The 288,358-nt window shown below is 38.3% G+C and overlaps 8 protein-coding genes across 24 annotated transcripts in view; 3 read left to right on the plus strand and 5 right to left on the minus strand.

The window, feature by feature from the left end:
* Positions 1-1,721: 1,721 nt before the first annotated feature.
* On the minus strand, positions 1,722-22,098 carry KRIT1 (KRIT1 ankyrin repeat containing). 2 transcript variants are annotated; one of them, XM_041466675.1, is made up of 18 exons: positions 21,955-22,096; positions 21,342-21,666; positions 20,553-20,674; positions 20,118-20,277; positions 18,942-19,034; positions 17,848-17,977; positions 15,447-15,690; positions 15,047-15,162; positions 14,478-14,621; positions 13,200-13,356; positions 12,827-12,934; positions 10,990-11,146; positions 8,860-9,011; positions 8,036-8,202; positions 6,231-6,318; positions 4,344-4,550; positions 3,921-4,037; positions 1,722-3,462 (listed from the first exon to the last, which is right to left on the minus strand). In XM_041466675.1, exons 3-18 carry the CDS (start codon positions 20,652-20,654, stop codon positions 3,394-3,396), a joined length of 2,211 nt encoding a protein of 736 aa, XP_041322609.1. In that variant the 5' UTR covers positions 20,655-20,674; positions 21,342-21,666; positions 21,955-22,096; the 3' UTR covers positions 1,722-3,393. The 2 variants fall into 2 exon arrangements, with proteins under 2 accessions (XP_041322609.1, XP_041322610.1); XM_041466676.1 differs by lacking the exon at positions 4,344-4,550 and having other exon boundaries at positions 21,955-22,098.
* An 809-nt stretch (positions 22,099-22,907) lies between these two features.
* On the plus strand, positions 22,908-108,187 carry ANKIB1 (ankyrin repeat and IBR domain containing 1). Of its 6 annotated transcripts, none has more exons than XM_041466674.1 (20): positions 22,908-23,358; positions 55,801-56,069; positions 68,547-68,847; positions 73,654-73,836; positions 80,424-80,541; positions 83,973-84,181; positions 86,389-86,477; positions 88,163-88,307; positions 89,607-89,773; positions 93,957-94,045; positions 95,062-95,192; positions 97,082-97,216; positions 97,777-97,863; positions 97,951-98,017; positions 98,385-98,530; positions 99,116-99,294; positions 99,850-99,901; positions 102,843-102,954; positions 104,530-104,573; positions 105,012-108,187. In XM_041466674.1, the coding sequence occupies exons 2-20, from the start codon at positions 55,882-55,884 to the stop codon at positions 105,762-105,764; spliced, it is 3,195 nt and encodes a 1,064-aa protein (XP_041322608.1). In that variant the 5' UTR covers positions 22,908-23,358; positions 55,801-55,881; the 3' UTR covers positions 105,765-108,187. The 6 variants fall into 6 exon arrangements, with proteins under 6 accessions (XP_041322608.1, XP_041322607.1, XP_041322603.1 ...); XM_041466673.1 differs by having other exon boundaries at positions 22,911-23,358; positions 102,861-102,954; positions 104,530-104,663; XM_041466669.1 differs by having other exon boundaries at positions 22,912-23,358; positions 104,530-104,663.
* Positions 108,188-111,863: 3,676 nt separating this feature from the next.
* GATAD1 (GATA zinc finger domain containing 1) lies at positions 111,864-118,365 on the plus strand. Of its 2 annotated transcripts, XM_041466765.1 has the most exons (6): positions 111,864-112,129; positions 112,356-112,383; positions 112,499-112,624; positions 112,905-112,964; positions 114,040-114,223; positions 114,957-118,365. In XM_041466765.1, exons 1-6 carry the CDS (start codon positions 111,936-111,938, stop codon positions 115,145-115,147), a joined length of 783 nt encoding a protein of 260 aa, XP_041322699.1. In that variant the 5' UTR covers positions 111,864-111,935; the 3' UTR covers positions 115,148-118,365. The 2 variants fall into 2 exon arrangements, with proteins under 2 accessions (XP_041322699.1, XP_041322698.1); XM_041466764.1 differs by lacking the exon at positions 112,356-112,383 and having other exon boundaries at positions 111,864-112,196.
* An 8,229-nt stretch (positions 118,366-126,594) lies between these two features.
* Positions 126,595-154,176, minus strand: PEX1 (peroxisomal biogenesis factor 1). 2 transcript variants are annotated; one of them, XM_041466557.1, is made up of 24 exons: positions 153,989-154,176; positions 152,308-152,451; positions 150,532-150,615; positions 150,176-150,290; positions 149,310-150,082; positions 147,816-147,935; positions 145,618-145,741; positions 145,253-145,362; positions 143,904-144,004; positions 143,165-143,297; positions 142,382-142,478; positions 141,135-141,305; positions 139,771-139,925; positions 138,343-138,532; positions 137,973-138,139; positions 137,051-137,185; positions 136,407-136,471; positions 135,445-135,587; positions 135,261-135,364; positions 134,150-134,326; positions 132,342-132,572; positions 130,684-130,881; positions 130,125-130,255; positions 126,595-129,348 (listed from the first exon to the last, which is right to left on the minus strand). In XM_041466557.1, exons 1-24 carry the CDS (start codon positions 154,106-154,108, stop codon positions 129,264-129,266), a joined length of 3,873 nt encoding a protein of 1,290 aa, XP_041322491.1. In that variant the 5' UTR covers positions 154,109-154,176; the 3' UTR covers positions 126,595-129,263. The 2 variants fall into 2 exon arrangements, with proteins under 2 accessions (XP_041322491.1, XP_041322493.1); XM_041466559.1 differs by lacking the exon at positions 152,308-152,451.
* A 194-nt stretch (positions 154,177-154,370) lies between these two features.
* Positions 154,371-159,722, plus strand: RBM48 (RNA binding motif protein 48). Of its 3 annotated transcripts, none has more exons than XM_041466215.1 (5): positions 154,371-154,486; positions 156,368-156,558; positions 156,690-156,835; positions 157,999-158,534; positions 159,549-159,722. In XM_041466215.1, the coding sequence occupies exons 1-5, from the start codon at positions 154,373-154,375 to the stop codon at positions 159,630-159,632; spliced, it is 1,071 nt and encodes a 356-aa protein (XP_041322149.1). In that variant the 5' UTR covers positions 154,371-154,372; the 3' UTR covers positions 159,633-159,722. The 3 variants fall into 3 exon arrangements, with proteins under 3 accessions (XP_041322149.1, XP_041322151.1, XP_041322152.1); XM_041466217.1 differs by lacking the exon at positions 154,371-154,486 and adding an exon at positions 154,535-155,320; XM_041466218.1 differs by lacking the exon at positions 154,371-154,486 and adding an exon at positions 154,535-155,049.
* Positions 159,723-159,860: 138 nt separating this feature from the next.
* Positions 159,861-165,044, minus strand: EFCAB1 (EF-hand calcium binding domain 1). Its single transcript, XM_041466222.1, has 6 exons — positions 164,477-165,044; positions 164,095-164,250; positions 162,545-162,649; positions 161,418-161,569; positions 160,456-160,560; positions 159,861-160,079 (listed from the first exon to the last, which is right to left on the minus strand). The coding sequence occupies exons 1-6, from the start codon at positions 164,532-164,534 to the stop codon at positions 160,032-160,034; spliced, it is 624 nt and encodes a 207-aa protein (XP_041322156.1). The 5' UTR covers positions 164,535-165,044; the 3' UTR covers positions 159,861-160,031.
* A 517-nt stretch (positions 165,045-165,561) lies between these two features.
* On the minus strand, positions 165,562-180,248 carry FAM133B (family with sequence similarity 133 member B). 4 transcript variants are annotated; one of them, XR_005955005.1, is made up of 12 exons: positions 180,104-180,248; positions 176,357-176,454; positions 175,698-175,776; positions 173,437-173,511; positions 173,231-173,265; positions 172,773-172,841; positions 172,079-172,174; positions 170,839-170,886; positions 169,101-169,187; positions 168,772-168,816; positions 166,960-167,240; positions 165,562-165,686 (listed from the first exon to the last, which is right to left on the minus strand). XR_005955005.1 is itself a non-coding variant. In XM_041466219.1 (11 exons), exons 1-11 carry the CDS (start codon positions 180,125-180,127, stop codon positions 167,154-167,156), a joined length of 741 nt encoding a protein of 246 aa, XP_041322153.1. In that variant the 5' UTR covers positions 180,128-180,248; the 3' UTR covers positions 167,074-167,153. The 4 variants fall into 4 exon arrangements, 3 of the variants coding, with proteins under 3 accessions (XP_041322153.1, XP_041322155.1, XP_041322154.1); XM_041466219.1 differs by lacking the exon at positions 165,562-165,686 and having other exon boundaries at positions 167,074-167,240; positions 173,231-173,263; XM_041466221.1 differs by lacking the exon at positions 165,562-165,686 and having other exon boundaries at positions 167,074-167,240; positions 168,768-168,816; positions 173,231-173,263.
* Positions 180,249-193,749: 13,501 nt separating this feature from the next.
* CDK6 (cyclin dependent kinase 6) overlaps positions 193,750-288,358 on the minus strand; it is a 128,291-nt gene continuing 33,682 nt past the window's right edge. For all 4 annotated transcript variants that reach the window (XM_041466262.1, XM_041466263.1, XM_041466264.1 and 1 more), the window contains exons 4-8: positions 265,398-265,565; positions 228,704-228,813; positions 205,272-205,322; positions 201,259-201,394; positions 193,750-199,627 (exon numbers count right to left, since the gene is read on the minus strand). In XM_041466262.1, coding sequence (XP_041322196.1) covers positions 199,481-199,627; positions 201,259-201,394; positions 205,272-205,322; positions 228,704-228,813; positions 265,398-265,565 — 612 coding nt within the window. In that variant the 3' untranslated portion in view covers positions 193,750-199,480. The remainder of the gene's footprint in view (positions 199,628-201,258; positions 201,395-205,271; positions 205,323-228,703; positions 228,814-265,397; positions 265,566-288,358) is intronic.

Here is a 288,358-nt window from a genome sequence, read left to right on the forward strand (position 1 = left end):
GTGCACAAACCTGCATTTGGAAAAAGACCTCATCACAGCTGAGGTCAGCTTGTTGTCCACATACAATTTTTGAATTCAACAGGAATGTACCTTAATGCATTTACAGAAAATTCTGGTTTAGGTAGGTCTTTTTGAGGCAGTATTTGTTCATCCAGTGAGTCCAGTCAGTTTCTAAAGTTTAAATGTGTAAATCTGGGAATACTGTCAGGAAGCTGGTTAATCATTACATACAATGAGACATTTCAACAGGGTGCAGTTGCAAAGATTACCTGTAGTGCTTTTAAATAAATTTTTGCAAAGTCCAGAAACCTAAATTCTTATAAATTCCATACTTCATCTAAAATAAACTATTTGTTGTCATCATTTCTGAGGACTTTTATCAACTGAAAAAGGTGCACAGGCAAAAACATGAGCTTGTTACTGAATGAATATTCTTGTCATTTTTCAAAATGTGTATTACCTGTGGTAAACCCTGTATCAAGGTCTCACATGTGCTGAGTATTACTGGATGAGTGGAGGTAGCAGAGAACGCTTGTGAATGCTGAGATGTGCATGGAACCAATGCTGACTATCTTCAAACTCTTCACATCAGCTATGGGATCTAGTAAAGTTTTCAATTTGTTGACTGCAAACTCTGAAGTTTCCACACTTTTCAGCGCCAAAGGAAATTCTTCAGTGCTGTAGTGATTGAGAAAGGGTTCCGTTGTATTTACAAGCCTTGACAATTCTTTTGGGGGACACGAGAACTATCACTGGTTATTGTTGACATTCTGCTCTGTCAGTTTATGAAGTAAGGACATTTTTGGTGGAATAGTGTTGGTCTCTTTCTTCCAAGGGAGAGGATCTCCAGATTAATTACCTATATATGAATATAGGTTTTACTTAATTTTTATGTAATTACTAATTGTATTTAAATGTATACAGAATAGTAATTTTGTACACTATTTTTATATCTTTAACCTATAGTAGTAACAATTAAGGTAAAGCAGAGCTTTTGCAAACCATGTATGTTGTTTCTGTTGAACCTCTATTTCTTTTTTCAGCCAACAGCCCCACTTCAAACTGCATCCAGTCGTAAGCTGACAATGGTTGGGAAAATCCCACCTCCCTGGAGCTTTGCTTTCGGCAGCTGTACAGGTCCTTATTTTTAAGAAAGTGCTTGTTAGATGAACTGTAGGTGGTGAGCTGGGCATCTCATGTTTACAAAGGCACAAGTGTCAGCTTTGCCCATCTTGCAACTCATTTTCATTGGTTTTTTGTTTGGTTGTGGTATTTTGTTTGGTTGTTACTAATGGTCTGTCTCAGTGGTGTTGGATTTCTCTCTGTTCCCATTTTTTATTTCCCTGCTTCCAGATGAAAGGAGAGCACACACCTGCCTCACCCCAGCAGGGCAGTGCGAGCTCCTATGTACCCAGGTGCCAGAAGCCTCTGGGAATGCACAGTTGGGCTCTTGCTGCTCAGTGGCTCCACTGATGTGCAACATCTGCAAACCTCTGTCTTGCCAAAATGAACAGTTTCCAGTTTACCTGGTAAACTCCTGAGCAGTTTCCAAGGTGCACTACCTTAATTTAGAGTCATTCCTCTGGTCCTCTCTGATGCTCTTCTTACATACCTTACAACGACAAGCCTGTTACAAACCACTGCTCTTTGGTAGTAACACCTGCTTGGTGTAACATTTGATGGCACCTTCATGCTGGCTACAAAAATAGAAACACCAAATATGACTTGTTGCAAACAATTTATTAGGTAGTAATAAATAAGAATTTAGCAGAAAGGACTATACAGCAATAAGGCATATTGATAGTATAGTTATATAGGCAACTGACACACCTTCCTAACATTTTCCTCTAGTTTTTTAAGAAAGTGCTGTGTAGAGAAATGTATTTCTGATACCAGTGCCAAGTGATAGCAGGGATGCACGATGAAGGACCTGACTGTTGCATTATTTACCTTAAATAAAGCATAACAATCCATGAAAATTTACTATTGTTTAGGCCTGTGAAGTTTAAGTAGAAAATTACAGCTTGCTAAGAAGAATACAAAATACAAGTCTCCTGTTCATGTTTTTAACAGCTTACTACTTTTAATTTTTTAAACTGCAGTTACTAGTAAGGTTGAGTAAAGTTACTATACAACAGCACAGTTCTTCACATTCATTTTAGCTTTTATTTGAAAACTTAGAGGCAAGTGCTAATTTTTATTTTTTATAAAAGCTTTTTTTTTTACAAAATATTGCACACTGTTTTAGCATGCAGTTTACACGGAAGAAATAGTCAAGTGCACTTAAAACCCTGAAATACAACCAGAAACTTCAAAGATTTGTGTTACAGATTCTATTTTAATGTACAAGGATATGTTTCAGACTGCATAGAATCCCACCTTATACTTGGGACCCAGCTCTTGGAGCCCCAACCCTGACTCTACAAAGAGCAGGCAGAATGCTTACAAACTGTTTCTGACGTCCTTGTCATCTTCATTCCTTCATCCTGCACTGCTTTTAGCCTGAAGAAACTGAATTAATCAGTAAGAAAATTAATTTAAGAGAAATAACTTAGTACCTCCTGTATGAGCTTTTGTTACTGCATATGTGTTGCAGTCCAGGGTAGGATTTATAAAACTTTCTGAAGTCCTCTGAGTAAGGTTCATCTGTAAATCCCTGTCTCCCTCTCCTCCATACATACACTTTATATTGCACAGCGAAAGTAAAAATTCATTTTACAAAACAAGCATGCTAAACATTCAATATGGCTTCTGAATGGTTTAAAGTGTTTCCCTTTTGGCATCCTCATGCAGTACTTTAGAATAAATATGAATACAAAGTATGAGAAAGTTAAGAGTAAAAATAAAGCAAGCTAAAATGTTTGTCAGAAACCAAATAAAAAACAAGAGTTTATCAAAAGTAGTTGCTCAAAGGTCTAACTAGTCTTTTAAGCATATTTATCAATAGTATCTTAAAAATACAGGGTGTCTACAAAATACTGCAACATATACCACCTCCTTGATGTTCCACCAATGACACGAAAGGTAAATAGGTTAACTGAGACTTGCTTAATGGCACTGGTAGTCCCATATTTCTCTGGGAACAACAGCTTTACTGGATTCATGCTCGTTGAACTTGGTAAACCATTTAGATTTCATCAGCTTTATTGGTTAAGCTCAAGCCCTACAATAGTTAATATATGAAACACAAAAATACTTATAAAAATAATAGATATGTTGTATAGTTCTTTTAAAAAAATAAACCATGCAGCTTCTGTACAAAGTTAAAAAAACTGTACAAATTGACTTTTCTATTGTGTAAAATTCATATACATGGAAGTCCTGTTACGAGGAGGAACAAGTTGTTTTTTGCTCAGCCATCAGATGCCATCTCGTAACTACTGTTCATTTCCATCACTCGTTTCTTTCAGTTGGCATTAGCTGGCCATTTAATTTCATCAGGAGTTTTACAACGAGTCCTGCCTATGTAAAGGGATGCAATTAAATTCTATCAGCATTTCAGAACTATGACAATCAAGTACATGACAAAAGCAATTCTCAGCTTTTTGCAATCTCAAACTCCATTACTTTCGATCACAAAGTTAGTGGCTCCAGCTCTCTGAATCTCTATATTTGGAATTAATCTAAGATAATGAGGGATTGGGCACATGCAAGAAACAGTTTCAATTAAACAAAAGGTTTATCCTAATGATTATAGCTGCATTTTATGTATTTTGAATTCTAAAGGCTTCACATGCTAAGAAAACAAGCAAACATTCTGAAATATTAATAATAAAGTTTTAAAATAATTTTTGTGGTGGCTTGGCTTAGGCTTCTTTTATACTATGCAAGGGTGGTTAATCTCAACAGAAAAGAGGCTTGTGTATCTAATTTAGGAAAAAAACAATTGAACATAAAGGATGTAAAATGATAGTGCTTACCTGCTTGGTATGTACAATAAAGCTCATTTTGTTTTCCAGACTGTGGATTTGAAAACACGTATCTCCATCTCCCAACTGCCACATAAAGCAACCGTACTTTAGGCTGAGGAGTAAAGCCTATGACCAAATGTAGGAAACTGTCACTCAGAAAATATCCTCCATACTTGCAAACTGAACTTCCCTTCATTCACAAAGACAGGATTCAGACTTAAACCACTACGTTCCACAACGCAGTTGCAGTTCACAAAGTAGTGAAGTGAAAAAACACAAGACTTTGTTAGTGACTTATAAAGACCTTAAAATCTTGGAAATTTTCAGTCAAGTTTAACTAAACAGTTGGATGGGAAATGACTTCTAGTACAAAGATTTTAAGAGAAGAGAATTAAGTTTTATAGTTATTACTGGCAGTTCACTTAAGCTGACCTTTGTTTCCATGTTGAGGAGGTGCAGCCCTTTTACGTTTACTCCTACATACACTTTGATGACTTTATGGCTACTTGAACTTGCTTTGGTGAATATCTGTCCTGTGAAAAAAGCTGCTCCATAAGTAGGAATTTCCCAGCAATTCTGCAAGAACATGCGCTGAAGGTGATGCATCTCCTTACTGACACCTTCACTGGTGCTGAGATTCTAAACACAAAGAAACAATGGCAATCAACAAGTCCTTCCAAACAGTTGTGATTGTTTGAAGAAAATCCACTGCTCAGTGCAATCCTTACTAAATGCTTATTTCCGAAGTGCCTTCCCATCAAGCATCTTCCTACAGCTAAATTAAACCTTGGAGCCATGGAAAGGCTCAAGTACTAGAAGAGACTGAGGCAAAAGCTGGATACCTATATGAGCCTTGGAAATCTGAGCACAGACACACAACCTCTGAAGGGCCACACAGCTTTGCCTCTCCCAGAAGTAACGGGGACTTGGGACCAGCAGCTATGCACCCATCTGACACCAAATGCATCACAGTCCTTAAAACTAAGTATTTTTCCTCCTATTAAGGAGTCCAATCCAGTGAGACATGGCAAGATGAGCAAGTACCTCCTTCCAAAAACATGGATTGTTTTTTTTCTTTTCTAAGCAAGAGAGAGGTGCAGATCTCTTTTCATTAGTGGAGCCTTCATTCAGAATGAGACAGGCTTCTGTTCCTTCCTCTTCAGTAGAGTGCAGCAGTCAGAACAAACTATTGCTGGAGTGCTCCTCAAACCAGAATGATAACAACTCTCTAACAAATAAAAAATTGGTTGGGCTGTGGACAAGATCAGAAGCCAGAGACACGAGGGAAAACACAAATCTTCAGCAGTTAGAGGGCCATGACTGTGTGTGACAGGATCAGCCTCTCTGGATCCATACCCTGCCTTAGAGCTTACCTGAATTCTACACAGCCATTTCTAACACATAAAATCTTCAGAACAAAAGACTGCAACTTCTTTTCCCTTCCCCCATGCCCCACACCCCAAAATAATGTCCCAAAAGCAGAAGTCAAAAAAGCTAGGCTCATTCTTACATATACTTTGATGACAGACTAGATTACTTTGCTACACCATAGTCTTAGACCACCATCACCCCCTCCTTCATCTCTATTAAAAAGAATAGGAATGATCTGCTAATTTCTGATAAAAAAGGTGTGAGCACCAAAAGAAAGTTTATGACTGAGTAATCTCATGTCAAAACTAGGAGCAAGGTTTGAAAACATTCACTAGGTGCCTCTGCAATGTTTCCTGGCAGCTACCTTTAGTGATGCACATCAGCTGGTACAGTTCTCTTTCTGACACACCTCACTTTTTCCACAATTACTTGTGAAGACCACAAATTTAATCTGACCTCATTTGGAACTCACAGCCCTCAGTTAGATGCATTTTTACACAAGCAGCCCAAGTCCAAAATATTTAACATTGTTGCTCAATTAACTCCTCTAAACAAAGGAGTTTGTGTGTGTGTGTTTGTGTGTGTGTGTGCACTTGCACATCAGCAGCACTACCAGGTACCTAAGATAAAAGTTACACTGAAAAAAAGGACTTTGGGGATCTATTGCTACAAGCGGACACAGAAATTTAAATCAGAGTAGATTTTTTCACACCTATGCCTGAACTGGAATTGTGCCCAATACAGAGCTAACACTGAAGGTAAATGAACAGATAACAAACATAAAGAGATCTGTACCTGTACAAGAAATATATTCCACAATGAATTCCAAAAATTCAGAGCATACATATTTTTAGCTTTTGATACCAGTATTTCTGTTCATTAATTGACAACCAAACATTCAAAAATGTTTAACAACAGGATTTTCTACTACCTGCTTATTTATCTTACCTTGTATTCATGAAGTATCCTGTTTGTCCAATGAGGAGCTTTGCTTTTTAGTTTAGTTATTGGTACAATAGATTTAAGATTTTCTTCACTAAGAGAAAAACAAAGAGGAGCAAAGTTTTTCTTCACTAAACAAAGTAAGAAAAAAGAACATCTGCCACAGTGTACCTTCAAGTCATATACTGAGCTAGACAGTCAGCTCCTAGTCTATCTTACCTCATCAGATGAGATGGGTTCCTAAGATACAGCGCAATTCTCAGTTAATGAAGATCCAGCTTTACATTATACACACTGTCACACATCATGGACGTGGCATGGAGAGGAAATGCCAGCAGAACACACAACTCATACTTGGCTAGAGAGCAGTTTGATGAATTCCAGGTTGGAAGCCAAAATTATACACAAAATGCTATTTACATCAGCATATCACATACTTAGAAAATATGACAGACTGTAGATACTCTTCCTTTCACTCCTGCAATAGCACTACCAGGGACTCAGCCCAATTAATTTCCACATTGAAGTTATATATTATATTATATGAAAGAGAAGCTACTTACATCAACTGCCTTTTTAAAAAACCTAAATTGCAGGAAACAAAAAAAAAACTAAGAGGAAGAATGCAAGCCTTTCCTAGTTTTTTACAAACAACAACTAGGGATATGTTTTTGGAATTACCAGTCTTTTAATGAAAATTTTTGTCAACTACAAAAAGAAAAACAGATTATGAAACTCCTCATCTACATGAATAATAACTATGTGAATATGGATGGAAAGCATGTCCAAATGGCTTTTTGTCTAGCCCAACCTATCTTTTTAGGTAGACCTGTCTGTAGAGCCAAACACTTCCACTGAGCAGGATGAACTTGGAACCACAGTACTGACAGGCCTCAGTGTGGAGAGGAACACCACCCTGCAGCTGCTGGGAGTCAGCAGGGAGTAGTTTCATACAAAACTCAGCTGCACTGAACTGCACACTCGTACAGGAGGGCAGTCCCACTTAAACCCCGTTCCCCTTATGCTCCATCGACTGGCTGTTCAACTGCAGGACAATACATGCAAAAACCCATCAGGCCAAGGCAGCTCAGCTGATGCTGTGAATAAGAGAAGATGAGAAGCATAGCAGCATTCCAGAACAACACAGCTGCAGTTCCATGAATGAAGTGTGGTGGAGACAGCAGGGGGTGAAGGTGCACACAGTAGAGAACTGGAATCCTCATGTGCTCAGATACTGCTGCAGAAATGTATGTGGGAAGAACAAGCCATCCTAAAATAGCTCAGCTACTGTTCTTCTGGCATGCAGAGGGAAGGGGAGAGAAAAATACCATCTGGCTGAGCCCTACTGGTGCCATGGGTTTGACTAATTTAGTACAGCATTTCTCCTGCAAATGACAGAAGAGACACAATATCGCTGCATGGTCTGTCCAAAGAGGGAAAATCAGTCCCAGACTTTGGTCCAACTGCCATAGTAAAATGTTTCTTCAACATTGCTCAAGGCCTCAGTCCTGTCAGAACCCTTCAAATAAATACTGTTGTTTATTTTGGTATTACTGTATCTCAGGACAGATTTTACATACTACAGAACGTCCACCCCTCTGTCTAGGACTGCAATTATTAAGATTAATACATTTTCACACACAATGCCCAACTTCTAATAATGCTACAAGGGTTACATGATTACTGTGAACTATAGCTCAGTGAAGAAAACCAAAAAATATATCATACCTAAAGTCTGAGGGTTCCATAGGAAGTGCTATCTAAAAATATTTAATCTAACCCATAATTTTAAATTTTAAACACATACTCACTTTAGAAAGCCCTGTTTATGTTTCTTGCTCTCATAATTTCCATAGACTATTTGTAGAAGAAGACTTGCCAGTGTAATCAGCTTTGCATCAGGTGATGTATAAAAACCTTTCAGTAAATTATATCTGGCCTCATCAAAAAGAATAAGAATAGCCAAGGGATCCTCAATCTGTTAAAAAAAGATTTAAATAATATTATTTCTTTGTAAAAAGGAAAATAGCCTTAGAAACTATGAATAGCATTTCTCACTGATTCAGAGACAGAAGACATAGGTGTGATCCTGACTGAAGTCAGGATCAAAAAGCACATTTTAGTGGTGCTTTGTAATAGAAGCATTGTTTTTCATTTACTTACTTCAACACTTCACTGATCTAACAAATAAATGAAAGGCAACTAGCACACCATGCCCAATCAAAAAGTTCACAGAAATAACGGTATATGTGGATTTCTTCCCCCATAAATTCATTTTCGGTAATATGTTTGAATAATCCCATTGAAATTGACCAATTAAATAACTAAAAAACAACAGCACAAGGAATAAAATCAGGCAGGTTGTTTTTAGCTGTATGACAGACAGAGACTGACACATGGAGACATTGGATAAACCCAGCTGAGAGGGTGAGAAAGAGAGAGAGAACAAAGAGATGGCAGGAAGGCAAGAGAGAGGAAGGGAAGAATGTGAAAATTCAAAACATTACAGAAAAGGAGATGTCAGGTTTAAAAAAGTTTGGAAATTACTACAGTCACTATACACACTGAGGGTTGATGGTCCAAGTGTTCTGATGGTCCAAACATGACATAATTTCATTCACTTCTAAGTCCTGACCTTTTTTTCTATTTCCAGTGGAAGTCTCACATCCCTTCTCAGGAAAAGCTGTGAAGTTTCCCTTTGAGGATCCAAGTTTGTCAGTTCAGTGAATATTTCAGGCCAGTCTCGAATATGCTGCAAAGGCTTGTGATATGGCTTCAGCTGGAGACCTGAAAAATAACAGGTTTGTTTCTAAATAAACAAACAGAATAAACCAGCACAAACACACACACATCCACATAAATTATTAAATGCTGCACCAAACCCAGAGTACCTGAAATTGAGGACTCATTAACCAACCCTAGGTTTTCCCTATGTTTTCTAAACTGCTATATAGAAAAGGTTTGAAAATATGTATTTATTGACAAAACTCTTAGCATCAACTCACTAAATGCAATAGTTTCTCAAGAGTGAAGTGCTATTTAAAAATTTAATGGAGTACCAAGACTGGCCTTCCAAACGCAGTAATAAAACATGAGAGACTCTTGTCTCTATTACTGTGGCAGAAATATAAAGTCCAATAATCTTATTTCTGACAGAAAAATACAGATATAATTTATCTTATAAATGTATTTGCCCTTTTTGTATATATATATATAAAAACCACAAACTTGTCAGAACAGACATTCTTCTTTTCAGAAGACATTCTTCTTTTTAATCTGTAAAATGTCTTGATTCTTAACAGGCTAAAGTCAATAAATGTTTCATGTTCTCTTGTGTACATGAGAGATGAGAAATTAATACAGAGCTTTCAGCTACAGCCATACTATGTACCAGAGTCTGTATCTTTGGCTTACTCACTCACCCTGTCTGTCCTTGGGTTATCACTTGGCTTTTCCTAGCAGTGAGGTTCTAGGAGGCTGTATCTGCCTCACCCTCACTGCTCTGCCTTTCACACTGTGGCATTTCACATGATATGAAAAATGTAAATGGATACATTATAGTGCAACATCTTTCACTAGGAACAATCTGTTCATTTAACTTTTCCATCTTACATTCAAACACAGAAAAGCATCATCTGTTCTACAAGCAAGAAACCTACTGTCCTTACAGTTGTACAGAAACTGCAACATACTTTATAATGAAACTTGTCCGTTAGTTGTTTGAAGACATAAATCAGGAGCTCATTTTTAAATCTAGGCTAAATATCTAAAGAATTACTTGCTGTTACACAAACAATTTAGCAGTGAGCTCTTCCCCCACAAATGCAAGAGTAATACTTCAGTGATTCTATGACAACTTCACATACATATTTAGGAAAGGCAAAAGCAGCAAGACTTTAACACTCAAACACTTCCTTTTCTTCACATTAACATTTGTGTTTAGCTGAGGCTTACAGTAGTCACAAAAATACCGCTGTAGCATTGGCAACAGTAAATAAAATTTTAAATGCAAGGCTTCTGTGTTAATGACACTCCTAACACAGCATCTTACCAGACCACAACTGAGCTTTGTAATCCACAAGGTGTCCCACAGCTATCCCTATTGCAGCAGTACTGTTGACCACATTATCTGAAATTACCCAACCACACTTGTTGACTCTTGGGCTTCTACTTATCTTCTAGTACGTATCTCAAACAAAAACTATAATATCTTTTTTATTTAGATCAGAAGTACCAAAAAATACCATAAATAAAAACATGACATTTTACATCAGAATTCTCTCCCATCAAATATATTTGAAAACTTGTTTATCAAAAATTATTTTGGTGCCAAACACAGGAAAACTCATATGACTAAAGGGCCTAATGAAAAAACATTAATCATCTTAAGTAGTTTTAAAAAGACTAGACATTGGTAAAAACTACATGCATTCAAATTCAGATAGTCTGGGAAGAAAAATATGGATAAAACCAGGATAAGCTTCTAGTAAGGCCTATGACAGGCAAGGTGCCCTGTAACAGAAAGGAAACCTGGAACAGCCTCATCTTCCTGGATGAAATACATTATAGGTGCCAGAGTGATACAGTAAGACCTAGCAAGGGTACCCAACTCCACAACTCTGAAAGCAGTTTGGAGACATCAGGCTGTGAAGCCTGTCAGAAAGCATGTCTCCTACTCTCCTAAGACAGCATTACTTTTTCCTAAAGGCAAACAGGAATAAACTATGATAAACCCTCAAGTGTAACCATTGTCCCTTTTCCTTACTGAGGTTCTCAGAACAGATCCAGATAGTGAAGTACTGCTGAGTTTCTTGAGACAGGCGCATGCCCTCCATGATCTGCTGGACAGTTGTGTTGTTTCCGTGCTTCAGCTCCACAGAGCGGTATGATCCATCCATACGATAAATCCGTGCCTTTTCATACTACATAAAAATGGGAACATATTACACAAAACATTTGTTAAAATCCTTTCTGTTTGTGTTTCTAGACAGGAAAGTAGTTTTACCATCTATAAGCAACATCTATGATGCTGGGAAAAAGAACATCGCGCAACTCCTACGTATTTATTATTTACCCAAATTGCTTGTTTCATGTTCTGTGCAAGTTCTTACACTGCATTTTTTACAACAATAACTCTAAGAAAGATCTTGCTGGTATTCTGAGGACTTCTGTCAAAGGCAAGTAGGTATTTAAAAGTTCCCTGAGGGATCTGTGCTCAGTGCCCATGCATATCCCAAAATGTTCACTTTGCTATTACCGGCAGGTTATGAATTTTTCTACCCTATACTAAAAGAACTTATTTTTAGAGGGAAGCACCACCCTTTACTCAGAACCCACTACAAGAATACAATCTCACTAAGTCTTATAGTGCTCCTGTAAGAGAATCTAAATAAATCTTATAAATAATAAATAATTTTCCCCTTCAGAACTCCCATAGCTTTCACTGAATTGCATGTGAGCCCATAATATGTCTTCTGAAAGACATACATAAACATAAATCAGGTGCTTAAAGCATACATACTCAAGTCATCAATCAATGAACTGTCTTGTTTTCATTTCTGTAACAGATTAGATGTTTCAGCTGCTTGAATAAGAACATTTCAGGAATTTGTTATTTCTCTTCCTCAAATCTACTAAGTCATCAAGAACTGAGTTCCTAAAAACTTCTGGAAAAAAAGATGGATGGCTTGGAAAATGACAACTGACTGAAAATGAGGTTGGAATGGAAAACATCAGTCTATTTTTGCTGCAGTAGTCACTGTCATTCCTACTGCAGTAGTTTATAGGGGGAGTTTATATATTGTATTAATTAAATAGTAACAAATGACAACATAACATCCTGCATTACACTCTGAAATCTACTTAAAACGTGTCCATTAGTCTTTAGAGTCATTAGACACACCTTCACATGATCTACTGCATAGTAAGGTCCTTAAAATGAAGGTCAGTTCCTTCCTTAATTATTTTGGAAGACCATTCATGCAGAGTGAAATGAAGATAATTTAAAACATCTAGAAAAACTGACAGGTTTAGTACCACCTACTTACAGGGATATAAGGCTGCATCTGAAGTCAAAGAAAAGAAACAAGTGGGATTATATCATTTGACTAATTTTAAATCTAGTTCAGGATAAGAGGAATTGCATTGTAAATTTTGTTTCCTATCCTGGCTCAATCTCCACTGGCTTCCAAGGAAGCCTGCACTGACTAACTGATGAAAAGCCTATTTCATAGAACCCTACATTTAGCCTATTTCATAGAACACCTACATTAGGTGAATGCTCCTGCTTATCAACATATAAGATAAGAATGCATAAAGAAAGCTGATGGTTGCACGATCAAAAATAGACATAAAATCAGTAGCTCATGTGATGCTCCTACAAATAAATTGAAACATCATGTTTACATGTCTTACATGTATTTCTTGAGCCATGAAACAGAACAGAAACATTTAAAGAGACAAAATGCCAGTTTGCCAATATTTACTCTGAATTTCAGTGTGCTGCACATTTCCAGTAACAGCCGGAAGTGACTCTAGCTCTTCTAAAAGATTAAGTGTAAATTAATTATAAATTTTAAAATATTTAGAAAATAAATACGTACAGGTTTATTTATGGCTTCCTTCAGTAGTTTTGCAGCTTCTTCCCACTCATTTTGTTTGTTCTCTTCACAGACATTCAGCGGAGATCTTCCCTGTTGATCAGTAATGTGCTACAAACAAACAGAAACACCGATTCTACATTGATTTCACTGGAAACAGGTAAATATTTACACATTTTTAAGACAATTAAAATCCTTGATACCAGAGTTCAAACATTTAATTGATACACAATGGGAAAAGCAGAGGTAATCAAAAACATTTAACCATTTTTCAGTAATTGCTAAACAAGATCATTGATTTGACACCAAAATATTTCTCATACAACAGCCAGAAATTGTTGCTTCATCTGCATTTCTATACACAAACAGAACTTACTCTGTCAATTTCAGGATGGTTTAGTAGAATTTGTACTATTTCAGCATGCCCACCTCCAGCAGCAAAATGAAGAGGAGAGCTAAGTTGGCCATTCAAAAGATTTGGATTGCATTTCCCTTTCTCCAACAGCATTCGAGTGGCTTCAACTTTTCCATACCTGCAGACGTGTTTAAATCAGAACAGACACAGCAAATATACAATAATTTTTTTTCAGATGGTTCTAATTATGAATAAGTATTTTTTCAGATTGTCCTATTTATGAAAAAGTGTGGTTTTGTTCACACTGAAGAGTTTTAGCTTTCAAATTACACCAGATACAATGGAACATAATTAAGTTTGTAGAAATTAATATCAATTCTACACTTCTTTGGTAATCACTGGTCTAGCAACCATTGATTGGATTCATGATAGACAAACAGAACCTTGCTTTAAGCTAGCTAAGTCTGGGTAGTCACAGCAATTCAGTCATGGCAAAACAGAGTCCAGCTTTGTCTGGAAAAAAATAATCAGTGTGAGAATCAGAGTTCAGCTTCTGCTTGTCATGCAGATGGATCTTGAGGATTCTTAACTCCCATGCTTATAACTGGTAGCTCTTGTGTGTATTTGATGTATAAAGTATTTACAAACTTTCTGACAAACACTAAAAAGCAAGTAAGAATGTGGGCTTTTTATAATCAAGTTTGATTTTCATGTTATTCCTATCATCAGACATACTGACCACTACATATACAAAAGACTAACTTCCGTAAAGATAAAACAGAAGATTTCTATGACTGAGAAAAGCTTTCAAGCACTTACAGATTAAATCACAGAGTTATAGTCAGACATGTTGACCTCTGTAAATCACCTAGTCTAGCTTCCCACTTAAAATGTGTCCAGCACCAAAACATACTCATCTCAGCTAGTGCTGTGCTGTTAAACTGCTCACAGGCTTAAGCCAACACAGAGTGTGAAAGTTACCATGCTAAAGTAGACCCAGTGCCTCCAGCAGGAATTAAAATAGTCAGGAGAGATACAAGAGACAATAAGTAAGTGATGACATGATCTCCACAACTGGTCTCCCCAAAAACCATTCAAATTAAAATTATCTCAAAACCTGAAGTAATGTTTCTCTTCAGAAGGTTAACACTATTATATATTATAATGAAAGCATAAAAAGTCTAGAGGTGTTTTTTTATTATTTCTTCTTTTGGAAGGCTGATAAATTACATAAATGACAGCGCTAAAGAATCATGACAGCTAGAATGCACTCGATTGGCAAAACTATGCTTGACTCACCAGCATGCATAATGAATTGGTGCCCAGTGGTCACTATCCAACTGATTAACAGAAAACTTTTTATCCAGAAGGTGGCTTAGCAAATCAGAGTCTCCTTCACAAGCACTGCGGTGAAGAGGGAAATCATCTACCCACTGGTGTTCCCTATGAATTAAAAGGGGAAGCAGGAAAAACACCTTTCAGAAATACTATAGTTGAGAACATTGACTTCTTAAAACTTACAACATAGCACTATCCATAGATCTACATGAAGAATAAAAGAGAAGTTCATGCAGCTAAAATGTGCCAGTATTCATACAAATAGTTTTTTTGTCATGCAGAAATTAAGCCACAACTGTATTTATTAGAGTAATAAATGCTTCTCTAATGTTTATAATTTACACCTTTCTTGATTCATCCTTTAACATTGTGTTTCAATACTTAATGATTTCAAATAGAATTTCATTTAAAATATATATTTCTACAGTGAAGCATAAAGTAATAGGAATCTCATTTTAAGTCTACCAAGTGCTACTGTAATAAAACAAAACAAAATTATCCATTAATGAAAAAGGAATGTAACATAATACTTGTCTTCTGTGACACTGCTCATGCTACGTTGCCACTTTTCTCTTTTAGGAATCTGAATCTTTGAGTAGTCTGGGGCTCCAAGGCCAAAGTATGGATTTATTACCACCTTGTCAACCTGTGAAGACATAATTTAAACACAACTGAAAAAATGTCTTACTGAGATTTGGCTACACAATCCCCCATTCCAGTCAGGTATTCTCTTGAAACCAAAGTTATGATAGTAACATTTTATAATGAAAGAGAATTATGATCAAATATGAGGATTGAAAAACCAGTGCACACTTACTGGTAAATAAACAGCTCTGACGTGAGCACACACTCATATCAAATAAATGAATGAACTCTAAAATGAAAATATATGGATGTTTCACAAATACAAAGTGAAAATATAGTACTTACCCTATTGGTATACTGAAGGTCAGATCCAAACAAAGGATTATAGATACACATATCTGCTTTCTCCAGTGCCAGCATTTTACTCCTTATTTCCAGGGCAGTATAACCCATGTGCAATGAGCTCTCTGTTTGACCAGGTTCTATAGCATAGGCAGGGTTTATTACATTTGTTTTAATTCTCTCAAGAGGAGATGGTCTGAATAAAGCTGGGATGGAGTGAGACTGGGTGTGTCGTTCATCCAACCACCTGCAGGAGAGAATGAGCAAGGAATTAATTTTCAGGTAGAAAAGGATCATTTTGGTCATGCTGTCCATTATTTTGTTTGATTAGGGATTGCATATATGCTAATCACACATTTGAATTTAAAAAAATAATTATAATTTGCACAGCCAATTTTATAAGACTAAATTACTCCCTGAATGTCAAATTTGTTAACCACACTCAGTTAAACAGTTGTGTTTGCTCAATTCTGTGCGGCTGCAAACTCTCAAAGAGAAGGAAATTATACACTAAGAGTAACACGGGTTACAACCACAAAACCACACCAACATTTCATTTACTTTCAGTTTATTAACAGTACAACCCTGAACAAATTTTAAAACTTAAAACAGTTTTTTTAAGGGTGAGTTTCAATATCTGTACTGACTTAAGCTTTCCAACTCACATGTTTCATTAGGGAAAGACAGGAAAAGGCAGCAAACCAGAAGGTCCAGTTTTGAAACTGCTAAGTCTCTTTCACACAGGCTACCAACTGCCTTTTTATAAAACTCTGCTGAAGTTTATTCTTTTCTCAGTGCACTCCTACTGACTGAGTACTGAGGAGCTTTAGAGTCTCTGTGCTACCAGGGGAAGTCAGTACTGTACACCTGCTGCATTTTTCCAACAACATATGCAATATAACACAGGGCTCAGGACAAGTTGTTCATCTCAAATTTTGGATAAATATATTTTTACTGAATTGTTAAATTGTTTTAGTGTTATATTAAGTGGTTCATTGAAGGTCTAAAGGCAGGTTTGCATTTAGGTTTCTGCACATGCTTTCTCACAAGCTTGAGGTAATAATGTGCTTTGCTGGAATACAATAAATTCTGTTTAGTGATTGAGCCTGGAAATAGAAGAAAGAGAAGTAAGTACATGCTTTGGACATCCACTGACAGACCACTTGGATCTTGTCGGTCCCAGAAGCATATGTAAGGACAGCAGAAGGAACCTGCAGTTCTGTGCATATGCTTAGGCCTATTTTTAAGTCCTAAATCCGAGCTATAATGTCCTGCAAAAGCAGCATTTTCTTCTCTTACTCAGGTCCTGGCAGAAAGAACAGAAAAATTGTAGCTATTGTGCTATACTCTCTAAGGAATTTTCAGGCATTTTCTCTAAATATTTGGTAGATAAATTAATTATGGCAGTTTGAATCTTTGAGAAGTATTGTTTCAGATTATGTACATAGAGAATAAAAAAATATAAACTATTTTCTATTATACCTCCAAGGCCTCTTGTGAGGCATGAAACACTTCCAAGCAGAACTTAGAGCCTGAAGGCATTCAGCGAGCAGCAAATAAATTTAACTGGTATGATGGTATACACGCAAATACTACAACTCTACTAATAAACTGTAAAAACCCTACACACAGAACCTTTTAGGTAATAGCCTGTAGCATGGTTTTTTACATTAGCCCGAAATTTCAGCTAACTTTATTACTGCAAATAAGTTCATACACAAGTGTGTCTGGTATTTTTTGGTTAAGGATATATTTAAAAAAATGAAAAAAACAAAACAAAACAAAAAAACAAAAACAACAACAACAACAACAACAACAACAACAAAAAACCACCAAAAAACCCTGCAACAAAACAACAAAAAACTTGTTCATGTATTCAAATTTCAAACTACTATAAATCTGGCTAAACAACAAATCACCTTTCTTAAAGTTAATTCCCTACTGCAAATAAATTTGTGTGTCTGGGGAAGATGCACTCCCTTTCTACAGGGAGATTTAATTTAAATGCAAATCTTAATGGTATACAATTACAGCATATTTTTACTACACTCTGGCAAATATTCTTACTCAAATGACAATTATGTCATTTACAGAAAATTAAACATTATGATTTTACAAAACATTCACTGTGAGCATGAACTTCCAAAAAGCTACTTGATTTAGATAAACACACCATTCTTGAGTTTGCTAAAAGACTTTTAGAAATATGTTGTCAGCGTTTCCATTTGTGATAAGAAAATATGGATGATGAAGAAAATACCATGATGATTTCCTTCTTAACCACAAGAATGCTATAAAAATTATGTGTTACACTGACAAATGATCTTTTTAATACATATTTGTATTTTGATATAAAATATCAAACTTTTCATTTTAATGTATTTTTACTGATGGTGTCTCTTACTTATCCAAGGCAATTAACATTTTTGCAGTAAGCGTAGCAAAGTGTGTGCTGGATTCACTGCAGACTCTCATGATGTCTTGTAAACAGTAGAACACAGGGCATCCAGGACTGTATGTATATTTCGTATTATCTAAAAAAGAAACATTCTCTGAAGACACATCAGTGAGAAGAATCTTATTTTCCCTTCTGCATCTTTTGTAGTTGCACATCCCTAATTAAGACAATAACTTTAGACTAGATTTTCTCCAAATAATAATTTTCCCCAAATAATAATTGATAGCAATTACATAGAATCCTTACATAGCAATTCACAACCCAACAGGTTAGTCTTAAAATCCCTACGTATTCTGTCACTGTTCCATCAGTGTGATCAGGTTCATTTGAGGAATAAATGTTAAATGCATCCTGTTACCAGAAAAAAAAAGGAAGATGACTCAGGACTAGGAGGGGCATGTACTGGTATACTGGTAGCTCCACCATGGTATCTATTCGATAGGTTTTATTAAGTCTTATGAGTAAGGCAAAAATGAAGACGTTTCCCCAAAAGCACACATTTTACTTCAATATTTCTAAAATACTTTCCTGACAAGTAATTTATTTGGCTTTCTAAAGAATTTATTTACTCTTTAGAGACTTACTTATTCTTCTCTGAGTAGAGAACACTGAACTGAGTAGGATGTCTTAGAGCTGCATTCAGCAAATTCTACGCAAGTTAAGGCCTGTGTTTTGAAATATAACCAAATGCACAAATACTGCTTAAACCAGAAGTGTGCTACTGTTACAAAAGCAAAGGCAATACATTAAACCAAAGGTTTCTTCATTGATTTTAAGGGAGTTTTGCGCCTGCCTGCAACTTTTAATGTTTAAAAAAAAGATTTAATATGATATATAGCTTTTTTTTTTACAGAAAAAGCTATATATCATATCAAAACATACTTTATATGTATAATTAAAATATATAATAGATGACATATTTATAATCATATATCAATGATACAGATATATACAACTCAAAGATATCATACAAAAAAATAAACCCTAAAGTGAACTTCTGCTAAAATGGGTGCAGCTTCACAAATCATGCTCCGTGTTACCTTTCACAACAGTTGGAACAACGTAAAGAGACGCCTCCTGGCCTGCTTTCTCTCCATCTAGAGGAAACTTCTTCATTAACACCACACGCTTTCCTAGCACATTATTTAAAAACAAAAAACAGATAAACCACAAAACAATTAATTAATCATCAAAACAAAGAAAAAATCTCGAGTTGGCTATTTGAAAGCTTATCAGACTCAATCTTCCTACTTTCCAGGAAGAAAAAATTATGCTTATGAGCTATAATCTAAAAGAAACCGAAGAAAATTTAAATACATAAACAAAAGAACATAAACATGTATATGCCCATTAACATGAAAAAATTATATGACTGTAGTCCTTTTTAACTTTTCCAACCTCAGCTGCATATTTTAGCAGCGTACAAACTAAGCTGGGCATACTTAATGCTTGGGCCGTCTGAGTGAGTCGAATTAAAACTCTCTAAACTATGTAAGGAACAGAGTATTTGCTTTTAGAAGGCATTCCTCTATGTGTATTAATTCTGTTATTCTGTGTTTGCTGCATTATTAGCTCTGCTACATCCACTCAGCTACAGTTACTGTCACCTGCAACGTTTTACCACATAAACAACAGAGATGAAGTCCACAGCAAAGACCAGAAGTCCTTTAGTCATTATACTTTATACCAACCTGGAAGTGTAATAGGCTGGCAAAACCAAATTTGTCAGCACAAGTGTGATGTTCTTTGCTATATCAGCTATGTAAAAATAAGGACAAAAAATGTACTCATCAAATTCCATCTGTAAGCGATACAGTTTTGCTAGAAATATTTTCATATAGATATTGTCTTCCGAACAACTGACTTTATCAGGTCTCTAGTCCAAGTTTTAGCTGAAGTTATGGATTCAAAAGCCACTTTGATCTGGTTTACTGGAAGTTTAGCTATAAATCTAAACTTGAGGTGAAGAAGCAGCACAGACAAAGATTCATTTATTAACAATCACTTAGTGAGCATTTTATAGAGTTGGAAGGAAAAGAAAAACAAAGGTTCATGAAAGGTTTTAGCTGTATAGTTGGCTTAGGTTTTTTTGATGAACCTCAAAATAGATCTTCTTTCTTTATACTAATTTCATGCTTTTGCACAACTTTGCCATGCCAATTTAAAAAACATTTTTATAGTGTTATCAATAGTATATTAGATTAAAATGGTCTTACCTTTAATACCCTGATTGGCTGGTGAAATTGGTTTGGTGGCTTCTAATACATAATCCAAGATGCTCTGGGTTATCTCAGTGCCTCCTTGAAGTTTAGTTTCTAGCAAAACTTTCTTTCTTTTTTTCTTTTGGCCTTCAATGGGAACTTCAAGCAGCAAAATCTTTCAAACAATAATGAAACCAAAGAAGTTTAAGCACAGGTGAAAGAAGCACAGAACTTAAAAACAATTATTATTATTATTTATTATGTAAAAGTAGTAACAAAATTCAAGAAGTACTAAATGTTGAGGAGCAGAATGGTGAAGTCAGAATGACCTCCACAGCAGACTAAAGAGTAAAAGACAAGGCTACATTCTCTTCCATTATATTATTACTTATTTACTATACTATTTAAAAAGCCAAATAACTAATACATAAAGAAAAGAAATCGTTTTACTTCATAGGATTTAGCTCGATATTCCCGAGAATTGAGGCTAGCAGTATTTTTTGGACGAATCACAGCAACATATGCATCTCCAATGTTTTCTGGGTTTCCCATCTCTCCTTCTTACTTTATCACTGGAAATAATGAATAAACAGGAAGAAAAGGTTCAGCTGAAAAAAAACATCCAACAGCACACTAAACTTCAGGATGCAGTGCTCATATCCACTGATGCTTTGCATTATTCATTTATTGTTTTTTAGCTGGAGAAATGCCAATGGCTGATATAATTCTGCTTCCTTTTCATGAAAGGAGAAAATAGGACGTCATATAGATTTGATACAAATAAGCTTGTTCTCTAACCCATCTTTAAAATAAAAGCAATGGGGTTTTTTTCCCACTTTGTAACTATCTTCCTCATTTTGCAAACCAGACAAAAGGCCAAAGAAATTTTGAACTCTGGAAAAGATGTGAAATTGAAAAAGAAAGCCATTTCAAAGTGACAAGCACTGTGATTTATAAATTGTGCTGTAACAAGTATTGCACTTCTATGAGTGCAATCCCCAGGAATTCAAGAAAATACCTGGTTTTATCTCCCCCCACAAAGTAGAACAGTATTGCCTACAGCCAAGTAACAAAGCTGATAAAAATAAACTATAATATGGATTCATTTACTTAGTTTTATTTCAGTGGGGCTGCAAACTGGTGCACAATTCATTTAAATCAATTTTCTGAAAAGAATACATCTTTAGTTTCTAAAAAAATGAATAAAAGCATTTAGATTTAAGAAAAAGCTTTGCTTACCCTTCTGTTAAATCAAGGTGACAATTCCTAAAATCACAAAATTGTATGGAAATTATATGAAAAATCTCCTAAAGCAAAACCACGTATCAGCTTCCAGAAAGTAGGTTATGTCTGACCATTTCCACCTTCCAGCTGATCATTTTCTTCATCTGCAAATGAACACCCTTTCATTCCATAGCATCAGTAAGCACATGCTTTTTGCAGATTAATTCCTCCACATATTTTAAATGTTAGTGTTTCTAGCTTCTCCACCTCTTCTAGAAGAAACAGAGGTCTTCAGATTCCTATGCCCTTAGTCCAGTATTTTTCCTGGGATCGAGACTACCTGAAAAGATATCGAAAAAACCTCAACATAAATAACAATAATAAGCATGGATATTTTCACCATCAGTTAATATAAATACATTAGTTAGAGGATTCAGTGATGGTATGTGAACAGTATAATATCTGAAGAGAAACAGCTAATGAGTTGCAGTAGCATATTTACAGTATTTACATTAGTATTTAGTATACTATTTACAGTAACAATTAAAAACATGAAACAAGCAACATGCTGACTTATGAGAACTCATACTTTAGGATATTAGGAATTTTAAAAGGAAAAAGAAACAACCATCCCTTATGCACAGCTGGGAAGGCCTGCTCCTTGGGTTTCCTTATACGTGCTTGGATACACAGGGTTTGGGTCATAGGCTTGTGTGGAGTGAACCTGCACTGGTACGGCCGGGTCACCTGATGACAGGAGGCGAATAAGCAGTGGGTGAACTCCCTCTGTCACTGCTCTGCACTAAATCTAGCGCAGAAAGAGCATGTCTGTGAAACCGACAGCGCTGAGACTTGCAATACGACTCCAGAAAACAAAAAGTGAGGATGAAGGGGGCGGTGAGCGGGGGGTGGGGTGGGGTGTGCTGTCAGGTTGTGACAATAAACACAACCAGCTTCAGAAGACACCACCACGAACTGATTCTGACTAAACCCATGTGCTAACAACGCGGCCCCATTCTAAAGGCTGCCGGTCTAAGGCACACGCCTCACCCAGGCTTCTCCCAGCACCGCTGACCCTTCCCGGCTCCCGCAGGACCCGCCGGGAGAAGGCGGAGGGCGGCTCCTGCCGGGAGTCCCGGCCGCACCACCCCGGCCGGGGAGGAGGGAGGCCGGGGGCATCGGAAGCCCCGCAGCCCTGCCTCGCCTCGGCACGGCCGGAGGGCGACGGGCGGGAGGCTGCCCCGCACCCCCGCATCTCCCGCCCCGCACTGCCCGGCCGGGAAACGCCCCCGAACTTCCCCGGCCGCGCCCAGAAGCCGCCGGGCAGCGGCCCCCGGGGGTGCTCCCCCTGAATCCCCGCGGGGCGGGAGCGGCTCCCCCGCCCCGGGACCAGGGTGAGGGAGGTCGCCCCGGCCCCGCTCCCTCCCTGCCTGCCTGCCTTGCCTTCCTCGGTGGCGCCTGCCGCCGCCTGCCCGCCGCATCCTCCCGCCGCGCCCGCCGCCCAGGCCCCGCGTCCCGGCCTGCTCCGCCCCGTTCCCGCCCCGCTCCCTCCCACGGCGCGGTGGATCCGCTTCCCGTCGGAGTCCCGCGGGCCTCGGCTGCCGATGAGTTTCCGGGTCGGCGGCCTGAACTTGTGTTGCCGCCGCCGGTTGTTGACCGCAGGCGGAGAAGGAGGGAGCAAGCCGGGGCTGCGGGCCGGGCCGGGAGCGGGAGGCGCGGCTGGCGGGCGGGGAGGCGCCGAGGCGGAGCGGCGGCCCGAGCCCGCGGAGCGCCGCCGGCAGCAGCTATCAGTGCCGCCGCCGAACAAAGGGGTAGCGAGCGGGCGGCAGCCGCAGCGCCGTGCCCGCGCCGGGGGCCCCGGCGAGCTGAGTGACAGCCCCGGCTGCCCGTGAGGCTCCACTGGAGCGGGCACTCCAGAGGGCGCCGTACCCGGAGTGGAGCGGGAGAGGAGCGGCTGCTGGGCACATGGAAGCTCTGAGTGCCGGGCTCGGAGGCGCCGGGAAGGGCCGGGGAGAGCCCCTGTGAGGAGCCGGTGAGTGCCCGCGGCGCTGGGCGAGGTTCGGGCGGGGGCTGCGGGAAGGCACGGCGAGTGGAGCCCGCTCGCGGGTGAAGCCTGGAGGCTCCGCACTCGGGGCGTCGGCAGCGCCGCGCATCGCGGGGGGGGCCGGGCCGGGCCGGGAGGCGGCTCCGGGGGCGCCTCGGTATCGTCGGCAGCCGAGGGGAGCGGAGAGCGGGAGGAGAGAGCAGCCGGAGTGCGGAGGTGAACGAGCGGCAGGTTACCGAGGTTAGTGTGCAGGGGGCTGTGGGGAAAGGGGATGGCGGGAGCCGCGGGCCGCCGGGCCGGGGGATAAGGGGGCAGAGAGGCCGCCTCCGGCCCGGGCTCGCGAAGGGCGGGGGGCTCGCCCGGGAAGTGGCCGGGTGTGGGGGATCGGTGGCAGCTCCCGGGGCGGCCGGGACCGTTGTAAAGTTTGGAGTTGCCGGATGGCCTGGCTTCAGCCAGGTCTAGCAGCTGGGCTCATGCCCGCCTTGTTCGTAGCCGGGAAATCCTGCTGGAAAGCAAAAGCGAAAAAGTGTGAGTGGTCAGAGTGGGAGCGTGTGCTGCGGGGCGAGCTGTGGTAGAGTGACCTGGCTTCCTGGCTCGGTAACGCCGTCAGAGCAGCCCTTGAATGAATTTAAACGCTCGCGAGCTCGGGGGTGTGGGTTTTTTTGTTTGTGTTTTGTTTTGTTTTGTTTTGTTGTTTGGTTTTTGGTTTTTTTTCTTTTTTAACCCAGTGGAAAAAATTTAGTCTTGATACCGTAGCAGTTTTATGTAAGTAGCAGTGTCCCTGTCTGATGTCTAAGCACATACTGGAAATTGGGCAACTTTTAAAAATTAATCTTGATAATTCATGACTAGTCCGTCTACCTCTTATTTACAGTTCATATAGTATGCAGAGGATATACAGAGTCATGAAAACATTCTCAGCAGAGTAAAGAACTAATACTACAGCTAAAATTGTTTGCATGGATCCCTCCATTATGACTAACCGTCCTTGATTGCACCTTCTTTGAGTGCATTTCTGTGCTTACCAGTTCCAGAAATGGAGCTTTAGTTGTAGACATAACATCAATAATGTGCTGTAATTTAAGTACATTCACTAAAGAGAGAGACGGCTTTTGAGAGGATTTTGGCTGTAGAGGTTAGCAATGAGAAGAGACTGTGTCTTCCTTACATGTATGGCTGTTTTATCCTTACTTTCATCTTTTTGATTTTCGATGTGAAGTGTGGTGGATTAATTTCTCTTTAATCTCTTTTGCGTACAGAGGAAAATTCCTCTTCTTCCTTGGGGGTGAAAACAGGCTTTAGTCATAAGGAAAGCAACAGCGTTTTTCAACTACTTAGAACATGTGACTTGTTTCTACATAGAAGCAAATAGGTAGAATTTACAGCAACTTTTTTTTTTTTTTTTTCCTTTTTTGTTGATGTGGAAAGAGTAAATGGCTGTATTTACAAATCACAGAAGAGGCTTCTGAAAACTTTAATTCTGGGCTTTTCTGTGATCTTATACTCTGTCAGTTCCTTCTTCAACAAATTTTACTTCAGTCGTTAATCAAAATAATAATATATTTTAATAATACAGTCTATTATTCCTGAATTACAGTATTGCTACAAGTCTACTAAAAAGCTAAACAATGTTGGTGGTGCTCTGTACTCATGTATATATGCATCAGCAGAGTATCATGAATGAAGATTAATTTTAAAAGAAGGATTACAACAGTGGTACTATAACAATAATGTCAAAAGCCAAAACCCAAAAGTTAGGTAAGTAAGTTTTATGCAGTCTCTTTTCTTTTCACTTGTGCCATACACATCTAGATAGGACTAGGTGGGTATGTAAGTACATGATTGGGTTTATTGCACAAAACATGGAGTTTCCTGGGCATAGTTACATATTGCATGTGAGTTTACATGTATCTCTTATGTGTTCCTGTCTGGCCTACACACTTCAGAAAATTAAAGAAAACTAAACATGTAAATATGAAAAGGAATGCCTTCTAAAGCTGCCAGTTTTTATTCAATGGAACAACTATAAAAATGGTTTTAGAAAATGTCATTATGGGTTCGTTCACTGTATAAAACCTTGTTAATGCTATGGTTGTTTTATTCTGTCCTGAACAGTTTATCACTCCTGGTCTGTGACATCTCTGCTGTGATTGCTTATCACTATATTTCTTTTTGTTTCAGTAGTAGGGCTTTGTTTATTAATCATTAACTAGTTTGGCTAGCAAGTTTTGTGATTGTTTATTTTTATTTTTGTTAGTTTGGGTTTTTTTTTGAGATCCTTTTTGTTTTGTGTATTGGAGGGATTTTTTGTTAGGTTTTTTTTGTGTTGGGGGGGGTTGTTCATTTGTTTTTGAGGGGTTTTGTTTGATGGATTTATTTTTGCTGTTCAGATGTCATGTAGTTACCGTTACCTGAGTAGTTCATTAACTTCTCCTTGGAATCTGATAACTAGAGGTTGCTGTCGGCAGTTGTCACTGTTGAAGTTTTGTCAGCTTTGCTAAGGTGACTCATGCCAGTAAGAAGGAAAATTGAGAAGCTGGAGGTTACTGATACGTGTGCTGAACCAGTTACGTTTCTAATCATATTACTGTGTTTGCATAATTGGTAATGACACATAGCAAAGACAGATCTGTTTTACTTGAAGAGCAGCCCTGTGGAAATTCTGAAATGTTCAAAATTACATGGAAAATTCTGTTTTCAACGTTATTATCATCAGGCAAGACTTTTACTGCTTTTGCTTCCTCATCCCAAAATACAATACCAAGTAGTTTTCCATGGAGCATTATAGAAATCACACTTATGTATAAATTTTAGGGGGAAATATTATTTCATGCGAGATTATATTACACTTTACATTGAAAGTTCAAGCCAGAGATGTCTACCTAATGTTTAACAACTGCTGTTTCCTTCATAACTGCTAAATGTCTTCCAGAATTCTTGGAAACAGACACATTAGTCTTTGTTTGTGACAGTGGAAGGCCAAGTGCAAGGTCTCCACCTGGGTCAGGGCAGCTCCTGGTATTGATACAGGCTGGGGCGTGAAGGGGTTGAGAGACCTTCCTGCCAAGGAGAACTCGAGAGTGCTTTTGGATGAAAAGCTGAACATAAGCTGGCAGTCTGCACTTGCAGCCCAGAAAGCCAATTGTATCCTGGGCTGCATCAAAAGCAGGATGAGGGAGGGGATTCTGCCCCTCTGCTCTGCCCTGGTGAGAGAGACCCCACTGGGGCGCTGCATCCAGCTCTGGGGCCCCTCAAACAGCAAAGACATGAACCTGTTGGATCGGGTCTGGGGGAGGGACACAAACCTGGAGCAGCTCTCCTGTTGCTGTTGACCTCATTTCAGAGAGACAAGACACAATCTTTTAAGGAGCGAAAAAGCTAGAACTTTATTTTATATATACAGAGTTTTATAAACCCTCCTGTGTCTATGGTAACAAGCTGTTATCGCATAGTAATTGGTCAGTCTTGGACAAGGTGTTTGTGTGTAAGAAAGGGTTGTTTGTGAGATACTGTTTTCATTCCTAAAGCTGAGACAGTTGGGATTGTTGAAACAGGTGCAGGAAAACAGTCTTAATCTGTAGAATTCTTTTGCAGGGAAACAAGTTGGTTTTTGCTGTTGCAGGCTTTTGTTTTCATGAAGAGCTGTGAGCTTTCCCAAGCTATGTCGGACTAGGATTTAGTTTGTGAGGCCTTGTACAGGCCTGCTGCTTGCCAGCACACTCTCCTGTGCAGAAAGGCTGAGAGAGTTGGGGTTGCTTACCTTGGAGAAGAAAAGGCGCCGAGAGGATGCTGTTCCAACCTTTAGGTGTATAAAGGGAGCCCATAGGAAAGAGTTTTTACTGGGGTCTGTTTTTACAGGACAAGGAACAAGAGTTTTTTTTAACTATAGGGCAAACAGTTCTTTTGACCTAAAGCTTATTTGTAGTACTACTAATATTCTTGAATTTTCTTTAAGGAGTTTTGTTGAATCTCAAGAGAGATTTTAATTTGACGGTTTCCTTAGATTTGTATTTTAAACTAGGTAAATTCTGAACTCTTCCTGTTGAAGGATAATTTCCGCTAAAATATGGGATGGGTGGGGGTTTATGGGGCAGCTGTGTTACAGTGTTGCAAAGAAAGTTACTCTTGTAACTTTTCCTATTTAATTCTGTACTGACAAGGAAGATAAGGGGACAAAATTAATCCTCTAAAAGCAAAGTATATATTTGTGCATAAACTTACACCTAGAAATCAATGTTTGTACACAACCTTCAGTATAGTAACATTATTCTTTGACAGTAACTTAGCGTAGTTTATATATTACATAGTCACAACTGAGGCACTATATTACTAATTCTGTATAAAAATAGTTTTTATGTGCAGGTTTCTATGTTGGAAAAAATTAATTAAATTTCTTGGGGATTTTCCCTACTTAAAGGAGTTTACCAGTGGCTTGTGATTAGCATTTTGACACACCTGAAGAACTTGCAGTAGACATGATATGGAAGACTCCCTATGCTCTCTCTGCCCACCTGAGTGCAGTGACTTTAAGGGATAAGGTGCAATGGTGACAAGTTCCTGCCCAATCTCGTAGAGGTGTGGCTCTTCTGTGACTGCCTTACCTTCCCAAATGCCCTTACATAATACTTAGGAGCCTCTGGCCATTATGCCAGGCAGTAACAAGGATGATTGTTCATCCAGCTTGGTGCTGCCAAGGTTAAGTTGACCTGTACCCTGCATCAAATCTGCTCCCACAAAGCAAAAAGGATGGCTCATTGTCACAGGAGACTCCCTTCTGAAGGGAGCAGAAGGCTCAAAGAGAAGGACCCACTTCTTGGGGAAGTCTCTTGCTTCCCTGAGGCCTGGGTTAAAGATGTGGGGAGAAAGTTTCCTATCCTGATATGGCACTCACTCAGACTAATATCCATTATTGATTTTTTTTTTTCTTTCAGGTAGTTACAATGCTGTGAAGTTGTAACAAGAAGTGTGAGGGCAGTGAAGAGAAACTTCAGGGCCTTGGCTAAGGAATCAGGAGCACAAGTAGTGTGCTTCTCTATACTTCCAGTTGCAGGGAATGATGATGATGTCGCCAGGCCTTCTGGCGACAGTGTACACCTGTCTCAGGGAGAAAAATATCTTTGCACAGGAGTTAGAAGGGCTCATTAGAAAAGCTTAAACTAGACTTGAAGGGGGAAACTGATAAAACCAGACTCACTAGAGATAAGCCTGGGGGCAGCACACCCATATTTGAGGGACAGTGTGCTAGTGATGTCCTTTGATCTTCCATTTCAGTGAAGACAGTGGATAAAGATCCATGTGGCAGCAAAGACCAGTGGTTACCCACCCATGTGTTAGAAGCCACAGAAGCATCTGAGATTGGTCATACAGGAATTAGGACTTCTTCCCCCAAAAAGGTGGAGGTATAAATAGCCTGACTGAAGTGCTCCTGCTCCAGTGCACATAGCACAGGCAACAAACAGGAGGAGCTGGAAGCCATTGTGCAGCAGGAAAATTATGGTATAATTGTCATTACAGAAACTGATCATTGTGTGATGACTCACAACTGGAGGATTGCAGTGGATGGCTGTAAACTCTTCAGAAGGGACAGGCAAGGAAGGAGAAGCAATGGAATAGCCCTGTGTTTTAGGGAGTGCTGGGATTCTCTAGAGCTTAATTATGGTGCCAGTAGGGTTGTTTATGGGTGAGAATCAGGGGTAAGGCCAACACTGCAGATATCCTGATTGGGAGTCTCTTACATCTAGCCAGCTTGCAGAGGCAGACAAAATATTCTCTGAGCAGCTGTGAGAAGTTTTACTGTCACTAGCCCTTGTTCTCCTGCGGAACTTCAACTCGCCAGATGTCTCCTGGAAATACAATGCAGTGGAGAGGAAACAGTCCAGAGGAAACAAGTCCCTGAGTGTCTGGAAGAGAACTTCCTGACACAGTTGGCAAGTAAGCCAGCTAGGGAAGGTGCCCTGTTGGACTTACTGTTCGCAAACAGAGAAGCACTTGTGGTTGATGTGATGATTGGAGGCTCTCTTGGGCACAGTGATTGGGAAATTACTGACTTTTCAGTTCTTGGATAAGTAAGGAGGGAGTCAGCAGAACTGTTACCTTGGACTTCTGGAGGGCAGACCAGCATATTGAGGAGACTGGTTGAAAAACTTCTGGGAGGCATTCCTAAAAGGGAGAGAAGTCCAGGGAGGATAGATATTTTTGAAGAAAGAAATCCTAGAATTGCAGAAGCGGACTATCCCCGTTTGCATAAAGAAAAACTTGGGGAAGAAGACCAGCCTGACTGAACAGAGTGTTCTGGTTTGAGATTAGGAGAAATAGGAGAGTCTATATCCTCTGGAAGAATGGGCCCAGCAGCTCAGGAGGACTACAAGAACATTGTGAGGTTATCCAGGGAGAAAATTAGAAGGGCCAAACAGAACTTAATCTGGCTACCACTGTAAAAGTTGATAAAAAGTGTTTCTATTAATATACCAGTAACAAAAGGAAAGCCTAAGAGAATCCTCATCCTTTATTGGATGAGAGGGCAAACAAAGTGGCAAAAGATAAGGAAAGATGCTGAAGTACTTAATGCCTTCTTTTCCTCAGTTTTTAATAGCATGAGCAGCTATTTTCTGGGTACCCAGCACCCTGAGCTGGAATAAAGACAAAAGGAGCAGAATGAAGGGGTAATCCAAAGGGGAGGGGTCAGAAATCTATGCCACTGGCACACTCTCAAGTCTCTGAGGCTGGGTGGGATCCACCCAAGGGTACTGATGGCACTGGCAGAAGTGCTCACTGAACCACTTTCCATCATTTGCCAGCAATCCTGCTTAATGGTGGAGATCCCAGGTGACTGGAGGTTAGCAAATGTGACACTCATGTACAAGAAGGGTTTGAAGGAGGATCTGGAGAACTACAGGCCTGTCAGTCTGACCTCAGGGCCAGGGAATGTCATGGAGCAGATCATCTTGAGAGCCATCCCATGGCACATATAGGACAGCCAGGGGATCAGGCCCAGCCAGCATGGGTTTTTGAAAGCCAGGTCCTGCCAGACCAAGCTTATCTTCTAGGACAGAGTAACCTGCTTAGTGGATGAGTGAAAGGCTGCAGAAGTTGTCTACCTAGATGCCAGTAAAGCCTTTGGCACCATTTCTCACAGCATTCTCCTGGAGAAACTGTTTCCACTGGCATACTCTTCTCTGGGCAAAAAAAAAGGTGTCTGAATGTCCAGGCTCACAGAGTGATGGTGAATAGAGTTACCTACAGTTGGTGGCTGGTCACTAGTGTTCCCCAAGGCTCACTCTTGTGGTCTGTCCTACTGAATATCTTCACTGATGATCTGGAAGAGGGGATCCAGTGCACCCTCAGTCAGTTTGCAGACAGCACCAAGCTGTGTGAAAGTGTTGATCTGCTGGAGGGTAGGAAGGTTCTGCAGCAGGATCTGGACAAGCTGGATCGAAGGCAGAGGCCAGTGGTATGAGGTTCAACAAGGCTGAGTGCTGGATCCTGCCCTTGGGGCACAACAGCTCTATGGAGCACTGCAGGTGTGGGATGAGTGGCTGAAAAGCTGCCTGTCAGAAAAGAACCTGGGGCTTTGGTCAACGTTATGTCAACTAGGGATAGCCTGTGATATAATCTAGTGGAAAAGTGGTAAAAATGATTGTGTCTAATTGTGAAAATTCTTACACAGTTTAATTTCGTGGTAATTGTCTTAATTAAAATAATTACTTTTGTAAAATGTCCTATAGGGATGTTAGTAATCTCTCACTTCCCCCGTCCCATCCCCACCTTCCTTGAGGAAAGATGTAGTTCTGGAGGTTTCAAAGCTTTTTTTGGGGAAAATACACTTAATGTATAATTAAGTGCTAATGCTAATTATATGTGTTTTAATGGCATATTTCTTGATAGTTTTATATAGTCTCTGATCAATTGTGATTAAATGGACATAAGTTGGAAACTGATTCTCTGCCACAAGTACTTCACCTGATGATCACTTTTCTTGGACTTTAGCATAGAAAATAATTAGATTTTTCTAGTTTATAGTTCTGCTTTTTAAACAAGCCTTGCTTGTCCTTATAGCAGGTACTTTAAGAGATGGTAGGAGCATTGTGTCCTGGTTTTGATCCTGGTTGTAAATTACTATAATTGAAATAACTTTGAGGAGAAAATTCTGTTCGATATATTTATTGGTTTGAGTCTACTTAAGATTTCTGCTTCAGGGAAGTTCCACAGATATTAATTGGGATAAACAATGTCCCCCTGCCCTTTTATTTCAAATGGATTTCTAAGGGGAATTTTTGATGACAGAGTTATAAATGGTATATTTGGTACAAATGTTGTGGTACAAAATGGTACAAAAACGTTATGTAGAAACTCAAAACTGACTGTATTAAAAAAACAATAGTATATTTTTTTAGGATGCTCAGATGAAGCACTGATGATGATAATTGAAGTATTTCCTGTTATAAGCCAGCCTTTGGAGAAAGAGCTGAAAAACTTTGAGAAGATGTCATGATACATATTTGTCAATGTTTTCACAAATAAAATACATCAAATACTGGTACTATTAAAATTTATTGTGGACTTAATAGGAATTGTAGAACAGTTGTAGTTTATTAACGAACTCTTCTCTCTGCTAAGGGTTTGACTGTTACTGTACTGTTGTGATATGCAGTTTTTCTTTGTATTTCTGTTAGTTACTGTGTTAGTTACTATGTGTAAGATGTGCAAGGCTGGATGCACACATCAGGACTAATTTTTCACAGTAGCAACCTGTAAATGCTGTTGCAATAGAATTTTCCCCCTAAGTATTTTTTTCTGATTAAGGAAAAAAAATACTATTTCTTGCCTCTGTAAATTACTTGCAAAATTGTAATTTTTTTCGCATTTTTTATTTTTTAGTCAGGTGGCTCTGTTGTGTTCTAGATCTCTAAGCAGCTGAGGGACAAACGAATGTGTTCATCTCCGGTTGTCTCTACTGTGTTGGAAGACTACAGATAGACATGTAGAAATGTTCTGGCAGAGTAGAGCCCAGAAAATTTCTTGTTAATTTCTTGAATGAAAAGTGGTGAATTTCATCAACGTTGTGAAGAAACTGCAGAAATGTACCTACTAAACTATGATGATCAAAGTTCCAGCTGTACTAATAATGCAGGTTATATGTTTTAAAATTCTAAGAACTTCATAGACTGGTGGAATTTTCTATATATCCATAGGTTGGGGATTTTGATATTTTAAAGCTCAAATCTTGAGACCCAGCTATATAGCAGACTTCATGATAGCGAAACAGAATTCTTCAGCAATGATCTGCCACATTTATTATGTAGAAATTGATCTACTGTAAAATTGTACTAGCAAATAATCTAGGTCTATGAAGCATTGTGAGTTAAATATTCTAAGACAAAGCATTTGTTCTTTCTGAAAGAATTCCTGTTACTTGCATTCTCTGAAAGTTTTATATGGAAGTACACAGCCTGCAGTACTGAGACATTACTAATAGCTCTGTAGCTTATTGCAGTATAAATATACAGTGGCTGTTAATTTAGGCCCTTTTCCCAGACTTCTTGAGAGTCACTGACACAGATACTTTGTGTATTTAGTTCTCCATATTTAGAAGGATGTGTTGGAGAGAAATCTTTCATTGGAGCTATTTCAGTGAGTCACCAAGTGCAAACTGCCCATTAAAAAATACTGAAGAGGTTTTATTTGGTGACTTGTGTGTTGAAGTACAAGTTTTTTCTAACATCCCATTTACCAGCCTGTTAATTAGTTAAAATTAAACTGCATGGAAGTCTTTATCCTTTTCAGGACATGATAATTAGTGTTCAGTAAAATTAAGTAGTGCAGCTCTGCATTCATAATATTAATTAACTACCTGGACGAGGTGATGGAGTGCACCGTCAGCAAGCTTGTTGATGACACCAAGGTTGTGTGGGCTGGAGGGCAGGGCTGCTCCTCTGAGAGACCTTGACAGTCTGGAGAAATGGGCTGACAAGAACCTTGTGGTTGGTGTTCAGCTGAAAATAAACAGAGGAACAGAATAACTACACAGTAGTACAGGCTGGGAACTGATGGCTAGAGAGCAGCATCGCAGCTAGTGACGTCGCTTTGCTGGTGGACACTGGGCTGGATGTGAGTCAGCAAGGTACCTTTGAGCAAGAATGAAGCCAGCAGCTGAGAGAAGTGAGTATTTCTGTCAGCTTGACATTTGTGTGACGGCATCAAAAACAGTGTCTAGTTTTGTGTTTCTTGGGGTAGGAGAGGAGCTGACGTTCTGAAGCAGGCCTAGAGGAAGACTGCCAGGATAATTAGGGTAGAGAAGCACATAATGTAAAAAGAAAAGCTGGAAGAGCTGGGTGTCCTCTGTTCAAAGGAGACTAGGGCAGCGGATCTTGTTTTCAGTTAATAGGAGGGTGCAGAAAAGACAGAACCAAACTCTTCTTGGAGGAGCTGGGTGATGGGGCTAGAGACAACAGAAAAAGTTGAAGCAAGGGATGTTTCAATTAGACATTAGGAAAAATTATTATTGAGGTGGTCAGATGTTGGGTAAGTAGTCTGAAGAGGCTGTGGGATCTCCATGCATGGAGATACTCTGAACTTCAGTGAGAATGGCGTTGAGGAGCCTTTGAAGCTCTGAAGATTACTTTGAGTAAAGGATAAAAGCTGTTCACTTACAGAGGTTCCTGCTAATGTAAATAAGTGCATGCTCCAGATCTCACGATATGGTTGCACAACTGTTTTCTCCCTCCTCTGCATACAGCTGGTTCTGACCCAAGTGATATGTTTTGCCCAGAGAGCTGTGGAGTTCTGTAAAAGAGAACAATACTGTCATCTTAAATAAACTGTACTATATGGCTCAAACCCTGATTTTTAACCTGATGTCTGTGTAGTCAAAGCTTTTAAGTGATCAGTTTAATGCTTTGAATTTTCACGTGTCTGTCATGAAATAGACTAATCCTTAATGAGATTTTTTTCCAGAGTGTTGTATGTTAAGCGTTTTTTTTCTGTAATATGGCTTAGTATTAATAGAAGTAGACCAATTACTGGTGCATTCTTTCAGGCAATGAAATAAATTAATAATTGTAATTGGAATACTGGCTTATTCTGGTTTTTATTTGTTTGTTGAGGTTGGGTATTTTTTGTGTGGTTGGTTTGTTTGGGTTTTTTTTTCCCCAAAAATTCATTAATTCAGACTTCCTCAATAAGTAAGCTGCCTGAAGTTTATAATTACTCAGTTAATAAAGAAAGTTTATTATTCCTTACTTAAATGGAAAGTTAAATTCACTTGTCTGGAATAGGAGTTAGACAACATGTTCTAGTATAAAATACTTTGTTGTAATCTTTAATTAAAAAGTGATAATTTGGAGGGTTTAGTCTTTGTTACTCTGGATGTGTTTGCAATGTAAAGCATGCAAACCTTAATAAAACAGTCACATTATTTTACTATAAATGTGATGCAAGTTGCCTTTTGATTTGGTCTTTATTTCATAGTAGTACCTTTTAAGTTCATTCAGAAATCCTGTTGATTTTTTGTTGCATGTATTTTGCTTCATGTATATATGAGTAAGAAATCAGTATGGAGAGCCAGAATTTTGAAATACGTCCTTAAGAAGATGATTGGTTAACTTTTTTTATACCTTCTCCCTTCTTTTAGCTATGTGTATAGTTTTCTACTATATAAATAGATGACAAAGATAATGAGTCAAATTTCCCTTTAATTAGTCACAAGCCTGAAAAAGTATACTGAATTAATTTCAGTTTTGTTAGGTTGTGGTATTAGGGTAGCCATGAAGAGTTACTGATAATTATGTCCTTCATTATATTGGAAATATACAAAGGTTCTCAATTTTAGAATCTACTCATGAGCACAAGGGAAGAAATCCTACACCACAAATTTTCAATTTTCACAAATATTTTTTGGGAATAACTTCTGTATGAATAATGTAATTTCTAGGAAAACCAAACAGTATTTTCTGTGAATCTTCAGCATGTTTTAGCTTCTTCAAAAGAATGATGACATTCAGATCAAAGCACACTGGGTTAGTGCTAAATGGAGGTGTTCAAAAAGGTTTTTTTTGAAACATAAAACCTCAGTATGAACTTTGAACAGAAAAATATTCTTGAAACAGTCTACCCATGGCTTACTGTGAAACTAAATCCTTTCACATTCCTAAAAGCCAGACAGTCCACCCTAATCATGCCTTGTTTTAGTTATTGTATACTTTATTTTCCCCAGTACTGCCTGAGCCTGCTTACTGTAACTCTGATGATTCCTGTTCTCTTTCTAAACTGCCCACCCTGCTGCTGTATCCAAACAGCTGAGGGCACACAATAAATGTTCTGATGCAATAATTGTATGTTGTGGCCCCAGTTCCCTACAGTTGAGGGATAACAAATCATTTTTATTTAAATCTGCTGCATTCTATGAAATGAAGGTGGCTTTAAAATCTATCCACACAGAGTTGAAGATATGAGAACAGTATTCTGTTTTCAAAATGGATTCAATGAGGGATGAGGCTGCAAAATGCAAAGTTTTGGGCTTTTTAAAGTACAGTTTGCCATTCTAATTGATTAGGAAATAAGATTTCCATGTCACTTAGACGCTTGATTACATGCTGAAAAAAAGAGCAAGATTTTGCATAGGTGGAGTATATGCCTTTTAGAGTAGGTGGTTCTATCATCCCTGTTTCCTGGAACATTCCAGCCTCATGCCTTTCTGTTGCAACACAATAGATTTTCATGCAAACCACTCAAACCTTTGAAAAGGGAGTCTCTTTTATTTATTTCCTCTCTTTATAGAGGTATATTTTGATTACTATATATTGTTAGTCATAGCTGGTTTTTAAGCTGTTAGATGTTTGCTTCAGAAATACTTCTTACTTTACTTTATAACAATCTTCCATTTCTCTTGTTTCTTGTCTATTGCCTTTTTTGCTCTCTGTATTTTCCAGAGAGTAATTTAGTGCAATTGGAACATCTTTCTTGCTGTGCAGGATGCTCTATTGAGTACATAGAGTGATACCAGAGTAGATTTTTAAAGCTGTTTGTACCTGTTGAAATTTTCAGAAGACCTTAAAACTTAAATCCTCAAATGAATATCCCAACCCTACTGATAAAATATTGTTTCTTCATATCTAGCAGCAATTGAAAAATCAGCTCCACAGATTGTTCCCCAGCAAGTTTTAAGTATGTTATGAAATATGGTGCAACAGAATTAGCGTTATAGGGGGGAAGGAAGGTACTGTTCTTAAACATCTCTCTTTCCCAAAGTGCAGGTGGAGGGGGACTAAATTAGATATATTTCTCATCTCTCTGCCCTTCAAGAGTGTATTTGTTCAAAAAGCTTTGTACCATTTTAATAGACTTAGTTCTCACTGGAGTCCTGCTGGGCCCCTGCAGCTACACTAAACCTTTTTCACCAATACCTGCTTTTTGACTGTCAGGGTAGGAGAGCTCAAATTTTTCCCTTTAGTAAATGCATGCTCACCTTTGTCCTTTCACTGCCCATTTGAGAGGGATTTTAGTTGTCTTTCCACACAGGTCTTCTTTACCTAGTGTCAGACACCTCAATAGCATCAGCTGCTGCTGTTAACAATCGTGAGGTTTTGCTAGTGAAATTAAAACTGGACTCAGACAGGGGTACCTGTTTTGCTGACATTTTTGTAAAGGGCTGAGGTGAAGTTGCTGTATCAGTTATTTGTTGTGAGTTTGCATCCTGATATAATTTGATACTCTTTTGTACACTGCCCAGCATGGGTTATTGCAAGCTTAGGTGCAATTTGCAGCAGCCAGTGCTGCCTTTGGTACTGTGATGCCTGCTCTGCAGTCTCCCACTCCACCCAGCAACATCTTCTAGTTCATGCTCCATCCACTATCCCTTTCTGAGTATATGGCTGCTGTCAGAGTAATAGTTGATAAAATAATGCTGGACAACAAAAGAAATTCCATTACAACTGTTTTGACTTTAGCTAATGCAGTGGTACTGCCTTGCCTCTACACCCAACCATGGGCTTTGCACAGTTTGCACATTGGTGATGTTTCTGCCTCTGTCTGCACTTCAGTATGAATAAACACTGTGTTGAAAGTATTTCCACTCCACACAGTATGCACTGGTACAAATAGTCCTGCTCCCTATCACTGCTGTCATGCTCTGGATGTTTGGACCATCAGCATCCAGGAAGAAAAATCCAGAAGAGGGAATTAATCTGAGTTAGATCTATTCTGCATCTCTGTACAGTCACCAGAATAAACCAACAAGGGAAATTGTGGAAACATGGATGAACAGAGGGGGTGGATCAGAAAGAAAAAGGTCAGTATCAGCTCTGGTATCAATTAAAACCACTTAGGAAACTACAGTGTAAGTTTCTCAAGAAACATTTGTGTCATAAAGATACTGGAGGCAAATTTCCAGATTGCTAAGTGCACGCTTCATAGTAACTGTAAAAATGACTTTAAAATTCTGAAGCTTTCAGGGAAATCTGAGAGGTCTCACACTGGTCTGGGCGGGAAGGTGGGCTCTGGGGAGGAGAACAACCCAAGAAAATAAGTCGTATAGAGGAAAAAGAAATGCACTTTTTTGTGGCTTTTTTCTGGCAGAGAGTGGGGGTAGGGAATGTTCTCTTGTGGTGCCTTTTACTTTACAAGCAAAAAGAGCTGTTCTTGAATAAGTGCCTGCGTGTTACATTGGCACTGGAGCAGGTTTTTCATAAGGCAGTCACCAAGGGATTCCTGAGCATCACAGCTCTGCAAGCTGCTGAGACTAATACAGCTGGTTCCCCCAGCTTTCGTATCGTCTGCCATTGCCTGTCTTTGCTCCTGCAAATCTCTGCAACTGGCAGTGGGATTTTTCTTTTAACAAATTATGTATTCTTGGACCTTACCCCAGTGGATTTCTGTCTCATTTTCAGACAGCCAAATATAAGTTCCTAGTAAATGCAAGATTGATGATTGAACTTTTCCTTGGCATAGGTCAGGCTGCATAGAAGAACTGCTTCATGAGTCATGGTAGAAGAGGCTGAATGAGCTTGTCGAGCTGAAAAAGAGATGTGGTGACTTAACAGACAGCAGTAAACTCGCTCTTCTACATCATCAGGCTGGATTCCCTAGTCTCAAGTGGCCCTGCACCATCTTGGGCTGGATATCTGCTGTCACTGCTTTGCAGCCAGGTTTGGTAGACTTTGAAGTCTTTCCTTACGTGAGGAGGCATGCCTAACTGTGGAGGCAGCAGCAAGGGAACACATGTCCCAGTCCCAGCAGCACTACCCCAGCAGGGAAAGCCCATGTACAGATGTCCTCTGTGACTTTGTGAGTGGCATTCGGAAATAGCACTGGCTGAGAACCTCCTGTGCAGTGTCACTGACACCTCCTGCGTCAGGAGAGTGACCTGGATCTCTCTGTTCTGCAGGACCTCCCTGTCTAATGTAGCAGGAAATAAGGGACACAGAGGTCCTAAAAGTCACCTTACCTAACCAGAAGTACCAGATCCATGGGTGAGGTAGCTGTGCTTCAGCACTCTCTGTCATTCTTTTCTTATGATTCTGGGAAGCAGATGTGAGTGGAACAGAGGCAGTCATGAACATAAACTGTGTGAAATCCACATTATGTATTTTGATGGTAGCTGGTGGTGTGAGCAAGCAGTATTAGAAACAAAGGGATTGTAAGTCTAGAGAATGCTGCTTTTCAGAATGCTTGCTTGCTGGCACAGTAAGCATCTGTAAAAAAAGGTAAGGCAGCAGTTTTCCATGAAAAACCCCAAACAACAGAAACATCCTAACAAAATCTGGGCAATACACAAGGGTCAATGCGTGGGCAAGGCATCAGAGAATCTTGGGTACTGGATACCAAGCCAAAGGCTTTTGATTAGGAGGGGAGTATTACCATATGACCATTAGTAATCTGAGATTGAACAGGTTTGAATCTGGTACCTCAGGTGATCTGGTTCTGTGACAGTCCAACATAACTGTCAATTACAATCTAAATCTTTTTATAATGATTCCCTTTTTTCAGGCTGCAGTGTTCTGGTTCAAAGTATAAAAGGTAAAATATTTTCTGACTGTATAAATAGTGTTGAATGCTTAAATCTGTTTCTGAATAGAAAAATTTTCTTCATATTGGGAAAACTGGTGAAATTTTTCAGCTATGCTTCAGCTATGCAAGGGTTTTCTGTGAGGTGTCCTCTTGTTCTTCCCCAGGAAACATGAAGTGAAGAGCAGTAAAGAGAGTGACAAACTCTACAGACTACAGAAGAATATGGGAACAAGAAAATTGGTGGAAGAGAGGCAGTTTTGGGAGGAAGTTTGCTTTTATTTGTTGTTGCAGTGTAGTAGAGAGGAGTAAAAAGAAGCAAGGTCTGTATATGTGATACTTCGAACATTGCCAGAGTAAGAGAAAAGACTCATACGGCTGCTAATGCTTTCCTCTCTCCTTCACAGCATCTGGCTGTAGTCTTTCCTTGATAATTAATTCGGCATTTCTCAGAGAAAGAGGTCTTTCATGAGAAAATGGGGAAGGGAAGACTAAAATAATTCAACGTTCTTAAGTGACAGAATATCACTATTCCATCTCAATGTAAAAAAATATTTTGGATGCGTTTTAGAGGTTTCCTGCATTCTGGCTGAATCTAGCGAGGTAAAAGGAGATTAGCAGACACCATCCCTTCATCAAGTATTGTTTGCCAAAGTACTTGGTGTTGAGAGCCAGGGTCTGATTTTGTAGGTCTCATCTCATAACTGACAATCTGTGTTGAATCTTGTGGAGAAATTGTGAAAATTCTGTTTTGGGTTATTTTTTCAGTGCAAGTATCATTTTCTTTAGAACTCTTTGTTAATTAAAACTGTGCAACCCCCCTGCATTTTGTCATATTTAGCCTCTCTCTTAAGAACTTAACTTTGTGACTGATTACTGGAGGTGGGTTAACATGATGCAATTTTTAAAATATTCCAAGACAGGCTTGTTGGACAGCAGATGCCTTAAGCTGTTCCTGGAATATTAGTAGAAATGATGTAATAATTAGCAGACATATCAATAAATGGGATGTCCTGAGGATCCGTCAGTCTAATGCCATACTGGAAAGTCTGATCTCACAAACTTACTTAAATTCTTTGAAGAAGTTGGCGAAAGACGTTTGTACAATCTGGTTGAATTTTCAAGTGTTGCATCCCATGATCCCTTAGTTGAAAGTCTTAAACAATCCAAACAGCTTTGGGAAAGAGCGCGAGTCCATTGCATGCAGAAGTCACTAGTTTAAAGATGGTTATGGATGTGGACAGAAATAGACAGTTTTCACAGTGGGTGAAGGTTACTGATAGAGTCCCAGATACATCAGTTCTAGGACCTCTGCTGTTGCATGTGAGGATAAATAATATAGAAAAGATGGTAATCGGTGATTACTACAAACAGTGCCCGCTGCAAAAGTATTTTATGAGACACAATGGAGGATACAAAACTCAATATAGCTAAAGCTGAAAGATTCATATGGTTGGGGGAACAAAAGGGTCCTAAATTTATATAGAATATTATTCTCTTAATTATTACAGTTCATAAACAAGATTTCAAGGTTATATTAAAAACTCTGAAGAAAATTAGCTTAGTCCTTAGTATCAAGAAGTATCCAAAAAGTAAATGTAGTGTCAGAATAGAAGCTATGCTGCCATGATGTGAATCTGTTCATTTTGCATGTCCTAAATTAAAAAGGTGTTAGTGGCATTGGAAATAGATCAGAAAAAGCAGAAATAATCCTAAAAATAGCACAGAATCCACTTCTTCAGAATTAGGGCTAATCAATCTGTGAAAGAGCAAAAGATTGGTATGATGTAAGGGTGATCACTTATAGAAGGTGATGAGATAGAAATCTCAAAAATCGCAACTGGAATGGAGAGAGCAAATATGGAAAGTTTCTTTGCTGTCTGCCTCTCAGTTCTTGTAGATAGTTAAAAAAATTTAACAAATTGCCAGTTAAACCAGATATTTCTTCACAATGAATAATTAAGCTGTGAAATTTCAGGATGCTCTGTCTGTTAAAATTTTCCATAGATTTGAGGAGGTTTTGAACAACATAGTGGAAGAAAAATGCAATACAGGTTATTAATATAAACCTAGCATATCTACCTCAAAAATTTGTCAAGAGGTAAATTGGTGGAGACTGGGAGAGTGTTGGGTAGAAGCGTCCATCTGTTCTTGCCCAGTTTTTGTACTTTCCATTGGTACACTCTGCTGTTAACTCTGGACAAGGAATTAGATGAGAAGACAAGGAATTATCTTATCCAGTATAGCCATTATTATGTTTACAATACTTGAAAAAAAAATGGGAAACAAAAATGCATATATTAGTAACGACAAACTTTTAAAAGAACTGAAGTTATATATTGTCTGTTTGATTTTTTTATTTGTGAAGTCTAAAACAATTAGAAATTTGGCTGCAAACCAGATAAGAAGCTGTTTCATGAAAGCGCACAATAAATTGTATTAATTATTAAAATGTTGATGTATAAATAGTTGAAGTGGTAAATGAGATAATTAGATTATCTAGCTGTCATTAATAACATTTGAGTATGTATATACTGAAAATAATTTTCAGCTTGCCTTAGCTAATGTCTTGAAACAGAATTGCTGTTAGGAATAATTCTTTCAAAGTAGGAATAAACTAGCTTTTTCCTCATTTAGAGTCTCAGATATTTATTCCTAAGCAAAATTCAGATTTATTTTTGAGGATTAACACTTTTTTTTTTTTACAAGTCAGTCTGAAATAACTTCCAAAACAGCAGAGGATTCTTACCAGTCTTTGTCAGACCTAATTTTTAATTTATGCCGCAACCCTTCTAAATCTACAGAGCTGAAAAAACCTGTAGGTTTTGCTTTTTTAGTTTTGTAAAGGCTTACTTCATAGTTTTGTAATTCCTCTTTTTTAAGTTATGTGATGGAGCTATAAAAGGTTAAAGGTTTTACTTTTGTAGGCTTTTGTAAAAGGCAGGTAATTTTTCAAATTTTCAAACTGAAAATCAGTTGAACTCAGAATCTCAAGAACATGCTGTCTGCAAGAATCTATTACAATTTTTTAAGCATTGGACACTGTGGATGCAAACAGAAGACTCATGAGTAAATATAAGTGTTTAATGGAGAATTCTTTATTTCAGGACAAGATCAATAACTAAGTTGCTGGATTAAAGAAATATCTTCCCTTAGCAGATTATTAGGGGATAGGAGCCCTTACTGCCATCGAGGATTCTTTATTTATCAGTACCTAAAAACTTGCTCTCTTTCTTCTCTGGAAAATCATGGGCAGTTTCACAAATCTGGGCACTAGTTTTCATCTAGAATCTGCTGGTCTACATCTTTATCTTCTGCTGTATCAAGTAGCCATTTACCCAGGTCAGACATTGTTTGACATAATAGTTTCGGATCATCAAGTCTGGCTGAGATTGTATCTTGCCTCAGATATCTTTGAACAGCCTTGTCTGCCTGCCTTTGTCTTTTAGCATAAGCACAGAACAATGTTCAAACTGATGTCTGGATCTGGTTTAATTCACTCTTATGAAAATTGTCGTTAAAGTGGAAAACTGTTAAAATACTTCGAAGGATTAATAATTTGATTATATAGGCCAATTATGTGAAGTATGATGTATTCTGTATGCTAAACCAGTAAAACAAAACCATTCCTAGCTTTCTACAACTGTATTGTAATAATTTAAGAGTAAAATTTACTGCAAACTGGTTAGCCTTAGCCAGTACAAATGCCACTGAATTTGTTGGAGCACAGATGCTCTTTTATTGTTATGACACATTTCTGCATGAACAGGGAGTTTTTTGTTTTCAGGCATAATAAGAAATTGAAACAGTGGATGCAATAGTGAAATGTTCCAGCAGACCCAAGATGTAAGAATCTGGTGACCTGGATGTTGTGGTTCTGAATATAAAGTATGGGGTTTATATCAAACTTTTACTATTTAAGAAAGACTGTAAGAGATAAACGTAACAAGACTTCTAAAAGAATGATTAAAAAAAATATTACATCTGTAATATTCTTTGGGCATGTGAGCTGAAGTTTATGCCAGGCGGGAGTGAGCAGAAAACTCCCCAGCTGATGCTCCCAAACTCCTAAGCAATATTAGCTGTGAAAAGAATGGAGAAAATTTAAAATTAAATAATATTTTATTTCTATCATAGAACATCTGCTTTCTTTGCTTATGGCTTAGATTTTTAATATAAATACTAATTTTAAAGCACATTGTAAAATATTTTTTTTCCTTAAGCTTGGATGTCAGGAAGGGTAGTAATATTAATTGTTAGTTTATATTTCTCTTTGTTTCTGAAGGAAACTTCATTGTCCTGATTGGAGGGAGCATTGTATTGCTGAGCCTCATAGGTACCTACTAATTTAGAAAGATTCAGCAGAAAAAAAAAATCATAAGAGACTTATGCAGCCTCAGCCCTTTCCTAGAAATAAAAAAAAAAAAAAAGGCAGAATAAGGAATGTTTGTTCAGGATAATCACAGTTCACCTTGTGTAGGCCCATTATTAACATGTCCTTTAGTTAAAATAAACACTGACTAGTTCTGCCTTATTTGTCTCACATGACAATGGCCCGTAGATGAGGAAAGTTGTGTCAAGTCCTTTCTCCTTTCAACCTACTGCTGTTTTCCCTTGTTTCCTGCATTTTTCTTGCTTCTGGCAGTTCAGACAGGCTTTTTACTTCTGCTGTTCTTTTTCCACTGTCTTATCTGGTTGCCAGCAGGAATAGTGAGAGCGTAGGAGAAATGGCATGAGTGCTGTTACTGTCTGCTCTGGCTTTAGCGTGACCCCTGGATGTGATCACAGAGAAAGTTCACAGGGAAAGCTCCATCAGGCACTGTGTCTGCACAGTTATTTATGATCCCAGTGTCTGTACAGTTACTTCTGGTGAAAGCTTAATGGAAATAGTTGAAGAATTTCTCTATTAAAATGGTAAAGATTTTACTACTTGGGTAAAACAGAGTATTTTTTTCAGACTGGTTCTTGAAAATCTTTCTAATACTAAGCTGTATAATATTCTGTTTCATGTAATTCTGATGCCAAATAGGTCATATTTTGCAAAGTGACTCTGGTACCTTGCATTTCTCCTTCTTCCGTTCCTTGCCTTACATGGGAACGGTCAGTAACAGTCAGTTCTACACTGAACAGCAGTCATTTGTATTGTAATAGTGTCTGCATCAGTCCCTAGGTATGTTGATTATGTTAGTAGGAGAACTGATAAAAGAAGTAATAGAACTACAGGCCAGCAGGTCAAGGGAGGTTACCCCCCTGTGCTCAACTGTGCTCTTTTGAGATGCCACTTGGAGCACTGTGTCCAGCTCTGGGGTCCCCAGTACAAGAATGGACATGTTGGAGTGAGTCCAGAGGACTGTCACAAAAATGGTCAGAGGCCTGAAATACCTCTCCTGTGAAGAAATGCTGAAAGGTTGGTTGGGATTGTTCAGCCCAGAAGCAGAGTAGAGAAGGCTCTGGGGAGACCTTGTTGAAGCATTTCAATAATTAAAGGGGGTTCTGTAAAAGAGATAGAGGCTTTTTACCAAGGCCAGTTTTGGCAAGGCAAGAGGCATTGACTTTAAACAGAAAGAAGTAGATGTGGATTGGGCATAAGGAAGAAATATTTTATGATCAGGGTGGCAAGGCACTGAAACAGGTTCTCCGAAGTTGTGAATGCCCCATGATTGATCTCACGTTGGACAGGACTTTGAGCAGCCTGATCTACTGAAAGATGTCCCTGCCCAGGACAGAAGGGTTGGTCATTTTCATCTTTAAAGATTCTTTCCAGTACAAACCTTTCTGTGATTCAAGGTCAGGTAATATTGGCTTTCTTTAAAATCTTTATTCTCTTTCTGTTTTCTTTGGCTTGATACTCATCTTGACGCCAAAAATCATTATACAAGGTTGTGTTTCATTGTAATTACACTGGTGTCAAGAATAATCTTCCTAAATACAGACTGTATATGACATACTATAATTAAATTTTGTTATCCATGGCCTTTATGTAAATTGTTAAACTGTTTGTATGCAGTGGAAAAAACAGCCAAATATTTCAGCAGAGGTGTTCTGGCAAAAGTTAAAAATACTTCTTCAAGTTATGTGTTTGTTTAAATTAATTTTAGATTAGATCCAATATATCTTTCGCCATTTCCCTGCCAAAGTCGGAATTTTGCTGGCAGGTATATTAGCCATTTTATTAGACGTTCAGCAGTTGCAGTTCTCCTCATTTTCTGGTGTACATAAGATGCAAGTGACAATCCTTTTCGCTGCAGTTACCTGAATGGCTCGTTCTTAGTTAGCAGGGATGACTCTTGAGATTGTGGGGAGTCAGCACCATGATAAGCAGGGTGCTTGGACTAAAAGAGTTAAATTGTTCCTGAAGTTGTCTCTCAGAAATGTTGTGAAACGCTTCTTAAATACGGTGTAGAAAACATACTTTGTTACAGGAATCCATCTCATTTTAGACACACAATGATCTCCCAGATTCTGTTTTAGACCTTAAATGAATGTATTGCTTTGAAGGAGTGCTGACGAGTTAAATTACCTCTTTGTTAAAAGGAAATTGATTTGTTCATTCATCTGAAAAAAAAAATCAAGATCTCTTTGAAAGATCAGCAGGGTCACATTGTCTTTTAGTTTTACATGAAACAAAACCAGCACGTAAGAATGCCTCCAGGAAACAATAAAAGTATGCGCAGGTTTCTGGTCTGGTACATTTGTGAACAATGCTCGTCAACTGTCTCAGACAGCTGAATGTGCTTTCTTCACCTCCCATTTGAAAACATGGAAACAGATAGTCCTTTCATGTAATCAGAGTATATCATCCATAGATATTTATGCTATTAATACACTGCACTAAATAGTGATTTAGTCTAATCTTCAATGTGTGGCTTGCTTAAGTAGGGAACTCTGACAAAATTGCATATTGTTTGAAATGGTGTGCAGTGTTCTTTTCAGTGCTTTAAGTTACTTGAGTGATAATAGAGGAAATACAGTAAGTGTTGGTTATTTTATTCAGAATATGCAACCTGTGGAATTATCACCAGTCTACAGATAGGGTACCGGTCCTCTCAGTAGTATTCTTATGAGCCAAGAGTCAGTGGTAGTATACTGTGATTGTTGCTTTCCTCTGACATTCTCAAATACAGCATGTTTTGTGAGATTGGACATTGAAAAATCTAGATTCATTTGTTTCCTCACCTTTTTACTTTATTTAAAATACATTACTGATTATAAAACCAGTAGGTTTTATGTTGAAATGTATTTCAATGTAAATGTAATGAAATGTAACTTTGGATATTCATTATTCCCAAGTGAGACTGTATGCTTTTAGGAAGGAATGATGGTTGTTGTGTGCAGTCTTCTTGCAGGTGCCTGACCTTGTGTAGCTATCCTTCCATTTGATGATTTATCAAAGAGGCCTCTTTCACATTTACAAGATCCAATAAGAGTGTGACCCTACAAACTGATACTCTTGCATATGAAAAAGCTTCCTCAAACTGAGAAATTTCTGCTTCAGGAAGATGCTAAGGTTTCTAAATGTGTAAGGGATTTTCAGATTTTACTGTGAATGTCCTCGTGAGCATCCCTGTGTTGCCATCCTGTTTAGTTTCACTTTCTGTGGATGTGCCTTAGCAGACAGTAAGTTTTGTTTTCAATTCTGTCAGTTTAACACCACTGAAAATGAAGTTGACATAAAAGCTTTTGGCTAGCCGGATTCTATAAGAGGTTCTCCAGAAGGTTGGCTTTGAGCCATCATGCAGTTTCAAACTTGTTTACTTGTGCTAAGGTGAGCAAATGTACTTGAAAAATACATCCTGGACCCAGCCAAGGCCAGGGTCCAGGCACATTGCACCCTGTAGAGATTGGTCAGTCAAGTTCCCCATGAGGTTTTCTGTAGTTCTTTATGTTGCCATCTTCATTCCTCCTTTCATGTTCTAACAGTGCTCTGTATCAATAGTGGTTGTATTTACTCTCACTTTTTCTAGGTGGATCAATCTGACAGAAATGCACTAATTTCTTCTGACTTTCTGCCCCATACAGCATCAGTCTGAGTCCCATCTGTCCCTTGCTCTGTGAACTGTTGCCTTGTAACTATTGGTGGTGATTTCTGTGTAGTTTTTGGCTATTAAGTCTGATTTCAGAGAAAACACACACTTGTCTTAAGCAGCAACCCAGCTCAGTTCAGTTCATCTCCCAGCTAAGCAAAGTGTGTTTGAATGTCTTTAGCAGAGAGGCTCCCATCGTCTGGGCAAGATGTGTGTGTGAGGGTAGGGAGAAACCGGAGAGGCAACACGGTGACTGAAGTGTGTTCACATGCTGCCGGCATGGGAGGTGTTGCACTGGTTAAGAATATTACCAGTCTCTGGTTCATAATCTTTAGTTTATCGCTGATACTGTCTCCTGTGAATCATCAGCTGCTGCTGCTTCTTTATGCAGGTGCTGGGTGACACTTGTTCACTTCTTTGTGATGAAAAGGTGATGCTATCAGCGTTGGCCTGTAACACAGAAGTCACTTTTATAGATCCTTAATAAACTGACAATGTTTTATGTGCTGTACCTAAAGCGTACTGTTACTTTAGTCAGTGGAACAGTCTATAGTGAGCTTTTTATACTAAAATGAACAGTGTGCTTGGGATTAAAATGCCAGAACTATGTCTGCCTGTAGCTTGACTTAATCTAATACAACGTCAAACATTTCTTTTTGTGCTTCTTCCCCTTCTGATCTAGATAGAAAAGGTCTTAGGGTGCTAGTGTTGGTAGGCTAGGTACAAATCTTTTAGATTTTAGATTTGAGTAGTCTACACAACCTGAAGATTGAAGAGCTAGCCCTAAAAAAGTTCTGCTGTATTTTATGTCTGGAATCTAAAAATACCATTAGGAAGAATATCTTCACCTGGGTGGTGGTTGGGCATTGGAACACATTCCCCAGGGAAGTGGCCATGGCACCAAGCCTGACAGAGTTAAAGAAACTTTTGGACAACACTCTCAGGTACATGGTGTGATTCCTGAGGCTGTCCTGTGCAAGGCTGGGAGTTGGACCTCCATGATCCTTGTGGGTCCCTTCCAACTCAAAATGTTCTATGATTCTCTGATTTCTCTTATATAACTGACTAAAGTACAGCAAATTAAATTACTAAGATTCTTGAGGCCTTGACAGACAGTTGCATTGGAAACAACTCCAAAGTGTTATCTGAATTTCACAGAACTTTGAGGGTTTTGTTGTTATTAAAAATAAATTCTACAGACATGAGGCCCTGGAATGAATTTTGAAATGAATTCACAATTACAGGTGAGACCAGTGGATATTCCAGAGCATAATTATAGAATGATGATTCTTTTGTTCCATCCTACTGAATTGCTGTTCACTAAAGGGGGGAAAAAAAGTATACACCACAACAGATTGCTCCTTTTAAATTGTGCTGCTGGATTTTTGCCCCTGACCACCTGCAGGAAGGCAGTCATTATCCAGCTATCACAATGTACCTTCATTTTGGCTGCACGGTATCTTGTCTCTCCTGCCATGTGTGTACGTACCTACCCCACAATGGATTTACCACATTTCATTAAAATGATGAATGCAAGTATTGGAGACAACACAGTTTAAAATAATGTAGCTATTATTTTAGCTACATCTAAGCAGGGTTTTTTTCTTAAACTGCTTCTAGTCTATGCTGCAGCTGTCCTAGTTGCATCCCTTTAAATGCAACAGTGCAAAGAAAACCCAAGCCATTCTTAAAATCCTTTTTACTCCACAAACTACAGTTGTGAAAGAAGTGTGTCTGAAAGAAAATACTCCACCTGGATGAAAGTCTTTATGGCTGAGTCAGTAAGCCAAAGTCTCAAATTACTAAATTGAGCAATAACTTTAACCTTCAACTTGTGGGTACATATGCCAGCATAAAGAGATTGCAACCTAAGTTGCTAGACTCTCTATCCCACAAGCATATAAATGAGGAAATAATTAATTCTCTCACTAGCCCACACTATGTTTTATTCAAGTCAATTCTCAACATTTTTGCCACTTTTCAACCTTGGTATTTAAAGCACAGAGAATGTTATATTGGTAATCATTGTATGAAGGGTGAGTGTTGGCATAAAAATTAATTTTTTTTGTTCTGCATTTTGATGCATAAAATGTAACAAGAGTTTGATAATGTTAAGTCCTATTCACAGAGGTTTAAAGTGGCAGAGATGCTATCATTATTTCCTGTTGATGACTTAGAACTTTTGGCACAAACCTTAGCATATTTCAGTGTGTAAAAAAAAAACCCTAAACACCTCCACTCTTTTCTATAACCAATTCTCAAACTTTACAAGTGCATTTGTTACTTCAGACTTTGCAGAAAAGTTCTCCCAGATACAGGTATGCAGAGAGAACAATTTGTAATTAATTAAAATTTGACAAATCATTAATCTTGACTATAAACATGTAAAAATTAGATTTAGCCTAACTTTTCCTGCTGCATCTTAGTTACAGGCATCTGTGCCATCCATAAGTAAAATGGACATGCACATTTGAATGCTTCATTCTTAATTTGTCTTCTTGGTAAAGTGAGGGGTTTTTTTGTTGGGTTTTTTTTTTTTTTTTTTTTACTTTGTGTAGAGAGGAGAGGGTAAGAGAGGATAAAGAGCACTAACCAGGACTTTTTCTACTGTTTCTGGGAGACAGCCTGGTATTCTGAGAGTTCTTGAACCTAACTTTTGACTTGCTTTATTTGTGTTAGTCTGTCCCAGAAGTGAGGATTAAAATTACCAGCATCATAATGTGACACTCATCCTAAGCATGCAGGTCATGAGGATTTTTCCTAAACTATTAACTTGTTTGTGGCTCCCTTCTGCAAAAAAATATGATTTGTAATGTAGGACAGACTCTGCAGTAAACATTTTAGAAACTCAGTTTTTAAAAATGAGCTATTTAACTGCAGTATCCAAAGCAAATAAAATAGCTACCTTTTGAGCTAGCTGTACTTGAAACAGAAGATGCTTTTAGTATATAATTTCAAAGTATTTCATACTTTCATCAAAAACAAGTATTTTTTAATATCTTTTTATCCTTTTTGTATAACTACTTTGTTATCACTTGTCTTTTGAAGGGTTTAGAAGCCAAGTAATGTACACTAATTTTAGTTAATGTATTTTATTTTAATAATATTAAGATTTAAGTATGAGGAGCTATGTAGTCTTCTTTGATCTTGGCTCATTTAGCTTTTCCAGAAGAATATTCTCATAGTTTACATGACAAACTACTTAAGAAGTAGTTTTTCAGGTTTTTAATCTGCAAATTGTACTTAAACTTTTTAAGGTTAAACTGTGTAATTATGAGTGTTACCTTCTAAAAAAAAAAGTTGCACATAATTATTCATTCATTCACTCAATCCTGATCTTTGCTTATTATATAAACAGTAGGTTTTTTTGGTGCAAGAAATGTATAGCATTTTCTTCTCACTGTTATACCAGAGTATTTTGTTACTGGTTTTGCTAGATTTTCTAAGCAGTGTGATGCAGAACTGTCTTATCTCCTTTTTTTTGATTTCCCAAGATTTAGAACAGCTCTTGTATCAGCACGTGCTAGTCCTACATTCAGTAAGAAATTCTGTTTTAGTATTAAAGGAATTAAAATGTAAATTGAGAAAGATATGCCATGTCATTAAAGACTTTTGTGTTCAGTATCTGTTTCCTAAATGAGTGTTAGATGTATGATGTTTCCAAAATACTTACCTGATTCCCCTTGTACAATATTTTACTATTTTTTACTAATTTCTAGCAAGCACCTAAAGGAGGAACTCCTAAAATCCTATGATGTCATTGCTGTTCTTCTTCAGACTCACTTCTATGATGATGCCCATGGAAAAATCAATAGTATTTGGGCAGCTGGTGCAACTGCTCTCAGAATCTCATTGCTTCCTTGCTCTGCTCATGTCTTTCTTTATCCACTCTTTTTCATCTTGTACTCAATCGTCAAGCTCCTATTAGAGTGGCTGTCTCTTTGTTAAATTTTTATTGAGCTGTGATACCAAAGTGTTGCTAATAAAGCCATAGAAATTACTGTTCATTGCTAAGGCAGAGAAGTGTGATGGCCCTGTTGGAGTTTATATGAATCTTTCTTTAAACTTTAGGGTGGGTTTTGGGTTTTGTTAGGCTGGAACTTCTATTTGGCAATAAAAGTAATAAATATACTTTCAAAATTAGAACTAGATGGTTGATGGTAGTATTCAAAAATAATATGGGATATATTTTTCAAACATTACATTTAGTTTTTCCTGAGTTCTTTGATGTAAAATGATGTTTGTGGTTATAATAAATGATATAAGGTTATGCTAAAGGCCATGATACAGCCTTTCTGTTAGCACAGAGCTTGACAATTCAGTGAATAGATCTTCCTTCCAAAAAAATAATCTTGTATTTGTCCTGTATAATTCTATTCAAGTCTCATTTTATTTAGATAAAATACTAGAAAATTGTCAGTTTGTGTGGTCTTTTTTTTTTCCACTGTGATGTGCACACTAAAAAATAGTCTAAGGATTTTAAATGCCAAGTTTATACAAAGAGGGAAGCAAGACCAGTGAGACTGACACTGCACACTATCCATGTGTGCCCAGGAGCTGCTGAAACTGCTTTAGCAGCATCTGAGTTCAGCTCTCCATCTCTCTGAGGCTGACTGGCTGATAACCTTCCAGACCACTTCCCTGCCACCTGTGTCAGAGGAAATGTATGTGTTATATGCCCTTCACCTCTAAAAACACAAAATGACAGGCTGAAGGAGTGAACTAAGTTTCCTTTCCCTGAATGTCATGTTCCATCTTTGCTCGTTAACTTCCTGTTCTCTGAGAATGTAACAGGTTGGAAGCTTTTCATGAAAGATAACTACACTAAAGGGCATCAGACTGGGCCCCTTTCAGCCGTTCTCAAGTCAGATTTTGTTGCATCAGCTGACATTTTGTCCTTTTCCTCCTTCAGTTGAGGCAGAGGCTGCTTTGGTGGTGGATGCAGTGGGGCTGTTTGCTGAAAGATGAACTGATGACTGTAAATGGGCAGATCTTGACTATTTTATAGAAGGGCACTCATCAACTACAGCAGCTTGAGAGAGGTAGCAGCTGTCACATCTTTCTTTCTTCTGGACTTCCAAACATGCTGGGAGCCAACTGTTAGAGCCAGGGTACAGAGACAGCTTCTCCCTTGTCGTTCTGCTTTCCATTGTGTTTCTTCTGCTGACCTGTTTAATTGCAATTCAGAAAACAAAAAATACTACCATGTGGCCCACCAAATTTCCAAAGCATAAGAGGCTAATACCTGTTGTAGTGTTAAAAATGAAAAACTTTGTGGATATTGTATGAAGGTGACAGACATTAATATAGTTTATCATATGTGTTTTAAGTAGAGAATTGTTTTCTGGGTTAATTTTGACTCTGTCACTTCTCTCCTTCCATTCTTTCAGAGATCAGTTTCTTGCTATCACATCAAATATAAGCTGTTTGCCATCACCTGAAGGGCCTTCATTGACTATCCCCGTTCTATCATCTTTCATTTTATTTTGATAATGTTATGGCTATATTTACATTAGCCTTTGCTAAATTTTCAATACCTCTGCATTCATTCTTGTTTTTGTGTTGGAGTTCACTTGTGTCTTTTCAAAGCCATATCATAGCTCTGTATCATAATCCTTCTTAGAATTCTCCCTTTCCTTTGACTGAGATTCGTTTCCCTTGGAGTCTGGTCCTTTTACACAAACAAGTTTTTTACTCTTTTTTTATTTCATTCACATTTCTGCATCATGTCTGTGTCGTATTTAGCCTTTTGGACACATAGTCTGTCAGCTTTTTTAAAGAAAGCAGATGTCACTACTTTTTTCACTGACTTACATGGTGCAGTCTGCATATTCCTAAAATTTCCAGATGATTTGATAATGTACATAATAATACTAACATCTTTTATGTTAGTAGTTGCTGATAACAGTACAACATTCTAATATATCCATACTGCATCAAAAGTAAATAAAGTTTATTCGGTGTACAAAAGAATTAATGATTTTTGCCTTTTCTGCACAAAAATTACTTGAGCTTTTTAGCTCACCCCACAGAGACCCTCACTTCTCCCATGCATTTCCATACCTAAATCCATTCAGATCTCACCTTCAATATCTCAACAGAACCACCCTGTCCCAGATTTCTCTTAGATGCCTGGGGCACCATCTTATCTCCTTCCACTCTCAGTGTTCTCATTCATCCCTACCCAGGTTTGTTTAATGTTCCAGTTTGGGCAAGAAGCAGCATGTTCTGCAGCTGATGCAAGTTATCTGTGTGCTAATTTCCAGAAATAAATGCATGGAAATTGGTGCTGTTACGTTCTAATTTCAAATGATTTGTACTTTTCTTAGTGTTACAGCCATTAGTGGGATCTTCATTATTGATTTCCATGATGATTCTGATATCTTTTAGGCATTTTTTCTCATTAATTTAGTTTATGGTCTTGAGAGCTACTGGTGGTAGATAGGGATTGACAGATAATATAATACCACAAACTAATCTTGTTAAACTTAAGTGAAATCATTCTTTCAAGTTATTTTTAAGATCCTGTCTGTTGAATGTAATACAAACTGCTGGCTGACTGAACAGGGTGTAGAACTTTTCTTCATAGACTAAAGCCTGAAACTACCCAGTATGTAAAGTATGCAAATAGTTTTGCATCTGAAAACACATTAATTTATAGCACTGAGAGATGTGACATAGTAATGTGAACACACTGTGACTTTCTCGAAGAATATAAATATTATACCTGTGTAGTATCTGCATGTTTGTATTTTAAAATATATCAATGACAGAAGGATACAAAATGCTGCAGAATCTGTAGTGTGATTGAATAATCTGGGTTTTGGTTTGTGGATATAACTAGATATATGAAGGATGTCCATTTGTGTTTGGATGAATGCCTACTTGGTTCTTCCTTAGGTAATCTGGTCTCAGACAACATGTTTAGTACGTGGAGGCAGCTGATACAGCAGTGTCATTGCTACCTCACAACAGCTCAAAATAAGGGTTGTTTTACCACAATTTTTTAGGAAAAAGGATTAAAATGAAGGCCACCATGGCCACCTCCCTCCTTCTTGAACAGACCTGACCGCTCTGATGAGGTTAGCTGATGAGGTAACTGGTGACAACAGCTCTGGGGAAACAAAAGTGTGTTGCTGCAGCTGTTCACCAGACTTCCTCAACTGCTTTTAGTGTGAATTTTATCCATATCTTGATTCCCTTGGATTCTGTGCAGCTCTAGACCCTTTGCATTCCTCTGTTTCGTCTGTCTACAGGGCTGGAGGGGCACCAGTAACTGTGTTGGAGAGCCAGTGTAGAAATAGTAGCTTTGAGATAGCCCCTATAAGTTGAACATAACATACTGGGCAGCTCCTGCCCTGTTTGATTTTATGTGCACAGCACAGTCTCAATCCCTAACCTGCTGTGCCTGGCATATTTGGATCCCTGTGTGTGCTTTGTGGGGTGAAAGGTCTGGCATGGAGCAGCGTGGATGGGATGACTCACGCACAAAAGGGATCTCCTAGAAGGTTCACTGTGCTACCAGCTGCAGCCGGTGCTGACTCTCCTGTCTGTGCCCTGACAAACCAACATGTGCTCTCTCCAGCTGCACATCCAGATAAGCTCCTGCTGTCCCGTGTCATGAGCAGAGATGCTCTGTCTGCCCTGTCTTTTTGCAGCTTAATCCGCTGGGTGCCTCCATCAGGTAAAAGTGAGAGGCTGGGGAGCACAGCAGCTGGGAAGTACTTGGAAGTACTGTAAGGTGCAGTTGGTTTGTGCCAGTACAGATGCCAGATGTATGGACCCATTCATTGTAGATCTAAGTGTAAGGGTCTAGGTGTTTAAAAGAGTCTGCATAGAAGAGCTGTTAAGATGGGGCCATGGTAATTTCTGTGTTCGTGGGCATTCATCTTACTGGCACAGAAGGGTGCTGTGTACACCCACCTATACAAGCTCATGTGCTTCAAGCATATTTTCTTCAATTAAAAGTTAAACTGATGTCTACTTTATTGCATATTTTTGAAGACTTTTTCTTCCTTGTGTAAGAATTTTGCTTCAGATCAGTTCTGTTTTTGAAGTAACATCTAATTTTTAATTCATTTCTCATTCACGGAAATTCAGTGTTCATGCCAGTCTTCTAGTACAGGTCGATATTAGCCATTTCTTTTCCATAGGTTTAAAGAGTGTAGGTAGTGAAGATACTTGCAGAGGGAGGGAGATCCACAATTTATCAGGGAAATGATCTGTGAAGAATTGGGAATTTGTGTGCATTTACCTAGAAAGATTTCAGCAATTCATGAGGAGCGTTTATAGCCCTATGTACTTCTTCTTCACCTGCCTATTTACAGTGCTATAGCTCTGCATTTTTTCTTTTCATCTGTGAAAAAGAGTTTTACAGAATAATTGGAATGTTGTTTGTCTTTTTTAGGCTGTGAAGCATGTTACAGAACCATACAACAAGTGGATGAAGGGGAAAGGAAGAAGTGCCATTGATAGCTAGGATAGCAACATGGGAAATACAACCACCAAATTCCGCAAAGCTCTTATAAATGGAGATGAAAACTTGGCCTGCCAAATCTATGAGAGCAACCCTCAACTAAAAGAAACTCTTGACCCAAATACTTCTTATGGAGAAACGTACCAGCACAATACTCCGCTCCATTATGCTGCTAGGCATGGAATGAATCGTATCCTGGGGTAAGCAGCATTTGAAATTTGGCTTGGCTGTGAAAAACTGAGCTAGCAAATGCAAGAGTGTCAGCCAGGTTAAAAACACCTGATGTGTGTGTGCATAGGTGTACACCTATATGTGCATGTGTGTGTTGCACAGACAGAATTTGTGTAATAGAAAACATGCAAATTAGTCTATAATCACAGGCTGATAAACAGTCTTTAATTTTATTTCAGTATCTGTTCCTTTCTTGTGAAATTAGTCTTGGGCAGTTTTAGCTTGCTTCCTGAAGACTCCTACACTATGATTCTTTGAAAATAGTGACTCTTCCACCATTCTTGATGTGTTTTCCTGTCTTTAAATAATCTGTTTGCAAAGCTTTGTGGATAATAACACTGATTGTAACTACTTCTAGATGGTACAATATATATTTATTCTTGTGTTATTCAGGCAGCTTTTATTTTTTGAGTTGGATAATAACAGTGAACATTAATGTCTTGATAATAAGTAAGTTTATTGTTGCTGCAGTCAACATGGACAGCAATCCCTAATATTAGCTATTTCCATTCTTTCTTGTTTTTGTCAGTGCTCTAAGATCAATTAAAGATTAACATCTTACCCATGTCCAGACATTGCAGACACAAGCTGTTCTCATCTAGTATTTTGTGAAGGTAGTACCAGGCAGACATTGCTAAACCTCTTCTTCAGTAAGCTCTATTAGAGAGGATTTCATAAATATCCTCTTCTTCATGTTAGGAAACAGGACAGAAATAAATACTAAGCTGTGTTATTGGTAATATTCTTTTCATTTTTTTTTTGTTTATGTCTAAATGGGCTTGTAGCATTCATTAGGTTTGTTTTGTACCTTGTGTGCTGTAACTTTACTAGCTTTCTGTCCTCTCACCATTAATTTTTTGCTCAGTGTTTTAGATTCATCTAACCAGATTTTTATTTAATAATTTCTCATTTACCTCAATTTTGGCTAAATTTTTTTCTCTTCTTTCCTATGTATTCTGTATTTCTATTTTTAATTTGATGTTTTTATTTCATCACTGAAACTTCTTGTTTATTTATCCCCCCATTCCTTATTCTTGACCTATAGAAAAGAGTTAACTAAAATGAATTTAAAATAGTTTCCAGTTTTTACTTACACTTCCCATATTATTTTTTCCTCTGAGATTTTCAGATTATTTCTCTCAAGAAAATAGCTCTTAAGAAATTATAGCCTCATTGAGACAACAAGGACACATGAAATTGCACATATGAAAAGAAATAGCCATAATTACTGACTTCTGAGCAGTGCATTAGTTAATTCATATTGCATCATTATGATGGAATCTCAAATAACTGCTTTGTATTTTTTTAAAAAGTCATTTAGAAATGCCATTTTGTTACTAGCTACATAGGACCTTCAACATCTAAGTCTCACAGGATAATTTCTTTTTCATACATTGCAAACTAATGATCAAAAGAATAATTCTTTTGCCTTGTTTGAGTCAAGGGTTTGTAATACATTTTTTGTCTCTGAACACAGGGTAGGTGTCTTATCTGCTGGAGTCTGGTTCTGAAAACCCAGACTGTTAGAATTGTAGCACTTTTGTGAGGAATACTTTACTGAAGTTTTTTTGCTGTTAACTTTTCTGATGTCTTTCTAAGGGCTTCTCTTTAAGATGTACTGCACATAAATGTGGCCTTTTTATCTAAATAAAGTAGTAAAAGTGAATAAATGTAAGCCTTACAGTGTGTCTGTTTGCTAAGTTGATAGCAGAAAGGGCACAAGTGCTTTGGTGTTAAGCTGCTTCTTTTTGATGCAGAAAGTCCTGGATATGGCAGGGGTTAAATGAGCTGATCATTAAAAGGAATGCTTTGATTTACTGATAAAGTTCAGTACCTAAAAATAAATTAATTTTAATCTCTTTGTATTTTGAGAGAAATTTACAATAATGAGATGTCCATAGTAGCATAATATCTTATGTTTTTCTCTTCATAAAACATTTTAAATTGGGGAATCTGTAGCACCTCTAACTACAAGCTCTAGCATTTACTTGCATGCATACCATATAATTCAGCTTTTCATTATAAGCAATCGTATTATTGTAGGTGGATGTGAACTGACATGTGTTTTACAGTTTACTGTGTGAGATTTTCTCAAAATAGAGTAGTGTGATGCAGCTGTTGGTACACCTTTTGCATTACAGACTGCATTGAGAGAGATGTTTTGGGATGTTAGAAATATCCTATCTGGCAGTGCTGAGGGTGGTGCGACTGGCCAAAGGCATGGTGAAAGCACAGGCACCGACTTTGCAGTGAAAGGGACTTGGGGACATGCTGCTGCAGTGGTCTCAGAAAGAAAGAAACAAGAAACTGGAGAAGAGGTGAAAGGGTCACCAAGCAAAACTGCCAACCTGCACAAACTTGATTTAATCCAGCATGAAGTCTGCTGGCAGAAATTTAAGCCAACAAAAATTTCTCAATGATTTCAAGCTGCACAGTTATTATGCAGCAAGTATCTGAGTCATCTGGCTGCTGCACTTTTCATCCAACATTTACAGCCCAGAAGCAGGATCAAGATGTAAAAATTTGAAAATTTGCTGTTAATTTCTTTTCACAAGATTCAGCAAGATTTTGTTAAAATGCTATGATTGTTTCTTGATCATTTTAATGAGTATCATAGGAAACTTTAGTATACTAGGAATGTTGAAATAAAAAACGGAACATAGTCTACATTCCATTAATGTATAACTTGGTCTGCAGCCCTGAATAATGTTTACCTGACATACCAGTTTGTTTTAACATAGCATTTAATATTTAAAAACCAAAACTTGCTGACCACAGCCAATTAGCTCAAGCAGGAATTTTCGAAGACTCGATCTCAGGCCAGTAAGCTGATCAGCAGAGAGGAGCCCCTGCTCCAAGGCTGGCACAGGGTAACCCTCAGCCCCCAGCTGTGGCACCTGTCAGGAGGAGTTGACAGAAGGGCATTGTACTGGTCTCATGGGGCAAGGTTTTGGTAGCAGGGAGCTCTGGGGATGGCATCAGTGAGAAGAGATCAGTGTGCCCCCCACCAGGCACAACTGGTGTCTGCCAGCTCCAAACCTGCCCACCACTGGCCAAAGCTGAGACTTGTGGTGATGCTGGTGGTACCTCTGTGATTGCATACTTAGGAAAGGATGAAAAATGCTGCCCAGCATCTGTGAGAGAGGAGTGAGAAACGTGTGTGGGAAACAGCCCTGCAGAGACTCCAGGCCAGAGAAGGAGGGGCAGGAGGTGCTCCAGGTGCTGGAGCAGAGATTCCCCTGCAGCCCATGGTGCAGGCTGTGCTGAGGCAGGATGTCTTCCCACAGCCCCTGGACGTCCATGGAAAGCAGAGATGCACCCACAGCCCCTGGAGGACCCCACAGCAGAACAGGTGGATGTGCCCTGAAGGAGCCTGCAGCCCGTGGAGAGCCCATGACAGATCAGGCTCCTGGCAGGAGCTGCACAGCCTGTGGAGAGCAGCCCACACAGATGCAGGATTTCTGGCAGGACCTGTGACCCTGTGCAGGACCCACACTGCAGCTGTGTGTTTCTGAAGGACTGTACTCTGTGGAGGAACCCACACTGGAGCAGTTCATGAAGCACCCCACGTAGGAATTTTGAGAGCTTTATACAACATCCACACTGGTCTCATCCCGTTACAAACTTTCATCCTGTTTCCCTGTGAATTAAGGTCTTGACAGAAGATTCATATTCAAGAAGATAATTTAAATTTCACTCCCTGAATGTGTATAAAAATATTACAGACAAAGCACACTGGAAACATGTTCTTCAGAAAAGGCAGTCTTCAGATGATGAAGCACATCCAATGCCCTCAGGCTTTTTGTTTTTCTTTTTTGCCTAAGATACATTTTAGACCATCTGACTGCTTAGTTTGAAAAAATTGCTATCAATGTGGAAAGTTACTCACTAGACTCTGGCTGTTGGTGAGGCACTCCGGAGCTGTGACAAGAGAACAGACTTTCCAGAGGCTGCTTGAGATGGAGTGACTGGAAATCACGAGGACTTGCTTGACGTTGAAAGGAAAAAAACCCCTTAGATAAACTGTCATTTTGCAATATATGTGGTGTGACTTTCAGTTTTGCAGCTTTGCTGGGAAGCTTTTTGGATCAGTGACAGATTTTCCTCATTGTGTGTTTCATACTGCTATATCTGAGCACTTTGTGAGTATTGAAGCCAAAAGTGGATTGTTGTAGCATTTGCTGCTGGTCCTGGCCTGAAGAGGGGGGAGGAGGAGATGACAGAAACGTGGAACTCTGGGGAGACAGGACAGGTTTACGAAGCTGATTTTTTTCTAGAACAAGGAAAACAAGACTTTCTTGTTACAGAGATTCTGGAAATTGAGGTGATTGCTGAAACTAAAGAAAAAAAAATCAAACCCAAACCCACTTCTTTTAACATTCTTGATGTCTGCCATTCAGTAATAGTGGTCAAGCAACTCTGGCAATGAAGCCATAAATAAGCCAGTGAGAGAGAAACATTGGTAAATGTGCCTGGGATTTGTTCATAGGCAATATCTCTTGTTTCATTGCTATAATTTAGGAAGTATATTTCACTTCAGAAGAATGACAGAACATCAAAATAGTCGTTGTTTCCTCTAGGCTATGCATCTCTTGGAATTTCAGCCACAGTCCTCTTTTGTTCTGCCTGTTAAAGATATTTCAATAAGGACTGGTCCAAGCAATTGTAATGCAATCAAAAAAAGTATGTTTATATTTCCAGCATGTTATGGAGGGTGAATTTGCCAGAAAACTTGTTGACCCCAAAGGGAATGTTGCATTCGTCACAGCACATTCAGGAATGTCTCTTCCCATGCCAGGTTTTGTTGGCCTTTCATCCATTTGCAGTCATGTTGAAAATTAGTTTGGCATGATTTTGAGGGACATGTGTGTAGACTTTTGCAGAACAAGATTTCTCTGAAGTTTAGAAGGTATTAGAGGATTTTTGTGCTGCAAAAATAGATGTTAAGGAAAAGTATTGATGAAAACCCTGTTCTTTACAGGTCATCTGGCTTTAGAGAAGTGCTGTAGTTGTTTTCTGATAAGGTTGAAGCTGCTCGGAATTTTTGATTTTTTTTTTTTTTTTTTTTTTTTTTTTTTTTTTTTTTTTTTCTGGAGATGGAAATCAAAAAGAGGCTACTTCACTGTTTTGACAGACAGAAGTTCTGTAAATATTTAAATTTTGAGATGCAAATAGACCTAAATGATTTATGCTGAAATCTTCAGAAAGGTGCTAAAATTCATATTTTTTCTTTATTAAATCTCTGAACATGTATTCAATGCTTTGACAGTAAGTCTAGTGTTCCTTTTTAAATTGCTTTCCTAACAGTTCTTCTGATATAAATGTGAACAAAAGAAAAATAATAAGGTTCATAGCAGATCTTTGTCTAATAAGGGCAAATAGGAAAAATGTGGGGTTATTAGCTAAAACTAGAGGATCCCAGTGTAAGGAAATTTTTATTAAATGTATGGATGTTTTCAAGTAGGTAGTTCAGAAAACTCCTGGAGGAATCTTTTTTATTTTCTCCTGTTTTTTTGTTCCTCATGGTAATTCTTTGAATTATCGCATTTGCTTGATGTTTACCAACTTTAAATCTCATTTGGAAGAAAAATCATGAAGGCATAATAGTTGCCTAAGCTACTGTCCTAAAAGTCCTTTTTTTAAGTTTTGGATTCTGATTTTAATACAAAAGAAAACCACCCAACTATATTCCCTTTCTTCCACCTAACAAAATAATTCTGTTCTGGTTTAATAACTTAAAGTACATGATATACTACTTCATCTGAATAATTTATTAGAATGTCAGTCTCTAGATCATTCACTTTGAGCAACAGAAAGCAAGCTTATTTTTAATTATCAACAATTATACAGATAACTATTTCAAACATACTTCTGTTTAAATTAATTTTATTCAGAAAAGTATGTCTCTACTGGAATTACTCATACTAGGTCTCCTTTATAGTCAGTATAGACATAGATAATAAATCTGGTCAGAATAATTAGTGCAGGCAACAGCACAATTCATGTATTGTGACGGTGACCATAAAGAGTTTTAAATTAAGGGTGTGCCAGCAGTGCCTGTTTCTTCCCATTGATTCAAAGGGAATTTAAGAGAACTGGATCAGCTGTAGTTGTCTGCACTGTAGGTCTCCAGAGCTGAGAAGATGGATCTCATCCTACGTTATACTAAATATGTAAAATTGAATAGTAAGCACCTGCAAAGTTGTAAATTGAAAACTTTGATGATTTTACAATATGAGACATGAATGCTTCTTGTGGGAGATACTGCTTGTGGTATAGTGTTAAATGTTTTCCTTTGGTGGTGTGTGGTGAATGATCTGTGCAGTGTTTGGATCTGTCCGAGTGGGAGCATTGGTGTTTATCCAATTGCTTTGTTGTCATTGCACTCAGCTGCTGAATTGGTTCTGTAAGGTCCTTTTAAGATTAGTTATTTTGTGTTGTTGTGAGTCTTGGTCACCTTTCAAATTCATTGGAATATGAAATACTGAAGGGAGCTCTTGATTAGATGAATGAGAATAATAAATGAAGAATAGGATCTCACAGGGCTTTGTGGGCATGTTTATAAAGAAGCAGGAGGACCAAGTGAATTGAAGTGCCCCTGATTTCAGTAGCAGAGCATCTGACTGGGTAGTAGAAAATAGTAATTTATAAGGTCATTTTCATCATAGTCAGTCTAAAAAGAAGTCAAAATGATGGACAAAGTATAAATAGGAAGCCTTTAAAGGTGATCATGTTTTTACTGTGGCTAAATCCTGGAGAAAACTGCCAAAGACAGATAAAAACAGAGGAGACACTTAGAGGAGCAGCCACAGATGTCAAGTAGCAGCAGTAGCATTTGCTCTGTTCCTCAAAGGCAGCCACCCAGTTGGGCACTGTCTTCTAAAATACAGTACGGCAGGCTGAAAAACTCAGACCTTTATGTGGCTGACTTTGTTGTTTTCCTTTCCCTAAACCTCAAAATCTCAGTTAAAAGCAGTTCTCACTGAGCAGACATGTGTGGCCTCCCAAGGTATCTTCCCTGATGTTCCTCATGCCTTCCTCACAAAATGCAAAACAGAAAGTAGACTTTATCCTAATCACTGTCTGACCTACAAGCAAAGATCAAAAGCGAGTCAGCTGCTGTGTTTTTAGGTCTTGAAGCTGACTTTTTCTGTCTGACTTCGATTATTTTAACCTTAGTAGGTTAAAGAGACGTGATGCTTATGAGTTTGTTGCTCACAGCACAGCCTTTGCTCTGCAGTTACAGCTGCCCCTCTTGAGTGTGTTATTGCTTCTTCTTGCTGCTTGGTTTTTTTGCACCCAGAGGAAACTGTTCTAATTTTATTTTCCTTGGTGGAAATCACACATTGCAGAGTAAGACTGCTTTGTTAGTGATTGGTGAAAGGAGATCTATTAATGCAGTACACACAAAGGTTTCTTATTCTGTGTGTCTGTTCTCCTCAGTAGAGCCATCATGAACATTTTACCACAGGCAAAGTAAAATTTTCTTTGGTTTATAGAGGAGTACAGCTTTGGTCCTTGCCAACCAGAATGACCACATCTTTATTTCAACTAATTTTGTTGCCAGGTAGAGTTTGTGACTCTGCCTAGTTGATTGGTAAATACTGAATCATTGTGTCAAATGGCTTCACTTCACCCTGGGGTTAGAGGCACATGTGCCCTCCTTATCAGAGAGATGTGTTGGCTCAAATTTTTTAGAAAGAACTCATTAATTTTTATATTTAATTGCATTTAAATATTAACTGATGTTGTATATAGACCCAGTTTTGCTTCTGGCCAAGGTACAGATCATGGATGATCTGATTTTTTTTAATTCACACTTTTTTTTTTTCTATTTAATGTAATGAAGTTGCATCACTGGGACATGTAAGGAAAATAAAAATTAGTGTCATTAAAGATAAAGTGACATACAAATTGAAAACATTTTTATGGTGGGAGAGATGAAGATGAGAATTTCTGTAATACATTTATGGTTTTTAAGAAATACAAATGATGCAAAGCTTGATAGTATTCACTGTGTAATTTCTTCATTACTGCTATGGAAATAACGCTAGATAGCATACACTGCCAGGTCATTTACAAACTGATACAAAGAGAGTTGTCCTGTGCAGAAATACAAATCTGTGTGTTTAAAAGGTGGCAATGAACATACTTGTTGGTAGTTTTGTGTTTATTTTTTCATCTGACATTTGTTTGAGACCAATCTAAAAGTAATAATCAACAGAATATGTGGGAAGAGAATTCAGCATGGATGGTCTCAGAAAAAATCTGTGTTCAAAGGAAGGAGACAAGGCTGGAAGGATGGCACCTAGAATTAGTTCTAGCCATCAAGAGCTGTATATAAGAAAGGGCCAGAGACAGAGATGCAAATCACACAGATTTTGCTTTACAGAGGACTGTCACAAAAGCTGCTGGTAAGCAGCCAGCTTCAGTGGAAGCCACTGATTTGTCATTCAGCTCTATTTCTTTTGAAATCTCACTCAGAATATTGAAATAAAAGCCAGAAGAGGCATGGGATCTTGGAAACAGTATTCCTGACTGTCCAAGGGAATGCTAAACTTAAGTAACTCATAAATAAAAACAATAGTGTTCTGGTTACAAGAAACTTACAGATGTAATTGATACATTTTTGCATTTAAACATTTGCAGAGAAATTGTTTAATCTCTGTTTTGGTGCTGCTGTTCCTCCTAACAGTTGTAGGAACCATAAATAAAGCATAATTTTTCTTTGGCCTGCAGTATAACAAATGTAAGGATTAATGTAAGAAATGCTTAAGAGCCTTGGTGAAACAGAGAAGAAACTTTGAAGTACTAATAAATAACTTTCTAGCACTGTATAATGAATAACAATAATTATTTTTACTGGATGTGGCTTTCAACATCAGGTAAAAAACAGTACTCTTCCCAAAATTATTTAAAACAGTAATGACTAAAAAGATTTTTCCAAGTGGTTACTAGTGCACTGTGGTTGTTTTCTTATAGTATATTTGGGAGAAAAGTACTTTTAGTGAAATAATCAGTTATTCAAGGTTGAATGCATCAGTATTGGCCTATTGTGTTGAAAACGAAATGATTCAATAATAGTACGAATTAAGTCATTGCAAATGAGTTTTAAATTACTGGATAACATGACTTGGCTCTTCTATATGTTGTTTTAACTCATGGCTTACCCATACTTCTCTTAATGCTCTTCAAATTCTTCTATTAATACTAATACTTCTCTTAAAGCTGTGAGCTTTAGGTTCATGCCTGCACTGGAGTTTGCAGCGTAACTTTCTTTCGCAAGCTGTACTTCCAAGGGCTGTCTACTTTATACAGTATATGTCAGTGTTTTGCTTTTGAAAATTGTTACTTTCACTGTCTTTGAGCATATTCAGACATGCTTTAGCCTCCAGCTGTCAGAACCAGTTTTATTAATTCATTTTACGCCAGTTTTTAATTTTTATTTTTCTACACATGGGTACATTTTTGTGTGGTTTTTTTATGCTTACAAATAGACCATAGAATCACAGAATGGTTTGTATTGGAAGAGACCTTAAAGATTACCTAGTTCCAGCAATGTGTATCTATATATAGCTAAAATATATATAGCATTTGTTTAGAGAGAGAAACTGTAAATATGGTGGTTTTCATGCCCCAAACATCAAAGATTTTATGTAAACCTGAAGAAATAGTTGTGTTGTTAGTTTCCCAAAGTGAGGACATGTCCCAGTTGCTTATTATCCAAGTTTCCAGCCTTGTGATCTTGAGTTTCTTGCTGGGTTTTTTTTGCAAATACAGATAGTAGTAGGTGTGAATGTTACAGCCCTTTCCTTTTTGTCACTTTTTCAACACTTTTATGATACTTTTGTCACCTCAAGTTTGGATTCTGCAAAGTGCTACAGATTGAAGCAAAATCTGGAAACTGCAACTAGAGTAAAGTCTGTCTGCCTTGTGGTTAAGTGATATTTCCCATAGCTAATGCATATTTTCACTCTATCAGTACGTTTCCAGGCAAAATTTAGCTTTTTATATCTCTGAAGTTGTGAGCCAAATTGCAGGGTTCTACAGAACTGCTCTGTGAAAGTCTCATGCACCAAATACCACTGTTAAAAATGGAGCCATATTGAGTAATGAATCTGTGGATGTTAAATGTATTATTTGCCCATTTTTGGATGCTAGTCATTTCTGAACTTTAAATCATGCAAGCGCCTCTATAGAATCTATCTCTTCCCCATCTTCTTCTCTCTCTCCTTCCCATTTCTCTCTTTTTGTCTTTGACTTTCCCACCTTCCTTCCCCTCCTTTCTTTCTGTCTCTAGTTTAATACTCTAAAGCTAATTCAAACAAACAAATGCACTTTGGATAGTGTTTGATACTGATTAGTCTTACCATTTCATGTAATTGGCTCTGAAGCATTTTGCCTGTGTAGCTAAATCCCTTCCCTCTGAAAACAAACAAGAAGCCTCAAGGAAACAAAATATGCTGTTACTTTTTTTGACAAGATCTTTAATCTCAAGTTTGGCATATTCATATTTCCTAACAAATGCCTCTATCATGTCAGCTGTCATGGAACGAAAGAGAGATTTCTCTAAGGAACACTTTTGCTGTCAAAATAGGGCAACATAGAGGAGACTGTTTTGTGTTTTCCTCTGAATACTTTGTTGCCATATATTTAAAAGAATGGTGTTTTAATAGTAAGTTTTATTTTAAATTCAAACCACTCAGACATTTTCAGGAGGAAGAAAGGACAGAAATCCAACTGACCAAACAGCTATCAAGACATTCTTCCATTGCAGGACCAGATCATTGTGCCTAGTTTTTAATACTGAAATACTTGTCCAGACTATGTTTAATAATATCTGAAAGGGAAATTCCTGTCTACCCTGTATAGCCTCTTCCTTTATTAATAAAATAGTTTCAGGATTATTCTTTCTCCTGAACAAAGCATAAGTGAACTCTGAGAGAGAGAAAGGTGGTATGTATTCAGGGACAACAGAAAGAGGAGATGTAGCTATAGCATAAGGCAATAACTGAGGTAAATAACGTTTTTTCTTTTTTTTTTTTTTTTTTTTCTCAGATTGGGTAAGCTTGTTAAGTTCTTCTCACCAGTGTTCACCAGGAACAATATTGTCTGATTTTCTGTGCAGGCAACAGCGGCTTTCTCGTGGCTGAGCTGCCTGAAAATGGTTGAAACTGGTTTTCATTCTTAGGGGTGTGGTCAGGGAGGGTGGAACCTGGTCCCCTGCACTAACTTAATGGGGTTCCAGAATAACTGGGTTTTTTTCATATTTTCAAACTATTTGGAGTCAGGGAGCAGCCTGGAGAGGAGACATCCTGCTTGTACAGGATTTATGTGTGAGGGGGTTTATGGGAGCAGTGCAGGCATTTTTGCAGTGACTTCTTGAATGCATGTGCCGTGCTTCAGATTTATCTTGGTATTACCTTTCTGGGAACCTGAGGGAACAATACCTGTTATTCCTCCCTTCACATGAAGTTCTTTTACCATTTCTGTCTCTCTGACCCCAGTCCCAGTCATTCAAAGAGGTAATCTTTCCTCTCTGTCATTGCCTACCATTTACTCTCCATTAAGAAAAAAAATTTTTAGTATACCTCAAAAGGCTAAAGCACATTTGGATGCACGAGGCTTGTGTGATTTGTCTCAGTTCTTCCATTTCAGATCTGCATTGTAACTTCTATAATCCTTGCTGGCAAGAAGCAGCAAGGGAGCTGTGTTGTCTCAGGTGTTGTTAGGATTCAGAGCTGTGATTCTAAGAATCAGCCTGTTGTTCCCCTTTCATTCCTAAGGTGATTCTTTTTGCTGGTAATATTGTCCACTTTGAACTGGCTCTGAAGTACTCAAGAGAGCACTTAAATTCTTGCCAGCTTCTACCACCTGTATGGGGGAGAGTTTGCATTTTGTTGTACTTCCATATTGAAAAAGTCAATAGTCATTCCTCAATGTGTGCAGTGCTGGAAGGAATAGTATTTATAATATTTTAAGAAGTAGTAAGTGCTGCATTTACATCTGACTAAAGATATGGCAAAGGAGAATGAATTTCTAACAAATTGCTCTGTCATTATCTATTTGAAAACTACCAAACACACTACTATTTAGGACAGAGCAGAAGAAATAAAGTACCTATTTCATCGATTTCGTGCCTTTCAAACATTTATCACAATGCAACACAGAATTGTAGAATAAACTTTTTCATACATTGGCAAAGTAATTGTATATGGTACTTAGTGATATTTCAATAATTCATCCAGATCTTGGCTCTTGACTTCTAAGAGAAATGGAGGAGAGCAGTCCAGTAGCACTGCTCTATTAAAGAGCATTTGTCACTAGCATGGGTGGTCTAAATCTTTGCAAGAAGGAAAGTTGTCATAATCCACCATTCCCACTTCAAGGAAATGAATGGAATCATGTGCTAATTAGTTTTCATCTGTTTCTTTCCCCCGTTGCAGAACTTTCCTTTTTGTTCGAGATGGTAACCCCAATAAAAGGAATGTGCACAATGAGACATCTATGCACTTGCTGTGTATGGGACCTCAGATCATGATCTCGGAGGGAGCTCTTCATCCTCGCCTGACACGACCCTCGGAAGATGACTGCAGGAGAGCTGATTGTCTGCAGATGATCCTGAAGTGGAAGGGAGCAAAGCTGGATGAGGGACAATATGAACGAGCAGCCATTGATGCTGTTGATAACAAAAAAAATACACCTTTGCACTATGCTGCTGCCTCAGGGATGAAAACCTGTGTTGAGGTAAAAGCTCATCTATAAGTTTATATATATTATGAGTAACTGAATGCACAATGTTTCACAAAGCTTTTTTTTCTCGTGGGGGAGGGAATCTGTTATGTTATACTGAATTAACTTTTAATTCTATTTTTCATTAATTGGAAAAATTGCAAAGATAAACAGCCCAAAAACACACTGTGGAGAAAGTGGGCAGTGGATTTCTTGGTTTTTTACAGCATCTGCAAGTTTAATGAATCCTTGGGAATTGTTAATGAGTGGTTCTTTGATAAGTAACATTTTGAATTAGGTCTTACAGACTACTCTGGACAAAGTCAGGGCTTGCTTCTCCTCTCATGTGTTTACTGACTTTTTTCTATTACCTAGTCACCTATGTAGTCTGAAATTTTAATTTCAGTCATTTATTAGCTTATATATTTTCGTGGGAGATGCAGTGACAGTAAGTTCCCTTTATTTTTGTGTTTTCTTCCTTGCAGCACTTTTATTCTTAGTAGCCATGTTACCTTTGTTGTTATGGTTTTAGTCAGGTCATTCACCAAAGCTTTTTTTTTGTTGTTTAATTGCAGAATTGTTTTCCACTGGTATTTCTTGATAGAGTTAGTTTGTTTATTTATCAGTTTGTTTGGGGTTTATTTAAAAAAAGGTATATAGCATCACCTTCTCTATGAATCTTGCATTATGTTTGCTGATTGTATTCCACCAAGTTTCCAGATATTGTCAGGAAATATTAAAGTTTGTAATTTCAATTCCCCAGCCTCAGATGTGCACCCCCTTGAACTGAATATTCTTCTTTACCTTCTGGTTTTTCATTAGTCCTTTCTATAGAAGTTCACATAGTGTGTTTTTATTTCCAATATCTAACCCTTCTTTTATTCTGTTAGTATACAGATCATCCTTAGTTTTTTGAGCTTCTAATGAATGAAAACTCAGCTTCGTGATGCCATTTTCTATGCTATTATTTAAGCTTCTGCCTCTCTGGTTCCCTGCCCAGTAGTGAGAGGAGTTAATAAGATGCTGCTGTTGGATGCTGATACTTAACCTCCAGTAACACAGCCTGAACCTTGCCCCTGTACCTTCTCCTTCTGCTGCCCTGAGTTGTTAAAAGCTCCACACCAGCAGTTTGTCTTCAACATGTGCTTAGAAATTATTTACATACGTACTGATTTTCACCAGGGAGGCAGGTCACCATGCAGTCTTTGCTAGCTGAAGTATACTCAGACCCAGCTACCTATATACATGGTAACTGAATTACATAGAGGTGTTGTCTGGCTCTTTCTTTCACCCAAAATAGGTCATGGTTATAAGATTGATTTAGAGCCTCTTGTGATGTGATTTATTTGTAAACAAATATCAGGCTGCCTCCTAGGTCTATGTTACTACTGCTTTTATGTTGATTGTCGAATTTTTATTCTTTCGGATTTGATAAAGAGACTAATTGCAAAGGACTGTATAGGTTGCTCGTGTTCTCTTGTTTCAGTGCCACTTATTTGATCCAACTTCCTGATAAACTCTGCCTATAGGCATTTCACTCGCAGGTGTTCTATCTATCCTTCCTCAGGATGAGACATTTGCTTTTAAATGTATTTTTATTTACATTATTTTTATACAATAGAGAATAAATGTGCATTTCATATGAGAAAATGGGAGATAGCAATTAGCACTGAAGGATCTTTGAAAAATGTTGGTGAAAAACACGTACATAAAATTATTTGACATAAGAAGAGTTGTTTCTGGTAGAGAAATGGTAAACAGAAGAAAACTTTAGTAACAAATTTCCAGCATATTTCAATATCTAGTATTTACAAACTTAACTTATTTACTTCAGATTTACAAGGCATTTGAGCAAGGAGTCTTCTGCCTGTTTCTGCCTTCATGTCCCTACATGGGGCTATACAGTGGTGTTAGAGATAGACACAACAGTTTAAAAAGTTTCAATTTCAAGAGCGTGAAGTTAATGGGCTCATGCAACAAAATCCAGGCAGATTGTAATGTCAGAAAGAATCGCAGCTGCTGCAGAGTGAATTGTGGCTCTGGAGCTGGGCTGCAGCTTTTAACTGCAGACCAAAGTCAATTTGTTTTAAACTCATCATAAAAGTTCATGGTTTGTGCTTCTTTACAAATTATTGTTCTCTTTCTCAGTGTCTGTAATATGATTCATTCACTAAATCCAGGTACTAGACTGCTAGTTCCCCATTTAATTATATAAACTGGGTTATGTTCTCTTGACAATACCTATTGTAATTGAGTAAATAATTTCTGACTCTAATATGCTTTCAGTTTGTCTTTGAAGGAGAATTGACAGTCTGATCCACATGGATTGCTGTTGGCCAGAGTTACGTAGTCCTAACTAGTCATGGTTTCTGCATTAGAAACACAATTTACATCCCCAAGTTCAAACTTCTTTATTTGCCCATAGGATAGAAGGCCTTGGATCTGAGATATCCTAAATTCTCCAGTCTGTGGTCTGTAGTCCTTCTAACTCCTTCAACAGGGACAGATTTATGAACAGGAACACCACATGTCTTCCCCAAGCCTGAAACTGAGATTGGTGAAGAAGTTTAACGATTACATCTTTATTCCTAGAAGTATTTGAGGATTAAAATTCTTAAAAAAAAAAAAAAAAAAAAAAAATTTTAAAAAAATTTTAAAAAATTAAAAAAAAAAGAGAGAGAGAGACAAAAAACTTATCCTAATCCTCAAGTTGCCCTCCCTCTCTCCAGAAACTGACGGTCTCTTAGAACCCCAGGAGTGCCTTTTTCCCATTTTTTTGCAGTGGTTACTCTCACTTCAGAGCAGCATTCCTTTTTATTGTCTCCTTCACTTTCCACCACTTTGCAGGAAAACCCCAGTTCTGTATCTTTGCCTATCCCCACCACACCCAAATAAGAAAAGGAAATTCCAAATATAGATCCTCTTGGGTGAAGTACCTGCAAGCTGACTTGTTCCAAGTTGATAGTCACATATGCAGTCTGATACTGCTCCATTCACACTCTTGATATTGCTCCATTCCATAACAAAAGTGTTAGACTTTTCCTCCAAGCAGAACAGCTGTGTGGAACCCATTGCTAAAGATAGTTTGGGTAAAATTATGTGCTTACTTCAAACTACTGAATAGACAATAATAACTTTCATGCTGAACAGATTTGGTTTTATGCATATGCATTCCACACTATCACAGTATATTTGGCATATTAAATGGTATTTTTACAATTGTTTAAATTGCTAATATGATTATTTAGATTATTAATCTCAATTAATCAAGCAACACAAGACTTTTTAACAGTGCTTCTAGAGAAATATGGCATCATTATTGAAAACTTGTTGCTTTGCGTATTCCTCATCTTTCAGATTTGATTTTGAGCTGCATAAGTCTATGGAATGTTCTTTCAAATATATTTATTATTCTTTTTCCTCAGAAGGTGTCTTAGTTGCCTCAGTTAAATTTCTCTTAGAGGTTAAAATGAACAGACAGAGTATGATACTCAGGTTAACAAAGTTTTGACAATGCTAAGAAGTTTAGATAGAACAAAGATTAACTGTTGGCTGTGTATCTTGGTAATTGTCCCAGTATCTGTATTTCTGCCTGATACTCTGCTATGAAGATCAAATATTCAATGACACTAATATCTTCTCAACTAAATCTTGTCATTGCACTGGTTTGTGGTATTTTTGGATTTGCTTTTTTTTTTTTTTTATTTTGGAAAATATGGGAAAGGTTTCCCAATCTGCAAGAATGAATCTAGGTTTGCAAAAGACATTCAGTATTCTGCAGTGAGAGATGAAGGAAATTTTCTCTTCTACTGAAGAAAAAATTAAGGCGTGTCTGATCATGATCTAAAAGGCGTATATGAAGAACAGATAATTTTAGAGAAGTTTGGGGGTTTTTATAAGTATAAAAATTAGAACCTGAGTTTTGAAATACCCTGGATAGTGTTGTTGCAGACATCATGCTCTGAAGGCAAGATAATGTTTATAGACTTATTTAGAAACAAGATGAATCATTTTAGTAATGATATAAAGGTGTCATAATAAATCAGCAGAGTGGTCCACTTGGGCCTTTAAAATCTGTGGCATATGCTGTCCTTGCTTCTATCAGGTCAGTTTATAGCAGGAGACCAAGTCAGCAAGTGAAGGAGAGCAGCACAAAGGTTTAATAGTTAGAGACTGCATCTTGGCAAGGTTACTGGCAAGAAACAAGGTTGGTGAAATGGCACAATACTGCACTGTATTAGAACTACTGGAGTTAGCGTTATTTCATTTCACTTCTTTCATGTCCTCAGAAACAAAGTAGAACTGCCAGTAATATTTTGTGCTCCTGGTGAACCAGTATCCTCTGATCTGTCCTACCCAAGGAATCCCTTATTTTCTGTCAGCACAAGTGTGCAAATGGTGGAGTTGTACCCATGTAGAAAGAATATTTAAAGGTGTTTTTAGCTCCATCTTGACACATGCTTGAGGGCCTCAGATCACTCAGTTTCTGTGGGGTACTGACCATATCAGTAAAGCAGAATTTTAGTCTTTAAAACCTAACTAATACATTGTGCAAAATTACCTTGTAATGTATTTCTTAGATTTTGTGGGTCTGTGGAATTACTATAATTATGTGTGAAAGCGAGCAGTAATTTATTTAATAACAATAGATAATCCTTGTTTCTAAAGACCATTATTATTATTATTATTGTAATAATTGTTCTGTTCTTGGTTGGGTTTTTTTTGTTGTTGTTGTTTTTTTCTTAACTCACTTGCCTTTTCTTTAGGGTGATATTAGAGTTGCTAATAAATAACTGCTTACTTTTCCATTTTACTTTTCAGCTTCTAGTAAAACATGGTGGAGATTTGTTTGCAGAAAATGAAAATAAAGATACCCCATGTGACTGTGCAGAGAAGCAGCACCACAAAGAGCTGGCTCTTAACCTGGAATCTCGAATGGTATTTTCACGTGATCCTGAAGCTGAAAGCATTGAAGCCGAGTATGCTGCTTTAGACAAAAAAGAGGTCAGAGGATACTTTAAATCTGAAGTATTTTGCACATTTATACTTGTAGCAGTTACATTGTGACACAAGTCTGCAAGTATTTCAGTAGGTACTGTACTCTGTACTTTGTATTTATAAACAGTTTTAGCACAGCTCTTTATAATTTTCAAGTTAAGCTCCGAGAACATAACAAATGCATTGTCAAAAGTAAACAGAAATTTTATTCATATCTAAATTATATGGACTGTCCTGTGGGCATTGAGGCTGGAAGAGATACAGTGAGGCCAGTAAGCTTGGAAGCAGTTTTTCTAAACCAAACATTATTTAATTTTTTTATTATTATTTCTTAAGATGCTTTTTTGTCTCTAAGACTAGGACAAAAGAAATTCTGAAAAGGAGAAGATCTGTGGAATAGAGTAGGGAAACTTTTCCTGGATCTTCCAGGACTTCCTGGGTTGAATGTTACAAAAATCACTCAAAACTGACTAGTGCAGGACTTCAACATAGTGCATTTGCTTTCTTGTTTTATAACATGATGCCTGAAGCTACTACATACCAGAGTTTGTATGAAAAACAGGTAATAACAAGTGGTGTTACTTCCAAGTAAACTTTTGAAAGAGAGAGACAATTCACTGACAAAAAAAATTGGCTTGAATTTTGTTGTGCCTTACAGGCAGCTGTGATTCCATAAAGATAAATCAGCCAAAAAGATTCTGAGTACAAGTTCCCTCCCCATTCATGATCAGATTTTAGTTAACTAAAAGTCTAAATAAGAATACATAGATAAATTATATTATTCAGTAAATATTACAAATTATTTCTGCTTAAATTAAAAGACAATAGATTTCTCTATGGTTACTCCCTTCAGAAATAACATGGCTTGGCCTTCTACTAGCTGGGCCCACTTTTGACCTAATGATATTTAAAAGAAAATACATGAGTAGGCTTAGATCACATTAACGTGCTCCCCTGAACATTAACATTAACTTGTTCCCCTGAAAAATGCCACTCATTGTCACTTGGAGAGTGAGCAAGTCCTTGTAGTGTCCATTTAATTTTTTGACCTTTTTCTTGGATAAATTAAAATATAAACAGCCTTAATTAGATAGTTTATTCCTAGACGAGACATTTAGAGATGAGGTTTAATATATTTAGTACGTTGAAATAGCAAATGTAATTAGCTCATTTTAATTTCTCTGAATATTTCCATGTAGAGGCACCCAAATTGTAAGAGGATAGTTTGAACTTACATTCTCTCTTGGCAGAAACGCTTCAAAAGTCTGCAGCAGTTTCTTGCCACAATTGCAGTTTACCACTCCTTTGGTTATGCAAGTAGAACTATTTGGAAGGTTATGTTTTCAGCTGGATCACAGCAATGTTTTGGCTTAAAAGAAAAAAAAAATTAAAGAGTGGTTATATGTAACCGTATCATTTAAGTTGAATCATTGTTATCATCATATTTATACCAGGGGTTTGCTGGCATATACATAGCACAGGTGAGAAGACAAGGAACTTAGAGATTTGGGTGGGACAAGACAAGAGCCACTTGAATAGGCTTTTCTGCAAGAGAAGATGTTGTCTCATGCCTGTTTAAGGTAGATGCTGAGCAAAACCAGCTGAAAGACTTGATACAAGGGACTGTACAGTTGTCCATTTCACATACCAGGGCAGCTTTCCCATGTGTTCTAAATGTTCACAAGCCAAAAAAATGCCAGCCTGGAACTTGGTACACCAATTGATGACCTTGGGGATTTACATAGAGCAGTTCTGTCTTCACATCCTCCCTGCTGAGTTTTCCTCCTTTCTTTATGACTTTCCAGTGGGATAATTTCTCTAACATCTTGTTTATCTCTAAGAGAGCAAGTGCTGGTACAAGGGAGATGCCAAGAGCATGTAGCCAGGAGAAGTTAATCTTTCAATCCTAGCCCTCAGAGTGGCTAAAACCAGTTGAAAAACCAGCCTTAGGAAGAGTTGCACTGGTCTGCAATCCAAATAACTGCATGTGCTCATCCTACAGGTCAGTGTACAAATGTCTGGCATGGGCAGTGACAGCTGCACTTACCACTGCCTGTGGTGATGCCTCTGTCGAAAGCACCAGAGCACAGCTGCTTCACCAAAATTGCCTCTCAAGGATGATCCTCTACTTTTTTCCTCTCAGTTTCATTTTTATATATTATTAAACACTGAGGCATGGACTGTACAAAATGCTTGTTTAGCATAGTATTCAGCTTGTAATTGTTGCCATTCAACATCCTTCCAAAACAGAAAATATTCATTCATGAATAATTAAAAAACTTTGAACACTAAGAAATGCATTTTTCAAAGGAACTGTATCTTTTGAATGAAGGTTACAGGAAAAGATAAAACGTTTGAAAACCATGAACAGGATTTCTTCCCAGGCAGAACAGCTAAATGGGCTTAACTCCAGTGTTTAAGATCTGCAGTTGTATCTGGAATGAGAGTACCCCCTATCTCCCCTTCAGAGCCTACCATGTTTACAGGAGAACACAATCCTTTTTTGCTTGATTCTTTGCTCTTACTTTGTTGAATAATCTCAAAAAAAATCTTTGATATGTAAAATCTAAATCTATCTTTTAAATCTAATTGAAGATACACTAAATAATATAACATGAAGTGATAGTTCTTAAACTGGTTTTATAGATTTTGTTTGTTCTTTTGCACAGTCTTTTACATTGCGATGTGTTGCAGCATGAGAGCATATTTGCCTTGGTGATGTATCCCTGGGAGTCCTCAGACTGAAAGAGTCCTTTCTTTCAATCAAATCATGTAATGTTTTCAATTTACATAAGAAACACCTGGGAATGAGCAGTACCTCAGAGCAGATCATCCAGAACAGTTTTGGCTCTTGGTCAGACGCAGTGAATTACCTTATGCAATAGCAAAATATATAATTTCTTCATTTCTTTTACATATGTTCCACTGAATACTGAAGAAATACACTGCTAGTGAGTGTATCACAGATTTACTGAGTGTATAAAATTGGAATTATTTTTTTCAGTTCCTGAATTGATGTCATATAAATATGTAAGTAATATAAATACCTATAGTACAAAGAGTTATCTGAAATTATTCGAATTTATTTTGTCTCTACAGGTAGAGAATGGTTTATGAAGTGAAAGGAGAGAAAGGGACTACATTTACTTAAGATATATGTAGTCTCAATATACATATAGTGCATATCATTTTACTTGAATTAGTTAAATGGAGTATAAATAATTTTTTAATATATTACTCCATTAACTGCAGAACTCCATCCACTCAGAAAGAAGGATGTTTACATGAAGTATTTTGTCACCATTTAATTAGATAGTCGTCACTGTAGCAAAGAGGTGCTTTGCCCCTGTCTATTCTAATGGTGCTTTAAAAGTGAAGAAAGTAATAATAAAAAGTGAAGAAAATTTGAAATGAAGTGTTAAAATAATCAGCTTACATACTAAAAGTACTTTCAGGAGAAAAAAAAAAGTATAATAAATGTTAGTAATAAGAATTGGAGAAGAAAAGAATTTCAAAGAAGGGCTTTTGAAAATATAGAAGTGTTGGAATCTGTAGTGAGAAACTCAGCAATGCACTAAAGTAGTAACTCTTATAGTATATTTCAAAATCGTTATATAGTTAAATGATGCTAAAATTGAACAAGGTCTTTTTCACAGCAAATGCCAATAAAGAGTTCCTCCATAAATGACCATTAAAGAAGGTCGCCAAGCATCATAAACTGTAATCAAAATCCTTTACATGCATGCAATCCTTTATAGCCTTGCAGAGATAAGTCATTAGTGTTCAAAGTAGTTAAAAACAAACCTCTGTGATATTACATCCTGAATGTACATCCTTATAACTAAAGACTGTATCTTCTCAAATCTCTACAAGAATGTCTTGTACATATTAAAGCTTTAAGGTTCCCATTGTATAAAGTCTTCACTTTGGAATTTCCAGATTAACCTCCTTAATAGTGCCAGTCTAAAATTTATTTTCTTTCAGCTTCTTCTGTGGGCTCATATGTTATTTTATGAAACAAATGTTTGATATTTCAAACACATTCTTAGGGAATATTTCCCTCATTACTTAAAAAGATAAAATTAAGATTCTTAAAAACTGAAGATCCAAAACTCCCTGCTGGGTTGTGTGGAATGCTCCAGCTGAGGTAATATAGTAGTCTGTTACTCAGGGGGAGATACTTGACAGCTTTTGACCTAGAACCAATCAGTTAAATATCATTCTGAACATATCTGCATTTCAGGATAAAATACCAGGTCCTAAAATATATGTTATATGCTTATATGCTAATGCTTATATGTTGCAAGTTTAACAGAAAAGATTTTTTCTTATGTGTACAGTCTTGAAGAGTTGAGTACGGTTGTGCTGACACAGCTGATTGCTTTACAATTGCAATTCAACATGGAGTTCAGATTCAGTCATGACCATTCTGCTTCTATTTTTTTGCTGTACATGCAGCACAATTATAATCATTCTGGCACACAGTTGTTTCTATCCCCGTCTCTCTGAAATGTTTTTGAAAAATTATCTCTTTTGTAATAAGTTAAGAAGGTCAGTCAAATTCCAGCATGCTGTTAATCCAAGTGGCCCAGATTTATTTCAGTGCAAGCCATTAACGTTCAGATTGTCCTTTACTGAGTCATGCATGATCAGCACTGGAAGGACACAGAGAAACTGGCTGAACTTGAGCAATCAAGATCTAGGTCAGGACACTCACAGGTCATTTCTCTTCTGCTTTGCTTGCTTTGCCGACAAGAGCAGAGACCCAATGCAGGTCTGTGGAGCATTACCCTTGCTGATGACAAAATTTCTAGCATGGAGAAACACCTGTTTATTTCACTGATTAGCTAACAGGAGACGTCTTTGTGTGAGTCAGTCATAAGCTTTAGATGCATTGTGGAGTTAATTATGATTATGGAGTTAATTATGTCTGGAATACAGGAAGCGAGTTACATTTTTAGAGTAGGTGTCTCAAAAGAACAAAATCATTTCAAAACCTAGGGTATCCATTCTGCCCATCACTTCTGCCTTCTGCTTGTTATGCTTAAAGGGGACAGCAGACTTTTACTTCGATTGTAACCTTTCGAGGACAGAACCAGTCTTTTGCTTTCTGGCTATGTATGCATGCATACATTTCTCTCCTTATAATCTAGCACTGGTGAGTCCTGGACTATGGTATACATAAAACCAAAATATAGACAGTAAATAATAATACATAGTCTTAACTGTCATTATCTGTCACTACTGTTGCTGTGTCCATCCGTCTCCAATTGCTGGAGACAATTGCCACTTGGTGCCCGGGTTCCTGATTAGTTCTGAGCACGTAACACTTTATGTCAAATGCTTTAAATATTTTGTTAGCTACCCTTTAAATAAATAAAACCAGTTCATGTAAGAATAGTGGTTTTTACATATCCTTTCTGTATCCATTCTCTTTACAGACCTCCCACTTTTTTTTTTTCCTCTTTCTACCTATGGGGCATTTTCTCTATGCAATACTAACAAATACATTATTTACTGTGATAGTCTTCCTTTCTTAGTTTTAAAAATTAGTCTGCAAACATATGTGTGTATCTCTGCTCTCTTGGTTGGAACTAATTCAGAATCCTAAAATTACTTCTTTTTGTCTTTCTGATTTGACCTTTTTTAATGCTGTAATAATGGGATGGATCTCCAGACCAGGAAGGCAGCTGGATGATCTGCTCTCTGTAGGGCTGTGAGAGTTGGCCACTGTTTCTCAAAAAGAGTTTTGATATCTCCATGTACAGTATATCCCCAACCTTGGAGATAGCCAAAGCCATCTGGGCGTTGTCCTGGGCAGCTGGCTCTAAGTGACCCTGATTGAGGAGGAAGGCTGGAGCAGATGACATTTGGAGGTCCCTTCCAACCTCAACCCTCATAGTGTTTCTATGAACATCTAATTGCCCATCTCATCTGTCCTATTGGGGACTGACTTTGCTTCTGAGAGGGTGGATATTGCCTCAGAAGATCCAGATACTGGGTTCTGCTCACAAACATCTCACTGTCTAATGTCTCAATGTATCATCCTGCAGAGCAATTCAGAATTAACGGGTCTTGATTAATGTATAGTCAGAGAATCTGTATGCAGTGTATGATAAGCTGTCCTTTGTCTAGATCTTCTCTAAATCCTTAGTTCAAATCTAGTCATGCATTCTCATACCTATTCCACAATATCTGAGGCCTAATCACTGAATCAAAGTTCATCTAGATTCTGTGAAAATCTCGCTTTTTCTTGGGAGAGAGAGAGAGAAAGAGTCAGTGTTACGCTAGCTTATCATTTGAAGATGGCTTCCTGCTATAATGGAGAACTTTAGAGAGTTCTCCATTATACCTGGAAGAAATTCTTTTAGATTTTGAAGTTTACAAAAATCATACTATAAATATTACAAAATGACAGTGTTTCTGTGTAGCTTTGCGTGGTCATTGGTGTGCACGGTGAACAAATTTTGTCCCATACTGCCTCACAGTTGAGATGGTGATCAGTAACAGTGCTTTGAATGCTTTCTTTTTGATATTGTATTAGAGACTAACTTGAAAACATTAGATGTAAATTATCTTTTTTCTTCTTCAAGCCATATGAGGGGCTTAGACTTCAAGACCTGCGAAGGCTTAAGGACATGCTGATCGTGGAATCTGCTGACATGCTTCAAGCCCCGCTCTTCACTGCAGAAGCTCTACTTCGGGCACATGGTAATCCCAAACCTTAAAGGCTAAAAAAACTGCTTTCAGCAAATTCAAAACCACAGTTTTATACTTGCACTTTATTTCCAAGGAAAAGAGAAGTAATGGTTAATAGCAGGAAACAGACCACACAGTACTTCAGTAAGAAGTACAGCTGCAGTTTGTCAAAAAACATTGAGGCAGACAGGGAAGCTGATAGAAAAGTGATTCAAACTAGGAATTCTATTGGAAGACAGTTTAAGTTAAGCAGTGTGGAAAAAACAGAACCACCCTATTTTGGTGAGAGACACAGGAGTAAAACTTACATGGTTTTATATGTCAAAAGTCAAATTCATTAAACTATTTTTGTCTGACCATTGGTTTTCTGCCACTATGTATTTGTATATAAAACCAGATCAACACTTTTAAATTTATTTTTTCTTGCAATAAGAGCAGTCTGACCATTGTAATAAGTGGTTGGAAATTGTTTTGGGGTTTAAATTATATGAGTATATGTCCTTTGGAGAATTTTTTATGGTTACATTTTTCATACAGGGTATGCTTTTCCTTGTGCATTTCTGTAACTCATTTATTTTCACTGAAATAATCTGTATTCTTGTTCAAGTTAAACTGGGCTTGTCAGAAAGGGGATATACTGGATTCAGTGTGTTTTCTCCAGACAAAAGTATCTCTGAAACTCGTTGTAAGCTTTAGGCTTTGATTCAATGATTCAAAACTTATGCTTACTGAAGCATCTGCATTGTTACTTTATGCCAAAGGAACTACTCAGGCAGTTAATGGTTTGCATGCTCATCACTGTGTTGCTGGATTAGGCTTTCATACCCTATTATTTTTTGTGGACTCCTTGTTAAAGTCAGTGGGAGAGGGACAAGTGAAATAGAAAGACATTATTTTAAACCCACAGCTTTTGGTACGCTTTTATGAGGAGTCGTAGTACCTGAAACTCATCTCTTGTACATTATTTTCCATAGCTGGTGTTTGTGTTCCTTTTAACACTGAATTAAGTAAACATGAACTTGTGCCAGTATGATAATATTTAAGGCACAGTCCTGGCATATATATTTATGTTGATTCTTTGTTTAATTCTTATATTTAAAATATGTGCAATATTTGAATGCTTTGTTGTATTCCCAGAGTAGTCTCAGTAAAGCTAAAAATTATAAATACTTGACTGAGTAGGCTCCATAACCTGTGCAGATATTTTGAAGAGGAAAATTGTGGCAGTACTGTTCAGACTCTCAGCTCAGTCTGCAATTAGTTGAAAATCAGTGCAGTTGATGTAAATGGTGGAGAAATATCTGTCAGCATCAAGCAAGCAGGAACTGAAAATTGAGAAGAAATCAGTCTGTGCTGGAAAGGTCATTCTACTGATGTTGCCTTAGTGATGTTCTGGTAACTTAATTCAATTGGCCAGTGCACAGAAAGAAGCACGGACAATTAGCAAGTCATGAGAAAGTCAGCTATTTTGTCTGTAGCTGTGTTGATTCAGCTTAGTAAAGGAAATAACTCAGGTATTTACAGAGGTTTAGAGAATTAACATCAAATGACAAATTGTAATTTTTTTTTGCATTAAATCTTGAAATTCACAAAAGAATAACATAGAAAAAGAATAAGGTATGAAAAGCTTGTTTTAAATTCTTGGAAAGATCATACATATATACTAAGTTTAATAGTTTACAGGTATATAATATTTAATCCACGAGATTTTGCTTTCTTTTATTGTACAACTATATCAATTTATTGCCACAGACATTAAGAGTGTCTTTTCCTTTTTTTCTTTTGCTTGAGAGACAGAAGTATGTAGAAATAAAGCCAAGATTTTAAAAAAATGTTATTGTGGCCATCACAAAGGCAGATAACTTTGCAGTTTTTCTACAAGTGTTTTTCATCATTGGTTCTCTTCTAATTCAGTATACAGCAATGGATTTCAGGATAAAAAATAGGCAAATTCAACATTGTGTTTTGCTAAAATTCGTAAGTTAGTGAAGAGAACAAAGTGGATCCATTTAGTGACATATCTTAGCCCTTGCCTATTTTAAAGATACAGTGCAACAAAGAAGGTCAAGAAAATATTTAGCAAATTTTATCTGTATTTTAATGTCAGCCCCTCTCTGAAAGGTTATAAACTCAGGGTAGTGTGAAAAAATGCTGATAAAATCTGTACATTTTGACGTGTAATTGTGTGGGTACATATCTTCAAACAAATTAAATTAAACTAACCTGTGATATATTTTATCTCAGGTAAGTAAGGACCTGATCAATAAATCATCTGCAGCTCAAAGAGGTTTTTTTTTTACAGAGGCAATACTTTTACTAAGTTTGGTGCTTAGAACATATATCTTTTTTTTCCCAGTACTAATATAGGATAGGAAAACTATCTTTTCCTTATGAAAATAAAACTAAATAAAAAGAAAACATCTTTTGGTTAATAACATTGATGTTTCTTTGGATGTGCGCAGCACTTAAAAAAATCCCCAAACTTTAAAATACTTATGTAAAGCAGTAGAAAAAACTGGGAAATTTCTAATAGTTTATGAAATTCAAGTTTGTCTGATCTGTGTGTAGTGTTGATGAGTTTGGATTCAAATCTGTATAGAAATTTGATAAATTTATACTTAAATGAGAACTTGTAAGCATTTTTGGTAGAAAAAACTGATATTCTGAAGACATCTTTAGTATTAATCATAGGAATCACAAACAGAATGCATTTCAAACAATTGTGAAGAAGGATTTGATTTAGTTTTAAGATATTATATTTTGTTTCACTAGTTTTTGTATATAAATGGGCAATGTTAATTATGAATAAAAGTAAAACATTCACTAACAATTATGGAATAAAATGTAGTGAGAATATATGAAATTTTCTTTGTACTCAGGTGGATTTTTTCCCCCCTAGAAACACAATATTTATATGCATATGTATATATAATGAATGGAAACTCATTAAGTCACAATCTTCTTGTAACCTTAGTCTTCTTCCTGTATTTCCTGTCTTCATTTAAAAAAAAAAACAAAAAAACAACAGATTAAATTGAATCCATATTAAACAAGTACTGTTTTCATAGGAAAAAAAATAGAAAATTCTTAGGTGTGAGGGCTGGTATATTTTAATATTTCTGTGATAGTCAGTAGAGTTCTGGTTTTCAACCAAGTGTTCTAGCTACTACAATTGCTGTAAATAAATAACAAAAATAATGTTAAGACATATTACAGGGAAAGGAGATGCTTGTCATGCAATTATTTACAAAAATGCATTGCATTACATATTATCTTGGAATGTGTTCTCTGAAATGTAATTCTTAAAGTTCCATTCAATCATACTTCATTATAGTTATTTATTTTAATTATTTTTGTTTATTGTTCTTTTGAGGGTGCAGTTACAAAATATATTTTAAACATTGTCAGGTGCATAATTTCCTGTATCTCTATATTTCTTGAAGACTGGGACAGGGAGAAGTTACTTGAAGCCTGGATGTGTAACCCGGAGAGCTGCTGCCAGCGTTCCGGGGTTCAGATGCCAACCCCGCCTCCGAGCGGGTACAACGCGTGGGACACGCTCCCTTCTCCGCGAACCCCGCGCACCACTCGCTCTTCTGTCACTTCCCCTGATGAAATCAGCCCCTCACCAGGAGACATGGAGACAGCTGTGGTAAATTTATAAATAGATCTTAAACCAGCAGGGCTAAACAGCTGATTTCTAAACGCAGTGCACCTGTGTAGACAGGGGAGCTGCCAAAAATACCTTTGTGAAAGTATGAAGTGTTTCTCTTTCCAAAAGCGGTGAACAGGGAAGCTGACACCTTAAACATTCTATATGATAAAACTGTTGAGCATCTGGCAAATACAAACCATTCTGTTTTAACCTTGTCTGTCGTTCACAAATTCTCATTTTAGACAGCTTCAGTCACATCAGTGCACTTGGCTCTTTTGAACTTTTCATCTCATCCTTATCAAGATGTTCGCTTTCATTGTATCCATTTCCCCGAATGTATGCAGTTCTGTGAACCCTGCCTTTTGAAATTTTTTTCTTTAGAAAACAAAATTGTCTTTGTCTGCATTTTGAAATGTCAGCCCACTAGTGTACTGTAAGCTTATAATTACTTTTACTATGTGTGGGCTGCTTCAAGCAGTTTACAAAGCTATTGCAAATTTGAAATATGAAAGCGCCTTTCATTAAAATCAGTGTGTCTCTTTTGGAAGACAGAGTTCTCTTTTTAATAATCCACAGCTGCAACATTATCAAACTATTGCTCCACGATCTAAGCATTTTTTTTAGAATATTACATGCAGTCTTTCAGATGGATCATCCCTAAATCTCATATTAAAATTAAGATCTTGCATTCCTGCATAGAAATATTTTATTTCTTTAACTGTAAAATGCTGTAAAAGAAGCTCTATAGAAGGCATATTGTTACTGTACATTTATTTCCATTAGCAGTTAAATATTGTCCATGTTATATGTTCCAAATAATTCCTAATTAAAATGTTGAACAGGAGATCATATGTCCTCAGTTTTATATTGAGTGTTTTGTTTTTCATTGATGGTCCATAAGCCAGGAATGCAGGTGTGGATAATGATTGCCATTATAGATCTAGTGTGTCTCAATCCAAGTTCCAGAGTTACACACTTAATATTCCTGTTTGTTTAAGAATCTTATCTGAGCTATCAAATCTCATTTTGCCAGGAAAATGAAAACTAAAAGGAATAGATAAAATAAAGCCACAAGGTATAAAGCTCCTTTACATGTTTTGCATTTGCATCTTATTTTATAAACAGTTCTAGTAAATGTTTTTATTTGATGTTTTAACTCAGGGCTTCATTAAATTCCTTACTTTAAAGATACATTTTAAACAAAATTTTCAGCTCATATAAATTTAAGAGATTATTTTTTAATGCATTGTCATATATAATTTTAAAGTATTTAATTTTGGCAAGACAATAAGATTAAATGAATGAAGGAATAATACATAACTTCACTGAGTTTTACACTTAAAATGCCTTTTTCTTTTTGTTTGATTTTGTTTTGGCTGTAAGTGCTTTCAAAGTGGCGTACCACAGGCTAACTTTCTGAAAATGTTGTATGTGTATATAATACCTAATGCATTGAAAGTTGAAATACATTTTCATGGTGTCTTTGTTTCAATGAAAAGAAAAATCCTGTTGTATTTCTTGAAGAGCATTAGTATTTATTTCCACACATAGCCATAAGCAGTGATTATTTTCACCCCTACTCTTTAACTCTTTCAGAGTAAGGGTCTCAGTATTCAGTGTTATTTTTTCTTTGGTACCTATTTCTGTAAAATTCAGCAATTATATCTGATGTTGGAGTATTTGTAGTGTAACTTATTCTTCATTTTGATCAAGTCTCAAAAGACCTCAAAGTCTTTTTTAAAAAAATTATATATATGTAGGTTATTACTTAAAGTATTTGCTGCTGCTGTGCACTCAAGCTGCTCCACCTTGATTTGGACCTGACTGTGTGAGATGCTAAACATTTCCTGCAGCCTCTATCAAATCCAAACTCATTTCTAGCTGTGTGTGAAGCTGATGAAAAACAGCTCCATTTGCACCTAGAACTCTGAGATTCCAACACTCTGCAGGGTGAAGCACTTCCTGAGCTCAAGGACACTGCAAAAAGCAGCTCTCTGGATAGAGTTTTATAGAAACAGAGATACTAAATCTTTCCCATTCCTATAGCTTAAATAACTTTTTTTTTTCTGGATACAGCCTGATTTTCTTCCCCTATTGAGCGCTGCTTTAAATTTTTGCTGAGATTTTCCAACATAACTCATTCTGCTAACAATACAAAAAGCTTTAGGGTATTTCTTAATCAGAAGCATTTTTGTCATTTACAGTGTGACATTTGCATGTGTAATATTTCTGTGTTTGAAGACCCAGTGGATATGCCTTGTGGACATGACTTCTGCAGAGCTTGCTGGGAGGCGTGAGTATCTGTACTCTCTATCATGTGAGAAACTTTCATACTTGCTGTGTTGAAGAGGAAAGGACAGAGTTATGGTCCCAACAGCTAATGCTGAAGTACAGTTTGAGTTTCAAAGAGCTGCTGGTTTGAACCTATGGAATATTTTAGTTGTCACTCAAACAACCATTACCAACTGGTTTAGGCTTGTGTAATGTTTGTTTAGGTTCTGACTAAGCAAAATTCTTAGTCAAATGTTTTAAGCTTGCGTGTAAATAGATAAGCCTACTCTTGAGTCGTTCAGTGTGTGTGTGTGGTGTTGGCAGCATTGGGGTTTACAGTTTCTAAATTAAGCACATGCTTGATTCCATCTCTGAGTTTAGCACACTAAACCTAGGCTGTGAATCCATTTCTAATCAGAAAAGCAATTAAAAATTCTTTCTTTATGTTGAGGGTTAGTAACTGAGGGGTAGATTTCACTTAGAAGTTCTGTTAATCTAAGGCTCTTGTTACTGCATAGGTCAGAGTAGTCATGCTAGTGAAAAACTCTGACATGGATAATTATGGTAGTATAAATATTAATAATATTTCCCAGCAATAATTATATCTGTATGCAGTACTTTGTATTCATCTGTGTCCCCATTCAGGAGATTGTACTACTTGATCTCTACCCCTGTAGTGTCTTGTTACAGCACCATTTCTGCACAGCTCTTCCTGCTGCACATCATTTCTATGAACCCACAAGCCTGGTGCTAAGGAAGAACACTTTCTTTTCCATGTGAGCTTTCCAAAGGCAGCTTTTCAGTGGCAAGAAAACTGTTAGTCGTGCTTCTCTTGCCTTGCAAATCCCTGGGCAGGATGTAGGAGTTACCAGAGATCGCTAGTTTGACGTGGTGCTTCTAATTTGGCTGCTGGACTGTGTGTCCTTTGTGCAGGACACAGGGGCCAGCTCAGAGCCACAGGCTCAGAGCCACAGTTCAGTGGCAAGGGAGGGTGGAATTCAGCTTTCTGAGCCAGTCATTCCTAAGTCGCTTGGAGCACAGCCAGGACTGAGTTACCCAGCTCTAAGATACAAATCTAAGATGGGATGAATTGATAGGTATCTCTACCTTAACTATTAAAGGATCTCAGGTGACTACCTTAGAATAACTGCCTATCCTTTAAATGATTAAAGTTAGAATGGTATCATTCTTAATAAGAATATCATTCTTAATAAGCCTGCTACAGCTTTGAAACTAAACAACAACTGTTAAAGTCCAGCTTTCAGCACATTTTTGAGCTTGTTCTGTATTCAGACATTCGTGTCCAAAAACAGGCCTAGTTTTATTAGCACAGTTGTAGAAAATAATTGCATATAAAATTAATTATTTCCTAGATTAATTACACTTATATTCTGTTTCTGATTTAAGGTAGAAATAATGCTCAATTTAATTAAATAATACAGAGTTGTGTGATCAATGGCACGGATGGAAACCACAAACATAGGGCCAAATATTGCCGATGATACTCACATTTGAACCATGACAGTGTTATTTTTTTTAATTATGCTGTTCATCAAATTTGTAGTTCTGTTAAGCTGAAAGGGATACTTCTGTATCTGTATTTGAAAAGTAATCATTGTGAATACCTGTGAACATAGCGTAAAGTACTCAACAGCCTTTTAACTTTTACTTTTTATTCACAAATACTGACTGGCAAAATTCTGGCAGATTTTTGAATCTGAAAATTCAGGAGGGTGAAGCTCACAACATTTTTTGCCCAGCATATGATTGTTTCCAGCTTGTGCCTGTAGACATCATAGAAAGTGTGGTTTCCAAGGAGATGGACAAGCGATACCTTCAGTTTGACATTAAGGTAAATTATCAAACTGTTCTTGTACTCTTGAACTCTATTCCATTTTATAAAAAGTAACTTAAAGCTTCTGTGTTAAATGCTGCAATATATCTGTAACTTTCCATGTAGAAATTCATAAACAAATATGTGCAAATATGTATTGGCTCTTACATTGCATAATATCAATGTTTGCTGTACCAGTGAGAAAAAAAGAAAGAACATTTTATGTTTTCCTTAAGTAGAAATGCCATATTTCCATAGTCTGTTGCTTAATGCAGTATTAATAAAATAATTTAATCAAACTCATTTTTGTAACAGGTGATTTGAAGGTTTTAATACGTCGGAGTTGTTTGTGTTTGCAATGTGAAATTTTAAAAGTTTTCAGATTGTTTTTACTGCATTCAGAAATAGCATCTGTTTTCTTTTAAAAAAACTTCCTAGTACAATGCTTGACATGATTGCTGCATATGGGTAGAGGAGTAGGAAAAGCTTGATTTGGTTTTTCTGGTGTTTTTAATGTATTTGTTTTCATCATTGCAATTTGTTTTTAAAAGCAATCTTTTAATTCAACTTTCTTCTTTTATACTAGTGTAGTAATGAGCTAGTCTTGAGAAATGTGCTACCTTATCAGTGATGGCAGGGCAGAGATAGAGAAATATTTTTTTCATTTACAGTACAGTACTTTCTCTGCAACAAGTCTCTTTATTGCACAGTGAGATGCAAATAAAATTACCAGATCTGACTCATCTTTTGCATATTTTATTTTAAATGACTGTTGATCAGAATAGGTTTGAAGCAAAGCAGTGGAAGTTCCTTTTTTCTCCTCATTTATTAGATACAGTTTTTACAAAAGGCCTGTTACATTAACCAAAAAAAGATGGGAAATAAATTACTGAGTTAGTCTAGTTCTGATTTCTGGTTTATTGTGGGATTTGTGTTTAATCAGTAAGGTTTTCATTCTTTCCAACTGAAAGAATCAGTTCTGCTAATGTGTGTATTGCCAGTGTGTATATGGTAGTTTACTGTAAGCCACGTCACAAAATAATTAACTTCCAGAGACTGAACATTTGTTTGGAATGTAAATAATTTCATTCTTAGTGTAAGTCTGAAGTACTGTTGTTACTAAAAAAAGAGTGGAAATTCAATTACTCCGTTTCTATAACTATATTTAAAAGTCTATCCTTGTAGCTACAAGACTGTCCTTAGAGTGTTTTTCTTTGTTCCTTCAAAGGAGGACTATGAATATGGGTTGTTTTATATCAAGGATGAAATCTGATCTTATGTGCTAAAATATTTTCTTTCTTTTTTTTCCCCCCACAGGCCTTTGTTGAAAATAATCCTGCTATTAAATGGTGTCCTATACCTGGCTGTGAAAGAGCAGTAAGGCTGACAAGACAAGGGTCAAATTCAACAGGATCAGATACACTTAGCTTCCCTATGCTAAAAGCCCCTGCAGTAGATTGTGGGAAAGGACATCTTTTCTGCTGGTTAGTACAGGAAACTTACCTGCCTCTACATAAACTCACAGGCACTGCTATTTCAGGGACTAATTAAGAAGTCCCACATGGCACCAAGAGTGCAACAGGAATTAGTATGGAATGATAAATGACTGTACTATCCTCTATCCATGCACTAAATAATCTCATCTACATAAATATTGTAGTATTTTGGGGCACTGCAAAGATTCATAATCCAGTAGTCATTATTGTCTCTGTTAGGTGCAAAACAATAGCATGGAGTGTTATGATGTTCTGTTCTGAGGGAACAGAGGAAAAGTGGGATACTGGAACAAGGATTTTTGTGTCTGGATAGTTGTATAATCAAAATATGGCACATTCTTTACTGTAGTGTAGAAAACCAGCAATGTTTAGCTCTTCCTGACTTTTGCTAGAATCACATCAAAGAAGCTGGAGTTTAAATGGGGCCATGAGAGACCATTTCCTTCACACATAGCTATTCTGTTTGCAGCATCACTCCAATCTTTGTTTCACTTGAGGTTCAGCACTTTTTCTTTCTCTTATCTTTTCCTGGGTTTTAAGATGAATACAAGTTCAAGAAGGAGTAAAATGCCAGATATTTTTTAAAACATCCCTCAAATTGCTGATCTTCACATTTCCTAGAAAAGGACATAACAGCATCAACAAATGTAAAAAAAATTTGGCATATTTTTCCTTGACATTATCGGACTGATAATTTATGACTATTGTAGTGGGACATCTATATGTTCTTAGAAAATGAAAAAGGGTCAACCAAAGTACAGACATTCAGACAAGTTCAGCAATTCTTCTTTTCATTTTTCAATTGAAACCGTTATACAAGGACATCCTAAATCATCTGCTTGATTCCAGGTATCATAATTCTTAACGAAAGATGCTTCTGATTTTAGTTCTTTTCTCATATGAATGAAAGGAAGAAGGGAAAAAAAAAAGAAAACAGACCTAATGAAACAACCACGAAAACCAGAAAACATTACTTCCTGGCAAGGGGTTATTTAAAATGGTTGGAGAACTCAGAAAGAAGCAAATCCCATGGAAACAAACCAGAATATGCTTTCTACCAATGAACATACAATAAAACTTAATGCTATTCCACAAGCAGGTACCATCCTCTCATCCTTGCTTCTGATGGTAGAGAATCAATTTTTCCATTAACCTGAAGGAACTTGACACCACTTCAGTGTCATATTGACATGAACCTTCAGACAATGGCAGCTTCTGCTTCCTTTACATGGACAGAATGTACTAGCTGCCTATAATGTTCTCTGAGAATGAAAATGTCATCTGAATTACTAATTTTAGGAGAAATGGCATTTTTGTTTCCTGATAATATTTCTATATATGCTTTTTACATTAATGCTTTGAAATAGTGCACAAGCAAATATAATTAAGGTCTTGAAAAATACTTCAAGTTAGCAACACAATGTCCAAGAAGACCTTTCCAAAGCCTTTTTTTCTTCCCCACAAAAGTGAATGGAGAGCTTCAGCAATGGCAAGAAAGTTCTGCTAGCAGTGAAAGCATCCTGCAGTACCTCAGATCAGAACAATTTGCTAAGGACACCCCACTAGTCTTACAGTACAAAAACTCTATGCATGCATGTGTTCCTCTGGAGAAAAAGTGTATTCTCACTTCATCATTACTGTGTGTTTAAAGGGAGCTTGCTTTGTCTCTTTAAATTTCAATCAGCACATTTCACAGTCCCATATTTCTGTCAGTTCTGCAAGTTTTACCCCAGTAATCTACAGCTTCGACATTGTAATAGCAATTGATGCTGCATTTAGTAAGAGATTCTTCTGAATTTATGTATTAGAAAACCAACCTCTAGATAATCACTTTTTTTTCATAGCTATAGCCTTCCTGCTCATAAAAGCAAGAAAATTCTCTGAGTCTATTGAGCAATTTCTTTCTTTCTCTTTTTAATGTAGGAGTAGGAATGTTCTTGTTCAATACAGAGTTTCCTAGAATTTACTCAGTTTTCATAATGCACCACTAACAGCATCTCCAACAAAATGTAATCAGTTGTGGCAAATACAAAATTCTATTCCCTTTCAGAAAAAGTATTCTGAATTATTTAAATGTATCATACATTAAAACTGTGCACAAATCCTACATCAGTTTATTATCAGATCCATTCAACATATTAGAAAACCCTTCATGGAGTTTCAGAAGCACAAGGAATTGTAGCAAGCAGACACTTGTGGAAAATAGTCTTAGCAGGCAGGGCACACTTAGTTTTGTACCATCAGTCCTCACTCCTTTCACCTTAGATATGAGCGAGGGGCAGAGTCTCATTCTGCAGGAGTGACAACTCTTCAGGCGCACTTGGGACGCCTGTTACAAGTTGCAACAGTGTTTTGCTGTTTTGGTTCAAAATACCATGAGAGGGAAAAAATCCAGAGCTACATTCTTCTTTTCGCCCTTCCATGAATTTTAACTTGTTGTGTTGAAACTTGCTACAGATTTAATAAGTATGTACTGTGCCTTCATAAAAATCATCCTGCTGAGTATTGAGCGAGGCGTCTGGGGAGGCTCCTGCTGTTAACTGGCACAGCTGCCCGTGTGAATTCCTTTCATCCGCTGCTGTCAGGAAGTCTATCCAAAATACAGCTTCCATAAAAACTTTCATGAACAGTAGGCTCAGTGCTCTTACTGTAGTAAAATGACACCCCAGCATATAAATGTTTGTTTTGGGGTGGGCTGAGGAAAGAGCTTCTTCCATGAGAAGTTGTTCTTGAACAACTGTTGTAACTGTCATATATAGAGAGATAAAGATCTAAAGGTTTAGATGTGGATATGACTGAATTTCATTAAAAATCCACAAATCTACAAATTTGAAAGTATCAAAGATGCATTACCCTCCTCCCAACCCCCCCCCATAAAAGATTGACTAATCAATCAGCTTTTGGCTTAAAACTCAGCTTGTCAATGTTAAATCTTTGCTAGTTTCAGTCCTTTCTGGCGTCAAATACTATATACTTTGAGAGGGTCTTGGCACTGTTGAAGTCAATAATTTAAGTGTCCTATTGTCCCACAGATGTGAAAGGTGTTAACTTTCAACCAAGGCTGAAATCACCTTACTACAGACCAGTTACTCATTCTAGTACAATCTTTTTAAGATCTTAAGTCCAAACCAGAGATGCATGTGTGCTGAATTTAAGCTTTTTTGTTAGCAGACTAGCTGAGGGTAAAAAAAGTTCAAAATTGTTCCCATAACCTTTTCTTTGTTTCTGAATTCCTGCTTAAAATGTGGACAAGGGCAATCAAAAGAGTATTGATGTAGCTTCTGAACCTGCACTGCAAGAGAGCAGTTCACCACTGGATCTGCAGCAAACTTGTGTATGCTCTGATGCAGCTGGTGCCCATCTGAAATTATTTGCTTTGATATGGCAGATGTCTGAGGCTATTTGCTGCCATTCCAGTAGAGAAAAAGGAGCTGTTACAAATCCAGAGTACATATTGACACATTCGTACTGCAGCACCATCTGGAAGCCATATATCTGCTGCCACTGTGTAGTAGTGATAGCCATCCTTAATCCTGGTAGGAACTTGGGAGAAGCTCAAGAGACTCATTACTCCACTGTGTCCATGTAAATAAGTTCAAGCCCCCATTTAAGAGGCTCTGGTGGAAGGAGTAAATATCCATAAATACTCAGTGCTGGTGTTGAAGGGCTTAAGTCTTGTTCTAGATTAAAAGCTAGTTGAATCTAGTTAAAGGTTGATTACTGCAACCGAACAGATGCAAGTAATTCTACATAAATATATTTCTGTTATAGCAAACTACCTACTTTTGGATGAACTCTGTAGTCGGGTTTACCTTTATCACAGAAACTATACGAGCACTTTTGTGGCACTAAAATAATACCCAGGTATAAGAACAAATTGCAAACCAGCTGATTTATAGGTGATTTATTTCAGTTTGTAATTTTAAGAAGCTTCTCTCCTTTCCTGTCCCATTTAAATTCTTTATCAATAATAGTTATCTATGCTTGTGAGCAAGTAGTCTGAGTGTATTTTAAAACAATGTTATTTATCTGGCTTTTGTTTTCCTGATTTAATTAAATTCTGGGCATGTCTGTTTGTTTGTTTGTTTGTTTGTTTTTAGCTTGAATCCATTTTGACTTTAATTCTAAATCTCTGAGTTATAAGTAATTGTGGATACACCTTCTTTTTCAGGGAATGTCTCGGTGAAGCACACGAACCCTGTGACTGCCAGACCTGGAAGGACTGGCTACAGAAAATATCTGAAATGAAACCAGAAGAACGTAAGAGCCATGGAGAGCCAACAGGGAGGGCATGGGTGTTTTGCTACCATTTTGATCTTTTGATCTTAGACAGATTTTTTTTTTTTTTTAGTTGCATAAATTAAAAACTGTTTTCAGTATTAGTTGAAAAATAGGGTAAAAGGGGAAGAAAATTATACTCCTGAATGAGGGGCTGCTTACACTTTAACTACAGTGTTACAGTTCTTTGTAGAACATTCCTCCCCACAAATACATGTGTGGTTCAAGCAGGGTATGCAAAACTTCTTCCCTTCCTTTTAAGGCTTTGTTTCATTAATTAGTCAGTTTATTCTGGCATATAACTTCATTTACCTTGTCCAGTTTTGATTTTCAGCCCAGTCTGCTCCTGTGGTTGAGTAGTGTTCCATGAAGATTTTTTATTGCTTTAAAACTAATTCAATCCAATAGATGATAATAATAGTAAAGTTGAGGGGGAACTGCAAGGGAGTTGTAGGAAATACCTTAATGATATGTAACATTTACTAAAAAAAACCAATAAAGGTTAACACAGGACAGATATTTTCTTAGTCAATATTAACAAAAAAAGTAAAGATGACAGCAATTTGAATACATACTAACTTGGTTACCACAGTTCAGAGCCTTTCTATAGTATGTTATAAATATTTTGGAAAGCATAGAAAATTCTATAAAGAGGCAAAATACATCCTACTTTGTCAAACTCTACCTGTTTTCTTCATATATGTATTTGCCCCTTTATAAATTGTAATTGTCACATATACTGTATATAAATTTGTATTAAAATAGATGTGTGGAAATACATTTAAATAATAAGTGTATTAATATTATATATGTATAAACTAGAAAATGTAACAATAAAATATATGTGAGAAATATGTATAGTGAAAAACTTCAATATTTTGTCAAGAAACAGGAAAATATGCGTCATTCCTAATCTGATTCTCACAAAAGATTACACAAGTACGATTTCAACCTCTCTGTTTTTGCATGCTCCATATCCTCCTGTCACCCTCAAAAAGTTGTGGGAGTGAGCGAGGCCTATGAGGACGCTGCCAACTGCCTGTGGTTACTGACCAACTCCAAACCTTGCGCCAACTGCAAGTCCCCAATCCAGAAGAACGAGGGCTGCAACCACATGCAGTGTGCAAAGGTACGAAGGACCCATCGTGGGATTTCTTGAGGAATCAGATTCAGCTTTGTACGTCCTGTATATATTTTAGGACCACAGAGGTCCAAAACCTCTGAAGGGTCATGCCTGGTAGCTAGTGGAACCTGTTGCAAGAATTAGATAATGAGCAAATGGCAGGTTACCATCTATTTAGAAAATGTTTTAATGTTTACTGAAATCTGTTTCATAAACACCTAAGAATAATTACCAGTACAGTATGAAACAAATAATTGATGGTTTAATCGGTCTGACAGATGTACATTATAATGATTGAAATTTCATAAACACCTAAGCATAATTACCAGTACAGTATGAAACAAATAATTGATGGTTTAATCGTCATCAATAATGTAGAAAAGAAAAAACAGTTTTAATTGGCAGATGTAAGATTTTAAGGAAGGCTTAGGTCTAATGAAGGTTTTGCCTTACTATATTTTTCTTTCGCATTATTTCTCTAACATAGCAACAAAGCAGAGAAGTTTAGGTGGAAAACTGTAAACAGGAATTAATCAGTAGGAATGAAAAGACAGCAAAGAGTGATTCCAAAGAAAATTTATTGATGACAGCAGCCAGAAAATTAGTCACAAGTTTGCACTGTGCTACCAAAATAGAAAAAATATTTTTGCCATGAGTTCGGTATCATTTGGAAATGCTTTTTCACACAAGTTAGTTAAAAGCAGCATATTTAGACATTTCTTTATGTCAGAAATATCTTATATAACTACAACTATTACCTCTTTGAGGTAAAAAATAAGATAAAGGTAAAAACAAAACTATTTTTACCTCTTTGAGGTAAAAATAAGAAAGTAGTGAACACTTGACATAGTTGGCCTACAATAAAAGGCTAACGTATTTAGAAAGTAATTCTCTTTATTTTTCTGAAAATGTGCAGGTCTACTGATTTTTGAGACAAAATTAGCAAAAGTACAGTGCAAGAATTAGATTTCATTCCTTCCTGTAATACATCTAAGTGATTGTATGAAATAACTACAGACAAACACATCTGGTATGGAGTATGTATTCCTGGAAAGGTTAAACTTACCAGAGAGAGAAGAAATGCAATTTAATTTGTCAAATGCCACTAATAATATTCAAGGCTTAATTAATGTAAATTTTCTCTCCTTATCTGTAAGACAGATAAACATGGTTCACCAAATTTTGAAGTCTTTTGCTTGTCTGTCCATCAATAGTTTCCAGTTATTTTGAAATTAACTAGCTGAACACTCGCTACTGAATTGAGAATATTTAACAGTTTGATCTTCTCTGATGCAGAGAAGCCTGAATAAGTCACCTTACACTTCCTTGTAAGGTTTTGCCTGTTTTGAAAGCACTTTACTCAGTGCTTTCAAAAAGGCTCACCTGGAATTACTCACTCATCAAAGTTTATGTTCAGACTTCTTCTCTCTTGCTTTAGTAGTTGCTATTAATATTTTGTGTCAGGAACACCACATGACAAAAACACCAGTAATCATGGTTTTTAAAGTAATATTAGGGAAAAAATTTTCATTCTTTCTTGTGAATAGTTTCTGTTTTATTTAAAGAAATTGGACTGATTTTCTAACAATAACCAAAAAACAAGCCTGATCAGCTGTATTTACCATTTGTATTTCCTCCGCTTAAAACTTAACATGTAGAACCAACACAGTCTAATGATCCAAGGAACAAAAATGATGGCTGACATGGTTTGGTATGGTTTCATAAACAGATCTCCTGACTGAGTAAAATAGGAAGGAGGCTCCTCAAAAATTTTTTACACTCAGAATGCTGTTAAGTAAGTTGTCCATAGAGGATTGATGATGCCTAACTGCAAATCTAAGACATTTCAACTTCTTTTTTTTTTTTTTTTCCCTTTTTCCTGTTTTTTTCTGAAGTGCAAATATGACTTTTGCTGGATATGCTTAGAAGAATGGAAGAAGCACAGCTCTTCCACTGGAGGCTACTACAGATGCACTCGCTATGAAGTTATTCAGCATGTAGAGGAGCAGTCCAAGGAGATGACAGTAGAGGTAACAAATGAATGTGTGTATTTGAAAAACAGCACTAAGGTTGCAATTCTCCATTCAGGAGAAGTGTAATCAAAATTCTTCCAAACCAGACTTCCAAATGGAAAAACACAACCTTAAACATATCAAAGAGACAGAAAGAAAGCACTGCTTATTGGTGGATGCATAAGATTTCTGCTTTTGACTTTGTTAACAACCACTGGTGACTTTATTCAAGTAATTTTACTTCTCTGTGGCATAGTTTCCTTTTGTGAAATGAGCGTGCTGCTCCTGCAATTAGCTGCTGTGCACTACAGAAGACATGCCTTAATTTTGGCTTTTGGAAAATTGCTTTAAATAGCAGGGACTGTCAGTGTATCAATTCTTTGGCTGCAGTATTTGCAGCCTTGTGAATTTCAAAAATTAATTTTGTCTCTTTACTTACATGGCACTCAGCATTGTGTACAATACTTTATATATAGTCTGAATAGAAACAGTTCATTATTTCATTATATTTAATGGTGATTGTTGTATTAAATGATAAGATTTATTTTGGTTTCTTTTGTCTCTCCATTATTTTCCAGGCTGAAAAGAAGCATAGAAGATTTCAAGAGCTTGATAGGTTTATGCACTATTATACAAGATTTAAGAACCATGAACTTAGCTACCAGGTCAAGCCATTTTTACTGATGTTTGTTTCTGGTTTATTAATCCAAAAATAATTATCTTATTGTATTTTATTTACTTTCTTTTTCTAGTTAGAACAGCGCCTTCTAAAAACAGCTAAAGAAAAGATGGAACAGTTGAGTAGAGCTCTAAGTGGAAGTAAGTATTTGCTGTGATCTGTGCCTTTGATTTGAAATCACATCAACACAGTTAGGGCTAAACTGTTCTTTTTTGGACAGTGCTCACATCAAGTCTGCTGTGTGATGTCATCCCTCCAGTACTAGAATTTGTAAACATTGGATGAAAGTTAAATATACAGTAAATCTTACCTATTCCAAAGCCTCAAGGAGGAAGTAGCATAAGTAAGGTAGAAGCTAATGTTCTGTGCTTATTTCTTTTCATAAGAACACTGTGCAGGTATTGAGAACTTGCTGCTCTTTACTTGCAAAATATTTAACTGATATGCACAAAAGTAATGCTGACATCAGCAGGAAAATACTTTCCCAATGCTTGTTTCATATTGCAGCTGAGGGAGGCTGTCCTGATACCACATTCATTGAAGATGCAGTGCAAGAGCTTCTAAAAACTCGCCGCATTCTTAAGTGTTCTTATCCATATGGATTCTTTTTGGAGCCTAAAAGCACAAAGAAAGAAATATTTGAACTTATGCAGGTAATATATGGATATATTTTACTTTCCTAATGGCAATTTATTTTTTTTATATTAGTTATCAGTGTCTTTTTTCCATTTTTGTAGTATAAAACTGATATACCTGTCATATTTGTAACCAAGTTTGAAAAGTAGCATATTTTTTATATCACTTTGCAAAGGAAAAGGATAAGCACAGATGGAAGGGGAAAGTAAGAAAATTTCCTGTTAATCTGCCTTCTGAGTGGAACATTTTAGCTTCAGTCTTCATCTCCTTCTCTAGCTTCTCTTTTCTTTCTTTCCCTTCTGATGTGCTTGACGTCTGGGAGGAGGCAAAACTGGGGGAGTGCCTGCCTCCTTTCCTGTCCCTTTGGTCCCTTGAAGATGCTCAGTATTTCAGAGTGCAGGGAAATCCTGCTCCAAGCTGGAGGACAGAATGTAGGTCAGTAAAAGAGTAGGCTATGGGACAGATATTTTGGGATATTTTGGTATTTCATGAAGTATTTTCACGAAAAGGGATATCATTCCCCTCAGCATATATGGAGAAGAGCTCTTCCTGATTTGCATTTCCCTGTAAAACTGTTTTTTCTGTATTACTAACTCTTGCAGACAGACCTAGAAATGGTCACTGAAGACCTTGCGCAGAAAGTGAACAGGCCTTACCTTCGGACACCTCGCCATAAGATCATCCGAGCAGCTTGTCTGGTGCAGCAGAAGAGACAGGAGTTCCTGGCCTCTGTGGCCCGGGGCGTGGCTCCCGCAGACTCTCCAGAAGCACCCAGGCGCAGGTAAGGCGCCCAGAACGCTGCACAAGTCAGGAGAAGTTCTTTCGGTAGCTGCCAAAGTGGGGGAATCCACTGCTGTTCTCTGACTATGAGGTAGATGCTAAGGTGGTGGTTGTAAATCACTGTGATAGTGATTTACTTTCTTGGGCATTTCATCCTTGTGGAATTACAGCCTTTGGGGAAAAATGTATTTTTATTTTTGAGGATCATTGCCATGTGTGTTGCAACCTAAATTGCTTCCCCATTTGTGATATATTATTGATTAAATGTCATGACTTCCATTTTAGTTTTTTCCATCAGGATTGTCACTAAATCCCTGGTACACTTCAAAAATCTCTTAAGTATTTGCTAAACATATCAGGCAGTTCTGGAATAGTCAATAACTTAACCATAGGGTTTTCAGAATTAATTTTGAATTAAGAATTAAGGGCAAAGACTTGTTAAGTTTAGAGAGCTACAGTTGCACTAGTTTTCAGATTTCAATAGCTTTTGAAGCTCTGGAGGTTTTTTATATTTGTCTTACTTTTAAATTTGATGGTGTATCTTTCCATTTTATAGCTTTGCTGGTGGAACATGGGATTGGGAATATTTAGGATTTGCTTCCCCTGAGGTAAACTATTTCTTTTTAATTTTTTTAACTTAGTTCTGCATATGCTAGAAACACAGGTATGATCACAATCTGCATGAAGAGCTTCCTTATCTTGAGTCAAAGCGTTTCAAGTTGGTTAAGCTTTCCATTTCATTTATTTCACAATAGAAGGAAATATATTCATAGCTAATTGTGCAATGACTATAAATAATGCCTCTAACGTGGATGTAGTTGTCTAAGGTGGCATTTCACATTCATTTTCCAAGTACAAAAGCAGTTTTAAAATTGAATATAAACTGCTGTCTGTGTGCTAGAGAGCCTTAAATTAATAAATGTATGAAATTGTGTAGATTATTTTTGAATGCAATATCAGTTCAACAGAATTTGACAAAAAGTTTATGAAATTTCCATTCCCTGTCACAATCCCAACAAAAACATGCAGTCATACTCCTAAATATTGTTATATATTTCAAATATTTATTTTTATTGTTATGTATTAAAGCAGGATGGAAATTGCATACTCAAATAACATTAATTTCTGCTACTTTACCAAGAATGAAAATTATCATTTTTTAATTAATATTCTATGATCTGTATATGGGAAAGAGTAAGTAGTTTTTGAGACTCTGCTCTAAAAAATGAGAAGCTTCCTAGAAAGATTTCCTTTATCATCTTAATTTTTAGTTAATGTTTTGAGAACATTAGATTAAAGCATTCAGTCAGGAAGGAAACTTCATTTCAACATTTCCTTGTTTGCTGTTTTCTTTCTAGCTAGTCATTGTTAAACATCCTAGAAAACTCCATGTACTTTTTTCCATATATTTCCTTTGCTATTGTTGGTGAGCATCACACTGGTGAGAACATGGCTCGCTTCTCTACAAAAAATCAGCTGCTTCTCCTGTCCAGTTCCTTTAGTTCTTTTGAAATAAACCCACATCTGACAACATCAAACTCATTGTGATGTTACTCTATGATTGATCTTGATGTTACTGATGACAGTGGAACTGGCTATGAGAAGAAGCTGGTAAGAAATGTGTTGAAAAGCTGTTTAGCAGGAGGTGCAATTGCAGCTGTGCTTAGATGATCTGCTTACGAGTTTTTATGATTTGCCTAAATGTGGCACTGTGTGATGCAAGTTGGTTTCTTTGCTATGTAGCTGTCACGAATACTTGCAACCACCTATGCTAAAGGAATTGTATAGAATTAATAATGGTCATCTTTGTTCATTTTAGTGAATTTCACTGCAGAGTATTTTGTGCAGAGCTGTACTTACTGCAAACAAATGAGAGCTAAGATCTGGTATGATGAATAAATCTTAGTGTTCAGTGATCACTTCCCGTGATTCCTTTTCTGATTCAGAGTAATATAATTATATATTTTTTTAATAATTCTTTTATATTGTTCTGTATCAAGGTTTGATTTTCTGTTGTTTGAGGCTCTGCCTTGCATTTAGAAAATCCCTGAGATCCCTAAAAGCTGGAAGAATATTTTAGAGAAGAATCACTTCCTGTTTGCCTTGTTTCTTTATGGTGTTCCATAGACTAACAACCATATACTACTAACAGCCATTGAAGACAGAATATTGGACTAAATGGATCTTTTGTCTGGTCTAATAAAGCTACTTTTTGATGTTCTTACAATTTCCATGGATAAAAATCTGCCCACACACATGATTTTCTGACTATTCCTTTTGTCTTGCATATGTCATTAAGAGAAAGAACTTGGTCTGAGAAAGTTCATGGAAAAAAAAACATACTGTCATAATACCATCTACATTAATAAGGTCATTGTGTAAGAGAAATAACAATTCTGGATTTAAGTTTTAGGTATTTTAGATGTTGAAGAGTTAATATAGGAAAGGAAAACTAATGGTACTGTTATCTTTACCAATTCATTTGGCCAAATGAATCCTTTGGATTACAGATTTCCCAGCTTGGATCTCACAGATATAAAGAACAATATCCTTTTCTGAAAAGGAGAGCAAGTACCTGTGTGCACAGTTTTATTGCCTTGTGTGTAGGAATAACTGAAATTACACAACGTGCTGCCTACACAGTTTCAGTATCAGCTGGACATACCAGAAAAGATATCTGGAAATTTCCCTTCAAGCATAAAATTAGTTCCTTCATATTAGGAAAGATATGCAAATTGATCCAAGTATTAAGATAGTTAACCCTTGTGATGTTAGCTTGCTGTGGTCAAGACTCTTTTCCATAAATGCTATATAAACTGTCTAAGCACACACACTATGAGAAAATACAGGCTGCAGGAGTTCTAATCCATATGGTGTGGCTTGTTAGCAGCTCAAGTTAAGCAGAAGTAGAGGAGATTTGTAATAAAAATTAAAAAAACATGGAATGAAAATCCATCATAGACTGTCCAGTAGAAGAGTATCAGATGTGGCTTAAGACGTTCTGGAGCCATAGTGTCCTGGAGGCTTAGAAAAATATATCAAATCCCAGTGTATGTCTAACAGCTTTCTGTTGTCTTTTCACAGTTCTTTTCTACTGCCAATTGCTGGCAGCAGAGATTCTGAGATAATCTATTGGTCTAATTCACATAAATTGTTTTTGTGTTCTAAAATCAGTGAGTATGCATTTATTAAAAAGTGTGTCAATAGGTGCATATATAAAGTTTGGCATCAAAGATTTTAAACAAGAAACGTGATCCTGGAATTGTTAAAAAAGGAGATTGCAAGTATTAAAATGTTGGTAGTACATGTAATTTTTTTTTTTTTTTTTTTTTGCTAATTCATTGTGTTCTAGATCTAGGATTACCTTGGATCTTTTTGTTATTTATGTTAAGCGTCGCATGATACAACTTGCAATTCATTTTTCTGAAAGCGGATGATTTTATAATAAGCATATAAAATCACACATTTTTTATAAAAAATGTGGTGCTTGTTGCTCAGAAAAATAGTACTGCATGCTGCCCTCTGTTTTGTAACCTTTGGTTTATGCAGGAATATGCTGAATTTCAGTATCGGAGGAGACACAGACAGCGTCGACGTGGAGACATGCACAGTCTGCTGAGTAATACTCCAGACCCCGATGACCCCAGTGAGAGTACATTAGGTACGGACCTCTCTGGGCTGCCTTCTTGCTCTTCCTGCGTCAGAAATCACTAGTAGTGACCACAGTGTTTGTTCTTCTGTGGATACACTTTAAAGAAGTTTCAAATACGTTGCTGTATTTTCCAGGATACAACATAAAGGCTTGTCTCTGCAGTTTTTTTATGTGATCTTAGAAGTGTTGTTGACTTCACTGTGGCTGCTGCTGTTCTAAAAGAGAAATGCATTGATCTTCCCACTAACAACTTCTCAGCTGTCCAGCGCAGGTTTGCTTTTCTGAAGAAATCTGGAGGTCACTCATACATACACCAAGTCTTCTACACCAATGAAAAGAAACAGTTGTGCATAGAATGTAGAGGCTACAGGCCTGTGGAAAAGCATCCTAAGGTTGTATTCCAAAACTCTGCTCAGAGGCTGCATTGGCAAAGGCAAAGCCAGAAAAGAAGCTGGCCTGAGCTGTGACTTCCAGAGTGCTGCTCTTCTGAGGGCTGGTAGTGCAGTCCCTTAAGGTCTCTCTGGGACTTGGCTGTCTGGGCTGGCTCAGTTCTGCCAGAACCTTAGCACAGGTACAGAAATAGCTTGAGCCCAAATCATACTGTGACTCTGTTTCTGCAGAGCTGCCAGTCTGTGTGCCAGTCTCTTAGCCATGCTGCACAAACTCTCATTGCTGTGTCTCAGGAGCTTAACACATAGCTTGTTCTTTAAAATCAAGAGGAAAGATCCTTTGAGGAGAAAGGATCACATGCATCCTTTATTTTAGAAAAATTAATCAAAATTTTTGTGAAATTTGGTTCTTCCCTATTGCAAATAAAATGCAAAATCATCTTGTTAGTTCAAGGACTAGATCTTGACTGAATGCTTGGATAGAGTAGTGATGGCCAAGTGCACACTGTTAAAGCATGCAAGAGAATATTATTTTATTTCAGTCTATCACATTTTGAGTTTTGGAGTGGAAAATTCCATTTTCCAAAGTCAAAAGATTTACATTTATTTTTATTACAGAGCAGTTTTTTCTGGAAACAGCATCTTACTTCTATTTTTTGTTGGCTTTAAGAAAACAGCAATGTCAGTAATTGCTGAAGTATTCCCTAACAACTCTACTCTTAATTGTGCTGCAATGTTACAGAAAAATTATTATAATGTTAGCATTATAGCTGAGTTTTTGTCTTGGAAAGAACAGAGAAATGGGCAAACGTCATTTGTAATCCATCTGTAAATGCATCCTATATTTGTGTCCACATGCAGTAGTTTTCAGGGCTTTCCATAAATCATGTATGTGCCTTAGAAGCACTTTGCCCCTGCTGCGCATGCTCCCAATGGCATAGCCATTCACAGAGAAGGTATTGAGGGCAGAAAGGACAGATGAGCCAGGCAGTCACTCCTAAAACTGGGATTGGTGTTTCACCACTGTGTAAGAGCTGATGTGGAAGGAGTAGTTTGGACTCTTTCATTTAGAGTGAATAAAGGAGTAAAATTACACAACTAGAATCCAGAAGGAAGGAAGAGATTCTGTCAGTAAGTCATAGTAGAGGCTTCCTTGCTGGTTCTTCAACCGCTTTTGTTTTGGTTGCCCAAACAGACACTCAGGAAGGTGGCAGCAGTAGAAGACATGGCACCTCCATGGTGAGTTCAGCTTCTATGGGTATTCTGCACAGCTCTTCGCTTCATGACTATACCCCTGTCAGTCGCTCTGAAAACCAGGATTCTCTTCAGGTATCTCGCCTAATCTCTTTTCCATTCTCTCTGCTTTGCTTGCTCTCCTCTGCTCTGCCTTTCTGTGTCATTTTGTCTCTGCAAATTTTCTTAATTCTTCAAGGAGAAAGGGAGAATCTAGGACAACAGATTACACATTCACAATGGTAAGAATTGCTAAACAATCACTGACATAACAATAGTTAGCTTTTTAATTGTGTTGTCAGCTCTGTTGGTAAAAATTGATTCTGATAAAGGACATGTAGGAATAATGAATGAATTTCAGATTTGAGCCAAAATTACTTTTCATCCAAAATATGTAACAAGATGCAAGTTTTATTCTGAGAGCAGCCTTACGTATTTCCACAGGCTCTGAGTTCGCTGGATGAAGATGACCCAAACATCCTACTAGCTATTCAGCTGTCATTACAAGAATCTGGCTTGGCCATAGATGAAGAAACTAGAGACTTTCTAAATAATGAGGCATCTTTAGGAGCTATAGGCACCTCTTTGCCTACAAGACTGGACTCTGCTCCCATAAGCATAGACAACCCAAGGGGTGCTTTGAGCAGCTCTGAGCTGCTAGAACTTGGTGACAGTCTGATGAGACTGGGTGCAGGCAATGATCCCTTCTCAGCCGATCGTCTTCATTCCCACCCCTGCAGCGAGACAAGAAGTGGATTATACTCAACTTCAAGCGATGCTGATTCCAGCAGTCAAGATCCCAATACCAATGAAAATCTGCTTGGAAATATTATGGCCTGGTTTCATGACATGAACCCACAGAGTATTGCCCTGATACCCTCAACAAGTACAGAAACAGATGAGGAGTCACAGCAACCCAGCACTGAAGATGGGTCAGCAGGGCAACCAAATCTTACAGACACAGGGCTGGAGCCTCAGGAAGAGCATGCACTGTTTGAGGATGCACTCAAAAATGAAGGCAGAGGAACCCAAACAGAGGAAAGCACTTCTGAAGAAAACATTATTCCAAGTGAAACAGTATCACAAATTGGTGATAATAACAGGGAGGTAACAAGCACCCTAGATGCTTCAGGAGATAGTTCAAGTCAGACTCCTCAAACCTCAAGGGAATGGACTGAACATGTGCATCTGGTATGAATAAAAACTAAATCTGGAGTAAAAGAAAGGCAGTGACAGATGGTACAGTATGTGGAGTAAGCATTATGGAGGCTTTGATCCACATAATTGCAGCTCAGTTGTAACCACTGACATAACAACGGATATTTAGGAGTTCTCTTGAATTGTAGTTCTTCATAATGATGTGAACCTTTCAAGGAATATCCTTTGCATTTAATTAGGTAGTATTTGCCTTTTTGCTCTCAAGAGAAAGGAATAAGTAGGTTGTATTCCACATTCCTAATACAATGCAGCATCTGTTTAGCCTTAGGTTGATGATCCTTAACTTGAAAGTACAGACTAAAGGCTTACACTGATTATTTTGTTTGGTTTTCCTAAGAAATAGTTTATTCCATTTTTTAGAACTCATAATTTCACCAAAATAACATCTAGGAGTTCATTTGCATTTTGGTTTTGTTTTCCATAAGTTTTCCTTACTCGTTTTTCTTTTTTGTTAGCAGTGTGAACGGAGGTATTTAATGCTTCTCTGTAGTACTGCTCCAGGAACAAGTTTTAGGGGATATTCTTTCCCTTTAAAATCAAAGATTTTTTCATGTCTATTTACAGTCCAAATGTGCCAAACTGTGAAAAGTTAACTGGCAGTAGCCTAATGAAACAGTGCAGTTTTACTCTATCCAACTAATCCCACAATTCTTAGCAATGGAAGAAACCACTGGGTAGCATTGCTTCTCCAAATTTAACTGGCATATGTTGCCATGGTGACTGCATTTAATTAAATGTAGCCTGTATCTTAAGTTAATAAAACCTAATGCTGCTGTTAAACAGTTATTTTAAATATTAAAATACAGTGAGTTAGCAACAGCTATGCTGTATTTTAAGAGACACTTTAATGGAAGTGCAATCATAGTTCTTTGTTTTCATAATTCTACAAAGCATTTTATGCACTAATAGTGCAATTACTTTTAATGATAACATTTTATAAAAATATAGGAATACAGAATTTTCATATATTAGTCAGTCCCACAATTAAAAGATAACACATCCTGCTCAACATGTAACGGTGCCTTTGCCTAACCCAACTGAATAGTTGCCACAGTTAAACAAGTGATTCAAATTCAGTGTTTGTTCTGGAGTAACTATGCTATTAATTGCAAAGACCTCCATAAAACCACCCATGGCCTTGCCTTTACAGTAAATAACTAAACGTTCAGTCAGTGTTTTTGCATATACAAAACACTACTAGGTATTTGTTCAATTGCACAATATTCATTTGCTGTGTGATTACTGTTTAGTGTAAGAAAAAAATTTAAAATAAAAAAAAACAAACCACAAAAAAAAAACCTTTTCCTAGTTGTTGTACCGTGAAAAACAAAAATACTGGTTCTAGATTTGCTTAAAACATCAATCTACAGTTAGTGAGATACAATGGTACAGTATGTAATTACAACTAGAATAAGTTGTTCAAATGGCTGTTTTAATTACTTATAATCAAAACTTTTCATAACATGAGCAAAGTACATACACTCCATTTTAAGTTTTGCTTAACTGTTACCAGAGATTTGTTGATATGATATAAAAGTTTATTACTACTGAGTGTGTATAGGCAAGTGTCATGATAGCAAAGTTTATGTATTGATTACTGTGAGTTCAAGTGAGTGTTTTGGTAACTAATTCATGCAAATCCAGCTTTGGAACCTTGCAGTTACAAGGTTCATATTAGTAAAAAATGAAATAAGAATATTTTACCCTTACCCAATAAAAACCTTGTCCATTTTCAAGCATCTTTAGAATGAATTAGAATAGTCTAAATAATTTTCCAACTTTTCCTCTAGCCACCCTGCTCCTGACATAATATTGAGCCTTTGAAAAATACCTATAGGTATAAAGTCCTTCAACTAAAATGGTCCTTCATGAACTGTCATCATGAATTGGTCTGAAAGTTGTTTAACTCACATAGCTTCCTTGAATGGTAATTTCTGAATAGAAAGATTCTCACAAAAAGATTGTGTATTGCATTGAGATGTCTTGCAAAGTTGCAGTAAGATATGTAAGAGTGCTCTCTGTGAAGATAGTGAAGTTTGTGGGTTCTGGTTTTATGTAATTTGGTTAGGTTGTGCAGTATATCCATTGTTTCCGTGTTACTCTTATGAGCATGAAATTAGACTATTAAATTTGTATTTTCTTGGTACTTATTTTAACACCATAGTCATTGACTTTACAATTCAAAAATAAAAGTTTGGCAAGACTATTTTGTAAACCTGTTAATTTTATAATGTAAAAAATTTACTCTAACCTTGAATTGTTATTTGCACTTTCATAGTCTATACTTGATACATTCCCACTTTATATACAGGTAGGATACTACAACCATGTAGATGTTTGGCCAAATGAATGCTGTTAATAATATGTAAAATTCTTTGATTAAACATTTATTACTTAAACTAATTCCGTTCTGTCTCATTACATCTTAGACTTACTGTAGCAGCTCCTTGAGACTGCTGACAGACATTTTTAGGGTATGTTCAGTACTGTGACAGATCAGTTGGACACCATATAGTAAGCTGTATGTTTTAATTTGTAAATATAAGTACCATTAAGTATCTTTAAGCTTTGAAAAAAATCTAAAATAGAATTTGTCTTAATTGCTACAAGCCATATTGTGCACTTGTTCTTCGTAGAGTAATGCCTTGTCACTATGAGTAGTGGTGCCAAAGAGGGGGGGCTAATTTTGGGGAAAGATTCTGTTAATTAGCGTTACTTAAGTGCCACTTAAGTTACTTAAGTGCCACTTAATATCCACTCTCCATTGTTACCTGGAAATTCCAGAGTGCCTCTGTTACATTAATAGCTAATGAACTAAACAATTTTGTTCATTGTTACAGTAATGTCATCAGCTTCCTCCACCAAGCACGCCAAGATCATGCAGACTGGTTTGGCTTGGAAGGCACCTTAAAGACCACGTTGTTCCAATCCCCCTTCCATGCACAGGGACGCCTTTCGTTAGACCAAGCTGCTCAGAGCTCCATCCAACCCAGCCTTGAACACTTGCAGTGATGGAGCATTCCCAGCCTGTCTGGGCAACCTGTTCCAGTGCCTCAGCACCCTCACAGAAGGCATCTCGCTGTAATACTCAGGGAGGGTGGTGATGAGGGAAGCCAAAACATGGACACAATGATAGCCAGTTTCTTTACAAGCAATTGTCTGGCTCGAGAGACAGCTTTAACATGCCTTGAAAGAACCAAGTACTCATGCTCATTTTAAGTCATCTCTGCCATTGCTTTACCTACCAATGTCCCTCATTTTGTGAGGTCTTTGGTTTTGGGCCAAAAACCAAAGACCTCACAAAATCCAGGGTGAATTCCTGTCTCTACTATAAGTTCAAATGAGTAATTAAGACCCAAAAGCTATGTTTAACTTATGCAAGTAATAACTGTGCAACACATCTGAAGAATATCATCAGTTGTGGCTCTGGGAATTAAGGGAATACAAGCTGCTTTTCTCACAAGAGAGCTGTTAAGTACAGAACCATGTGGAAATGCAGAGTGCACCAGTCCATCAGATTTATACCAGATTCCATGCGTTTACAACACAAGTATTTCTGGAGAAGCAGTCCATGTGCATCCTCTGCAGCTGTCTGTGGAACAGTGACACACACATAATAAGAGTAAAGAATTTTTCAGCTGTGAGCCAGCTGAAGGGTAGCAGTAAGAACCTAGGAGGAAGCAATGCAATTAAATCCACTGCAGAACAATTCAACTACTGAAGCAGGAAATGAGCAGTGTGTGCCGATTTGCATCACTTTCAATAAAAACTACTCTCACTGAGAGCTCCTGAGGAGAAATGGTTCTGTACTGACAACCAGAGTGTCTAACACAGTCCCCCTCCACAGGTGGAGCCAACATTTTATTTCCTCCACTTCTTTGTGGAGTCTACATTGGAAGTTTCACAGAGCAGAGATGGGCTCTGATGACTCCCAAGGGCAGCCCTTTCTCCTACTGGGGTAAAAATAAAATAAACTGAAAATACACATTAATTGGAAGAAAACATTTACTCTACAACTTTAGCTGAGCTTACACAGCGCAAAATGCCTCAGCTGCATCAGGCACTTCCAGTCAGGCCTCAGACTGAGTCAACCCACTCCAGCTCCAAAGAGAAGCTAGTTCTGTTAAGGAGAATCAGGAAACTGAAGAGGATGCTCAAAATTTGGGACTGACATTTTAAGGCTTGAGATCCTCTGGAGAGAGGGTACTTTAAGTAAAGTCCTGAGCCCCACCTCTCCTACCCATAACTACCAGATATTGAGCAACTCTCAGAACATTTCAGCTATTGTCCAAGATAAAAGACATGCTGGGTGTAATTTCTGACAAAACATCATCACCACTGTTCTTTGTGTCACCTTCCAGGTAAGGTAGGGATGATGAGAGCGCACTGACAGCAATCCCTGCCTCTCTCTGGTCTTACACAAGGCCAACAGAATAATCATACCAAGAACACTGTAATCTCAAGGTGTGTTTTACTGTAGTCCCATTGAAATGACAGAACCACACTTGTCAAAAAATACTAAACTAAAACTTTTTGACAACATAAAAATGGTTGTCTAAACCATTTTTTAATTATCTTACACTACCACCTTATATTAGGTTTCTTAAAGCTTAAGCTTTATTCATTTGGGGTTTTTTATTCAAGTTATTATTTAAAAGAAAAATAATCACAGTGGATAACTTATCAATAATATACAGTAGCATATTTAATTAAAAGTATACACATATATGTAAACCACACACAGAAAAGAATCTGCACATGGTTTCAGAAAGACCAAGGGGTTAGAAGCCAGGAGTCAGGAAGATGTGGCAGAACTGGAATTGAAAAAAACAATTATTGCAATTTTTATTTGCTATCCATTAACAATAAATCTTACAAAAATTCACAAAATAAAAACCTTGACAAAGTATTAGGTACTTATCTGGACAGAAATGGACATTGTCATGCATTTCTAGCCCATTTCTCCACAGACTAGTGAAGCTATGCCAACGTGATGGCAGTGAGAGGGGCCCAGCAGTGGGGGACTGCTGAGGTGGGTGGCTAGGAACAAAAGCAGGCAGAAGCTGCAATAAAAAGTGGTGGGAATAGCTTAAGGGCTCTGAGAGATCACTGATCTGCAAAATACAACTATAGAAAGATGCATTAAAGAAAGAGGGAAAAAAATTGCACCTGATAAGTATAAACAGCTTGAAGAGAGATGAGGGTAAATCAGGATTTAAATCAAAATTGAGGAATAAATATGGCACCTGAAACAAGAAAGTCAAATTTGGTGTGAAAGAAGCATGCAAGAGGTTAAACATAGCTGTCCATGAGCCAGTAGCAACCCAGGCACACCCTGCATCCACTGCGTGCCGCATGAGGGGAGCATCTATTAATCAATCCCTGCAAATTCTGGCTCTTTGTGTCCACTGAGGACAAGACAAAAATCAATTTCATTTGCACCAAAGAAGCTTTAAATAAACCCCAAGGACAGAAACTGGATATGAGAACTAAGAGACTGCAAATGCTCATGCATGACTGGGCATTTCTTTCATAACATCCGACTAGAAAAACATCTACACGGGATGGCCCACGGCCATGTTAGTGCCAGTAGGTGAGGAAGCACTTGTTAGATCCATGGTTCCTACATTTGGCTCTCAAAGCTTCACAAAGGCATGTGTTCATTCCCTAGTCTTTTAAACTATTGATACATGACTGAGGCTTCATGCAAGAGGGGCAGAGAATCAGAGTGGTTTGTGTTTGAAGGGGAGCTTGAAGATCATCTAGTTCTAACCACCCATGCCATGGGCACGGTCACCTTCCATTAGACCAGGTTGTTCAGGGCCCCACCCAACACAACCTTGAACACTTCCAGGGATGGGGCATCCACAACTTCTCCGGGCAACAAGTTTCAGTATCTTACCACATTCACAGTAGAACATTTCTTCCTAAAATCTAATATAAATGCTCCGTCTTTCAATTTGTACCCGTCCTCCCCTGTCCTGTTCTGTCACTGCTGCTCCTGACAGAGAGTCCCTCCGGCTTCCCTGTAGGTCCCCTTCAGATACTGGAAGGTGCTGCGAGGTCTCCACAGGCCGGCACCGGGGCCGCTGTGGGCGCCGCGCTCCCGCCGCTCGCTGTCGGGCCCGCGGGCCCCGCGCCGGCCTCAGGATGCCGCTGGGGCTGAAGCCCACCTGCAGCGTGTGCCGCAGCACGTCCTCCTCCATGTGGAAGAAGGGCGGGCAGGGCGAGATCCTGTGCAACAACTGCACGGCCCGCTCGGCGCCGCCGCCCCCCGCCGCCTTCGCCACCACCTCGGCGGCCGCCGCCCAGCACAGCAACGGCGGCGGCAGCGGCGGCGGCGGGTCCCCTTCAGATACTGGAAGGTGCTGCGAGGTCTCCACACGACCTTCCCCAGGCTCACCAGCCCCAGCGGCACCATCGGGCCCCCGCCCGCCTCCGTCCCTCGCCGGCACCGACGGGACACCGCTCTCTGAGCCGCGGCTCCGGCCGAGGCGAGAGCAGCCCCTCAGAGGGCCGGGCTCCGTTTGTCCCCGGGGCCGGGGCACGGCCGCCGCCAGCAGAGGGCAGGCCCGGCCCCGCCGGCGGCGGGAAGCAGGTGAGGAGGCCGAGCGTGAGGGTGATGCAGCCGCCGGGGCCGGGCCGGGCTGGGCGGGGCTGGGGCCGGGGTGTTCGGGCCGTCCCCCTTGTATCCATCCCGCTGTTCCCCACAGAGCAAGCAGGAGATCCACCGCCGCTCCGCGCGGCTCAGGAACACCAAGTACAAGTCTGCGCCCGCCGCGGAGAAGAAGGTTTCCACGAAGGGCAAGGGCAGGAGGCACATCTTCAAGCTAAAAAACGTAAGGCGGAGCGCCGGGGCCGCGGCTGGGGCGGACACGGAGCCCGCGGGAGGAGTGGGAAGAGAAACCGGTCATGGGAGTTCAGCACTCACTTCTCCACATGAAATCCACGCGATGAAACGTTAGCTCTGCTGCTTTGAGCTTTAAAGTAATAATGTTTGCTGGTTTTCTTAGAAGATAATGTATCTGTATGTTGTCTAAAAGGAGAAACAGTTTCTGGAACTTTACGGTTGATTTGTTTTAATGCTCTTGATTTTCTATTTCTGTATTATTTTCTTAGCCCATCAAGGCTCCTGAGTCCGTATCAACTATAATCACAGCAGAATCAATCTTTTATAAGGTATGGTTTATGCAAATCTGTTGGCAAAAAATATTATCCTGTTTCTGTTTCCAATGCCAAGAATTATCGTGGACAGTGAAAGCACTAGAGATACAGTCACAGAAACTGTTTTTCCTTGCCTAACAGTTGTGTAGGACTTTGGTTTACCATAGTTATTGCCGTTAAGTCTTGCAAGGTAGTTTACCTAAGTAGTTTAAATAGTTACCATTGTCCCAGGCTTTTTTTTTTTTAATTATTGCTGTCAGCATTTTTGAACTTAACTTGCACTGTGCAGAGGTCATGAGATTTGTGTGATGTTTCCTACCTTAGGCGCAGAACATGCTTCCCATAGAGGGGGTGGGTTGCAGTGCCCCAACGTCTCAGCTGGCTCCCATTTGAGAGCTGGTGCAAGCAGTCCCAAACACCCTGGGAACAAGATCTGTTGGCACTTGCAGTGAAGCAAGAGGGAACCTTCTCACATTCATGCTTTAGAGCAGCTTTACCAGCCTGTTGGTAAACACCAAGCCTGCTGGCAACACCAAGGTGTTGGTGTTCTAAAGTTCTGAAATTTGCTTTTGTTTCCCAGCAGCACGAGCAAACAGAATGTTTTTTTTCCCCTTTTCCTCCCCAAAAAAAGTCAGAATAGGCAGTGGGAGACTGCACAGCCAGTGGTGGCCTGAGATTCCATACTCTCCAGGGACCTTCATGCCTGGCATTCCAGATTAATCTCTTGTTTGCTGTTGACAGTTCAGAAAATAATTAGTGTCTTGTGTGTCTGTTTTTATCAGAAATTCCTAAGAACTATGTCGAAGCTTCTATCCTCCTTATGTAGAATGTTGCTACTTTGCTACTTTGCAGTGTTGTTGTGAATAGGCTTGTTTGGGGTTGTTTGTGTACTTTTTTATGTTTCAGAAACAAACACCTTTCTTTCATATGCCACCATTCTTTTGCATCTGGCTGAATTCTAGCTACTTTTCAAGACTGGCATAAATTAGGATAATTTAGGGTACTGGTACTTAATATATGAATCAGGATGTGAAGTGAAGATGACAAAAATCAGGTTGTTTGATTTCAGTGTCATTTGTATGTCTTCTAGGGTGTATACTACCAAATTGGAGATGTTGTTTCGGTGGTTGATGAGCAGGATGGAAGAACATACTACGCTCAGATCCGTGGGTTTATTCAGGACCAATACTGTGAAAAGAGTGCTGCACTAACGTGGCTCATTCCTACCCAAGCCAGCCCCAAAGACTGCTTTGACCCAGCATCCTATATCATAGGTAATCTCTAAGCCTTCACTTCATGCAACTACTTGGATGTGCCTATGCTAATGCAGAGCTGTATTCTTTAAATGAACATTTTAGCTTCTCCAGGTATTTTATGCACATTCTGCATTTTAGACTCTAATCTTGTAAACATCTAATTTACTGTAATAACACTTTTTATTTATCTTGTGTATATAATGTGATTACCACTATTGCAGTGTGTGATTATCTTGTACTGTGATTATCGGAGTGTTTGTGGGTACAATTACAGTTGTGCAGCTTTAAAGATCAAATTATTGGTAGGTTTAAATCATAGTAACTTTGATTCTGATACACCAGTCCAAGTTGTTTCTTTTAAAGTGACCTGAATTACTTGATCTTTATCCTGGGTATTCAAAATACATAGCATGCAAGCTCTGGCATAGAGACTGTTCTGCTACTGATGACAAAACTAGTAATTCAGAAAAGTCCTTCTAACAGGCAGGATACAAATAGAATGTATTTTAAATATATTAACTACAGTACTTCACTCAAATACCAGAATGCTTCAAATGGGATGGGGGGGAAGTTCAGCCCAGCAAAATTAAAGATAGAGGTTTCTTGCCTAATGCAGGAGGCTACCTTCCTAGGAAAGTCATGGATTGCAAAGGCAAATTCTGTAAGGGAATGTTGGCTGCTGTGGCATATTTTTATTCAACATATTTAATTTTATGCCTTTAAGTTTCGTCTTTGATTTTTTTTTTTCTAGGACCAGAAGAAGATCTCCCAAGAAAAATGGAATATTTAGAATTTGTTTGTCATGCACCTTCCGAATATTTTAAATCTCGATCATCTCCCTTCCCTACTGTTCCTACAAGGCCAGAGAAGGGCTATATATGGACTCATGTGGGACCTACTCCTGCAATCTCCATTAAAGAAACTGTAGCCAATAATTTATAATTTTTAAGGAATACTTTGGACTAGTTATTTTGTGTGTATCCTACGGTTTGTAAACCCCTTACAAGAAGTTTTAAAAATTATAAAATGTGCTGGTTTATTTTACAGATTATGATATTTATTTTTTTTAGATATATCAGACCTTGGACGTGAAAGTTTTCATTCCAGTTGATGCATCATTTTGGTGCTCTGCTCTTCAGACATTATTGCTCATCTTGGGACAAAACCACAAGTTTCATGTCATCTTTGACTTCTGAAAGATGCCTTTAGTATTCATTCTTACTTTTTAAGTTATTTTACAGAAGAGGAGTTTAAAAGATGTAATCATCCAGCATTTTATATGGCTGTTTAATTTAGTTAACTGTGACTGCTGATTTTATTTCCTTATTAAATAATTTAAGACTAGCTTCACCTAACTACTAAAATGGTCAATGATGCAGTTAACAGTTTTCTGTTACATGGAGAGGAGTGTTCTACCTGGATTTCTCCAGACTAAAACTTCATCCGCAAAGAGGGACTCTAACAGTCACCTTTTATGGGAATTTTGTTAATCTGAATCTGAAATGTGGGCTATGTATGTAGCTTTCTGTAAACTTACTTATATAAGGGCATACATTTCCTGGAGAATTGGATGCAAATTCAAAAATTAATATTATTTGCCATCCTGGCATTCTCATTGCAGAAGTATATCTGCATTTCCTGAGCAAGCCAACACTGACATATGATTTGAGTTTCACACTGTTAATATTTGTTTGCCTGTTAGCTTGGACTCATAAAATTTATTTTAAATTGTTTTTTCGGTCTTCACCATTAATGATGATAAGAAAAAAAATGGTCAGGCAAATAAAATTAAAAAAAAATCAATAAGGGAAATAAAAATTATTTTATGTATTGACAGTCTCAGCATAATGAGGAATATGTATAAATAGCAGAACAGGAGAAATGCCACATACTAAAATACCAGTGAAGTTTTCTGTCCTAAACTTTTTACAAGCCAGTCAGCTCCAAACACAGTGAGATGTGCTTGTATGGCCTGAATTCCAAGGGCTTAGTGGTTCCTGCTGCCTGCGAAGGATGTGAGCTGTAAGTGGCCTTAAATTTAAATGTACTGATCTTTTCCGTTTTTTTTCCTTTGTATGAACATTAATGACCAGCACCCAGAAGGCCCAAATCACCTTTAAGATACTGTGTGAAAGACGAAAATGTTGCACTAGGCTTATATTCTAACTTTATGAAAGGCTTTGATCTAAGATGTAACAGATTTGAAAGTCTCAGGTATTGACATCTTTTAATGCAGTGCGACCTGTGAGGACAGGAACCAGACAGACTTGTTTTGGCCTGCAGCCTCTGTTCTGCCCTCTTCAAATACAAGGAAGAACAATCAGCCTTAAGGGAGTAGATGCTAAAGTTAAGGGATACTGTCAATAATTCAAAATGCTCAGAAATTAGCAGTAGATTGGTAATACAATGTTAAATCTTAATCTTCAGTCACTTACAAAGATGAGATGTGTGCCTATGTTCAGTGTGTTGCAGAGATTAATCCCAAGTGCAGTGATTAATCTTGCTTCTCTCCATTCTCTCCTTTCAATTCCTCTGGGTTTCTTTCTTCTTATTTCTTTATTAACAATTACAAGAAAATAAAAATAACAAATCCTATATTTACAGTAACCAGAGTGACTTCCTTAAATCAAATGTTTTCCTTCCTTTCTCTGCAGTCCGCAAGGTTTTCAGTTGGGATCACTGTAAAGTCCCTGTGCTGCCTCAGCATAATCCATGGACCTGTCCTCTTCTGTGGCTGTCTTACCTTATCTGAATTATCAGGGTTGGAAAAGGCCTTGATGGTCATTGAGCCCAATGAAGTTTAGCTGTGTTCCTTGTCAAATCCTTATAGGAATAAAGAGGGAAACAATGCTTTACATTGTTTTGGTTTTTTGAGTTCCTACAAGGTACACCAAACGAAATGTACTTTTTGCCATTTGCCTTATTTGTCAATAAATTGTAATATAGAAGGGACAATTCATTTTACATCAGAATACACCTTTCTAAAATTCAGTGCTGCTGGCGATTGAAGTATTATACTTCCACCTGCAGTCTAAACAGACAATTTTTTGTTTTTCAGAGAGCTATGGAACAAGTTCCTTTGGTAAACACTAAGTATTTTTATTTTAGTTCATTTTTTATTATACTGGGAAATGTTAAAAAATAATTCAGATGAACAAGAATTCTGAGTGTAAAGTCTCAAAAGAGAGTGGATCTGCAGGCAATGACTGTTGCTAAAGTGTTATTTGAATGGTTGCACTGTCCTGTTTTTCTTGTGTTCAGAACATCACCCCGTAACACACGGGAAATGATTGATTCTCCAGAAAGCTTCTTATGGATGGACATAGCTGAAGAGTGGGACCTCCAAGAGCAACGTCTCTGAAAATTTTTCATCTCTCTCCTATTAAGAAAATGGAGGACAAAACAAAATGAAGACCTCCAAAATGGACTCAACAGCAGAAGGGATATCAGAGGATCTTGTGGGGGCAGGCTTTGATGCCCTGCAGCTGAGGGAACTGAGCTCAACCATTTCTGTCTTCTAGTTTGGTAATTCCCCATGCAAAAATGTAGGTAGGTTTCATATTTGTGTCACTGGACTGTGGGTGGATACACTGCTACTGAATTTATGGCCTTGTGTTGAGTTCCAGAGTTGTGACCAGCCAACAGTAATTTTCATCGAGGCATTTTAGTTCTAAAGATGGAACTTTTAGCCAAGAGCTAAAAGCCACAGAGCATATATAAAATACTCATTACCACGTGGACATGAGGCACACATTGCAGGAAATCTGTGGGAGGAGTAACTTAACTTTCACATGAACTTTACTGTACCAAAACAATACTTACTGGAGAAGGGTTTCCATTTGGGCAATGGCTTTGCTGGGAGCAGAATACTTTCTGTGAAAATGTGATGCAAACACAATGGATAAATAAGTGTGTGGCTCCTTGAGCTCCTAAAATGAAGCTGGGGTTCCTCTCTTGCTGCTGTGCTGTGCTACGTGACAATCACCTCAGCCATCCTGGCAGAGGCTGGATTAGGCCCGTACAGCTTGGTATCCAAGCCAATCCAATAGCTTTGCTTTCATGTAATGCAGCCTTCAACTTTAACATTAATATTATACAAGAAGAAAAGCGTACATTTATTGTGGTTGGTGATATATGATGTGTTATGATTAATAAAGGCTCTAAATAGTCTTACAGAACAAAACAAAAATATTAATAGGTGTAGTATTGAAGTTTCAACTGCTCTTTAAATTACTGAATTAGAAAGACAAATTATAATTTTATTATATTTTCACAGAGATAGAATTGGTACATCTGTTAGATAGGAGACTAGATCCCTCCAAAATTATGGAAGATGAGCATTATGTGCCCAAGTAGAAACACTTTTACAAAAGTTAATAGTTATTAATAATTCTTTTTTTGTGCTCCCTACTACACAATCTCGTGATCACTGACAACAGAATTTATTTGGCAATTGTTTCTCTTTCACCCACACAGTCACGCTTACCTTCAGTTAGACTACATTACTTTTTTTTCACTCAGCCCTTCTAGTTGGTGATTTGTTATTCTTGAATTTAGCCTACAGCTTCAGTGAGATTATTTTTCTTTTCTGGTTTGGTAGCTTCAATCACAAGAACAACTTCATGGACAACATCTCCAGGTGGTTCATGATCTTTATGAAATGCTTCAAGTGCTTCGATTTCTGTTCAATCAAACAGAAGTATTACTGGAATCTAGTTTTGATAGAAGGTTGTTTTAACCTGAACATATCAGGATTATCCTGTGCAGAGAATTTAGACTCAGAACAGTTAACCAAGGCACCTGCTTACGTATGGCAGTTGTTATCAGGATTATCCTGTGCAGAGCATTTAGACAGAACAGTTAACCAAGGCACCTGCTTACGTATGGCAGTTGGGCTCCATCAACATCTTCTGAACTTCTTCATTTAGGGAGAACAGAGCAGGAGTAGTCCTTTTTTCTCATGAAGCTGTCTAGGGGCAAAGTTGCTTTCAGTAGTTCCACCTGTCTTCCTACACTCCATCAGTGTCCGTGGGCACTTCTTTGCTGAAGACCACCACACCTCTCTGCCTTGGTCAGCATAAAGTACCCTGTTGTAAACTGGCTCTGTCAACTGATCCAGGTTTGAAACACACACAATACCTTTCCTCTTAACACAAATCTTCCCCTAAAACTTCAGTAGGAATGTTCAGTTTTGTATTCAGATACTCAAACCCTTGATAATCCCTCTCAATGTATGTAGGATCCTACATAATTGATGTTCCCTTTCTCTTCCATTAGGTTACTTTTGTATAAAATTACACTGTAAGGCTGCTTGTGGTGGTGAATCTGAATTATGTAAGCAGAGTTTGGGAACCTCTTCTCTCCTAAGCCTAGATTTCAGTAGGTCATTAAAAATTAAAGCAAAAAGTAACTTGTCCTTTTAATCCATGTACCCTTCTCATGTATCTATTTCCCAAATCATGGGAATCCACATACAGAATTTTCCAGTTACCTCTCCTTAAGGAGGTTCTTGGAGTGTTCTTAGAGCTCTTTTTCTAAAGTATGTCATAACAGACCACTGCTAGGCAAGGTAAAAGACTTGTCTCTTCTTTATGAGAAGCTGATTGCAAACTGGAGGAAATGGAAGTAGCTTTGGCATTTATTGTTTGCCAAAACAAAACCAAAAGCCACCACTTCATGCCTGCAGAGTTTGCAGAGCCTGACTGTGGCTTAATTGCTCCATTGATAAGTGGAAATGATATATTGTAACTTAACATACATAAGGCTATACATACATAAGGCTATATGTACATAACTTAACATACATAAGGCTATACAAAGGAGCAAATACTGGGACAATGCCAGGGACACATATTGCAATGTACTTCCTTGGTGGGCTTTCTAGTCAAGCTTAACCGAGCAGCTGCTGAATAAGTTGAGACCATCAGGAAAGAAGTGTCCACCTCAGCTTTTAGTAACCAGCAATATTTTTGACACCAAGGTCAAAGACAGAGAAAAGTAAAAATGTCTCTTCTAGAAAATTATTGGAAAAGTCAGTGCAAGATGTGGGGAAAATCTATTTTAAAAAAAATCTCTTGTCAATTTGGTTTTACCCACCCACATTCCTGCCATAAAGGAGTGGCATGTGTGATAGGCTCTTTGTTTCTGACATCCCCAGTTCTGCTCTATCCTTCTTGATGCAGTGGGATGTAAACAGCACATAACATTTGACAGCACACATGCAGGAACAGCAAGAGGTTTTTTAGAAGGAATGCTTTCTGAAGTCTCTGTTTCTTCTCTAATCATTTCTAGCATTCAAACTCCTTTTAACAACAGGCTGGTGTTTAATGGGGATGGTCACTGAAGAGTAACAAGCACTAGACCCTATCACATTATTTTTTCATTTTTAACAAGACATTTCATCTGCCAAGTACAGTCAAGTTTTGTGAAGGTTTTCTGTAGCATTTTATTACCAACCTTTGTTTTTCACAGGCCTGAAAAGCTTACTCAACAGGGATGTTTTGCTGCTGATGCTGTTTCACTGTTCAGTCCCTGTCAAGGTCAGATGAATATGTTGAACACCACAGGTCTCTCCACAGCACTGGTGTGACACATGCAGTGCTGGAGCACAGGCTCTGGACTGGCCAGTACAAGGCATAGACATACTGAACAATCCAGCAAAGGGCCTCACTAGTGACTGAGAGACTGGAAGTACAAGGAGAGGGTGAGAGCTGGGACTGTTCAGCATGCAATAAAGATGACTTGGTGGGGGAGGGAAACTTACTGATGTCTCTAAATACAAGATAAAAATATTTATCAAAAGCACAGAGATCCACCATAAGACAATCCTACTATAGGAGCCTCTATAGCAACATTCTGTTAATTTTGCAGTTCTAGTATCCTCTCACCAAACCTAAATAGTGGAGCAAACAGGGAATTAATTCTGCAAATACTTAAGTCAAAAACAAAGCAAAAGAAGTCCCCATACAATGCTGTCAATTGAGTATACATTACAGACCTCAAAGGGTTTTTTAATAGTTAATGTATGAAAATGCTATCCAGTGAATACAGGCACACAGAAATAATCTGAAAGCCAAAATTAAATGCCTCCTCAGCACTCAGCATACATATACAGAAAGGTGTATCAAATGTTTGAGAGATGTATATGTTTAGACAGAGTTCATGAATATAGAAAAACATTTTGCCAGTTACGAAAGTTCAGCAAAATCTGAATATCACCTGATTCAGTATTTTCAGTATTCTGATTAAAATATACAGTCCATAATACATTGTTATATGCACAACTGTAGCACAAGCTTTCAAGACTTTAAATGTAGCAGCATGAAGAGTTGCTGTAATACTTCATGCTTGGGATAAACTTGAAATTAAATAATCATGTTTTGTTTCCACATTTTTAATGTTTAGAAAACCTCACTCCACCCAAGATTCCCACAAATGACATTGTTTGCAAAGATAACTCCCAAGGAAGTCCAGGAAATAAAAGTTCACTTAGGAGCAGGCCCTGATATTTACCTTCCCTGCCATGTGCAATGTCTTTGAGTGTTAATGGGTACTGTGTGCAAGACCTTCTCAAGCAGTGAACTTTCAGTGTATTGCCTTTGATTCTGGCTACAGGAAGAAACTACCTGAAAAAAGATAACATCAAAAAATGATGGCATCTCAAACACATGCCTTGCATAAGAGCATATTTAAACTATGTGACCGCTGACGTATCCTGAGCAGAAAATAGGGACTGAGGCATTATTTCTTTTTCACAGAATCAGCTGCTGTGGGGATGGCAGTTTCTCAATTGCTTTTCTAGACTAGTTCCTCCAGCTATTTATGATATTACATGTACCCAAAGAACCAATCTGTAATATTATTAATGAGAACATTTTCAGCTCCAGAAAGCTTAAAAACACGTGGAGATCTCTAAAGAGTTAATTTGGTCTGTGATCCATCCTGACAGCCAAAGGGACAGCAGGGATTCAAGCTGCTTCCCTCTGCTAGAATCAAATGGGGAGGGTCTGAATGCTCAGGCTCCCACGGTCTGACAAAGGCACAAACTGTGTCTAAACACAGGCACCACACTGATCAAGCAATTAGATAATTAGAACAACTTCAATATAGCTAAGAAAAAAATGTTATGCACACATTTTTCTGTATCTAAAATACCCAGTTTTTTATTTGTCACCTTGAGCTTCGTAAGGACCTTCCTTGTAACAATATGCTCTATCTGTTGTTAAACCTTGTTTTCTGTCTTGGAAGAGGACACAAGAAGTCTATCTTGCTTCATGTTTTGAAACATCACTATCATCCATCATCACCACATCTTAGGTTAAATGTTTTACTGTTTTGCCTGTGCTGCCACTATTGGATCTTTCACAAACATCTGTGAGCGCATTTATAATTTTCCACCAAGTGTGCAGATCATGAATATCAAGACAATAAAATCAGAAAACATTTTAGCCTGAAATACTAGCAAGCACTATTTTGTGGACATTCACAAAACCAAACATTTCCACTGGGAAGAAAAGCAGTTTAAAGTACAGAGAAGAATGTGGAAAAAATTGGATGTGACAAGCAATATTGTCCCTGGTTATGCAGTCCCAATCAGAATAGAATCACTCATCATGCTAAGTGTTTTGAACAAATGAAGTTTCCTAAACTCTGGGAAAATTACATTTTAGTTTTTTGGGGGGTTTTTTGTTGACATTTTCTTCTTAGCTGTAACTGAGAAAACTCTACAAAATCACATTACACAAGTTTCTTTAATTATCTGAGTAGGTTGTTACAGTAGCATAGTCTCTCTTCTCAGGGTCAGAACAGTATCTTGTTTACAACACTTTTAATTCATTACAATCTACAGAGAAAGAAACTTGGTCTTGAAAAACAAGAACTGTTCTTCATAAAATACAGTTCTTCATAAAGTACAGGGAGTTTCTCTGCATTTTGTTACAGTGCCCAAATTATAAAATCAGCTCTTGTTGCCATAGTTGGACCCACCTGGGTCACAAGACTGAAAATCTGCAGAGATGAAACTGTACGAGTACTTCAATGCTGAGAACATATGCTGCTTGCAAAATAATAAGGAAAGCATGAAAATCTGAGATCTGTGTTATTGATACCTGCTTTTAATTTCTGTAATGCATCTTTTAATTTTTCACCTATTGACTGGAAAGGGTGACTCTCTTCATCAGTCACAGAAAAAAAATATCAGCAAGAATAAAAAGATTGAATTTTCAAAGAGGTAACTAATGTTACACAACTTATGTGGCAAATACATCTTGCAGTGCTTGAGGGGAAACATTTGCAAACCAAATTTACTCGTAGTATGACAAACTGAGAGCTGACAAATGTCAGAGCAGAACAGTGCCTGCACAGAATGAGTGCAATCCTACACATCTTATGACACCCCCCTGCTGCCACTCTGTAGTCTGAGAAAATGATGGGCTGTCTCAAAAAGCACTGCACAGGTCCCATCTCTTCCCTTGGCATCAGGTTGCAATTTCAGGGTTTTCTGATTGTTCCCTGTAAATGTCTGTTAATGTATGTGAATGGCTCAAGGTCCATCTCACCGAAGATGTGAAGAGGCTGTATTCCACCCTATAGCCTTTTCTGGAATTCATGTCACCATTGCAAGGAGCTGGGATAAGACATCCACTTAAAACCACTAAGAAATGAAATTAACATTTCTCATAAGCATTTCTCCCTCCGCCTGCCTGCCTGCTCCAGCTGCTCGGGAAAGAAGGAGCACCCTGGGAAGCTCTGCAGTGGCTCCCAACTATGGCCCCTCAGACACACTTGTGCTCCATGGTACAGAGGCTCTGCATCCCTTACAGACAGAGAGGAACAGCCCCGTGTGTCTCATGCCACCCCAGCACTCTGCGTGCTCCCCACTGCAAGAGTTCTGCTTTAGATCCACTGTCCTCACCAAGACATGGCTCAGTCAGCAGGACCTGCAGTGCTGGACAGCTGCTGGGGAACGACAAAGAGATCCAATCACCTAAACATGGGAAGGAGGACTGGGGTCAGTGTAGAGGCAGATGCTGATGTGAGGGAAGCCAAGACCTTTCTCTCCCCAGGATCTGTTGAAAAAACAAGTTCCAATATGCTGGGTTTTTCCTACATCTATGTTTTATACCTGTCCTTAATGAAGGACATTTTGATCTTTCAACAGTGAAGAAAATGTCTTTTAGACATTTAGAAAATGAGCAGGATTTAACTACTGGGAAAATGGCCATTAGAAAATGGGGATAAGACTAGCTCTTGGGAAATACTAGAACAGTAAACCACCAAATAGCTCCTGTTGTAGCCTTTAAGTATCTAAACCAGGTCATGATGCTCTAGTTATAAAATAACTCCAGCAGTGTTTTGGCAATATACAAGCATTACATTAAAGTAATACATATTATTAAGAAATAATTTTACTAATATTTCCTGAAACTTGCCAATAATTATGGAAGTGGAGATCAGCACTGAATCTGTAATTAGTTCATCTGAAAGAAGCCAGATACCTTCCCAACTGCAAACAGGCATAAAACCATGTGGATGGTTTTAATCCTCCTGGTGCTAATGCTGGAATTATATAACTTGGCACTGATGGCATTTTGTGGGTGGTTCCAAACAGTTCCAAACATTTTGGTTTTTATTCTTTGCTTTTTATTCTACAAAACTGCTGATCTCTGGAAAGAAGGGAAATTGCCCAACACCTGCATGACTTTAGGAATTTCTGATGTACCAAAATCCAGTGTCAGTGTCCACACTGGGTCTCCACAAACTCCGTACTGTGCTGTAGCTGTGCCTACATAGGTAGTGACCATTCCTGCAGAATCCTAAGAACTGGTTTTGTGTAAACAGTGAAGAATGAGGTCACCTTTTTGAACCCAGGAGTCCCAGACTGACTTTGTCCCTGAGATATCAGTCTTCACTAAATAATTTCAACTAAGTCAAGCTATTAAAGACTTTTGGAGGCTGGCAGGGGATAGCACTGCTGAGAGATGCAAAATCTGCCCTGGTTACCTAATAGCAGCTGACATGACTGCTGTAGGACATTACAGGAAGGCCACATATATGAAAGTCTTACAAAAGCCCTGCCTGCTGTTAGAGGATAGAGAGGATTGATTTTTCCCCCTTCTTTTCTGTTAATCTGACTTGCAATTGTGACCTAAACACCAGCAAACTGATTTAGCATTTCTACTACTGTCTGAGCATCTGGACTGCCTAGACCTCTTTGCTGCATCACTGCAACAGCAGGCTAAACCTCAGTCAACAGATTTCCATTTCACTGTGCCTGAGACAGATTGTTACTGTTTGGGCTATTTTAGAAATGAGAAAACTCAAGAAATTGAACCTTAAAGACAACATTCTCAGGGGGTGGCCGTAAATGGGTTATGCCCAAATAATGCCTGTGAGAGACAAGCAAATCTTTACCTGTCAACTGACATTGACAAATTGTAACCCAGCCTCCCAACTTTGTTCCACAGGATTAACTCTGCAAATACCTGCTGAACTCATGCAAGAAACTCTGTTCTGCTTCTGGTCTCTTCAAAGTTCCCCCATGGCTTATGGATTTACGATTGTTATCTTAACTTCTTGGAAAGTAGGCTGCACTCCCACCCTACTGCATGAGCTTAGGAGCTATGAAATAATAAACAAGGAGTCAGATCCTCATACAATGATACAGCATGCATGGAATTTACTATTTTCACAATAACTAGGAGTTATTATATAAATCAGGCAAGAAGTCAAATTATAAATTATATTATTAAAATTTAAAAGTCAATTATATATTTTAATAATTTATATATATATGTATACACACACACACCCAGTTAACCTGAGTAAAATAGCCTGTGAAAAAATCAAATTTATGCAATGCTTTTGCTTTGAAATTGTGTTTTAAAATATTTATTTACTTTTAGGCTGGAGAAATTGACTGCTTCCTTAATGCCACAAGAGACGGATGGAGAAACTCCCTCTATGACATTAAATGCACACATTGGTCCACACAAAATTTAGACTTGTTTGGTGAACTAAAAGCTAAAGTGTATTTCAAACCTAATATAAATGATAAAATTAATGTGTTTTAACCAGGCAGTTAACTGTCATGCTTAAAATATTGTTAAGCAGAGTTCTAGCTGGTGACATCATCTATGAAACATAAGGCTAAGTAATTTAAGCCTCCACAGATGTTGCTTATCTTTTAAGTTAATTTCAAATGGATTAAGAAATCTTTTCCATTTTTCTCTTTGAAAATGGAATGAAGTTTGATTCCTTAAGAAATCAGACAATCAATGAACTTGTGAAACTTTTACTATACACCAGAAATATTGTTTCCCAAAGAATAAATGTGATTTATGGCAGAATACCATTAAAAGGACCCAACATACTGGATGAGATTGGGCCCCAATCTTGGAAAATTTTCCAAGAAAATTTATTGCCCCCAATTCTTGGAAAATTTTCATCATTAAGAATTACCAGATTCCCTCAACATTCAGACATATAAGCTTCTCAGTAGAGTTAATTGCACTAACTAAACCAGGATTTAACAGAACTGACCTGCTACCTCACTTTTTTTTTCCACCCTGCAACTCTTTCCAGTCAACACTCAGTCCAGAATGGCAGATCACTTTCAAAACAGGTACATTTTTCCAAAGCATTGTTTGAAAAAAATACCAGCTAACCAGCTGAAAGAAGATAGCTCCAAACATAAAATCCATTTTAAGAAAAATTATAGTATTATTGAATAGTCACGGAAACCAAGTTCCTATGAACAAATTTAAATAATGCCTTGTACATTGGAAACAGGGTTACTGTTTACATCATTTATGTTTAACACTTGTTTTTTCAGAAGTCCCTCAACTATAGGGAAAGACTGGCATGCAGTGGAGGAAAGATCAGTAACAGCTGACAATGTTGGTCACAAGAGAAGTGAAAGAAAAAAGCTACCCCAGGTTATCAAACCTTTATAAGGGCTGTAATATATAACCAGAAAAATAGACATCATTATCCCTTAAGAGAGGTAGTGACAGGAGAACTAGTGAGAAGGCATAGGATTTGTTCATCTCTAGATTGCTGCTTCACAGAGCTTGTTTAGTTTTGACTTGATGGAGGAGAGCAGAAAACAGGTTCAAACATGACACACATTGCTTGTAATGTGTGCAATGCAGTCATTATGAGCCACTGCAGCTAAATCCTACTGCCCTACAGAATGTGAAATGAATGCCATCAGTCCCTTTTCTCCTGGAGTGCCTCTCCCTCCCAGGCCTTGTGCAAGTCTCTACAGGCCAGTTGATCCTCATTGCACAACGCTTGAAGAGAAGGCATTATCCTCCGCTGAGCTACAGGCTTAATGCTCCTTGTACATCAGACTTAGAACAGCTCTTAGCTAGGCTTCATTTACATTCTCTATTACCTTCCAAGGTGAGATGTCAATGTAACTCAGGATGTAACCAAAGATCACCTAACAGCAGGTAGTTATTCAGTGACCTCCTTCTTGGACCATATGAACCTGCCCTCAGCATCATCCAGGTTATGCATGCAGGGGAATGTCTGAACTAACACTGAGTTCATTCACTGGTGAAATTCCTTGCATGGAGGAAGGAGGAAAAATAGAGATTTTGAATATAGGCTTCCTGGATTTTAAGAACATTTTCCATGACAGTGTAGTACATAATTTTGGTTGAGGACTTATAAGACCTTGCCATACAGCGAACTTTCCTTTTGAACACTGCAATATAATTCTTGGCACTGAAATACAATATTCCAATTAAATGACTCCCAAATGTGAGGACAGTCCAATAATCTATGGAATTGTCTTTGCTACCATCACAATTAGCCTGCAACTGGTCTTTTCAGAGTTAAGTATCACCGCATTATGAGATCATTTCCATTTCTAATGAAATTTGTACAACCATTATCTAGACCTAAACTGAAGAACAGATACTGCTGCTAATTTTGGCTAATCTGGATGTTTTTGTAATATCTTAAGATTTCTTTACCAAGTGAAGAAGATGTAATAAACCAGTGTTCTTTAAACAATTTTGACATGGACAGAGCTGGAAGATCACCTTCTTGCAGAGGTTCTAGATGTAGGAAAGAAGCCTTTACTGAAAAATCTAAGCCAGTAGGTGAAAGAATAAGCGAAAACTCCTATTGGTACCTGAGAAACTGAAGGAACTAATCAATAAATTAACTGGGCTGAAATTTCAAATGCAAGTATTTGAACTGATGATAATATAGTACTTCCTTGGCTTAGAGATAAAGACTCTTTTGAAGGGGAAGCAAAATGCTGTGAAAAGGTCAAACAGACTCATGGGAAACATCTCTAGTTTTTTTTCTTCCTTGTGTTAAGACCTGGTTATCTATGTATCAGTTAAAGAACACAACTCTCTAACAATCTCCATGGAAGACAAGAGTTGTGAATAATTTCAGATGTAACATTAGAAAGCCTCCAAGCATCTGAAATATTTTTAGCAGTCTCCAGGAAAAAAAGTAGGGGTAAGAAGGTGCACGTTGTGAAATGCAATTTGGTTCTTTCTGATTAACAAACTGGCAGAAAACAAGAGGCAAGTATCTTGGTCTGGTTTTTCCTGCTATAGCTGGAAAAGTATATTCTGGAAATATTAGTCTAGTTGCCTGCTAATATACATATGAAATACCACCCTCTAAGCCCTCCAAAGGCCATTAGAGAATGGCTTTATAGAATATTTTAAAAAAATATCCGCATTAATATTACAGTCTTTTTGACCAGAATCTATTTGTTGTGAGGGAGTAAGCAGGGACAGGAAATCGTTGTTAGATTGTGGCAAGTAAACGGATAAAAAACAAAATCTAAAAGTTTATGATAAACAAGTGGACAGAACATAACCAATGTTCTCTCAAAAAATTTAATATCAATCTAAAGGAGGACAATTTTCTTCAAAATAAAATGTGACATAATTTTACAGCGTATTAGTTTAAAAGAAACTTATCTCCAACTGCTGCATTAATAAATCTATATGAATATAAATAATCTGATTGTATCACATCTGTAAATTCCAGTTACAGTTTAGCAATTACAAGCAAGTACAAATTACTAAGCTAGAGTAATTTTTTGTCCTGGTCTGAATGTTGCGCCAATCTGTACTTTCCTCTTCTTGGGATTCTGAAAACTATCATACCTGGAAACAAACAAAAAAAAAGACATTAGCAAATTCTTATGAAATGTGGTTTTTGTGTCTGCCTCTTCACATGCATAGCAATGCACCACAGAACTCCAGATGTTTAAGTAAATGTTTATGTAAATGAAAAGTACCTGTCTCTTCAGACCTGGGGACCTGGAGGAGTTATCACCCACACACCTAACTCAGAGAGCTCTCCGCCCTGCTTCCTTTGGTTTTTTCCCAGCTTTTGGTCACCAAGTCCAAGGAGACACATTCTCTTTTCCAGTATGTTTACACTTCTACTGATTATTGCCTTTTCCAAACACAGCACCTACAAAGACCACTACAGAGGGTGAAACCCCAGCCATTTGAAAATACAAGGAGCTACTACTAAGTGGAAGCAGGAAAGACCTAGAACCTAAAGAGCCTCTTTGTACTGTTATAGCTCTTAACATAATATCAGGGGGTCCTGGTCTGTTATTTCTAGGTCCTACATGAATAAGACAATTCACTGGTAAAGCAGTTTCCTTTTCCCACTACATAACTTAGTATTTCTTAAAAAACTGCTGTTAAAAGCTATCAACTATTGCTCCAGTCCCCACATTTATTTAAAACTATTGTAACAGTTTCCTTTTCCCACTACGTAACTTAGTATTCTTAAAAAACTGCTGTCAAAAGCTATCAACTATTGCTCCAGTCCCCACATTTATTTAAAACTATTGTATTTCTGATGTACAAGGAATGTGGTAAGATCACATCTCCACTGAATTCAAAATTGCAAAAGAAATACTTACAGTGCAGTAAAATGCTTCCAGTCATCCTGACTAATGGATGGTCTCATACCCTGAAGAGCACTCATCAGATGAGACTGGGTAATAGTTATAGTGGTCTTGGGAAGCACTGACTGATTAAGGGTGCTGTCCTCCTAGAAAAGAGCCATGAACAGACAATGAAAAATTTCTACAGAAACACAGTGCCATCAATATCATTAACTATGGAACCTCCCCATATACATATACAGACAAATGTATTGAAAAAACAGTCACAACTTTCCCCCCTCCATATGAATAAATAACAGAAATAACTGTTGAATGTTAACATGAATGCTAACATCTGGCTTCCTCAAATTAAGTATCACTTATCTTCACTACTTTCATTACACAGTATTTAATATTATTTACATGAATGCTAACATCTGGCTTATTTTCCTCAAATTAAGTATCACTTATCTTCACTACTTTCATTACACAGTATTTAATATTATTGCAGAAATTATTTACTGAAATACCAAGAAGTGTGGAAAAACAACAGAGAAGTGTTAAGACTAAATAATAATTTTAAAAAGTGCCATACTCCATTCTTGCTTCTGTAATTGGCCTTGTTAGCATTGATTTCTGTACTCAGGTGCTCTGCTTGCTGCTCCTGGTTCTCCAGGGAGCCTTCTTGAGACGCTGTTCTAAGCATTGCAGGTTGTGAGGATGCAACATCTCTCTGAGTGATGCTGGTGAAGTCGTAAGTTATGGAGTTTGGACCGGATAAACACAAAGAGCTCTAAATTGATCACAAGAGGAAATACATTAATTCGTTATGGATCCAAAGGAGCAATTTCATTACTAGGAATTAGCCTACAATTCAATATAAGCTTGCCTCCACTGGGAAAAAGAGTACTTTCTCTTTAAAATATATTACATATGTAATTTTTTGAACAGAAAGATTTAAGTTAATATGCCAAAGTGTTTGGGCAAAAGGCCAAATTTGAAAATTAAGTGTTTCATGTCTGGAAAATATGTAACTATTTTTGTAATGGCCCATCTAAAAAAGAATAAAAGTCTGCTAAGTCCATGGCTTTAATTACTTAGGAAAATCAGTGGATGAGTTTATGTAATTAGCTTTGGAATTTAAACATTCATCACCTTCAAATTCCCTGTGCACTTGATAAGTAAGCACCTTTCCAATTTAACAACTTCAAGAGATCAAAGTCCTGGAATCCTTGCTGAAGAATTTTCAGTCAGAGGAAAACTAAGTCTTTAAAGTTACATTAATTGAACACTATCATGTATAATGCAAGACAAAATATACCAAAGCACCTTAGCAGCCAGTAGTTACTTCTCTAATATCAAAGTAAGTTATTTTTGGCTTTAAGAATCAATGCAAGACAGTTTTGAAAACAAGAGTCTAAGAACTTTGATTACTACTTGTAGTAACAGTTCAACAACAGATTGAAATTAATTTTGAAAATGAGTTTCCCACAGATCACACACAAACTCTGAAATCGTGTGCTCACTGTAAGGAGCTTGAGGCAGCATACCCTGTTCTGCTGACCTGCTAGCCAAGAGAGATGAGCTGCTCACTGTGCAGGTGCTGGGCAGACAACCTGCACATCCCTACCTACACACTGGCCAGAGAACACGCTGCTTTATGTGCAACATGATGCAACATCAGGAATTCTGCTTAAAGACAATGACAGAAGTTAAGGTTTAGTTCTGTTCTTTTTCACAATTCCATGGTTGACTATTCTATTAATGCACACTTTACTGGGAACCTGAAGAAGGTTCATTGATTCTCGAGACTGTAACTTGATTCTTGAAAGCTGGGTTGTCACTCTTCAGTAATAATACTAAGTTAAAGAAAAAACAACAAACAAACCAACCACCAAAAATTCGAGAACTGTTTTAGTGTTTGGAAGAACTTTGGAAGGGAATAAGTCATTTGACCTGAGAGTAAAATCTAATACGAATGCAATTTGCTTAATTATAGGGTATTAAGCAGTATTTTGTGATTTTGACTTTAAACTCCTGCAAGGTTGCAGAGAAGTCCATACTGTTATTTTCTCACTTCACGTCCTTCCATCCCCTTCCTCATTGTGGACTACTAAGTATAATCTGAACACAGCAAAAAGGTCAAAGCAGACATAATTGTATTTATAAACTGAACCAGGCAAATGGTATTTTTTTTTCTGCTTCTTAACTAGTAATATTTAGAAAATTCAAAACATTAAGTGAGTAATTTACCAGTTCTGAAGGAGTTCCATTCCCCAGCTCTGATTCATAAGAGCTTCCAAAATAAAGACGATACATGTTGGACCTTGGATCTTCAGGAAGCAAGTCAGACATATCTAAAGAAATAAGAGAGTGCTCTAGCACTGCTTCTCCATCTGTCACTGAATCATCTGAGCCACTGCTGTGGTTTAGAAAAACCATGGAAGAGAGACTGAAGTCACTATCAGAACTAGATCCAAAATCCTGTAACAAAAACCAGAACATTACAAGAGTTAACTCATAACAAACTGCAATTGGAAATACATGAAAAGATTTGATACACAGTGCAAATGAGAGTATCAATTTACATTTGACTCTAGTAGTAATCTTTCTCTAGGAGAATATTTCTAAATATTTTGCTAAGAAAATCTAATACCTTTAAGAACTTTCTGTCTTCAACCTAGAAAAATAGAGTTCAGGAGTTAATTTTAAGGTTTTATTGTTTCCACTGCCTCACACTCTCAGTAACAGCAAGCACTGGAAAACTTCATGCATATGCTGTGTTGTAGAACTGTACCACTTCTGTCTCAACTTTACCCGCTAAGCAAACTATTATCTTGTGTAAAATGCTCTAGGAGGCTGAAGAGAGTCTACTCTTATAGTGCCTAACTGCTGTACTTGTTTTCAGTCTCTAGCCAATACACTTTAAATGCTGATGTGGAAATCAGAATTGCTGCTTTAAACTGGTGTCTGCAAACCTCTCTGATGACCTCTATCAGTCAAAAATTTCTGAGCACACTCTACCAAGCAAATGGATATTATTTGTAAATTCTACATGTACCACTGAAGTTCCAGTATTTTTCTCCTGCACATCAATGGACTGCCTTGTGCTTTCTCTGGGGTGTGTGCATACCACTCTGGACACCACTCTCTTGGACAACAATCTCTTCCTATGATGGATAATCATGAGGTATCAACTACTTACTGATGCTACAAGTGAAGGGAGTGTTAGGGAAGACATGCTGGAGATCACTCTCAATACTAAGAGTCACATCCTCAGATGCCCAACTTCTTGGTAACAGCTAGGGCAAAAAGAATTCAAGAGGGTCTCCTGCATTTTGCACCCCTGACCCACCCCTTCCCTTTGGCCACTGAATAGTGGAAGGCATGCCTGCTCCTTTCCAGCTAGAACCAGAGGACAGGCATTAAAAATGTGAACAGAGGTGGCTGAACAGAGGGTAAAAGAGGAAGGATTTGCCATTGAGTCAATCTGCCATTGATCTGTCATGAGGGGCACAAACCAAGTGTGGAATCCTGTTCTTTGGAAGTTCAAGTGCTAGCTGGTACCTGGAAGATGAGGCAGAGCTGGCCATTTCAGGTATTGCCATCCTCTTGCCACTTCTCTCCCAACCTCAGTCAAACCCAATCTGCTGGAACAGCTCCCCAAAACCCACCAATTTCTCATTTCCTCCATCATCTAAAATGTGCCATCTCAAAACTGAATTTGCTATCTGCTCCTAAGAAATTCAGTGTGGGATCCCTCCTGTCAATCTATTAGTTGTTCCTCACAACAGTGATGAACACATTTGGGTTTACATATACCTATTTAACAATAAATACCTATCATTAAATGAGAACAACCTTGTGTTTAAGAAGTATTTAAACCAATTCATTACATTATTCTTGTATTTTTCTGCAAACATTTTAAAATGTTAATCCTCTGTATAAAAATATAAGAAAACATAATTTTGCTAAAAGGCCCCATTGATACAATTAACTCTTTCAAACATATCAACATAAAAATAAACAGGAGAGACTTCTTTTATATTAGTTTTATTTACCTGTGTTAAGCCTAAATTTAAATTAGTATGAATTGCCTCTAATTGGGCATTGTATAATAAAGCTTTTAGGTCAGCCCCTGTGAACTGTTCTGTTTTTGCTGCCAAATCCTGAAAGTCCACATCATTTGCCAAGGACAGGGAATGACTGAGAGCTTTTAAGATTTCACAGCGTGAATTCTGGAAAAAAGAAAAAAAAATGTCAGTAAAGCAACCTGTTATTTTTCTTGTCCTGACTGCTAGATGGTGCTTTGGCCCTGTCACAAGCCACTTCCTCTCTGAGGGAGGAAGGATCATTTTCAAGGAGATACTGCCCTAATACTAGAAAGATACTACCTTAACCAAATGTAGTATACAGAGATTTCTGTATATATTAATAATATATTTCTCTAATATATCGAGTCAATATCTGGGATTTTATATATGAAATACATAAAAATATGAAAGTGAGCTCTGCTCTTCATATGTCCTTTTGTAAAGAAAAGTATGATGAAAGTGAAATGCTTCTTTTTTATCTGAATGATCTTACTCTAAACCAGAACTTGAAAATAGAAAAAAAAGGAGAAAAAAAAGGGAAAAAAATAAAAAAAAAAGAAGGCGGCACAGGACGAACATATGTGTTTCAGAATGAAATGATGTGGTGGTATTTATTAAGTGTATGAACTAATCTGAAAATAAATGGCGCTAATGTCTTCTCATAAAATGGGGAATCAGGGACACACTGTGCAACCTCTAAGGACTGGCTATGGTTTAAGCAAATGGCAAATCCACTGGATTCATACTTCAAAGAAAGGTAGAGAACATTATACACACTACACTGCATCCAGTTTCTTTCTGCAAATTAGTTCCCTGTTTTTTTAATTTTTTTTTAAATCAGCTAGATCTACAGGATATGACTGGATCCAGAAGACTGGTAAACAGCTTTTTCTTTCCCCAGTTTTATGTGAACACACTGACATTAAAAGCAGGGAATTTATCCTGTTATATAACGAGCTGGGAAATAAAGTCCACTTTTTCCAAGTTTGAAATGCCACTACATATAAAGAAAAGGAGAATAAAACCCATTAGTCTGATTTTTACCTTGCCTCTTGTGTGACATTATTTGTCTCCTCACCTGATCAGGAGGTGGACAGTACAGGCATTTATCCAGTCGACCTGGCCTTAACAAAGCAGGGTCAATCAAATCCGGGCGACTGGTAGCAGCTAGCACATAAACTCCTTAGGATAAAAGTGCAGAAAAATGCCATTAACATCTGCTAAACTTCTGCATGAAAAGGAGCACAAAGGTGAATTTGTACCTTGCAGGCCTTCCACACCATCTAACTGAGTCAACAGCTGGTTAACCACTCGGTCGGTGACTCCTGTGCTGTCGTGACCTCGGCGAGGAGCAATAGAATCAAACTCATCAAAGAAAACAATACAAGGCTTAGCTGCCTGAGCTCTAAAAGAGAAAAAAATGAGCAATACTTATTTTTCTGTTCAAGCTTCATTTACAGGTAAAAATGCTTAGAAATATTGAAGGTAATTGCTTTTTGCTTCAGAGAACAGTTGTATTTAATGACAGAATAGAAAATCTGTCTTCTGTAAAATTTAGGAGGTTCTGAAAACTGGGCTGCAATAGAATCACTGCTCATTTTATGACACACTTAGCACTCACGTTATCATTTCTAAGTGCTCAACTGTCATATTGATATACATGAAAGCTCTAAAATTCAATCACTGCAGATGAGTTCTTGGCTTACAGACAGCTAACAAAAAGACTGCCTACATGGGAAGTTGAAAAGCAAAGGCTATGTAGGATATGTTAGCATTAGGGAGCACTGAGGGCCAGTAAGAGCAGATCTATAAAAATGAACTACTGGTATTGAGGACCTCAATACCAAGTTTAATATGACCATAGGTATTGAGTGTGCGTTACTACATGGAGTACAGTCAGCTTGAGTACTGTCTTCTGGAAACATGTGAAAGGAATTCAGGATGTGTTTTCCAAGAAATTTCTGTGATGTGAACCAATGCACTGTAGCTGGAGAGAACTGAGAGTTCAACTCCAAAAACACATTCCTCATTGGAGCCAAAATGGGCAGTTCTTTAACAATGATGGCCAGTCTGAACCTGCCAAGATACACCCATCTGGTTCAGCACAACTGATTATTTCAGATGCTTTTATGATCTGATGTCATATCTCTCCTCAGACAACAAAATTATTTATTTGTGCTTCAACCAGTGAAATTTACTGATCACAAATCTTTACAAAACAAACCTGTTAAATATGTCTCGAACTGCTTGTTCACTTGCTCCAATGTATTTGCTGAGCAGCTCTGGTCCCTAAAAAGATATAATCAGAAAACAATACTCATGACATGTTCCTTAGTTTTAACGTGTAATTCAACATCAGCATATATTTTGTGTACTAGACTAAATTTTCTTGCAACCAAGACAATGTTATCTCTGAACAGAAGAGCCAAAGAGTCTAGATAAACCAGAAGAATTTTTCTAGCATTTCAACTTATTTAAAAGTAATAATTTCCACTTTTGTACCACAACAGAACATGCGTTACATTATCTCAAAGCAAATGTTTACACTGCATTTTAAAAATGTTTAAAATATATTGCTCAATTTCATTGTCTGGCGGAATCTGGGGTCTTTTTACAAAAAAATGAGAAACTAAGAACACCTAATTAAATTTTATAATTCTGTCTAATGAATAAATATACAAAAAAAATCTCAGTAATAAAACTGTGAAGTTCCAGGAATCAGATATCCAGAGGGATATCCAGAAACTCGCTTAAATGTGAGTTTCTTACTGTAGTCTTATGCCCTCACAAGCACATAGTTACAAGTATTACGTAAAGTTATTTCATTCAGTTAATAAAATGAATCAATTAAGCTTAAACTGTTGCTACCTTGATGCTGATGAAATTCATTCCACTCTCTCTTGCAACCACTCCTGCCAAAAGTGTTTTTCCTGTTCCAGGTGCTCCGTACAGCAAAACTCCTGATCTCTGTCGAATGGGCAAGCTGGCAAATAATTCTGGATACTGGAAAAGAGTTCCAATGTGATATATTCTAAAATAAGCAAGTATTCTGTAATGTACTGTAACATCACTGACTACTGATGATTTTTCTCTAAACAGAATGCATCTGATTTACTATATGCCCAGTATTATCCCCACAGCTTATCTGGACTGCTTTTAGTTTACCTGGGGCTGAACTAGGTTCCTAGGTATAACAGGTACCTAAAATACAAACAAGTGGGATTTTCTACCAAGAGGAAACAGGCCAGAATAGGGATGAACTAGAGCTTCATATTCTCCATACTAGTAGCTCTAAATTCCTATTTTAATCACTGAATGACATGATCATATATACAATTCAGCCGTTTCTCTGAAGAGTCAATGCTCAATGGCTCATCTCAACATTCAAGTTTTAAGCAAGGCAGAAAGGCCAAAGTAAAATAAGGTGAAATTGATGGATTGGCATTCATCTGAAAGAAAATACTCCTCTAGCAAAAGCACTGCAGAAACCAGCTGGAAATGTTGTCTTTACAGAGCCTAATCACAAGCCCTGCAAGCGAGTATGGCAATACTCCAACACCGTAGAGCAACACTTGCTCTGTAGTAAAGCTCAGCCTTTGCCTTTTGTATTTGGAAGAGAGAAGGGGAAGAAGAAAGTGTTTTCCAGTAGCTGAAGACAGCTGAAGATTGGAAAGCTACAAAATCATGTCTGTCATCTTTCTACCCAACACACTCCAAACTTTAAAAAATAATTCTTCCCTACTAACATTATGTACAAAATTCAAGTAACTAATTTAAAGGAACTTAGTACCTTTGCAGGTAACATGATGGTATCCCTGAGCATTTGCTTCACATCTTTTAAGCCACCAATCCTGTCCCAGACAAGGTCTTTAGGTTTATGAAGGTTGACATTTCTCAGAGCTAATGGAGTAAAATCTTTTAGAGCTTTTTGAAAATCCACAGTTGACAGGTTCAAATCTGCTTTAAAAAAACAAAGAAAAAAAAATCCTGAAAAAACCCCAAACAAACAGACTGCCAGTAACAAACTCCTTACAATATGTAACAATTAAAGAGACTTAAAGCATAAAATATAAAACCTGGGGGTTTCTTTCTATATCATTCCACCAGTTCTAGATAACAGAAGTAAGACTATGAATTAAGAGATTTTGTTGTCAACATACCACCATTATCTGATGCATTCGGGTTAGAAGCACAGGTATGAATGGCACGATCCACCAGCATAGTAAAATCTCTAGCAACAAAACCTTCTGTTTCCTTCGCAATACACTGGAGGTCAAGATCAGAGAAGTCCTTTGGATCAGAATTCAGTTTCCTCTTTATTATGGAATACAGCATTTCATATCTTTGCTTCTGAAAAAGAGAATTGTGCAGCAAGTGTGTATTGAGTTTACTATTTATATGGAGTTCAGGAACTCAAAGAGTAAATAGGCAGGACTTACTAAAATTTCCTTAAATATCTGCGTAACACCAACCCTTTAAATAACCAAACCTAAGCAATATAAACAAATGCTAGTGCTTCAGGTGCACTTCACCCATTTTGTAACTAAATATTCACCTCACCAGAGCTACTTTAAATTCAACATTAATAATGAAACATCCCTCCCTCCCCAGATTCTATTGTCTTACATCATTTTTTTCTGTTTCACAGGAAAAAGAACATATTTCATTTTGTCACCATGAGCAAAGAATATGTTTGAGATGCAATATATTGTGCTAGATAAAAACACTTCAAATAATATGGTATCTTTTGAGATCTTGACTCATCCTTAATTGAGTATTGGTATTAAAAACAATAAAAGCAGACTTGCAGGAAGTGGGAGAAAGTTAAACTGCATCTAACACAGCATCCCCTCCTCAGTGGCTTTTAACAGCTGGCCTGTGACTGAAGACACACAGACAGGAACAACTCATGCTAAATACAAACGAGCCATCAGCGGATGTGAGTTTCAAAGTATCTGCTTTCTCCTGCATGAAACTTAATACTGTTCATTCTTCTCTTTATCCTTTTTTTTTTCCAAACTGGACTATGTTCAAAAGTAGAGGAATAGTATTAATATGGAAACAAACCTAAACCTGTCCCATAAAATTAACATTTAGTTTTAATAACATTTTTAAAATGCATGTTCTAAGGACATACTTATTTCATTGAGCTGTGAAAAAACACACATTTAATTTCATTTCTCTAACTTGATGACTTACATGTTTTACAAAGCTGCTCTCTCAGCATCCCCTTAGAGGTAACAAGGAGACATGCGTATCTCACCTGTGTTAGACAACCTCATGATGAACTCATGTTGCATGTTAATCTCATTTCATATTGAACTGAAACGTTCTCTGAATACAACCTTCTCTTATCACTGAAGAGTGGGGCCAACTGTGAGTTTTCACTGGATTACTCTAACTTTTTTTATCTTTATAATGACAGACATAAGTTCTGAGGTACTTAAGTATCATGAAAGAACTTCTAAGATTTCCAGATTTTTTTCTGATCTTCAGGTGTAACCTACTACTTCTGCAGCTGTTTCTGCATCATATTTGAGGCTGCTGGGAAGGCAAGCAACATTTTAACCATTTTTATTTGAACTTACCTGGTCTGGAGATCGGATACATTTGAAGCACTGAAATATATGAGTTCCTTGTGCTGAAACCAGGGAAGGATGAAGGGAATGTTCAGACTGACTCGTGGCAATTAATGCAATCAAACTCCCCATGGCAATAACTTCTTTCATCAGATCTTTCAAAACTAAACACAGAAGATATTGCTCCGTGAATTGAAAACAACAAAAATAACTGTAACCCAGAGAGAAGCATCACTGCACACAAAATATAACAGCTTTGTAACATATTATTTTCATTCCTATGTTTACAGTTATTTTTAAACAACGAAAAAAAAAGGTATAGTGATTCTCTCTAGGACAGCACATTCCATTAAGAAAATGCCATCAGAAGTGCTTTTTAAAAGCTGATTTTCTACTTTTGTGTGCTATTACTCCCTCCATGCAAATAAAAAAGAAAAAGTTACAGGAAAAAGCCCCAGATCTTAACCCGAGAAAAAAAGCACTCCAGGAGGAAGGTATTACATAAAAGTAAAAAACAATTAAGGATGCAAGGTAGATCATTAAGAAAAAACCTTTAAAACTCTAAAGCGCTGTTGTATGCATTATACCTTTAAGTAATAAGAAAACCAAACAATTCTGCATGCAACTTAGCACTTTTTTAAGGAAGAAATTATAGTACCACTTTCTGAATTTCAGAAGTATTTCAATAAAAACTATTCTAACTTCCTCAAACTGAGCTAAGAAATGGAAGGCTATGTCTTTATTAATTTTGGTTATTTAGATTTACTTTGCAACTCAGCATTGCCTGGACTTTCAGGAATAAAAGGGAACCATATACAGGATGTCAAACTACAACTGATCATCTTGTTTTTAACATTTGTGATTTGTTACATTGTAAAACAAAACAGAAGTTATACAATGTATACTAAGTAGGACAACAGAGAAGTTGGAAGTCATCTAAAATAAGCTGGTTCTCAACATCAGTAAGTATCAAGTTGATGTATCACTGTAATTATAATTATGGAAAACAAAAAATCAATTTATCAGAAATTATCAGTTAAAGATTCATCTGCAGTTTGTAATTAATTGCAACATATTTAGCTGTATAAAAAGAACAGAGAAGCCTCAAGCACTGGCAGTGGTACTGACAACAGGTATTACCAAGCAGCAGTGGTGGATGCACATATTCCAAGATGCAGAGTGCATTATTTTGATTCAGCTAGGGATCAAGAAATGCCTACATACCATAATTTGTGAGTCTCTGCCTGAATATCACATGCTCCAGAAGCAATAATGATACAGACAGAATTGTTCAGGTAGGACAGTACAACTCAAGTGGTAAGAAATTCTAAGTTGCATTATATTTCTATCTAGACAAAGGTAGAACAGTTTACCATAAGCAAGTCTATTGCTTTGAACAGTTTCAGGGCTGTTCTCATGCTCTGGTGTAGAAGGTACTCCAACAATGTGATCAAGATCATCCATCAGAAGAACGGATGGCTGTCTCCAGGCTGCCTCTAAAAAAGCTTCTTCCACATGTTTCCTTATGTTTACTAATCTTTTTCCTAAAACAAAATACTATTAGAATGACACAAAATATCAGGAAAAAATCAGAGTGACTACATCATGCTCACTTGCTCACAATGTTTAATTTTGTCTATTTTCACTTCACATCTATAAATCCAGATATCAAGATTAAACCAGAATCAACAGTCACTAAAGAAGAGAGGTCACACCTTCAATCAAAAAAGTACTAGAAGGTTCCACATGTTCTAAAATGACATTAATCATCTTTTACTAACCACTATAGAAGCCTACAAGTCTAATTTCCAGACAGTTAAAACCAGAGAAATATCAGCAAGAATCCTGCAATTGGAAGAATTTTCCAGAGCAAAGGACCTAGCTCATCATCAATCTATCCCCTTTTCTCTGGCGCAAGGAGCTCCAGCTTAAGTACTGATTTAAGCAAAAAGAACATAGTGAGGAAATATAAGGGCTCCGTAAGAAAACAACTGAGTATTTTCTGCCCTTGTAACAGCAAGACTATTTAGAAAAGCCAGTGAAATGCAAGAGCAGAAAAATGCCTCCTTTGTGCTCTTCCATCTTTGCGTAAAATAATTATTTTGAACTCACAAAGCGTGAGGGGTCATCTCATCATCTCTAATTACAAGTGTTAGATGCCTATTGCCAAACACACTAGGCTAGTAAATATGCCACCACAAATCAGGTTTCAGATGGTCATTTGATCCTTCTTTGGTGCCTGTGTTATCCTTTCACTGAGTACAGGTATCCTTTAACACTTACGGTTTGTTAACAAAACATTTGTTTCAGCTAGCACAGCTGAAAAAACACACAGTTCAATTTTTGCAACTTCTTCCATTTTTGTAACACTAAGAAATTAGCACAGCAAGCATGGTTTGAATTGGTGGTGGTATGCGGGACAGAAACTGACAGAAGTGTGAAAGAAACTTACAGTAGCTGTATTTTCACCATACTCTTGAAGATACTAATTATGGGTCATCAAACATCCTTGTGAAAACAGCAAAAATGCTAAAAAAATTATTCAGACCAAATATAGTAACTTCATAACTGTGCCTCTATTGTACAGCAAAAATTTGAGATTAAAATACTACTGTCATACCTTTTAAAGCTTTACAATCAATTACTTCTACATGAGCATCCAGTCTAGTGAAAGCTTCTTTGCAGATTGCCTTTCCTAATGTTGACTTTCCACTTCCCTACAAAAATAAATGTGAGCTAAAGTAAATTGACAGAGGCAATGTGTTTCTGTGTTTTTGTCACAGTATGCACCAGTCAACAAGCTGGGGAAGCTGTACAAACATTGGGTTTATTCCTCATTAAAATATATATGTATTCTCTCTCTGTATCACTTAGTAGGGACCAAAGCCCTAGAGTGAAACAAAGATAAATTCAGAGTGGATACATCCAGTACAGTGTTCTGATTCCACTGAGTTCAGTGTTAAGACATCTGCTAGGTTCAGTGGCATATGGTATTAAATGGATCACTGTAAGAAGCAACAGCAAAATAACAGTATCAACCCCACTGCCATTTTATGTTAGAACACAAAATATATGCTTATTTTCCTACAAATACTTCAAGAACAAGAGGTGCTTATCATAATATAAACACAGAAATTGCATTGGTAGCCATCTTCAAAACGTGTGTGTGTGTGTGCATATATATATATATATACACACCTATACACACACAGTTTGTATGTGTGTGTGATAATGTTTTGCTGAATTATCTCTGTCCAGTTAACTGCTCTTTTTTTCAGCTTGCTCTTTATTCTTCAGAACAAAGTATCTTCAGTGCAAAGTATCAAAGAAAACTAATGTCAAGCAGTTTGCAACCATGGAAAACAATGTGCAAGGGTTTGCAGGTGAAAGCAGAAGTGAGTACCTTTCCTCCTGTGAGAAGCACCCCTCCACTTCGCAGTCCCACAGCATTAGCAGCCAGCTTTTGAGATAAAGGACGCCCCAGAAGACTGTGGCTTATGTGTTCAAATAAAGATGTTCCTAATTTGTCCAATCCTCTGTAGGGGAAAGGAAACATTAAATGGCCTAGGGTAGCACCAGTACATACTCTGTAGGCAGTAAAAGCCTGCACTATGGGGGAGTTAGAATGCTGACAGACTGTATTCTCAGTTGCCTTTCCCAGCACTGACAGTATGCTATCACAACACTCCAAGCCTCTCATGTCTCCTCTGCCCCATCCCTTCACATTTGCTACACAGTACTGCTGTTTTCCCTTGTACTTATGACCACAGCACTCTGCATTTCTCTCCTCAGCTGATGATTGCAACAAAACTTTTAGGAGCTACAGTTCTTTGAGATCCTTACTATTAAATGTAGCTGAACAAGTAAACAGGTGGAAGTTACTGGAGGACATGCACTGGCAGATGGCAACTTATAAATTTTGTATATTTGAGCACTCAGCTAAAACGACCCCACTGTCCCTTGCTGCTATATAGAAGTCTGTTCATACTACTTAGAACAGCAAAAACTGACACAAGCCAAAAGATGCAGATTTTGCTTAGATCTGGCATAGTTTCCAAAAAGTCTGCATTTCCGCCAATGTTATTTTTTTCTAATTCTCATTCCCATTCCCTCCCATGTTTCTTCCTACAAAAGTATCTCACCCTAAATCACTTAGTTTGTGGTATGGAAGGGTCTTGTCTCTATCAGGCATAGGTGGCTGGCTGTCATCATCAGCTTTTCTACTTAGAGGATGTAAAACAACCTACAACAAAGGAGAGTTAGGACTTTAGATGAAATATAACCACAGAAGAAGGCTATGGAGTGACCAGCCATTTCTGGTCTTGTGCAAAGACAACACTGCATGCATGCTTTGCTGTGCTTGAAAGAAAAGTGCATTGTTGAAATGGAAGAGATACAACTACTTTCAAAATACAATCTAGTGCTGACAGTAATTTAATAATGTTTGGGCCAAGTGCTGTTTATAACAGACTGTGCAGCCCACTATCTCTTCCCTTATCTGCAGCTCTCCCCCTGTCCTGCTGGCAGGAGAGCTCATGAGGCAGAATACTGAAACTGATCAGGAATCTGACTGGGTGAAAAGTAACTTGACAAAACACCTGGCATGAATTTTCCCATCTTGTTCACCAGGGAGCTAGTATGGCAAGCTGGGCAGGCAAACAGGGGTTGCAGAGGTTCACAGGTAAGAACGGGTTAGTAGGAGGTGTTGACACAGCTATTAAGAAATGCATTTTGCTGTTTCATCTTAGTTTCAGTCACTTGAACAATTTCTAGAAGCCTTCATATAGTTTAGTACTAGTAAAAGAAAGCTCATTTTATTATTTTTTAACAGCAATTCTAAATTTTGCAGGCAAGTTCTATTCTAAACAGCCAAAAAACACCTTTAATTCTCCACTAAAATTCACTGTATGTTTAAAAATGAAGAAAACATTATCTCACTCCTATAACCATAACCCTGAAGTAATGGGCCATGGATCAACTGGAATTACTAACGGAAGCAGTAATTCTCATATTAAATAGAAATATTTATTCTCCTGAGAAATGAAATATGGAAGAAACAGAAGGCACACAAACTATGTCATAGAAAAGGCAGGGTGAGTGTGGTAGGTAGCTACCAAGGGAGAGAACATAAGGATGTATGTGTAAGGACGGTACATATACAAGTAAGTGTGATGTATGTATAAGGATGGTACATATACAAGTAAGTGTAAGGATGTTCAAACTTGGACAGTACTGACTCTTCTCTTTTCTAACTGATTTTTCTGAGAGTTTGATGTGCAAACTCTATGACACTCAGTGACAAGCATGGCATGCCTGGAATTTCAGCAGGCCCTCAAGCTACAAAATGACATAGAGGATGCAGATATAACTTTATGAATAGACTGACATTATTTACTTTAAAAGCAAAACTGAAATATATACAAAATGCAATAAATTTTAAACAAGTATAACAATTTAAATTACTTGATACCTGATACTATGTGATATTTACTTGTATATTTGTCTTTTGCAGCAAACTGGGACTCAGTATAAAAATATCCTCAGACTTATTTTCTTCAATGTGCACGGGATGTGCTGCACTAAGGACAAACTCCTCTATTCCTGTAAAAGCACAATGAACAACTATTAAAACTTCAAATAAATTCAGTTTTTGCTCCTCACAAGACAAGACATTAAAATATTGCTACAATATAATCCAAAATTAAAGACTAAAAAAGATTAATCATTATTAAGGGTTATCTCAAGCTTACACTTGCAGTGTGAAGAGGTATCAGTTACGTTAAAAGGTGTACACAGAAATTAATGGGCACACTGGCCAAGTAAATTCCACAGTAGACAGGACAGTACTATCCTTGCCTTCTTTAACAGACAGATGTACACAGTCTGTGCTTGTCATTATCCACGGGTGATCATCAGTAGTGGAATCCTGCAGCCAAGAACTGAATGCACATTTAACATCATCTTCATGTATATCTTTATGCTAAATAGGAAAAAGGAAGAAGGTAAATAAAACAAAACCAGGTGTCCATAAGTAAAAATGTTTTCTTCCGATGCATGAGGCATTTGTTTCTCTTATGGCAGCACAGAGATGGAAGAAGATGTAAGTTTCATTCATTTAGAAAACAGCATTTTGCCAACAAACACCATTTCTATCAACTGCTCTAGGGAAAACATCTGTGCAGCCCCTGCTACGGCCACAGTACCAGACCACCTCTAAAGATTTTTCCCTCAGAACACTGATATGAGGGTGACAAAAAACTTCTATTTTTGTTTTACTTATCTGCCTTCCCAGATCCAAGGGCACTGCTCAGACCCTGGGTCTGAATATATGCATTGATATTGACGTGAGACTTATCTCAGGTGCTCACTACACCCCTCTCTTTCTCATATACCCTTTCCCTGTAAAAAGAACCCTGGGCGTGCTTATCCAGCTCAGGTGCATCACCAACAACCTTCAACATGATTGGCAAAGACCAAGCAACTTATCCCAGATCACCTAGATAACTGGAATAAAAGAAGTAATTGAGTCCAGATCCCATATCTCTTGGCTAAGTTCCTAATCACAGATGCATAATTCCCATGTAGAAAAGGGGGAATCAATGAAAGTTACTGTAACAATTCTTTCTACATTTGTCTGGTTCTTTTTTTTTCCAAGAACTTAAAAAAAATTAACTGAATTAGAAAGGAAAAGGAGAAATCTGTATTTAAAATATACAAGAGCACATATAACTACTTTTTTTTACGATTTTAGCAGATTAACATCAGACTATCACAGAATTTTCTGAGTTGGAAGGGATCCACAAGGATCATAATAATAATCCTTTTATCTCCAATATAAAAAAAAATGCAGTTCTTCTGTAGGTAAGAAACCAAGTTAGAATATTGGGGATGAAGAACAAACCTGCCTAAGCCTTGCCATGATGGCAAGTGCTGCATTTAAAGCTTTGAGGGGAAGCTAACATGGGAAATAACCAGGCCAGTGGCAAAAGTTAGGAAGAAATACGTAATTCCAGAGACACGTCGGATGGACTATGAGAACTGGTACTAAGTATGTTCCTACTGTCACAGATGCTCACTCAGAATATGTCTCCCTTATCGGAAAACTGATGGATTCAATAATATAACTTAAAAATTTAAATATTAATCACTAGGAAAAGAAAGAAGAAAGCAAAAGACTAAGCAGCACATGCAAATTATGATACTTTCACTACAATTGCCTGGGCATTGCAGTGTTGGAAAAATTTAGGCATGTCTTCTCCTGGAAGGCTTAAACCGGATATTTACTCCTTAACTCTATGACTCTTTTACTTTTTTGTGTTTCTTTTACAGGTTTAAAGGCATACACTTAATATTTACTATGTTTGAACCCATATTAATGTACTTCAAATGAAGGTCTGATGCAAAATTATTATTGATTACTGTTGCTATTTTGACAGAGTTTTTTTATACTTGAGACCTAACTTAACAAAAACTATGTATTTTCCTGACAAGTCCCATGTCTCCTTCATGTCAATATCCTTTTTAATAAGAAAGATATCAGAAACTCATCATGGAAAACCCTATGATTTTAAATGTTTTATGAATTGAAAGTGCTATATCCTTTAATAGCTTTGGGAAAACAACAAGTCAAAATTCAGCAGTTCAGTTTTCTCTATCCACTGTGATATCTACCAGTTCCTTTAAATAGAAAATTGTTCCAATTAGCAGTGTAACTATCTGGAGTTATCTACCAAGAGCAACCCAAAATTTAACGGCTTCAGGTTTACAGTACATTAATCAAAATAAAAATACTAGGTAAGCTCTGTTTAAGTAGATCATAGCAACCTATTAACTTAAATTTACATAGTAAAAGAAAAAACAAGAAATTACACCCCCTCAAAAAAATCCTTTGGAATTATTTCTATAGACAACTTCCAGATCATCATCTAACAAATTAAAACAAATAAACCCAATGCCCTCCCCTTCCCACCCTCTCCCCGTCCCCAGTTTGATCAGAGCAACATTATCAGTTTCCCAATACATGAACAAGTATGTGACCAGTAATATCAACTCACTAAGTTCTGTTTGGGTTGCAGTGTAAGAGATACCGGAATTTTAGGAATAGATTCAATGGACTTAATTCGGACTGTTGAATGCATTTCGATATGTAGTTTTTTTCTCAGACCATCTGCAATCTGAAAAATTTAAAATAAAAGCAAAGAAAAAAAAAGCATTAGAAAGTAAACTAGTTATAACATTATATATATAATACTACATCAATTTCTTCACTAATGGAACCTCAAGAGAACTAAGAAGGAATTTATAACATTGACAGTGATATCCAAATCTTACTCTTACATGCACAGTTCTAGTTACCTGTTATCCTATTTGTGAAAGTGCTCAATACAGCTGACCTTCTACTAACTTAATAAACTCAAAAGCTCAAAAAAGAAGTAGAAGAAATTCTTAGAACATTGCAAGAATGCTCTTAGTATAGGAGAAAAACAGCAATTTAATTTCATTTGCTGATTAAAATTAATTTTACATGGGTAGGTAAATATACACAGACCATTACAAAGACCAAAACTAAGCACCCCTGCAGCAGAGGGACAGAAAATTCTTCCCTAAATCATACTAGTCAGTTTGCCCTTTTAAGGAAACTCCTCTTCAATCTGTTATTTCAAAACTTACACCAATTTGAAAACATGTCATAAATATTTCTTAACTGTGAAAGACTTTATGATTGCTGGCATTTGGAAAATTGTTATGTCTGTCAAAAGATTTCATAGCAAAGACCACTGCAGGCTCTTGTTTTCATTCTTAACAAAACAATGAGTGAATGGTGAGAATTGTATTATGTCAAACTAGTCAAATGGTGATTTGGAGCACATTTTGTTTGTTTTTGTTGATCCCACATGTGCTTCCAGGAAAGAAATAACATAATCAGGCAGTAGTTCTATCAGAACAAGCTGAAACATCAGTATCTTCACACCAGGACTTGTGCCACCTGGCAAAATGGCATATGAAAACTAGAACAGTTTAAATTAAACAAGCTGGTTATTGGATATTAATTTTCAAGATGTATTTTAAAGAGTGTATAAAAGGACTCACAAACATTATGTAGCACTAGGACACGCCATCCCATTACAGGATCATAGGTCAAGGCACATTTCAAAGAGTTAACTGATGAAGAGTCTTAAAATGCTGAAAAGTACTGAATGTTTGTGACCAGGTACTTTCACTTTCTCGTTAATACAATGGCTACTCACAGATTGTGAAGAAAGCAAATATTCCCTTCAAAAACATTGAAGCATTTCCTCATTTGGTGTAAAAATGCTAAGTGTGCAGAAACCCAGAGTACACTGTACATCTTGGAGGATGATGGTGAGTCATGTAGTCCAGAATGAGTACAAAACACGGCTCTAGCAAACAGTATTTGGTTCTAGTAAACTCAAGAGATTAATACAAAGTCTACAGCCCAAAACCGCACGTTAAGTAGCCAGTTCACAACTATCCCATAGAAAATACTATAAAATAAAAAGCCCAAAATATGGTGTGCTCAAACTGACCCAGACTCTTCCAACATGCAGGGCTCCCCCATCATGGCCATACTCTATGACACTCTTTAGGTCTTCAAATCCATTCCAAACGATTTGAACAACAGATCCCTCACTGGATGCTTGACCGCTATTAGAATTAGAAGGGTTTTTGTCTTCTGTACTAGTCAAATGATTTTGCTTTTCAAGGGGTAGATTTTGTTTTGCTTCTTGATGACGCTGTCTTGGGGAAAGCAGCTCGTTAATTTTCCCGTATGATACTACAGGATTTGGATCCAAATCAATATATTCTAAATTCCATGGAAAAACGTGAACAGCATTGCTTTTCAGAAATTCATGAGTGGTGGATACATTCTGTACGCTGGGAGGCTGGGACTGACACACTCTAAAAATGGAATCCATGTGAATTGAGTTCAGCAGCTTGTCTTTGAAGATGCTCATTTCATAGTTATCACATGAAGTCTTTTGTTTCTGTTCAGATGCATTAGAGAAAATGTTCCCAATGAAATTCCATATATTTGGGAGAACATTTGAGCCAAACGTCACGTTTGCATCAGTCTTACTCTGCTCAAGGACTCCAGGCTTTAAGTAAGGTTGTTTGGCAAAAGGATCCTTTAATGTTTCTTCTTGTTCCATGTTATTTTTCACAAAATTTTTGAGCAAGATGTCACTTTCTGTGGCAAGTGTGCTGGTGATACTCTCCTCAGGACCGTGTGTTTTGGGGCATATCAGAAGCTCCGTGCATGGCTCTAATCTCCCATATGGGGCTGGTGGCACAAGTGTACCTAAGTATGAGCAAAAGATGCCAATGAATGCACCTACCCCTGCAACACAGCTCACTGGAGGTGCCCCGAGAGCCTTGAGCTCACACTGCTTACCGATTCTGATGTAAACATGGGTGTGCTGCTCAACCCAGACAGGAAAGATGGCTCTTGGAAACACCACTCGAATCTGATCAAGAAGATGTCTTTCCAGGGAGGAAGCATGCAGTTCCTGGGGAAATGTGATACCATTATAAATTAAATATTGCATACCTTTTTAACATTTGTTTGAAGGAAAAAAGTATGTCTCTTTCTAATGCACAATTTGAAATATAAAATGCAACTAAACTCCATCACATTTAATATTTCCTTAGAGGCTGAAAGGAATGGGGCACTGTGCAAAAAAAACTGCTTGAACCAGAATCTCTGTCATCTGTAAGACAAGAACATGAACAATGAAGGGGTTTTATTACCAGAATTTCCCAATCATCTGCTGTGAGTGGTTCCACTTCTACTTGCTGACAGGAGGAAACATGGGAACAAGGTTCAAGAAACACCTGGCAAAAGTAATACCAAAATATTTAACTCCTTATTTTTTATATAAAAGCTCCATCTTTATTTCAACTAGAAAATTGACATCTCCTTCATTGTATGTTTTCACAACTTGGAACACAAACCATCCTAATGACACTAGGTAATTCATAAGCAGATGAATGCTCAATGGATGGGAAATGGATCCCATTAGGCTCAGGGACGTCAATAAGCAGTGAATATTAAAAGAATTAGAAGTTTATCAGGTGGTAACAAATAATCCATTTTTAATACACCTTGATCACATCACCATCTTTCCATTTTCAAATCTTTATTTTTAAGTCCCCAGGATTTTAGAAAGCTGAAAAATTAATTCAATGGTGCATAAATTTGGAACCAGCTGAAAAATGAGGAAAAAAGTACAATAGAAAAGCAAGCCCAGCTCCTTAATGAATGGTTTCATAGGAAGCAGCCCCACCTCCACAGAACAGTTTTAATATCATGTGAATCAGGAGGAATGGTAAAAGATGTTGTGGTTTAGGTCTTTCAGAATGCATTAAATACAGACTTCAAAAGTCAATTTTTGGCAAAGGTTTCATTTGACAAAAAAAAAAAAACCCCAAAACCACAAACAATTTGCAAACAACATCTTGCAATTAATTTTCAAAGAAACGTCACTAATTTTTTTCCTGATATAAAACTAGTTACCTGTCCTCTGAGAGAATTACGTTTTTTCCTGATCTAAAACTAGTTACCTGTCCTCTGAGAGAATCACCTTTTACAAAAGTAACAATCATTTTTGAAATTCTCTATGTCCTTAATTTGAAGCAATAATTGAGAGGGATATCTTTTCCCCAGCACAGCAAAAAGAAGATCATACAGCAAACATGTAACTCCTGAATCCAAAACAATGGTGAAACGAATTAATAATGTATTTATTTGATTGTACAGATGGTTATCCCCAGCAGCTCCTGAGTGAGGTTATCTTAGGTTTCCTTTGTCAATTGTTTTCCTGTTGAAGGCTATTAGTTTCTAGAAGTAAAAAAGGTACATGCCTGGCTGCTCAACTACTAAATTGGAAATTTCTGCAAACAGACACATAATTTCTAGAGAAAATATGTTTAAAAAGTAAACATAATACACTGCTCTGAGTCACACTCCTTGATGTCTTCTATGATGTTGAACAAAATTCTGTATATAAGAGAATAGGCAAATATGAATATACTACACAATGACACTGTGTAAAGCAGTACTTTTTTATTCTTCTTTGGTTAAATGTCTACCTAGTAATAGAAAACAAATCCTTTGATTTTGAGATTTTAGTAGTCCCATGTCAGAAAACTCTGCCTGCCTCTTGGGTATCTCTAACTTCTGCTCAATGAAACAGTCATTTATGAGAAGTTTAACAAGGTTAAGAAGAGTAAGAGGTAAATGTACAAAGAGTACATAGATAAAGATAGACAGATAGATAGACAAACAGATATCCATAAGAGGTGAATACAAATATTCAAAGAGAAAGGGATATATGGTGAAGGGGTGAAAAAGGGATGAAAATTTAAACCCCAAGTAAGTTAAACAAGAATATGCAGAAAGTCAATAGCTACTTTGAAACAGGAACTCCTAACCAAATATTCCCATTCCAAATTTTTCAATTGCTTAAAAGTGTATTTTCTTAAAATCAATGTCATTGACGAGCTGTTAAAGGCGGCATCTCAAACCTGTTCTCCATCTGTGATGCCAAGTTTCTCTGCCAAATGTCTGTTAATCTCTGCAATATTTTCACTCTGATAACCTCGATGCCTGGTTTCCATCCAGCTCAAAAATACTGGCTGATGACCACAGGATACTTTCACAGCTTGGCCCTATGAGTTTCAGAGAAAGAAAACAAATTGATATAAAACCAGCTAAGTGAGATGACTATTAGACAACCTAAACCACATTTGATTACAGAGATCAAAGGAATGAAAGATATTATCTGGATTTTACACCTTGTTTGCACAACTCCCAACACAGAAGTGAGTGCTGGTTTCATTTCTTAAACAGCTTTCCATTTTCAGGGACTATTTTAAAGTAAGAAAATTAATTATTTTTTCTTTCTTTTGCATGATGTGGTATCAAAAAATATTTTACAGAAATGTGTAACTGCACATTTGTATTTCCCAAATAAGGAAAATAAATAAACGTACACTTTGATTTCACAAAAATTATAACATTTACATGGTCTTCAAGAGTGCACCATATATTTAGAATAAGTTAAAAATCACATTAACCCAGACCAAAATGATTTTATCAATCTGTTTCAGAACTGCCCAGGTATTCTGATGTCAAACTGAAGAACTTATCTAGTATCTTCTGCAATTAGATTCACCTTTTGATTCCATTTATCCCCTTTTAAACATTTTTATTCATGAGATGTATTTAAGACGCTATTTCTACCCAGTATTCTGAGATTCAATCTTTGCATTTAGCAGCTCAGGTTAAACAAAAGCAGGAGTCCACCATAACGAACACAATGACATTACAAGACTTCAAAGCAAGTGCACTCCATTCTCCTCTCTCTTGACATCAGATCTGTAAAACACTCAGAAACTGCAGCTGAAATGAAACTCACATATAATACTACACTTCTTCCAATTTCACCAACTTCCTACTTCTACCCCAAAGGTGAACGAGCAGGTTTTTACACGCCTATGTTGTTTTCCTGTTGTGAAATGCCCTTTTTGGCCTTGAGAACAGGAGGTTACCCGTGCCGAGGGAGGCCTGCTCGGCCCGGGGGGCTGTGCCAGCACTCCCGGGCTTTGCTCGCATCCTTCTCGGCTCATTCCTGCCATTTTCCACCCTGTGTTCATGGCACAAGAGGCACACAGTGGCTCTCCTCCCGTTTCCACGTGTGAAATGTTATTTACAGTGTACGGTGCACTCCACAGAGCTGACCCCGCGATTTCAGCAGGGCTCTGCATGACGGGATTGCCCTTCAGTCGTGACATATTTTATTTGTGTGCACCAACAATGAGGATTCTGCGTGGATTTGTCACCTCTTCTCCCACCTGAATTTAACATTTGCACATTATTCGCTTAATGCTAGCAGGTTACGGGGAAAACTGGTACGAAATAGGGAGTGATGATAGAGACGCAGATGCCCACTGTGCCAGACCACGCTAGGCAAGAAAAATTCCCGCGTTTTATTAGTAATTGAAGACGATACTGGGCTACGCAGGAAGGGGGGGTTCCCCAATGTCTCCCCGTGGGGGGTCCCGGCGGCGGGGAGGGCTGAGTCGTGAGGGAGGGGAGGAGGCTCTGTATCGCCATGGTAACAGGATGCGGGGGTGCGCTCACGTAATCCTCCCTGCCCGCCGAGGTGTCCCTGCGCCCGGGCCCCGAGCGGCGCCGCCCCGGTACCTGCTGCAGGCGGAGGAGCGAGGCCAGCGCAGGCGGCAGGTGCAGGAAGCAGTCGCGGGTCCCGCTCAGGACGACGGTGGCGGCAGCGGCGGCTCCACCGGGGTCGCCACAGCCCCACATGGCCGCTGCCGGCCGGCCCTGCGCGCCCGCTGCGCCCGGCCACGGGCACGGCCACGGGCCCGCCTACCCGCGGCGGCCGCGGGGGGTAATGCTCTCTTGCCACCCCCGGGGCAGTGGTACAACCCACCCACTGCCGGCCAATGCGAGCGCGACATTTCGCCGCTGCCCATCCCTCATTGGCTCCTTCTCTACGGGCCGCGGCTCCTCCTCCCCGCCGCACGGAGGGAGCCAATAGGGGCTGCGCGCCGCGGGGCCGACGGGAAGATGGCGGCCGGCAGCAGCGGTGGCCCGGGCGCTCCGTGCCGGCACCACGCGCAGCTGGGAGCCTGCGAGTCGCGCGCCAAGTACCGCGAGGGGTGGCGGCCGCGCGCCGTGAAGGTGCTGAGCAGGGACGGGACAGGGGCTGGGCAGGGCCGGTGTCAGGGCGGTGTCGGGCGGTGTCGGGCCGGTGTCAGGGCGGTGTCAGGGCGGTGTCGGGCCGAGCCGCTTCGGGTGACGGGGCTGGGGCCGGCCGGGCCTGCGCTGGAGTCCCGCGGCTCCCCGGGAGGGAGAGAGAGAGAGGCCCTGGGCCTCGCCTGCTGCGCGGCTGGAGCTTCTCGTTACTGCAGCAGAACTGCGAGATTTGGGATCTCTGCGCTCAGTGTACAAAGAGCTGTAGCGGCACCTTAAAGGACTGGCGTGAGAAAGGAAGCGCTTAGTTTGGAAAAGACCTTTAAGATCATGAAGTCCAACCCGCATCTGTTTCCAGCCTCTTGTCAGGGAGTTGCAGAGAGCGGTAAGGGCTCCCTGAACCGCCTTTTTTCCAACCTCGCAGCTAGCTGAGCTGCTCCTCATCAGACCTGTGATCCAGGCCCTTCACCCGCTCCGCTGCCCTCCTCTGGACATGCTCCGGCACCTCAGTGCCTTGGAGAGAGAGCCCTGAGCTGAACCCAGGATTTGAGGTGTGGTCTCGCCAGTGCCGGAACAATGGTTACTCCGTGCCCATGCTCATAAGGCACATCTCTTTCACTATCACCACTTTCCTGTAAAATTTCAAACTTTCCATACTTCATGAAGTCTCAAAGCTATTAAGTTCTTTTATTCTTCCAAGTGTACACGGTGGGGTAGAGGACAGAGAGCCTTGTGCATCCACAGAGCTCTGGCCAGCACAGGCATCCAGCCATCACTGGGCACTGGAGAATACACGCAGGAGAAACAATATGGATGTCCCAGGTGTGCAAAAAACCTTATTTGAATCTTTTCTTCCTGGACAAGAAAGAGGTAGAAGGACAACACTTCCAAAAAAAAAAATAAAAATTGCATAGTGAAAGCATCAGGTTCCTTCAATCCCTTGTTCCCGAAAGAATGTAGGTGGGAGTGTGCTGCTGCCACAAGAAAACTTATGTGACCTGACTATGGAGACTTTTTTATAGCAGAAATTTGAGAGTTGATTTCCCAAGCAGTTCCCATTTTGTCCAGAATATGTTTTTTTAAGAAATATGTGTAACTTATGCAGTCTAAATGTTTGTGGTTTGGGTTGCTTTTTTTTAACAAACTCTGAATAAATTTCCTTTGATCTCAGGGATGAGCTTCCTAGCTGCCTACTGTACATAGTGAGCCATCGAAAAGCTTTGCTTAGAGGCTGTTCTGTGACAGTCACTACACAAAGCAGAAGTTAATGATTGGTTTGGTTTTTGACTTGCTGGGAGAAGACCTTGTTTCTCTCAGCATCCAGATTTTATCTGTGTGTCTTAAAAACGTACGCGGTTGGATCACCATGGGAAGTAGAGAGCTCTGCACACACAGGATTTGCCCCAGGGAATTGTGATAATTGTTTTTTAACTCCCTGTGTGGAAAAAAGCAGTTTTCCTCACCTGCATGACTTCTTTGCCAATGAAGAAGACTGATTTTTCAGTGCTTTTTCTGTATTTTGACAGTACCTCCTATGAACTGGTTACTAGTATGTCTTGCATGGAAGTTGGCCAGAGACATAAGAGATTTTACTCAGCAACTGGCAGTAGTACTCTGACATTGTGCAGAAAAGTCAAGTCTCATTTGAGTTTTACTATGCATGAGAGGCATGAGTTCAGCTCTTGCTCAGTGATGAAGAGGTCCCAAACAACCATGCACTTACTGTCCTGCGAAAGAGAGTACATAGGGGTTTTCAGCATCCTGAGAGGATTTGGAGAAAAACAGAAAAACATGGAGAAAATGCGTGCCTTTTGCAATAAAGCAAGAATAGGACTGTTTTTGAATAGTCTTTGTTTTTGTTTTTTTCAGGTTTACACTATCAACTTGGAATCTCGCTATTTACTGATACAAGGAGTTCCTGCATTAGGTGTTATGAAGGAATTAGTTGAACAATTTGCATTATATGGTGCCATTGAGGAATATCATGCTCTAGATGAATATCCAGCAGAGCAGTTTACTGAAGTGTACCTTATAAAATTCAAAAAACTGCAGTGTGCAAGGTATTGGACAGGGTAATATCTGCCTCTTGCTGTCTTAATCTTTTACACCATCTGTACTTGGCAATGTGTTAAGTTTCTAAAGAGTTGGAGTCAAATCCTCAGTTTTGTTGACAGACTTTAATTCCCTTCAGGGTGGCCAAGAAAAAAATGGATGAACGAAGTTTCTTTGGTAGTTTGCTGCACGTGTGCTATGCTCCAGAATTTGAAACAGTCCAAGAAACTAGAGAGAAGTTGCAGGATAGAAGAAAGTATATAGCAAAAGCAACAAATCAAAGAGGTTTGTGGTTAAATTTCCTATAGAATCCTGACTAAATTTCCTGTAAGGCTTTAATATTCTTCAGTACTGGGTGGGGTTTTGGCTAAAGCGCCTGTTAAAGAAAACACTTTCTACCTACCTCTTTTAAAGGTGCTGTAGTGTGTTGATGGTGGCCAGATGCCAGGCACCCACCAAAGCCACTCACTCACTGCCCTCCACAAACTGGACAGAGGAGAGAAAATTTAACAAATGGTTCATGGGTTGAGATAAGGACCAGGAGAGAGATTGCTCATCAAATACCATCACGGCAAAACAGGCTCTACTTGGAGACATAAAGTTAATTTAATACTAATAAAATCAGAGCAGGATAATGAGAAGTAAAATTCTGCCAGCTTCTCACAAAAGCCAACCCTGTAGCACACCCTGCTACAAAAAAACAGGCCATGCAAACCCAATACAGATGCATTTTAAGTATGTTTACAGGGAGACATCTCTCCATATGTAGAGAGCTATATCCTTTTCAAAGTAATTTTTTGGCTTTGATTAAGACTAAAATAATGAAATTATTAAGCTTTAATAATGAAGTATTTCCTTCACTTTTTTTTTTTTTTTTTTTTCCTTCAAAATGTTACCAGAAATTTAAAGCACTGGCAGGAAATTTGGGATCACACGTGTTTTCACCCTTGTTCCACCCTCCTCAGGCATGCCAAAGGGACAGTTTTGGAAGGAATATGACTATACCAGAACCATCAAAAAAAATTTCTCCAGCCCACATCTTTGTACTGGGGGATTGTTAAGAATGGACTGTGTTTACAAAGGCTTCTGTCCCACAGAGTTCCCAGGCAGCGCTGAAGGCTGGGCAAGCTGAAGAATAAGCAAATTGCTGAGCACAAGCTTTTCCTTTCTTGTGCTCACATACTTGGGTATCATTATTCATTGTGTGAGGATTTCTAAAGGGAGTAAACCCACTGATTTTTAACATCATAACATCTGTGTTTTTTCAATGTTATAAACCAGCAAAGGCACTAGACTAGAAAATTGGTTTGAAAGTTGAATTTGTTATATTTGAAGCTTAAAAGTAATCACCGAAAGGTACTGGGTATCACTGGTATTGTTTTGTTCTTGGCTGTTAGAACTAATAATGACATTAAACACTAAAGGTGGTTCTTTGTTGTTGTTTAAAGATTGCTTTGTGTTAAGAAAAATAGAAGGCCCTAAGAAGACAACCTCAAAGAACTCTGAGCATGACTGTCCCTGGAGTACATCGGGATCAAGTATAGCCAGGAACTGGGATCCGTCCTGCTTTGCAAGTTCTCCTGGCATATCCCACAGCACAGCATATCCATCTGGGAATCAGAATCAGAGCCTGTTAACACCTCCACCCTATGATAACAATTGTGCTGAAATTTCTGGGTACTTTGGTGAAAACACATCTTTAACTCCAAGTGTACATCCAGGAGGACATACTCCACCAGTTTCCTTAATGCAGCAAAGAATGGTTCCAGCTTGCAATGGAATTGACAGGTTTATGCCTCGTACAACTCACCTACAAGAACGTAAGAGGAAAAGAGAAGAAAGTAACAAGTTTTCCCTCATTGGAACAAGTGAGGACAATACTGAAGTTGTTATTGGTCCACAACTACCAGAAATACCTAAAGTGGATATGGATGATGAGTCTTTGAATACTTCAGCTACATTAATTCGAAATAAACTGAAAGAGGTATGGGTTCCTAAAGTTCTGATAGTTCAAACATAGGTGCTTGTTATATATAAAAATAGTGACTGTCTGAGCGCTTTATTCAGCATCTACTCATTATCAGTTTATCTGCCACTTAAAGCTAGTGCTCTTACTGTTTAACTTTTCCACAGTCTAGAATATTGCAGGCAATTCTACTCCAGACCTCTTACACTACACTTGGGAAAGTGTAAATGTCAGTGCATGTTCTTACATGATTTTTCATAAACCACTTTTATTTTCTACACATGTAAAGGCATGATAAGTTTGCAGGTAGTCCTGCTGACTCCAGTGTGCTACTTGTATCTGGTTTCTGGAAGGAAAATAATGGAAGTCAGAGCTCAATGTAATTTTGCTCCAATGTTTCTTATGCCATTAAGAGCTGTACAGAATCATTAATTCCATGATTAATTCCATTAATTCCACATGCTGAGAAGCATGTGCTAAGCTATGTATCCTTTTATGGAGGATATGAATCAATTAGCAGGTCAGACATTCCTCACAGAACATTTCACTTACAGTAAGATATGAAAAAGTTCCCTTGACTAACTAGATTGATTTGAAAGTGCGTATCTTACAAATAAGCACTCTTTATATTAAATACCTTTCTAAAATACATGTCAAAATGCATGTGTGTGCTTTCCCTTCATTTCCTGAAATACCTGAGTTTATAAAGCACATCAAACCTTACTTAAAAACACCTGTTGGGAAGAAGGGAGATGACATATGCGATACTATATCACTGACTATCTGAAATCAGTTTGTGTAGTTAAATACAAAAATGGTAGTGCTGAATCTTCTAAGTTTCACCTCTCTTGTGTTTAACGCTGCCTTTGGTGTTACTTTCTTCCTCTAGTTAGCAGGAAAATTCAACACAAGTGTGATGATAGTAATAAATGGCTCCCAATACTCAAATCTTGGAGATATGGCCTTACTCTAAAATGAGCATTAAAAAAGTAATGGTTACGGGTTACTAAATTTTTTTCCCGTCCAATTTAGGTAGCAGATTCTGTTTCAACGTCTGTGGAAAAGCCAGAGAGCAGCTCAGCCAAACCAGTTGTAAAGCAGAGAAGAAGAATATAGATACTGCTGGCAGCATCTTCCAACAGTCCTTTTGTAAAGTTTAAAATATGTATTTTTTAATGTAAAAAATAAAACTTTCTTTATATTGTACTTCCCAGTGATTCCCTATTTAAAGTGGTGTTATTCCAATGACTTGGAATGAAGAAACCAGTATACTGTATTATTGTTGCTGTGTTGTCCTGTGTACCTCATATTGTAACATATTTTGTAACTCACAGAAGAACTCTATTTAGGTAGAGTTATAGAAGTAAATTTATTTATTTGACAACTTTAACAACAAAGGAATACTGAAGCTTTGGAGCAACTTGAAATATGACTGTTTTTACTATATCACGAAGAATGGTGAAGATGAAAACCCCTTTTAACAGTATTCAGCAGTGGAGTTACAACTTGGAGTTACTATTTAGGAATTTCTCGGAAAATTTTCTGTTCAAATGACATAATGCTCTGTTAAAAAAAAAAAAAAAAAGTTAATTTTCAGTTAACTAAAAGATTTCTTTTTAGTCCGAAAAGGAACTGAACTGAAATATGTATGCAGTGAAGACTCTTGCTTTTTAACTTAGAAAAAAATTTATTTACTTTTTACTTAGAAAAAGTAAATCCATAGCATTAATGGTGTCATCACTGGCAGACCAGCTGGAACATTCAAAGTTATAGCTGAAGGAGAAATTAAGATTTCAGGGGCCACTTTTGGATAGCAGAACTAGCACTGAGAGGATGAAGCCAACATTGGCCTAAGATACCCTGACATTCACAGGATTGGTGCAAGTGTCTGTAAGGAACTGGCTTGTGCAGTCTTTTTTTGAACTCAAGGTTAATGTACCTTTATGTCTGGCAAACATGGTCCAAAGGCTTCTAAGAGAAGGTTTTCATCTCTGACTGCTGTTTCAAAGTCCACAAAAGAAAGCTTGCCATCATGATCATAGTCCTGCAAAAGGAAGGGAACACTTCAGCAAAGGATTATTACTTGTAGTTTTGTTTAACAGATGTTTAAAGAACATGGATTTTATTTTTAGTTAGATTTGCAAATTGGGGGTCATCAGTTTATGCTCAGAAAAGATTAGTGTGACTTGCCTCTACCTAAGGTCAAAAGGGTGGGATTGAAAAATTGAAAAGATGGGCTTAAATAAAAGGCGTTGGGATGCAAGACCTGGTTTGAAGTGAAAATTTTTGACCACCACCATGGAAGGGGAGAGTATATATATCTTGATTAAAATATTGACAGTCTCTGGCTGCTCTTACACTCTCAATTAAGAACTGTAAGACAAGCTTCACATTAATAACCTTGAGTTTAGTATTCTAATAGAATGCATACAAATAAATTGGATAAAGACATTTCATGATAGGTTGATAAAACACAAATGTACTTAAAAATGAAGCTACTGCAGATGCGTGTACTGATGGAATAAAAGCTTACACTTTTGAGTTTTCCACTTCTGACTGGGCTTTTGCTTTGACTGGGCATGCACAGATGTATATGCATATACACACGTGCTAGTTTATACATAAAGTTACAGTGCATTCACATACTAAATTAATTATTTCATATGAGAATCCTGGACTGGGACTCATCAGATCTGGATTATATTACAATATATTAACTATATTATATTTATTATATATTAATTATATTATATTTATTATATATTTCTGGCTTTCCTCGAGAGACTTGCAGAATCCCACTGTAAATAAGATACCTTATTTTGTTACTTCATAGAAAGGTTTAAAGTATCAGTTAGTGAATGTTTGAAAGACCCTCAAGTATCACAATAAGTAAGTACTTGCCATTTTCTTCAGTGCTATCTCTACCAAGTCCTTAACTCCCTCATCAGGCTCTTCATCTGCTGGTTGTATGAGAAGGCTGTGTTTCAGCATTTGAAACATTTCCTCTTTTGAAATGTATCCATCACCATTCAGGTCATAAATGGCAAAACAGTCTTTTGAAATACAAATAAATTTATTACAAACTAGAATCACATACCATTCAAGCTGTTACCTATAGAGAGAAAATCTGAGCTGTACATTATCAATTAAGCCAAGTTTATCATATATATGCTGAAAAACTCCTGGCAAACACTTGTGACAGACAGCACTGCATCACAATGCATTAGTATCTTCTATGATGCTCACAGCAGGAATGCATATTTTACTGTTTGTGGTTGTACTGACACACTGAATTACAACCTGGGCACACATCCTAATGCTGTGACACCCCTGACCACTTCCAGATGAATTTATGTAATGCAGTAGGGATTGCTAATGCTGCAACCTAGGAACTATGGAAACAACATGCTGTCATTCTCCTTTTTCTATTGTTTGTTTTTTTTTTTTCACCCCATATGCCCTATTTTTTTCCCCTGCTGCTTAAAATTCTAGAGTTCTTGCCATTTTTTCTCTTCCGTCTTTCTCTATCATTACTGTGGAGGCTCTCATTACCATCTTACAATTTTTCCATCTGTGCTTCCAACCTGAAGAATTGCTGGAGCTAATGCAACTGCTACTGTGTCCCCACTGTGCCAGTAAATGAATGTTGGCACTGGTCTTGCTTGGCTTGAGATTGTTCATTAGCCAAAACCACGCTACAGATTCATCTGCTTCTTTCTGTGTGTGAATACAAAAACATGTACTTTGTTTAAAGTGTATGCTGTAGAATAAACTTCAGTTTAAATGCAAGATTTTGTAAGCAACAAAAAAAGGTGGTGGCTGTGGTAACAGCAGTTTACACAGAAAAAAAAACTGTCTCAGAGAAGTCATTTCAGAACTCAGTTTCATTGCATTAAACAACACAGAAGAAAAATTTTCAATTAACAAATACTTTATAAGAGTAACTACTAAATAATAACAAAAGCAATGTGTTATTTGTTATGAATTCAGTCATTACTACTAAATATTAGCATACAGATCAATCTTACATTTCATCTTCTCTTCCAGTGTCCCTCGAAGTAACACTGCTAAGCCTTCCACCCATTCCACCACATTGATGCAGCCAGTGTTGTCTTTATCAAAAGTGCTGAACACTAGGAAGTATTAGACACATTTCAAATTGATATGATAGGGAAACACAAAAAAGCAATGTCTTCTTAAATTCAGTAAAATTGTAAATTATCTTTCTTCTTAAGATGTTTGTCTGCTTTCACCAAGGTAAGATTACCATTCTTGATTCTAAGATGTAACAATGAAAGAGATTCTGCCCCTCAGAATCCTGCCTGGTGAGATTTTGTCTGATCTGTTGCCTTCCACTTAAAGAACTACAGGAAGTATGCTTCCATGCAGATGTAAAGCAAATAAACCGATATCCCTTAAAATAAGGGATAATTCTGCATACAGATTAAGATTTAAATTACTAGGTTTTCTCTTGGAAAATCTTGGACACAGTAATCCTAGAAACAATATATATTAAATCTATGAAGAAAAATAACCTCTTTTCTGTCATGTAACAAAATATTTTTCTTTTCCCTTCCCTAAGCAACTTTCTATCTCACACCTTCACTATTCATACAGGCTGTAATATAGTAATTCATAATCAAGGAGTTCAAAGCATCCACTAGCATCGGTAATAATTTGTATTTTCAAATATTAATTAGTAAGTTGGCTGAAGGAACATCTCTCCATGCAGAGCCATGCATTTTTGACTTAGAAGACAATAGGTTTTGCAAACTGAAATCAGCCCCTTTGCACGTAAGCACTAAAATAATTTTTAAGAATGTGTAAGGTAATGTGAGGTATCTTCCAAGACACACTTGACTTGCTGAACAAAATTGCATCAAGTTTTTATTTTATGGCATGTAAGTAGCTCTCCTGCTAGAGACATGGAGAAAGTTGAACCAAGGGGTGACTCTTGGCAGCCCAAGACTGAAAGAAGGGCAGACTCATGCCTGCTCTGCATACTCCTCTAGACACCTCTACATCAGAGATCATTCCTTCAACTTTCAGTGACTGCAAACATGACCCTTGTTACCAATCTGTGAAATCACTGTATCTTCAAGGGGTTATTTGGCTCATTACTCTCACCTCCTTGTACTATCTGCCCAGGCCCTTCAATGCTGTTCACAGAGCCCCTATTCCCAGAGTTACTGCCGGCTGTATCAGAATGCCTTCCTGGGACTTCCAGGCCTGAGCTAGAGCTGTCGCCCAGCAGCGACCGCAGCTCCCGGTGGAACCACCGGAGAAAAGAGGAAAGTGACACTGCCCTCTTCCGTCACGACACTACAGAGGCTGCGAGAGAAACAGCCACAGGGCAGCACCACAGCCTCTGGCTGCTGTGGTCCGAGCTAGAGCGTGAGCTCTCCAGACCTAAGGGAAAACTGTAACGCATAAAGAAAGAAAAAATGCCATTTTCTCAACAGCTCCTCTGCTGTTCTGGCCGGGACGAGACGGCACTGTTTGGTATGGACACTCTCGTCGGGTGTGCAGCGTCATCCCAACCCCTTCCACGGCGTTCAGAGCTGTGTGCCCACCTCACCTCGGTCCAACACCACGTCATCCGTCATGCCAAAGGCGTTGTATAGGGTGTCGCGGAACACGGTGCGGTCGAAGCCGGCCCCAGCAAACTGGCTGCTGGCTTTGGCCACCAGCGTGTCGAAGAGCTTGACCAGACATTCCACTTCGCTTTTGGTAACTGCCCGGTCCAAACACAAGCAAACACAGGCTGTAAGTTAAGCTGGTAAAACACGCCAGGGCCATGACACCAATACCACCCCTCCGCCCCCAACCGCTGTTCCCAAGGGAGCGCCGGTAAAGTGCCTCCCATGGGAGGCGAACGGGGCCACGCAGGATGAGCAGGGGAACAACGAGGGGCGGCCGGGCGGCAGCCGCGGGGCTCCTGCAGCCCGGGGGAGACTCACAGTGCTTGGCGGACCGGGTCAGCGAGTCCACCAGGAGCTTTCTCCCCTTCCTGCTCATGGCGGCCGGGAGCCGCTGCCGCCGCCGCTGCCCTGGCAACGCGGGGGGGCGGCCGCGGCCTGGCGGGGCCGCACGGGCGGGCCGGACATAAACACACAGAGGCAGAACAGAGATCAAGTGTTAACACGCATTCAAAAGAACTGCAGTCGTAAAAAATAAAATAACTGCCTTTTAAATTTCTAAAAATGTTCGTGAGGAAAAGAAAGCTAAAAGTTACAACATACAATAGTACTTGTTCATCTGCTGTCAGAAGGCAAAAATATATTAAACCACTCTTATTCTGACATTGATCGTTTTCTACTTTGTCCCTCTGCTGAAACTTGGAACATGGGTGTAGGTGCCACCCCAAACCACCATCACCATCTCATGACCTCGGTGTGGCACATCGGGAAAGCTGAAAGGCTGAGACCAGCCTCCACCTTTCCTTCAGGAAAAAGGGCATGCAAGAGCAGACATTGTTAATGTATTGCAAACTGAAGCATTTCTCTTTCAGTACTGAAGCAGCTTTGCTGAGAACTGACAAAGCCCATAAGCCCCTTAAGCGGCTACACCCCTTCCCAAGCATGACAGCAGCACTCCAATCCTACAGCTGAGCAGAACAGATAGTTACAGTCACACAATTAAAATTCCATACCAGCTTAGGTATTTGGAAGACTGGGTCTCATTTCCATTTTTATTTCTTTCTGTGGCAGGTGGTTGAGTAAAAGTCAAATAAGGTATCACACAGGACAGAGCATTTATGCTATGGTTCATTACAGGTTCTTTTACCAAAACTGCAACACCACAAATTAAAAAGAAAACCCCAACAAAACACAAACCCCAAATCAAACCCCTCTGTTCACTCCATATCACCTTTATTTTAACCTCACTGACAAGAGTGTCTAGAACTGGTAACATCAAGCCCAAGAGTATAAAATAGTTGATGAAAATATTACTATTGTTTAGATGCACATTGCTGCAACTCAATGGTTGTATTCTCCCAAGAACTTGAAGACAATTTCTCTTTACAAAGGCAATATGAAATTACCTTTCTCCCACAGATTTTAGTTATGGTTTGCAGACTAATAATCAGTGTCTTGAAAGTCCTGAAATTCTTGGCAACACAACATTTGAAACATCCGTATGCAATAGAGGTAAGTTCTAAGTTAGCACCTGTGCAATGGAAAAAAGGGGTAGATCAAAAATACAATCTATATTTGACTACCTGGGATGGATGGGCATTTGTTAAAGGCTAACAGAAGGTCCAGCAATCAGTATTTCAATGGAAGATGTAGTGAGAATTTAATGCAAACTAAAATCAAATGGTTGCTCATGTTTTCTTGTGGGCACATTTAATTAAAAAAAGCTTTTTTTCAGTTATCTAAAGCAACTAAACTAAAGTAAAACGGCTTTATGAGTTAGGTCAACATTCTGTAGCCCTCAAGTACAAAAATATAAATACAAACTGTTTAAACAGTATCTTTAATGAGATTCTGGCAGTAGTTTTTTTATCTAACAAGACACATCACATAACAGATCTGCCACTGAACTTGCTCAGAGTAAAATCAGCTTCAATATGAAGCTGTTTAGGTATCAAAACCTTGCTTTTTACATGCTAAATAACTTCAGCAAGTGTGCACTTAAACACAGCAATGAACTTAACTATAACTAAATACATACATGAAAATCTTCATGTGAAACGTAATTCATAGAACTGGTTACAGCAAATGATTACCTGCATTTTGTTAATTTAAAAATGGTACAAATCATGCAAAACAATTCTAAAGATAATGCAAAGAAAGCTACCAGTGTTTGCAAGAAGTTTTCAATTAAACCAAAATTACATTAAATGAAATGCGCATATTTACTAGCAAAGGTCTATCACTATTTTGAAAAAGCAGAGGTAAAATCTTCAGGTTTTGACTGTCAGTTATACTGCAAAATGTCATTGCTCTTGCTTAATGCAGAAGCACATGCTTGGAAGCTCAAAACTGCTCATTCAGAAAAGTCTGCTGACAATAGCTCTAGCTTCCCAGGAATGCAGAGATGCATGGATTAAAAGTAGCAAAGATTTGCAAGAATCAAAGGCAAAGGCACCCTATTCAGGTAGCCAAAATGGTAGCATTCCCTTTCTCATAAGCATGGAGACGGTAATGGGGCAGATGATACACATTTCTACAAAGGCAGCCTTTTAAATGTTATCATTAATTTTCCATTAGCAGACACCAGCTTGTAGTTTATGCATAATATTAACCTGCAGGATGAACTTGGGATTTAATTTGTCCTGATTTACAAATAAAGACTTTTACTAATGCTTTAAAAGACTATTTTTACTATGTAAAAGATTTAACTCTTATTTTCCAATATTTTACACCTCAGGTGGCCTACCATCTCATATTGTCTCAAACATCTAACACTGCTTACTGGAATCTTATCAAAGTTGTACCTCGTGTATTAAGCAGCAGGCAATAACAATGGTCTTTCCCAGCACAGCTGCATCTGGCTGGCTACTGAAAGATTAGGAACATTTCTAAAACACAGGAAAACTCATGCAGTTTGGTAAAGTTTGCTGTCATTTCACAGTTTAAGTTTCCTTTAGTCATTGCACTTCTGTTGATAGTCTCCGGTTGTTTTAAAATATTATTCTGAATCTGAATTCGAACCAGCAGTCTTCTTTTTCTTCTTTTTACCATGTTTCTTGTGCTTCTTTCTCTTTTTTGTTTTATCCTAAAAAGAAACAAAAACCAAAAAACACCAAAGTTATTGTATAATAAAATTGCCATCTATTGCATTCTGCTAATGCAAAATGAGAACCCAGAAAGAATATCTTTTGAAAGACATTTCAAAAGAAATTTCTATAGAGGCCTATTGAGAAATCACAAAAAGAAATACTTTATTCGGCAATTTGCACTATTATGAGCAGTCTTCAATTTAAATTTATCTCCACCATGGTACGGCTATTTTACACCTCTGATCACTGTCACTATGACATTTCCTAATCTTTTAAATTATTTTCAGAGCATTATAGATTACTGAGAAAGTAATAAGGAAGTGTTGACCAGTAGTGACAGATTTGGGAATAACTAGGATCTTTACAGATTTTAAAGTAAGCGCTTAAATTCACTGTGTAAAATTAAATAGCTCAACTGCACTTGGCTAAACTATCACGTGTACCTTGTTTAAAATAAAACAATTATGATCTCAGCTGTAAATATAAATACAATCAAATTAACCCTACAGGATTCAGTCCTAAAGGTAGTACTCTGATCAATGTAATACAGAAGCTCAGAGATACAATCTTGTCTTTTTGAAAGCAGAATTTCAACTGAAATTCTCAAATAGGTGTGGTATTGCATAAATGAAAGAATCAGTATCAGCTTTGTTTTATACATATTCCTTATATGTGCAAATCTTTTATGAAAAAGACCATAAGCAATCACTAGAAATGTTATGGCAAACGGTTCATGTGAGTCTGAAAAAACAAGCAAGTTCCATGGAGAAATGTGTACTGAGTATCACTGATAATCCCATGCCTCTATTCTAGGTGACTAATGTAGACCTTCTCTTTGCCCCAACTCATGTGGACAACTGAGATGCCTGATAAGGAACACTGCTGCTGACAGGGGAGACAGATACAAAGACATCTCAAGTGGGCATTTAGGATCCCAAACCCACTATACTCCTCACTGAGGAACCTCAGGTACATGTGGTAAATCTGGATTCCATATAAATCACTGCTGAACCTTCCTCTCACTTTCACCAACAGATACAAAGAAAAAAATATTGAGAAAAGAAGCAGGTTGCTGGCAGCTTTTTATCTGGTTGGGAGAAGAGTTATAATGGCACAGATGTTGCAGCAATTTTGTCCTAAGGCCCTTTCCATGGTGGCAGAGAAGGCTTAGCAAGGAATTACACACATTGCTAATGAAGGAACAGCCCTGATGTCTGTGTGGCAAACTGCTCCCCTACTTGATACCACACAGGTATTACTAGTTCTAGGACACTAACACATAATAAAGTATGTTCTACAGTGTTAAATTTGTATAAATCTCAAATCACATATAAGTGAAAAATTCTTCTTTAATTCAACAACTGAAAAAGTGACTTCAGCAAGTAAATAGAGAAACTTTTAATTTAGATGTAACAGTAGACTACTGCTATGAAACATTTGTATTTGTGAAAAACGTGAAACTGGAAATTAACCAAGTAGAGAGTATTTATATCCTAAAACTACAGTATGAGTAAGAGGGATACTTGCTGTTTTCTCTTTTTCCTCATTGCTTTTCTTCTTTTTCGCTTGCACCTAAAGAAAATTAAACCAAATGTAGTATCCATAAAAAGTTGATTCTCAAGAAAATTAATTCAAAATTACTTGTAGGTGATAGAAGCTAGACTAAACAATCTTTAGAAGTTTATTTTAAATGGAAAAATACAAACAACTTCGAGTGCACTGCACTCTTCAATTCACTTGTACAGTGCAGAACAGTTTCATCAATGTATTAAATCTAAGCCAATGTCTGATTGATTCGCCCATGAATCACTAAGCTACAACCACTGTAACACCTGAAACTGAAGATTCACACTGACCTCCTCTGTCTGATCCGATTCAGATACAGATTCTGATGATAAAGGTCCATCTGCTTTCTTCCTTTTCCTGTGGTGATTTTTACCTTCCTACACAAAGTAATATATTTGTGAGTAAAGTCAGATCTTTCACATTTTATAAAACTTCGCTTAAAATTTAAGACTGAAATATCACTTCTAAGTTGTGAAATATTTAAAAATATTACTGACATTAAACTAATTCCATCAAATTACCCTACCAAACTGTTAAAATCAACTTTTAGTGAAAATAATAATTTCCTGTATATTCCTTTTTCTTGTTACCAAGATACAGAAACTGTCTAAAAGTGAGAGGAATAATAACAGTCTCTTCTTTTAAATAATAACACATGGAGGAGTAAGCATTGGAAAACATAAAACATTTCACCACTTTTAAGTAGCTAGTAACTGAAGATGTCTCAATATACACATACACACACTTTAGTTTCAGACTCTTGCTTTGTTCATGAAAGAAAAATCTCCCTCTGTATTCATGTTGGAATCAGAACAAGCTGTCCCTGCCAGCTGTACTTTCAACACATCATATTTCACTCCAGTGCATTTAAAAGACAGGTTTTTTAAAATCCTGATTCTGTGTAAGATTCTCTCATTCTGATGAGATACTTTTCTGCTCCCTGCACTTCCTTTGCTGTAGACAAGGCAATGTGTTCTTAAGACTGAAGGTACTTTCTCTCACTCAGTTTCTAAGACAAGAAACTTCTGAAAAGATCTCACCACCAAGTACAGGATACAGCCCATCTGACATATGGGGGATCTGCAGGTAGGGGAAGAAAGACCTCTAGTCCCCAAGTACCCCTTGCTTTCAGAGGATGTGTGAAAGTAGGACTACAACAAGGGACCATGGTAGATACTTGGTCTTCAAAGAGAAGACATTCAAAAGGATGAGATGGGAAATGGACACTGTAAAATAGAAGCAGGAGCAAGGGGGGAAAAATCAGTACATTTGCTTTAGGCAATGGAGGGTTTGTACATCAACATCAATACTATTGACCAGAGCAGGAGAGGCCAACATGATAAGAAAGAAAGGTAACTGGAGAGAAAGACTAGGGTGGACTCTGAAAGCATTTTAAGTTTACACATCCACAGTGTATGAATAATTAAAATTTAAGGTAATTAGATTGTTTCTATTAAAGATAATGGATGAGTGTACAAAATGGTGTGGTGGTGGGCAGGAGAGAGGATTTTTGTGTTTAGAGAAATGACAGAATAAGGTGATTTTTCTTAAGCTAATATATTTTTCTCCCCAATTCTTCAAAGCTGTCAGAAGTATCTATAATTATGACTACATTTAGATAAAGAGATCCTCTGCTTATGTTTTTTAATTTACAGTAGCAAGTCAATAACCCACCAGGTGTGCCACTGAAAATATCCTCACACACATTTTTGGCTCAATGTAACAGCTAAAGGTAAGCCCCAAACACTAAGGATGCAGCTGATCTGCTGTAGCAGATTAGATACAGTTTTAATTTACCTTTGTAACAAGAACAGATCCAGTGGTTTTCACTACAATAATTACTAAACCAGGAGCTGAATCCAACTAAGCCTCTACTTCAAATTGGGTGCACTGAATACCTTTTGACTGTGTGGGCTGGGACAGAAAATTTCCACAGATGTAAAATGAGGCATTCAATATTAAAAAAAGAAATATCCATTATGTATGCAACATGCAGTTCTGATTGAAGGATTCAAAGAATAAAAATACCTTCTCTTTTTCACAGTCTTCCTTTGACCTCTTCTTTTTTGTGCTATCCTAAATAGAAAGGAAAACAAATCACAACAAAATCATTTCATGGAAAAGGAAGAAATCTCCAAGCAGTCTGACCAATAGTCTTTTTATGTCTGTTGAAGGTAATTCTTCCAGATTTTCCTTTCTACCTTGCAGTTGACTGAAGAATAATATAAAAAGCTGTAATTTTGATGCAGCTGCTAATCTCCCGATCCAGCAGCATGAGAAGGTCTGTATGGAATGAGGTAACAGCATCTTTGCAGGACACTTAAGAGAAATCTCTGGGAAGGATACCAGCTATCACTGCTGTAACCATATATAACATGTAACAGTTGGGAATCTTTTTTCATTATTCATGTGTGTCTCTGCTGATCAGACCAGGTTAAGCAGAAGTTTTCCCAGAGTTTTTTGCAGTAAGGGTATCTCTGGGTCCCTTTATGTAGCAGAAGTTTTTAACCTTCCATTAGCACAAATTCATTCAGGTGTATGCAAATAGTCATTCATTACAATTTATATCTCGCCAAATTAGGTATTGCAGTGAAAGCCTGTGATAAAGTCGACACAGAGAATCTTAAAAATTCACTGTATTATTAATACTTAAGCAAGAAGTACAGTAACTATACACTGTAAGACAGAAAAATGCTAACATAACAGAACAAGCTGCCTTGTGTATCTTCACTTTTTTGTTCATTCAGTAAGCCCACGTATTGACATTGCTATACTTCAGAAAAGGAAAAAGACAACTTCAATTTAATATGCATTTGGGAAAGGCTCAGCTGTCCAACAGGAAACTACTCAGATATTTAGAAAGGCAATGTTCTGGCCACTGCTATCCAGCAATACCTGCATTTTCAGATATGGTGTTCAATTAAATTGCATATTCCGAAGATATTTTAAGTATTAATGAAGTATAGAAACTAATTATTTGAGGAACAAAAAAGCTGCATATGTCTGGATTCAGAAAAATGACTACAAATTGCTGGAATAAAGCACATTCATTTTTTAAAGATCCAATTACTTCCACTAGGCATGCGGCCAGTGGAGGCAGATTCCACACTGCATGTGGAAGACACAAGCACAGCTCAGGCCCTGTGAGAATACATGGCTTTAAATGTGGAAGATGAAAACCATATTAATATGTTAAAGTCAGAAATCTTTATGGTTTTGTAACACCAACGAAGAAAACTTTCCAAGAGCAACACATCTGCATATTTACCTTGCTGTCTGACTCAGATTCTGAAGTTGTGCTTGCTGAAGATTTCCGTGAGGAGCGATACTTCTTCTTCCTTCTTTTCTTCCCTTGCTTTTTATCCTATCCATAAATATTGTAAAAAAAAAGAAGGAAAAACACAAACTTGAATTTATTCTCACTAGAATTAAAGATTTACATTAAATGTAAAGAAAAGGAAACATCAAATTCCTACATGTTACAATGTTCTCCTGAAGAATAAAGTACACTACAATTGATTCTTTTAGTGGAGGACCTTCATTACTCTTCTGCATTGAAAAAACATAAACTGGTGAAAAATCCAGGTTCTCTAGATTCTGTTTATTATTTAGATGTATGCTGTAGAACCTGATTATCTGTAACAAAGATTTTTGCTAGAAAGTAAAAATGGTATTTTTGCATTTTTATGATTAGATAGGGATTCTATTAGAAAAGCAATTCAGTGTTAAAATGGATCCAGTTTACAAGCCAGGATGCCAAAATCTGTAGTGTTCATACAGAAACTATTAACTAGATACATATGTCTAAAATTCATGACTTTATTATATACAGCAAATTAATAAAAACTAAATAGTTTTATCCAAACCAGCCCTTCAAAATATTCTAAAACATATTATCAAAATCTGTGTTAAATAAAGCTCATGAACAAAACATGATAAGATTCCAGTAGGTTAGCTCTTACCTCATCTTCTGAATCAGATGAACTGCTGGAAGAATCAGAGCTTGATGAAGAAGAGGAAGATGAAGACAACTTGACCAAATACAACAAAAAGTGAAGCTTGTGAGATGCAGCATTTTGTCTGGCAAATACTCAAAAACCTATTCAAACACTCCCTTTAAAATGTCTTCATTTTCAAAGCATAACCAATACAATTTTACTTCTGAGAAGCTGGTCTTACAGATTTTTCTTAAATAAACTTCTAAACCACTTCTAATGGTTTTCTTTTAATAATATTTAATGCTCTTTTCCTCCCTTTAATTTTCCTTGTACCAAATATATGCAAACCCTTTCTAAATAAAAGTTAATTTAGCATCTAAAATCAAAATTACAGCTATACTTTCTCTTTCCAGGAGAACTTAAATGACAAACAGGTACAATCCCAAAGCAAAAAAGCTCAGAAAACTGAAAATTTTGCTCACCCTATTAGATTTCTTCTTTTCCTTTTTCTTTTTCTTAAAAATAGAACAAAACAAATGTTACTTTAGCATCATTTTCTTTTGGCATGCATTTAGGTTTATTAACTTTGATGCTACCTTTTAGAATGTATTCACGAAATTCTGTGTTGGCAGCATTGATGATAAATCCAGTTCCAAACACAGAATGTATACAACTGAAAACAACTTACCTCTTTTTTTTTGGAGGAGCTCTCATTTCCACCCAGTAATTTCTCCCTGTGTTTTTCCAGTTCTTTCCTCCAATTCTGAAAACAAAACCAAACAGAAACAGTAACGGGAGGGTCATTCCTGAGCAGTATTTTTTAAGCTCTCCTCTACCTGACATTATAATTTTAACAAAATCTGGTTTTTAATAAAAAGAAAATAAACAATATATAACTTTAACTAAAGCTGTGTAATACAACTGATTTTACAGAAGATTATTATTTAGCAAAATACAGTGTTAATGTTAACATACTTAATGTTCAAGTTATTTGGCTTTAAGAGATTGCCATTTATCTTGAAGGTCATCAATTATGGCATTTTTGCTTTTGTATCACAGTCTTCTTGTTAGAGCACTTTAGAGAACCAGGGTACCCTACCAGAAAAGCTATGATTTTGTCTTAGTTCTAAAAATCACCTGAAACAAAACTTCAAGACAACTTCTCCTGGCCCTTCTTCAACGTACGGGTGTCTCTAGTGTGTATTCTGGGCCTTGTTGGTGTCAGCAACATTACTACACACATCTTCATAGAAACACTCTTATTTTGTTAGGCAAGCACACCACATGAATGAATAAAAATCTCCTCTTATTCCTCCTTTTCAGTTCTCCACTTGGTCTCTAGATTTACCTAAGATGTCCTCTTAAAGAGCTCTGAAATATCCAACCTGCCCCCATGAAACTCAAAGGCTGCTAGGTTCAGTGTCACTGTCAGACACAAAATGTGCTCCCTTCTCTATTATTCTGATCCTCACAGTGCAGCTCTATTGGTACTGTACTGGCAAAACAATGATGATCCACATGTTGTGCTGAAGGGACAGAAATATCAGGAGTCAAATAACCTGTGCAATGCAGGATGATACACAGATCCCCACATCAGCACACTGTGAATTAGCTGAACGGAGCTGCTGAGGGACATGGCAGATGAGCCAGGAAGCAGTGCTGTGTGTGATGTGCTTCCATGGACCAAGGTGGCATCTGTGGGTTGTGCACTTTGATATACGAGGTACCCTGAGCTCTCTGAGGGGTCTCACACAACAGCCTGTGCGTCATTATTTTAAAGACTGTGCTAGTGTTACATTTTAAACAGAAATGTCCAACAACTGTCAGTAAAATACAACACCTCATTCAGAGACTTGTTATCTTTTCAGGCATTCAGAGATTTGTTCTTAGGAGCTTCAGGAATAACTCATGGCCATTTCACAATTCCTGCATCCCTTCCTACCCTGCTACCATACTCAAAGTTTGGTAGCTTCTGTGCATGCCAATTTCACTTATTTCACATTAAGCAAAGGTAAAGTCAGGTAAGGAATATTATAGAATACTAAACCAAACTCACCAAGCTAAAACTCAGAGTGCAAAACAACTGATCCTCTCAGAACAGCACCCCATGGCCCTCCACATCCTAGTACAACTTCTTAGGCAAAAAGGTACAGCAAGAGTACTATGGGTACTAAGCCCTTCCAGTAACAGAGGAGGAACATAATCTACTTCAACCAGAAACTTACACACAATGATAAAGATTACTGAAGCTTATCTCAAGATACCAGGACCCAAGAAGGAACAGAAACAAAATAAATTTATTGTATACTAATTTCTCCCTTGTATACAACAGGAGTTACATGTGAAACTTTCTAATACTGTGCTGATCTTCAGTAGGTAAAGAACACAAACATCAGAACAACTGCATTTATATCAGGAAACCAGCACATGCTGTAATCAGCTTAGGATGAGAGAAAAACAAGTGCTTCATAGTCCTATCTAACTGAAAGCCATTCTTTGTGCTTTCTCCCATAATAATATTACATGTACATTCCTTGCCAGACATCTCTTTCCAGTAATGCACTTTTTTTTCACTGTACTTGGCTTCCGTGACCTTAAACAAGTGAATATTAGAACAACAGACTTTGATTTATCATACCTGAAAATGCACTGTTTAATTCATTGATATAAGCACGTGCATTTGTATAAACATATTTACATTTGTGACAAGGTCAGATTTGATTCATCAGCAATCTAAAAAATGTTTTATATAGTTTTTTCTCTGAACTAAAAGTAGCTCTTCACTGGTTAAATTGTAAACTCAACTTCCAACATAAATGAAACAAAATAGTTACTCATTAAAAGTTTAAGTGAAGTGAAATATTATGGCTAATTGATATTGTAAATGATAACAGAAGTAGCATGTTAGATAAAACGAATCATGTATTAACAGCTAATAATACTACCAACCTCATTCATCTTTTCTTCAAACTCAGCCAAAGCCCTGGATCCTTTCTTTTTCTTTTCTAGTTGCTCTTTCACTTCTTCCCTGTATGAAAAGGATGACAGATCACAATTTTACAATTAATAATACCTTCTTCAATGTCTAACTTTTCTGTAGTTTTTTTGAAGTTTAGCCTTGGTTGAACTTCCAAGAGAAGAATGAAAGCATCTTAGATGTTACACATATGGTAACCTAACCCTAATAACTTAAGTACGGTTGTTAAATCCCTCCAAAAGATCTAAAGCTAACTTTGCAATTAGGTAAATTGTTCTCTAATGTCTCATGAGGGCAGGCAAAGGGATTGAACATAAAGTAAGTTGTTGATACTATCTCAACGTGATGGTTTTGTTGGGTAGGGTAAACGGGATTCTAAGAATAGACTAGCAAAATGGTTTTTTCAGAGATTAATTTGTTTACAAATTAAATATATCTACAAGGTTTAGGTATTAAAATTTGAGCAAGAGGTAAAATGACATTTGCCTTTTCTGAGGAACTGTTGCCAAAAAAATACAGACTAATGAGAAATATACATTTGAAAATGAGGTAGGCACCAGTGACATTTTAGTAAGAGGGAACAAATCTTTTACTGAAGAGGTCAAAAAGGCAGACAGGCAGTGCCACTTACCACGTTGGTCTTGGCCTGTTCAAGTAGTCTTGTATTGTTGGTCCTGAATTTGGGGCAGGACCTCGTGCCCTGGCCATAGCTATGGGATTCATATAAGCCTTGAATATGAAGCAACAAAAAGAAATACCAAATTCATCAGTTACACTATGATAACAAAATATCTTTTTTGTTCTTCACATAAACTTTTTATCACTCCCTGAAAAATAATTCTGACTTGTTTCTAAGAATATAAAAGATTTAGCTACACTAAGTTTATTCAGTCTGGCAGAAAGACTAAGGTAAGTGCTTTCATATTTTATAGTCATACTGTGGCAGAAAGAACTGATCCACAAAAAGACCACGTTCCTTCCAACAATTACCTTTCTTGAGCAATGATTTTGTAAACAAGAATAGTATCATGTTTTCTGAAATATTCTTCCTTGGGATGTAGAAAATGTAATTAAATTTCAGCTCTCCCCCTCTGGGTCCACTGATCCTATGCCTTTAAAGTTCTGCTCAAAATTGCTGACAGGAGTCACTAAATTCTGCATGAAATTTCTTGCACCAAAACAAGCAAGCAGTGGTACTTTGCTACAATTATACATGTATCAAAATTCTGTGACTCAGGGCTATTTAAAGGAGGAAAAAACTCACAAAACCCAAACATACATAATCCCAATGTTATGAGGTATTCCATCTTTGAAACCTATGCATCCTCTTTTTGTTACAAAAGACTAAATTAAAATTTATAATTCATAATCCACCTCACCAGTTAATGGAAAAACTCTTCTATATTTTTTTTATGCCAGCAATATTTTTTCCATGTAAAAATGAGGTACATATACCCCCTTATCTCATTTATTTTATCACTATCTGATCCCAACACTTTATTTCTGCAGAACATAACACACACTGTTCTTACTATTCAGTTTGGAGATGAGGAAAAAGATCAAACATCCAAAAAAAAGAGACTTGCTTTGGTTGCCTAATCTGAGACAATTTTTAAAGAGTACATTTTGTAGATCCAAAGCAAAGATCTGGCCATCTGTGTAGCTCCCACATGTCCAACGCTGCTTTTTACCAGGCATTCAGAAACCACCATGCACCGTAAGTGAGCATTTGTTAAAGCTGTCAGAAGCAGCAGCTGCTGCCTCCTCTCCTGTTGCTACCACTGCAGAAGCAGTGACCACAGCAATGCTGGGTTTCTGGACTGCAAGCAGGCTGGTGGCCTCCAGCTCTTGGGGATACATTTTTGGTCCTGGAAGAGGCACTCCAGGCTCTGCCTGGGATGAGGCATGTGGCTGGAAGGAAGCACTGCCCACACAAGTTTAGCTCAGATTCACCAGCTGGACCACTCTGAAGCAATCCAAGCACTCTTCCAAGAAGAGCATTTTGAGACTCAAGTTGACTTTCCAACTCTAAGGGGACATTTACTGCCACTTCTTGGGGCTTTGCTTTGTTGCTTTAATTCACACAAAAAGGCTAACTAACATGGCAAATAAACAAGGAGGTGTGCCAATTGAAACAAGTAGCAGATGGAAGTATGCACTCAAGTACATATTTCATATGTGTTACAACACTTTGGCATTTATATGACAAATCTAAAAATGAATAATTGATTTCAGCTTTGAGTGGAAAAGGAGCTCCTTTAGGAATGCATGACAGCACTATCTGAACACTGTTTTCACTAAAGAAAGTGACAGTTTCAATGCATTAAATCCACTAGAAAGTTGGTTTACTCCAGTGAGCACACTGACTTTTGGTTACCATTCAAAAATTTGTATCTGAAAGCTCTTCTTATGCAATTATTTAAAAAAAAAAAAAAAAAAAAAAAAAAAAAAAAAAAAAAAGAGGTCTCTTGCTGATCTTAAATGAAAATAAGCTACTTTCCTACATGAGCTAACAAGTCATGAACACCTCACCACTTCCCAACAAAACTCTTTACCTGTTGAAGAGGCTACAGCTATCAAATGCTTATTTTCCACTTGCTCAAACTGCCCCTGAATAACTGGCTAGGAAGCATCCTCCTTTCATTGGCTTTCTTTAACTTTACCACAGCAAGTACTTAATGACTGTGTACTGCTCTATATTCCAGGATTAGGAAATTTATGTCTTAAGACATGTTCTTATAATTTCAACCAGGTTTGTTTATGAAGAATTACTTCACCAATAAACATTTCTAAAAAGTATTTACACTACTTTGCCAAACTTCATGTCACCAGCCAAAAGGAGCATGGAAATGCACCCTCAATAAAGAAAGTGATTGTTTGCAAATTCATTTTCTTCTTTTGGCAGTTGCTCAGGCAGGTATTAATCAAGGTATTTGCTGCATAGGTTCCTTGCTCATGAGAAGTGTAAGGCACCTTCTGTCAGGCAGGGTTCTCTGGGCAAGCAATAACTATTGCTGCCTTGCAAGTACCCTGTAGATGTGCCAAAAGCATGTTTATTTTCCATCTCCAGAAAGTCAAAAACGATGGTGTATTTAAGTAGGGACATGGCAGAGAATAACAGCAGAAACCTCTATGATCATACATGAGGAGCAAAGGGTCCTGTATTATAACCTGTCTGTGGTATGTATTATGCCATGAGGGCATAATAAACGTTATACAGGAACATAAAGATTTACTAGCATTGGCAGGTACATCCCAGCTGTCCCATTGAAAGAAAATTAAGAGTAAATAAATACACACCTGAAAACCTTATAGGACATTTCAACCACAGATCCAGTCTTGAAGCCTAATACACTGTCAGCTCTTAGTAGACTCAGTTTGGTTTGTTTTTGATAGGTCAACAAAGCAATAAAAGGGATTTTGCCATCTATCTATATGGTATCTGAGTCCTTCAAATCTATTACTACACTATTCCACCACGGTTTGCAAAGATGTGAATGGATGTGAGTACGAACTCATAGCATATACAAGAAAGAAACAGAGAAAGGGAAAAAAACTAAAGTATTATGATTTGTGTTTAGTCTAAAAATTCAGCAGCATACAATGTTTAAGTGGTTACGAATAGAAGGTGAAAGGCTAACTGGTACAAAAACATTTAAAGAAAAATAGGAGGAAGGATGAATGTGTTTCAGTTATGTATGAGCTCAGGCTCTGCAGTCAGGTGTGTGGAAGCATTTTTTGCCTGCTGAGCGCTGGCTCTCGAGGCAGCAGAGTGCTGCGTAAAGCTCAAATTCAGATCTCTCAGGTACAGCTGAACGCCAAGTTTAAGGAAACGCGGCTTAGCTAGGATCAGAGCTACTTCAGAGACTGCTGCAACTCCCATTGGGAACATTTTATTTTTGTACGGACCAGGCCAGCATCTTAATCACCTTCCCTCGACAGATCACAAAACAGGCGTCAGTCACGATGCAGCAGGATTTGACAAGACAATCAGAGGTTCTGCCAGGGAGCCTCGAACACGTGCCGAGGGAGGGACAACCCACCCACACGGGGCTCCGGCAGATCCCGGGGCGCCCCGGGCCGGGCGGGGCGAGGCCCGCCTTTGTCGCCCCAAGCGCGGCCGGACCCCAGTCCCGGCGCCGCATACCCAGCCGGCCCTCGGCAGCCTCCGGCCCGCCGCGGGCTGCCCCGCCGGCACCGGGCCGCTCTTGGCCCCCACGGCGGCCCCTTCTGCCCGTCCCGGCTGTCGGAGCGCGGCGGCGGCCGGACGGGCCCGGCCGGGCCGAAGCAGCGCCGGCTCTCCACGGCCTCCACGCCGGGGCCCGCCCGGAGGTACCGCGGCTGCGACGGAGCCCAGCCGGACTGCCGCGTTACTCACCACACGGTTATCCCGCTTCCCCATGGCGCCGCCGTGACCCCGCGCCGCCGCCCGCCGCCGCCTTGGCCCAGCCCAGGGCCCTTCCCCGCGCCCGGGAAGCCGCGGCCCCTCTCGGCCCCGGAGCTGCGGGAGCGGCGATGGCGGCGGCCACACAGCGCCGCCTGCCGGGGCCGCGCGCCTCGCTCCGCTCCGCTGCCAGCGCCCGCCCCGCTCCGCCCAGAGCTGCCCCGGCAGCGCGGGGACCGGGCGGGAGGAAGGGGAGGGCAGGGGAGTTTTATTGCAGGGCTTCGGGCTGAGCGGCGGGGAGACACAGAATCACAATATGGGACAGACACACAATATGGGAAGGGCCACAGTGGGTCGTCTGGCCCAACCTCCCTCATTAAGCAGGGTCGTCTTAGAGCACGACAGAGGATTGTGTCCAGGTTCTTGAATATCTTCAGTGAGGGAGACTCCATACCCTCTCTGGACAATCTGTTCCAGCGCTCGGTCACCTGCACACTAAAGAAGTTCTTGTTCATATTCAGGAGAAACTTCCTGTGCATCAGGAAGTTGCCTCTTGTCCTATTGCTTGGAACCACTGAGAAGAGCCTGGATTCACCCTCTTGGCACCCCCGTTTCAGATATTTAAACACATTAATGAGGTCCCCTCTCAGTATCTTCTTGAGGCTGAATAGGTCCAGCTGCCTTAGCCTTTTCTCCTAAGAGAGATGCTCTTTGTAGCCCTTCGCTGGACCCGCTCCAGGAGCTCCATGTCTCCCTTCTGCTGAGGAGCCGCCGGCGGGGCGAGCGCCGGGACAGCCTTGGAAGGGGGAGCAGGGGGTGGCCCTGAGGGGGAGCCCTGAAATGTAAATGTTCACTTGCATCCTGGGGCTCTCGTCTGGAATCTGCCTCCCAGGAGAGGGCAGGATTTCGTAGTGAGAGATTTGTCTCCTCTTGATCCATCTGGTGGTCAGTTACAGAGGGAACCGCGGTGTTCGCTTTTCCTTTTGCCTTCGGTAGATGCACAGAGTAAGGTATTATGAAATAGCAGCCTGTTCTGACATAGAATTGGACCCTATTTCGGCGGGAGGGGGAGATAAGAAAAAGAGAGGGAAAAAAAAGGTGTGTACTCATCCCTCGTTAGCCATCTACACTGCAAAATAAAGCATTGTAATATCGGCAGGGTTAATATTACATTAGGTTAATGGAAGTGCTAAGACAAGCCCGGGAATTACTGGGATCTATTAACTCAGAATTTCAAATATCCTTTTCTCAAAGCATTACCATTAAAAATTACTGCATATTAGTCACAGCTTTGTAAAAATGGAGAAAGGTAATCACATGTTAATACGTTAATCATAGCAAGCACAAATGAGTTTTGTTACTGAAATAGCTTTGCTGTCTTCATACTTGGGAAGAGCTGGAAAAATTGGTGAGCCCACAGGAATTTGTGATACCAAATTGCTTAGTAAAACCAAGAGCAGCCTGTAAGAACTAGAAGAAAACTAAGAAAGTGACTATATTTGCAAGTAAAATTTGTTCAGTTGCAAATTAAATTTAGTGCTTAAAATTGCAAGATAGTGCAAAAGGGAAATTTTATTCCTCAGAAAACAGCTGGTATGTTCTAAAACAAGGATGGCTACTTTGGAAATACACCAGGCAGAAGTTCTCCCTGAGCTGCCTTGCAATGCTGGAGAAATACGTTGAAAACTAAAGAAATAAATTGCATTAAAATACATACAAAATGAGATTAGGAGTATTGTTGAGTTTATTATAATATCCTTTTTGTGATGCATGGAGAAGTCCTTGCCCCAAATACATGTTCAGATTTTGACCATTCTGGAGTTACTCCCGTTTCAGGTGGCTGCCCCATGGCACTGCACACATGTAGGCTGTCCCCAGTGCTGTGGCAGCCCTGGGACGCTCAAGGGTGGCCCAAGTTTGGAGCAGACCTGTCTGTGTGTCCCCGTGCTGGCACAGCTCCGGGTCTCCGGGGACTTTGGCTCAGCTGAAGCAGCGGAGGTAATGCCTGGGCTGTGTCAAATCTGCCACGACAGAATGACTCTTCAGAAATGTTTTGACCAAAGTTGAGCTAAAAGTGTTTATTCATGCCACGCTTTGTGCTGTGAGGCTTTGAGCCTGGTGCCTGGAAACAGAAAGACTTGCCATGGCAGGAAAGCAGGGCTGCAGGGTCCCTCCCTATGCAGGCACTGGGGAGGAGGTGGTCCTCTGCTAGGCATTCCACAGTATTTTAATTAGACCCCAATTAGATTTCCTCCCTGAGCTGGGAAGGCTTAAAAGTCTAGCCAGAGAAGCCAGATTTCTAAAATGGATGAAAATACTTAGGGAAAGGACTTCTGTGTGCTAGGAGACTAAAAGATGACCTTGTTTATCAAAGGGATGGGAGGGAGGTGGAGGAGCAACACAACCGATGAGTTCAAAATGAGAACTCATACAGATAATGTAAAAATCTTACTTTCCTTTTTCAGCAAATGCCAGGGAAATGATACACAAAGACAATGCATTTTAAATTATTTTAAAATTAACATTTATTTCTTTGGTGCTATCAGATGTGACACCTAGCGACATTAGATAGTTTTGAGGCAGAGTAAAATATGTGGGTAATGGGAAAAGTAACATTTGTGCTTTTCCCCACCTTAGTATACTTTCCTTCCTTAGTATTTTGCTTACAGGATTTTTTTTTTTTTTTACTATAATTTTATGATCCATAATTGGTTCTTAGGAACTCACCTTCTCACATATGAAGGCCAGGAAGAAAATTCTCATGTGAAGAATTTGTTCCATAATTGTTAATAGACTGTTGGATTTTCTTCTGTGGTGTCTTGCTGTGAGCACTGTCAGTGATGAAGCACCAGACAGTATCCAGATCCCTATAGGAGCTTTTACGTAATGCTATGTATTTCCATTATTTTCCCCTTTTTTTTCCACAATTAGCTATGGCTAATAAACACATTTGTGACTCTGGTCTCACTGCAGTTCACTTTGTATCTGTCCCTGGCTGGACTTGTGCTCATAATCTTACAATGTGCTTAAAGACTAATTTGGAGTGTCACATAATGTAAAGGTAGCTTTTTATTTGTCTGTGTTGTGACTGCTGTTTATGTAATTGATGCTTGTAAAAGACTTTCATGGTTCCTTCAGGTTTCTAAGGGCAGCACAAAGTTCTGATTCTAAGTTGAAAATCCTTTGATTAGCTTTGCAGTAATTTCTGTCCCTGCGTCAGCTTTCATCCAGAAGCTGACATCTCACTGAATGCTTGAGCTGATAGTTTTTAGATTCCTGGATCTGGTGGCTCGTTGGAGGCCGCATAAGTAGAAGATACTTGTATCCTACTCTGAAGAGAGCTTAATGAACTTCACAATCAGCTGAAGCTGTATTTGAGGTGTTTTGATGAGGATGTTTTGGTTGAAGTAAAACCAGAAAAAATGCAGCTTGTTTTGGAGCCTAAGTCATTTTGTGTTCGACTCAAAACATACACTTTTATAATTTCTATATACCCAGAAGTGTTACTAGACATATTTATAGCTGTGTTGATTTGGCACAGACTGGTTTTTGGTAGTGGGGGAGGGCCACTGAAGTGGCTTCTGTGAGAAGCTGCTAGAAGCTTCCACTATGTCTGAGAGTCAATCTCTGATGGCTCTGAAGATGGACATGCTGCTGGCCCAATTAGAGAGGTTGGTAATGCCTCTGTGATGACATATTCAAGAAGAAAATCAAAACAGGGCTGGGTAGTTTTTTCCCAGGGGTGGTGAAGTCTGCTGCTGGGGCCATCTCAGGGTGGCCTGCAGCGAGCCCTGCCTGCCTGGTCACCCCTGTGAGCCAGCTGTGCTGCAGACAGAAGGGCACAAAGGGAGGCGTTAAATGGCGCCAGCGCTGTGGCAAGTGGCAGGGCCGCCTGTCTGGCAGTGACAACATAGTGAGGAACTCTCTGGCACGGAACCTGGGTGAGGTTGACCTCTCAGCGCTGCAGGATCCTGCAGGAATCTTTCAACTGGTGGAACTTGTTGACAGTGGTACCTACGGGCAGCAGTTCTTCTAGTCAGAGAAGACAAGGAAGTGAGGACATGTGAGGGAAAACAACATGGCAGCACCAAGGTCGGTGGGAAAAGAAGGGCAGGAGGTGCTCCAAGCACCAGAGCTGAGATTCCTCTGCAGGCCATGGTGAGGACCATGGTGACACAGGCTGTCCCCCTGCATCCCATGAGATCCATGGAGGATGCAGAAATCCACTCAGCCCATGAGAAAAGCACTCACACCGGAGTGGGTGGATGCCAGAGAAAGTTGTGATCCAGTGGGAGACTCGAATGGAGAGAGAGGGCCCCTGCTTCCAGAGATAGAGAGAGAGGGCTCTTGCTTCCAAACTAGAACAGCCTATCCTTAGAGGACTGCACCCTGTCGATGCGTGACCCATGTCACAACAGTTTCAAAAAGATTCTTTGTCTGTGAGAGGGACTCACATTGCAACAGTTTTGGGAAGACTGCTGTTTATGAGATTGAAGCCATGAGATGTTCATGGAGAACTGTCTTCCATGGTGATGGCTTAAGTTTTAGCTTTCATATTTTCCAGATTCTATACTGCCTTCGTATAACTCTGAACTTATATAATATGTTAGCAAGTTCTCTTTACAGTTTATTTGGACAAAACAATACTTTTCCAGCCTGAGAACCAAGGACACTGTTGCAGCCTCAGGCCTAAAAAGTATAAACAACAGCAAATTGAGGAGAGCAATCTAGGAGGATGGGACTTCATAACTCGAAGCTGTAATTGGACAATTAACCCCAATATGTAAATAGACCAAAACTTACAAAAGTGTGAAAACGTGTGATCCATCATCGACCAAGGGTGTAGCCTTGGCTGGGCTCTTGTACTGCCCAAGGTGTATCCTTTGAAGGCCTTTTTAATAAATACCTCCTTTACTCCTTTAACACTGTCTAGCCTCTGTTCTAGGTAGCCTCTCAAGGCATCAGCAGGAGGGACCCGATGGCATAGCAGAGGAAAGACTTCTCTCCCTGAGTGAACAGAAAAAGGTCTCTGGTGACAAACTGACAAAAACCCCCAGGCCCTGTCTCCCTACGCTGTCGGTGAGAAGGAGGGAGGGATGGGGGAGAAAAAAGATGGTTTAAAGGCTTATTTTGCTTCTCATTATCCTCCTCTTATTTTGTTAATAATAAATCTACCTTATACCTTTAAATATGAACTTGTTTTGCCCTTGGAGTGTTTTCTCCCAGTCATTATCTCAACTCATGACCCCTTAGTCAATTTTTTTCCCTCTCCTCTGCCCAACTGTAGCAGAAGAGGGTAAGCAAATGGCTTTCGTGGGTGCCTGGCATTTGGCCAGTGTCAAACCATGACAATAACCAATCAAGAATAAAACAGTCAATCAATAAAGTGTGCTCAGCTCTTTAAAAGATGAAGATGAAAATAGCTGAATCTTAAGGAATACAAAAATACCATGCATATTTAGCACAACAGTTGGATCAAGTAACGTTTGGGAAAAATAGTGCATTTCATGGACAAATGAGAGCCATTATAGCTGAATTAAAGCACAGTTTGCCTAGACCAAAACAAAGATTTCAGTAAAAAACAGATCACTGCTAAATCACACAGCACCCCCGGCAACTACAGCAATGTTTTGCTTTTGAAAGAAAAAATAAGCTGTTAGATTACAATTTTTTAAAATGGAATTCATCGTAGGTAAGCAAAATACCTAGGAATGAATAATTGTGATAAAACAGGGTAGATTTTTATAAAATTGGTATATAGTGCTGGAAAGGGTGTGCATGTGCTTATGTTTCTGTGTCTGGTTGTGTGTGTTTGTTGATTTTCTGGAATACACAGGGTGTTGAGAAAAACACTTGGAAACATAAAAACTAGAAACCAACACTGCTAATTTTCTGTATTTAATATACAATACTTACTGCATTTGTATTCATTTTACATTTTTTAGATAAAAGAAAAATATAACTAGAAGGGTGAAGCAGTTTTAAATACAAAACTAATTTTTTGCCTTTTTACTTTTCAATAATTTGGGAACTAAAGAGAACTAGACACTGTGAAAATTTTTATTATATTGATTTTCATACTGAACCCTCAGCACCCAACAATAAATACACATCTTTGCTTTTCTTGCACTGCCAGCAGCAAAACGTTCAGTTCCAAAGGACTGTAATTCTGATATAATACATTATTGATAACTTTCTGTGTGCCTTAATTTAATTCTGCTGTATTGACACATTAGTTTTGCAGTCAACCATCTTTACAAAAAGCTAAAGAATATGTTAATACGGTAAGGTGCATGCTCCGATGAACTTCAATGCAGTCAACATAAAGTAGCCCCAGCTGAGGGTGTTCTTAAAGCAGAAAGCCCCATAGGGTGAAATTTGGGACACAGAACAGGCATGCAGTTAGATCAAAGGGCTTTGTTTGAAAGCTTGCAAAGGGAGCTGTAGAGTTTCCAAAGTGTCTGTGTTACTTCCCAGCCATTCTGTACAGCAGAAATATACTTTTTCCCAATGCATATATGGTAATCAGCAGCTGTGCAAGAAGAGGAGAGAGTCTGCAAGATTTCCTGTACAGCAATGGTGCAAGACTTCTATATACCACAGTTCACATGCTGTAGCCCCTTGATGTCATATTGATGACTAGAAGGTAAACCAGTATATTTGACTAACAATTCAAGAAATCGCTGTTACATTTTTCTGTACCTCTGCAGGTGATACTGTATTTCACACATAGGTGATTTAAATGCTGAATGCAAAGAATGTAAAGAACACTGACTAGTAACTATTAAGCACACAGAATAAAAAAAATTTATGCACCTTTAAAAGAAACAGTAACACACGCACCTTTTCATGTTTGTACCCTGATTAAAAGAACATCATGAATTTCAAGTATGAAATGATACAGTGAAATCATGTCCTGTGAATAGATATCAATGGTAGTCTAGGTAGTACAGTTTGCACTGTATAACTTTCCATCTTGCAAAACAGAATCCTACTGCATATGTAGGTAAAGTGACTTGAAATGCTAAAACCTGACATGCCAACTGTTGCACTGATATAGACTGATACAATGCTGTAGAAGTCAACAGGACTATGCTGATTTTCACCAGCTGAATATATGCCCTAAGGTGAATGAAGAAACGTATTCCAAACTGCTTTGCATGCTTTCCTTGAATTACCAAAACGTATTCCAAACTGCTTTGCATGCTTTCCTTGAATTACCAAATCCTAGACAACTCCAGAGCAAAATGATATTTTGTGACAAAAAAGGTGGAAAAAGAGAGAAAAGAAATAATCAAAACAGCACAGAGGCCATTTTAATTTTCTGATTTTTTTTTTTTAAATAAAATTATACTGAGAAATGAAGGTACTGAGAAAGATTTTAATTTGCTAATGGATGTTGGTCTGGTGTAATATCAATTAATAAAATTACTCTGGATGTGTCTCAGAAGCTGTCACTGTTCATAGTATATTGTAAACCTGAAACCACAAGTTTAATAATGCCTTTTGAGAACATAACTTATCTTGAAGATTCTTAAACCAGTATCTCATGAGAATTACAAACAGGCTTAACTTTATATGACTTCTGTTAAATTCAGTGGGATTTGTCACATGTAAGGTAGGCACACATGGAGCAGTAAGAACTGAATCTTATTTCTGATACATTTCTGTACCAGCATCCTGCTTTTCTCCATATATCCCAATGCCACTAAGAAATGCAGTTCTGACCTTTTGTATAAAAAAAGCAATGAACAGAAATTTTTAGAGAAATAATGTAACTAGAGTTAAGATTTTTATCACACGTTACAATTTATAAAGTATTCTTGCTGATTTACTAAGCTTAAGTATCTTTATATAGACCTGAGCTGCCTGACACTGAAATTTGTAGACTTACAAGGCCAAATTCTTGTTTTAATTTAACTGTAGTCAGTGGAATTACAACAAGAGTAAATCACACTAAATGATTTTAAATACTTTGAATCTCCAACCCTAATTCATGCAATTGTCCATGCACAAAAAAAACCCCCAAACAAACCAGCACCTATATTTGCTGCCTCTATGCTTTTGTTCAGGCAGCAATCTTACTTCAAGCCCAGATGGGCAACTTCACCACTGCAGAAAACTTTCTTCAGTTACAAGATGCTGAGCAAACTTACCCCTGACTTAAGCATCTGGAATCAACAGATACCTGCTGGGCCTTCTACAAACAAACTAAAGCCAAAGGCAGCCTATGTAATGTTTTCTAATTTTAGTTTTTCAGACATCTCCCCACTATGTGTAAAATTAGTTCTACAATAGCATTTCAAAGCAATCTGGTTATTCCTTTACATATTAAAACAAACAAAAATTCTGTAAAGCATAAAAATTGCTAAATCTGAACACATATACTACTCTAACTGCAAAACTCAATGCACGTTATGACGCTTATTTATGATTTTTTCAGACTGATCTATCTTCCTGCCTCTCTAAGAAGCTAGCTTCACTTCAACAACCAAAATGTATACTAAATACAAATAAACAATAAAGCAGCAAGACTCAACATATTTTTTTGCAACTACCCTTTCACAGGACTAATGTGTTTTCATACAAAATAATATACTAAATCATAATAACAATAATTTAGAATAACGTCAAATAACTTGAAGATAAATGTGTCCACATTTTCAATAAACACAGACCCTATTTACTGGTGTCGCGGTGCTGTTATTAACCATGTGTCCTCACAATTACAGTCAGTTCCTAAAGGAAAGCCTTTTTCTGCAAATACTTTTTGTGAGCAACTACACTCACACGAGTAAGCCCTCTCTGCTCTGTGAGACTGCTCAGCTGAGGTACAGTATTCGTGTCTTTGCAGATTTAGGCCTTTAGACTGAAGAGTATCAAGTTAGTGAGGAAGTAAAAATACACACTGTAACACAGAAAGTAGAAGACAGACTTACAGACGAAAGCACCCTGTGATGCCTTTGGGTGTTGTAATATAAACATCACTTCCAAAGTATACAGTTCCAACTTGTAACACAGCATTTTGAAGGTACAATTTTTCTTTAACTAGAGCATTCAAAGACATTATACTTTTAAAGCTGTTCAAAGTAATGCAGCAAAATATTGTATTAACAATAAAATTCATATGAGATTCAAGGGCAGATATAGACCACTTAAATGAATTGGAATGAAATGGACCATAAATACATTAATCTCAATGCTTGTAAAGAATTTATAAGGAAATTAAAGACTGCAAAGAACAAATCAATGTTCATCTGTGGTCTTGGTTTCAGTGCCAAAATGATACAGCATTGTGCAGAAAACAGATTCTATTGGAAAAATAAATGCCACCTTTACATTTTCCCTATCTTAAGTGTTCTAAAATCTGTTTCTTGCCCTAGCAGAAGGGACTGCCTTGCCTATGAATGGTGCCTGGCTAAGAGTCCTTGAGACGCTTTCAGTCCATGTGTCAACTGGAACTGGCTCTCATTTCTTACTGAAAAGCACCATCATAATGTAAACTTTGTTTGCTCACATTGCTGTGACTCCAAATGGGCTGTAGGAAGGGAGTTCAAACTCCTGGCAAAGAGATTTTGAACACTGTGGAGAATGACAGGTTTTTAACAGCGCTTAATGAAAGGCAGATGCCGTGGATGTTGAATTCTGTTTGTTGGAACTAAACAACTTCACTCTCACGACCAGTGACAGGACTCAAAGTTAAGCCAGGGAGGGTTTAAGTTGGATATCAGAAAAAGGTTTTTCACCCAGAGGGTGACTGGGCACTGGACAGACTCCCCAGGGAAGTGGTCACAGCACCAAGCCTGGTTCAGACAGAGTTCAAAAGGCATTTGGACAACACTCTTAGGCCCATGGTGTGATTCTTGGAGTTGGACTCAATGATCCTGGTAAGTCCCTTCCAACTCAGCATTATGATTCCCTTAATATTGACAACCACAGAGTGATCAGGATTTTCCACCTGCTGGCCTTCTCTCTTTTTGAGCTGGTAAACTATAAGGTAATGCTTTTCAACTTACTACATACAACAGAAAGGGGAATGGCAGTGGGGAGGTGACATAAATCAAATCACAACAAAACAGAGCTGGAACACCACAGGGCTGCTACACATCTAAAGAGAAAAAACCTCTAATCTCATGATACTTCACTCATGATTACGTTCTGATAGGTAACTTCAGTTCAAAATGTGCATGACAACCAATACTTCCACACAAGCACATCCCCCCTGAGCTTACATAAGCCACCTTCTACAGCCTCACAGCCACAAATGTCTTCCCAGCATCCAATTTCTGGAGTACGTTTTGTTGTAGGTGCAACCTATGGTTACAGCCATCTTTCTTAAAAGGGACTGACTCCAAGACAAAGTCCCTACAAGAAATCATGGCGGGTTTTGGCCTTGCTAGAAAAGCACTTATTTAACTAGCATGCTGCAGACTCAGGCTACATTTTAAACCCAGTTTGGTGGATTATTCTCTATCACAGATGAAGGATGATTGTTTGATATACATATAATCTACCCAGAATACAACATTTTGTATTTTCCCACAGATGTCTGTAATTCAGTACCGTCCCTTTTGTGTAGTGGGAGTTTCCTTAGGGGGATTCTTATATCACTGCTGTTTAAAATGCAAAAAGTAGAAGTCAACTGTCATAGAAACAGTAAACATACCATCCCCTTAAGATCCAGAGAAGACTTTTCCTCAGGAGAATATTTTGTTGTTTAAGGTCTGTTTGTGCCTAGTACTTGCAGCAGGGCTCTGTACTTCACACTGCCATAGCCCAAAAGGGAAGGAATGAGCTTGCTTACCTACATGAACACAACCTATCCTGAGAGCTGGGGACTGTTTCACAGTTGCTCCACCCAATGCTGGGAGGAATTCTCTTCCTGGGAATAGTGATCTTGGGGAAGGTGAAAGGAAGCAGGGTAAGCAGTTGGAGGCTGGCACTTCTAGTCTTGTATCCATCAAAAGCTTCTGTATAAGAGGGGCATCATTGTGTGTTCTTGTAAAAATGTGCATCACAGACACTTGTTCAGGGATCTTCTGTACTTAGTAAATGATCTTCTGAATCCAAAATTGTTTTTGCTGATCAACTGAACATTATGTTCAATCTAATCTATTCTAGCTCATTGCTTTGCTTGAATGAAAAAGTGTGAAAGTAGCACATATTTTGCCATATTCTACTGTACTACTTCCCTGTTTCTAATGAGAAGCAAGGAAAAACTAAGAGTACAAATCACTGGCTGGCCAAAACTGGAAGCTTGGAGTCACAAGGCAGTAACTGAGCTCACAGCTACTTCAGTGGTAGTGAAAGCACCAGCAGGGTCAAATACAAATGATAGGTAATTGCTGCTGCAGTGAGAGGAAGCAGGAAAAAGCTGAAAAACTGCTGAGGAATGGACTCCTCAAGGCTTCCTTCACAGTGTCACAGAAGGATGATCTGGGGTAAGGAAAGGACTGCTTGAATGGCTGAGTGGTCTACCAGTGTATGTATTTAACAAGAGCCAGAGAATGACTGTGGAGAATTAGGTTTCCTATCCCTGGAACTGTGAAGTTTGTCTCTGTGCCAAGCCCAGTTGCTCACGCTTAATGGAACGACCAAAATTAGCCACTCTTACCCTGCCACCTATGCACACAGACTGAACACAATGAAGTGTCATGCAGGCTTCCTATTCTGCATTTTTGGAGCTGGCATAATAATAGTTAACAGAAGCTCTCCACTTGGCAGAGCAGCTCAGCAAGCTCATTCCTAGTCTACAACCTACAAAAAGTCTTTTCTTTTCCCATGGCAGATGATTTTGCATTATTATTTACACTGGGTGTCAGACACACTTGCTAAGCCCTCAGACTTGCTCCTGTAAGATGGTGAACCACCTGAACTGATCCAGCAAAACTTGCATGTGGATAACCTCATCAAAATCCAAGTGTGCAAAACTATGCCATTTTGGATGACCAAAGGATTTTCAATCTGCAGCAGGAGTCAACTTCTGATATACTTCACACTAATAGACACTGTCAGTGGCTCTCCTGTGGCAGAGCTGTACATTCTCCAGTGTCTGCAGCTGAAGCACTGTCTCTGTGGACAGCTTCATCTGCTGTCAAGCTCCTCATAAGACTTTTTTTTTATATCTACCCAGAAAAAGCTCTAGCTTATGCAAAATTAAAAAAATAGAGCTGTTGCTATGTTGAAGAAGTGCACTGTAACTCACGACTTGAGTTGGCATAAGTATCTGGAACCAAAATCCCGTTCATGAGTCTTGCTTTATCATCTTATATGACAGGAGAAAACAAAACAACTGGAACAAAGTCTTCCCCTTATGTTTATGAATAACTTTTCCATGTAGTCAAACTCGCTTGCCAACTCTCCTGCTCTCAGCCCGTTTTTTCTCTTTCCATCACATCAGGATGTTCTTCCTTCATCTAGCTACTCAAAATCGATCCTAACATTAAAGAAATAGGGTTTTACTTTTTTTTTTTTTAAAGGCTGAGAATTAGCATAACATGATGTACATGTGAAACATGCAATAAAATGAAGGGCTCCATATCATTGAAAATTGATTTCAAACCCTTTAGGAGTAATTGTACAAAGGAATCTGTCAGTCTGTGAAAATTCATTTTCCATTCAGTGGCAGAGACTGTCCCCTGTCTGGATTTAACATGAGCATGTCAATGTGAGCAAGTATCCATGTAAACACTAGAAAATGTAGTTTTTTCAGGCATGTGGATGTATTCGCAGAAAGTAAACAGTGTGAATGAGAATTTGGCTTGCTCAAAAATGGACAGTGAGCTTGAGAGCTTTACAACACATCCTTGTAGGCACCAAAGTAAATCACAAGTTTAACATGATGTGTTTTCCCAACTCCTTTCAAACAGTACAGGTTGCTTTAGTGCAAATGAACATTTAAGTGGTAGTTCAAATAAATTCATACTTGGATGCTTTTCTTCTATAAAACCCTATCAACTTTGCAAAGTTGGTGAAAAAGTATCAGTTTCAATGTGTATTTAATAATTGTTTGCATTTACATCTCTCACAGTTTCTTAAAAAATCTCCGTTCTAATCTTTACCAAGTGTCAGCTGTTTGTGGGTGCCTTTTTTTTTTTTTTTTTTTTTCTTTTTCAAAGAAGGCAGTATATTTTGTCTGACCCTTTCTGGAAACAAAAAAAATCTGCTCTACCACAACAACCAACAATCAAAATACTATAGCAGAAGTTCTTTTTACTTTCTCTAGCCTTGCAAAAGTCTCATTAACATTGGGCTGGATAAAACCCATCAATATATCCCAAAACAGATAAAATATGTAATGTGAAGGGGAAAAGACCATATGGTTAAGGAGTTTTGATTTATCTTTGCTGTTTTGCACAGTCTTTTGATGAAAGCTGGAAAACTGAATATTGCAGAAGCTTCCACAGGACTTTTAAGTCAAAGCCAATTTTCCACTAATTTTACTAACAGCAACCTCGGGTTTTTCTGCCCAGAAAGCAAAAGGCTCATCTAAGAATGGTGCTGGTTAATTTTAGTTTCTGATGAGTACATGGAGAACTGATGGCATCTACTCAGCCTGGAAAAATCACTTTTGAGAAAAAGCTCCCACTTGATTCAGTTCTGTTTGGGTGCCTATCACTGAATTAAAAACATACACATAATTTTTCAGGAATACTTTTTAATGGAAAAATATATGAGTTTCAAGATTTTGAGTGTTACAGCTAAAGTAAGGATTTTCAGCTGGTTTCTCAAAGAGTCTAATGAGCCATTTTTCATATTATTTGTGCACACTACTCTTAAGTGGTCTTTATGGTTCTTACATTGTATATGTATTGCAGATCAGTATGCAATACTTGCTAAGCTTCAAACTAAAGGGAAGAAACAACACTTGGCAAATGTATATTTGTCAGTTCATATGTCTAAATCTTTCTTTTTTTAATGGCCTAGTTAATTAGAATCGATGAGAAAGCTTCTTTCTGTTTTACATAAATTATTGAGATTTGATGGTTACAGAGTCTAGTCCAGAAACTAGAATTGTATTACAGCCATTATCTAATAATTTGCAAGACGCAGATAGATAATAAAATAAAATAAACATCTCACAAATAAAACCTCAATTTGAGTCATACAGCCTGTTACTACTAAAACTGTAGTCATGTTTTTGTACATCTGAACTGCACTTGCACGAAAAATGGATATGAAAATAAAACTTGGAAGCTTAAACATATAAAATCCCATTTAATTTTCTAGAGAGTCTGATTTTTTTCTTCATTGAAAGCAACCTGTATACTCAAGGCTTAGTAATCAAAAGGAAGTAAAAGTATAGCTTATTGATAGTCAGTTACTGAAGAGTTCACCTCTCTGTGAAAGTAAAAATAAATTTCTTAAATTTTCCCCCACTAATGCAGTTTGGAAAAATGCCTTTTCTAACATACTAATTTCAAGAACATAATTTACACATAAAAAAAAAAAAAGGTGTGAAATCCTGTTAACATCAGAAGAGATCTTGATATTTAGAAGCAGTTTTGAAGCAATAAAATAAATATGTTAGGTTCCTAAGCTTGCAATCAATTCAAGCTTCAAGCATAAAACAACAAAATCACTCAAATAGCCTAGTAACTTCTAATTCACATTGTATATAAAAGTCAATCTATTCCTGAACCTACTGTATATGAAAAATACTAGCCAAGTGGTTCTATAAAACAGAGTTCTTAGAATAAACTTCCTCATTATTCAAATGTGTCTTATACATGGAACATAATTAATTTATGTGGCCTTTTAAACCGAACTGTGTGGTTCCTGACTCATGTATGTATTTGACAACTGATGTATTTTCAGTTTTGAGTCAGGTAAGTGCTCCTAGTTTGCTGGCTAAAAGACCAAACCAGCATGTTTTCACTTTATTTTCCATATTAAAGTTGGTTTAATACCTAACAGCAGAAAGAATTATATGTATAATAAAACATGCTTCTCAAAGACAGTGAGTGAACCTGTGAAAAGCAGCAAGGCACAACATTTTCTTCTTATTCACCAAAATAACCACTGAGTATAAAAACCAAATAAGAGTTACCATGCTGGAAAGCCTCCCCCATGCAGAAGACGTTCAATTGCTACAATTTAGTGATTCCTTTCTTTAAAAATGCTCTGTACACATAGCCCTAAATTTCTTTTTTTTTTCTTTTTTTTTTTTTTTTTTCAAACAGAAGGCCCTTGTTTTTTGATGTGTTTTAGGACAGAAACAACAGGGGAATATGCTCTATTATTCATCATTGTGGACTAATACACTGAAAGAAACCCAGAGCGCGGACACAGCCTACACAGAAATATGCACAAATCCTATTTTTAGAATTACACTAACCACACAGAAGGCAACACAGGGGTACCTGAAACTAAGTCTAAGCAGGGAGGTGCACAAAGTTCTTGTCTCATCACTGGTTTAGGCTGTGAGACTAAAAGAAGCAACACTTAGTAATAGGAATGGAGGGGACATTGACACTAGCTATGGAAAATTTGGAAGAACCTTGCTGGAAATAGCACCTGTGAGCATCACTGAAACCTGTTCACATAAGGGAGCTGAAGGAGATGAATGGGAAGGCTGGTGTGAGTGTGGACAGGGGGAAAAGGGCTGCACCAGATGGTTCAGCAATTAGCACTTCACTAACTGCTTGTGGTGATTTTTTCCCTTGGTTATTGGGTCTGTTTTCTTCTGCAGAGTTATGTAGCAGTGATTAAAAAGAAAAAAAAAAAAAAAAGAAGGTTGGTGGGAGATAGAAATTTCTCCTTCCATTACTTAGAACACCCTGTTCTCTGCTAAGAAGAGCAGAGTGCCTGGCTGTGGGTGTTCTAGGAGCTATACTTAACACATCTTTTGTTATTCAGCATTTTTTAGCTGCTGTTGAGCCACTCCTGTAGAAGAGAACACATACAGGTTTAGATATCACTAAGAAGAATTGCAGTCTGAAGTCTTCTTTAAAGGTGTACCAAGAGTTTTCAACACAGCACTTTCTTTTTCACTTACTCAATTCCTACATCCTACACATATGGCAGTAATGAGTAAAGGTACTAAAATATTAGAGCTATACCAGTAACATAAGAAGAGCAAGGGCATGGGTTTGAGCACAGTCCCATAGCTGTCTGTGCTGTCTAATTATAAATATGATTCCTGGCATGGTATTAGCCAACGACAGTGCTTTGCCCAGCCAGAGAACAGGCTTTCTCAGTTTACTAGTGTAAGTGAAGCCCCACATGGTTTGGCAGGGAAGACTGGAATACGATTAAGCCTATGGCATGTGAAATGGAATTTCTTCCTGAAGAGATTTGGAAAAGGAGGTAATTTGAAAAATTGTTGGTCCTTTGAATCCAGGCCCTTGCTACCACAAGGACCCCATTAGAGAAATATTTTCCCTAACCCTGCCAAGATTCTTAGATTTCTTGGTTTTGTTCCTGCCATTCCCACTGGAAAGATGTTCCAGAATGTGACCATTAATGCAGCCCTTTGCAAACTGTTCTCCTGAATACTCCCATTTATAACCTGATCCTACTATATTAGACAACATACAGCACCATGTTGCAGAAGCTCTGCCTCTGACTCCATAAGCCAGCCCCTGTTTTTCTCTGCTGCTTAGCTCTTTGATACTATGATTGGGAAATATTGTTCCAGTATTAAATTCCTGGTGATTTCCACATTCTCATTAGTTTTTGGGCCAACACTAACCTTTGGCTTTAAGTATTCTCTCCGCTCCTTTCTGTTTTTACCCTAATAATGTATCTACATTCAGCAACCATATCCTCTATTCTTTAGCTTTGCTAAGCTTAACAGAACAGATTCTTACATGGAACAGATGCACATTTCTATCTGAGAGTTTTAAGCCTAATTTGGAAAATAACATCTCCTCCTCTATATTTTCACCCTATATTAGTTGGTGGAGAGCTCTGGGAGAGTTCCCTGAGCAGTTGCTGGGAAGGCACACCAGCTGAATGCCCTGATAAGGTATGTGTGACAGATAGCTCCATGCTAGTTAAAATGTGGAATGTTTTCAAAAGTGCTAAACTCCGTAAAAAACTTTTCTAATTACTATGTTGCAAGAGTCTCCAGACTTTTTGCTCTGTTTTTTGTTCTACTTAGTGTTTAAAAATCGCTAGCAAAAAATTCACTCTGGCCTGTCCTTCTCTGTGAATTTTAAAAATTATTCACACTTGGGTCCACCAACCCATACAGGAATAGGGTTTGGACAACACCAGTGCAGTAGGTCTGCATTTCCCTTTGGGTGGAGGAACAAAGAGAATGACAAAGGCAAGGCCAAGATTAGGAGGTTTGCTGCTGTGACAGCTCCCTGGCCTTCAGCTTCCTGCTCACAGAGCTTCCGAAATTCTGACATTACAGATCTGTGATATCTCTGTGTGCAGATGCTTTGTGCATGCTCTTGCCAGGCCTAATCTGCAACTTGCCTGTTCATGCTGGTTAAGTTTTGCATAGGCTCGTTTTGGGCTTAAAGAAAAGCACAGGCCACTGCACGCAAGCATGCAAGTGGTCCTTTTAAAATCTGGCTTGTTTAAAGTAAACCTAATTTAACCATATATCACACACTCAAATGCCTAACAGCAACAAAAAGCTTTATCCAGGAGACAGATAAGACCCATTTACTATCCTAGCAGCGGACCATGACCCAGACAGGGCAGATACCTGAAACGGAGTTAACAGTGAAGTTTGCCACAGGAGCGAGAGACCTGCCCGTGAGATGGCTGCAAGTTCCCTGTCACAGCTGGAAAAGTTACATTGCCCAACTCACTGCTAAGGACCTGCTTCTGCCAAGCATACCATGCACGAGGATATAATGCTGGCTCACCACCTAGACAAGATGAAATAGAGATGAGGAAGAGAGAGCCTAAGGGACTGTCACAGGAGTAAGCAAAGCTGGCTGCCTCACTTAGCATCAGTTATACTCATTAGACCAATATTTTCCCCCAAGTCATGCCCAAGTAAATGCACTGAACAGCTAGGGAACAGCTTTTATGGATTTAAAATATTTCTTTTTCCCCAGTACAGTATTAAAAAAATAAAAGTTTCTTTTCAAAATACTGAAAATATATTTTAGTTAAGGTAAAAACACTAAATATAAAAATTTCAGGTAATATTTAAAATAACTGTGCTATAAAGACAAGTAAATTGCTTAGTTATTTTGACATTCAATAATGGCACATTAACCTTAGTGGAGAGGCATGTGCTAGTATCCCCACATGGTGGTTTAGGAGAGAAGGTCATGCATTTCTGCATAGAAAACAAGCCTGCTTAGTAAGTGACATGTGAGGGATTTTGAGCATTAATGTTCATGCACTTGTGATGCATTGGGGGGTGTTGCAGGTAAGGCAGCACAGTATACAGAGTACAATGCAGCACAAGAACTTCTCTGTGCTTATTACAGGTATAGGATTCTCTTGCTTCTGAACTAGAAATATTTCTTCTATTTTTGTTTTTGGCTGACAATGAGAACAGGTTGAAGGTGAAAATCTGTATTGATTTTCATTGGCTCTGCTCATGTCTTTGAGCTGGACATCAGAAAATTATTTGGAATGAGATGAAGAAAATATGCTTTCAGCTGTTTCCAGGGGGGAACGATGGGTTAGATGATGGACTAAACATGTCTGCATTTCAACACAGAAAGACCATTTGGAAATTGAAATAGTAAGAACAGGACAGTTTTGTGAAACATGCACACAAACATAGCTAGATAATAACTCGTTTGTGTATGAAAAAACCTAAAAGCTGAGACATTTATTATGATCATCATCATCACTGTTGTTTTTATAGAGCAACAAAATGGTAAATTAATTCATCCAGGTTTTCAAGTGGGGAAGCACCTGCATATCTGCTATGAGTGAACAGTAGCTGGATGTATTAATGCATGTATCAGTTAACTGCAGGTTGCAGAGATCTGGTATTTCAATGCCATTCTTTAAAGATCACAGAATAACAATAATAAAGTACCAAATCATGCTTCAGCAGCTAGAGAGAGAGAGAGAGGTTGCATCATATTTTGGCAGTGACTCGATCATCAAACACTGGCAGCATTCAATATTAGAAGGATAAAATGGCAGCAAAACTGGTCAGCAGCTTCTCTTCGTCTGGAGTTTTCCCAGGTAGATAAACAAAACAAAACCAAAACAAACATAAAGCTGCAACAGGAGCAGGTCGAAGCCCTGGCCCTTGCATTGCTCTGATAAAAGTAAACTAGATTGATTTCCATGGATAAGCACATCACAATCCCAAAATAAAAGATAAGTGCATAAAACCTCCAAATAATGATCTCGCTAGGACAGCTATGTGGTTTGCATGGGACAGTGGCCTTGTCAGACACATGTCTTGTTCATTTATGGTTCATCTTCAGTCAGCACTTATGATGCATTCACCTCACTGGAGTTTTGGCTGGATGACACGTGACAGTCCAGATTCTCCTTTAATTTCTCCAGATCATGGAAATATGGGTGAGAGAGGGCAACATATGCAGATATTCTTTTGGCTGGGTTGAACGCTAAGCATTTCTGAAAGTATGAAAAGAAGTTAGTTTTAACTACAATGTACAGTTAACAGTGCTATCATTGCATACATACATTAATGCTTACCACCTTCAGCTTATGATCAATATGAGACACAACAGGGTCTCAGAAAGTGGTGTACAATGACCACCCATACTAAAACAAGCAGTGGGCTCACATATAAGAGTATGCCCACCTCAAAAATTACATGCTACAAAATTCAAGTAGTCACAGTTTATGAAATCCCAGAATACAGGTTTTCTTGAACTCACATGCAGAGGACAGCCTTCATCTGCTCATGTTGTGTGTTCAGTTTCTCCCTCATCTTCCTAGCTGCACTTTGATGGCCCTCCTTCCTGATCTGTATCCCAGCCTTTGTCCAGCCAGCACTGAAATCCCTACCCCAGCCTTGCATTTATACCTCATTCTTTATAGCATTCATCTCCATGTACTATTCTTCCTACTGTTCTTGTCAAACCAATTCCTAGCCCTACTTTCTTTTCTTGTATCAGAACTTCTATCATTTTACTCTTGAAATTTAATTCAGTGACCTCCAGTTCTACTCTCCCCTTTCTTCTGTGACTCCCAGTTATCATCTCTTTGCCTAGCAGGAACAGATCTCTTTCCTACCTCACCTTCTAGGCACAGATATTCATCTTCTTCCTCCCATCATGCCTCACACTCACTGAGCTCTCGGCCATATGTATTATTCCTTCTTGCTCCTAGAACCTAGTTCTTGTCCCATGTCTAGCTTCTACTTCCAGGCTGTCTGCAAGCAAAAGAGATTTTTCTCATAGCAGTGTTTCTCCCTTGTCATTTCAAATGGCCAGATGCAGCCCAGCTTTCTGCAGCTGGGAGCTGCCATCATGAGGACACTGCAGGACCATCTGGTGTTGAGATCACCCTGGCCAGAGACAGCAGCTCTGGAACAGATGCACCAAGTCTCTCAAGAGTTGCACTCTACCTAGCTCACATGAATCAAGATCTTTAGAAGACTTCCAGAGAACAAATCAAACTAGATTTCAACAAGCACAGCATGAAGCAAACTGATGCAAGGTCATTCCCTATACTCAATTTCAAGACTGAATTTCAGGACTGGGATTTCTAACGTATCTAGAATAATGATGGAAACAGCTGTACCAGCCCAATTCTTTTGCTTCTGTTCAGCTTTCCCATTTGCAAGAGGCAATAATTGGTGAATTCCAAGTGTAAAGTTTTCAGCATTGAGTAGAAGGCTAGCAGATGTAACCTGCCACTGCAGTCTACTTCCTGTTTTATAGTGGGACCACTCTGGCACAAAAATGGTAGATCCATTTCTGTTCTCACATCAGGCCAGTACTGTAAGGATGGCTGCATCAGTGGCACTGCAGCGGTCAGTAATGAGGATCTAATCATCAGGTCTAACACCAGGTCCAACAGATACGTACCTGACCTAATTTCCTGATCTTGAGCTATTCTCAGAGCCAAAGGCAGTGTCTTTGTGCTGTTGTTTCACAGATTAACACAAATTGTCTTATCTATTTTTGACCTTTTTTTACTAACTCCATAAAATGGAAACCTCATTTTTTCTCGGCAAGTTGCATGCACAGTGGGAAACATCAGTCATGTGAGGTAGGGGACAACAAACGGAAACTCACAAGAAGCAAGTCTTTGCCTATTTCATCGATATCTGGTACAAATTTCTCAATAGGTTGTGCGGGTCTGGAAGTAAAAGCATTTCTTGGAAGGGCAACATCATTAGGCCAGTCCTCTTCTTCTGGGAGTCCAATTACACTGTGAAATGAAAAACATCATGTTAGGTTTGAACATTTATGCCGTTTTCCCCTCATATTGATCACATTGAGTGGCATTTTATAAGTATTTCAGCTTAAACGAGCTTAAATGTTTAATTTTACAATTAGTAGTAGTGCCATAATCTCTGTGAATAGAAGCTGATAAACATAGGCCCTCAATGTGCTTGACTGAAATAATTTTGTGGGTGGCACAATTTTCTGGCCTAAGTCTCAGTTTTCTGAGTCTTTTTATTGAAAAAAAAAGGATGAGTTCTTTAGAAAAAAAGTTGCTTAGCTTTTGACTGGATGGTGCAACATATGTCACTCCAGGATGATTAAAAGCAGTAAGTTTCAAAGGGGAATTGCGTGCAAGGATCTTTTTTCACAAGAATAGGGACTGAGAGAAGAGTGTGGGTCAAGATGAGGGTAAGGCAATAAAAGGGATGTTTCATAATGCTTCAAAGCTGTGTGCAGTAATTGTTGCCCAAACTTAAACAATTTATTTGCTTCACAATACAGGTTTTAAAGTCTCAATTTAGAAGTGGAAAGGCACTTGAGTGTCTTTGTGGTTTTGCTTTCAATTGTAGTTTAGTTTTTCTTTACTCTTTAAAAGAATATTTTAATTTCTTTAAGTACTTTATTTCTTTATTCTTTAAATTATAGAAGACATTTATACTTATTAAATAGTCATGCTGAGTTCTAAAGCTCAAATAAATTAAATAGGTAAACCACCAACAGTGAATTATGTCTCATACATTTCACATTTTAGTCTGATGTTAATATTCGTGGGGTTGAAAACCAGTTTCTGATGGAAATTCTGGAAAAGATCATACATGACTTGTATGATTTCAGGGAAAATACGTTTTTGTAACCTGTAAAATTGATATTTTCAGTGAAAACACTGACAGCGTAAGACGAGAACGAACAGAAAAACAGTGTCACTGAATACTTGGGCTTGCACAAAGGCCAGTGCCACTAGGGAGCAGCATTGACCTTTTTTCTCACTGAGTTTGTCACAAGACTGGGTGAGGCTGTGGGCCAACCACATGGAGGAAAATCACAGGTTACCTCTGTGAACGTAATGGAATTACCCCACCTCTACCTATGTGAACTTTGACTTGTAATTTGGCTCACCTAAAATACCTCTTAAAATTAATATGTCCTCAAAATAACAGCATGGTTGGAAGGGCAAAGCAATTACAATCTCAGGACAATTAAATCCTACTACACCTGGATGTATCACAGCTCTTGGGAAACGTTAAGCTGAATCTGTATGACAAACCACACTTGCCATTTAGCAGGTGCAGTGTGGCTATGGGACAGCCTCCTTGGCCACGGCAGTTCGAGCCTTTTGATTAGATATTTCAGGATCTGGTCCCATATTAAATATAATACAAATAGAATCGAGGATGGGAGAGTTAAGTATTTTAAATAGCAATGACATTTAACCTGTCATTCAAATGTGTTTGGTTAGTCCCACTGTTATGTAGGACTGCATGGCAGAGCAGGAATGGGGCAGAATAAGCACAGGCACAGGCAAAGCTAATGACAAGAAACCAGAGACAGCCTGCCAGAGAGGGGTGAGCTGGACACGACAGAGTGCAAAGGAGAGACATTTTTACTTACACACATATAGTACTCAAAACCCCTTAATAATGAATGTCTGAGGAGCTGCTCCCGCTCTAATGGTCTGGTAGCATCACCATTTCAGTGACTAAGTTTGGGAGTAGCTTGGGGAAGTTTCACCTCCTGCCAAAGGTTCAGGCCTGGTCTTGAGAAATGCTGAGTACTTTCCACTCCCATTGATCACAATGGGAGACAAGCCTGTTCAAACCATTGCAGTTCAGCCTGAAATCTGTGAGGATATGCCACAAGCTGGTGGTGTCCCGGAAAAGCAAGAAAATGTTTCGAGTCATGTATGAGGGATTTACCCTCATACACAGTGGAATTTTACTGACACAAATCACAATGCACAAGCAAAGCAAAGGCAGACCACAGCCCCATCATCTGAAAGAACACATCAGTCCAGACTGCACAAAAATCCTGAAAACTTCCTTCTGTCCAAACTGATCTCTAGAATGAGTCACTACTGTAGAAAGAAACAACCCTCCTACAAGAAGAGCTAGGCCTAACTATAGGGGGTTCTCCAGCTGTGAAAACATGAAATAAACACTATTTGGCATAACCCCTCAGAATCCAAGACAGAAACTTCTCAACTATTTAAGAAGAACTGTACAAAAGAAGCAAACCCAAACTTTCTCTTTAAGTAGATGTGCAATAAGGAATTTCTTCTAAATTTAGCACAGCATTTTCTTTTCTTAGTGAATTCTTTTCTGCACAGGTAATCTCAGCCCCTAGGGATGGAAAGATCCCTGTTGGAGGCTGCCACTAGCAGCTATGCATTTAATCTTAGCCCAGTTAATTTTCATTTTCCCCTTAAATATCACAAATGAAAGAAATCACAGCTATGTTTTTTTCAATTGTAAAGTATGTTGTATGAATCAAAGCTGTCTTCATTTAACAAAGCAGAATATTGTAGGACTAAAGTAGTAGTTTTGGCAGAAGAAAAAAAGTAAACTTTAAGGACTGATTTTTCTGGATTGGGCAGGAAGAGCTATTTAGCGCATGACAAATTAACCACACAAGTGAGTCACATACTCATGGTATGGTATGCAGGAAAGGGAAGTCAACTCTGTGCAATTTAGAAACCCTACATTGAATAATGAAAATGTTTAGAAACAGATCTGTTATGATTTGAGAACTGGAAAAATGGTTAAGCAGAGAAATTCATTATTTGTTCAGTTTAAGCTTTCCTTAGAAATTTTACTATCTTGTCTTTGGAATATCTTCAAGAAAATAACATTCTGGAATAATACTTCTCACTCTGTCTCTCTGTGCTATCTACTTCTTATTTCATCCAGATCCCTGGATCCCTGCAGCCCCTCCACACAGAAAGGGAAGACAGAGATGCAGAGGCAAACAGGCATTTGTTCTCTGAATTGGTACCAGCTCTGCGTGGTTTTGATTTCCTAACTACATGATATACACATCAGATCTTGAATTTGCATGCCTCTTAAAAAGACAAAAATGTTCTTTAGTCTGAAGAGCTTTTACAAGAAAAAGTAGTATAATTCTACTTAATTATCATATTGGTAATATCAATAACTGAATTTTGGATGAGAAATATTCCACCTCAGAGAGTTTAGAGTCTACCTGCCTCCTTAATGTATTTGATGTATCTGAAAAACACAAACTGATAGAACTGTAAAATGGTTCTAAAATAAAGCAATATCATCTCTGAGAAAGCACATGTTAAAATGCTGGTATTCTTTCAGTTCTCACAGTTACCTTCCAGACCAAAACATGGACTGCTAACAGGCTACACAATATATTTTGAAAGCTAACATATTTTTTTATGTTTGGAAGTCTTTTCTGCAAAAATTATGTGGGTAATGATCTTACAGATTTCAGCTTTTAATGTATTCTAATGTTGTTTTCTGCAATGCACAAAGAAATAAACAAAAAAAACCCCTTTGTGCTTGTTTACATGAAGAGAATCTCTTGGACTTAACTGTTTATGAATATGCATAAATGATACATGCACAGTATGTTTAAGAGACTTAAGAAGCCCAAACCCAGAAGTCTCCTAACTTCCTGATGATGGCTATCAGTTTTACAGAACTATATTCCATGCTGCTTCCTCCCTCCACTCTGACACAGAATACACAGAAATATCATGTTACATGCTGTAGCAATAGGAAATATGTTCTAGGAATACTTTGTTCTAGTCACATTATTGCATAAAGACATGGCAAAGAAATCTCATAGGGTTTCAATGTTAAACAGATACTGACATAAGGCAATTAGCTATTACTTACTCAAAGATTTTTCCTAGTTGATCAACATCTGAATTTCCACGGAAGAGTGGTCTGAAAAAATAAAAAAAATGTCTTTAGGATGTGACTTGCTTTAATTAATGTAAATTTATATATGTCATTGACAGTTGCCAATGTAGGGTGAAAACATGGGGTTTTTTGAGACTTCATATCTTCTGCTTCCATGCTTTATCCAGTCTGCGAGTGAATCTTTCAAGTTTGTACTAGAATTGGTAACAAATGGGGACAGATTACACGTATTTGTGAATACACTACTTTTGAAAATTTAATTGTGCCTTTTTGCATGAATGACATAATTTTCCCTCAACTAATACTGTCCTATGAATTTTATCATTAACAAAATAGTTTTCATTACAAAGAACACTAAAATAGCTGCTAAGAGAGACAAAAACAGAGTGAATGTCATGCAATTCGTTAAAGCATAATAACATTAGAGATTAATTATTATGAATATAAACTGAAAATTAAATTTCTTGCATACTGTATATTGGAAATGTGCTCCTAAGTTTAAGGGGTCAAATAAATGACAATGGATTAATGAAGGTCTGTAACAATGGGGTGTGAAACGGTACAGAATTTACCTTGAAGTAGAGGAATACTTCTGCTGCATAAATAAAGATACATTCAGGAAAAAAACAAATTGTTAGGCTGAATGTCCAAAGGTTTTCAAGGAAAAAAAACCAAAATAATGACTAAAAGTACTTTCAGACACACTTTTTCTTTTCAAAGTGCAATTTAAAATATTTTCATTCATCATGTATAAGATGCTATCACCCCACAATGCCAATGTAAAATACGAAATTCTGATTTGTATGGCAGTATGGCTGCATTGCCAGCTTTGTGTTGAAAAACAGTGCAATTTTATGTTGAAGCTCCCAAGATATTCCAACATTTCACTAACAGATGAATAAGGATCCAGCCAAGAATGAGGGATCCATGAAGATCAGGCCACAGATGTCATGTACCACTTTGGTTCAACAAATGGTAGATTACTCCAAGAAACACGACTCACACACACTGCAAACTGAGGTAATAACTTGGGTTGACTGATGGCCAGGCTGCCCTCTCTTCTGGATCTCAGCTCTCTAAGTACAGAGTATGTTGTAAACTCATGGTTACAGTTTCTAGAACTGTTCAGCTGAGACACAGTGACCTGGCAGACAGTGCATAACCCCCTGCTTTCACTGGCAGCCTTTGGTTATGGAGGAACACCCATTCTCCTGCCCCTCTCCACATACTCCTCCTCTGTCTGATACAAGTCCTTGACACCTGTGACAGCCAAAGGCATCATTTCATTGCTGCTTTTCATAAGAGATCTTTCCCATCTAGACTGGAGAACAAGGAGTAGTCAGCTATGATCCTTCCCCTCTCACTGCCCATAGGCAGGAGCAGGTGTAGGATCTGGATCTCCTTTTGCTAACCGTGAATTAATGCTGAGAAGTGGCACTTTCCATCCTGACACTCTCACAAAGGCACCAGAGCTCCATGTCACTGTGTGTCTTGTGGGGCCATTCCAAATACAGTAAGTGGACACAGAGCACTGTGACATTTCTTAGACATAACAATCTCTGCAGAAATCTGGGCCATCAAGAAAAAGCAGTGAACTGGCAGACATACTGTTCTTTGATGAACTAAACATGCATTTTGCCTCCTTCTTGTGTGCTGCCATTCGGGTCATGTCATATCAACTTATACTCCAAACTGCTTTGTGCAGGGAGATTGAGAGAACAATTTAATCAAATCTGATTTGAAACCATCTGACATGAGATTTGATCTGATGAAGTAAAATGCGGTAGCCCGTTACTTTGTTACCTAAAAAGGGCTTTATTTATTTTGATTGTGAATAAATCATAAATAATGGGATGTTTTGCTTCCCAGGTACATATAGTATTTACTGACTGTAGCCACTTTGACAAGACATTGCAACCCATACTTTGAAATTTCTGGGTTTAAGCTTTAAGGTATATAGCAATACTGGCTTCTACAAAAACCCAAAGCTTAACCCACTAAGACAGGAACATCTACTTCTGCCCTAAGCTTTGAGCCTGATTTTCAGAACATTCAATAGCTACAATCCTAGTATAGCTTGTGGCAGCAGACACACTCTGTATCTTCCAAAGTCAAGCAGTACTGCAACCTAACACACTTTTTGGAACTACTGCTTGAAATTATTAACATACAGTTACTTTGAATATTTAATTTCAGCTCCAGCAGTAGATTACTGGGGCCCTTTAAACTAACAAAATCTACACATTCAAATAATCATATCTATGCAAATGGAAAGCTGATTTAATGTTTTAAAATGTATGCTGAACCTTGCATTAATGTGAAAGCCTGGCAATCGCAGCCTTGTTCGCAAATCACCTTAGGCAGCGTCATGCCAGAACAAGTACAATTCTTGGGATTTTTAAGGAAGGTTTTTCCCATCATTGCTGCATTGTTAGTGTCAAATTCACCAAGGGCTGAAGCAAGAATTTAAATTCTTCTGAAAGTATAATTATACAACACAAGGTGACCTTCCAACATACTTTGATATTTCATCAAAATGAAGTGTTATTAGTTCATCTTTCAGCCTCCTATCTATCCCACTATCATGACTACAACAGGATGCCAATTCCAAGTTAGGCATCACTAGTATAATGAAATTTGCCTCATGAATTTTGGCTCGAGGTTTAATTGGAATATTGGATGGATGATTGGGGAATTAGATTCACCTAATCAGCAGCTGCACAAAGCTCTCATTTCACATTTTGGCACTAGTTACTCTTTTGTAATGACTTGACAGCTCTGCAAGTCACATCAAAACTTTCATATCAAGGCTTTTAAAGATTCCTAAAGGTGGACATCAGCTCTCCCACCACCTTTGAATTGAGAACATTCAGCAGCCACAGAAAAGTAAAATTTCACCTTTGTTCTTGGTATCTTTCACTTGACTCATACACCCACTCACTCCCTGAGGTTTATTTATGCAAGCTTGATCCAGAAGTTCTTTCTTGTGCATACGTTCTCCTCTCTGTGATCATAATCTGCGTAAGACTGGTTAAACTCTGGAGCCTGATTTTGTAGAATTCCTTCTTTTTTTCTTCAGAAAAGGCATGGAGGTGGGTCTGTGTCCTGTGGCAGGAAATGTGAGTCTGCCCTCTGGCTTCAAAAAACACTTAAAATCTGTGAGTACAAGTATCTCAGGAAAGAGGGACATTCCCATAGATGAAAGAACTATCCATGGGGATGTACTTGCCTTCTGTGTGGTTCCTCAGTCCTCTCAAAAATCCTTGACTTTGCGTGCTACAAAATCCATGCTCTGAAGGCTCCAACACCATTGCTGTTACTGAACACACACCAAGAAGGGAAGATGGGACACAAGAACACTTGGAGTGCACCTGTGACATTTAACTTCCCTGTTTGCTCAAGGGGGTCTCAGATGGTTCCCACGTTTGTTGGTTGCTCCTTTGATTTTTCAGGGCAACAGAACAAGGAAAATGTTACAGGGAATATACAAGTGTCTGTCTTGTTTGGCTACTCCTCCTCCTGGCTTTGGAGCCAGGCCATTATCCACTGCCTCTGGAATGATGCCCATTGTATGGAGGAAAAGCCTTTTCATGTCTGCTGTAGGACCAGAATGCCCTTAGCCTACAGATAGGAAGATATGATGGAGGCATTGTACAGCTTATGCTGCCGGCTAAAAGAAACTCCTCCTGAGCCAATAAGCAAGTACCTTAGCTCCTGAGGTACAAAATGTGCAGCTGCACAGTTAAATGGATATTAGCTATGAGTCTGCATTGTGAAAGCAGAAGCACAGGAACACCCTCTGAACATAAAGAAACGTTTTTTTTTGCTGTGGGGGTGACCAAGCAGTGGCTCAAAGAGGTTGTGGACCCTCCCACCTCAGAGATATTCAAAAGCCATCTGGAGATGGTCCTGGGCAACCAGTTGTAGGTGATCCTGCCTGGGCTTGGACCAGATGACACCCAGAAGCCATTCCAATCTCAACCATTCTGTGATTCTGTGATAGTACAGAAAAAAAAAAAAATACATCACAACGTAAGGTTGCAATGGAAAACATACCAGTCCTGAAATGTTGCCATCTGCTTATAGTTTAAAAGGGTTTGCACCATTAGTTTTCTGGCCAAAAGGCTCTCATGCCTATATATAGCTGAACAAACTACATGTAACCATTTACCAACTGTAGGCTCTTTTTCTCTTGTCCATGCCGTACGCATGGTTTTGCTCATGCTCATGCCGACTTCCACCCTCACTGAATATTCTTTCCATCTGAACTGGATATTAGTGTCTGAAAAGTTGAGTATTTTATTTCACAGACATTGTGTTTCATGGCTGCACTACTCAGTAAAAACTGATATATAAACATTTCCTAAGCAAGTCTCCATGAAAGAATTTTCCCTGGTGCAACTCTACAGACATGCCAAAGAAATTTTTAAAGTATTGTATACAATGACAATGCAATGACATGCAAGAGATAAATGAGTTTTAACTGTAAACCGGCCACATTACTTCTAGAGTTTATTTTCAGTCTTTGGTCTACAAAGCAAAGAGAATCTAAAGCTTTTCATAAGGAAAGTTAGAATTTTCATAAAGATTGCAAATAAAGACACTGAAAAGCACTGTTCTAGTCAAACTATAATGCAGACACAAGGAAAAAACCTAAAAAACCACATGTATTGCAGCACAGGAAAGACTTCTGCAGGTTTCTTGACAGTGACTGACATTTTTAACTAATTAGTGATATTCTGATTGGAAACCATCTTTCCATTTCTGATATTGGTAAAATGGACACGTGGAAGAAAGGTCAGGTGAAGAAAGAATATATTGAGTGAAAAAAAAGGTAAGAAATTCACTTTCTAACCAAAGCATATTACTGAGCTCTTGTGACAGTTTTGGAATTGGCAATACGAATGCTTCCAAAGCTAGACAAGCCTAGTATCTTTCCAGATGCATAAGAAATAACTACTTAGGTTCTTTCTGCTAGTCCATTTGCTCACTGTGAAAACAAAAGTTAGGAATTCCATCCCCTTCCTTGTTATCACAGAAAAATGATAAGGATAATCTCTTAATTACTAACTTGAATATATACAATATATATATTGTGTGTATATATATATATATATATGCACATATATATGTATATATATAGTGTATATATATACAATTGTATAAATATACACAATATATATAGTGTATATATATACATATATACACATATATATGTATGTGGTATACACAGTACACTTCCCTGAGTACACATGGCTCACCAATATACAGTGAAAAGCCTGTATATTGGTGAGCCATGTGTACTCAGGGAAGTCCTACAAGAACTCCCTAAAATGAGAAGAACATCATGGGTGGGAAGGGTATAACTTGATTTTTGGGCAAGCGGGGCTTCTGGTTGAGAAGATGCTGAGAAGTTGTTTAGGGAAGAAGACCAGTGAATTCAGGATACCTAACTGCAGCTTTGAAGGCATTATACAAAATGACGTGTTGACAGTCCACGGTTATTTGACATAGTGAAGAAAAAAATGTAAAGAGAAATGGTATAATGAGGGTACATGGAAGTTGTACATGAAATTTTAGAATCTGATTGTGTTGTAGCTGTTAAGACTAAGGAGTTTGTATGTCTGTGTGTGTAAGAGCAATAAAAAGATGGTGAAGAATCTAAAAAAGCTAAAGCCAAGTAACATTTGCCAAGGAATCCTGCATCATGCCTCAGGAAACCTGCCAAACTACATAGTCAGAGATATATTAAAAGGTTGGGATGGGTTTTTTCTTTTCATATTACAAAATGTGAATAGCTAGTAAATAATTTTGTCAGATTCTTAGTTACTTGCTATGAAGAAAATATTTTCATTTTAAGGATTTAAGCCACACATGACCTAAAACTGAAATTATGAGATGACTAGAAATAACATGATCTGGACTGTTCTGTGGAAACCTTTATTCAGAGGGATTATTTCTGAGCTGATTCCTAGCCACTCTTGTTGCTACCAATGTTTCTCTTTGACAAATTGCCTGCACAAATCTGTACTACAGGTATAAAAAAAGAAAGTAAAACAAAACAAAACAAAAGTATCACCTCTTAAAGGTGAAGATCATTGGCCTTCTGGTATGTAAGATGAATAAGGTGCAATATGAAACTCTAGTCTGCAAACAGGCCATGCTGACAAGATTTCACGCTCTGGACAGTTACCCACTTCCAGTCAAAAGTGACTTGCTCAGCTGTTGTGTAATTCAGAGTTCTCATTTTAAACCTAACATTTTCTTGTACTTCTCTCTCTCCTTTCCCTTTAATAGTATCTCTGTGTGGGTGGGTGCCAGACACTGCATAGGAAGAAGTTACTTTATGTAGAGGTTATTATACTTGATCATAAATTGCTCAAAACTTCTACAAAACTTATCTTCTCTACTCCAATATGTAAGAAGAAAGATGACACAGATAAACATCACGACTGAGGAAATACTCTTCAGCTAAAATCTGACAGAAACCAGATCAGCCATCTTGAGTTTCTCATTTTAGTCTTTAAAAGCCCAATTTCTTTCATTCAAAAATCTATCATTCTTCAAGTATGAGAGTATCACAATTGTGAATAAGAGCTCTAAGATGGGGCTATGTCAGTACTGAACTATTATTAGAACCAGATCTAATGCATCAAAACCTACAATTATTATTTTCCCTGGAGTTTCTCATGTCACCCAGTAGACAGAAGCAGATAAAAAATGAGGTAGTTTTGCAAACTTCCAGTTCTGTAGTGTGTTGAATTTGCTCCCTGTTGCTATTCAAAATAAAGCATATTATTTCTAGGAATAAAGATAATATTCTGACACCCACATGCATATCTGGTCTAGTTTATAAGAAACACACAGGGTCTCTTTCTTGAAGAAGCAAACGAAGAGCTTTCAGAGCTGGGTGCAGATACAAGCCAGCAAGAAAGGACCCAATTTCAGATGTTCTCTTTGCATGCATAACTGAAAGGGAAATGTTAGTAAAAGGGAAACAAAACAGAGGCACCGTGTACAGCTTTATGACCAAAGCAGGGCCAGCCTACTGTGTAGAATGAAGTTTATCCAATATACATAATCATCTCCCTAAGTAAGAGAAAATATAACCATCTTCTAAGCTTCCTTGAGAAATATTGCAAAGGCAATATTTTTTCTGGGTGCTTAAAGTTTGCTTGATACCTTTCAGGTAAGCATAGTCCCAGCTGGCCTTGGAACAGAATGATGGGCCTTGTCCCCCACCACTGACATAAAAGGGAGCTTTTCCACAGACATCAGTGACACCAGGTTCAAACCAACTGAGATTTGCTTTCAAACCTTCATTTAGAAATTAAAATCATGCTTCAAGAGAAGGATACATGGATTATATATATGTGTATACATATATACATACCCACACATATGAAGTTCCTAAAAGCAAGATAAGCGTAGATATGATCTTAGACCAGAATAGGCTGTAACACAGGCAGATCTCATCTGTTTCTGGGCAGAACTGCTTCAGAATTCATCACTGAACATTATTTTTTGAAATAGAAGAGCCTTGATAGGTTGAACGTCCTTCACTTACTCTCTCATCACGCACGTCACAGTTCTCTTATCTGTGGACATTTGTTTCCCCGCAAGATTTGTAGGTTTATTTCACTAGGGCTTTAAGGGTTGTTATCTCAGCTCAGGAAGCATGATATAATAGTGGCACCTTGAAAACTGTGGCAACGTTTGAAGCAAATTCTGTAAATACATACAGAACTGACCTTGGAAAAAGGAAGGGAAATAAAAGCGTGGTCTCTGCTCAGTGTGGAAAAAGAAGCATTCCTTTTGTTTTTACTGACAGTTCTACCAGCAATAAGTAAACTGTGTATTAAACACCCATCTCATGACTGTGCACAGTTAAATTACAACCACTTGTCCATCTGCAGTTTGAAATTTAATAACTAAACTGCAGGCTTCTGCCTTTTGAAAGCAGCCTGAAGGAAATACTGATATGACACATACAATATGGTCATGGTCTTCCCACAATCACTTATTTAGTTTGATGCATTCTCTTCTCTTTCATGAACTTATTTCAAATCCCCATTTTAAACATGCAATCTTTAAAACTGTCACACAGCTTTGCCCTTCTTGTGCAGTTCAGTTGTGGGGTTTGAAGGCAATAATTGAGGTATGGATTAGATAAAGGCTGTCCTATGTGGAAGGGTAGGAGCCAAGAGGGCTCCTCACTCTCCTGTTCATTCAAACAAGTAATGGTGCAAATCAGTGTGCAGGCAGTGTGTGTGTGTGTGTGTTTGTGTGTGTGCTTGTGCAGAGAACCTCATGCCTGTGAACAAATTTGCCCATATTTTCCTTGAACAGATCTATATCCTCCCTCCAGAGCATGTCAGAGCTGTTTTTCACCACTTCTTTAATTTAACTCATAATTTACTCCTCACTTGTAGGAGTAAATGTAGCAGACAGCACTCCAAAATGACACATTTTAGCCAGATTGAAGATGCTCTTTAAGTCCCGTATTTTGAAGAAATTATTTTAGAACACCTATATCACAGCAAAAGACCAAACTTCAAGGTAAGCAAGAGGAGTTTCAGTCTGTTCCTAGTCTTTATCAATTACGTAAATGAAATTAAAGCAGTCTTCTGTGCAAAGTATCTACTCCTTTATCCTGTATGAAATTTCACTGTGAAAATCTTTTCAGATCACAGTTTTCAGAGATATAGAATTAATTAATTTTTTTGTAGTTCCACAATTTTTCTTGCAATGCCAAGATGAATTCAAGAAAGCTCATCCATTGACATTTACCATATTTACTGGTGTAAAAACCCCTTTTAAAATGGGCTTTGCTCAACAGTGACTCAAATGCTGGGCTAGTTTTAATCAAGGGGATGGATACAGAACAGGTTTTAAAGTCTGAGGCCCCCTCATTAAAATTCACTAATGTTCCACAAACTGGATATATTTTCATTCAGATTGCTTTCACGGTACAGCTTTAGGCTAAATGGTTTTGTGCCATTAGGTTGACTTCTCTTGGAACAAATTCTTTTAAACCAAATGTCTAACCTTGTTACCACTCTTCTATCAGGTGAAAGACTATGCACACACAACTATTACCCAAAGGAAACTAACTCTCACCGACCTGTGATTCTTCCTTATCAAAGGGAAAAGAAAGTTATGAACACATACAGTCTACACACTGGTTCATCTGATCTCCCCAAAGATAATGAGTAAATTAACATCCAAGTATGTGTTCCCAGATTTTCTTGGGCTTTATCTCTATCTTAGTAATGCTAAGCAACAAGCTTCACAGAGGAAAGTTTACTCAATGGATAAAGAGCTTATAGTCTAAACACTTCATAAAAAATAATGTGAAGGATAATGTCATAAATGATGTTTTATTTTCACCATTATGAGCAACACAGAAAATGGTACATCTATGTGATTAAATTACTAGCCTAACTTTGAAAAAAACCCCACCAACAGACTCTAGAACTGGAAAGAGTAAGGCAAAAAAGCAAGTATCTGACTATAAGAGCATCAGAAAAATTCTGTAAGTCAATCTTTTCTGTCAGCTGCAGCAGTATTGTGACAGAGTGACAATGAGGTAATGGAGGCTGCACATGGACACTCTGTGAGACTTCAGAAAAGGGAGTTTCAAGAGATGGCAAATTTCTGTGTTTGAAGGGAAATATAGAATTCAAAGATGTTCTCACAATCTAAAACATGAAATTCTCAATACAGAATAAAATCTAAGGAAAAGTGATTTTTTTCCTCTTCTGGAAAAACATTAAAGGCTAAGAGACAGAATCCTTGGGTTTTCTCTCCATCTGGGCTTCAGCTGCTCCTGTGTGGTGTCAAGTACATGTTTTGATCTGTGATCACTTCATTTGTCCCCATACTAGGTGTTAATGGCACCTGTCGCTCTAAGCCTCTCTAAATTTTCAGATAAACCTGAAACACCAGAACTGTGCTCACCCACAACTAATATGTCTCATCACCCTCAGCTGTAATAAAACACCCTTGGGTCAGAAAAAATTCTGTAAATGGATTATAACTCTTCAGACAAGAAAGGCAGGGAAAACATTTCAGTACTAAATGGCAAACTGCTATGTGAGCAAAGTTTAAATTTCAATTTCAACCTTTTTCCCCAGCTGCTGAGTCTGAGTGTCAAAAGACATGAAAGTGGATGGTGTGAAGAAAATACTTTAATTTTTAGCAGCTGTGCTGGCTTACAGTGAATTAATAAACACCTGCGGAAAAGCTTGAGATAAATATTTAAGGTAGAAAGTTACATACAGCAACCATGCAAAGAAAACTGATACAGTTTTCAAAGGCCAGTTAAACTAGATACAACTTTGCCCCAAGCAATACTTTGTCCCATGCAATAGACTACTCAGGCCAGAGAAGCTGTGAAATTTCCATCCACTGGCCCATGACAGTGCACAGCAATCCGAGTTCATCTATTGGGAGCTCTCTGGTTATTTATCCTGTTCAGCTTCTAGTAATTTCACATAAAATTTTGTTCCCCACTTGAATCCTGACCAAAAGAAAGAGTAAGTTAGTTTTCATATTAAAGAGAAAACTGAAAACCTAACTCCCGGGAGATGACACTGCTCATCACCCTCCCCTATGCCACCTCAGTACATTTTGTGCTGCAGATTTGTGTGTTACCAGGCTCCCCAAATTTTTTTGCAACAATTTTTATGCTACTATCTCTGCTTTGCGGTTACTGAACCATAAGCCTTTTGTGTTGTCTGTGGCACAGCTCTCTTGGTTTTTGACATCATTTTAATGGGAAAAGCCCACAACCCCATCTTTGCAAAATGAACCTTTCCTCAGTCTCTGAAACACTGAGCACATGCAGCTCCTTGAATCACCCCATATCTTGAACTCTTCTGTCCCCCCATTACCACACCGTTCACCACCTTTATGTCCACTACAAGATGTTCCTCAAGATGCAGATGGAGATGGCTGTCATTTCTGAAAAAAACTCAACCTAATTTGTTCAGAATTAAAGAGAAAAACACAATCCTCTTCTGGAGCAAGTGAATAATCAAGTAAAAATGTCCTCCTGTGGTGAGCCATTTTCTGCCTTGCTTTTCATACAGTTGTGACAGGCATGTTTGCCAAAAATAAAGGGTTTGCTAAAAGGTCTAGGCCCGCTTTAAACTCCGTTCACACTTTCCAGAAAAATGCCCTCAAAATCAAACTCTTAAAAGATCCAGGAGATGAGCAACACCTACCTCTCCTTTTGCAATTACTTCACAGGAATGGAAAAATGATTCCAAGGCAGGAGAGAAGCAAGCAAGTCTGTTTCTGTGCTTGAGTGGGTAGGACACCCACGTAGAATACGGTTCTGACTCTGTGCATGTACTCTTTCACTGCTAATGGTCTGATGAGATCTAGGTTTAACTGAGTACCTTCATTCTTACAGCAGCACAGTATGATTCATCACTGCCAAACTGGCTTAATTTAACAGCTACAGATAGAAACATTACAGAAAGATCTCCTGCTATGTATATTTCTTTAGATGCTGAAAGCTTGCTCCCAAATTATCTGGATATAAAGAGCACTTAAAAAATTATTAAATTGTGTAGAACAGTGTGTATGCTGTACTGACATAATAATAAAACCTGTTTCATGGACATAATCTAATAAAAAAGATCTGATAATTCACGGTAGTTGGTGAAATTCTGGATGATATAGCTCATTGAGTCATGTACCTTTAGGTAACTGATTCAGACTCAGCGAAAATCAATAGTAACTGAATCTTCATGCCAATTTACTCCAGTTCAGTTGAATAAATGAGTGGAAATGAAGTAATCCCTTGGATGAAATTCGTATTTGACAAATGTCTATATTCCAAAAGCACTTACTACTGGCAAACTTCGGTATGTTAGGAGAGAAGCTACAAATATAGAGAATATTTAAGTAAAAGAAGAAATACTTTCTCAGAGTTTGTCTTAAGAGTTGCATCTGGATGGAATTCATTCAGTGCATCTATAAAAGGAAAGCAGAGCAGATTATGTATGAGTTTCTGGAAGAAGCCACATGGTTTGACCATGCCAGACGAATGCTTCCTAAAAGACTGCAAAACGAAGCATGCCACAAGCACAAGAGAACAGCCAGGCAGGTCACATGCTGACATCAAGAGCTTGTCAAACCCTGGCTCTGCCTCTAGCAGTCGGCACACCATGGTGGCTCTGTCTCACATGGACTCATTTGTACAGGGCCAGCAGGTCAGGCAGAGCAAGCAAGCAAATGCAATGGCAGTGCCACAGGCTGTGTGCAAACAAAAATCAAAAGCCAGGCAACAACACGTGCTTTCATATCACAAGGCAAACTATGGCTTCAAAGGAAGAAGCGACAGGAATTGCTGTGACTTAGGGTGAGCTGTATCCTGCCAACACCAGGCCCCTGATGGCAAAGGCAGCTCCAGCTACACGTGGGCAACACGTGCTGCTCTGCGGCAGGTGGCACATACACGCAGGAGAGGCTGTGGCCACCTCCCTTCCTCACCAATTAGGACTCTATCTAGGTCTTTGACATCTGCAATGCACAGACTGGCAAGTTCTCTCCAGCTGCCTCAACCCTGCAATATAGGTAAGCTTTTTCACAGAGACAGTGGGGAACTGCCTCTGGACACCATGATTTCCTAGGAGAAATGATTTTCTAGGAATCTAAATATCAAACTTGCTTTCTCATTGACATTTTGAGGTCTTCTCTCACAGCCAATTATTTACATGGCACAAAACAATACAATGTCTCAGAAAGCTGTTATATTTTGCTCTGCTATCCTTAGCTGTTTTTAAACTCCAGACATTGTCTGTTCCTTTAAGCCTGCTTTCCACTTCTCTCACGCACATTTATGGGGTTTTATCAGATATAAAGAACATTTAACAGCCTTGGTGACCAATACATATGGAGAAGTGCTAGTCTGAAGTTCTTGAAAAACTCAAATATGAGACAGATTAGTCCTATATACTTCTCAACTAGTACATATTGTCTTTATGACTGACCAATGGTAGCTTATTTTTAGACTTCTTTTCTGCACAATCAAACACAGAAAATTCAGTAAAGGCTGCCCGGATCAAAATGTCTGACAATTTGGAATAAAACCTCCCACGCTTGGGAGCTCAGCAACATGAATCACAGTTAAAGTCTAGTCTTTTTCTCTCCTCTCCAGAGTGCAACAGTGTCCAGGAAAGGATCCCAGGAATTTAAATACCGTTTTGTAGCCATTTTCCTATGAAAGAGAAAAGTAAATAAAAACAATGTTTAGCTGTATTACGAGTCAAATGAAAGAACACAGAGGTTCCCCTGGCCAAACTCTAGGCAGAAAGCAAAGTCTCTCCCAGCCAAGTTCCTGCAGAGGGAAGCTGTGTGAAAGAGCCAGGAGACCCTTTCAAACAGAAAGTCTTTGGGCAGTGTACAGCTGGCTATCTCTCTTCAGGCTAGAGACCAAGGGGCATGGATGACATTGCTCTGCTTCTCTCCTGTTCTCTGGCTAGTGGAGTGACTGCTGAAAACAATCTGCAGCTGGGGATCCCTCCAAAGCAGCCCTCAGGCTGCTCTGGCTTATCTCAGGTATGCACTTGTCTTTGAGATGCTGCAGAGGACACAAAGGTGGAGCACGTTCACAGCGACTGACCAGCAGCTGTGTCCAGCACAGCTCAGATCCAGATGCTTCTGCTGCCAGCTGCATTTCCAAATATCCACTGCAAACACTATGATGTTAATACCAAGGACTTACAAATACCTACATCGTGACTGACATGTTGTGGTCGTAACCACAAGCTCTTTTCCTCTGACCTCTGGTGAGACTAATTCAGATTGTCACAGACTGGAATACTGAACCTCTAAGGAATGCATATATTTTTAAGGATGTGTTCAAGGGGGATTTCAGAGTAGTGTTGTGCCACCTGCAATGAAGAAGCTATGGGAAGCTCTCCAGGAGGAGATCTCTCTCATGAGGTGCTATCTGGGCTGTGTGCAGCCACTGGCTGCCAGCCCAGAGCCACCCGGTCCTGGTCCCTGGACCACTGCCTTGCCTGACCCCACACCTGAACCGAACAGTCAAATTAAACTTGGTCAGCTAGCACCATTTCTCTGGGGCTTTGTACCACTGCTTCAGGGTTCCCTTCTGGCTTTTTGTCATGGGTAGTGGCAGTTTTTGGTTTCTATGGTTTACCAACGGTTTCCCTTACCAACAGATCTATTCCTCTGACTGAAAGTCTGGCACAGCGGGAAACTACAAGCAAAACCACAAGTGAATGGCCTGGCACTTACCACCCATCTCCAACCACAAACCCATACAGTTACTGGATTTGACTAACGGCTATCAATCACCCCAACTGCAGACAAACAAATATCAACTAGAAAAGGCTTGAGGGAAAATGTGAGCTAAAAACCAACATGGTATTTTACTTTTAATGAGGCGATGCTGTCTTGGAAACACATCTATTTCTTACTTGATACTTATGGCATTATTCTTACTGTTTGCCCTTCTCTCTATTAAGATGTGCTTGTCCTTTGCCTAAAGCCAATGCAAGTTCTGCCTTGGAGGTCAGGTAAAACAGAAACAGATAATCCTCATTATCAAAAAAACTGGAATAACATGAACAAGTGCAGTCTTCTGCTTCCTTTTATACTGTTTCCTTAAGTGTGAAGCAGAATGTCATTGTTGTTCTATCAGACCACTAAGTTAAACTGTGGCTTGTGTCCATTCAACTTTAAAAATACTTGAAAAAATTTTTCGTAATAGGCTGGCCACTTATCTGGGGAGGAAGACAAAAATCCCAGTTTATTAGGTCTAGTTTGGAAAAATGATCAGCCTCCCACACACCCCTATGCACATGAATGGCAGAAGAATAAAGGATAAAAAGTGCAAAGCACAGAATTTTGAATGCTGACAAGATCTTTCTAAGGAATATACCTTCTGCCAGTACAGCTGGTCTGGACTGTGGTAAACTTTTACGGCACTTGCAACTTAAATCATTCTTGTAACAAAACAAGATAATTTCCAAAAATGGCAGAAACAAACTCAGGCCAGAATTTTACAGTACTTTGGTTCAAAGGTTGCAAATTAAGCTGTGTGGCTTTTACAGTTCTAAGCTACAACATCCACCACTGCTTGTTAGAACAAAAGACAAAACAGAAAAAATAAGTTGTTGTTTCAGTTCTTTCTGCTACCAAGATCTAACTGTAAGCAAGCACACAAGTGAATGATTACACTTTGGAGCTCTTGGTCCACTAGATATGTTGGTTTAAGGTTCACTGGAAAACACCAGATAATACGATTGCAAAGTCTGTGTTTAAATTGCTGTGTGATAAAGAGACTGGTTCTCTCTTAAACCACATTTAAAATGTTTGGCAGTTTATATGGAAAACCTAACTTAAAAGCAGCATTCATGGCTGTACTTACTCAGTTGCTTTTTGCCATGGTTCTACTGTCTTGGTTTTATTATACCTTCCCTCCCAACATCCAGTTATACACCCTATTTTTTTCTTTTGTTAACAGATTCCTCTGCTTCTCTCTCTAGTCCACTCTTTCCAACCTAAAGAAGATTGAAAATATATTACAGATCTTTTCTCTGCTTCTGAAAGACATTTCAGAAATGTGTTGAGAATAAGAGAAGACAGCATGAGAAGGAAAAGTTAAACTAAGAACTGAAAAGAAGTAGAAATTTTCCATATGGAGGAATACAGGATCTAGCAGGCAAAGCCAAATATTCCTACTGCTGCATAGCTACTGTGCCCACTTAAAACAGTGAGGACTAAATTATCAGATATGCTGAAATACAGGAAAATAACTGACGAGGAATTAAGATGCATCTGAAATGATACTGTGTCATAGAAATATGCCTCACAATTTGTTGCATGGCAGTATTCATATTTTAGAGTCTCCTTATCATCTTCAGAGATCTTTTCAGACTGTGTTCTTGGTACTGTTCTTGTACGTGCAGAAAGGTAAAATAAAACTGAACTCTTCACTATTATCAATCAGAGTTGTCTTTCTTTCTCACATTCAGTAATTCCAGGATTTCATCTGCAATATCCATACACACAGCAAAGAGTTAAAATACCAGTCTGTTGACAATTCACAATGGTGTGCAAATAAATATAGTTTTAAAAAGACAAGGAATACAATCCTTTCCTGTAGAAATCAGGCTAAGTTTATCAACTGATTTCAGTTTGAGACAGTTCTGTTTATGGTGGTTTATATGAATATGTAGTCTCTCTGTTCTGCTTCCGTCCAAACCCAAGTATCTGCAGCCACATCACTGATGCACCTGGGCTGCTGCGGGAATACGTCCTACACTTAGAAAAACAAGCTCAATTCAATTGCACAGTACTTTGCTGATAATGTTTCAGTATATGATACTTTATTGTTGATTACAGGCTTTAAACAAATGTTTCTGCTTTCATAAAGGTTTGGATAATTGTATAATATTAATCAAATTAAAAATTCAAGTAATGACATACTGTTCCTTAATGTGAAGTGAGGGTCATTTAGCACACATAAACAACTCCCCCATTGGGCATGCATTTGCCAAGCTACAGACTGATTATTCCACAAGACCATTCAACAGCAAAATAACTCATCACAAGGAACGACTAACCCAGATTATGTCTGGAGAAGTGGACACAGTACTTTTAAATTCCCAAGCAATTATCTGCAATAGCAGCATTTCTGTAAACAATTTTCCTCAAAGCCCACTGTCCTCTTTACTTAAATCTCCAGATGAAGAACACACTTAGGCCACTGAGAACCTGTGGCTCTCTGCTGAGCATGTTGCCAGACGTATACATCTTTTTTTTTGTTTTTTTGAAAGTGCATGCTTAAAAGCCTGTACCTGTGAGAGATTAGCACCTACAGAACAGTTAATTCAGACCAAATGAGTGTATGATGAAACTGATGCTAGTTCGGACAGACTCAAGGAAGAACTGGACTGCAGGTCTCCCCGAGAGAAAAGCTGCCTGTCACATGCAAAGCACTAGGGAACTGCAGGCTCTGTTACAAGTTATCACTTTGTTGCCTCTGGTAACAAACGGGAATAGAACATCTTTCTCTGGATAAGGACATGCATACAGTAGCTCACATGCTCATGTATTGACTTCCTTTGTAGATAACTTTTTGTGGGTGTGTTTGTGTGTGTAGTATTTTAGCAGACAGGTAACAATAATCATACTCCTAGAGTGGCTTAAATTCGGACAAATTTAACTTACACAACCTTTTTTGCCTGCGCCATGCAGCCTCATGAAGCCCAGAAGAGAGACTGTGAATTCCACCCTTAGCCTCAACTCTCAGCTGGCAGTTCTTCATAACTCCCACAGATATTGCAACCCTTATTTTGAACAAAAGTCTCAGTGCTGGGTTCATATCATAGATGAGGCAGCTGAAAGCTTGTACAGCATCACTGACAGAAGTAAGTGCAAGGCATGGAAGCTGGGGACACCACTACACAACACCCTCTCCTGCCTTGCCAGTTTGCAGCACTCTTTTACAGCGACTGTTTCAAGTGCTGTACTGTGCACATTAACAGAGAATAGCTTTGCCACTCTTTGTGCAACCCTGTCACACTGAATTGTTTTTAAAGAGGTTACAATCCCCTTTGAATTAACCCTGGGGTTAATTTCAACAATGATTTTAGTGAAGTCAAGACTTTACCGCATGATCTCGCTAAAAACGTTAGTCTTTTCACTCAGTGGCAGAAGTTCAAACTTCCCTATCCAGCTTCAGGTTTTGGAGACAGCTTAAAAAAAGGTGTTCTTGTTACACTTGGCTATTTCTTTCTGCAACCACTTGATCATCTTCATCCCACAAAACATTAACTGAAACTTCAACTGGAGAGCTGACTCTGCTGCTCTTCCTTTGCTCACAAGTCAGGGAGAGGTGGAAGTGAGGGGCACATCTGAGCGGGTCCTCCTTCTTAGAATCACAGGAACATTGGGGTTGGAGGAGACCTTGAAGGTCATCCAGTCCAACCACCAATCCAGCAGCACCATAATCACCCCTGAGCCACAGCCCCAAGCGCCACATCCATCTCTTAAACACTTTCAGACACAGTGACTCCAGTATGTTCCTGGACAACTTATTCCAATGTCTGACCACTCCTAAACTGATTTTTTTTTCCTAACACCTAATCTGAACCTTCCCTGGCTCAGCCTACGGCCATTTCCTCTTGTTCTTTCACCTGAGACATGGCAGACAAGACTGGCCACCATCTCACTACAATCTCCCTTCAGGCAGTTGTAGAGAGCAGTGAGGTCCTGCCCCAAGTCTCCTTTTCTCTGCAACAAACCCAGTTCCCTCAGCTGCTTCTCATAGGACATGTTTTCTAGACTCTTCACCAGCTCCATTTCCCTTTTCTGGACACCCTCCAGCACCTCAATGTCCCTTCTGAAGTGAGGGATCCAGAACGGAACACAGCACTCAAGGTGTGACCTCACCAGTGCTGAGTACAGAGGGACAATCACCTTCCCAGTCCTGCTGGCCACACTACTCTTATGGACTCCTTCCACAAACCCATTCTACCACCAGGTTCTGCAGTTGACCCAGGAAGTACATGCAATGGATCTGATGACTGCACTTCAAACTGTACTAATAACTTATGGCTTGTTTGGAAAGGGGAATAAATATTTACTACATTTTAGTGCTATAGATTATCTACAATTACTCAATACCCTAAGACATTATAGCTAAGAATGAATATGTGTATTGCTAGTTTTTTAAAACCTGATGTTTCGTGACTCTAGGCAGCCTGTAGGTCCCCAACCCAGTGTTGACATCACCAGAGTTTTGATACCATCACATCTGTACACATTATCTACAACAACAAAGTCCCAAGCTCATGCTTTTTCTACATACGATGATGTAACTCTTCTAATTGGACAAATTTATACAATTGAAAGATGACTTATATGCTAATAACTTGTTTCCCTGCGTCTGCTATCTGTGCCACCAGGGATCTTGGCCCACCATAGGTATTTCAGCAGAGTCACACATCTCTTATCTGCTATTACAATTTGCACAATTTACATATTACCAATTGCACAGTTGGTAATGCAACAACTGTCTCACATATATTAGGAGTTGACAGAGTGGGCTGAAAAATGAGACAACTGCTAAAAAGCATTATTTAATATTTAAAAATGAATAAATAATAACCTCATACTATTAATGCCAATCTTGTGGTTTATGAATTTCTGGGACTGATGATTTTACCAAAAGCAGGCCGATTAAAACACCATGGAGCGGGTGCATGAACAGTCTCAGTAAAAAACCCCTGTGAATGGAATTAATTCCCTCCTGGATAGATGAAGCTTGCTGCACTGAGATAATACTGTTTTACTTTTGGTTTGGGGAGGTGGAAAAAGGTTTTGGGGAGTAATGTCTTTCCAGTTTTGGGTTTGAATTGGTGCCTGTAAACATGCAGCCACCTGGCCACCCTCTAGTGGATGACTTCAGCTTGACTAGGCTGTGAATATAACAGAGGCTACAAAAACTAATAGTCTCTTCTGATGATTTTCAGCTCTGTATTTACTCCAAAGGGAGACAAATGCAGTTGATTGTTTAATATTATAGTTAAATGTGCCCAGCTGGAATTGTTACATAGATAGCCTGACTCCTGAGTCCCAAATGCACACCTACCAACGTCCTAGTCAGTGAAGCATTGAAACCCTACAGGAGTGTGGTTTTGAAAACTGGGCAGGTATAGATAAAGTAAGAACGAAGTACCAACACATTTTGACATATTTTCTCAATACTGACTACTCAGAAGAGAATCAATGATTGGTGATCTGTTTTCTTTTATAGAGCATTTCACCCAGATCTGAACCTGGATTCCAATCTTTTCCCCCTTTCACCCTCATTCACCTGGATTAAGTATTACCTAATTGAAGCAAGAAGACATTCTCTTCTTCCCTAAAACACTGGTCATGGCTTCCCGCTTAGGAGCCGCCCACACTCCTTGAGCCAGCTGGAAGAGTTTCATGTATCCAGACAGAAGTGCATGCTAATACCAAATTTTGCCTTTCTCTTTAATGAGGTGTTCACCAACTAGAAGGTACAGAGCCCTTTCCTATTGGCCTGGAAAATGCTCAGCCTCAAAGTGTAGTATAAGTAATTCAAATCTTTATCTAAACATTAAAAAAAGCCAAATTATGTCCCCATGCCCTCAGGCCCCTGTCAATCCAGCCAGCTGTATCTCTGAAGGACTCTCTGATATGGTAGCATAGCTTACAATTTCCCCTACTGATTTTTACTATCCATGCACCAGAGCTTTTAAATCACAAAGAAAACAGGCACTATGACAAATACATTTACCCTTTCATTACATAATGACATTCCATCCAAATGTCTAGAAGTCACTGCAAACTGCTTAACTAAACAGGAAATTTAAAAAGTGGAGCTGTCATACAAGGAATTTTTGAAGTAATGCTTTATTTCGGGGGTGCCCACAGACAGAAAAGACACACATAGCAGAAGAGTTTCTGTGTACATAACACATACACCTGAGTACTGAGCAGTTTATTGCTGATCTGTGAATAGAATAGCATCCTTGGGAATCTAACTAAGGGAATTTAGGATACAAACTCTATGTATTCACCTCTGCAGAAGCCTATAAATCTGTACCAAAATTAAAATGTGCCATTTTAAAATAGCTATGACTTTATTCAAACCTCAGACTGTGGAAGGAAAAGAGCTGAAAAGTGTCATTTGTTTAGCTGAATCAGCCAAGATGAGAGAAATGTTCAAATTTACTCTAGGTGTGTCTAGACAGAGATTTTTTTTTTTTTGTGTCCAAGTCCTTTACACACTCCTGTGTACTTCCATCTACTTCTTAAATAAATACTTGGCTTGCATTTGTCTTAAATTGTTTTAGATTAAGGATGATTTAAACAAAGGTGCCATCCATTTAAAGTACATAGTAACCTATAACATACAGACTGGACCATTCATACAGAGCTCACTTTTCTCCTGCACTTATCCAGGCTTAAAACACCCTCACTGTGTTTGTGGCAGCCTACAAAATTCTATTCAAGCAAACTCAGACTGTCCAATGTCTCTTTGACATAAACAGGCTTCTAGTATGTTTTGTGATGCTGTATAGTGTTTTATTATGAAACCCATTCCAGTGAAGTCCCTGGGATACAAAAATGCCCACAGAAGTCTCAATATGTTTCTTGAAAATGACAGACCTTTAAGATCTTTAAAAGAAAAAGCAAAAGAGAGTAGGAAAAGAAGACAAAAGTACCTAGCAGACAGCAAAACAAAAAGGTTGTTTGAATATTAAACCTGTGTCTATCATGCAAAAAGTTTTAGCTTCATTCTCATACACTTATCCTACCAACACCAGTGGAAATACAGATTGGTGATTACCCAAGGGCACTACCACTTCCCAGTAAAACTGCTGCTGCATTTATTCAATCTTTTGGATATACTCCACAGAGTTTGCAAAATTTTACATTTTATTGCTACCAAGGTCACAGCAACATGGGATTTCTTTTGCAATCCATCAGAAGAATCTAAAAGACAACACAGATCATGCAGAGTACTGCAATGTTAACCCACAGAGCCACCATCGGGGCTGTTTGCTGTGGCTTTATGGCTAAGAATCTTGAGAAGTGTCTTCCACATCATGCTTGTACACCGAAGCATGTAGAAGTCAGATTGTTTGTGATGAAAGAACACAGTACATACAGACTTGGCAGATTCCTGACCTCTACAGTTTTTGACAGTCTCCCAAATATAAGACTGAGAATGTCAGACTGACCCTATCTGGCAAGAAAAAGAGAAGTCCTGGTTTTATTGAACTCTGGTTCAAATCAGATTAATTTCTATAAGAAAAAAATACTGGTTTTGTAGTATTAATATTTGCATTTATATATAAGTAGAAAATTTAATTTACCATGTGAATATGGAGATTCAGAAAAGCTCATACACCATTACAAGAAAAAATAAAATTAATTTGGTGGAGTTTGTATATGGCAGTATTTCTTATCTGTCAAAATGCTTCAAATTAAATGAGAGGAAAAATAAAGTTTTGAGCATGTAATAAAGTTCTGCACTCATTTTTTGGCCTGTATCAATCTTATTGCAAATGGCAAAATGAAGCTTTTTACTCTCCTATTTGAATCAGAAAAAACTAGCAGCAGCTTAATACTATTGTGAATATAGTGGTATATGGGCCAAGACTGAATCTTTAAAAGTTTGCAATGTGATATTCTTAAAATCCTCATTCTTTTTTTCTCTCATTTTCTGACTTCATTTCTGAGTCAGAGACAGAGAGGGTGGAGGATAACTCTACCCAGGCCATTTGACCAGGCAAGAAGCCCAAGAAAAATGATTTTTCCATATAACACTAATAACTAGTAAAATCCCAAAATTATTTTGCAAGACTTCAATTAGTATTTGAACTTACTGTATAAATCACATAGTTGTTTCTCAAGACTCTTATAACACTGCATCCCCTTCTAAATGTTACTGATTTTGGGTTTTAGGTTTGACCCAATATATATTTTTATTTCACATTTTCATTCCGTATATCCTTTGGCTTCACCATGGGTGTTAAAAAATGCTATACACTTTCTACATGGAGATCACCCAGGTGATGACAACATGCACTTTTTGCCTTTAGCTCAACCAAAACGGAAGTGATTGGGCTAGTATCAAGACAGATTTACTCCGCTAAAACTCTTGCAGGTTTGTTCCTCTCCACACCCTACGTGGTATAACCTAAACTGCATATCAGTGTCTTTCCACAGGCAAAGATCAGAACACGAGAGGAACTCTTGAATTCACAGCTCACCTGCATCCAGCAGTAATACTTTGCAGTGAGATAGTTCTGATTTCATACAATCAGCTAAAAAAAAAGTCATTTATCTTGGAGGATGGGGTTGACTACACTTATCATCTCTGTTACCCTACCCTCAGGCTACTTAAGTTATTCTTAAAAATCCCAACTCTAGAAAACAACTTTACAGTGACTTCTTAAATCTCAAATACCCCAAGAGCAGGCTACAAGCAAACACCTGATGCTTCAATGCACAAACTGCAGAGGAAGAAGACTCTGAAGACTCTACAGACCACAGTGCCCTGCCTTCCTCAGGGTAAATCCCTTCCAGCTTTACTCTAATTCATCAGCCTCTCTCAGCCAGTTTTAGCTGCATTCGGATTCACATTCAACTAGAATACCATGATGCTCATGCAAGTTTTACCAAGAGCTGAGACTCCCAGCAAAGAGACTTCAAGACAGCAATAAGTATGAATCTGCAATTGATATTTATATTTTGCACTGCAAATAAAACATCCTATCAGGCCTTTCCAATATAAACATGATTTGGTGTATTGTAACAGGCATTACCGCACATTGTTTCAAATGAAAGCATGAAGAAAATAAAACTGTATTTCTTACTTTCGACGGAACATTTCTGCAAATATGCAGCCAACACTCCAAAGATCAACTGCTGTTGCATAACTGGACTGAAGCAAGACTTCAGGAGCTCTATACCACAAAGTAACAACCTGCAAAACAAAAAGGAAGAGAAAAGAGAGTGCTTAGCTGCAGAATTACAACCTCCTAAGTTCTCTATGTACAGCTTCCACTTAGTTTAATCTATATTGTAAAAACCCAAATACTAGGGAAAAGTAATTTAGCTAGCACAGAGAAAAGGGTCCTGTATGGATAGCTGCAGTGATGATGACTCAGGATATGAGACCATTTCTCGTCAAGAACATTGCAATTCAGGGTACCACAAAAATAGTTTCAGAGTACAGCACTGGTGTGATAATCACAGTACCACAACACACTATCAGCAACTCCTTGAAGCTTTTGCAGCTTACAGACCTCAACCACTTTCCAGTGGAGATTTTGATTCTCCATAGGGCTAATGTTAGTCAATTGAACAAGGCATTTTTTCCTAACTTTTGTGGATGTAGATGCAGTCACCAGAGCCAAAGTAGACACAAACAAACCAGGGAATACTGTGGGTTTATCAATAGGACAAATCAGAACCTAGCATGTCTGTTCTCAGCCTTTTATTTTCTATAAGAGAAATTGGGTTAAGTCAAGTGCATGGGCCAATTATAGTAAACATGTTTGACCTGCTTCAAAAGTTGTCTCTGAAGAAACTGAAGAAAATATAACTTTTTTTTTATCAGTTAGATACAGATTAAGTCAAACTCTTATCAAAGCTGTACCTTACCAAAGGGATCAGTGCTGTGTACTGTGATTTCCTTGCATACAAAGGAACCCTGAACTGTCAGTTTTCAACTAAGCAACACAGCACAAGGACTCCTGGCAGATTCCTGACCTTTACAGCTGTGCGACTGTCTCTGTCCATGTGCTGCTGGTCAGACCAGCAGTAACTTCTCTCACATTGAATGTTCAAATGACACACTCCTTCCCATGGACATATGCCATGTAAAGTGCCTGCTTTTAGGCTGTTCTTGTCCTGGTGGTTATGCCACAACACTTTGTAGGGGACCCAGTGGTAATTTTTCTGGCACTGCTCCATCAATGTACTTTTGTAATTCCTGCTCACTGGATCCACAACAGAGATGGAACAGTTTATATTTATCCTTTTGTATCCCACAAGTAGACCAAATACAGATGAGGCTGACTGTCTCTTCAGGATATTTTCAGAAGAATGCAAGGAGCTTCTGCAGAGTCCTGTGTGAGCTACTATCTTGCTAGAATATAATCTCAGAGCCACAGGAGTATTCATCCTGAATACAGTTATAATCCAGCCATAACAACTATGACCATCAGCTAAGTGCCAATATTGTCTTAATCTGTGCTATAATTTAAACCTCTGACTATTAATATGGGGGCTGGCAGGGCCCCTAAAGTTACTGCTGTTTTCTTCAACAAACATGAAAATGGGAAATGTAACATTCAGGAGGAGCATGAACCAAACCAAGCCTCTGAAAAAAAAAAGGATAGAAACAAAGAAAAGTATAAGAATGAAAATAAATTTTAAAATTATGTTAACTAGGATAGTGAGTTCTGAATTTCAAGACCAACACAAAGAAATGTGTAAGAATAGTGTTTAAAATGATAATAATATAATTGTCTTCTAAAGAAAAATAACAATGGAAGTAATCAGCTGAATTTGCTGGTCAAAGCCAGATGAAACAAAAGCAAATACAACATTTATTACAATCGTTAAATGCCCTGACAGCCTTTGGAACCACTGAATGGCTATTGAAGGGAGGTTCATGGATATTTGCAGGAGTGGTCGTATTTGCCAACAGCTCTTCTAAACACTTTGATGTTTCTTTATAAAATTTGTCTATGAAACAGCTCATAACACAGTACAAACACTGTGCTGGCAAGCTACATTTCCAGATACAGATCCACAGAAACAGATTCCCGTGTGGAAGGTGGCCTCTACTTAGCTCCATTTGTCTTGTTCCTGCTTTGCTGCCATACCAGTGATGCTTTTATACAACACTTCTCTCTATAAAAACCAGAGAAGTTTCTTCAGAGATTCACTCCAAGGAAAAAAGACAAATATACCTGGAGGTCAGGGATTCTCTCTGGAGATGCCCTGTCTGAACCAGATATAATTCCTCCTAAAACACGTTATTTTTCCTAATGCAGATGTATCTCAAACTGAACTATGCTTTTATTCTCACAGTACATTTGTGGAAAAGCTTACTGAAGTAATATTGCTTTTAGAAATAAGATATAGCAATTTCAATCCATTACTGTTTGTGAATGGCTGGATGTGGTGCCAGGAGGAAGAGCTGTGTGATCTCTCATCTGTGGGAATACCACCAAACCTCATGATTCCCCGTTTAAGGTCCACATGGCTCTTCTCACACAGAGATAAGATGATTTATAATAAGGATGATTTATTTTCCCCAAACCCACAAGCCCTTCAACATTAGGGCTCTGGACTCTCATAGACAAAGTACCAGGGGATGCATGGTTGTGGACCATATGCCCCAAACTGAAGTCCCTTCCAGATGAGTGTGGCACAGGACAGCTGCTCCTTTTCTGAGAGTTGCACCACAGCTCTTGCCCGTGCCCCTGCTTCTCCAGGGGAAGAGCGCTGCTTTCAGACAGCTGCAGAAGTGTGCAGCACAGTGGCTGCTTCTCCCATGTGACCCCTTACTGGCAAGTTCCCCAAGCATTTGCACCCTGCTATGCTCCATGCATGCATACACAGGGCACTGGAGATTTTACTTGAGTAATTTGGAAAGTTAAACCTGTAAAACACAAGATTTCCAGAAGACTAACAGTTAAATTTCAGCTAATGCCTGACTGCATTATAGTCAGAGGAGAAGGAATCTGTGTTGAGCTGTTTTGATATGCTCTGTCATTAATGTGTCACTATAAAAGTGATCAAATGACCTTTATGTTTTGTAACATGCAAGTCTGTGTTTCAAAATGTGAACCTGAAAGGGATCAAAATGTACTGAATGTAAGTTAACACATAAGTAATGCCACAAAAGGAGGACTCCTTTTGTGGTCTAGGTCTTCTCCTGAAAAGCACAGGATGATGAGTATGATGCAGTGGTTTTGAAAGTTTCACACTCTCTCTTACCATAGAAACCAAGAAAATATTTGTGGACATTCCATTAACATTTGCAGAGAAGTAGAAATGAAAATTATTCTGAACACAGGATATGGTGAGGCTGAACAAGCAGGTCATCACTTCCTCTTCAGCATGGTTATGAGTGAACAAATGCTTTGCTTAGGTAAGTCACACTACCAGGGAAACAAGGTCTCTCTGAGCAACAGCGCACTTAACAGAGCTGCTCGATTAAGTCCCATTTTTAGGCTGAAAAAAGCATCAGTACCTACATCAGTGCATCTCACTTAAATTCTGTCTGTCCTGAAAATCTTGACACACATGAAATGCAGCACATGATGATTGCTCTGTAGGAAAAGGATTCATGTTCACGTGCTGATGGAGATCCTAAATTGTGCCAGACTCCAAAATACTTTGGAGGTTGTAGACTTCAGTGACCGTGTTGCATTTTAGTCCTCTCTCCTAAGCAACTTCTCTCCACTGCCTTCTCCTTGCTTCTGCTCACCCTGGCTGGTCTCTTCAGCTCCCCTCTTACTCCAGCCACGTTTCTACCTCATCCCATGATCTCCTGGCTTCTTTCTGCTGCCTTCCTGTCACACACACCAGTGGTCCCCTGACAGCATCACCAAACATGCCTAATTTCCTGCTGCTCCTGGGCAAACACCTGGGTGGAGACAGCCTGCTGCCCTGTCCTTCCCTGTGAGGAAAGGACTCTGCCATCCCTCACATTCCTCATCCTCCAAATTCCCTCAAATTTCACACCCTGTCCTCTCTTCTTCCAACTGCCTCCAAATGCTCCTGGGCAAAATTATCTCCTTTTCCCCCTTTAGCCTGTTAGCCCACTCTGCCTGTCCTGAAGATACCCTATAACATTTGTATTTAATAGATCCAGCTACATATGAAAAGACTGAGAATATTAACACACTGGGAGAAGTAGGTACCTAAATTAAGCTCCTTTTCCAGTGTATGTTCTTTGTTTCTTCTATCCAGAGAAGACTGGATGGTATCAGGTAAGAAGTAGCTGCAGATCACTACTTCAAGCTATTTTCAAGTTAATAGATATAGGCAGCACTTCATGACGAGAATAAATGACGTGTGTTTGAGAGGCAGTAGAGAGGAAAAGAACATCTGCAAAAGTCTACTGAGGCTGTGTCTGACTCTCTGAAGAAGGAAATGTGCTCAGTGAGGAGCAAGGGCAGAGCTGCATTTAGAGTCAGATGAAGAAAGAGAACTTCATTTTGAAATAAAGCTTTCTGCCTTACTACACCTGACAGATGCGGCTATCGGGCACCACCTAGCCCAAGGAGTTTCAATCCTTCACCTCGTTACTTGTTTCTGATGAAAAATCAAATTAGTGGGAAGTGTCTACTCACCAGCAACAGAACAGAAGATCTAGGCACTGTGTCAGTCTCATATAGTTTCCATTTACTTTACAGAACAGATTTTCATTTTTGCATAATTGCTTAATTTAAATGGATCTACACAATATACAGCCCTTTCCAAATATAGCTGCTGTCTGAATAGCATTCAGTTAAAAAAAGACAAAGACAAACAGTGGTTTAGGGATGGGGTTGAGTAACACAGACACAAAAGACTACATTTCAGTTTGCCACAGACTTTAAGTACAGACCAATGCCCAGTTGCACAGCTACACGAACAAAGCAGGGATCAGACTGTAACACAGCAGCTATGTCTGTGCTAGGAAATTAAATGGGACAGGAAACGTTCCTTTGGCACTGACACTAAAAAGTACAGAGTGGCCTATGTCCATATTATTAAATTCTCAGCCTCCCAAAAAAGGTGACCGCATGCAAACTGCTTATTGGGAATGGTCTTCAGTCCATGCTTAACTGCCAGCGCCTAGAAACTGTCTGGGGAAGGGCTGGTTGGAATAACTCATGCCAGGAACCATTCTAATAATTTAACAGTATAGACAATTGAGCTCCAGTACCCACGAATGTTTTCTGGCACTGTTTAATCTACCAGTCAGTGAGTCACACTGTGGCCCTGGGTCTTCCTTTCACTCCAGAAAGAAAGCATTTTGCTATGCTTCCCTCATCTCCTCTGATTCAGAGGTGGCTCCACAAGAGTGATGGGGTGGGGGAGACATGGCCTACTCCTCATCTCACCCAGCAACTGGTCTTACTTTATCCTAAACGTGTGTGTTCATCTGACCTGTGCAACTGGTCTCACTTTATCCTAAATGTGTTGCACAGGTCAAATGAACACACACTGCATTTGATTACCATCCATGGGGAGAATATGACTGGCCCATATGTAGAGGTCTTCCTTTTAGATAGCCAAAGTCAGAGGAGACTAATTCTATACTAGTTAGTTCTGAAAGGGCTTGGAAGAGGCCTGTAAAACCTTTTAAAACACTAACTTTCACACAAATCATGCCACAAAAGGAATTAGCAGGATGCTTAAATTCTCATAAAGTATCTTTGAATCCAAGTAAAATTCTTTTTGTAAATATTTTGCTTTTGTGATTGTGGTTTCTTCTGTGCTCTTTTTGTAGTGATTTTGTTAATTATATTGGCCATTAGATGCTGGCTCATTTTGTTACTTAAAGTATTTAAGGGTAAGTATTAAAGTATTTGAGTATTAAAGTATTTAAGGTCTCATGAAAGACTACTTGCAAATTGACTTTTTTAATGATCCCTACAATAGTTCTTAAACTCAGTACAACAACTAAGTTTTTTTGTTCAGTTCTCCCTAACAAGGCTTTCACATGATCTTCAGGACATCTTTTTGACTGTTTTTCATTTATTTTTGTCCTTTCTTTTTGAGTAAAATGAGGGAACATAGCTACAGAATATATGGTACAGTATGCAGAGTCAAGCTCTAACGCAGCTTCATCGTCTTCTAATTTCACAAAAAATCTTTTGCTTCAAACGGTTCACAAGGACTGAAAGTGGAATCTTAGCAAATTCACTATGAACCTGCTATTTCATGGCTTATTCTTTAGGTCTGAGACTGTAAAACAACTTGAAGAATTTTCTTGAAGCTTTGTAAAAAATGTCTTCTTAGCTTTATGACTAAGCTTGACACATTCGCCACAGACTAACTGGAGAGGACAGAATTACAGACAAGCATATTGACTGAAGCCTGGCTTCAATCCCTACTGCAGAGAGAGGCTGTCTCTCCCTAATCCACCTCTCTCTCACTTGGTAGAAACACAGCTGAAAAGACTCCACAGAGACTGAAAAGAAGAAATGTAGTTTCTGAACTGAAAATGCTAAAATGGCTTGCTAGTCTAACAGTGCTTAAAATGAAGTCAATGTAAAAACTGCTTAGGAAAAAGGATTTGTTTAATAATGTTTCATTGCAGTCAGTGTGGAGTATGGACTAATAGCTAGGACTGAGCAGGGCAGAAGTGGCAATCTGGAGGGCTGGTGACACTAGGTTGTGGCATGATGGCATTTCTGCAGGATCATGGGCCCTACACTTGTCCTGTGTGCTGCTCTGAGTCCTCCTGGCAGCCCAAGGTGGCCCCACTTTCCAGTCCTCTGGTGTAACAGATCCACCACCACCCCCTCAGCATGTCCTGCTCTGCTCCAGCAATGATGATATTCCCCACCTCCTCTTCCATGCCCCCTAGGAAGATCCAAAGACCTTTGGAAGTGCATCCCACCTACGCCACATAGGGAAATTATTTTGTGTTTTTTGTGCGCCTGAGTCCTCGGAAATAAGGGAGGAGGTAGTCTGGGGTGTGATGGAGGCAAGAGCAAGGGGAAAAGAGGTGAGGAGGAAGGGAGGAGAGACAATGCCTCATTCCACCCTGCAGCACCATGCACAACAATTCCAGCAGAGACAGAGAACATGTTCAAAACCCACCTGTCCCACAGGTGTAATGAGGCCAAGAGAGGGGATTTTAGCATGTGCTGAATTTTAGCCTTTGTATAATGATGTATTTTTCATCTCTGGTTTGGAATACGGGTGTGTCTTCTTTACTTGCTGGCAACTGTCTTACTGTTTTCCTATCACTATCCTTAGAGCATTCACTGAGCATTCTGCATTTATAAAGCAAATCTAGGACTTTCTTTAACATATCTCTGAAGACCTATTATTATTGCTAACTGTGACATTATATGATGTACTTTAGTTTCCAGGGACAGTGTCTGCCTGAACAATTACATTTGTTTAATCTCGCTTTTGAGTAGTGGTTCTTCCATTGTTATTTAAATGTTTTCAGTTCCATCACAGAGATAGGTATGACTGGAGAGAATGTTTCTTTCTTAGAGAAAGATGACCATAGTTTGTCTGTTTACAGAAACATTAAAATAGTTTCCCTTTTAAAGTGAGTGTGTATCAAACTACTCTAGTGGCATTTAAAAAGCACTTCACTTCTTGACAAAAGATTTAGCATACAAAACATGAAATCCTTTCTAGTGCTCTGGGTCTCATGAAGTGCAACATGATTATACCAATTTTATCTATTTATTCACATTTTTCTCCATTTTGGGCACAAGCTTGATGAATTGCTTTATGAAAACTGGAATGAATGTTGTCATCATTCCATGAGTTAGACCATCAAGCAAAAGATTATTTATTTATAGAAGACACAAATCCTGATCACATGTACCACCCACTATCAAGCTGCTGTTTCAGAATGGGATCTCCTGGTTTTGATGCTAAAACATTTGTGATTTGAAGGAAACATGGTTTAGCATTTACTGTAAGATAACATGACAAATAAAGAAGCCATTCATTTCTTAGATGGTCTATACACACAAAGCTAACCAGAATTCTCTCTTTTCAATTTCTAGGAAGAACCACATCACCCAGTGTGACAGTGCTGCTGAAGAGCATTTCTAGGTACATCCGTTGTCAGGAGGCATGAACGTGTGTGCGTGTGTGTTTGCACATCATGTGCGTAGCTGAAGATACTTTTTCTACATTCAGTGGTTTTACCTTAAAAGTCTCTGTGCACTAAACATCTGTGTGGAACAACTACTAGAAAGGAAACCTGGCTCTTAACCTGAGGTAATATTTCAACCACTAGTGATTCAGACCTTACCTCAAAATTCATACAAGGAAATATATTTCTACTAAGCAGAGTATTTCACAGAATTCTCTACAGAGACAATATAGAGAACATTTCTGAAAGACTACCTGAGACTTTAAGTGAAGAGTGTTTTATCTTTGTACAAAAAGAAAGGAGCAAAAATAGTATCAGCAATGCTGCCCTACCTCATCCAGATCCCATGAAAGTCAGACTTGCCAGGCCTTGCTGTGTATTGAAATCAAAACCATGATTCTCTATTCTGTGAGCTGCAGTGCAGCTTTCTGTGGGATATCGGGCAACTCAATTCTTTACAGAAATGGTCTGTATTTGCATGCAATGAGACTTGTGCTTATATTGCAATGTATTTACAGATAGAGATACTTAACATTGAGAGTGACAGACTTTAAATAAGAGTCATTCTTCAATCATGCTTCAAAACTCATAATCAACAGCAAATTCTAATAATCTATCTCAGAACTAAAAAGAACCACAAAGGCAGACAGAAATAAACATCACTGTCTTCTTATGCAGGTAAGTCAAACACCTACTGCAAGGAAGAAGACATTTCCTTTCACAATTCCAAACAAAACTAAAGCGAAAAAACCCTAAAAAACAATCTAAAAGGTGGCAGCCTGAGACTGTGCCTTGGAATACAGACCTTGTTCTGGGTCTGGCTGCAGCAATTTGGCACATTTCCACTTGCTCAGTCACCTGTTGGCATTAGCTGGCTCAGGGAACAGTCCTAATTTCTATAAGTACATCTTGAGCTTTGTTTCAGTTGCTTTGCTCTCCTCTACATCTTTAAGCCACAAAATCAACTCATCTAGTGTCCTGCATATTCCCATTGGATGGCATCCACCTCTTTTACAGTCTCTCACATCACTGATGCCCTGTCCCTGGGAGCAGGAGAACACACAGCTCTAACTTGTGCCAAGGACCAAACCATGGATGCCCCCATGCCAAGATTCCCCAAAGCCCCCCTTGTGACTGCCTGGCCTTTTCTTGAATTCATCAGTCCAGAGAACGTGAGCCTTACCACCTACAGCTGGACTTGATAGTGATGACCAGCTTTTCACTGCTACCAGAAAACCAGAGTCTGGTTGACAGAAAAAAGTTTTCCCACTTCCTGGGGTGCTGTGTTGGACTCCAGTCCTGAACAAAAAAGCCTAAATGAAGCAAAACCACAAAGGTCACCACAGCCCTCTCTCCCACAGAACTTCAGCCCACTTCTGTCAAGCCATCTTGAACAAAAGGAGGAGATGCACAAAGAAGCCACAAAGAATGGATCAAATTGGGCCAGTTCTCTAGGTAAGAGGCTTTACTGTGGGCAGCTTGGCAGTCTAGACAGCAGAGACTTGGTGCAAACAAATTCTACAAGATACTATTTTCATTCAGTTGAAAATGAAACTTAGAAGCTAATGTTGTGTCTGAAGGCAAAGTACCAATTTCACTGAGAGCCTGGTATAGTAGATAAAAGGCTGGTGGAGCAACATCTGTCAGAGATGGTCATGTGAAGCAATAGCTTAAGAGTAAAAACTCCCAGGGTTTGGGAGTTTTTAATAACCCAGGGTTGCAAACTACTCAGCTTCTCTGCAGTAGAAGCTTCACTTGGGATGTACCTGCCCTCACTAGGTGTACAGTTCAACTGGGTCATCATCATGACAACCATCACAGAGCTAGGCTTTCCTATCTATGGCATAAAGCAACTCTGAACACTGCAAATCTGTTCCACATTTGAAACTGAATGCAGTAGATTTTACTATGGCCTTATATAAATGATGGCTTTAAACTGAAGTAAGCAAAATTGTAAATACTACCATAGAGATGCAACTCCTATTAAATACCTTTCAAGAATTCCTTAAAATTACATTTGGGATACAAAACCCTCATGAAACATCCTTCTTTCTAAAAAAAAAAAAGAGTGAAAATAGATTTGTAAGTACCTACAAAATAAAAAAAAAGTTGGGCTTTCCATATACAGATGCAATACATGCATAGTGTATGCATTCATATATACTTAAATATACCACAGATCATTAGAAATTAGTTGAGTCTTGAAATAAACATCAACAGCACAAAGACATGTAATTTCCAGCCAAAAGCAAAGACTGGAGAGAAAGGTCAAAAACAGTAAGAGGGGTCTTCAGGCTGTCTGAATCTTGCATTTAAGTAGCTTTGTGGGCTCAAGACCAGTAAAATGCGAGCCACAAGCCACTGAAGTTCTGAAGCTCTTTGTAGTCATCTTTAGTTATCAAATTCTTCTTCTGACTCTGAAAGCGGCTACAGGTCTTACGTGTAGATGGTCACACACATCAGAAAGACCTGTGCCGCAGAAACCAGCAGCTGTGTTTGAGCTAAAGCACTACTGTGAGTGACGCACTTTTGGTAGACAGATATCCTGGGTAAATGGATGTTTTCAACAAAAGTCCTTATGGAGCCCTACCTGGTGAAGCTTGTAAACCAAGAGTGGTGGTATAAGCAATGCATGTTTGCATCTACATTAGCATCTTGTGCAAATGTTATTAGGTTAATTTCAAAGTGGAAACTCAGCCAAAGGGGATTTAACTGGTACCTCCTACACCCAAGCACATTCTTTGACCACTAGGCTAGGGGTTTTTTGGGTGACAGCTCTTTCCTTGCCTTTGCTGAAGCCAAATCACTATCCTGCCAGGAGTATATGAGTCATGGGGCAAGACTGTCTGAAAGCAGCTGAATGCTTAAGAACAATCAGCTGGAAGGGGCAAGGAGCCGAGTTTCTGGATACTGCTCTGGAATGTGTATGCATTTTACATTAGACCATCACTGGATAAAAATAAAAGCAGGCATTAATTACATTAAACAGGCTGGATTCTACTTTGTATCTAGACAGACTGTATTCCACCTCTCTGCTTCTCATGGATGGAAGTCACAAAAATTCTAGAAGACAGCACTCAGCTTTCATCTGTGAAGAAAGAAGCAACATCTCCTCCCTTGGTACTTGATACACGCAGTAGTCAAAACTAAGGTTCACAGCACTAAGTGAAGCCCAAGATTTTGAAAGAAACAAAAAAAAATTTCTTCCACTTATAAATGTTATAGGACTTTCTGAGCTGATATTAACTATCTGAAGACTTAGCAGAAAACCAGAATGTTGCAGTTGGTCCAATACTAGACCTTCATAGACATTATCTCCCAATTTTAACATTAAAGATTGTATGATTATGCTATTTTCAAGAAGCCACATTCTAAGGAAAATTATTTATAGATAACATATTGTGTTAGCTGGATAAACAAGACCTGAATTAGTCTAGATCACTGAAGACTCTACTCCAGAGTGGTGACAGACTTACAAAAATATAAAATGTTTTATTTGTGAAAATAATGTTGTAGATCAGACTTCTATAGATAACACTCTCAAAATTGATACAAAGCATCAATTATTTAAGCCAAAGAGATAATAGCTTAAGACAATACAAACAAGAATGTTCAAGGTAATGAGTGCTTTCATGTTACAAGTTCTCAAGTCTGAGGGCACTGCATCAAGCTAAAGGACAATGAGATAAGAGCAATATTGCTAGTTACTAACAAATAGCAGATAAAAGACCTCTTCTGGGTTCTGATTAAGTGACAGCATTCTACACATTCCTGTGAGTTGAGAAAGTTTGCCTGAGAACAGCAGCTATGTTACATGTGAAGCACCACTAAACAAGCGTATCTCTATGTTTTCAAATTCCAGTGTGAGTAACGGCTCTTTCTCCCATCTCTTTAACTTGAACAGAAGCTCCCTCTCTCCTTCTGGACATGCAGGAATAACTCGCCGTGCTTCAGTTTCCATTAAGACATATAAACGTATATGCTGCAAATAAAGAGAAGTTCTGTAGGACTCCATGGCTGTGAGCCAATGTTTACAATCCCCTGGGTGGGAAATGAACGGTGAAAGGCTCTCCATGGCAGGCTGTAGGAGTCTTTGCTGTTGCCGACAATGACCTTCTGCCTCTATTTTCAAAGTAGCTCCCCTGTTAACTCCTTGAACACTGTGTGCAGGGAGGCCTTAGAGAGGAAACACTTTCCCTGCCAGTCCAAATCCACTTTGAGGCATCTGTTTGACAGACTCCAATTTTAGCAGTGGTTAAGGCAATGTGGACTAATATGTGTACTCTGCATCTGCTGTTGGACTGTGGCATTGCAATGCAATTTAGTAGTCCAGAACTGGGCTCAGCTTTGTTCTGCATGATACAAAGTGAATGTTCTCAGCTTCAGGGAAATTTCATCAATTTACAGGCACAGGGGTTTGCCAAACACTGAGCATAATGAGTCCCCAGGACAGAAGGAAAAATCCAATTTATAGAGATATGATTTCATTCTCTCTGGTCAGTCAGTAGCAATGTTGTTTTCTGGTAGTGGCAATACCTTGTCTTGGCGTCTCCTTGAAAAAGGAATGATACTAAAAAATTGAAGACAGACTGAACCACAGAATGCCATTGTGCAGTGGAGTGCACAACAGAGCACTCACTGTGGAAAGGAGATGTACTGCTTTAAAAGTACTACTGCCTGACAATGTAAAATACAATATTTAGGAGATCTCTTCTTGTGTCACATCCCTTTTGTTGCTCTGTAAATCACTCATGTTCAGAAAGGGTCCTTACAAAAAAGATAAAAAAGGCCTTCTAAAATGCTTATTGCAATATATACCCATCTTTGAAAACAAGAGAATAAATCCAATGGAAACTAATACTCAAGCACTAGTGTAGATGCTTTAATGGCCTCACAGATGGAGTCAAGTGCTCTTGTGAAAACATCAACCTTACTGCCAGTTAATCTTGAAATATGTTTTCCCATCATCTTTGACACTTAAGCCTTTTCCCCACAAAGATCCATTCCCCGAAACAACCACTGCATGCAAAAAAATTCTCTACACATTCCCTGAAAGGGAGTAAGAGTGCTTGCCATTTCCAGAAGACGTTCACAGTATTAACAGCCACACAGAGACAGCAACATCTATCCCCTCCTTGAACTTTTAGAGGAAGTCCTGTAAATAACATCCTCATGTGGTCAGGAAATACTTGTGTAACATCCATGTGTGGCCCCATGGATGCTGAGGAGGAGAGAAGAGAGAAGCAGTACCAGAAGCCAGAGCTTCTGCAGAGCCACCAAGCCCAAGTATCAGCAGCTCTGAGGCTGACACAGATCAACAGCCTCTAAAGCTGTTGCATTGTCTAAGGTTCTAAACTTAAAGAGGAACAGACAAGCTGGTAGGACCTCAGCTGTTCTTCTGAGGCAAAAAATATTTTGCATGAGAAGGGTAATGTTGTTAGGCTGTGTCAAAAAACACAACTGGACATCTCATAAAAAGCTTCAAACTAACTCCAAATAAGCACGTAATTCCTAGCGATTTCAGTCTATGCTCTGGCTGGTTACAGGAATACATCTGCAGGCAGTGAAATCATTGATATTTAGATCCATGCTTGTTTTTAATTGTTAGTACTTTAGAAAGTAGTCTTAGAAACAAAAAATTAGGAATACTCTATGTTTTCTAAAGAGTATATAATTGCAGCTAATAATTTTTTTTTTCAAGGAAAATTGCAGTCTGCAAGGAAAAGAATTTTTTATGATATCAAACAAAGAACTTATTTAGATTGGAATATTTTTCTTTTCTGTTAACATGAGGTTTTGTTATTGGTATTTAAAATCATTAATGATCCTGGGATCAGAAACTAAGTGTTTTCAAGAGCTACCAGCATTATGGTTTTTAGAAGGATACACTCAGGCTGAATTTAGAGCAAGTTAGTTTTTGCAATATGAAGCTTTTACATAACATGGGTCTAAATGACCCCTCCTTAAGCTTTTTTATTTACAAAGCATCTTTAAACAACAGATAAACCTTGTTTTGTTTTGGGCTACTGCATGAAAATCTGAAAATGGAACTTCTTTGAAAAGAAGTAGGAACAAGACCAAAATAACCCATGAGCACAATCCAGGAGAAGGAAAACAGAAGTGAACAGCACAACTAATAAAAAAAAGGAATGGATTTTTAGTTACAGCAAAGGTGTTATTTGGATCAATAAAAGAGGCTTTTAGTGCTTCTGAACAACTGAAGTGTTAGTCCAGCAACATGCCTTGAAATCACTTATGTGGAGAGTAACAGCATTTCTTAATACAAGTCTGGGTGTAATCTTCAGGCTGAAAAATAATGTAGAGGACTGGAGATGACCTCTCTGAACCATCTTGCCATTCCCATATGTAGGGCCTGGGATGAACAACAGTTTACTGGGAAATGCTGTACATAAGAATGCCATCTATGTGTTGTATCTCACATGTCAGGCACAAGTGTAATTTTAATCAATTACACTTTTAATTTTAATCTCAGGCAAGTACAAAATAGATTACATACCACTCCCATAATAAGTGATCTTTAAGTCAGCTTATTTTTCACAGTTTGAAAGACTTTCATTGTCCTTGACTGCAGAAGGAACCAGTGTACTTATGAGAAACGAAGCCTATTCTAATTAATCTAACTTCCTGTGAAGTTTTAAGTATTTTGTAATGAGTAGCAGATCAGTACATGCAAATATATGATTTTTTAAATTTTTATGAGGAAAAAAAGGCAAATCTTTAATTTGGAAGGTGATTTTGGTATCACTACATTTACGTTGCTAAGCATGGGCCTACTCTTGAACTCTGCTGACTTAGGGGACTTACTAGAGTCTCATGCCTGCCAGTGATCGGGAGCAAACTGTACTTATCTCTCCCATAGATCTAACCCTTTTTTTCATCCACTGCTTCTATACCACTTTGACAGCTTGTTTCCAACTGACATCCCTAACTGTGAATAAATTACGTATATAGATTTCACTAGGGACTATAATGTGTGGAGGGTCATTAAAGAGAGCAACAATCTGCTTCCACCACATGTGATAGGATACACAATGATTGGTTATAAGGGTATGAAGAAGGTGTCCATGCATAGGAAACAGCACAATTATTAGTAAAAAGCCAGTAATTTTGCATCAAGGGCCACTGGTCACTAGAAGATGGTCCAAGTACATCTAAAAATGCTGTACAAATGCACAACAACTTAAGCTCATCATAATAACTTATTTCTCATCAGTTGAACCTGTTGTAGCTGCAAACCCTGTCACTGCCTCGTGCAGATGGTTCTCCTCTCCATACAAACTGACAGCCTTCACATCAACTTGCATCTTCTTTGCAGAGGTGGCCCAATGCGTGCAATCTGTTCTTGTTTCTTTTCTCTGCTATGTACTAGTACAGCAAAATGACTTACGACATTGCATATAGTAAATCAGGAATATAAAACTTCCTTAAAAAGATGCCAACATCTTAACTGTTTATAAGGACAAAGAAAATATAAAAATTGTATCAAACTAGCATGTTTATGCAGCCTTCTGTTTTTATCCAAGTGTTAATGCTATACTGTGGGCTTTTCCCTAAACCAGATAACTGTAAGGTCTGATTTCATTGATGAGATTAAAAAGGCAGCATTCACTGCTACTGAGGGTCTCCTTCTTGCAGCTGTTGCTGTGATGGGTTGTATTTAATGAAATTTTCTCCCTCCTCCCTCTGAAAACTTAACACCTATGATTCAACATTTAAAACCCAGCTTCTGTTCAAACACCTCAAAACAATAACACTGCATATGCATTGATGTAGTTTTATTTCGTGTAACAAAATCATTAGATTCATGAAGCAACAACTGAACTGCTCCATACACAGTATATAGTTAAAACTGCAGAACTGAAGCCAAAATATGCACAGCTAAAAGGAATGTTACAGGGGGGCCTCTCTTAGTGAACAAAGCAGGCTCAGTTTGGCTCTTTTTCCCTAGCGCTACCACATCCGCACATCGTTAGTTGGAAAATTCCAGATATATGCTGTAATTTTTTGTGCTTTTTTTTCCCAGTACACTTGAGGCTTTAGTGTCCAGATGCCATTTTCCCCCCCTTATCTGTCCCTGCTAGTTTGGGTCTTTGCCAGTTGTGGTCAACAATTAATACAGCAAAAGAAAAATACAGTACACTCCCTGGCAACTGGCAGAGGCTCACAGGAAATACCAAATAAAAACTTTATTATGTATTGTTTAACTATTTTGTTTGCCTGTGGGCCACCCTGTTGTTGGTGTAATTTAGAAAAGCAAGCTCCATCTGGATGATCTGTGCGCAGGCTCATTGTTCCCAGAATCTGTCACGCACAATCACTGCTTCAGCCTGTGGCCCTCTGCAGAAAGAAGCAAAGGCATGGCAGCCCTCCAGCCTGCATTCCTTTTCATTAGACAACTTGTGACCAAATGTTAGAATAGAAGAGTAACCTTTTAATATTCATGTAATTAATTTACTTTCCCCTTTAATTATAAACCTTCACGTGAAAAGAAGAAAATAAAAAGACTTCCCTTCATGATTCTCCTCCCTCCCCCATCCTTTCTATCTGCTTTCTGGGACATGGAAGGTGCTGGTTTCATTACACATAGGTACCAGTACTTCTGTCTACTGGGAAATTTGCATGGCCACAACATGTTGGCAGACTTTTAGTTTATGTATTAATTTGTCTGGGACATGGAATAGATTCTGAATTATAATAAAATGGGAGAAATTAAATTCTTTCCTCTGTACGCCCTTGCAGCATCTGCTTCCTTGTCTTAATCAGTGGGGTAATCCATTGAACACAAAGCCATTCTTCTGTATTTGAAAACACAATAGACATCTAATTGAAGTTCCCTTTCACAGTCAGCATATGACTCAAAATACTGCGTCAGCTGGGATTTTGGCTGTGCAAGGTTAGGTGTATAGGCAGTGTTTTGTCAGTTCTGCTTTGCTGGAAAATGGTGGCATTTTTATCTTAGGTTAGACCCATGTTGAACTGGCCAACATGATGCAAAAGTCTGTCCACTACAATTCAAAAAGTGCATTTGATTGCAAGTGCATCTGATACTTTCAGGTCTCATCATACGAGTTGATTTCAGCACACTGAACTGGGGCCCTAAATTCCACGTGGGTAGTTCATATTTTAGTTGCCACAGCAAAAGAATTCAAAGGAATCCAGCTGTAGTAGGTTATAATTGGAGTAAATGACGCTAAGGTAGAAACTGCCTGTCCCCAAGGCAGCATTTAAGTTCTTATTGCCTGATTTTGATTGCAGTTTAAATAGGTGATGAGGACATTAAGGATTCACAGCCACTTGGCATATCAAAGGATGGGGGCCCAAATACACTCAAGTATCCTGTATAAGATGCAATGGTTTCTATGGCAACTGAGGAACTGTTACTGAACTTCATTCATTTTTCTTTTATTAAATAGGTATACTGCCATGTTAGGTCTGCAAGTGATCAACATATATGCTACTGGTTTGATTAGTTCATACATCAACCCATCATAGGAACAGAAAGCAGCACAAGAGATTTTCTGTTGTGGTCACTTTAGCAAAAAATAATGCAACAAGTCAGAATGCTTTAGACGAGGCAAGACTTAAAAGTGAAAAGTCCTTGACTTAGTAATAAAATAGCAATAAAATAGCACTTAATTGGGTTGGAACAATTCTGCCTGTTCAGTACCTTTAGTAGGGAATATAACAAAAAAGATGACATTTTTCATATTAATTGCATATTCAGGGTATAATATTTCATATATTTACTATGAAAGAATTCCAGTTATGTGTCAAATTAAACTACTTGCATGTAAAAAAATAGCATCTTCTGTCCAGAAGGCAAAGCAGCAACTGGAAATAAAAGTGAATTCAAACACTCCCTGGCCTAAAGCAACAAGAAATTAAAAAAACCCAACCAAGTATAATGGAACAAAAAAATCCTTGTCATTGTACTTAGTATGGCCTAATTTTTCCTGTCAATGCATTGACTGTCTTTTTATGTTTCCTCTATTTCTTTTTTCTTTCTTTTCTCCTAATTCCCTCCATGTACTGCACAGACTCTTACGGGTGTGCCACAAAATATACATTTTTTCGTGGGAAAGAAAGATGTTAGGAACTGTGCTAAGCCAAAATCAAAGAAAGAAGCAGGATGCTGGATTCAAAGGAAGAGTTAGATGGACTGTATTAGAGCTAGAACTCTACAATTAAAAAAAAAATGCACTATACTTATGGCAAGTCTTTTTAGATGTAACAGAGGTCAAGGTCCTCCAGATTCTTCCCCATTTTCACTTCCTGAGCAAATAAGCTCAAATACTAATGTAAAAACTCAGCAATTAAATCTACATGAATTTTAATGACATTTCTCAGAGGGTAAAACCATAAGAATGAAAAGCAATATGCATAACCACACCTGGATGCTTACAAATATCAAAGGAGAGTAATACACTCCCATAAAGAAATCTTCTTTCCTCTGAAGAATAGGAGATAATGTTAAAATCCTTGATAAAATAATTGCATTGACTAATTGAAAAAATTAGTCTATTAACTAGGAATTTATCATAATGGAAAAATTTAATCCTTGGCTGTAAATACATAATATGGTAAAATGTCTTCAAAAAAGAAAACAGACCTTGATTCAAACAGAAAACCAGATCTTGATTCAAATTTGTACAGCTTGTAACACAATGATGTTCTGTTCCATGATGACGGAGTTTCAAAGGAATCATCTCTGCTGAGGGAATTATGATGCAAAAGCTTAACTGCAGACAAGTTCTTTCCTGCTGTCAGAACAGAAATCCATAGTTTCTCCAAATGACCACTGCCTGACAGGACAGTGCTGTAACTTCCCATTCCACTGACCAAATCTGAAATCCCTTACAGTGTAAAAACTGTAAAACTAAAAAAAAAAAAACCCTGTCCTACCTGAAAACTGTGGTGGAAGCAAGTAGGAAGAGTTCTGCTGAGCTTCTCACCTGGATAAGGTGCTTATACAGACACACTAATTATTGGAAATACCCAAAGCAGTGTTCAGAGCAGGATTATTTCAGTCTTGAATGAATGTTCAGCCAGGATGAAAGGGTTTGTCCATTTTAGCATGCGCCTCTCACCAGGAATTACTGACATGTTTGTGTCAATAATTATACCTCTGAATGGGTTTAGAGCCTAAGGGATATCTTGGGAATCATCAGAAGAAAATGAACACTTGTGCTGTTCTTTCAGACTTTTGAGCTTGCCTGCAACTACTGTCAGTGGAGCTATTCAGGTTTATCACAGAATCACAGAATACGCTCAGTTGGAAGGGACCCACCAGGATCACTGAGTATAAAGCAGGACACCCCAAGAGTCACACCAAGTCCCTGAGAGCATTGTGCAAACCCTTCTTGAACTCTGTCAAGCTTGGTGCTTCAACCACGTCCCCGGGGAGCCTGATCCAGTGCTCAACCACTCTCTGGGAGAAAAACTGAGGCTCTCTTTAATAGCTTACAGTCTTTTTCATATTGTGCTGTCCAAAACTGCACATAGGACTCAAAGTGAGATCACACCAGTGCAGAGCAGAGCATCAACAGAAAATCTAATGTGGACATCTTTTCAAGGTACAAGGTGGAAGCTTCTCTGTCATGATTTGACTAGCAACACGGAAAAAGAAAAATAAGACCTCAATACCAACTGTATAGAAATCACTACTTACTTCAAAGAAATCAGCAAGTGATCATAGAGTCTATTTCAATGCATATGAAGTACAAAATATACAGTCCCATCCCTTCACTTTCAGCTGTTCAAGACAAAGTATAAAACACCTTCCACTTTTTAATTCTAGTGCCTTATACTGTAGCCTACTACCATTGCTTGTGAAGCTACTGAAGGCATAGAGGAAAATAAAAACTCTTTCATTTTTAATATGACTTCGAAAGCTTCAAGCATTTTGTACATTTTTGACTGCCTATGATAAGGGAAGATATTAACAGCTCTCTTAGAAAAAAATTTATTTCATCCCTTGGCATGAAAAATAGTAAGAAAAAATTACTAGTGAGTACCCAGCATGAAGGGTAACAGTACACAAAGGTTACTCAATACAAAGAAGAATTAGCATCCACTTATCATGAACATTTTTATTTCTAGTCAGTCTAATAGATTCCTCAGTTCAGTATGAATCTAAGAGTTTTGGAAGGATTTATGCATTTTACTTGCTAATAGTGTGAGGGTCAGATCACAGCTGCAGTGTATCAGCTGGAGGAAAAGTAAAGTTCTACATAAGCACAGCAGTTCCCCTCTCAGACAGCCTGGTTTTTGCACATTATGCTGCACATTAATGACATAGAGAAGAGTAAAAAACAGCTCCTTAATCCTTTCCTGGTGAATCCATTCCCAAGAACCAAATTTCTTTAAAAAGGCTGGAGCTATCAGACCGATCTGGACAACAAACAGCACTGAGAACAGAAGGGAAACAAGAACACGTACACAGAAAGAAAAAAAAAAAAATCCAAGTTGTGGGACAAAAGTATCTATCACTGCCTGTAAATTCTAAGAACAGCTGTAGTTTTTGTCCATGGTTTTCTGAGTTAATGTCCAAAACTACAGAACAGGATAATCTGTGCACACATTCAGCTGTGTATGACTTCCATTTTCAGAATCCGATAGTTCGATACTGAAGCAGTGCAGAAGGCGATGCCACATGTGACTATACATAGAAAATACACAGAGCCTCCTCACAGCAGGGTGGGAACTCCACCCCCTCGAGGGCCTCAAAAAATCTCTGCAGGGTAAATATATAGCTGATGTTGTAAACACAAAGTAGAGCAAGACAGAATTCAGGAAACTCAGGCTAACTTCAGAAGATGTTTACATTGACTATAAAAACTGAAAATGGTCTTTACATTGAGACAGGCTTCCTTCTTTTCTGGATTAATACAGATTCTTTATTCAAACTTGTCAAAACCTAATGTATACACATTCTAATTTTTAATCTGAATTTACCTGATGCAAGCAGTTTTTTTCCCCTTAAATTCACTAATTTTACGTAAACTGCTTTTTAAGAGTTGCATTTATTATTGCCTGCATCAAATTTCATTTTATAGCATGGAAATATAGCTCTCAGTAGTTTTGCTGATAACTGAAGTTATGGATACATTTTCACTTTTATGCAGCAATAATTCTCAGCTGGCTACTACAATTTTAAATGATGCAAAGTATTAGTCAACATTATTTCCCATTCTTGAGCCATTGTAAGATTTTTCATTCTCTTTTGCATGAAAAAATGGATCACTGGCCACGCTTTAAGAGTTTTAGTATGTTAACTTGTCACTGTCGTGTCAAAAAGAAAAAGGGGGCTGTGTCCTACAAAGTACCAATGAGAATTCTGTGGCCAAAACCATGGACTGGATAAGCACTTCTATCAATACAATTTTCCAAAGTTCTTGCTGCTCTTTGTATACTCTACTCCTCCAAAGCAGCTTGAATATTTGTTCACAGAATGTTTTTGTAGTTTTCGAACAGAATATGAAAATCTGGAATGAGCTTCTGGCCACAGTGAAGTTAAAAGGATGTTTTCCACCAACTGCATGGAACCTAGGATTTCATAGCATGGAGATTCAGGATTATTGTACTGGTTTATCATGCCAGTTTCCCATCAGCAAAATTTGAAGCTAAAACCAAACTGGCATAATTTTCTTCTTCATTTCTATCACAAGGTCCTTGGTAGTCAAATTACTATATCTGCAAATACCAAGCTTTGTGTTTAAGACTTAGTTCATAATATAAATACAGTTTTCCTACAAACTCAAAGTTTTCACATTTTTGGAGACTGATATTAATACAAATGGCCTTGATTTCTGTTGAATTTATTCACTTATCCCCTAAATGACTTGAATTAATCTGGCTTCATTGTATGATATTTTTCAGTGTAAAGTGCTTTTAATGTCCTCTGAAATCACAGTTCAAACCATGTTTAAACCTCAAAGCCAACATCCATCAAATCAGGGAAGTCCCTATTGGAAAAACAGGGGAGATTCTGCCCACTCTGTTCAATGTAATTTTTTCTCTATAAAATCTAGTTGCATTTTTCATACACTGGTTTTGGGTTTTTTTTTGGTTTTTTTTTTTTTTTTTTTTTTTTTTTTTTTTTTTTTTTTTCACGGACTGGTGAAAACTAGTTTTCCAAAACTAGGTTATGCAGTGACTTTGGTCCATTTAGCAAGGTCAGACTGTTTATTCTTGACCAAATTCTTTCCCACTGTAAAAAGGTACTTTTAAATGCCACATTCCAAAACAGTGCCAGTAAGTCAATGAAGCATATTTTCCCACAAGAACTGATACCATGCACAGGCCCCTCCTTATTTAATTATTCTAGTGATTAAATTACATAAGGTGCATGATATATTCAGTGTCCCAAATAATTTAAATCTATCAATCTACAGTGCCAGCTGTGCTTTTATTAACTTTAATAGTTTTACTCATTTCAAAGCAACACTGTCTGAGCACCATCAGACAGTAAAAGAAACTAAAAGACATGTAAGCAAAGATTCAAAATATAAAAAAAAATAACCAAATGCAAAATTCACTGTTGATTTAAAGACAGGCCTTCTTAATTGCCTTATAAATTGGCTTAGTTCATTGAAGCCTTGCTGATCTACATCAGCTGAAATATGTGACCTACTGCAATAACCGTAAGAAAATACAAACCACTAAAGCATTTTCAACTTTTAAGCTATGTTTGCAAGCTGGTTTTCATTTTATGGAGCAAGAATACAAATATGTAAACAAAATTAAGGAAAACACCATAACATTAAGAAGATACATCTCTACCTCTGATCCCTTCTGTTTAGATGCTACAGTGAGCATGTTCTGAGATATGTTTTTTCTTAACATATCATGGAACCCAGGTCATCCCAGCACACTAAAATTCCCAGCAAGAATTTTCAAAATTTTCCAGTAATCTTCTTTAGCATTTTAAGAATTAATTGATTCTGTCCTTACAAATACAGTATGAAGCAGAACTTTGAAGAATTGCATGGAAAGATGTACATACAAATAAAACAGGGTTAAAACGCATCAGCTACATCTTTTTTTCTGAGAGGTACTGCCAATGGAATTACAGCACCAGTGGTGGAACACATTCTTTGAAGTGATCAGTAATACACTTGCAAGATAGCCAAAACTCCTCTGCCTCAAGTGGACATAAGAAGCAGATATTATTCTTATAGAATATTAGAAGAAATGAAGTCAAATATTCACACTGAAGGTGTTTAAAAACATAGTACAGGAAAGTGTGCTCAACTGTAATTTGATTCCAACAGAGCACCTTAAATATTCACACCCCTCTCCCTCCAACCCATCAAAACAAATTCAAAATCTCTCCTATATGTCTTTTCACAATGTATACATATATAAAACTTTCCCTGTTTTTCAAAGACACAACATCCTCAGGCTGTATTAATTTATAGTATATTTTGCCTGAAAATTTAATCAAAATAGGGAACTTATTCATTTTTACGGTATAGATGAGGGGCAAGAAGATGTGAAATGATGATGGAAGTCATGCATTTGTTTCATTTAATAAAAAAGATGTAGAAAATACTCTTTTCCAGAAAAAATCAAATAGGAGGATATAGTTTTCCTCTAGGACTTATTTCAAGTACTCCACCCAGAAGCTCTCAGCTTTCTCAGCATTTTGCTGTGTATTTTCCTGTTGGTGTCTGTGACTTTAGTGTCTGCATTTGTGCACTGCTTCCCAATGCTTCTCCCGTAAATATTTCCTCAGAAAGAGGAAAGCTCATCATCTAATTCCTGTAAGTGAATCATGGTCCCTGCAGATCCATGCAGTGTATATGATGTGAATGAAATTATTAGCTCATACCTATACAAAATTAATGCTGAGGCACACTACAGGTTCAATGACTTCTATATGCTATCAGAATGAATGTTAGATACTGATTCCAAATCCTTTTGTACTGGTCTACAAAGAAACACAGCTAAACTCTTGTTTTGTATGAAAAGCTTCAAAACTGCCGATTCTTGACTTCAGTTTTCTCTTATGTTTGTGTGCAGCTTGCCTGGGATCCTATAACTAGTGAAGAATGAACTCATTACAATGTCTGCTACTGTCAGGACTCTTGGTTCCTTACTTTGTGTACCTTCAGCTGTCTCAAAAAATTTTCTACCACTACCATCTAGCATTGCCTGATGGGCTTCCCCACTCTGAGCTCCAATCTCATCAATAGCTGTGTGCTCCACTGTGGCTCTCAGCGGTACAGTAGCAAGTTGGATCTGTCTTTTGGGAAGCTGCTTAGTGCCTGTACAACCATGGTGTACATATTCTGCACTTGTTTTCCATTTTCTCCATGCCCTCCACTGAATACAATTCTTCCTCTAGGTTAAGAAGGGATTTCCCACTCCAAAAATGTGGAACAGTTTAAGAAGCATAGCTGAATCTTCCTTTCACTGATACCTGTAGTTATCACCTGATGTTTCTCCACACTTCTTGCAGATTCTGTATCTCACCTTTAACTAACGAACTACTACTACTACTACTACTACTACTACTACTATCATCACTGTGCTATCCAAAGACGATTTTACATTCCACATGCCAGAAAACTTTTCATCTCATGTATCATAATGCTCTTGTCTGGAAGCTTCTCACAGAGCAGAGGATCTATTCCAGCTGCCCCAGTGGATAAGCCATATGCATTTACATTTACTTCTGTAAACTGCATGAAAAGAGAATATAAAAATCTTTTGAGGATGCTTTTTTTTTTCTATTTTTTTAAACTATATTTGCATATATTTTGCTATATATTTTTCATGGTTCTACTTAATGTTGCACTTGCAATCAGAACTTTACCAGGGTGTTCAATCTGCCCTGTCCTCAAACTTTCTGTCATACAAATGACAGGGAAGATACTGGAGAGATTTACACAACACTAATTAAATGTCTGGATTTTGTTGAGTGGTGTAAGATATGATCATCACCCAAACTTGCGCCATTTCTGAGTCAATACTTCCATGGCACAGTAAGCTCTAGGATTTGTACCCAGTATGAATACAAACAGCTCTGAAAGGGTTTTGAAAAGTGACAGGTGAAGGGAGAAGAACTATTTCCAACACTGAAAATTAAAAACTCTGACTGTTGTTAACTTATTCAGCTTTTCAGCTCAAATCATTTTTCAATGCTGAAATGCATAAATAAATGTTCTCTAATGTCCAGTACAGGCAAGTGGCTATGGTAGACAGTTCTGTAGAGCTGCAAGTTTCATGTCTTCATGGGGAGTGGAAACTCCCCCAGCCACAGATTGTGTGTGCAAAGTAAAAGATCTCTTTTGGAAGCATTTCACTGTCCACTAAGCATTTTTCCTCCTGTTCCACAAAACAGAATATATGCTTTTTCAGACCCTTTGTGCTAGGAATAATGCTGTTAAAAATGTTTCTTTCAAACCCAGGTAATTTACCCTAAGTATAGCAGAAGAATCTGAGCAGTACAGGAGAAAGAAATACTATGGACTATCTTTTCCACTAGCTACACTGTTCCTGTCCCAGCCAAAGAACTCTTGCTCTGAATTGCCTCCTGAGTTTTTCTGATAGTGCACTTTTTTCCACATCCTTTGGACTTGCTTGACACTATATACTTTTAAGAGTTCAGGTGAAAAGCAAGTAGTACAGCATTAAAGGTACTATTTATTCACTGTATAAACAATTCTCATAAGATAAGGGTGTTAATAATTTTGGATGATAATAGCCATAAAATAATTTTGGATGATAACAGCCATAATAATATTGTGCAGTTATTTCTGAATCACAGCTAAGGGTAAAACCCAAGAACTAGCTGAAATCTCTTTCTCTACATATTTACTCAAAACTTATTTCTTCTTTCCTGCCAGTGAACAATGAACTAGCTGTTTACATGGCAGGTTTCCATGGTTACAATCTTGCATTTGGGGCCCACATGGTACAACCTATATCACTGTTACATCAAAAAATATCTCCCGCTTCCTAAGCAGAAAGTCCCTACTCTCGTTATTCCTCGTTTAAATCCACAACATGACCTTAGAACTCAATCAGCATGAACTTGCAGGTGGGTTGTTTTCCCTCCTTTTTTTTTGCATCAGTTTTCTCCTGTTTCTGTGCTTAGTAGATTAATTGCTCATGTTTCTTAATGCTAGTTTGTTTTGGTTTTTTATTATCTGTTCTTTGTCACTCAGGCCCAGTAAATGATGAAAACTCTGAGCCTGTTTCAAATCACTCTTAACTTTAAAAGCAAAAATGTACTGAGTCTTCAAATAGTATGCAGTCATTTTTTAATTATTTTTTTTCTTCTTTACTGGAAAGCTACTACCAAGATGCCGATGTCATTACGATAGTTGCCCTGGAGAGCAGAACAGCTTGCTGACTGCAAACGAATTATCCACAGATCAGCTCTTCCATGCTGATCACAAGTTAATGGGTATCTTCATAGACTGCATCTGTAGAACAAGTTTTCCTTGCACTCATTGCAGAAAGAGCAAAATCCAATGAAACGGTTAATTTATCTGCTCCTTTAGCTGTTCTGATCCACACTTGAATTCTACAGACTTCAGCAGTAGACAACTGTGTGCATTTTAGAACCCTTGTAAGTTTTATCTTCAAATCTCCTTGTTTATTCAAATCTCCTTTAACAAATCTGATACTTAATTTTTTAGCATGTCTCATTCAGTAACTAATCTATGACAGTTCTGCGTATTTCATAGAAGCAGTTATGCATTTTATTAGACCAATTTCAACTATAGTCACTCCTCTGACAGACCTAAACAAAAACTCAAGCCCTTGCTTGTACCTCCAAGTTCTGACTTCCAGTCAGGTGCAATTTACTGAACTATACTGGGAGTTTTTATATATACTAAGATGTCCTGGCTGGTTTTGTACTTGTGAAAGCATTCAGCAGTCATCTTTCATGACACTCATATTCCACTGAATTATTTCTTAATCTTGGCACTTACATGGCTTTTTCCTTTTCTATAAACCCTAGTATTTTCACTACTTACAAACAAAAGTAGTTTATCTGAACAGAATCTCTTTTTCCATTGTTTTTTAAACATATAACTGTTCTGGAGTTTCAGAGAAGCAGATTCTAACTGTATCATCTTCTGATTCCTTTCAATAAGAAAACATTCCATCTCCATGGCAAATCCTACAAATCCCCAGAGTCCTTTTGGCTTCTTTGCTTTACCTTGACTACAAACCCCCATCACTGTCAGCCTCTGTGGCATCTGTGTGTCGTAAGAATGCAAGTGTCCTTGGGTGTTTCTCTCTTCTTCCTCTCTGAAGCTTTCAGTACCCAATCCTGCTTGAACTGATGGCTGTCCTTGACATATTATATCATGGCCTTACAGTGGACCTGAGCAGCTGAGGCCAAGTATAAATGCTCAAGTGCTGACAGAGCTGGGCTGCTTAGAAAGGTTACCAGAAGTCTCCTTTCTGTTCCTTTTCCTCACCATACATATCGTGTACAATGCTGAAATAAGCTTCCCTGGAACCTTCACTAGGCATTTCCATTATTTGAGCTGGGAAAATGTAAGTCTACAGGATGCACAAAAAGTAACAAAATTATAAAGGGTCTCCTGCTGGGTTCATTTTTAGGTCCAGGTGGTTACTTCCACAGTAGTCTATGTTCCTGCTTACTTGTGTGTGCTGATTTTTCTGCTCAAGTCATTTTTGAACGTTATTTTTGTTAATGACTTCCAAACTTATTTAAGCTTTTCTGGCATCCCCGGTTTCATGGAAGGTCCGACCAGGTTGGTTGTCATTTATTGATGCAACTTGCCAGGATCATCCCATTTCCAGAGGGGCAACATTGTAACCAGACTTCCCACTCCGTCTGGAATTTTCTCAACTCGCTGTCCCAACAAGGATTCAATTCTTTCATCCCTAACTGTGAAACTTTCAGGTTGTATTTTTGCTTCTTTAGTGAAGGGTCTCTCTTTTACATCTCATTTTAATTTTTTGTTCTTTCATAGCCCTTATTTAAATTATAAATAGAGGTAGCCACCTCTGGTTTTGAAGACCAGGTCCATTATTTGCTCTGTCTCATCTCAGTAAAGTTTCATGAGTTCTTTATTTGGAAAATGAATTTGGCTTTGACATTTATGCCAATCCCTCTGGCCTGCTGACGGCTGTTTCCATGATGAGTGGAGCTCATGAAGTGCATTTCTGAAAAAGCTGACTATATAATACACATCAAATCTTGAAGGGGCACATACTGAGATATGGAACTGGAACAGACCACCACAGTTATCAAAATTTGCCAACTTGCATCACAGAAATTTGCCATGCTCTCTTTCTGAGTTATTTATATTTCTTGCCTGCAGTGGCCCTACTGTAGGATATTTCAGAATCTCACTACTTCTCTTCTAATTTTCTGACAAAAGTTACTTATTTGAAGTTATATAAGTTACTTTAAACTAAGTAGTTCTCATGCCATCACTTTTTTTTAATGTGTTCTCCCTATCTGAGTCCTTGATGACATTTTTCGACATCAGTTGTATTTACTGTTATGATTCGTTTTGTTAAAGTAGTTCAGATTCTTCTTTCCTCACAGAAAGAGAGTCTCTTGTTCTCTGATTGTTACACAGAAATCTGTCCTTCCCCATGACTGGTCCAGTCAAGAAACATCTCTCAGCCACAGAGAAACTGAGCAGCTTACAGTATTCTAGATGAGATCTGATCAACTAATTTGTGTTGTGGCATCAGTATTTTATTATTTCTTATAAATTACCCTACATGTAACAGTCTACATTTTCATATGCTCTTTTCATGCATCTAAATGATAACTCATAGTCCATATGTGATCTCTGCAGCTTACTACCAAGCCATTTGCAGGGTCCCAAAACGGAAGAATTAATCTTGTAGCTCAGTAAATATTTTAGTGTAACATATCTTCATCTGGATATATCCAATGAAATGTTGAAAATGAGGAATCTAGATAAATATAGTTGAATTCTTTGGTGCCCTGTAATTTACTGAAATCTGGAAAATCTAAGGCTAATACACTTCCACTATTTATCAAATTATTTATCTCACCACATTTTGCAAGGATGAATGTATTACAGCTATAGGTAACTGACTTCTTTAATGCAAATACAAGGCACTGGTCATCTGCTACCATTTAGCCTACAATAACAAAGAATATAATGGAGTTAAATTAAGAATGGGACATTGAAGGCTGGACATCAAGGAAACTTTCTGAAAGTGATTATATAGAAGTTTTTGAATAGGCTCCCATGGGAAGTGATGGAAACCCTATTTCTGGGCACATTAAATTTATGGGCAAAACATTAGAAATGCAACAGAGAACAATTTTACTTCTTTCACTGGACTAGATGATTTCTCATTTCTTCTCCTTTTGAGCTCAAGAATTCCACACCAGCAATTGTGAACCAGTACATTGTAAGGCTAAGAGGAATTTCCAGGGCTATACCTGTACAAGGAAATTCTCAATTAGAAAAGCCTCCTACAGCAGGACTTTGGCCAATGTGAAGAGAACATTTACAGTTACTTCCCTGCCACTGCAAAAAAGTGCCAACAACTCGTTTTTATTACACATTAAGCCCTAAAAGCATTTCTGTCAGCACTGTAGGGACACCTGCCTTCGCTCTGGAGTAGCAGGAGCTCCAAGGACAGTTTGCTACTCGGTCTGTTTCTCTTGCTTTGGATGTCTCACATTCAAGTACCAAACAGGCCCATGCCTGCTTATTCTATGTGCTCTGATAAGAACATAACCTGAGGCTGTATTTCAGTGTTTCAGGATGGTTTGAAATTATGTGGGAACAGTTTTGTAAATACACAGGGAGAGACCTTGTCAAACAATCAAGTTGTTTTTACAATCCAACCCACTCAATTATCTCTGGGAGTAGATGTAAAAACAGAGCCACTTAAATCAACGGAAAAATAGTACAGAGAAGATGTAAATCACTGGGTGGGGGAAATGCACCACATATTTTTACATCTGAAAACAGGAGACAGAAGTATGGTCACACAAAAGCAGGATGCTCTTTTATAATATAGAGAAAATACGCAGTAGGAATTTTCTCCCTTCCTTTCTCTCTTTTACAACTTCTGCCATGATTTTTTTAGCAGACTGAGACCTGTTCCTTATGAAGCCACTTCTACATCCTACAGTCTGTTCAACAGATATTTTTTTGAAACTTCTAATGCAGTACTGCACCATTAGTAACACCTACTGGATCTTCTTAAGTGAAGGAGAGAAGAGAAGAGAAGAGAAGAGAAGAGAAGAGAAGAGAAGAGAAGAGAAGAGAAGAGAAAGAGAAGAGCATGCTATTTTATCTTCACATCAACACGTAAGCAGAACAGTTTATGAAAGATGGGTACTTCAGTAATTTTTATAGACAATGATTATAGAAAATTATAGACAAGCTCTAGCATTGGAAATTGCTACATTTCTGATTGCTGAGAGCTTTTTGTTCTCTTTCTCCTGAGCATCCTCTCTTAAACATTACCCTTTCATAGAGCACATAGTCAACCTTTGGTCCAGCCCAGCAGAAACTTCCTTTGTTCTGATATAAACTGTGCTCAAGGTTGCACTTGTTTTCCTTTTTTTTTTTTTTCCCACCAGTATGAGGTACATTTATTCTGCAGGCTTGCACTGGTGCAGCTGCAGCATTGCAAAACATGCTCAGCTCAGTGTGGACAACCTCTGTCCTCACATATCATATATTTTAATCTCTGCAGCTCTGGAAAGGGGTTTTCTGGAAAAGGGCACAGAAAATATTCCCATGTGAAGCCAATTTGTTTACTGTGAAATAATTTACTTTCTTTGACAGATTAAAAGATAGGCTTTTTGTGGTTCATGATAAACCTGGGTCTGAATCAGAGCAGAGGGCTGCATTCCCTGCATTCCTGACAGGTCTCAGGGGTGAGTCCTGGCATCAGCTGCAGAGGAACAGCACAGAGCGCTGAATGCAGGTCTTGGCACCGTGGGGGTAAAAAAATACTTCAAACACTGATACAGATGCCCTCAGAAGTTTTGTTACAGTCAGATACAATAATAGCCTTAAATGAACCAGCTGGCTGGTTCATCTAACACCTTCAGAATAGTGTAAATCAGCATGAGCTGCAAGGTTTTGGAAAACATTTCTGCCTTTGAATTACTTTAGTTATTCGAGGCCTTAGCTGAACACTTCAGATGTGGTTTCATAACTGACTCCAACAAAGCTAAGATGGTGATGTCTAGGGTGTGGATGACCCCATCTTTCTGCTCACCCTCCCGTGTGTCAGTGCTTTCAGTCTTGTGGCCACGCAGTGATTTGCACCTACTAAGCCACCTGGAAATTAGTAACTACTTTATACAGGGTTCACTTTCAGTCAGACTGCAAGGGACAACCAGGAATGCCAAAGAAAGGGAAGTGATGGAAGTGTGCAGCCAAAAGCAGGGCCACCCTTTCAGCAGCAGTAGAAATGTTACATCTACTTACACTGTGAAACAGCACCTGTAGGTTATTTCTATAACAGGTCTCTAGAAGTAACAACCTTGTCATAAATCCTCTGTCTTTGTGAGAGCAGCTAGTACAACTCTTCCAGACAAGCCTTAAAAATTTAAAGGTTCTTCTCATGGGCAACAAAAATTAAGATGGTTTTGCAAATTATCTTATATGATTATGATGTAGATGAATAAGAAGCTTCTAATTTCCTAACTTTGTTAATGTGTCTTTCCATACTGCCCTTTGATTAATATTGTGACATTGAATGATCTGTTTTGTTATCATTATTTTCATATAAATCTGGGTCTTCTTAGTGAAAATGTCATCTGAGTAAAGGCAGCATAAATATATATTAAAATATTTTTAGTTATCTGCAGACCTTACAGTCAACATGCTGATAATGATTTTTGTTCTTAAGGTGACTCCAGATATAAATCACTCATTTTATGTGATAGAAATAACCTTCCTAGAGGGTGTTGGAGGGATGAAATAAATATCCAGATGTTAAATTATCAGAAAAATTCACTAATTTTTTCACAAAGCCAGACACATAGACTTTTCATGCAGAACTGTGTATTAGTAGGGAATACAGATTTTCCTTAAATAAGACAATGACTTTGATCTTACTGCACTTCTAAATAGCCACAAACTCTCAGCAGCAGCACTGACAACCTCAAACCCACTTATTTTGATCCACTGGATGGCTATCTGTGTCTCATTTTCCTTTTCAGAGAAATTTAGGTGGACTAGACAAATGCACCATAATTAAAGAATTGGAGATGAGACATGGAGATGAGAACTGGCCCAGACCTCAGGTGATGTGCTTCCTCACAGCAGTGAAGGGCAAACCAGAACAGTGCAACATCCACCAGTCAGAGGGGGAAGAGTTATGATCTTCTTAAATCATGAATGAGGTAAAATCAAGTATCACTGTACTGATTTGTACTGATTTCATTAGGACACTCTTTAACACTTAGTTTAACCAGTGGCAGGGGATTGCTTAATTTCCATCGGTCTCCTCTGATGTCTGATGGTAACAGGAAGCTTTAAACAGATTGCTGAATGAGGTCCATTTAGGGATCCTCAATGGACCTCAGGTTAAAGCTGCAATGCAAGAGACTCAAAAGAGGTGGCCATAAAAAAAGAGGGAAAAAATGATAAAAAAACGAGGCAAAAAAAAAAAAATTGACTGGGTTCTCATCAATCATATTGCCTCAGACAACCATTTACATTTACATTATTTACTAACAGAGAGCATTTACTGGAAAATTACAATGCAACAGTGGGCAGGAAACAGAGAAGTACTCATTCCTCTTTGGAAGAGAGTTTTTCTGTCATTTTTTGGGTTTGTTGCTGTAACTAACTTATATATTTGTTTCTACAAAGTAAGCCCCGTTAGTGAAAATTATTTTATGCTCCCTTGCTACTATACCAACAAAATGAAATCCAAGTTCTTGCATGATGTGACATGTAAACCATTTGCGCTGAAGTGACTGCCAGAAATGGATGGAAAGTTTTTATCCTGAAGAAATACTCAAATAAAATGCTAGCATAGTCTAAAATTATTTACTGAAAGGAACTGCACAATATTTTGTGTCCTCTCTTTTCAGAAAATCTGTTTAGTTGGGTCTAGTATGCCACAACTTACAGCACCAGCAGAAAAAGTGATGTGTTTTCCCTTCTGTGTTGGGTAAATCTGAAAACAAGTGAGTTTCTTTAAAAAGAAGACATAAACCAATTTTTTTGGCATTTTATGAGGAAAAAAAACCCCAGTGTGCTGACATCTAAGGTAAAGCATGCATGTTTTCAGAGAAAGTATTATAAGTGTGTTACAAACACTAACATTTTGCCACTTTCACTCAAGATCCTGATACAGACCAGGTTTTAAGAGCTGGATAGCCTCAGCTCCATCTAGATGCTCTGGTCACAACTGCATGCACTTATCTCACTTAACATTCCTGTATAGCATGATTCAGCTTCATTTCCTTTCTTTAATGCAGTCAAAAGTCATCAGAAATAGATAAATGGATTATTCCTTTTTGATAAGATATCTTCAGATTTTTCCAGACGCCCAATTGCTCCTTTGCTCAGAGAAGTTAGAACTGAACATCCATTTTTCTGCACCAGGAAAAATGTGACAGTTCATTAGCTTTTGCTATCCAACTCTAAATTACAGTCACATCAATCTACCTCCTCTGTCCTATGGAGCTTCTATGTTATCACATGGCTATTCAAAATTTCCCCAAGGGCCAAGACTAACACTTGGAAAAGAGTCTAACTTTGCACAAAACCAAAAGCATGCCCTGTAACCCACCAGCTCAGACACCCTGCCCAACCTCATTCTCCCTAGTGCTGTTATTTCAGACTCCTATCAGGTCTCAGTCTGAACACAGCTGGGAGCAGTGATCTCCACCCTGCCCCCCCAGCCTGTGTAACCTTAGTTTCAATCTTTTATTCATTCATTCATTCACTGACAGAATTATGAAGAGGTTTCTTTAAATGACAGCAATATGCTTGGACTACCGGTCTGCCAGAAGGATTCTTCAGCATTGTGTAAATAACCAGCTGTTAGAGAGAGACTGCTTTGAAGTTACCATTTGTTGCACCCACAGCACTTGGGCTGGATCAGTTTTTACTGGGCTACTTTCATGGCAAGCTCTTTTTGTCTCATCTGAAGAGTTTCTTTGTGAGGAATGAATGAGGATGCATCTTGGGAATGGTCTGATACTTCAAAAGACGATTCTTGTAGTTTATCTTGCAGTAAGCTTCTCCTCTGAAGGAAACGCTGCAGAGCCCTTGTATTGATCACAGTGATAGTCTTTTATCACTGGGCTGTCTGCACTATCACTATCCAAAGCAAATCTTTGCAAGCTGTGACTTTTATTAATTGATATATGCATAGGTATATTCTGTCTTTTATAATGCAACACACTTTTTTTCTGCAAACACTTCGAAACAAGCTGGTCTTGCTTAAGTCCATGGAAGTTTACTCCCTCTCTGGTGAATAACTGTGCAATTTAGACTATTTTTTGGATAGTAAAGTCAAGAATGTCTTTATGTTTAAAAACCAGAAGTTTAGGGGTTTGGAGCTGTTTTGTTTAGCTGTGTTTCCTGTACTAAGTTTCAATGGAGGTAAAAACAAAGCAGCATTTGCACACCTAAGCAGCTAGCCAAAGGTGGAAGTTAAAATCAGAAAAGGAAAATTGACAGCTAAAACACATTTAATAAAAGTTTCTAACCTGCGGTCACTTTGTAGGAGCAGTGAAAACTGACATTTAAACCATACCACATTTAGCGCATTCTAAGCAACACACCTCTATAGTTTCCTACATACTCAGACACAAGTTTATTTCGAAGGTGTTGAAAACTTTTAAAAATACTTATTAATTTATAACTTAACTTTTAAACTATTAATTTTTTAATTTAAGAAGACCAATGTCATAGCTGGTTTTGTCTTTTTTTTTACTTACATCTATGCCCATATACTTGATTTATCCCTGATCACAGAATAATTCAACTATTTTAATACTCTTTAGCTTAGCTGCAATGACACTTGGATGCTTATCTGAACACAGTACAAACCTGCATGTGGATAATCCCTTAAGATGAACATCTCTTGCCCACAGCAACACCAAGAGTACCAGCCCATGGGTTTTAACACATGATTTCTAGCATGCAAGTATTAGATATTTGAGCAAATGTGCATACTTTACAAAGTAATCCTGGCAGTGCTCTCTTTTGTTGTGGTAGATTTCTGGGTGTTTTAAATTTCCTTTCTAAGAAGGCTACATGGTCATGGAAAAACTCCTGCTCAGTTCTGTATGTATTTTTTCCTCATTTCAATGCAGAACTTTTCAAAAATGTCCTGCTGAAAACCTTGTACCATTCTGCAATTTTAGCTTAAATGACTTTATGCATCAACAGAAACACTCCTTGAAGCTGCTACTGACTGGTAGCTGGGAAACAAAATAAGACCAATTCAGGAAGAACCCTTCTCTCCTTTTCTTCTGCTTTGAGTTACACGACCATCTTCCCAGCATCCAGATTCTTTCACCTTTGGATTAGACTACATCCTACAGGCAATGAAAAAAACCTCGCCCTAAAACACAGGTTTACATATGTTTTACATGGCAAGGATACTTTCCTATGTTTAGCAAGATGATGTAATTTTCTGTTGCTTCCTGCCTTCGTTCACTCTGAAGCCAGATGTCCACAGTTACATCACATGACAATGGGAAGATCCTTGCACAAACAAACAATGAGAACGAATTGCTTCTCATCAACATGAGCCAGGTAATTTTTACGGTATGGTATAAAATGCAAAATGGATCCTTTCAGTTTCTCTTTTCAGCAGTTCTGCCTTTTCTGTCTTTATGGTGACAGTCACTGTCATGGCAGTTGGGATACTCAGAATAGAAAAAGGAAACAAAAAACATCATGAGCAGGCAGCAAACCTGAAAGATACCCAACGTGCACACAGCATGGCAGCTCAATATGCTCCAGAGATGCTGTGCCAAGCTGCAGCAGCTGATTCTGGGGGCAGGGCCAGCAAGCGTGGAAATGGGGTCAAAAAGCAAGGAGCTGGCAGGATTTCTCCAGCATTAATGGAGGAGAGAGATAAATCTGCAAGTGAGCTCATGTCTGAGCCAAGGACAACCAGGAGAGCTGGTGGAAGAGGGGCAACAGTGGGAGGAGACCTGGTGATACTGGGGGTCCTCTTTAACATCTGGCTTTGGAAACAGCTGTGATTTTGGCTGCCAAGTCCACTTGAGCTTCCTCCAGCACAACCTTATTTAGAATCATTCAATAACATATGGAAGGAAGCACTGAATGCATATTCACAGAGGTGGAAAATCAGAGCACAATGGTGTGGCATTTTCACAAGTATCTGGAGTTTTTTCAGACAAAATACCTGGGATTCAGCAAGAGCTTCATGTTAAAATGGATACTTCAGAAACTTTAACCATATCTGTCTGACTTAATTTACACAGCAAGTCAGTATCACTACAGAGGCTTAACAGATGCGTTAGTTTCAGAAAACTAACACATACTTATTCCTCTGTAATTAGTCACGATGGAATTAAAGCCAGTAGTCAGTAAGTGATTATTGATTACAACGTAATCACTGCAAGTTCAATCCTAGCTGGAAAGCAATTGTTTTCAGAGACACAAGTAACTTCAGTTGCAGACATGGTTCACACTGCTATGCTAACAGAAAAATAAAAGCCTTCAGAAACTTACCACTGAGGTAAGAGCCATCTGAAAACTGTAGATTCGTGCAAGGCCAAAGTCAGCTAGCTTTATCTGCCCGTTGCTGGTTACAAGGATGTTTTGGGGTTTCAGATCCCGATGCACCACACGATGCGAATGCAGAAAATCCAGTCCCCGAAACAGCTGAAGCATCATATCCTGTATAAAAAGAAGAAATCAATATGCAGTTATCAAGACAAGGTGGCAGGCAAACAAGTAAATCACCTGTTATAATCTGAAAAACTAATTTAATAAATATTGACTTAAATACATGCACAGGAGATAAAACCAACTTTTAATATAAAATGGACAGGATGTTGCTAGAATGAATGGAATTGAACCAATGCCCTCATCGAGTTAATGTATGGTTTCTAGTTGAATTATCTGAGGCTGATTAACAGTAGTATAAAGATTAATCAATATACTTTAAAAAATAGCAAAAGTATGTTTCTAAATCCCTGGACAACTTCAAGAGAATGCTGTCCAAGTAAGAAAAATACACAGCAGTTTTTTGCTCTTAACTTTAAACCACATGCCACTTTGCATTCTCACCAGCTTATGCTTTGCCTTGCCATGGTGAAGTGAAATTTTATCACTCATTTTAACAGGCACAAGGACCTGTTTCAAACAGAAAAACTGTTTAAATGGGAAATTTAATTTTATTTAATGTTATAGAAGGAAAAGGTTCACTTGGCAAAACCTGTTGTATACAATTTACTGACTAGGACAGAAATTAGATGAAAGTTTAGCACTAAAACAGTGTAATAATCATGATTCTGATTCTTCTTTCTGTTTTGTTATAGTGATACAATCTTCCATGACATTTCCACAGCTGAAGAAACTATTTTATCTGTACTCATGTTTTGACAATCTTAGTAATGTGAAAAGAATGAACCAGCAGACTCAAAACCAAATACTAGAAATCCCCTGCATTCCAAATTAGAAGGATACTGTCAACTTGAAAATTATATTTGCAGAACAGGCAGTTACAAGAAGATGCTGCAATAAGAAAGAAAAAGAAATGGACAAAGAAGTTTATTTTCTGCATGCAATTGACTTGAGCTCATGAAACTGCAGTTCTCTATATGCTGGTGATATATGCCTTTTCCATAAACCATGCAGCAGGGTGTCCTCCAATCCTGTTGTTAGCAACCAAAACGATCTTGGAGAAAGGCATGGCATGAAAAAGAAAAGGGAAGAAGGATAACTTGAAGTTGGTTGCTTTTGCTCTTCTCTATGGACTTGGGCATGTTGCAAGTAAATATTTAAAGCACACTACTGAAAGGAATTATATCTGAACATGGGTGTAAAAATAACTCGAAACGTTCAGCTTGGTAATATTGGTTAATTTGGATGCTTTTTTAAGGTAGGTTTTAGAGATATTGCTAAGTAATTTAATACAAAATTCTTCTTTTCTTGTAATGTTTCCTGATCATTTATAGAGAAAATATTACGTAATATACAGATATTAAGTTTGGAAGCTCTCACCTGACCTCTGATAAAACAAGGCCATTTCTGTATACAGCCAGCTCATAAAGCAATCAACTTTTATTTGAAGACTCCAATTACGAAGAATTTACCATGAAATTATGGATGCTGTGACAGTATTAAATTATTACCACCTCTGAAGGAAGGTGGTGAACTGAGAACTCCTTTTCCTGCTAGCGGATGCCTTTTATTTCCTTTGTTTCCCAAGAAAAAAATTGGGAATTGATAATTTTTTCAACCAGTATAATACAGTTTGGATTTCAAAAGAAATACATAAACTATATTGAATCCTCCTGTATTTATACAGGGGCTTTTTTTGCAGTTCAGAAATTTGTAAGAACTTGGGCTACAGTTCTGCAGGTTTCAGTCATCAGTAGAATTAATGTATGTAATATCTGGTCACTCTGTACCATTTTAACTTTTACCAAATCCCAAAAGTCTTTGGATCAGTCTTGCAGACATGAAGAACATGCCAACAACAGTTAGGCATATGGTTATTTTAAATATGTACTTAGCTGTTTCACTGAATTTGGGCCAATTTTTTTCTTTTTCATTCCAGGATGACATAGTATCAAATAAGAAAATTATTTAAAGAACTGAAGTATTAGTCAGTAGACCCTGGCAAGTCCCTTTCTGGTGACATTTATGTATCCTATTCATTTGTCAACTCTGTAAACTCATTCAGGCAGGCAGTTACCAAATATATCAAGAATATTTCTTCCCAACAACTGATGCTGGTTTTGTTTCAATGTTCTTCCTCAAGCTCAGCATAACACAATTCTGCTCTGCTCATTTCAAGATTCAAGGGATATCTTCAGGTTCTAAATTCAGAGTCTTCTTCCAGCCAGGTAAAAAAGTAAAGTATTTGAAAATGGAAACTGGTGTATCTTCCTCTCTATCCATCGGACTCAAAAGATGAATATCATTTACAGAAGTTCTCTTCACACACAAGAAATAAAACATGCTGCAGAAGAGTGAACTGGGAAAGTGTAAATTTAAAAGGTGTTAGAAAGAAGAAGAGCAACAGGAGGGGAAAAAGTGCCATATCTCCTCTTCCAGGAAATTCAGGGTTAGTCCATATATGCTGTTTTCCAGTATTCAGGTTGGACTGTTGACTACACTTATTACTTTCTATGATAGGTATTAACAGATTTCAGTTCAAAACTATCTGGAAGAACAGCCCAAAGTTTTATGTGTGTAAAGAAGGGCACTTGTATGTAAAAAGATTGTTTGCTATTTGTGATTCCCTGTTTTTAGATTCTCAGCAAGTTAGAGCAGAAGCCAAAATCACAACATAGGCTTATTATTATGAACTTCAAATAAAGAATAACAAATGCAGCAGCTTAAAATTTTGTGCTGCATGCAAGCTTAGTCAAAAACCATTAGGCCTTGCTTTTGGGAAATTATTTCATTCACTTGGTCAGCCACTTGGAAGAAACACAAGGCAGGGTCTGGGATCTGTGCTTTCTTTGACACTGTAACTAATATCAGAAGATACTAACCTTTGCTGGCAAATTGGATAAAGGCTGTAAACATGCACAAGCCAGATCACTACCTAATTAAATCAGGATAATTTCACTCATCTAACGGAAATGCATCCATTTTTATTAGTGACGAATATCCAGTATTATCTCAATTACCAAGTTCTAGAAATAACTGCAGGAGAGTCTTCATGTGCCTCAAGGATTAGTTTTTTCCATGTCTGCTTTTCCCCGAGACATTTTCTGTGGCAGATAGGCATACCACATTTTGGAAATACAGGGACAATCATATTTCAAAAGCTAATTGAAAAGTGATCAGTTCTATGCAACAAACAAGAACCTTTGTGTCTTAAGAGACCGAAGGAACAAGCTCTAATGAGTCATGATCAAACCTTACTGATGTTTATCAGTGCTCTTTGGATATGGTATGTTTGCAAACAAAGACACAGAATGTGCCTGCTGTTTCAGATTAGAGATTTCTGCCGTCACAAAACCTACGACAGTTGGCTGTTGCTCCAGTTGAAGATACATGCACACATTATCCCACTGTAATTACTTTCAATCACAGGTTTACTTTTTTTTTCTTTTTCAGGTTATATTTTCAATGCCATCTATGTGCAAATATAGAATATTTACCTGTAATTCAAAACTGAAAACAGAAAACTATTTTGTGCTGCAATGAACAAGTACAACTTCTTTAGAGGAAAATATGGGGCTTTAATTTTGTAAAAGTCACATAATGAAAACAGGAGTTAAATTTGTTATGGAAATGTTGCATCTCTGCTTGTTCCACCATATAAGGTATTGACAATGATTGCTCAGTCTGACATTTACTGAATTTATCAGCTCTGATTGTCAGGACCAAATTCTGATGAACTTTTCAAGCTACACCATATTATGTCATGAGTCTCAAGAATACTCAGAAAAATATCCTGCATATTCTTCCTCTGTCATCAGTGAGGATGGGCCTGGGCTTGGGCTAGGCTGAGCAGCTGCTTCTGCTGCCTCTGCCAAAGGCAACACTCATGGCTCATATTTCCCAACTCTGGCAGCAGGAACAGAAAGCCCTGATTTCCTATACACTTTCGTCTCCACCTTGTCCTGTCTCCTCTTCACTATATGCTTCACTGACCCCTCTTAACCCTCCTCCAGCATCTGATCCATAAATCCTTTCCAACCCATTGGCTTTCAAACACCACACTGATCCTTTAAGAGTCACCCACCATCTTGACTCCCAAGAAAAATATCTGTCAATTATCTGCAGCAACTTACTGCTTGTTTAAGACATGCCAGATTCTCTGGAGGACTCTGCCTGCCTAACTCAAAAGAGGATGGCATGGCTGTCAACCAAAACATTCGAGTATCTACTCAAAAACAAAAGAAACTGCAGAGCGGGTTTCAGTGTCAGTGCCTAGGCACCAGCAGCCAGGACTGCAGGGGCCTCAGCCGGGGGACACCAGGGGCTGTGCCCTGCCAGACACGCTGAGCTCCAGCCGGCTCCGACGGACCCACCGCAGCGACGGCTGGGCCCGCCAGCCAGGATGGTGGTGCCTCCATGAACATAGATCCAAGAGCAGAAAAGGCTGCAGGTAAAGAGGAGAAGAGAACAAAAGGAGTGAGAAACTGCTCAGGAAACACCAAGGTGAGAGAGGAAGAGAAGTGAGAGGAGAAAGCAGTCCACAGTGGAGCAGTTACCCACACTGCAGCCCATGGAGCAGGCAGATACTCCTGAGGGAACTGCAGCCTGTGGAGATGACCTAGGGTACAGTAGGCACAAAGACTGAGGAGGAAGGAGAGAGGAGCTGCTCCTGTGCTGCTTGGGCTGGGGACATTCATAAGTGATGTATAGCCTGGAAAAAGGCATGAGAATGTGTTATTTGAATACCTGTTCTTTTTTTCCCCACCACTTGAACTAGCAAGTATCTGCCTTGACTGGCATTAGACTAAGTTGATTTTCACCAGGATAAATCTATTTTGTCCATCATGGTACTTGGTAAGCAATCTTTCTCTCTTATCTCAGCCTATGAGCTTTCTTGCTCCTTGGTGCTCTCTACTTTCTACTCACTGGAAGAAGCCAGTGAGTGCCTGGATGGGAGTCTGACTGCTGGACTAGGCTAACCCACCACCATGGTGAAGTATGAATGCTAGGTTTTGTCTTGGTAAAAGGGAACACAGTGAGATGCAACCTGAAGGAAAACACCAAGAGTAATATATCTTCAGAGAACACGTGCACCCTGAGGTAACATACACTTATGACTAGCTGCTCATTATGTGAAGCTCATGCTTTTCCTCCACTGGTGACAATGTGAAGAAAGAAAAACCTTTTAAGCAGGTTGCCCTTTGTTAGAGTGACTGGAGTTCCTAATACAAATGAGAGTAATTCAGTGGAAGCCCACAAATATACTCAGTCGTGTCATCAAATGAAAACAACAGAGTACAACAGAGCCTTGCAAACTACAATAGACTCTAGATTTGTACTAACACACAGGTTTTACACATTTTGGTTGTTGTTTTTTTTTTTTTTTTTTTTTAACTGCCTATTTTCCTCTTCCTGCTCTATTTCTATGCTAACATTCTGTAAAGCACAACATTCCTCTGGCATCTCCTAACTCTTCTACTCTTCTGTGGAGTATCTCATGTCCCTTCACAAGTTGCATCCTTTACCCAAAATTTCTGTCTATCTGCAGCTCGTTTTTCTTTTTGCTGAGCAGAATGGAATGTCCCTATTTTACATGGCAGGTGTTGGAATACTCATCCTGAACATTTCCTGTAGGAGTGTTTGCGTAAAAGGCAACCACAAGTGTAAACAAAGGGGATGAGTTTTAGACAGCAATGTGTGATGAATCAGTCAAGGTAGTTTCATTAAAAGGCTCACTGCCTCTTACTGGAATAGGACCTTCTCAGAGCAGAAGGGGAGATGAGGCTTCTTTCATATCCTACTCAGTTATACAGAATCCCCAATCACTGAATTGATTCCAATTTAAAGGGTGATTTTACACATGCTGGAATGGAAGTTTAAAGAGCTGTCCCATTCTCTGAAGCCTATTTTTGAAGCAGAATAATTACAGCCCTTCTATGGTGATACTTCGTAACAAACAGTCAACATTAATTAATGCCAAAAAAACAATGGCATTCCTGAGGAATTACACAGTACAGATACATGAATAGCAAAGGACATGATTAATGTTGTTACACTGAATCCCAAAGGCATTAGCAATAATGTAGTGATCCCCTGTTAAACGCAGTGATTCTCTTTTTTAATTTTTGTCCTCATACTGGGCTGGGAACCCATCACCTCAACCTATCTAGAAAGCCATGACTGTGATGGTGGGGGCAGATGCAATTTGCCACTGTCTGTGGAGCTGCAGGATACTCTTCTCCATGCAGCTGGCTCAATACAGTGGCTGGGACACAGTAAGAGGCAGACAGATCCCTGCCCTTGTGCCCTGTTCCTTTTCTCAGAAGAAAGCTATTCTGATCAGTCTCTGCAGGGCATTCAGAAAGGGGATGAGGAGGCTGTCTTTGCCTTCTCCTAGCCACATCATAGCTTCTCAGGACTCAGCCATGATACAAGCAAATATATATGGGATATAGAGCTCTTCATCTTCCTTACGCTGGGTAATTATTTATCTCAGAGTAATCCTATTGCTTTCCATAAAAGTATTCACAGGGTAAGGGTCATTCCTCAGAAGAGAACGCTGCTGTGATACTCCTGTCAATTAACTAGGAAGTACCAAGAGAATGTGAACTTCACAGCATGTTCAATTTAAATATGTTTACTGTTTTGATAACAGAACAATAAATTCAAATGATCTATTCACTTAGCCCTATTAATCAACCTTACTATACAAGATAATATATTCATTTTCTGTTCATAGAGTAAAATACTGTAAAGAGAAAGATACTCTCTATTCATTTAGTGTATTATTCATGTCTGATAAGCACATGCAAGGAATTGTCTAATAATTGGTGGTGTTTTCTATGCTGATACCCTAAAGGTAAATAATTTGTTGAAAAATTATTAAGTTACATATATTTTTAAACATGAAGTACAATACTTGTGTAGTTATCTTTGAACTGTAAAACTATCTTAATCATACAAAAGGTACTTTAATGCACTTAAGAGTAGATTAAAATATATGTTAAAATGTATTCCGATTATCAGCCTCTAATCTATTTTAAACTGCTTTTGTAAGAAAGAAGGCACAGCTCATAAAGGGATTTTGGATTATCCAGTTGTTAGGATGAAGAACCCTACGACATGCACACTCACGAAAGTATGCATGTATGTATACACACATGACAATGTTTTGACTAATCCCATTGAAGACAATGCTATCTATAGTAGTCCACTGCAATAAACACTGAAATGAATATAGTTGTGCTGTTTGGTTTTGTGTTTTGTTGGTTTTCTGTGTTTTGTTTTTTTAATGGCTAGAATTATTTGTGTAGCAACTCAAAAGATAAAATACCTGAAGGAGTGGAGTCTATAGAACTACTGTTTTGAAGACTGCTTTGGTTGCTATTGAAAGTAGCAAGGTAATCAATATTAGAAAGTCCTAAATAAATTATTTTGAAATACAATAATTGATCAATTAGTTCAGAGACAGCCTAGTAAAAATAGTATATGTCACTATTATGCATAGAGCTGCCTGTATATTATGACCATTATATGTCAGTCCCAATCAAAAGTACTGCAACTGTGCAGAAGATTCAGGAAAAATGCAAAATTTTAACTGAATTGCAAAGGTCCATGTTAGTATTTGAAAAGCTTTGAGGCTCACTAACGCTATTGCACTGCTGTAAGCTTATGACTGAATTCCACGAATGTATATCATAGCTTTCAGCACACTGTTTTCCTTTGTTGTGCACCTATACATAGACTGAACTCAATCCACAGCAGGCTTAACATGTTCTAGTCCTTTTGCTTAAATTTGCCAACTGTTCTTTCTGAGTTAGAAAAGAACTGCCATAGGACAACCTGACCAAACATATTTTGGAGTGTTCCAAACACTCCTCAAACACCAGAGCTCAGCAGCAGCAAAGACAACATAAGTAGGATTGGACTGCAACAATTGATGCACCTGTGTTGAAGGAACTGCTCTGGTAAGTAACCTTCTGTTTACCCTCCTTAAAATAAGCACCTGGATTTATATTTTATGGGTTGGTAAAAGTTTCAATCTAAGTAGATGTCTGTTTTACCAGAACCTTAATGATGATAGATTTCCATGCTGATCTCAGTATCTGTGAACCAAAGACAAAATTCAGTATTTAACATGTCTACTTAACATCTCTGGGGGACATATGCACATATACATGCTTAGGCAGACACGTGGATGCATTTTCCTGAAGTTGATATGAGCCATTCCACATCAATTTCTGATTTTATAGTTCAACACCTGCCAAAAAAGTTTGCAATCTATATCTTTCAAGTTTTACTTTTTCATCTGCTATTTTTCATATTTGATGAGAAGAATATGCATGACTGAAAAGAAACCTACATAATTATTGTTCCACTTATGTTCAGTCATTCAGTGTACCAAAAATTCCTGTCAAAGTGGAATTACCAGACATGCAAATGAAATACACAGCATTTCCCATGTAGCTACTGGTATTTGTCAGATAAAATACATGAGAATTGAACAGAGGGGAAGTTTGTTTTAACATTCTGACAGAAACTGGCACTGTTAGCAAGGCTTATCCTGTATGGGAAAATTTTACAGCAGGTAAATGTGACTTTGTGATTAACAGTCTTTTTCAGTGCTCAAACCCTTTCACTCATTGTGCCCTGCAGAAAAAAAACAAAAGGCACAGCTTTTAACAGATTTTATGGATCTGAGCCTAGATAAGCAAAACACTCATGTTTCTTTCTTGTATCTCTGGATGATGATATCATAGTTTTATACATCCCCAAATACCTTCTGGGAAACTTCCTTTCTTTTATTACAAGCTTTTTATAACTGTATTGGAAACAGCAGTTTCTCACAGAGCTTCCTGGTTTGACAAGTTGTTACTACTCTGTTCTTTTATTTCTCATACAATCTGAAAAAGAGATGAGGACTAAAATGTATCATGAAATCCCCCAAATTCTTTACTACCTCACCCAGTTGATAAAGTTCCATACAAATGACTTGAAATAGCACCTGTGATTGGTATGCATTGGCTGTGAAGACTCTTCTAGCACATCTAGGGATTGACACCAGCACAAATTTGGTACATAAGCATCAGAGCAGGTCACAGTGCAGTCTGAATTCTGAAGGACACTTTTAATATAATTACAGCTTCTTTAATTATGTTTCTCAACAGGGTAAGTGACATTTTTCCTCCAGCTGATGCTGTGAGCCTCTTTCTTCTGAGATAAAGTCCAGACTTTAGCTTGACTAAATCAACCTGTTCTGGAGCATTGTGTTCTGGAGCACTGTGATAGCACCCCTATCTCTATCACCTTAGTGATTTCAGTATTTAAAAACAGATTTGAAATTGCTCCTAATTGTACATATTTCCTTCTCTCATTGTGGGATATCACCGCCCCTTCCTCTTCAGAGTCTTTGTTTCTGCATTACTACCCATTTGTATTTTGGGACATCGCCACTTGCAATCCTTGTGGAAGCTCTCCTGATATAATCAGAGAAATCACTCCACCCCAATGATCCAGAAAGCTGGATGTGACTTCCTTAAACGACTTCAGTATGCTTCGGGCAGGAGTGCACAGAAATCACTGTCACACTCCCTGCCACAATCTGCAAACTACAGTACATTATCAATCACTGATGAGTTGATTGTCCTCCTGCGCCTCTCACACAGTCCTTATGAGGAAAGGTATCAACAAACAAACCCTCTTCTCTAGGAAGAATGCTACTCCAGCAAGACTACAGCTCTTTACCAGCACCTTCCTAATGCCATTGGCCATCACAGCTCTTCCTAATTCCCTCAAACTCCAGGAAGGGTTATAATATGGCATATGCTGACAGACGACACCTCTTTCTAACAGGAAGGACACGTTGCTGTGGGGCCCTGATCTCGGCTTCTCCTTCCCTGCAGCTGTCTGTGGACAGCAGCTAATTGTATCCACTTGTTTAACCTCGGGGATAACGTCTGGAGGGGACCAAGTGCCACAAGCGTACTTTTTTTTTTAACGGTCATTTCCTCTCTGGTGTAACTTGCATGACAGCATGTGACAAGCAGAAATTAATGGGGACACTGCTGTGCCAATACCTCTTGAATTGCTTTGACACTGGCTGCAGGCTGCCTGCTTGGCCACCCAGCCAAGACCTCACATGAAATGTGGCAAGGGGCCCACAGCTCTATTCACTAACAAGCCAGCTGGTCAGTGATTAGAAAGCTGAAACAACGCTGTGCACATACATCAAGAATGCTTTACAAGCAGCTTCGGACATAGGTGGTAAAGCATCTTAGAAGAGTAGATCTGTAAATTTATCTTAGGGACTGTTAACTTAAGCTAACATTAGAAATAATGCAGAAGACCCTGGAAGACGACTGGCCTGCATTGTCACCTAAGCCCAAGAAGGACTAACCTCAGAACAAAGACTAACGTTTTGATGTGCTCAAAATCATGTGCAAACAGCTCAGACCACATGGATTCTGGTCAAAAGGAGCACTCAAATTATGTAAATATACAGAGATTTATGACAGACTACTCTTCCTAATGGTCTATCAACACACTGGCAACATTACTGACATTTCTACAGAAAGTCTTATTGAATCTGTCTTCAGTGTTTATACTGATTTGTTTATACACTGGTACAAAACAACAAAGGATGAGCCTTTAGAAGCATCCCAAGGGATTTGGATGATCAGATCTCATACACCCAAGGCAGCTTTGTACCTTTCAGCCCAGACATTTTTTGAAAACTGTCAGATCCTTGGCTAGACACAAAAGGCTCAAGATTGTTCCTTTAATTTATCTCTTCAGTTGCCTTTTTAAATAGTAGCCACTGAAAGTGCATAGGCTATTGATGAAACACCTGATGGCGACAAGAAAACAAGTTACGCTTCTTTTAAAACTGAGAAAAAAGCAGCCAATAGGATCCTAGAGATTGGGAACACAACTGTAATTTAAAATCAGTAAGACTTAATCACTTAATTCCTAGGGCTCCTTCACAGTTACAAACTCATTCAAGCAATTTTTGTTTGATGAAAAACTTGTTTAATCTTATTATAACACAGGCTTGATCAATCTCCTGATACATAAAGAAGCACATCTGTGGCTTATACAGATAGATTGGGCTCAAATTGCACTGTAAAAGGAGGTGGCTGGACAGCAGAGTAATTTTCTTGGATTAGAAATTGAGGTTACTGAAAAGTCTGGACCTAACTTTGAGAGCTTCCATGGTAGAAACTTTGAGGAATTCAGCGTAGTCATGAATGGCACTTGAACGCTGAGGAAAAAGATGGCTTCATATTAGGCACAACGAAGTCCATTGAAGTCACTGGGACTCTACCCATCAATTTTGAAAGACTCAGGCTGGTCCCACTCCTTTTTATTATTCCCATTTTCCTCCCACAGTCACTGGAACCAACAGCACCTTCAGAGAGAGGTAACCAACCTTCACTGAGACAAAAATATCAGCATGACACCAGGCATCAAAATACTACTATTCTCTAAAGTTAGACGCTCCTTTAGTAAGTTAACAGCTTTTATTAAAGATGTGAACACAGAGGAGAGTAAGAAGACAATCCCTACCTAATCTCTCCAGGGAATGCATAATAAGCTCAAGTGTGTACTTTTAAAAAGTCACTTCAACACTGTATTTTTTTGCTTGTAGAGTACATGGCACAGCAGAAGAATCATGATGCTCCTAAGTGCTGTAAAATGGCTCAGCATTGGGGTCTATTACTACCCCAGCTCTAGTCACTGGACTACATTTAACTTTGCTGCCTCTCTTGCTCTGTATTATAAATTCAGGGATAATGGTTAACTAATTCATTAGTTAATTCATGAGTTACAAAGATTAACTAGTTAATGTTTGTTAAATACTCCAAAGAACTAGATTTTGCTTTCAGTTCTAAAGGCTTAATAAGCTTGAAGAAAATCAAAGATATACCGAAGAGGAAAGATTTTATTTTTATACAATTAATGGGAAAAAATAGGCTTCAAAAAAAAAAACCTGAGAGGGGTCAGTGGCCTACTGGAATCAGCTTGCCCAGAATCTCTCATCTAAGAACTTCACATACAGTTTTGCAAGGCTGTTAGAGCATTGTCTGAGCTCTTGAAATAGTCTTCAGGATGAGCATCTTACTGATGCCTTCCTATAACTAAATTAAAAGTAGGAAACATGATAATAGCTTCTTGGAAGCATTCAGCAGATCAAGTTGCTTTCCATGTTTACAGCAGTAATTAATTTGCAATTCTATTAACTTGAATTAAAAAAACAATGGCTCCTGAACCATCAGCTTTAAAAACGGAACAGGCAAGCCCCTCATCCTACAGACAAGGCAAAGAGAAGACATTTTGCAAGAGGAACAGAGCATATACATGAAGAGTTTTGTTTTCACTGAAAGAATGAGAAATTTGCTGTTAGCACCAGATCAGGAGAATGGCTCCCCATTCCACTGCACTTGCATGGTCTATCACTTTCTCCTTTCTTTTCTGATTTCTCACCTTTCCTTTACATCTCATCCTCCCTCCATGTGTCCTGTTGGCCATTCCTTCCCCATTCCCATTTCTGACCCTCCTTGTCATGCCTACACTGCACCCTGCTCCACTTCACACTCACTCCCACGGCCCTACTCCATCTCTTTGTGTTGCTGCCTCCACAGCCCAGATGATAAAAAAGCAAAGCAGGTCACTGGAAGATGCCAGCTACCAGACTCCTCAACAGCCCATCTGGATTTCAGCTAGAACAAACTGCAGCAGGCAGTGATGTGACTGTGGTGTCTGCTGTGGCTGCAGTGGTGGGAGATGCTCCCACACATCTGCTGAGTCTCTCCAAAGTGACCTGTGCCACAGCCCCTGCAGTTCTGACCAAAATGACACTGATTTACATTAGCACACATTAGTGTAAACCTTGCCTTGTTTTCTTTTGAACACTTGACTGATTCTAAGAGAAAGCAGGTATCTTGAACTCGCAGTGACACAATGAGTGATGAGCCTACTTATTTCCTAATGGTAACAGAACAGACAAGAATCAGCTCTACCTCCGGGATGAGAGCTGACAGTCTTTCTTGGGAGAGGAGAAGATGGCCTTTGATGTTTCACAGGCAGAGAATATTTCCTCCCTTCACCTCCCCAAATATTAAACAAAACAAACTCTACGACATTTTAAATAAAAAGACACTGCTATGTTAGAGTTAGTGTACTAAAAGAGCCAATCAATGGAACAAACTCCTTCCATGAAGATGTCTTTTGGAAGTGAAGCATCATAAATGATGCACATGAGAAATGCAGCTTGTGGCAAACACAACACTGCTTCTCAAAAGGGTAACCTGTGACAAACAGAAAAGTATGCTATTAATTACGAAACCTGGAAAATAAAACTACGTGTATTCCTGTGTGTCTCTACTGTAACTATTCATAGAGAACCTATGAGAAAAAAAGTAGCAATGATCCAGACAACCTGGACTACACATGTCTGTACTTTGCAGAATCAGGTCCCAGAAACCTAAGTCTTTTGTTTTCCCTACCAAAAACAAAGTAATTACAAATCACACAATCCAATACCAAATTCTATGTTACTCCAAAACTACAGTCAATTAAGTAGAAACAAACTGTATCATCAGAAGGACAAATGACAGAGGCTAGGGATCACTATCAAAGGACTTCTGTTTTCCTTTGTTTATTAAATAGCAACTGTATTATTTACTGCAGCTTTGCAAGCTAGTGAGCAGCTGGGTGTGACACATTTCCATGCTCTGTAACCTCTCCTTATGCTTCGTTAGATTCCTTATCAGGACCAGAAGAAAAGAAATCTCTCTGTTATGCTTTTCCTGTGGCAAAGGAAAAGACAAGATGATGACTTTCCAGCTCATTTCACTTGTACAACGTTCTCATCAATCACCAAGGGGTACGTCTTTGTTATTTTCAGTGAAGGACTGTTCTTAGTTTTCTGTCACAATAAAGCGTGACTTCACTAATTAGCAAATCAAGGTTACCTCTACCACATTTGCAAAAAAACAAAACGCAAACATAAGACTAAAACTACTTCTGAAATATTTTCCAAGGCCCCAGCTTCACAGAGATAAACCTAAGTCAAGCTAGGTCTAAATTATTTTCATTGAAACAGAAGTTAAGGTCTGAAACACTCAGAGTAGAAGATGTAAGGAAGCTAAAGTAACCATTTCATCAAGAACCAGAAGTTTTCTGCTTGTTTTGCGACTTTCTGCTCCAGAAACCAAGCAAAGAAACTGTGGTTTATTTTCATATTAAACTCTCTGTGAAGCATGCATCTCTCTGCAGTTTTGGTTCACTATAGCCCACGCAACTTGGCCTCTATTCTCCTTTTCCTATGTCTTCAGTAAGTGTTTTAGACATCAGCAGGAATTATGTGAGCAAACAAAAAGCAAGAAAAAGTGCTATATTCTAAGCAAGGCAAAAACATAATACAAAATGCTTTGTAACATGGTCTCTCCTCTAACTTAATGTTTTAATATATATTTTCCCTTTCGGTCTGTGTTGTTTCTCACTGAATGACAGCTATACACAACATGCTATTGTAATAACAAGCATACGGCTCAGAGATCACTGTTGACATTTTCAGAATTCAATTCAGACATTTTTATTTAAATGCATGAAAAACATCTGTATACTCTTTCATTAACTGCATTTTACATTTGTGATGTTCTACGTATTCTTTTGGAACCATTTCCATTAAAATGCCAACTCTGTGTTTGGATAGCATGTATTTCCTTTGTAACACTAAGGGAGGAGTATGTTACTGTCAAAATTTCTCTCTAAAAAGTCCTTGCTAAAATATTTACCCTGCTAGTCAGAACAGGAATATCTGAAGTTAACTCCAAATGAAAGAGTATTTTAGAATGAATCATAAACTAGATGTTAAAAAAGGTAACATGCTGCCATTCCAATGCCCCTTCCCTGTTGTAAAACTAAATGAAACACAACCCTGCATTTCCATCCACAGAATACTGTAACATTTTGGAGTGTTCTGAAGTTTCCTAATTGTAGTTATGCAACAGAACTATCACAGCCTAAAACAAAGGACAAAAATTCAGCAGCTTAGTTTACTGGCTTTGAAATTAAGCACTCTTAAGAGATGGTTAACATGTCCTCTTGATTATTTTTGGTATTTTAAAGTTAAAGTGCAATGGTTCCTACTCTATAGACAAAAGAAGTGGGACATTTTAGAATACTTATAATTTTTACACCATTGTTTGTAAAGTCACATATTTAGCAACAGTGAAAACTGTTGAGCACTAACTTTATTTACAATTAAGTCACTAATTTCAAAGGGCCCTTTAAGGTATAAGACACTGCTCAACATTAATAAAGACAGAATGCGATGGCATTTGTTGAATTGGTCACAATGGTAAAATACAGTTTCTTTTTGGAAATGGGTATTCTCAAGGGTCATTATTTTCCAATAAGGCAAATAGGATATTCTGTGGCCACAACAGCTATGATATTAATGAAAACCAGATACAAACAAAATGATCTACCAAACCTTGTGATCCTTGGAGCACTTTGCCATTACTGAGTCAATCTACCATGCTGACCAGCTATGACACATTTTTGTGAAGAGTCAGGAGTCTGGTTCCAAATGTACAGACACTGCTTACACATAAGTTTTGAGGGAAGACTACTTCTTCGCTCTGACAAAGCATTTAAACACAAGCAAAACACATGTTTTATGACTAATCTGAGACTAAGGAAACAATGGTTTCAATTCTTCTTTGTTCTAACCTTAGAATTCACCAGGTCAGTAGCACAGGATAACAACTGATTCTCCTCTGTTAGCTCCTCTAATTCAGTCTTTCAACCTAATTTTTAATACTGGAGCAATCTGTTGACATAAAATTAAGCAGAAGCTTAAGAGCTTTGCTGAAGCAGAGCCTCTGCTCCCTTTGGGATTCAAGTTGAACCAGAAAGTGCAAGTACATATTCCAGCATGAGTTTAAACATTTTATGCGTACAGACATAAGTGTTGGTACTGTACAGCTGTAACAGTAAAGGAGAAGTAAAAAGAACCTAAAATATTGATGTTTGTAAGTGTTTGGATAAGGTTTCCAATCCAAAAATGAAGGACAGATTTGATCCAGGAGCTTGAACATTTGTAATTTGCTCTTTCTTAATGGCAAACTATTTAGGCTTAGCAGTAAAAGAAATGAAAGGCTGCTTCCCCACTGCTGCTAACAGCATTGCCCCACACTCACCCCTAGAGGAACCTGAGAATCCCACAGCTACACCACAGAAGGATTTGACCTTCTGTGAAGGATTGGTGCTCTGGAGTACCAACACTGGCAAATGCTACAAAAGCCACATCTCATTTATTAAAACTACAAATATATTGGTAATTTAAATTTCTAAGTATTTTCCCTTGCTGTTGCACCAAGAACAAAAAACAAACAATATTTCTGTTATTTCACTAGTTTTTCCATCCTGCATTTTCTGTCTTCTGACAGCTGTCTGTGAATTTACTAATAATGTGTGTCTTTTGTTTGGCCTTCTTAAAAAGGATATTCTCAAAATGGAAAGAAGCTCATTTTATTTCACTTTGAAACCTGAGAAACCTGTAACATGAACCATACGCTGATTACAGAGCACTGATATATAAAGGAAGCAGTTGTGTAAATTTGTGAAGTGACTCTGGTGGGGAAACAGCAATGCAGTGGTGAAGTACTGTTTCACACATATAATCCTGTTGTAGTATGTAGGATCTGACTATCATGACTCATGTTTAGCACGGTACTGTGTAAAGACCAGTCAAAAATGAGGACCTATTATGGTGGGCACCAAAATCAAGACTTTTTACACAGCCTCCTCCATTAAAAGCTCACAAATAAAATGGACAAGACAGACCCCAGGTGGAGAATTAGTGAGACAGTTCCATGATGCTACATTTCTATAGGAGTAGAATCAGGAGAACACAGGAAAAACAGAAGGAAAAGTGATGGAGAGGAAAGTTCTGGAGGAAGGGAAAGAACAGAAGACTTTACGGTGTAAATATGAAGTGAAAGTGAGGTGAAAAAATCAAGAAGAGAAGGACGGAAAGAGAAAAGGGATCAAAAGATAGGAACTGCAGAGGCAGAGAACATGGAGTTGAAATCACTGAAAGCAGCTCTGAGTGTCAAGAGGTTTTGGCTTTAGTTGCTCTAGCAGCTGAGTGTAGCTGGCTGATGCCTCAGGCTGGTGCTTCTCTGCAGTTTCATGCCTGATGGCCCCAGGACAGGAGGCAGGGAGGAACCGTGTCCGGTCTGGTATCCACAGGGGCAGCAGGACGGGGCTCTCCATGTGTCTCTCATCTGACACACTGAATAGGAGGGAGAGGCACAGCTTCAGCTGGGTCTCGTTTTATTCCTTCCCAGTGAATGTAACAGCTCAGCTGTCCTGGGTGATGAGCTATTGGATGCACTCTGGGAATCAGCACGTCCAGATCTGTATACATACACATATACATACATATATATATATATATATATACACACACATACATATACATTCATACATACACAGGCACACGTGTGTGTACATGTGTGTGTAGTGTGCTTTCATGTGCATACATGTGAAGGCAATATAGACCAGACCACTCTCTAGGCACAGCAGCAGAACTGGTGCTACCCCTCATCCATCTGTGTACTCTTTAAGCATCTGTACTGCAAATTCTTGCCTTTTCTGGGCCACACCTCTTTGAGAAAATGAACTCTGGAGACGGTAGAGTGATGATCATAGTTTCCCTTTCTCTCACTCAAATAGCAGTATTTTTTTCCTGCAAATATGTTAGAGGACTTTTGTAGAATACACTTATATATGTATGTGTGTTTATGTCCCTATTTATAAATAATGGAAAATTCTTTAAGCTGACTTTATAGTCTACATATGAAAACATGTAATACAAAAAAAATTCCGTCTCTGCCCATTTGTATGGAACTTTGTTTTCTGGCATAAGCTAAATACATCTGCTATGGAGGAAAAGAAACAAACAAAATATATCTTGATTAAATCAGTATGCCACTAAAGTAACACACTTCAAATTAATTTTTACTGTGGGATACAATAACCTGCCTATTCACTGGCATAAAACCAGTGCATACAGCTAGTCCAAAAGTATTAAATTTCTCTTGGGGTGGACTAGAGAAAACAGTTTTATGGGAAAATAACTTACTTGATTATTATATTGTCTTTTATTAGCTATGGGTTGTCTGTGGCCAACTTTTGAATTGTTTTACACTATGGCTCTATAATTGCTGTGAGTAAATATAGACACTTTGTAAATATTCTAGTTTAGAGAATCCGAGCTGCAGTAACTTGGTTTGACTGAGATGGTGAATGTATTCTGCTACAATGCTTCTTGTCCCAGATCAGCTGAGTTCAACCCTTAGAATCCTGAGTTTAGTAAAAAAAAAATATGTTGCCCAGTTTTCCCAAGCATCTACCTTTTTCACAATTTGTGCTATTGTCTACTCTTCCCCATCTCTGTGTGCTTGTTTTGGGACGAAGTACAATTTTGTGGGTGTACTGCATAGGAGACTGATTTCCTTCCTAGTGCAGAAACTACTATCAAGAAAGTGACTCTTATCTGCCCTGGCAAAAATCAAAAATGGCTCTTTGAACTTCTTCTCTTTACCTCACATCTGCTGCAGTCCAACCTTCAAATTACTTGTCAAAAACAGCATATGCCTTGTAAGCAAATTTTGAACACGGGTAAAACCAAACATTTCAGTGTATTTTTCTGCCACTGCTTTATGTGCACCATCAGCTGCAACAAGCTTTCTCTCATAAATGTGGCATGTTGTTTTTGATGAAGAGAAAGACTGGAAACATGAGCAACACTTCTGCTGATCACTGAGGCAGGATGTGCTTGCAGAGCAAGTTGTGCCTGAGCACCACCACCATGAGACAAAAGAAGGCATCTCAAAAATACTCCCCACTTGGAGGAACTGTCACTGGCTGGATGCAGAACAGTGTGGCACTGTCTCTGAGATACTTGCCTGGCAGCTCAGCCCCACTTCTGTACCTGACGGACAATTATTCCTACCACTCCTCCACATACTCCCTTTCTTTCAGAGTCACCAAAGCATTTCACATAGCAACTGGTACCACACTGATGTTCCAGCAGCAAAAACCCAGTGTCATTAATAATCTGAGAGCATCTCAAGGGAATGCAGAGCAGTAGGACCCAAAAACTTTTTTATGCATCACACTCATGTCCAGCTCTGCTGAACTAACAGAAATGAAATTAACTGATAGCAACATTTCACTTCCAGTGTTTGTAATACTGCAATTTTGCAATGACTTGATCATAAATCCCTTCTTCCAAGACTCAATCACCTTCCCTGCCCACAATTCAGAATGTCTTCAGTTTCTTAATTTCCTCTGACTTTCTGAATAAAGATGATTTCTGGCCCTCCATCTACTGAAAACAATAGCTTCCTTCTGACTTCAAAAAGGATGTGTCCCTTAGGGCCCTACTGGACTGCACTGCTGCCTTGAGAGAAGAGACCACAAAAGAAAAGTAGGTTGAGATCTCTATTTACAGAACCCTTGATAGACATCACTTCACAGTGACATTTCTAATTCAGTGTCATTGTTTTGAAAGACTAAAATTATTATTTCAGGCAGGTTGCTTTCATGCATTATGCTCCAGTGTTGCTTGACTGCTTTCCAAACTGGAACAACTGAAAAAATGTGAAGCGCTCCAATGATTTTAAATCACTCTAGTCAGGACAGAGTGATTTAAAATTATTGGAGTGCCTCACATTTTTATGAGCTCTCAGTTTGCAAGCAACAGAGGTCCTAGCAGTCCTAGGCTACAGCGCTGCAAAAAACAATTATACATTATCATCAGATTGAAAAGGTTTGTATTTGAATTTTGAAATGGCAGGAATTCGAAGATATTTAACACCACCATAATTAAAATCAGTGGCTGTACACTAACGGTAAAAAGGCCCAATCTAAAGAAGTAACTGCGAGGTTACCAGACTATATTGTGTAACATCCTGTGAGCTGCACAGAATCATTTATTCACAGAATCATGACTCCTCCTAACCCCTTGGTCAGCTTGTACATTGCTACCTGCTAGCAGCCAGAGGAGATGTGTGTGTGTCTCTACATGCAGCACAGTATGGGAAAGAAATTGCACCACCGACAACACAGGGAACGGCCACTCTGGAGAGTGGATATCCTGGAGAATATCCATTTTTTGATGTCTAGCTCCTCCAAAGCTTGTGCAGGACACCTACTGTCTCCTGCTACCCTTTCATGCAGACAACAGAGAAAGAAAATAAAAGATTTATCCCACAATGATATATCAGTTCAGCCCTTCTGTTTTTCATTTATTTGTACTGGCAACTCTTCTTTAATTTATAATACAGATTCAAAACAAAATTTGTTGCAAAATAATCCACTAAAATGAAACCCTTAGCAGCTGTAAATGGGCACCATTTCACTGAAGCTAATGGATTTACACTTGTTAGTATCAGCTGGAGATCTGATACATTATTTGTCACACCAAATTCCTCACTAAGTTTTGCTTCTTTCTTTACCATAAAAGCACTGACATGAAAATAATAATAACAGCTCTTCTGTTAGTATCTTTCTTATTAATTCAAGCAGGTTCTTTTTTTTAGTGACTTTTAACTTTGATGTTGTTAAATGCAGCCGCCCTCTGAAGACTCTCAGTACTGGTGAATCCGTTTTCCTGGAATTTCGTGCTTTATTTTCAGAACTGCATGATTGTGTGACATCTGCTTCACATCTCATACGTGATCAGCTGAGTAGGTACAACCATGGTATACGGCTGAGTCACCTCACAGCAGTGAACACTGGTCTGCTTTCTGAGAAACAGCATCTTCATATTAATTTTCTAAGAGTCTTGCAAAGATGTGACCAGTCTGCCTGCTTTAATAGCAGGTAATATAAGCTAACAGGAATGCAACAATAACATGTATCCTAAGACTAACGCTAATATATAAAAATTCAATTTATGGGCTACTATTTGATAAGCTCACAAAAGAGAATTCGATTCACTGCTGTACTTTATAAATTTTAGGCATCTAAATACCAGAATCTGTACACCTGAATGAGATGGGTATACCAGCTTTCTATGTAAAGAAGTAAATATCCAAAAAAAAGTCACAGAAGCTATTCACTTGGGTGACGAACCAGGACACAGGAGAGAAAAGCATACACACTGAAACCCTGCTCACTCTGTGATTTGGCTGCCCTGTTCAAGGCTGGAGGGAATTCTATGAAGATTCACGAATCACAGAACTGAGTAGAAAGATATTCACAGCTTTTGCAACACTCCATGATAGATAACATATGCACCTGCTGCACTGGAAACCTTTGTTCTTTGTTTTGTTCCCTTCTGTGCTGACTGTTAGACTGAAACATGCACAGCCCACTTAGCACATATAGCCTAAACTCTACATTTCTCTAAGGAAACTATTGCAAGAAGCCACAGTAAGTCTACTTATAATGACATTACCTCATGAAGTTAACTTTACTCATTGCTAAATTAAAGAACCTCAGTAAAAGTTTGTTGTCCCCTCTCACTTTTACAGACTCTTTGGTCTGGCAGCACAAGATGACTGGATAGAACTCCAAAGAACCATTCTGTAACCACTTAATGTACAGCTTTATATACAAAGCCATCACATGCACAGATTAATTTACAGCTAAGTATTATTAAATACATTGCAGTATCTTAAATCAATAAACTCCATCTTGGTTGCATATGCATGATTTCTACATGAAAAACGTAGGTAGTGTTATAAACAACCATATCCATATCAAAACTACTTAGGAGCAAAAAAAACCACGCCAGTCTCACAAGCATCAGAACCAAATGTGACTACACAGTTTAAATATGCTTCAGTCGCAAAGGCTAAGACATCAAAATGCTTTAGTGGTCTGTTAACTATTTAAAAGAAAATCATCGTTCTGTGGCATACGTGTCATTCCCACTTCCGCTACCCTTATGTCAGCTAACAAAAGTTCCTAATGAGCCGAGGCTCTCGAAGGCTCAACTGCTAAGACCATTAACGTTACCAGAGACCTGTGCATGACTAACAGCTGTGTCCTAAGGAAACTGAACTCATACCTTGCATTTTCACATAAACTGCCCTAAAGTTAAAGAGTATCCCAGGAAGAATAGAAGGGAGGAGACCATGGGTAGAGAGGAAAGAAGAAAGATGCTGTCATTGCTGATTCTGATTCATGCCATATGGAACATATATTAATCAGGTCTGACAGAGGAAGCCAGCAAGTGTGAGCGTGACTACATCCAGCAGTTACAAAGGCTTATTAAGTAGATTAAAGGCTGAATATAGTTCTCTTCTCAAAAAAAACACTATGTTCACAAGTATTTGGAGTAGTGTTCACCATCCCCCTAGCTCAAAGTAGACTCAATTAAATAATAATGGAAGGGCTTCAGCAGAAAAGATTTAGAACTCCTCTGTTCAGAATAACCCAGAACTCAGAAGCCAGAGCCACAGAAATGGACGAGAGCATTCACACTCCTGGTGACAGAAAGGGGAAGTGAGCATGTCTGCTCTAGGTCCTGGTTGTGTATTCCCACTACCAGACAATGTCTCATGGGAAAACGTCTCTTCTATCATGTTATGGACACCTGTCTGTATCTTACCAAAACACCCTCTGGGGCGACTCCTACTGCAGGTACTTAGGCATTAGAAAGGCATTGTTGAGCAGCATTAAGACAAAAGCTCTAGCTGGGTTTGAATAATCAATAATGGTTCGTTTCTCTGAACTGCTACAGTCTCACGATTGCCTGCAAAGCATGAAGTTCTTAAAATGGTACCAGTGTCACTTTTATTTATTGACAGCTGGTA

The sequence above is a fragment of the Pyrgilauda ruficollis genome, unplaced genomic scaffold (assembly GCF_017590135.1).
Source record: "Pyrgilauda ruficollis isolate IOZ18807 unplaced genomic scaffold, ASM1759013v1 scaffold2, whole genome shotgun sequence".
Taxonomy (NCBI): Eukaryota; Metazoa; Chordata; class Aves; order Passeriformes; family Passeridae; genus Pyrgilauda; species Pyrgilauda ruficollis.

Coding starts and splice junctions, on each gene's coding strand:
- KRIT1 (XM_041466675.1), bottom strand. CDS start 20,654: ATGGGAAACCCAGAAAACATTGGAGATGCATATGTTGCTGTGATTCGT. Junction 4,551..6,230: donor GGATACTTCATGAATACAAG/GTAAGATAAATA, acceptor CTTTGTGTTTAG/AATCTCAGCACCAGTGAAGG. Junction 4,038..4,343: donor TCCTCAACATGGAAACAAAG/GTCAGCTTAAGT, acceptor ATTTGGTCATAG/GCTTTACTCCTCAGCCTAAA.
- ANKIB1 (XM_041466669.1), top strand. CDS start 55,882: ATGGGAAATACAACCACCAAATTCCGCAAAGCTCTTATAAATGGAGAT. Junction 98,018..98,384: donor GAGTAGAGCTCTAAGTGGAA/GTAAGTATTTGC, acceptor TTCATATTGCAG/CTGAGGGAGGCTGTCCTGAT. Junction 102,955..104,529: donor CCCCAGTGAGAGTACATTAG/GTACGGACCTCT, acceptor TTGCCCAAACAG/ACACTCAGGAAGGTGGCAGC.
- GATAD1 (XM_041466764.1), top strand. CDS start 111,936: ATGCCGCTGGGGCTGAAGCCCACCTGCAGCGTGTGCCGCAGCACGTCC. Junction 112,625..112,904: donor ACATCTTCAAGCTAAAAAAC/GTAAGGCGGAGC, acceptor TTATTTTCTTAG/CCCATCAAGGCTCCTGAGTC. Junction 114,224..114,956: donor CCCAGCATCCTATATCATAG/GTAATCTCTAAG, acceptor TTTTTTTTCTAG/GACCAGAAGAAGATCTCCCA.
- PEX1 (XM_041466557.1), bottom strand. CDS start 154,108: ATGTGGGGCTGTGGCGACCCCGGTGGAGCCGCCGCTGCCGCCACCGTC. Junction 142,479..143,164: donor TGCTTCTCACAGGAGGAAAG/GTACTCACTTCT, acceptor TTATTTTTGTAG/GGAAGTGGAAAGTCAACATT. Junction 136,472..137,050: donor TGAATTTCATCAGCATCAAG/GTAGCAACAGTT, acceptor ATATCTTTTTAG/GGACCAGAGCTGCTCAGCAA.
- RBM48 (XM_041466215.1), top strand. CDS start 154,373: ATGGCGGCCGGCAGCAGCGGTGGCCCGGGCGCTCCGTGCCGGCACCAC. Junction 154,487..156,367: donor GGCGGCCGCGCGCCGTGAAG/GTGCTGAGCAGG, acceptor TGTTTTTTTCAG/GTTTACACTATCAACTTGGA. Junction 156,559..156,689: donor AAAAAACTGCAGTGTGCAAG/GTATTGGACAGG, acceptor AATTCCCTTCAG/GGTGGCCAAGAAAAAAATGG.
- EFCAB1 (XM_041466222.1), bottom strand. CDS start 164,534: ATGAGCAGGAAGGGGAGAAAGCTCCTGGTGGACTCGCTGACCCGGTCC. Junction 162,650..164,094: donor TGACGTGGTGTTGGACCGAG/GTGAGGTGGGCA, acceptor AATACTTCCTAG/TGTTCAGCACTTTTGATAAA. Junction 161,570..162,544: donor ACTGGAAGAGAAGATGAAAT/GTAAGATTGATC, acceptor GTATTTCAAAAG/ACTGTTTTGCCATTTATGAC.
- FAM133B (XM_041466219.1), bottom strand. CDS start 180,127: ATGGGGAAGCGGGATAACCGTGTG. Junction 176,455..180,103: donor GGAAGCGGGATAACCGTGTG/GTGAGTAACGCG, acceptor TTCATATTCAAG/GCTTATATGAATCCCATAGC. Junction 175,777..176,356: donor AACAGGCCAAGACCAACGTG/GTAAGTGGCACT, acceptor CTTTTCATACAG/GGAAGAAGTGAAAGAGCAAC.